Raw genomic sequence first — 221578 nt, forward strand, 5'->3', positions numbered from 1 at the left:
AAAAATACGTTTCGTAAGTACCCAATAAGTCTTATCAGCGACTTTTTAGGCAATTCCAGTCTTTTTAAGCAGTTATTAAGAAAATCTATTTATTTACATTAGGTACTTGTCCATAATGTTATCGCATAAAAAATTAAAAGTACCTAACACACAAAGTGACTGTTGTATACCACAGTATTCATACATTGGTGTATGTATTCTATTATTACAACAAATATTTAATTATACGGGTTATCTAATGTAAATGTTGTGTTCGAAACCGTAAACAATTAAAAAACAAAAACCAATCGTAAACTCATTCACGCGTCCACGCTCCTGCGCAACAATAGATCCAAATTACGAGCGGTATCTACGCCATTCAGAACAGCCCAATAGATAGCCCTTATCAGGATCAGCCGCAAAGATAAGGCGCCAAAACAAAACACCGGTAGAAGAAAAAGTTACCCCCTACGTAACATCTTTGTGACCGTTTCCACAATAACTATACATCTCTCGCTCATACTCAATACAGAGCCCCAAGTGTGAAAGAGATGCAAAGGTGGCAAATGTCAGAGTGTCCCCTAAGCCCAGGTAAAGTTTAATATTCGAACGCGAGCTTTGCGCGGGAAAGCACGTGTTTCGTGTTTTTGAATTGCGAATAAGTTTTAGATTTTATTTTTAAATTTTATTAGACCTAAGTGTTACAATTTGTTTGCCTTACATTTCATTGAATGTGGAAATGTGCTGTGAAATTGGATTTTCGATACTGGACTATTTTGTGCAGTGTATAGGATTCGATTCTTAAGACGGGACATCTGTTTCGGTAAGTCAAAAGCACCCTAAAAGTTACATTGAATTTTTTTTTAGTTTAGTTAAAGGAGTATTCAGGGCACGACTTTAATAAAATCATCATAAAAGATCTTAAAAGATATGATCTGAATTATGAATTACATTTTTATAGAATAATGTTGAGGAATTTATAAATACACATTAAAATATACTTAGATGGGTTGCAAAATAGACCACTAATTTATCTGAGAACGTTGTTGCATTTTACTATAAAGTTATCACAATCAATAACGAACTATACTTTATCTTAATTATGTTAGCAAAAAGGTTCAATTAATATTAATCATTTCGCTAAACTTTTACGAAAAAAGAAACAAAGATAACATTATCAAACCCTTAAAAACTTGTAAACATATTATTCAGAATTTTAAAACCATAGAGCTATTTTGTTGAATGTAAATTTGCGCGGTAAAAATAGTTTGAATGGACGAGTACAGATTTATTTTTTGTTGCCAGATCTAAGGTCTCAAAAACAGGTTCAAATATTTCAAGGTTTTCAGCCTCGAATTAGGAATCCAGCTTTTATAAGTGCTGATCATATATTGCATGAAAGTTGTTTCAATATAAATTGAATGTATTGTCACGAATTTTGTAATATCTGTATTATTTGTTACAATAATTCCAATTCTTTTATGTAAAGCTATATAAATAACATATATATATGATATTGCATAACGATAAATCGTTTTATATTCATTTCGTAGGTATTATTAGTAAAATTTCGAACCATACAAATTATATTACTTAAAATAAACTGAAATGTTTAAAAGATCTCGTTAGTTGTTTTGTCATATAAATTAAGTACCCCGCGCCAGCTCATTGTATGAATTGTCATTCGTACCTAATGAAATGTCATTGACAGAGCTGTTTGAATTGCGAATATATAGGTATTTCTAAGTCAAAAAACTATAGGTTTCGGATAAGTAATCACCAACATATGATTTACTAAAACCTTCTCCGAAACACGTTGCATCTTATGGTATACGAATTAATCCGATCGGTTCAGTAGTTTTCGGAGTATAACCGAACAAATAAAACCGGCTCTACATTAATTAAACCATTGCAAATTTAACCTCAAAAAATTTTCAAATTTCTTTATTGAAAACTTTAAACTAAGCGCTTTTGAATAGTCACTACAAATATTTCTTTTAAATTACTAAATTTATCATATGTTTATAAAAAGTTGAGCTCGTGAGAAGAACATACAAGAAACTCAACGGACACTCTTTTCAATCAAATAGAATGAGAGAATTTTACAATAGCTGTAATTTACATAACAAATTAGTTGGAGGCTCTCGACCGAAACAAGGGACGAGACGAGCTGGACTTTCAGCTGATGGTATTTGATACGCCCTGCCCATTACAATGCAGTGCTCGCTCAGGATTCTTGAAAAACCCAAAAATTCCGAGCGGCACTACAATAGCGCTTGTCTCCTTGAGACATAAGATGTTAAGTCTTGTTTGCCCAATAATTTCACTAGCTACGGCGCCCTTCAGATCCAAACACAGTAATGCTTGCACATTATTGCTTCACGGCTGAAATAGGTGTCGGTGTGGTAGCTATAATCTAACCGGTATCCTGTGCAAAGGAGCCTCCCACTAATACAGTATACATACATACATTTAGCTCTAAGGGTGAGGAGTCAACGATCCTGGCTTTTGCACCTTTTAACGGGTAATACGTATACGATAGATCAGAGAGTATATCAAAAATAGTTTTCCGCATAATGTAAAAAATAATTTAATTATTAAAATATTATCATTAAGTTAGCATCAGCTGGGATTCGAACCCGTGTCCCTCATATATCGAACCGGACGTCACAGTTTCCTGCATTAATTGTAACATTGAGTACAGGGGGATGATTCAGTAACATTCGAATGTTAATATTTATTTAGGGTTATCAAATATTTGTCTACACAAGGGCTTACGATAAAATATCGAGTTATTTTTGTGTACAACTCTTATTCGGATTTATATGTTTTCATATTGTATTGTAGTCGACAAAATGACAAAAATTTAAGAGTATTTTCTTAGTAAACGTATTACTTGCAATGTGTGTGGAGGACTATGTTAGTATTGTTATTAAAATATTAATAAATCATTATTAAATAATATATAAAAACCTACTTCTGATCAGAGTATTCAGGTAAAAGCCGTTAGCTCAGTCGTGTTTGGATGTTGTCACTGTTAATGGCCTAAACACATGATCGAATTTGGTACGTTCGAACCATCGTACGCGGTCTGGTAGCGGACTATATTCAAAGTCAAAGTTTTTGCTAGAAACATTTACAAGTAAATTTATTATAATTTTAAGAGTGGCCACATGTTTCGCCTTGACAGACAAGCAAATATTCCAGAGGTTTCGTTTTATAGTTATTATAATAAACTTACACAAACCAATAATTACTGCTACATTCAATTTGACCTATGTATAGCCATGCCTGAAAGACCCTACAATATACAATTACAATAATTAATAAAGTGTTATGAGATAATGTAGTAAAAATAATCTCAAAAATTATAATATTGGTGCTAGTTACCACTTCATTTAATAATATTCGTTTATTGAGTCAAAACAATATTTTTAATAGTGTTAATAATTTAACTTCAAAATCTATTTAACACTGTCTCCTCTCTAATTTCGTTTGGTAATTTATTAAATATTTTTACACACATAGCATGACAGTTTTTTTGGTACAAAGTGGTTCTAATGTGGGTACTCGAAGTCTAGTACGATCACGCAATGGTAACAAAGAACCGTCGCGTAATCGAGTGAATAAAATTAAATTTTTCGTCTACTAGTTCGATGGTATTTTGCGTTGTCCATCGCATAAAATTATTATTACCGTCCGGACCGTAGCGAGTACGACACTGGACTATTAGGTGCGAGGTGCCCACCGGACCGTCCGATGGTCCGGCCGTACCAAATGCGACCATGTGCTTAGGCTATTACACGTAAGCGTCGCGACTGCAGCGCCACAACAGACGTATGGTACCCATGTCGTATCGTCCCGCAAACACCGCACAAGGAAGCTCATTCCACAGCTTGGTAGTACGTGGAGGAAAGCTCTTCGAAAACCGCACTGTGTAGGACCGCCACTCATCCAGATGGTGGTGATGTATTCCTAATTTGTGGCGTGTCGTGTAAAATTCTAATTCGGTGGCAGGAATCAGGTGATCCAGACGTTCATACAGCACTGGGTCTCCGACATTTCGAGCTGCTCTGCGTTGGACTCGGTCAAATGTATCGAACATAGATGAACTATTATTATTAACGTATTTCTTTCATTGCATTTTTAAAAGCAACAAGTTATATGAGCACAAACATGTTGTCAGGAATTTTGACCTTGAATTTTCCTAATCGTTCTTAAAAGTCCCCACAAAAAGATTAGAAGTCCTTTAAAAAACTTGTTCTCTATTTAAAATTTTCTTCAATTTTTTATTTAATATGGCAATAAGCTGAAAAAAATTAATTTGTAAGTTGTAAATACAAATAATACATGTGAATTTTGCAAATTGAAAAGTCATCTTACAAGGGCACTCATATTTTTTATAAGTGCACTTAAATTCGCGGTACCAGGATATAATAAAACAAAGGATCATACACCACTTTAACACTTAGCACAGGGGTCAGTAAAGTCCTCAACTAAAGAGAGATACAGATATGAATTTCACACGGTGTAGAAAGAGACGCGAGACAATAAAGCACCCTTGTTCATCAGACCGTGTGGATTTTTGCACGGTCTAATTAAATTAGGGCTACGTTGACTTTTGTTTTTAAGTTTTTTAGCCATAATTTGTTTTTTAGGCTTACATGGTAAATGTGAACAGTATATAAAGTGTTGATGCTCCAAAATTATATGAGAAAAGTTATTTTAGGTATCTTTAGGGTTCTTACCACAACGCTAAAAGAAAATGAAACTTTATATGTGCGTCTGTCAAAATGATAGAAATCTAAATATGAAGATAGTAAGACGACTATCACCTATATTATACATACATTGCTGCGTACGCTTGCATAGCTAAGGAAATTGAGGAATTTGTGCAGCAATGGATGCAATGGTGTGCAAAATGACGGCAATACGAATTATTTGAAATCTAATAGTGAAAAATGATCGCCATATAATTGATTTAAAAAAAATGATTCTGATTGGTTGCGGAAGTTAAATACTGAAATACACCATATTTACGACGTTGTTTCACATTCGCCGTTCCGATAAATACTAAATCGCTACTTACTCGTTGTTGGTCATCTGTGACGCGACATGTTTACCGCGGCTTTGTCAATTTTAGTATCTTCTTAAGTATTTATATTTGAATTTGTTTTTATATACATAACATTCAGTATAGAAAAACATAAAATATATATACCTAGTATATATGTTTTAGTAAATACTATTATTTCATAATTTTTATTAGATTATAGTTAATTTTTTTGCAGTCACGGCACGAAAAATGAACAATAATACCTACACAAATAGCAGATATGTATGTATACATTTAATAGTAAATCTGTTGGGAAAAATAAAAAATAACTTCAATTTCTTATAAATTCTTACAAATTCTTCTAAATTTTTTATACAGCTTCCCCGAATTTGGTAAGATTAAAATTAATTTGACAATGCAAAAGTGTTTTTCAAACAATATCAAGGTAATGTGAATTTAAGTGGAAATTTATTTTGGTATTACATTATAAGGCATTAAAGATTAATCGTGGTTCTTTGCAAGTTTTATATAATATAATATGTCTAAAAAAGTAAATTAATTCAAGTTTTTTACCGCAGTTCTAGGAGCCTTCCCACGAATATTGAGATTCATTAGATCACCCTTAAAACAATCTTATCTTTTAGGTTTGATTCACAAAACTAGTTCTTATTACATAAATAACAAGCTGCATAATCATTTAAAAGCTTATTTGCGGAGTATCTTTAGGGCGCATACACATAGAGCTTTTATTTAACGCACCTGAATTATTTATATATATTATTATCAACTATGTACATTTTAAATAATATAATTATAAATATAATTATAATTTACTAATCTCAGGATTCATAAAAAACTCTAAGCTAACTATTTTCTCTCAGATATTTACCGAGCATGATATTTATTGAAATAACACTATTTTATCTTATTTTTTCAGTTTCAAAATGATAAAATATATGCATGTTAATAAAAGGCTACAAAATAAGTGTCACCAATAAAACAAAATGCAATTTTCCATCACTTAAAGGCCAGGCGAAGCTTAATCTAATGCTTCTTTTTTCAAAATTACATTCATGTCACATCATTATAGAGTTTTCAAGTTAAATTTATGTATTTCAAAACCGGTACTGTTAGTAATAATAATAATTAATAATAATAATAATTTATTGCAGACCCTTGATCCATAGTACAGACACAGTATAAAATAATTATGTAATTAAAATAAAGTCAAAAATATAAATTAAAGTCAAAAAATAAAGTCAAAAATATAAATTACAAATAGAAACTAGGTTAAGGTAATGATCATGTTTTTTGGAAGTACAACTCAAACTCGAAACCAAAACTTCTGCTCTCGTCAATGAGATGGTACTGAACAAAACATTCACCATAACTTTAGTGACGCCTACTTCTGACAGGAAGCAGTGATATGCAAGTATTATTATTTCGTTTTGAAGTGCACCGTACCTAGTGAAATTACTGGGCTAATGAGACAACATTTTATGTGTCAAAATGACGAGCGTAATTATGATACAACACAGGCTGAGGCATCTATAAATCTATAAAAGAAAACTTAGCTGAGTGTAAGCTAAGCATAATCTTTGATTTCGTTTTAATGGTTACTTAACAGTTATGCTGAGTTTAAGCTAAGGCAGACGTATGCAAAAGTCAACTTCGCGTTTAATCACACTCAGCTAAGTTCTACGTAAGTAAAATTTGAGCAGAGTCTAAGTACGCTTCTATAAATCTCAACCAGTTTTGAGTTGTATCAAGAATCCGGAGCGAAACTGCACTGCCTTAAATGAGCAGAGCACATAGGTACCAATAGGTGCTGCAAGTCTGGTCTCTTTGTCTCGTCAAAAAAGATATCTACTAAGACACAATGCAGAGTAGATTTTATGCTGTATTCAACATTAGTATTTTATTTGAATTAAAATGTAGGTATCATTTTTCTTTATGAAAATAAGGGACGAGATTAGCGGGACATTCAGCTGATGGTAATTGATACGCCCTACCTATTACAATGCAGCGCCAATCAGGATTATTGAAAAACCCATAAATTCTGAGTGGCACTACGACTGCGTTTGTCACATTGAGACATAAGATGTCAATTCTTTTTATGCAAGCAATTTTCAATATTTAAATTTTAATGAAGCGTGGGCAGCAGTGGTGACTTATTATGGCGTACTGAGTTGGTATTACATATTTTTTTTAATATCAAATTTTAGGAAATTGTAAATTAATTATTTTCAAAAACCACGTAGTGTGCGCGCACCCTAAGACATCAAGTAAATCATAAAACTTATTGTGATTATAATTAATTTATTATTCTAAAAAAGGAACGTGTATCTAATTATCGTGCTAGGGGAGTCCCAGAATTTTAAATAGGCTTCAAGTTTTTAGTGTGAAGATTCGGGACTTCATGGTTACTTTAAAGTTTTTTTTATACCTTCCTACTTAATAGTCCGTTCGTTGTTTAGTTACAAAATCATATCTTACTTAAATATGAGCAATTCTTGTAAATTTATTATACATATTCATCTCGAAAATGTATCTAACGATTTTGGTGATATTTAGTAAACGGGGATTGTTGGGCCAAACGACGGACGAACTAAGAGAAAAATCGGGAAAAACGTGTTTTACTGAGATTTACGCAAGCCTTTTGCAAGTTTTTCATTCTTTTTATGTTTGAGTTCAGATTGGCCCAAAATAGTTACCCCCTTATTCATAATGGTCCGCTAACTTTAAACAGCCGCTTAGGAGTGTTTTTTCTCATTCTTTAGGTCAATAGAAGAGGACAGAGTGAGAATTAGCAATGCTTTAAGTTAGCAGACTATTATGAATAAGGGGGTAAATGTTTTGGGTCAATGCCTTCAGCCCATTAATCTATACACCTAGCAAAGCTGCGGTCATCGAGGTACTAATCTTTATTTGGAAACTTTCTTGTAATCACTCTATAAGTGAGATTTTGTTGGGCGATGTCATATACTTTTACAGCATGATCCCAGGAAATATACAACACAAGAGTAACTATATCATAAATGACTCTCTTAAAGATACCACACATTGGGAATAGCGTGAAAATAAGGGAAGAGTCGAGCAGGACGTTCAGCTGATGGTAATTGATATGCCCTACCCATTACAATGCAGTGCCGTTCGGGATACTTGAAAAACCCAAAAATTCTGAGCAGCACTACAATTGCGCTCGTCACCTTGAGACATAAGATGTTCAGTCTCATTTGCCCAGTAATTTCACTAGCTACGGCGCCCTTCAGACCGAAACACAGTAATGTTTACACATTACTGCTTCACGGCAGAAATAGGTGCTGTTGTGGTACCCATAATCTAGCCGGCTTCCTGTGCAACGGAGCCTCCCACTGGTACTTTGCTCAGACTTTACTTAAGTAAAGCGTAACTGACTGTATGTTTAACTTAATTATTGATTTCGTTTTTATAGTCATTTGAGAGCTGAAATTTTGCTTTGCTTAAGCTAAGACAGCCAATCCAAAAGTCAAGTTCACGTTTTTTCACACTCAGACAAGTTTTAAGTAAGTAAAGTCTGAGCAGAGTCTAAGTACACTCTGTAGATCTTACAGCCTTCGTTTTTGACGTTCAATAGGTGGTTATAGTTTTTTGAATAAAAATATGTTATTTTGAATTTGAACGGTGGTCCCAACGGAATTTATAAAAGCATCCTCTCTCAAAGACATTGTTGGTTTTTATAAGGGGTTGGATTTGGATATATAAAGATACCGTAGTACAATATTATGCATGGGCAAATGACAGAATAGGTTTAAAAGAGGCGCAGAGTCGAAGTGAAAGTTCAATTCTTCTCTAGTCATGGCTGATATATCCTTACGTTCTGGTGTTGGCTTAAATTTATTATAATATTGTATTCACTTTAGTTTTTTTTTATTTAACAACAAGAGAATTAAATTCGAATGCCACCGAATTCCACCTTCGCACGATACCCCACAAGTAAGGATATCGTCCCGACCTGTCTTATGTGTGTCTGTATGTGACTGTCTGTATGTGTGACGGTCCTTCACAGTGCGGTTTTCAAGCTTTCTTCCACGTAGTACAAAGCTGTGGAATGAACTTCTGGGACGATACGACATGGGTACCTTCATAAAAGCGTGTAAACCTTTCTAAAAGGCCGGCAACTCCTCTGATTGAGAAGGCGACTCCTGTGATTCTTCTGGTGTTGCAAAAGAATGTGGGCGGCGGTGATCACTTAACACCAGGTGACTCTTACGCTCGATTATCCTCCTTTTCTACCTATGTTTGGAAAAACATTAACTCGTAAGAAGAACAAACAAGAAACTTAACTCTTTTAAATCAATAAGTATTACATAATAGCTGTAACATACATAAAAATTAGTATGTAAGGTTTTTTTTATTAAAATACGGGACGAGACGAGCAGGACGTTCAGCTGATGGTAATTGATATGCACTATCTATTACAATCCAGTGCCGCTCAGGATTCTTGAAAAGCCCAAAAATTCTGAGCGGTACTACTATTGCGCTCGTCAACTTGAGACACATTAAGATGTTAAGTCTCATTTGCCCAGTAATTTAACTAGCAAAAAAAATAAACTGTATTAATTTAAATTATCGCATATTGGATGCATCAACTATAAGAGCTTGAATTCATTGTTTATGTGAGGATGCTTAGTGAACATGATGAATGTGATGACTGCCATAATTAGTATTTTTTTTTATGAAAATAAGGAACGAGACGGGCAGGACTTCCAGCTGATGGTAATTGATACGCCCTGCCCATTACAATGCAGTGCCGCGCACTACAACTGCGCTCGTCACCTTGAGACATAAGATGTTAAGTCCCATTGCCCAGTAATTTCACTAGCTACGGCGCCCTTCAGACCGAAACACAGTAATGCTTACACATTACTGCTTCACCGTAGAAATAGGTGCCGTTGTGGTACCTACCCATATTCTAGCCGGCATCCTGTGCAAAGGAGGCTCCCACTGGTAATCGCATTTCATTTAATACAAATAGTTTATTTACAATAACAGACCGACCACGCACCACAAATACCACTATTCTATTGCATATATTCTTTACATTAATATACCATTGAACTTATAACGAAGCAGACTCCTATACCTACATATTCGCCATTCAAACAATTCAGTCAATCAAGAGAGGTGAGCGGGCTGGAGTTACTGAATTCTAATTGGTCAGAAAATGATCACAACATATCGCAAACAATCGCTATTGGCTACTATCGTATTCGATCTGTGTCCTAATGACGAATCAGCGAGCATTGGCTCTTTATTAGCCAATAATGGGTTATTAAGTTGATTTATGTATCTATTTCTACTAGGTGTGATTCATTTGTTTACATATCGTTATTTACTTATTTTATCAACTGAAATAGCCTGGTTGGGTAAACTGCACCTCCAAAATTGTCATATTTGCCTTGCTTTTGTAATTCATAAAAGGCATAAAAATAATTTATTTGCTCAAATTTAATTCCTTTAGAATTCTTTTTGATGTCATTTCTAATATACTAGATATTACTACCGCTTCGGGAACAAATGGCGCTTTGAGAGAGAAGAAGCGGCGCAAGAAACTCTCTCAGCATTCTTTTTAATAAAATATACAATATTGTACTGTCATTGTCATTCGACTGCAATTTCAGTGTTTATCTTGATTTCATCATTTTATCGTGTCCTTTATATCTTGCCCTTTTCCCGTGTGTTCTTTTCAACGGTCTGTTTTTAAGTAAAAAAAACTAACAAAAGTGATACATCGTATTATCGTCCTTTATGTTTTTAAGGAAAAAAAATAAAAACATTAGTGATGTAATTATTGTTTGAAGACCCTATACAGATTTTATCGGCGTTCGTTCCCGGGCCCAACCCTTCCGTACACAATTTGTTATAATTCCAGTTTTTTATACTTTGCTTTCCTTCCCGTAATTATTTTGGGGGTCTTAAGTTATGCTGTCATTTGATTGGTTTGTTGACTTATCGCATTTCTGTAAAGGTTTTTGGAAATACAAACTTCAAACAAACATATGGTAGTATTGTTTGCGGACGACACTTCACTGATTTTCAAGGTGAAACGAAACCAAGCTATGTATGACGAAGTGAACGATATTTTATCTGACATCGTGTACTAGTTTAGCGCTAATAACCTATTGTTAAATAGCAAGAAAACTAAATACATTAAATTTACCGTACCAAATGTCAAAAGTGTAAATGCAAATGTTTTGTTAAACGGAGAGGTGATAGAACCGGTGGAATCTGCTATATTTCTTGGCATAACTCTAGATTCCAAATTACAATGGGGCCCCCATATTGAAGGGTTGGCGAACAGACTTAATTCTGCAGCATACGCGGTTAAAAAGATTAGACAATTAACTGGCATAGATACGGCGCGACTAGTATTCTTTAGTTATTTCCATAGTATTATTCCTATGGTATATTGCTATGGGGCAACGCTGCCGATATTAATACAATTTTTGTGCTGCAGAAGAGGGCTATTCGCGCTATTTATAAAATAGGTCCTAAAGAATCATTGAGAGCAAAATTGAAAGAAATTAACATCTTGACTGTTGCTTCTCAATATATTCTTGATAATGTAATGTATGTTCATAGGCACATAAGTGAATTTGCCAGAAACTGTCATAACCATAATGTTAACACCAGGAACAGACATAAACTGATGACGCCTACTACTCGGCTAAGTCGAGTTAGTAAGTCTTTTGTGGGGCGATGTATATGCTTTTACAACATCAATAAGTGATGTCACATCCTATTTTGAATAAAAATATTTGAATTTGAATTTGAATCAATCTTCACCATAGTATGTATTTGATGCAATTACTAATTATGAGAGTAATCACGACCATCATGTTTACGAAGCAATGAATTCAAGCTGTAAAGGTTGATGCATCCAATAAGTATATTTCTTTTTTAATACTTTTAATGAAATATTTGGTATTTAAAACCCTTTTAACTTTAAACATGATCCAAATATTGAATGCAGCACCTTACAAACTAATTTGTTATATATTTTACAGCTTATGTAAAATAGTCCATTTGATTTCAAACTCGGCTGTTGAGTTTCTTGTATGTTCTTCTCACGAGCTCTACTTTTTTCGACCATATGGTAGATTCAGTAATTTTAATTAAATATTGCGATTGTGGGGGCGTTTTAGCTAGAGAATACTATTTGACGATCTAGTTTTTTGAACAGTATTAGCACAATATCTCTAATAGTACAGTAGCGTTACTCAGCGGTCTCCTTGAAATTTTATACCTACATCTGGACGGAGCGCTAGGGTTGGCACGTACAACAAGACGGACGGCGCGGCGCACAAAAGTTTTGGCTTCCCAAGATTGCTTAGGGGCCCTATAAATAGTGCGAATGTGTACGTACGTCGATTCAGACGCTCTAGTATGAAGTTAAGGCCGCTATCCGGAGAATACGCCAAAAAAGCGCATAACTGAAACCATTTCTTAACGGTTTATATAAAGCTTTTATTTTGTACAAAAAAATAATTATATGACTACAAAATATGTGAAGAAAATTCATGTTTTCTTTACATTTCTATCTTTAATAGACATTGGAAAAAAAAACCAAAATACCCTTAACTATTACAGTTGGAGCCATGCTAATCACTAAATCTAGATGAAAAATTATTAACTGTTTACCAATACTATTTAACATGATATAGTTTTGTTATTTTTGTAGAGAAAGTTGTATTATTTTTGTTATTAATTAAAAATGCTTCTAATTCTGAATTAAAACTATGGCGATCTTATGCGAGAGAGGTAACCTAGCTCCGATCGATTCCTCAAGGCCGTTGGCTCAGTCCACAGCCTTAAGGCTTTCAGGTACTGTTCTAATATTGTATTGTGTTATTAACGCGTGTGTTATGTTATATGTGTGTTATGTTATGTGTGTGTTATGGAATAATATGGTGCTTATTCCAGGTGACATGTTAAATAAATAAATTTCTATGGGGCAATGAGTCACCGTTCACAAATCTATAAGACCACTGCGGATGGCATCACTATGAATCTCCCGACAAAACAAAATAAATTAATAGTAATTATGTAATTGGAATGATCACCGACAATCAAGTGTCTTGATAACTAACATAAAAATCTTACTGACTTGGCGTTGCTTAATCGCACCGTCATCTCTTTTACCCCACTTCACGTAAAAGAGATAACAAATACGCAAATCTTTCCATTATGTAAATTATTCAGTGAAAATATGTTATCGTAAAGTCTTAGTAAAAGAACTTTCTTCCACGCACAACAAAACTATGATATGAGCTCCATGTGCGGTTTTTCGAGCCCATCCTCAAAAATCGTGCACACTTTCCTTAAAGGTTAGCAACTCTAATGTGATTTCTCTGCTGTTGCAAGAGATTGGCGGTGATCACTTAAAATCAGGTGATGCTTATGCTAGTTTCTCTCTTTAAAAAAACCGCTATTTATGAAGTCAAACTTCTTTAGAATCGTTGTGATTTGAAACTCGATGAGACGAAAAAGCGAGACGATAACAAACAGATAGATATATATAGTATAGGATTCAGCCGGCGAGCATTACTAAAACTTACAATTATCTTCTTACCGAAATTTTTCATTCATCTCATTATCTTGAAGGCAAAATTTTTCTAGGTTTCACTTCTACCACATGTGAATTGCACACATGGTATATTTCCATTTATTGTACAAACTTATTAAAATTAAACTCAATAATAGAATAATAATAACACACAGGTTTGATAGAATTTTCAATATAATATGAAACATACTTTTTTTTCTATTTCCTTTCAATATTGTAGAGAATCATACAATTCTCGTCAAGCCAGTAAATCGCCTTCTTGAAACGAATACTGTTCAAATATAACATTTTGATTTAGTGTTGCCACCCCAGGTGCCGTGAATCACCCTGTTTGCACTTTGACCTCCTGGTTTCGGGGATTAGGGATTTAGTTCCCAGGACCCTGTGGTGGCCTCACTTAAAACTTGCACAAGGTGCATTTCAAATAAATTAATCGGGATTACAGTTAATAATTGACTTGTATTAGTATATTGGTTTTATTTATAATAACTTCCTAAATATATAGCAAGGGAGACAAAGTTACAATTACATAAATGTGTAAAACTCGCGGTAATCAAAGAAAATTCCTTAAATAATTTAAACATTTAGATAGAGTATCTTTCTGTTAGACAACCGATAAAAACAGGCCAGGAAAATTAGTTTAGTGTGCGTTACAAGTTACGTCTTACACTCGCGATTTGTATGACGCTTTGTGTTAGTTGCGTGAGTTGCTCAAAATAGTGGTTAGTTCTAAACACAATTATTATCGACGTTTTAACAGCTATAGTCTATCTAGACGTTTATATGATCTATTGACATTACTATAAATGACTTTCTTAGTGATACCACTGATTGGGACAGAAGCGACCCCCTCAGGCTATTTAATTAAAAAAAATATTGTAAAGAAATGTGATTAATAAAAAGAAAAGGCTCGCCGACTTTGTTGCACCCGTCCTTCTCAAATCTAGGGCATAAATTTTCAAATGGGTGATAATTTTGACATTCAATCTTATTTTGATTAAAAATATTTGAATATGAGTAAAGAATCGTATATTTTATTACAATGTAAGTTAACGTTACTACTAGACGAGCAGTACGTTCAGCTGATGGTAATTGATACGCATTGCAATGCAGTGCCACTCAAAACCCAAAAATTCTGCACTATAATTGCGATCGTCACCTTGAGACATAAGATGTTAAGTCTCGTTTGCCCAATAATTTCACTAGCTACGCCGCCCTTCAGACTGAAACAAAATACTGTTGACACATTATTGCTTCATGACAGAAATAGGCGCCGTTGTGGTACCCATAATTTAGCCGGCATCCTGTGCAAGGGAGCCTCCCACGTTTTAAAATTGTCCCGCCCTCGTTGCTTCCTCACGTAGGTCACTTAATTTTGGCTGAATATCTGCACGGGCGTGACTTAAGAAGCATATTATATCATGAGAAAAGATAAAAGAAGATACTGCCTCAAATAAAAACTCAAATTTTTTTCGAGCATCAATTTTATCCACTTGCAGATTAGCAAGAGCCCCAGCAATCGAATTTGTGATCACATTCATAACGCAAGCCTAGCAGATCCGTTACACGTAAGTCAGCTGTTACGGTCATTCCGAGCAAGTTCTAATTCTTATACAGTTAAAATATCACAATAGTTTCATTAAAAAAAACTCAACAAAGGCGCGAAGGAACCCCCGATATGTTGAGTCGATCTAGTAATCGTAAATTGTTGCAATAAAATTTAACGGCTTATCTATTAAGTGTAAGGTTATGTAGTCAGATCTCTCGACAACAATCCGCAACGGCTAATGAATTCGAAATTTGAATTCTAGAACAATCGTAAAATCAAAATCACATTATTCATGTAGTTCAAGGAAATGACACTTATGAATGTCAAAAGTTTTCTTTTCTCTTTATATTTACCGCCGTTTCGGAAAGGGTTGAGCTTTGTGAAGAAGTGGCAAGAAAATAATTGCCACTCTTTTAAAATAACATTTACAGCTTCATCTTATTACAAATCATTTAAGTTACAATCTTACGTAAAGTGACGCAACAAAAATACACAAACGTCAAATACTCAACGCATTACACGGGAAAGTCAAAAAGAAGTAAAATTATGTAAATTAATATGTAAAAACAAGAGTTATTGGAGTACAGTAGATGCATCAATGCCACACACACCGTAAATAAAAAAAGGTTTTTGTTGCGAGCTTTTTATTAATACCCGAGTGTTGCCAGAATAAATAATTTGTTTTATTTTAATACGACTGCAATTAATTTGTGTTTAGTAATTCTTGATTTTCATTTATATAAATTAAATGAGAAAACATTAAAAATTGTTATGCTTGTCTTGATCGTGCTCTGGCAAAGACTTTATGTTCCATTGTGTTGGTACAGTTATCTCTTAGCAATGGTTTTCATTATAATTAAATCTTAATATATATAAATCTAGTGTCCTAATGTTTGTTTCCAGTGAACTCCTAAAATAATAAAGGGTTTTTAATGGGGATTACTTCATGGAGTGCAGTTTAGTCCAACTTGAGAGATAGGGCATACTTTTATTTCTAATTGGGACACATAATTATTTTTATTTCCAATATTTGTTTTGTATGGACATATTTTCTATGAAAGAATTTATAAAATTAAAATTTTTGATCAAAACATTAGTATTTTTTTTATAATTTGGCCGATGATATTTGGACAGCCGTAGCACAGGCTTCGGACGAATTGAACTGCCAGTTGCAATCACCAGACTTAACTTTTAGTCTAATACTTTGATCTATAAATTATGATGTAAATTGTATTCTCTTTTTTTTAAAGAAAATTTAAGAGTAACGATTCTATTTGTACATAACAAGATATAATATTAATAAAGCAATAAGTCATAGCTATTAATAATAAGACGTACAACAACGGTCGTGGAATCTAATATAATTCCCGCCCCTCAATATCGCCTCGTAAATTTCCCATAGCAGGCCAAAGCGATTGTTGTCACGAATAAATCATTTCGTTAGTGAAAAGAAAAAGTAGATCGGAACTCCTTAGACAAACTGGCATTATGCATCGACTTTGGCCTGTTGTAAAAAATAAACCCCTGTCAGTGTTGAACTTCGAACTTCATTTTTGCACAGATAAACAATTGTATTTATTGAAAGGAGGTTAACAATAGGTTGGGAAGATGCGGAATCTGCTCTAGATACAATTGGATATATGCTCGAATTTTCTATAGTTACACAATTGTTCGAACACAATAGATTTAATTTAAGACGAACCCTTGCACCTTGGGGTATAGTTAAAACATTTTTTTACCAATGAAGACTTTTGTAGATACTTACCGTTTATTTTCTTGAGTCGTCGAGTTATTGAGTACTAGCAACCATTGATAATAAGGCTTAGGATTTACACGACAGCCTGACAGCCCGATGACGAATTACCAAATTTGATTTATCTACGCGTGCGTTAACTAGTGGTTAGCTAATTTAATTTTAAATATACTGAAGAGCTTATTTCCAATATGGGTTACTGTTTACGACTTATCAAACAAAATCGGTTATAGTAATAATGGATTGTCTATAGGTACGCTAGTATATTGTTAGTTTATGTAATATACCATCACTACATATACCAGTGGAAGGCTCCTTTGCACAGGATTCCGGCTAGATTATGGGTACCACAACGGCGCCTATTTCTGCCGTGAAGCAGTAATGTGTAAACATTACTGTGATTCGGTCTGAAGGGTGTCGTAGCTAATGAAATTACTGGGCCAATGAGACTAAACATCTTATGTCTCAAGGTGACGAGCGCAACTGTAATGCCGCTGCATTGTACTGGGCTTGGCGTATCAAATGTCCCTTATTTTCATTAAAAAAACATGTTTTTTTTAATCCAGAGATCAAGTATCATCGACTGAGAGGTTGAATTTGGTGCCACAAAGGGCTTATAACAGCTGAAAGTAGTGGATTACATAACACCAAAACGTCAAGTAAAAATCTCTAACCATAACAGTCTGGCTGTTATCTGACATTACTGGCCACGTCAGTCAGACAAATGTACTTGGTCGTAGATGTTAATATATTTCCTTAAATTATTTATACTTCTAGATAGACTGTGACAACTGTGAAAATGTCAAGGTGACGAGCGCAATTGTAGTGCCGCTGCATTGTACTGGGCTTGGCATACGCCAAGCAAATATCAAATGTCCCTTATTTTCATTAAAAAACATGTTTTTTTTACGCCAGAGATCAAGTATCATCGACTGAGAGGTTGAATTTGGTGCCACAAAGGGCTTATAACAACTGAGAGTAGTGGATTACATATCACCAAAACGTAGAGTAAAAATCTCTAAACATACCAGACTGTTATATGACATTACCGGCCAGTCAGACAAACATACTTTGATGTAGATGTTATCCAAATAAATCAGTAATATATTTCCTTAGATTATTTATACTTTTAGATAGACTGTGACACCTGTGAAAATGTCGGAAAAAATGAGGTTGACCGCTAACCTGTATTTTGAGCAAAGCACTCACACTCACAAAACAAAAAGTGACACACAAATCACGAATGTAAGACGTAGCTTGTCTCGCACACTAAAGTAATAAGTTTTCATCGGTTCTAGCTCTATCTAGACGTATAAATTATCTAAGTATTTTTCATTATTTTGAGACGGCCTTGAGTCAAAATAAATAAAAAAAAAAACATCAAAACATAAGTCTTAAAACATGAACGTCACATGAAACGTATAAAACACGCAGTGCCTCACCCTAAAAGCAGTAAATCTAAGTTCGGCTACCTCGCTACATATATATGCGCTGTGCCCAAAAGATCATTCTCCTTCCCATAAGCACACAGCCGGTACGAGGTTCGAGTCTCCTTTGGAGACGCACAGCAACTGTTGTTGCGTAGTCTTTGCATCCTCCACGGCCCACGTACTATATCGCTGTAAAAGAGGGTCCGACATATGGGCCCCATTTCGGGGACTTCAATACGTAAATGTATTTTCCTCCTCTCCAAAAAATCTCCAACGGATCATTGTCTTTTCGCATTCTGCATTGTTAGGCAATATAGCCGAAACACATGATCGGATTTCGTACGGGCGAACCATCGTACGCGGTCTGGTAGTGGTCTATATCGGGTGGTATGTCACATTCCGGACCGTTCTGATATATAGATTTTTCAACTTTGGTCCCAAGCCTGAGTCTTGTAAAGTTATTCGAGTATTTTCCAGGTAGAAAAAATTTATATTTGATAAATTCTAACGGCCAATGAACCCTTCTATAGTGCGGTTTATTCTACGTTCAACTAAACTATGGAATGAGTGGTGTTTTGAGGACGATGCAACATAGGGGGAGACATGGATACCTTCAAAATAAACGCGTACACCTTTCTTAAGAGTCGGCAGCGCTCCTGTCGTTTCTCTGGTGTGTCAGGGGAAGGTGGGCGGCGGTGATCACTTTACGTGAGGTTAACCGTAGGTTCGCCCCGTTCTCCTATTCCATAAAAAAACCTTGATGACGGCGTAAGATGCAAAATACACAGCTTAGCCTTGGGGCTACGCTATACTGTTGGCAGTATATAAAAATTTAAATAATTTTATTCCAAATTGGATTTCGAATCCACTTATTAATGTTATTAGCTCAGATCATTTATACGTCTAGATAGACTATGACAGCTGTGAACACATCGAAAAAAAATTACTTTAGAACCAACCTCTATTTTGAGCAATGGATGCGCACCAACACAAAGTGTCATACAAATAGCGAGTGTAAGACGTAGCTTGTCACGCACACTAAACTAATACTCCTGGCCTGTTTTATCGGTTGTCCAACAGCAAGAAACGCTATCTAGACGTATAAATTATCTAAGGTAATTAGTTAATCTCTTATATAAAAACATCGCCATAAAATAAGCAGCAAAATAATATTATAAACCTATAAATATAACCTAAAACTTAAAGAATTTAAAAACAGTAATGTATCCTTCATTATAAATTAGTATAATATTCACAAGCGGCGAAAAATTAACGAAATTAAAATTCATAACCAAATTGTCTATGATATTATGTTCACCATATGGCAACCCATATCATAGATTATAGATTCAAGATAACCTTGTACCATATTGCTAGTACGTTGGCCGAAACTGGGGTTGGTGACCTTATAATATTGTATAATTCTGTTTGTAGTTTTAACCTTATTTTTTTTATTATAAAGTTTAAGTGACGTTAGCGGACAGTTATCGGTACGCAAGCGGTAGCTTTGATTGATGACATTTGACGTGTACATGTTTGGCACTGACGTCACTAACATGGCGGCGTGTCGTAATGTCAACGCACGTATATTATATGGTATGGTGCGCAAATTGAATACTGAAAAATTTGTCACGTGAATTTATGTGTGAATATATTATGTGTTTTTACAAACAAACAAAGCAAATTATTTCGTTGAATATTGTGAATAAATAATAATAAAAAAAATCTTATCACTTGATTTGCAAAGAGGATTTTACGGACTTATACTTACTCACTTTATATTAAAAACATTACATAATTATAAAAAAATATATGTGTTTAATACAATGAAAAATTTGATATTTACTGAAACTACATTTTTCTTCTAAATAATAAATGGTTACAATCCATAATAAAATAATAAAGTTTTAATAATACTTATGTTATGTTTTTTTTATTATTATTATTAAAAGTCTCATTATGATTCATATATTGTAAATAAAATAATTTTTAAAACGATAAAGCTGTAAATGTTGCTTCCAAAGACTGCAAATGAGTTTCTTGCCACTTCTTCTCATTGAAACTCAACCATATTCGAAGTGGTTATAGATGTAAAAAGTCACTTCCTTGACCTAGGTACATTAATAAAGTGATTTTGATTTGATTTGTGATTTAAATCATCTAAAGTGAAGCATATTAAATGGACATGATCGGATGGAACAAACATAGCCAAAGCTTTTCAATCGGAAATATCACTGACAAATATTATAGTTAATGCTCCTGTGAATCATTTATTAGGCTAATTTGAATAATACGACAAAATTCGAACTATAATGGCAGCCATTACCACACTTCTCGCCACAGGACATCAACAATGTCTCGCTCCATTACCAGAATCATTCAAGCCTGCACTAAACATCTTGTTAATATATCTGTCCCCAAACACCATAGTCGAGGGTGTAGATGTGAATTATTCATGACGTGCACTGTCAGCGCCATCTGCCGGTAACTGTCGCTAAACATTTGTTTCCTGCACTAATTTCTAGTCATGAAGGGTTAGGCGTACATACTGACGAGCCCATTTGTCGATTGTTTTTTTTTTGTTACAAATAATGGATGGTGGTGGTAATGGTGATAAAGGCCTGTTGATGTTAAGCTGAACCATATTGAAATTCAAATATTTTATTCAAAATAGGATTTAAAATCACTTATTGAATTTCTAAAACCACCGCCCATTCCAAATAGCCTCAGATCCGAGAAGAACGGGCGCAAGAAACGCAGCAAGCATTTTTTTTAAATAAAAATATGGATAACACTGTTATATTGCATATTAAACATTTATGATTAAAGAGCCTGAGGGTGTGCGTTTCATTTCCAGTCTGTGGTACCAATAAGAACATAATTGATGTTATAATAACCTTTACCACACAAAAGTTTTTTAACAATAATTATTTTAAATTTCGTAACACATTTTGTTTTGTACATTTACTGGGATCATGTTGTAAAAGAGCTCAATAAAAGAATTACTAACTCGGCTTAACCGAGTAGTAGGCATAACAAGTTTATATTTGTTCCTCGTTTTAACATTATAATTGTCGCAGATTCTAGAAAATACCATAATGTGCCAAAAAACATACAAAACATTATTAAGAACATATTGAGATGCAACAGTCAAAATGTTGATTTCTTTAAATTTTTCTCTTAATGTTATAAATATCGCGAGTAGCCCTCTTCTGCAGCACAAATATTGTATTAATATCGGTAGCGCTGCCCCACAGCAATATACCATAGGACATAATACTATGGAAGTAACTTAAGTATACTAGTCGCGCCGTATCTATGTCAGTGAATATATTGAGATGCAACAGTCAAAATGTTGATTTCTTTAAATTTTTCTCTTAATGTTATAAATATCGCGAAGCCCTCTTCTGCAGCACAAATATTGTATTAATATCGGTTGCGCTGCCCCACAGCAATATACCATAGGACATAATACTATGGAAGTAACTTAAGTATACTAGTCGCGCCGTATCTATGTCAGTGAATATATTGAGATGCAACAGTCAAAATGTTGATTTCTTTAAATTTTTCTCTTAATGTTTCTTTAGGAACTTTGTTATAAATATCGCGAGTAGCCCTTTTCTGCAGCACAAATATTGTATTAATATCGGTAGCGCTGCCCCACAGCAATATACCATAGGACATAATACTATGGAAGTAACTATAGTATACTAGTCGCGCCGTATCTATGTCAGTGAATATATTGATATGCAACAGTCAAAATGTTGATTTCTTTAAATTTTTCTCTTAATGATTCTTTAGGACCTTTGTGATAAATAGCACAAATATATATATATTCGTAATAACTATAATTATGATAAAGTACAATGCGATACTGATTCCATGACTCTGTGTCTGTCATCCCGAAACTTAATAAGGATGTTTCATAATTAACTGTTTTATCTGAACTTATTTTAACTTCGCATATGTCCGCGACTGAAATTGTATTTGAAAAGTGTTTCGTATTTAAAATTTGAGTTGATTCTATTGGGGCTAAATAACGTCGAAGCCATCAAGTATAGATTGAATTAGTTTTTGAATAGCAGTTTTTTTTTTATAAAGGGTCGGTTCAAACAATTAGAATAAAATTTCTGTCTTGAGTATTATTCTGCTAATTCTCCTTCGTAATGTGCATGTATTTTCTTGTTGGCTTGCCTGGAAATAAGTAGCCCGGTGACATGTAAATAGAAATAAAAAATTTGAATTTGAGAGTTGAATTTCTAGATACAGCAAAGACTGCTGTTTCTTGAAATTCTAGCAAATTTAAAATATGATTATCTAATTTGCTAATCTGCGTTTATAACCATGGGGTAAGTCTTGTTATCAATAATCAAGATTAATTCAGATGAAAAGGCCTCATCAATAGATTATAACTAGCTGAAGCCCGCGATGTCATTTGCGTAGATATAGATATAAAAATTAAAAGTAAGTTTGGAATTACAGATTATCTCATGTCCTTATTTCTTATATCCAGGTTCGCATTTTCGAATGGGAATTCCCAGCATATTAAATGAATCTTATTTCGAGGAAGATTGCTATGGCAAACTAAACCTGGTATTGGTAGAGTTATAGCTCATCGACGTAAATTTCAGATTTTCAGAATCCCGCGGGAATCATGGATTTTTCCGGGATAAAATGTAGCCTATATCCTTTTCCAAGCTCTAGTCTATTGCTGTAATTTTATCCAAACTTCAAACTAACATTCACATTTATAATATTAGTAGGGCTAACCAATAGGCTTGGTGCTAACAAAATAAATCTCCTTAGAAATTAAACTTTCTCGGTTACTAGGTTTGGATTCAATCTGATTATATCCACTTCTCTTGTAACAATTAAACATTTCTCTTGAATATCTTTCCCAAACTCATCTGCTACTGCAAATTGCAAACTTATTCTATTGAATTTATTTATCACAGCTTGAATTGAGAAGTTCTTCAATCAGAGATAAATATCAGCAAACATGACATTCATTAATGGACATTCTATATAAAATATCCGTTCCGCCACCGGTTTGCCTTTTGATTCTATCACTCCTCTCTTGTTGTTTGCATCAATCTTATCACGAATGCTATTAAGATCAAATTCGCATTGTCCTAAAACATCTTAAATTGTCATTCGGTTGCTTGAATCCAAACGTGTTCCAATTCAAAGAAACGCCGTTGACAAAGCTTTCCGAATTTCCACAATCTAGACCTTATTTCGTTACACTAAGTTGAAACCTATGCTCAAAGTCGTATTGTTTCGGGACCCCAACATTTGGGAGTTGAAACGTGAATTTGATATTAAGAAATGCTCGGTAGAAATCTTAAATTCAATAGTAAGGCGAAGGATAATAAGTCGTACGCCCTGTTTTTGCGGTGTTGTATTTAGCTCGCGAATTCTTCAGGGTCGTTTTGTGTACACACTGGTTTCTGTTCTCAGCATGTGTCTCCCAGACTATGCCAGCTACAAAGCGCGCCAAGTTTCTAATTACACAGTCAATTTGGTACAGCGGGACGTATGAATTATTGCCTCGCCGTAACCAAGATGAAATCAGCCGTTTTAAAATTTCAACAAAGGCATATTATACGGAATTTTGAATACGTCTTTATAGTGATATTAATATGTGATTAGTATTCTTATTAGAGTATAATCGACTGTATAATTTCTAATGGAGAGTTTGCAATTATGGGACGGAATAAGATTGAACTCGTCGTTCTGTTTCCAAATTTAAATTCAAATAATTTGAGCCCAGCTTTTATAAGGTTAATTAGGAGTTTTGAAACTTTTTGCAGGCTTTAAGTTAAAATAGTTCTATTCATTCTTTCATTTTTATTTTCATTTTCAATTGTTATATATTAAAATTCATGACATTTTATAAAGTTCCTTCTGCTCTGACTCCATTGCTCAACTACATACTCCATTTTAGTATTTCTGTAATTATACGAGTTATATTTACCTGAACCTTATTTAGATTTCACCCGAGAAATTAGATGCTCACCTGTATTATATCTTTTTTTTATGAAAATACGGGACGATACCACCAGGACATAATCGTCCAGCTTAAGCTGATGGTAATCGATACGCCCTGCCCTTTACAATGCAGTGCCGATCAGGATTCTTGAAAAGCCATAAAATTCTGAGCGGCACTATTATTGCGCTCGTCACCTTGAGACGTAAGATGTTAAGTCTCACTTGCCCAGTAATTTCAATAGCTACGGCGCCCTTCAGACCGAAACACAGTAATGCTTACACATTACTGCTTCACGGCAGAAATAGCCGGCAACCTGTGCTTTGTACCTCCAACTGATATTTATTATTATTATCTATGATATTATTAACAAAAATTATATTTGTGATATAGTTCAATAGTTTTTGAATATTTTTAAAGGTGCATTTCACTCTACACTAAAAGGGCCTGTTGTCGATGACCGTTTGTCCATTACATTCAAACATTCAACAGAAAAATAAAATCATTTATCCCAATTATTATTGAGAAATGAATCTTACAAAACCGATATAGAATTCAGCGCAGATAATGGTAGATGGACAATTACAAGTGTTCCATGATTGAGAATTTGTTTCGATCATTATCTTGAAGACCATGAAATTATTTCCATTATCATTCCAGACCAATAACGGTTTTGTCTTCGTGACATTATGAGGCCTTACTTCAGACATTCTGACAAGTCATCAGTTTCATGCACATTGTAAAAAACAAAGTTAATGAATTTTATATTTCCAATTGCTTCGTGCGTTTACTCGAATTTACGAGTTGGAGGCATTATGGGTACCATAATGGAGCCTATTTCTAGTAGTGTGTAAGCTGTGTTAGTGTGTTTCGGTCTGAAGGGCGCCGTTGCTAGTGAAATTACTGGGGAAATACGACTTAACATCTTATGTCTCAAGGTGACCAGTGCAATTGTAGTGCCGCTCAGAATTTTTGCATAGCGTATGGATTTTTGGCAGGGCGTATTACCATCAGCTGAACGTCCTACTAGTCTCGTCCCTTACTGTCATAAAAAAATAGCATTCCAACGAAAAAATTTAAGCACTGAATCTTGATATTCGAATTATTGAAACTAGCAACTTACTATATAAACTTAATGCTTTCACCATTATTATCGTAAAAGTTACTAATGGGATAGCATTTCATAAAGTAGGTTATGAGCTCCCGTTAATTCGGTGCTATTACAATTTCCATGTTCGGTTTAATAGCGATTGTGATTTTATTATTGTAACCTGAAAGACTATTAAAAGCAAACCTTTGATCTACATTCTTTCTTTTTATGCGCTTAGTATTGGAGTTAGAGCTCCTATGTTGGTCACGACAATGTCACAGTCATGGTGTCAACAAACTCACAGTGCAACAAATTGTATTATTTTATTTTTACGTTTATGTTGACTTTAAATAAGTACTTAAAGTAATAGGTCAACTCACACAAATGTAAGCGTCGATTTTCAAATAACCGACAACAGATTAATCTTTAGATGCATGACTCGGCCACGGACAAAAATACAGATATTGCAATGTTCTTGATCATAGATTACGCATTGATAGTACCTTCTCGAATATGGATCTCTTTGTTGCTGCAACTAGCAATTGTTGTTGCCTATACTTGCACAAATTTATTATTATTACTACAAGATACTTTATTAACAAATTTATTATTATTATAGTACAAATTCTGTGAGTGAATTCATGATACTGCAAGCTTATATTGAATTTCTATATTTGGGTAGACTGTTTAGGAGTTTTGAATAATCATTGGCGCAATTGCTGTTTTGTATTTTTGCTCGTGTGAGCCTTTCCTATTTCATTCATGACAGAAGCACCTGGAGCTTCTTAGATGCAGGTTGTATGACTAGCTGCTGATCAACTTTATTAAAGAATTAAAAACAAAGAGTCAATTTTTTAAGTCAGCCATTTATTGAAAATATGTGCATCTGATGGGCACGAAGACCTGTTCACGACATAATTACACTAGCCCCATATTGTTTAAATTATTACGACGGATACTTGGCTGCTTGAAAAACTAGCTTCAGTCCACTACTAAAGGTTAAAGCTTAAGTCAAATGTAAATAATACTTTATTCAATTGTTACAGATATAAAATGTTGAAGTGGGCAGTTTATGGTAAGAAAACTCAAGATACATCCGAAAATGAACAGGAAGAATCGAACGTTAGGTCAAACAAACCTTATGATGACCCAATCCGACGATCCTTAGATGCCCAAACAGTCAAAAAAAGTAAAAAACCAAGCCGATACCAGAGAAGGTCTTTAGGAGCTGCTACTAGAAAAAATAACATTAACAAAGTAGATAAGGAAAATATTAACTACATAGGTAATACGCCCAATTACTTTAGGGAAGGTTTTAAGAAACCAGAAAGCAATATATTGAAAGACGTTAGTAATATGACACCTACGTCTATAACACCAAAGTTTGAAAGGAAGAAGTTTTATGCTGAAGAGAACGAAGACATACCTCCAGACTTACCACCGACACCTCCAACGTACAGCAGAAGAGTTCGGGAAGCCAAAAAACGTAAATTGGAAATGACACTTTCAAATGCTGAAGTATTCACAAGAAATAGTATTGCATATAAATCGGAAAGAAGAATAAAAAATTTTGATCACAGTCTTACTCATTCTAAAAGTCACAGTACATCTGAGCCGTCTCTTAATGACCTAACAGATAGATTAAGTTCTGCTGCTGGCAGTAATAATAGCTCACTTTCAATAACCAAACAAATCAACAACAAGAGAACTATATCTACTACAAAAGTTGTCAGTGAAGGATTAGTCGAAATAGAATATGATGAAAATTTAGTCATAAATTGTATAGAAAAACCCTTAGATGAGAAAAATAGATTGGAAAAATCTACTTTGCCCATCTTTGGGCATCGAATATTTACAGACTGCCCTTTATACTTCAATAAAAGTGAAAATGAAATTCGCAATATTAGATCCTTAAAAAGAACACGGAAAAAGTCTAATGACTTTGAGAGTTCTTTCAAATCTCCATCAATAGATAAGAAAGATATTCATACACTAGTGAGAGATGGGTGCTCTCCAGTGTCGGTAACACCATTATCTATAAAATTAGCTGCACTGCGATTCAGTACCATGACTCCTCGCAGAAACATAAGGAAGACAGAAGTTCTCCCGGATTCAGAAGATATTGAATACTTCCCAAAAGTGGAACCTTTTTCAATTTCATTGAAAGATGAAGAGAGTTCAGCTGAAATGGAAACTAAATTTATATTAGGAAAAGATTCATTAAATAGTGTCTCTGAGTCAACAGTTTCTACAACTCAGATGGGTGATATCACTCTTGAAAGAATGATTGAAGATATAATTAAAAGCACGAAAATAGTAAAATCCAAAAGAAGAATTTTGCGAAATTCATCACATAATAATATAGGTGAAGATGCAGTTCCAACCATTGAGTTGGTAAAAGACCTTTTTGTTAAACCACAAACAAAAACTAATTTAATAAAGGAGGCCAAATGCATCAGTATTTCTAGGGAAAACTCACTTTCTCCAAAAACAACGCCAACCAAAAAGATGATCCCTAAGCACAAAATTAGCGACAAGCTTTTAAAGAATGTCCCGATTGGGGGTTTCATTTTAGACGATGGAGACGGTTATAACGAAAGAGAAGTTAAAACACCGGAAAATTACATATCGAAATCAGACCAATCTAAAACAAACCACATTGATATACCAAGTAACTTATCAAGATCTTCTTCTATGATCTCTCGTTCAGAAACTAAAAATCTTGACGAAACATCATCAAAATCTACTCCAAACATATATGCAGCATTACACGAAATTAGAAATAACAGATTAAAAAGACAAAAATGTATTCGTAGAAAAAAGTCCACCGTTAGTAATGAGAGCCTCTGGAAGCAAAAACCAGAGACAAATTCTCTGAGTACAGCTTACGAAGAAGCATTTCCAAGTCCAGCAACTGCAATAGAAAAACTTTCATTAGCTGAACAAAAATCTTCACCACTTTACGAAATTAATGCAACTGAATCAAAAAACACTTCTATTATATCTAATGTATCCCACAGCAGTCTAAAACCTTTTGATGTATTTTCATCACACAATAAACGCTCCAGAGAATTATTCGGCCTTACTCTGGAAAACGGAATACCTAGTCCTATCACCCCTCTACCAAACTTAAAACGAGCAAGTAATGTACTAAGCGAAGAGAGAGCACATAAAACAAGTAAACTTTATGAAGAAATGATGCCAAATGATGTGGTTACCCCCGTCATTGAGCATAGATCTTCTAGGCGTTGTCTAACATACTCGCCAGAAGAAAGCATAAATAGTAGTGAAGAGAAACGAGGAAGTGTTGCGAGTAATAGATTAGAGCGAAGTGCAGATAGGTTTTTAGCGATGAAAGGAACGATCGATCTAGAAATATTTACCAGGAATGACGTTATTGACGTCCACGGTGAGTGGTGACTATCGCAGACTCTTCTTATTAATCATTTATATTATTTATTAAATTTCAAGGACACTTTTTTAATTTTTTATATGTTATGTTTCAGTTATTCGATGTCGGGATTTACAAAGACCTTCGGGAAAGGTAGATGATATCAACGCGTATGCAAAGGTAAGTGCTTCGTATTTTATAAGTATTTTATTTGACTCAAGAAATAAGTTTTCTTAAAATTTTTAGAAGAGATTCATGATATTATATTATTTGTAACTACTTGTACTCGCAATATACGATTTCGTGCTAAAAAGTATTGACCATATAATGAATTAAGTACGTAATATATATGTATGGGATATAAAATTTTAATTAGTGCCAAATATTATGGTAGAAGCGAGTGGGATAGAAGTTGGGAGCGGCACGGAACTGGTGTTCCGTCCCGCTACCATGAGGATCACCTCATGGAGATTTTTGGGGGAGGCCCTAGTCCATGGCAGTTTTTTGCTTAAGTGAATGGAGCTCCAGGGACATTATCTCTTGAGGTGTAAATTCGAATTCCACATCGTCTGAGCTATCACTTCAAAATTAATATTGTTTTGAATGGTATTATCTTAAAGAAATAAAGGTATTCAATTTTGTGCCAGATTGTAAAAAATTGTAAGCACTACAACGGAGTATTGAACTAACAAACCATAAAAGACTGTGAAGTGTGATCCTAAACTTACAGCTTCAATTTGTGTGTAAAGGAAAGCGCAAAGTTAAAATAATTTGGATGCATCGCTCGCTATAAAATTTTATCTGATATAAATAGTTTTTAATCTGGCATTCCAATATTTATCGACAACCATTCCATAATATGTTTACCAACTTCTAGGTTGTCATTGGTGGAATGACGGAACAGCAATTGCCATCTCAACGCTCAATATTCCAGCGAACCTCAGTCCTCTACGGCAAGAGGGAGCCAGAGTTCCAGAGGCACCTCACACTTCCAAGACCTGCAATCATTTATGACAATCAGACTCTACACATATCTGTGTGGCATCGAGATAAAAAGTATCGGTGAGTACTGCAACAAAATAACATATTTTAATTATAAATAGGCTTTTATTAGATCTCCGAAAAATGGATTAGAATTACTGCAAAAAATTGTTTAGAATTGAATTATTATTAGAATTTCTGCGAATGTTATTTTTATTAGAACCACTGCAGACATTGTGGGCTTTTACTATAATTACAACAAACATAGATTAGCTTTTATAAGAAGTACAACAAAAATTGATTGGCTTTTATAAGATATACATCAAACATGGATGGGTTTTATTAGAACTACTGCAAACATTGATTGGCTTAGAATTACAACATAGGCTTTGATTAAAATGAATACAAACATAAGCTGGCTTTTATTAGAATTACTGAAATCTTTGAATGAGTTTCATAAGAATCACTTACACCTAACGATTACAGGCCTTTAAAAGAATCCGGTATTGTAAACGAGTAGTGGCCTATAATGCAATTTTTGGTATCATGACGTTGATGAGTTTTAAGTTTCCTTTAATCAAAGCATGATTGATGTGTGGAATTTATCCACAGTACGGTTCCCAACAAACTTTCTTCCTCGCACAACTTTATTCTAAAACGACATTCCTTTGGCCTTATTTTAGCGTCGGTATGACAGGACATAATATTAAGGAGATACCTTCTCCACTATCTCGTACTAACTACCGATATGGTATTAACTTAGATGAATTGGAGTGCAGTAGTGTGGCCGAACAACGGGCACAAATACTCCAATCACCAGCATCGCTTCCGGATGCCTGCAGAAACTTAAAAAGACTGCTAGACTTCTGGAATGATCTGGGCTGGTTGGAGTAAAAGGACATTTTTAAAAATCGCACAATGACACATTCAAGAGGCTAAGTGTGTAATCAGCCCAGCTAAACAAAAACTAAACTTAGATGAATTAATACGTCACTTGCTGCTAGACAACCGATGAAAACACGCCAGGTTTGTCACTTTAGTGTGCGTGACAAACTTATACTCGGGATTTGTATGTCACCTCAACCTCAATTTTTTTGATGTTTTCACATCTGTCACAGTCTATCTATAAGTATAAATGATCTAAGGGAATTAAATACTTATTTTCAGTCGGGGTCGACCCGAACCTCATTCAATCTCTATGGTATTGTCTTTCACTTTTAGCATTGTGGCCCCATGATATGGGTTGCCAGTTTAACTGTCACTGCAGACTTTGGATTTTTTTTCTACATCTGGGTATGTTGTGCTATTCGAAAATATTATGCTTTGTATTATTAGTCTTGTTATTAAGAAACCCAGTGGCAACGAGCCACCGTTAACAAGCCCAAACAATTTGTTATTTTCTTAAATGATATCCCTCTCTTCTGGGATGAATTATATAAATTAAATTATGGTTACAAATTTAATTTGAATAAAAAAAGCCCATATCGCTGAGAAGGTCAGATTACACAATTTGTCCTTAGGGATAGATTTAACGAAATTACTGTTTCTTGCGCCCAGACAAAGGGAAAGGGCTCCGGGATAACGACGGGACGGAGGTGGTGAATACTCATGCACATCAACGCAGCCTATGTCTATGTTGGTTATGTTTGACTCTCGCAAAAACCTAAGTGCCTACTGCCTACCACCAAATAATACCACCTGAGGTTAGCTTTTGGCAAGTGCCCTTTCAGCCTTCATCGAAGGCGCCCTTCTCTTGGGGAGAGAGAGGTGCAAGCGGCACTTCTTTGGGAGTATACGCTGGGATGAAATTACTGTGGATGATGACTGACATAACAAAGAATAATCTACAATAATGAGAAAGCAATTTATATTGCGTTTATATTTATATACGATGCGATATTCATAAATGCACCTAACGAAAATTCTGGTACGCTTTGTTGAAGGTCCAGTCGTGACTCCATCTTAAGGATCCCAATAATTGTTGATTAGGAAATTGACTTTAGGTGTCGCTCTTTCAATATTATTCTTATAATATTTTTTTACATAATCCCTGAAGTGAGGTAAACTACTATTAACTGATTATTAGTTTTGTGTGAAAGGAGAAAGATCCGATTACTAATTATGACAGTAATCACGACCATCATGTTCACGAAGCATCCTTACAAATAAATTCACGATAATTTATATCGTTTTTGTGAAATATTTGAAATTATTTAAACACGATTCATATATTGGATGCAGCACCTTACAAACTAATGTGGTTATTGTAGCCATTGTAAAATACTCTATTTGATTGAAAAGAGATGCCGTTGAGTTTCTTGTATGTTATTCTCACGAGCTCTACTTATTTCAAACATATGGTAGATTCAATAATTTAAAAGAAAAATATATAGTGACGTTTTAGAAGTCTAATTGGATAATGTTTATTTGACTTTGATAGTCAAATAAGGATTAGGTCAGGCTTAAACTGGTGTTGACTGATAAAAGTCACGCACATGCAGCCCTAGTGGACTATTATCACAGGATACAGTAGCTCATACATAAGATATAGCCGGTATGGCCTCAAGCGGCCAGTCTGCGCAATTTGATCGATCCACCACTTGGCGCATACCCAGTCAGCTCTCTAGAACCAACCCTGCCGCCCGTTTCTCTGTGTTGTGCAGTGCAGTGACTTTTTAAGGATATTTCATTTGATTGGTGAGTTATAATGCCCTTTTGATTAATCAAATAAGATATCCTATTGATTTAAATAATAAAAAATCAATGATTTATCATCATTTACATATATCAGTTTGAGAAACGGTTGCGTAAAAGTGGACAAATAGGTGATAATACGGAGACCACAAATACGTTGCGTTACATAAAGGTTTAATGGCATGGCATCAATTTTACTTGGCATGTTGAATTAAAATACTCTTTATATTATAATATTAGTATTTCTTTATGGATCGATAACATTATTAATTATAAACGGCTGGTTATTTAAGTGATATCTCTCTACTACTGGGATTAATTAATTAATTATACATAATAAATATGAAACCAAAATTTTTGGACGAAGCCGCGCCTCTGTTGTTACGTCCAAGCGATATTTCTTAGATTTTAATTAATTATTAAATTATATGTTAATATTATTCTAAATTCAAAACTATGACAGTCCCTGTCCAAGCTCAACTGAAAAATGATCGAAAGTTCGAGATTAGGAAATGCACGTTAATAAGTTAAATACTTCGATGAAAATTATACTAAATGTATGTTAAACAAAACAAATTGAACACAATAATATTCAAAGATAATTATATTATTATATATTATTTTAAGATCTTTATTTAAGTCAAAATAAAAAAAATTAAAACTGTCTGCAGAGTAATATTACAAGATATAGTTAAGTAAATCAATTTACATTACCAATGCATTAGTTGTAAGCGACACTCTGTGTAAGTTGAAGGAAAAAGGCAAAAATAATAAAATAATAAAAATAACGTAAGTGCCGTAATCCAAATCATAGGTAAAAGTCAAAGTCAAAAAATCTTTATTCAAATAGGCTTAAATTAAGCGCTTCTGAAACATCACTATAAATATTACTTTTAAATTACTGAATTTACCATTTCAACTTCGCACGACACGCCACAAGTTACGATATCATCCCCACCATCTGGATATGGGGTGGTCCTCCACAGTGCGGTTTTCAAGGAGCTTTCTTCCTCGTACTACGAAGCTGTGGAATGAGCTTCCTTGTGCGGTGTTTTCGGGACGATACGACATGGGTACCTTCAAGAAAAGCGCGTACACCTTCCTTAAATGCCGGCAACGCTCTTGTGATTCCTCTGGTGTCGCAATAGAATGTGGGTGGCGGTGATCACTTAACACCAGGTGACCCGTACGCTCGTTTGTCCTTCTATTCCATCAAAAAAAAAACTAAATTTACCATATGTTCGTAAAAAGTTGAACTCGTGTGAAGAACATAATATATAAGAATCTCAACAGCCAACTTTTTCAATCAAATAGAGTATTTTACAATGGCTGTAATATACATAACAAATTAGTTTGTAAGGTGCTGCATCCAATATATGAGTCGTGTTTAAATAATATAAACTATTTCATGAAAAGTAATAAAGAATTAAAGAATGAAATTACGTATAACGAAATATTAGGAAGTAGGTGTGTCAAACGTTGACGCGGCTGCATCCATTATTTATATTTTACTATAGTACACCACATGATATACAATACAATTTTCTACATCTTATGTTACAATTTGATGTTCTTTATGACAACCAGTGGGAGGCTCCTTTCCACAGGATGCCGGCTAGATCTTGGAAACACAACAGCGCCTATTTCTGCCGTTAAGCAGTAATATGTAAGCATAACCGTGTTTCGGTCCGAAGGGCATCGTAGCTAGTGAAATTACTGGGCAAATGAGACTTGACATCTTATGTCTCAAAGTGACGAGCGCAGTTGCAGAATTATTGGGTATTTCAAGAATCCTGAGTGGCACTGCATAATAATGGGTACGGCTAATCAATAACCATTAGCTAAATGTCCAGCTCGTCTCGTCTCTTATTTTCATAAAAACAATTACTTAATTTCAACTTCACAACTTAGGATATCATCCCCACTATACTATAGATGAAGGCATGACATCCGGATGGATACTGGAGAACTTTCCACGTACAATCAATCTATGGAACCAGTTTCCTTCTTCAGAATGAAGAATGGAAGTCCTTTAGAAAATCCTCCTGTCATTCCTCTGGTGCTTCAAGAGATTGTCAGTGGCGGTGATCACTTAACATCAGGTGACCCGTACTTTTGTTTGTTCTCCTCTTCTATAAAATATGAAAGTATATTGGGTATATTTCTTCCTGAAATTACTAAGAATTTCCAAGGGAGCGAATAAGAATTTAATATGCATGAAATCGTGGGCAGCCCAAGTATATTCAGATGATTTTTTTTTATATTATCATCTTTGGCAAAGATTTTTCTTTTGACTTTCACGTTGTTTGCTTGTTATTCGTAATGAATAACAAATTCGTGCATCAATAGTAATATTATTAAAAGGTATGTAATGTTTGTGAGGTTGTAGGGGGTAATATCTGGATCTACTGTGCCGATTTTGAAAATTTTGTTACCAATAGAAAGAAACTTTATCTATAGGTGTATCCTTGTGCAGTGTTTCCGGGATGATACGACATGGGTACGATTCCTCTGGTGCTGCAAAAGAATGTGGGCGGTGGTGATCACTTTACACCAGATGACCCATATGCTCGTTTGTCCTCCTTTTCCAAAAAAAAAAAAACCGAAAATGATAGGACTTTTTCGTTCAGAACTAATATGGGTAAACTGGTAAATGTGAACGAAGTCGCGGTTGACATTTACTACAAATCATATAACGAGATGTCACAGAATAAATATTAGTAAAATGTTCGTTATGTTGAGTAACAAGTGGCGTAGGGCTGACTACGCCCTGTTTGAACTAGTTATATGAAATATTCTTACTTTTAAACTGTCGCAAACTTACCTGGTCATTCATGTTACCCAGTTTTAAAAGAAAATCCACATTTGGCTAAGATCCAAGTCGTAACCCACACTTTGAATAATTGATGTAGTAGCGGTTGTTATGTTAGAACAACTTTACTTGCTCTCAGTAATTTATTGACCTTCAGGCTAAAACTACATGTCTTTTTAATTTTCTTACAGAAAGAGAATGATATTTACTGTAGATAGGTATTCGATAGCTATTTTCCGCAACTACGTCTACCTTTCGCCTATTTTCGTGAATTAATTGCCAATTTTCCGCAATACTGTGCGGCTATCTTGCGTTAGTTCAATGGCCATTTTCAACAAACATAAACTTGTTATGCCTACTTCTCGGCTAAGTCGAGTTAGCAAGTCTTTCATTGGGCGATGTATATGCTTTTACAATATGATCCCAGAAAATGTAGAAAAAAAATGCGTTAGGAAATTTAAAAGAATTTTTAAATAATGTTTGTGTGGGAAAAGTTAAACGAAAGGAAAAGAAATGCATAAACGATTTTCTTAATGATACCATAGACTGGGAATGAAGCGAACACCCTCAGGCTCTTTACTTATTACTGTTCATTGTACGATATTACATTGTAATCCAGATTTTTATATAAAAAAAGCCCGCTGAGTTTCTTGCGGCCGTTCTTCTCAGGTCTGAGGCAGTCTAATTTAAAATGGTCGTAGTTCTTAACGTTAATTGAATTTGAATTTATAACCTATAGCGGAATTTTCCCAGAACATATGTTTTCGCTTTGATAAAATAATCCAGTATCAACACTAAGCATAATGGTACAAATTTACGATGGACATAAACCGTTTTACTGTCACGTCCCGACGCTTTCCTGAGCATCGTAAAGCTACTGTCGGAAACATGTAAACTATACTTATACATTTATGTAATTTGAATGTAATTGATTTATAAATACATTAATGATCCTTATACCGCGATTTCAGTCTTCGTATAACGCGGGGATTACCCACATACATGTTTCTGTACTGTGGAATTTGTAATGATTTGTACAGTTCATAATTTGCTTCACGTACCTTTGGACGTGTGTCAAATGGGTTATTCCAAAATTAAATTATTTTATTAAATTTGTGTATTAAAAACCTTAATAAAATAGTAAAAATAGTAAAATTAGACAAACAATTGTAAATACTTATTATGACGACCTGTATAGCCGAGTGGTAAGCGATCCTACCTATTAAGCTAGAGGTCCCGGGTTCGAATCCCGGTAGGTGCAAGCATTTATTTGATGAATATGGATGTTTGTTTCCGAGTCATGGATGTTTAAATGTATTTATGTATGTTCATATGAATTTATGTATGTTTAAGTAAGTTTATTGTATTAAATATATCCTTGTCTTGTAACCCATACCACAGGCTATATATGCTTAACTTGGGGCAAGATAATTTGTGTAAAAAGTGTGTCAATATTATACTAAAATTATTATAATTATACTTTACTTATTACGAATTGTGATTAATTATTACGAATTACGAGTTCGTCAAAACGCGTTATACAAGAAATATAGATCTATAACGCACGTTTTCCTATAACGCGGAACCACTCTATCGCGTTATCTATTTGCTATTTTTTAAAGTGAAACTTCTCTAATACTTAGTAACCCGCGACATCTCGCGTTCCGTGCAAGCGCTCTTCCATCTCCATCCATGTCTTGTTCAACTCTCAGGTTGTGGCTTCATCTACAGGATCTACTTTACAGTTGATAACCTGCTTAACCTGAACATTTTAGGAAATTGACTTGAGATGTTGCTTTATCAAATCTAAACAATTTGTTTTTAATTAAAGTGGTAAACCTCACTTCTGGGTTTAATTACACAAATAAAATTAAATACATTAAGAATCAAAATAAACGACAAAAATTGAATATAAAACATAACTTATATTTTTATAATACAGTATGTTGAAAATCACCTAATTTCATCCAAATTCTGACAATGTCTACAATTGAATTATGTCAGATTTATTTATTACTAGCTGACCCGACAAACGTTGTTTTGCCATATAAAGTATAATTCACGCGATAGTTTTACAAATAATAAATAGCCTATGTGTTATTCTGGTGTGTAAGCTATATTATTGCAGAGTTTCATCAAAATCCAATCAGTAGTTTTTGCGTCAAAGAAGTTCAAACATACATCCAGACATACAAACTTTCACATTTATAATATTATAATAGGATTTCGTATAATTTTAAGCTCTTGCATTTTGTTTACTGGTTGTTTGCTACGAGGTGTGATTTTAGTGTATATCAAAACATTATCTGTGTTACTTATAAACGCGAAGTAAAGTTATCCCTAGTTTAAAACTTTTTGTCCTTATCCTACCTTTGTTACTACAGAATTACATGACAGAGAGAAGTGATTTTAAGCTTCGAGTAACTTTACACTGAGTTTATTAGTAAGACAATAACCCCCTTATTCATAATGGTCCGCTAACTTTAAACAGCCGCTAATGAGTGTTTTTTCTCATTCTGACTTAGGTCAATAGAAGAAGACAGAGTGAGAATTAGCAATGCTTTAAGTTAGCAGACTATTATGAATAGGTAGGTGTACACAGTGAAACTGTTTTAGGTCATCCTTATGTCCTTATTTCTATATCACTAGATATTTTGAGCTATAGATGTATCAGTTTTGTTTTACAAATAAACAAATAAAAATAAAACCGTCGTCTTTTGCAAGTTTAAATGTAATTATTCATTATAAATCGCAGAGATTTAAGGATAAGATATGCTGAAGGTGCTGTGTAAAATAAATAATAAATTTTCTTTTTGCAGAAACTTTGTACTAGATCTCAGTATGTATTTACAACACAACACTAGCCTGTTACTTCGTTCAAGTAAATTAGGGTGCATTTGTGTGAATGCTTATGTTTGACTAAAACATATTAGTTCCAGACAGACGGACAATAAGAATGCATTTTTAGAGTTAATCTCTATTTTGAGCAATGCACGCACACTATCACAAAGTGTCATACAAATCGCGAGTGTAAGACGTAACTTGTCACGCACACTAAACTAATATTCCTGGCCTGTTTTTATCGGTTGCCTAACAGCAAGAGACTCAATCTAAAAAGACATTTTAAATGGCCCATAGATAACCAAAACTGTCCAAACATATTGCGCGTGCGTCTGTGAACAACACTGAAAAGAGCCCGAATAGTACATTAGTACAAGAAAAGGTCTAATAGAGGTCATGGTTTTCTCTGTCCAGCCTAATGACAGGTGTGTTTTTTTTTCTCCCACAACTCTCCATTTTAGGGAGTAATATAAGGCATACTTTACTTTCACAAAATATCATGTAATAGGCAGGGCGTATCAATTATCATCAGCTGAACGTCCTGCTCGTCTCGTCCCTTATTTTCATAGAAAAACAGTTATACTAAACTTAGGGTATTTTATGTCCATATAATACGACTGATATAGCCGAATGGTTAGTGACCCTGACTACTAAGCTAGTAGAGGTCCCGGGTTCGCATCCCGGTAGGTGCAATCATTTATATGATGAATATGGATGTTTGTTTCCGAGTCATGGATGTTTATATGTATTTATGTACGTTTAAGTAAGTATACTGTATTTAATATATCATTGTCTTGTACCCATAGTACAGGCTATGAGTAGTTTGGGGCAAGATAATTTGTGTAAAAGTGTGTCAATGTTATTATTATTATAATAACGAGCAAAGCCAGGTCGGCCCATTAGCCAATAAAACTTCCATTTATACTTCATCCAATTAAATGCTAACAAAAATCAGCATAACATGAATAAAAATCATGAAGCAACAAAAATAATAACCGTTGACCCATTTTCCCGATGCGATAATTAAAAAAAAAACAACGTTATCATTAACAGAATCTGCATTCATTTAAAAAAAAATAAGCGAAAGCCAACGTAGACCAACAGACCTCTTTCATCCGCTATTTAGCAACGTTTAAGTGTATCTTTTGAGAAGTAGGTCAAGTTGTTACTAGTGGAACGAATGACACAGTGCTAATTGGTGGTAGTTCTAAGTTCAATCAGAGTATGTGTGGAAATACAGAGATAATATTATGATATTTATCTTGCTTCTAAAATTGTGTTTTTATTTAACTTAATTATTCTACTTGTAACTTAAACCTTTTAAACTGTTTTGTCTGTTTCTTACATACTACAACTTTACCAGTTTACCAGTGGGAGTTACCACAACGGCGCCTATTTTTGCCGTGAAGCAGTAATGTGTAAGCATTACTGTGTTTCGGTCTGGTGCCGTAGCTAGTGAAAGTACTGGGCAAATGAGACTTAAGATCTTATGTCTCAAGGAGACGAGCGCAATTGTAGTGCCGCTCAGAACTTTTGGGGTTTTTCAAGAATCCTGAGCGGCACTGCAATGTAATGGGCAGGGCGTATCAATTACCATCAGCTGAACGTCTTGCTCGTCTCATCCTTTGTAAAACATCACCTTATTATTAAGTTATTACCATGTATAGATTTTATATCAGATGAGCAAGCACTTGGTAGTACGTCCTGCCTATTAAAATATAGTGCTGAACAGGATTCTTGATTGAACCTAAAATTCTGAGCATCATCGCGAATGCGCTCGTCACATTCAGACATTGGTTGTCTTATTAATAAACGCAATGTAAAGTTACTTCATGTAAAAAAATACTTCTCGGTTTTTTAAAACTGGTTAAATAGTATTTTTTTAAGTAGTTATGGGTAGGTTTACGAAAGGTGCCGCACGCCTTAAACAATATAGATCCCAAGAAACGGGAACAAAAATATGAAATTGACTCCAAAAAAATGCTGTTCCAAACTCTATTTCACGTTCTTTTAAGACACTGAAATATCGTGAAGAACGTTTGTTTGGTACGAATTATAGGTAGTTTAAGACCACTTATTGGGAGAAGCGTTAATATTAGAAATATATAATGAACCTAAATGAAAACTCCTAAAAAAACCATAGACAAACTACAATTACATCATAAACATAAACAAAAATATTCATAAAATGAAAACTTCTCAGCCAAACTTTGTAAATTTTTTATGGAATCAAATGGCAACTATTCCGCATCGAACTAAGAAATAACTAATAACGTATTTAAATAAATAAAAAACAATTGAATTAAAAACCTCCTCCTTTTTGGAGTCACATGTCACACCCACACGCTAATCAAAGAAAATACAACTCTAAACTCTAAATTCTCTCTCTTCTCTAAACTTAAATTCTAACTTTGCCCTGTACTTTCCCCGGGTCGTAAAAAGAATAGGGGAGTCCCAGGCACATGAGTGTCGTAAGAGGCGACTAAGGGCTTTTTAGAAGTGGGAGAGTCACGTTGCCGTCTTTTGACGTCAGCACAATCGGGTCAGATTCGTCCGGGTTAATTACCACACTCGCACAAAATACCGGCGTGAAGTAGCGGCCTAGCGCCGCTATGTTTCGCATAGGTTAGTGTCGAGGCCGGTGGCCATTCCCCCCTCCCACTCCACCCGAATATGACAGCGGATCTAAAAAAGATTTTACCCCAGGAGGGTACCGGCTCTACCAGAGTCGGAGAATCCCTCCCCGAGCACTCTAGCTCGGGCTGCCCTTCGTATTCTGGGGAGGGCACAGAACCGCGCATGACCAAGGACAAACGAGGCAGTAACACCCCGCTCCATACTCAACGTGGAGTTTTGCAATATCAGGGGAATTCACTCCAATTTAAACGCCGTCCACCACCACCTTGAGACGGCGCAGCCGGCCTTGTGTTTCGTATCGGGTCTGGGTCTCGAAATCTCGAGCGATTGCCAATTTCGTGGTCATCTGGAGGGCAAAGCCAAATTGGCATCAAAGAAACTGGGCGTCATTAATAGAGCACGGCAATACTTCAAGCCGGCCCACATACTAGCGCTCTACAAAGCGCAGGTCCGGCCACACATGGAGTATTGCTGTCATCTCTGGTCTAGCGCACCCCAGTATCAGCTCGATCCATTTGACCGCGTGCAACGCAGAGCAGCTCGAATTGTTGGGGACCCAGTACTCTGTGAACGGCTGGATCACTTGGCGTTGCGTAGAGACGTCGCTTCATTGTGTGTCTTCTACCGCATTTATCACAGGGAGTGTCCCAAAGAGCTGTTTAACCTGATTCCTGCCGCTGAATTGCACCTTCGCACGACACGCCACAAGTTAGGATATCATCCCCACCATCTGGATGTGTGGCGGTCCTCCACAGTGCGGTTTACAAGGAGCTTTCTTCCACGTACTACAAAGCTGTGGAATGAACTTCCTTGTGCGGTGTTTCCGGGACAATACGACATGGGTACCTTCAAAAAAAGCGCGTACACCTTCCTTAAAGGCCGGCAACACTCCTGTGATTCCTCTGGTGTTGCAAGAGATTGTGGGCGGCGGTGCTCACTTAACAACAGGTGACCCGTACGCTCGTTTGTCCTCCTATTCCATAAAAAAGGAAAAAATAAAAAAATGCTATCTTGCCTTGTATGTCTTTAAAATACTCTGAATATACCTAGACAACATTGTAGATTTTAATCCTGAAATTCGTAATTTATTGATCTAATATGAAACTGTATTTGCTATAAAAAATAATACTAAAAATGGACTACACGTAGCCATATTCAAAACACTTACTAAAAAATTAATCTTCGACATTTCATTTGCAAAGGAAACGCCTTGTAAAAGTCAGTTTATATTCTTACTATGTTCGGTTCGCGTGTTTGGAGGTAATTTGTACGTTTCCTAATATGTGGTTTCTTTATAAACGATGGAAATGCTTCAATATGATTACTTTGCTCTTTGCTGATACGGCTCAGTCTTGTATTCATTTATTATTTAAGCATTCACTAGCTTGCTCCTATAAATTGAGTTAACTGAAAAGTGTTGTTCAATCCTCTTTTTAGTCTTTTCATTTTCCGTTTTCGCTCCGTTGCCTGGTGAAGTGCAACGATTATATAGATCTTCAAGTTTTCGGCAAATATGGTCAAAGTATAGCACTATGCGCTGTAAGCAGACCGTGTACAGATCGTGAGCATCCTCTATCTTAAGGCTGGGGACTGAGCCAACGGCCTTGAGAAATTAAGCGGAGCGGTTACCTCTCTCGTACAAGATTGCCATAGTTTAAATTCGGAATTAGAAGCATTTTTAATTTATTACAAACTTAATACAATTTTCTAGACAATATTTCTGTTGAATATTGGTGTACAATTATTAAATTTTGTAAATTTTTTATCTATATTGAATGATTAGCATGGCTCCAACTGTAAAAGTTAGGGGTATTTTGGTGATTTTTCTTCGCACTGTCTATAAAATATAAAAATGTAATGAAGAAATGAATTTTCTTCTCATATTCTGTAGATATATAATATTCTGCAAAAATATAAGCTTTATATAGACCGTCAAGAAATTGTTTCAACTATGCGCTATTTCGGCGATTTCGGGACCGTCGATAGTATTCGGAGCATACAACGCCAGCACTACATTTTTCTTTTATGCACAAGTGTGTAATATGTGTGCTTTTTATGCACGTGTGTGGTATGATTTAGTTTATGGCCCTAAGAACGATGTAATAAGGCTCACTTTACGAACAAGTGTGTTGAAAAATGTATTATTCTATAGCCTTAGATCGGTTGCTCCATTAACAATTTATGGTATCATTACAAAATTCATTTTAGACCACGTCAACCCCTAAAATAAGTTTTCTTTTATGTCGACCCTAGGAAATCGATATCGAGTCCTTATCTATCATCAAGATAAGTATCAGAAATGATAGAAATTGACATTTAATTTAATGTGAAAGCTAATAACCTCATAAAAAAAACTACGTTTGAAAAAACTGATTTCAAAAACTGAAAATGTATTTTTATACATTATTAACTTTATAAAAATTTAATTTCATACACATCTTATGCAAACGTTTACCTTTAATATTCATAAAATACTATTATTAATAATTGTGTGGTTAATATTGATAGGTTTGAAGTCGGTGCTAAGACCTACACAAAATAAAACTTAATATTACAAACAGCTTACTTACTATAATTATTAAGTACGTCGGCCCTCTTCGGTTGTTTTTTTCTGACGAACCTATCCCGTATATACTTAACGTTGCGCGTGGCGAGCGTAGGTACCTATTATTACATAAGCACATACTTTTGTTTTGTAGTCCTTTTTGAAGTCGACTAATAAAATGTATTTACATTTCAAAGGCGTGATTCTCTGTCTTGAAAGGGGAAAGACAAGTGTTGTTTCTATTCTAGTTGAATATTCCGTGTCACTACCACTGGAAGGTCGTTTCAGCACAGGATGTGCAGTCATGTACAAGCCCAATGATTTTCGGTTCGAAAAGCGCCGTAGTTAGAAAAATTACTGAGCTGAGACTTAACATCTGCTGTCACAAGGTGACGAGCGCAAAGGTAATGCCGCTCAACGGTGCTATTTTCTTAATTTTAAAGTGGTTGACGTTAAGTTACAATCTTTTTCACGTTTTGCTCTAGATTCGTTTTCTCCTATCATTTCCCTAGAACGTTAACTGAACCCTTACTGGACGCGTCAACGTCATTTGAGCGATAAACTCCCTCGAAGGTGCCAGTACTGTTCTACCAAATCTAAAGTGTTACTACTACTATTAAAAGAGTTATCTTTGTTCTATTACATGATGTTTTAAGTTTTAAACTCAACTAAATGCCAAAATATTGCAGAATACCCATCTTCCAACAATTGACGGTCGATCTTGTTACAAGAATACGCATAATACGATTTCGCTTAATCGGAACGTAACCGTCAATTTTAGTTAAAAATATACGTCTTTGTTTTTGACATAAGGCCGCTTTGATCCTACTCTCGTTTTGTTACGTATTGTATCAAATACCTACCATCCGGTGGTCAAAACTTGTTCGAAGTAGAATTCTGGAAGTTCAGTCTGGAAGGTAGTTGTAAATTGATGGATATGCTGAATTTTAAAAAATGGGGATATGAATTGAGATGAAAAATTTAAATTACTGTGATACTTAATATTAACACATATGATATGCGAACGGTGTGTAGCGAAATAACTAACACGTATAACCTCAGAAACACAAATATTTTTTTTTTTAAAGATAACAACTTCGATTAATTTATTTAATTTAAACTAGATAAACTAATATTTTTAGATCGCTGTTGGCATACAAGTCTCGGTTTCATTATTTGTATAATATTTTAATGTATTATACCAATTCATATTTTCGGGTTACGAATATATTGTAAAGATTATACTTGTATTTTCACCAAGAACCAGGAAATACTAGCTTAGGCAAAACATAAAAAAATTAATAAGGGTTCAAAGGGTATTTATTTTTGAAATCTTATTTTGATTGATATAATAAAATATACATTAGGAGCCTATATATAAGGTCGCACAAAGATTCTTAAACCTGTAAACAGCTTTCTCATAACAAATTTTCAGTTCGAACCCGCTCAGAGAAAGCGTAGGAGCCATGTCGTTTGTGTCCCAAACAGTGGCTGGGCTTAGCCAAACCAGAAGAGAGGAGGTACTACCTCGGCAACACTGCTCTCACCAACATGCTCATAGGAACATCCTCCCCAGAAAGAATAGCCTTCCCGAGTGGGACCCACCCGAGAGTAGACTTAGAAAGAACAGTCTACCAGCTGATATTGACACAAAAGTGACTAACAGTCCAATCATAGAGGAAGTGTGACATCTGACCCCGTAAGTGTCCCTTGATGTGTCCCCCGTCACTCTAGTTGCAATCCGCACTCCGTGTTTCGTGAAGAGGAAAGGCTTTGTGGCAGCCCTTGCAAATTGCATGCTTAGAAGCTTCTGTGACCTTAGGAGACAATGCACGTAGATGTGTGTGTGACTAAATGTTAAATAAGCGGATATGATATGTATTTATGTGCATTTTATCGAATTCAAAACAATAATTTCCTCATAGATTCGAGCTAAGCGTTCGAATTGGTTTACTTTTTTATCAATGTTGCAAAGTATCAATTGAGAACTGAAAGTAAATTAGATCGTTGCGAGGTTAACTTCGTATGACAGTAATAAGCTTGAGGCAGTAATGAGTCAACTTGTTATGGAAGTAGCCACTGAGATACATGATCAACTATGTCGTAATTGGATTAAATGTGCCACTTGTCTATAAATGGAGAGAAATATAACGAGCTTGATAGACTGGAGATTGCTCTGCATAAATTGAATATGTATCAATTAATACAGCGCTTTTCTTATTATTCTTCTCATAGACCGAATCATACAAATTATAATTATATATTAAAAATAAAGATTAAGTTAAATTTAAAACAGGATTATTGTATCCAAAATAAGCAAAGTTGCATCAATGAAAGAAGGTTGATAATTAAACAATAAACTATAAATAAATAGAATATTACGTAAAGAACTTATAGAAAAATTACGTATTTGTAGCAACAACTAAGTTAATACTCATTAGATTACCCTTAGCAAGGTCAGGGAAACTTTCCCCTCGCTTGACTGTTGAACTACTCAGGCATGCGAGCTTTTTTATCCAACAGACGTGAGAACCAAAGAAATTCCTAGGTTGATGACTTACATTGCTTCGCACAAACTGAGGATTTTCATTTTAAACAACCTTGACTTAGTGTTATTTGAATGTTAATGTGAATTTGTGGAATATTTTTTATTCTGTATTAGGGATCATTATTTTAGACTTTGGAATGGATAACCATTATATTTCTTTACACATTATTGCTAAGACTACAAAACAAAATAATATAACTAATACATTACAATATTTTGTTATAAATAAATAAGATAATTTAATCGATGGTTATTCGATCAAAAAATTACCTACTGATATTGAATTTAACAGTAATAATAATTAAAACAAAGAAGGAAATATTAGCTTTAGGATATGAGATAAAAAAAAAAATATCATTAAAATAAAACTGATAGCTTGAAGACTTTTAATAAATTAATAGAATTTATTCTGTATGAAGGTGCACTTATCAACTTAATCATAATTACGAATATCATGATGTCTATCTTCAATATTCCAACCTTCGAAGAAATTGCAATAGTACTCGACCGACATAATCTAAATGGGACTTAAAATACGCCTGGTCATGATGCATTTATATCAACTAAACCAGTCAGGATGACTTGAACTTTCTGGGTGATAATAATATCTATAAGAAATTTGGAATGAAATTTGTAGTACATATTGTAACGGTGGACAAGATAAGTTTTACATAAAATATCGAATGCAAATGCATTTATATAATTATTACTGATAGTATCTGAAGTGTTTCCAATGAATACTATTACTACGATATTAACTAAATAATTTAATATAAAAATGCAATTTAAAATGGCAATGGATAAAATTATATATATCAACTTAGATCATGTTCTTAAAGACCACGTTAATAAATATTGCATAACATTTTGTACAACATATTTGAAATATAAAGTTTGGTTACTGATAAGCATTTTCTCAATTAACAATGCAAACTTGGGGATTGCGAAGAGAAAAGTGCTTTATGATTACAAATATTTTTTTTTGTAGTCTTATAACTGAAATGTCATTGTTACAGGCGGAGCGAGTTTCTAGGATGTGTCTCGTTCCCGTTAAAAGATGCAATTAAGTCTGATATTTCTGGAACATACTTTTTACAACAGGCCTCTGGCCGCAGCCAAAGTGCGCAGACGCACGACTCATGTAACCGCGTGACTGAAGATCGAAACAAAATGGCGACTGACAATACTGAAACTAGTACTAATGAAGGGACGAAAGAAAGTTCTGAAAAAGGTACAGTATGTTTGAATTCATTTATTTCTTGATGTATCAAAAGATATTATACAGTGTTTTAATACTTCGAGTTATGCAATACTCAAAAAGTTAAAATGTCCCAAAAAATTTGTTTTCCCTTGATATTTTGGCAAGCCTAACAAAAACTAAAATTAAATGAATTGGTATCATAAAAGTCATCCACATATCATTTTTTTAATCTAGTAGCGAGTAACTCGACAAGGTTATGACGTGATTGATGAAAGTTTGCACATACGCCCACAATATTTCTTTAATCATGTTGAGTATCAGTCTATCGTCAGATATCTTGCCAAATAACGGACCGAATAGTACATAATTTCAGTAACATTTTTATAGTTATTTTAATAACAATTTTGAAACAGCTGTCGCCAATGGAACTGCACCCACCCAGGCTCAAGTAGTTGCAGCATTGCAAAGAGAAGCCGACGAGCATTTGTTTCTGCGATACTTGGAGTTGGACCCACCAGAGGACCCTGCTGCTCCACGAAGAGCTCCGCGAAATGGTCGAACCCCGTTCACAACTACTAGAAAGTAAGTAGAGTTTTTTTTATTATATATGTGACTATATGCACCTCAAAATCCAGACTTGTGACCTATCTAATGTTGATAATCCTTAGCATGCAGTAATTATCGTTTCTAATACAGAGCAATTTACAGAGCATTACATGTTAGTTCAATCAATGTTCTGTCAATCTAAATTTATATAAACATAGTAGTGGACTCCACAGACGTTGTCTTGTTCACACGTGTTAAATTTAAAAAATCGGTCCAGATCTTAGGAGATCACTAACATACGCAGGAGGATTATGGACTTTTTTGAGAATCTAAAAAATCATCAAAATCAGTCCAGCCGTTTAGGAAATAGTTCAATTGTGAATCTATACCATCCTCAAATCCACTTGAACACACACAGAAAAAAATATTCAAATCGGCCCAGCCGCTTAGAAGGAGTTCACTGTCAACACACGTACAGAAGAATTATGTATATATAAAGATTAAAACGCTTTCTTACTCCTGCGGCACAGCGACTCAGAGTGGGACTTCGCCTCTGACACGAAAATCCTCTACTTATTTCGGTCCTATGCGATATCACGCCAATTCATTCACCCAGTCTTTCCGCCTGTACCTAGGGCCACCACACTGGACAATGGCCCTCTACTAGTCCTGATAATGCCTTTCTCGCTCCACGATCCTCTCTCATGCGTTCTATGTAGCGGAGACGATGGGCCTCAGCCACGAGTTCATATATCTCGCTATTTTTGTGGACTCTCCTTTCCCCATTTTTAGGTTGAGGCCCAAGATCTTACGTAGGATCTTTCATTCTGCTACGAGTAGTTTGATCTCCTCCTTTAGCGTAAACATCCAGGCTTCCAACCAACTACAATGATTTGTAATTCTCCAGGTTACTACGAGGAGCTGGTGGAGGTTTTGGCTTCACTGTTGTCTGGACAAGACCGCCGAAAATCGAACGGGTGGCTGCCGGAGGCGTAGCTGAGCGAGCTGGACTCAGAGCTGGCGATTACATTGTATTTGTGGGAAACAAAAATGTTGTCACAGCAACTGAAGATGAAGTACGGGCTCTTGTCCAGTGAGTTATCATTTTGTTACTTTTTTTGTGGACGATTCAGAATTCGAAAATGAGCCTTCAAAGATATTGAACAAGCTTAGCAAAACAGTTTTAGAGGGCGCCATATCAATATCGAATCATTTTAATATATTTTCATATTTAAGCATAGTTATGACAGAATTCAGTTAAATCTTTCCTTTTTTAATAATGAGTGTCGTAAATATGTCACAGTATTCATTAAAGCTAGTATATAGTGAGTGTTGTAAATTTTGTAAGCTTCTTCTGCTACTCTTAGCTGAATTATTTTAACCTATCGTAATGTCTTAACGTAATGATTCTTTCGGCATAAATTAATTTATGCAAAAATTCTGCAACTCAATAAAGACTATTGCAATACAGCGAAACAAAAAATATAATGTCGTACTCTTAGATCTCTGTGAAAGTTTAAAGTTTACAAGAATTGAAAAAAGACGATAGTGGTAGTGACTGGTAGTGTAGGACTTTTTCACTAAAATCTTCATTTTAAGCACCAGGTTTCATGATACCGCGTTAGAGTTACTGTGAGACCAGCGCTCGTCCTGGTAGCATTACTACTTTTGCTTTAAGTTGTTAAGACATTCTCTAAGACAACAATTAAAATTATACTTAATTTCAGATCTGCAGGCCAAACGCTCTTGATGGAGACATTTAGACGAGTGCCACAAAACGGAGTAGGCGTTAGGTCTCGGATGCAAGTTACTATTCCATCCATACCAGACTCCACACCACCGCCTGCACCAAGATCTCCTAGAACTGCTGCATTAGCATCACCAGCAACTGCAGCAAGACCACCAACAGCCTGCTCATCCACCAGCCAGTCGATAGACCGCCGCAAGTTACATTTGCCTCAAGTAACATTCTCCAAAGAGGTCGGTAATGGTATTATAGTTTAATTCTATGTTAATAAATCTAAAAGATAAGATAACTCTTTATTTTGAGAGATACAACTCTATGTTACAAAGTATCATAGAGTTAGTAAAAATAAACTTAACATTATAATGAAAACATACTCTTTTGTGCTTGAATTTTTATTCTTACAAAAGTAGAAACATCTATAATTTAAAATACGAACACATTGAAATTATAATCTGTATTAATTCAAACACCACTTGTATCATAATTATTATTATATATGTTTTCTTTTGGGCTGTAGATTATTTACGTTAACAAATCTACATGATTCTATTTCTCTGTGTATTGAGAGTTTAAACGGTTTTTGATATGCTAAATTTATAGGTCAAATTCAATCATATTTTTGTACAAAATTTTATTCTAGCCGTTCTAGTCAAGTGTGTTATTATCAAAAGTCGACTAGAAATTGTTTTTGGATATGGTGCTAGAGTAGCGAATAAAAAATAATATGTTTTTTGTAAAATAATTTTTATAACTTGATTCACGACTTTTTATATTTGACTTTTGTACAACTTGTAAATATTAATATAACAGACATGACATTCCATTAAAATAATTTGATTATATTCTTGTAAGATAGATAAAGATAGATAGATTTCTGGATTCGAACCAAACCAAATCTATAACTTCTTTTGAAATATATATCTTTATTTCAATAGTGACTTGTACAGATAGTTATTTATCGTGAAAGAATAACAAACATTACCTGAAATGCGATCATAACAGGACATTATAATGTCTCGATCTGTAAGATAACTGTAAGAAAAAATCTGGTTTTTTGGTATAACTTAGTGCTGTTTGGAACTATCCTCTATCAATGAAACTTTAAGTACTGAACTAAGTGGAATTAATAGATTACGGCCCATGCCGGATGCCCATTTGGGTAAGGTATAAGTTATAACCGCCTCCCAACTCCTATTGCAACATCAGAGGTTAAACAAGACGACCTTTAAAAGAATAATTTACCCGAGATCCTTATAAAAGTCCGTTAAAGAACTTTGAAACAAATACATCGCCACTCGAATTTATATTCAAACGTCAGTGCTTTTGAAACGCAACGCTTTTTGTCGAGTTATTTAAATAAATAAAAATGCACTATTTTCAGCACTCGCGGGTATTTCTTACTTTGAGTTTCATCACCATGCTTTTCATGTGAATGTGGTCAGGAAAAGAGATTAAAAATAAAGAGGATGTAAATACTACGTAATAAGAGGCGGGGCTGCCTAAGTAAAAATTGAAATTTAGTTTAATATGAAACGTCATTTGACACAAGTTTGAAATAGTAGTAATTACAGTAACACGATTGGCCACTAAGTATAAACCGGCTAAGTTTGAAAGCGATCTCCTTTTTTCACAAGATTATAGCCGTCATCTGTCAATCTTTCAATGACTGCATACAATCGAGTGAATCGGTTTTTTCTTAGAGAGTTTCGCTAGGCTGTTGAAAAACGCTGACATACGATAAAATTCGAGTTCCGATTTAGGAATAATTTCACCGCTTTTTTAACGGACGTTGAAAAAGGTCTAATGCGTAGAAGGCCTTAAGGTACTATTGTCATATTATCAAACATAATATTATATAATTAAATAAGTTTTGTTTATGATCGCGCAAATTAAATATATATTAGAATTATATAGTACTAATAACATAATAGGGGAACTGTACGTTTAAGAGTTTTTGTTTTTTTGTTTTTATATGTTTCGTTATTATTTATTACTTAGGTTATATTGTATGTACAAATTAGGCTATGATTCAGTCTATAAGCTTTTCAGTTTGCCTTGAATTTAGTTATGTAAAGTTTATTTGGGCTTAAGTAGTTGATAGTAATATTTTTTGTAAAAAATGTAGCGATGCACTTAATTCATATTTAGGGGGAACAGTAATAGTGAAATGACAGTTATTACTGATTGGCTAACACGTTCTAATGTACACGTTTAAGCTTATACAAAAAAAGCCTAGTGAATACAGAAAAAAAAGTCTCACTAAATTGGTATTGTTTTTTTTGCACGCAGTACTTCCGCGTGTATGCGTAGAGATAGCAATAGTTCTTCATTGTTGAGCATAAGTGAAAAAGAATGATACTACACAAATTAAATTTGACAAACATAATTTTATGAACGATGCGGGATTCGAACCCACGACCTCCGGCGTTCCGTGCCGGTGCTCTAACCAACTGAGCTAACCGTTCAACTCTCATTTTGTATTAAGTTTTAAGGAATTGTATATCTAAGTGTTTGTTTTATATAGATGTCCTAGAGTGTGACAAAAAGGAAGTGCGTTTAAGCATAATTGAGGGGGCACAATAGACCCACGGATAAGTGACTTAACCACAAATATATTTAAACTAGTAGTTTACGTACAGATATTAAATATGTGCTAAAGTTGAACATACATAAGCCGCGCCAATAGAGAAAATAATCTAATTTGTTGACAATTATCATTCTTCATAGATGAAGCCACAACCTGAGAGTTGAACAAAGCATACATCCAAGTATTAATCCCAGAAGTGAGGGTTATCACTTTAAAAACATAAGAAATTGTAACAGTTTTTGCTTCCAATAAATATGTAGTTTTTCTATTTCTCATCATTTTGACACATCTTTACGCCACTTACTACTATATTCTTTAACAATAACTGCCTTTTAAACTATTACTGTAACCCTGAATTATAAATTATGATGCTTTTAATTTTTATTTTGTATAATTTGTTTGTTCTCTTTCTGTACTATTTCTAGTGACTTCATTTTTATAATGTTTTGTTCCTGTTAATTTTATTTCGTTTTTTTCATTTATGTTTTTTATTGTAAGTGCAAATAAATTATTGCTTTTAAATTTTTTGCTGTTTTTATTCATTTATTTCGTTTCTTTCGCACGCTATTCTGATTTAGTGATATGTTATTGCACGTTCGGAATTTAAAACACTTATCATAGTAGTGATGGGCCTGAAATAGTTTTTTTTTTCATAACATGAAAAAAAAAACCACCAGTTTATATACCGCACACCCTGCTCCTTTGCAACACACCCCGTTGCATTGATAAAATATAACCTGCGCGCGTTGGAAGAGAAATGAATATTGCCATATACTTCAACAGTCGTATATGTTTGACTGTGCTTTTGATTGATGGTTTTTGGAAGACTATCTGGACGTGACGTCACAAAATGTCTCCCTGTCCCCATCTCAACGCGCGGGGAGTATAATTACAAATGCAGTGTTTTGCCGTGGCAGCAACTACCGTACTTCCACCACATATATAAGTCAAAATCTCATAAAAAAGTTACGCTTAAGACTGTCCAAAATTATTAATTTTACGTATTTATAATTAGTATACAAACATCTAGTAATGCAAATTAAGCCGTATCGCATTAAAAAAAGGTTTAATTGACAAAGCGAACTAAAAAACAACGACCTTAGTGTTCATTCTAATGCGTTAAACTTTTTTTGTCTTTCGTCTAATTTCATTAGGAGTAAATACAAAAAAGTATGCATTAGCCTACGCGAGTGAAGTATTACAAATATAAAAAATAAAAATTGTTCAAGAACGAAATTACACTAGGAAATTACCAAGAAATCACCGTTCCCGTAACGCTCTCGTCACACATTCACCAGTTTACTACCGAAGTCAAGAAATCACCGTTCGCCTAACGCTCTCGTCACGCATTCACCAGCTTATTCCCCATGTCAAGAAATCACCGTTCGCCTAACGCTAGCGTTCGTTCGTAACGCTCTCGTCACGCATTCATTAGCATACTCCCCAAGTCAAGAAACCATCGTTCGCGTAATGTTCGCGTTCGTTCGTAACGCTTTCGTCACGCATTCACCAGCTTATTCCCCAAGTCAAAAAAATCACTGTTCGCGTAATGCTAGCGTTTCTTCGAAACCAGTTACCCGACCGGAACACGCAAGTTCTGGTCGTTGTCGAAAGCTGCTCTTGGTAACTTCAGCCAGCCGTCCATGCCGCCGTTGCACATGAGGAATGACACCCTGGCCCATACGGCAAAAGAGAAAGCCGATCTCCTGTGCGCTCTTTTCGTCTCCAACTCGACTCTTGACGACAACGGAGAAACACCGCCGACCATCCCGCGGTGTCAGAGCTCTATGCCTGAAGTACAGTTCAGACAGAAAACTATTAGGCGAGCTCTGTTTTCTTATTCCGGCACTCTTATTCCAAAGGCGTAGTCCCTGACTCATGCAAGTCAGCCCTTGTCCATCCTATCCTAAAAAAAGGAGACAGTTCGGATCCGGCAAACTACAGGCCTATTGCTATTACCTCCCTGCTCTCCAAAATCATGGAGAGCATAATTAGCCGTCAGCTCTTGGTATACCTAGAGGGTCACCAGATGATCAACGACCGAAAAAAAGGGTTTCGCCATGGTCGGTCGGCAGGTGATCTTCTGGTATACCTAACACATAGATGGGCTGCGGCTATTGAAAGCAAGGGGGAAGGCCTGGCAGTTAGTCTGGATATAGCGAAGGCCTTTGATCGTATATGGCATAAGGTGCTCCTCTCTAAACTTCCATCATTTGGGCTTCCCGAGAGCTTGTGCAAGTGGACCTCCAGCTTCCTCACTGGGCGCAGCATACAGGTCGTTGTCGACGGACATTGCTCGAACCCGAAGCCCGTGAATGCTGGAGTGCCCCAAGGCTGTGTGCTATCTCCTACGTTGTATCTTCTGCATATCAATGATATGTTGGACACCTCCAACATTCATTGCTATGCAGATGACAGCACTGGTGATGCCGTATAAACGGGCCATGCACGTCTCTCTCGGGAAATCGTCGACCAGTGCCAGGAGAAACTTGTGTCTTCTATCGAGTCCTCTCTTGAGAAGGTCGCGGAATGGGGTAAATTGAATCTTGTCCAATTTAACCCCCAGAAGACTCAAGTTTGCGCGTTTACCACTAAAAAAACCCCATTTGTCGCATCACCGCTCTTCGACAACACTTCCCTAAAAGCCTTGCCTAGTATTGGAATACTGGGTCTCGAAATCTCGAGCGATTGCCAATTCCGTGGCCATCTGGAGGGCAAAGCCAAATTGGCTTCAAAGAAACTGGGCGTCATTAATAGAGCACGGCAATACTTCAAGCCGGCCCACATTCTAGCGCTGCGCTAGTCCCAACAAAGCGCAAGTCCGGCCACACATGGAGTATTGCTGTCATCTCTGGTCTGGCGCACCCCAGTATCAGCTCGATCCATTTGACCGCGTGCAACGCAGAGCAGCTCGAATTGTCGGGGACCCAGTACTCTGTGAACGGCTGGATCACTTGGCGTTGCGTAGAAACGTCGTTTCATTGTGTGTCTTCTACGGCATTTATCACGGGGAGTGTTCCGAAGAGCTGTTTTACCTAATTCCTGCCGCCGAATTCCACCTTCGCACGACACGCCACAAGTTAGGATATCATCCTCACCATCTGGATGTGTGGCGGTCCTCCACAGTGCGGTTTACAAGGAGCTTTCTTCCACCTACTACAAAGCTGTGGAATGAACTTCCTTGTGCGGTGTTTCGGGGACGATACGACATGGGTACCTTCAAAAAAAGCGCGTACACCTTCCTTAAAGGCCGACAACGCTCCTGTGATTCCTCAGGTGTTGCAAGAGAGTATGGGCGGCGGTGATCATTTAACAACAGGTGACCCGTACGCTCGTTTGTCCTCCTATTCCATAAAAAAAAAAAAAACATACTCTCCAAGTCAAGGAATCACCGTTCGCGTAATGCTAGCGTTCGTTCGTAACGCTCTCGATTCATTAGCATGCTCCCCATGTCAAGAAATCACCGTTCGCGTAATGCTAGAGTTCGTCCGTAACGCTCTCCTCACGCATTCACTAGCATACTCTCCAAGTCTAGGAATCACCGTTCGCGTAATGCTAGCGTTAGTTCGTAACACTCTTGTCACGCATTCACCAGCCTACTCCCCAAGTCAAGAAACCACCGTTCACGTAATGTTCACGTTCGTTCGTAACGCTTTCGTCACGCATTCACCAGCTTATTCCCCAAGTCAAAAAATCACCGTTTGCGTAACGCTAGCGTTAATTCGTAACGCTAACGTCACGCATTCACAAGCATACTCTCCAAGTCAAGAAATCACCGTTTGCGTAGCGCTAGCGTTAGTTCGTAACGCTCTCGTCACGCATTCAGTAGCATATTCCCCATGTCAAGAAATCACCGTTCGCGTAATGCTAGAGTTGGTTCGTAACGCTCTCGTCACGCATTCACCAGTTTACTCCCCAAGTCAAGAAACCACCGTTCGCGTAACGCTAGCGTTAGTTCGTAACACTAACGTCACGCATTCACTAGCATACTCTCCAAGTCAAGAAATCACCGTTCGCCTAAAGTTCTCGTCACGAATGCACTAGCATACTCCCCATGTCAAGAAATCACCGTTCGCGTAATGCTAGTGTTCGTAACGCTCTCGTAACGCATTCACTAGCATACTCGCCGTGTAAAGAAATCACCGTTCGCGTAATGCTAGCGTTCGTTCGTAACGCTCTCGTCAGGCATTCATTAGCATACTCCCCATGTCAAGAAAACACCGTTCGCGTAATGCTAGCGTGCGTTCGTAACGCTCTCGTAACGCATTCACTAGCATACTCGCCGTGTAAAGAAATCACCGTTCGCGTAATGCTAGCGTTCGTTCGTAACGCTCTCGTCACGCATTCATTAGCATACTCCCCATGTCAAGAAAACACCGTTCGCGTAATGCTAGCGTGCGTTCGTAACGCTCTCGTAACGCATTCACTAGCATACTCGCCGTGTAAAGAAATCACCGTTCGCGTAATGCTAGCGTTCGTTCGTAACGCTCTCGTCACGCATTCATTAGCATACTCCCCATTTCAAGAAAACACCGTTCGCGTAATGCTAGCGTTCGTTCGTAACGCTCTCGTAACGCATTCACTAGCATACTCGCCGTGTAAAGAAATCACCGTTCGCGTAATGCTAGCGTTCGTTCGTAACGCTCTCGTCACGCATTCATTAGCATACTCCCCATGTCAAGAAAACACCGTTCGCGTTACGTTAGTAGTGACTAGATGTGTATATTTTGCATTTTCTTGGTTTATTCTCAAGTATAACTTTATACCAAGTTTATTTTGTATTTTGTTTATATGAAAGGCCGTGGCAATGGCAATGGCCACACGCTTATTTTAGCTAATAAGCTTTTCAATACGGTACCCTAACCTCAATCTAGCTTATATTATGTAATCAAAGTCTGTTACAAAATACCGGTGCACTTAAATTGTGTTTGAGGATTGTGGTTGGTTCAAATGTAACATTTAAAAAAATGGGACTGGTATTATAACAAAAGTGGTATAGGATAACCGAATGTTTCTTCTTTTCGTCCGAACCGGGTTAACATACTTAAGGAGGAATGTGGTTGGTTCAAATGTAACATTTAATAAAATGGGACTGGTATTATAACAAAAGTGGTATAGGATAACCGAATGTTTTTTATTTTCGTCCGAACCGGGTTAACATACTTAAGAACCTTATCAACTATGCACACGATTTGATAATCTTCTCGTTTTTTGATGCTGGTTCACTACAGGAGAGGTGCTGCACTTATATTCGTTGGTATCTCTATTTCCTATGAAATGGAGATTTTGGAACAGAATTTAATAGGAAATGAGAATTATCATTTATCATATGTTACGCTTTTTAAAACTACAAAGAAATCACAATTTTGTTATCTTCCATCTCGATTAAAATTAGAACAGATGGTTCATCTTCATGCTCTGTTCATACTAATTCATGATTTGAGAATTATTTGTTCTTAATTTCAATCTTATCAGTTTTTGCCATTTTTAAAAAAATAAGAATTGACTTTTTTATCAATAATATAGCCATAAATTCGTTCCAAAAAAGTTGTGTATTTTCTACATTCGCATTTCTCTCTAGTTCTCTCACTGGTGAAAAGGAAACATAATCTGATATTTCATTAAGTGCATCATCTTTTCGTTGACATGTCTTCATCAAAGCACATCAAAATACTGCGAGCAGTGCTTAAAAATGTAATAGTATAATAGAAGTTTAGTAAGATCAAAAATGCCTTTTTAGGGCATTTGTTGGTTGGACTATAAATAAGGCGTAGAGAATTTAATGATAGAAATTTAGTTGGTAAATAAGACAAAAGTATATTTAATGTTAGGACTCTAGATGGTAAATAAGGCAAGACGGTAATAAGTGGTAAGGCAATAGTTATAATATTAGATATAAGGATACTTAGTGGTACAAATATAGTTGGTAAAGAAGACGTAGATTATTAAATGGTATAACGTAAGGCGTTCAGATAATGACGATGGTTAGGGTAAGGTGGAATAAAGGAAGATTAAGTGGAAGAAATTATTTGTATAGACGCAAATGAAGTGAAAGTAACTGAATTGTTAACTATCAATCCTGAAAATATCTTCGAAATAATTTTCTCCCAACAGATACCAGGGCTATCCACAGATGGAAGGAAAAGAGCTCTATTAGCAGTTGTTTCGAGAGAACAGCATTACACAACTTGCCTGCAATTCGGTATAGTGAGATTTGTGACACCCCTCGCTGAAAGAGCTGATTTGATTGTACCCAGTGATCATCAACTCCTCTTTCAAAATATAGAAGAAGTAAGTTTTATGCAGTAAGATGATTTATATAATATTTTTATATAATTTGATTCGTTTATTAATGAACTAACCGTACGAGACAGACAAACAACAGACAAAGTAGGGCACGGCTGCGATGTTCCTCAGTGATTAATAATATTAAAATTCATCGAAAAATTTGACCGTTTTCGAAGACTTTACCAGGGAAGGCTCCTTTGCACAGGATGCCGGCTAGATTATGGGTACCACAACGGCGCCTATTTCTGCCGTGAAGCAGTAATGTGTAAGCATTATTATGTTTCAGTCTGAAGGGTGGACCTACCTAGTAAAATTACTGAGCAAATGAGACTTAACATCTTATGTCTTAAGGACAAGCGCAATTGTAGTGGCGCGCAGAATTTTTGTGTTTTTTAATAATCCTGAGCGGCACTACGCTTTACAACAATTACCATCAGCTCAACGTTCTTCTCGTTTCGTCTCTTACTCTCACAAAAAGAAGTATTTCGGCGAATTCTCTAAGTTCGCTTAAATTGGTTATCACTAAAGAACATACAATTCGACATTTAGATACTCCTTTCAACATGCCATAGAAGGAAAAATGAGATTTATTTAACAATTTAACCTTCTATTTATCTAGTGGGGGGGTTTCATTTTGCAGAGATTAGGAGGATTTCAGTTTAACTGAGTTCACAAATTACATTTAGTAATTCTCTAAGAAAATATTCTCTCAAAAATAATCCTGAGGTTCATATAAAGTCTAAAACATACAAATTTATTCCGTTTCAAATTTAGAGTAATATTTTTTCTTATGACAAGTTGTTTGAATATTTATTGTATACACATTTCATACAACAAGCATACTTTTGAATAAAGTCTCCGGTCGATGGTACCTTGTCTTAACGTTGTTGTCACACGCAGGAGTCAGTATGCAAACGGGGAATTAAAATTTGTGATTGTTGAAGTATCTGCCTGGACCTAACTTCACTGAGATGGTAGCCTATTGCAATCTCAACGCGTTAGGTCGTATAACAACTAAAAGACCGCCTATTAAAAGGTCCTCAAAAATTTTTGAGTGGCGTTGTAACACATACACAGATAACAATAAAACATTCATTCAAATTAACACCTTAATTGATGGCAGTAATGATCAAAGTCTATTATATATACGCTCATAAGAAGCCCATTGATGGTGGTGCGATGTGTGAAAGAGACGGACGTCTCTGTCATTGATGATGTATTTTGTTCTAACAATTGAAATGTAATTATTTAGCAAAATCATGAAACAGTTACTTATATAATTTTGTCATAAATATGACACTCCATCCTTTTTAAGTTTGGATATGCTGTTACTTGGAATGTGTTTCACCAAGCACTTTGTCGTTGCGTGGCTATATAATCAAAGCGCGGCCAAAACACAACGCGTAGGCAGAGTTTAGTTGTTTATTGTACGTCAATGCTAAAAGAACACTTAAATGGTTGTTGATGTTATACTCGATTTTAACAACTTTAGTTAGACAACATATCAAATTACAGAAATATTTTCAGATAAATCGGCTATCGGAGGACATTTTGGACCAAATAGTTCAAGATGAGGGGGAAATCCAAACGTCAACAGTTATCGCTGTGTATTTACAGAAAACACCAGCTTTTCTTAGTCTTTATAAGAAGTATTGTCTTGGTCTGAAGAGAGCGGACTGTGTTCTTGTGAGTATTTTCTCAATAATATTTCATAACATCAAGAATTATTTCGTAAAATATGCTCCCTTTTTTTTTAATGAAACGGTTTCACAGCAAAAACAAGTCAAAACGTGCGTCAATAAATTCTCTCATAGAAAATACCCATATCCATACAAAACAAATATTGGAAATAGAAATAAAAACTATCCTATCTCTCAAGTTGGACTAAACTACACTGCATGAAGTAATCCCCATTAAGATTCATTAATTAGTTTATGAGTTTACTGGGAACAAACATCAGGACACTGGATTTATATAATATATTAAGATTAGGAATTAAATTTCTGTAATTTATCGTCCAAATATGCACACTGAATGCAGCCGAAGCTCTTAAAATCACCTAACTGTATAAAAAATATACAAAAGTAATATTGATTATTGTTTTTTTTCGTACTACCATAATATTTGATAGAAATTAAATTATTATAATGATGCCCGAGCACAATGCAAATCTTTATATATTTAATTCTTGTGTGCGCGTGTATGTCACTGAACTTCTCCTAGACGGCTGGACCGATTTTGATGAAATTTTTTGTGTGAGTTCAAGGGGATTCGAGGATGGCTTAGATTCACAATTGAACTCCCTCCTAAACGGCTGCACTGATTTTTATGATATTTTTGTGTGTTCCAGTGAATTTGAGATTGGTGTGTCTTCAGGTGGATTCGAGAATGGTTTAGATTCACACTTAAACTACCACCTAAACGGCTGGACCAATTTTGATGACTTTTTTGTTTGTTTCAGTGAATTTGAGATTGGTTTAGATTCTCAATTCCGTCAATATAATATAATTCTCCTGCTCATTTGTATGTTAGTGAACTCCTCCTAACGGCTGGACCGATTTTTCAAATTTAAGACGTGTGTACAGGACAACGTCTGTTGGGTCCAATAGTAAAATGTATTTCTATAAACTTCATATACTGATCATACATTATTAATTGCATCGGCCGTAAATAGTTATTTGGCTAACCTAGCTCCAATATGTAGGCACTTTGATGTCTGGGAAATACTTAGTCTTTGACAATACTTTATTGTAAAAAGCTGAAAAGGATGATAAGGGCGAAAGACTCCTTGAAATGAAACAGAAATTGGTTTTAATTCAGGTTAAGAAATCAAAGGACGCGAGTGGAGCATTCTCACGGTTTTGCACAAGCCCTCCCATACCGAGGAGAAGACCGGACATAACGTCGCTAATCCATAAGCCTCTGGAGCAGTTTCGAGAACTATTGAGGTTGATGAGGGCCGCAGCTTCTGCAAGCGGTTCTGGACCTTACGACCAGCTCGAAAAGAAACAACTACAAGTTATTGTTGAACAATTGCAGGTAAGTCAGAGAGTCATAGATTCTTCTTAATAATAATATGTATTGTCCTTTGATTAAGGCGACACTAAATGCCAGCGACTTTGAGCGATATGGGTTCACGGTTGCCGGCCCGCCATCTATGTAACAAAGCCAATATTATCAAAATTCTTGCGTAGTTTACATGTTTACAATTCTCGTTATTCACTACTAATAAACTAAACGAAATAAATAAACCTACACAATAAAGTGCAAGCTATAAGAATAACTTTTCTGAGAGAAGTACCAAAAAAATCCGTCACGCCATGCCAAAAAACTTGTTTAACTACAAAGAAAAATGGTACTTCAAAAAGGCTCGGCAGTGTTAACTATAACCAACAGCAAGCATTAGCAACCTACAAATAAGACTTAAGGATATGTATAACAGGATTAAGTAGTGTTCATATCTCGAAATGCTATACTTTCACCATAAAACTTGTCTAAAAACACCATGTTTTCTGCTTACTCTTCGCCTTAAGCTTTACATATCTTTCGCATTCTGACAGCAGAACAGCAAAAGTATGCGTAAAGACAATGTAAGCACAATTTTCTCCCTAGTCATGTGTCAACTGTCACAGTCCGAATTAGGTTCTAAATTAAACATACATCACCCCTTAGATTATGGATTGGTCTCCGCAGCGCCCCAACTAGATACCGCACTACCTAAGCAATAACTTTTTTATTGCGACAACTTAATATTGTAGTGAGTATGGTATCTGTGAACGGCTAGATTACTTGGCGTTGCGTAGAGACGTCGCTTCATTGTGTGTCTTCTATCACATTTATCACAGGGAGTGTTCCGAAGAGCTGTTTAACCTGATCCCAGCCGCCGAATTCCACCTTCGCACGACATGCCACAAGTTAGGATATCATCCCCACCATCTGGATGTGTGGCGGTCCTCCAAAGTGCGGTTTTCAAGGAGCTTTCTTCCACGTACTACAAAGCTGTGAAATGAGCTTCCTTGTGCGGTGTTTCCGGGACGATACGACAGGCTGGCAACGCTCTTGTGATTCCTCTGGTGTTGCAAGAGAATGTGGGCGGCGGTGATCACTTAACACCAGGTGACCCGTACGCTCGTTTGTCCTACTATTCCATAAAAAAAAAGAGTATGAGCTATTTTTAAAGATGCTTGTGTACGTGGCATCTTGACACTCAATGGAATCTTTCATATTTTGTAAATACAATACAAAATACTTACTGGTGATATGTGATCAAAGTGTCTTTCTTATTTCTTGTAGGTATTTTACAAAGTTTTACTACGAAACCCGGCATTTTAGTTTAAATTATTAGCAAAGTTTAATAGAACATGTGAACAATGTGTGACGTCAACGTCACACATTGTTCGAGACTGGCTCGGTACACTTGGGCGTAGTTGCCGGACTTTGCGACTACGCTTGCGGTATCTATTTGGAGCGCAGCGTACGCCAATCTTTAATCTAAGGTATTGTCATAAGCATAAGAGTGAATATGCTAGAAACTGTCATAATGTTAACAAACAAATACCTCAGGTTTCGTAAACCAGTCCGTGAATCTCCCCTGAAAACGTGATCTGGAAAGGTCAAGAAACGTCGGGCTTACTAAAATAATTATAAAAATGTAACTTTCACGCAAAACTAATATATTTACACAATTTTACGCGTTTTAGTACTTTTAAAGGGGTTTTAAATTTACCGTATTTTTTCATGTATCAAATCTAAGACAATTTGATCTATCATTTGGTATCGTTTAAATGTATATTTAGAAATCTAGAAAGACTGTGACAGGTGTGAAAACATCGAAAAAAATTGAGGTTGACTGTTAACCTCTATTTTGAGCAATGCCAACATTACCAAAAAGTTTCATAGGTACAAATCGTGAGTGTATTACGTAGTGTGTCACGGTCACTAATGTAATAAACTTGGCCTGTTTTCAACTGTTGTATAGCATTTTTTTTTATGAAAATAAGGGACGAGACGAGCAGGACGTTCAGCTGATGGTAATTGATACGCCCTGCCCATTACAATGAAGTGCTACTCAGGATTATGGAAAAACCCAAAAATTCTGAGTAGCACTACAACTGCGCTCGTCACCTTGAGACATAAGGTGTCAAGTCTCATTTGCCCAGTAATTTCACTAGCTACGGCACCCTTCAGACCGAAACCCAGTAATGCTTACACATTACTGCTTCACGGCAGAAATAGGCGCCGTAATTATCACAATCTAGCCGGCGATGGACCGATCAGATTCGCACTGCCCTTGAAACCACTGTCCACGACGCTTTACACTCTGCTTCCGACAGGGGCAGATGGCGGCAAATAATACGCAACAAAGTACTCTGTCGAAATGAGCACTGAGGAATCCGACGCTAGGAGGAGGAGCCGGCATCCGATGCAAAGGAGCCTTCCACTGGTAAAGCAGCAAGAGGCTCTGCCTAGACGTATAAATTCAATGTGCTTAATCTGTTTCAGAACGGTTATCAAGACGTGACTGCTGGTTCGGGTCTTATGGGTCTAGCTGGTGATGGAAAGCCTCTGCTGTCAGTAGCTGACCTTGAGAGTAGACTTGTGTTCACTAGATGTAAGGTAAGTTATTATCAAACAAATATCATCATCATCATCAGCCGGAAGACGTCCACTGCTGGACAAAGGCGTCCCCAAAGATTTCCACGACGATTGCGCTGCCCTCATACAACTTTGTCCGTCTATCTTGGTCAATTTTCGGTCCATCTTGTCTTGGCCTACCAACACTGCGTCTTCCGGTACGTGGTCGCCATTCGAGGACTTTTCTGCCCCACCGGCCATCTGTTCGTCGAAATATGACCTGTAGTCCCTGCCCACTGCCACTTCAGTTTCGCAACCATCTACCTAACTCTATCGCACTTATCACGGGGAGTGTTCCGAAGACCTGGTTCACCTGATTCCTGCCGCCGAGTTCCACCTTCGCACGACACGCCACATCATCACGTTAGGATATCATCCCCACCATCTGGATGTGTGGCGTGTGCCGTTTTCAATGAGCTTTCTGCCACGTTCCTTGTGCGGTGTTACAAAGGTTTAAAAAGCGCGTACACCTTCCTTAAGGGCCGGAAGCGCTCCTGTAATTCCTCTGGTGTTGCAAGAGAATGTGGGCGGCGGTGATCGCTTAATACCAGGTGATCCGTACGCCCGCTTGTCCGCCTATTCAATAAAAAAAAAATACTAATTTAATAAAACACAAATTTCAATTAATATTGGCCAATGTGCATTTCTATTATAAGCGTCTTTAGAAGTGTTAATAATATAATGGTTATGTTTGCAATTTTTAAATATTTTTATTAAGTATACGATTTAAAATAACGTCAAAGCTACAAATTGAAATGTATCAATAGTATGTATTATGTTGAAGTACCTAATAAATAAATAAGTCAGTCATGCGAAAAAGGACTCAAATTATGTATTTTTTAGGCAGCACGATGTATAGTCGGTAATACATGATGTATTTTCTTGCTCCAGATAAAATTGTCTAAATGAAATCAAATATTTTAGACTAAGTTATTGTGTGTTAAATTAAAATTTATGAGCGTATTTTTAAATAAACTTTCAGCTTAGAAATTAATGTTGCAATAACTTACAGGATATATTTAAATATAAAAATAATAGTAATATATTTTTATTTATATTAAATCAAAAGCAATCATAGGTAGGGACAATAACATAATATATTGCAAAAACACTTGTTAACGTCCTGAAACTACATAAGTTCGTAAAGGGGCATTGACATGGGGAGAAGAACTGATAAGAAATTAACAGCCCATCTTTATAATTACAAAATTTCTTAGTAGTTATATATTAAAATACTATAGAATTGCCGGTGGCCAGCGCAGAACCAGTCAAGACCCTTATTCTTTCTAAAACGAAGCTTAAAATTTTTCCTTAAATTTGTGCTCAGCGAGTCCTAGTTTACTGTCAGAACTGAACTCCTCCTAAACGGCTGGAACGATTTTAATGAAACTTTCTGTGTCTTCAGATGGATACGAGAATGGTTTAGATTCACAATTGAACTACCTCCTAAACGGCTGGACCGATTTTGATAATTGTTTTGTGTGTTCCAGTGAATTTGAGATTGGTTTAGATTCTCAATTCCGTCCATATAATATTATTCTCCTGCTCATGTGTATGTTAGTGAACTCCTCCTAACGGCTGGACCGATTTTTCAAATTTTAGACGTGTGTACAGGACAACGTTTGTCGGGTCCACTAGATTTATTGTAAAATTGAATACCATGACCTATGAAGGGGCCAATAACCCTAGTTAACCTATACCTAAAAACATTAATAAATGTGTTTAAATAGAATTTTTGGACAGTTACAATAAATATTTTCTGGAATTATTTTGTTGCAGCCTTTCGTATTAAGTACAGCTGGAAGACAATGGATTTTTGGAGGAGAATTGTCAAGAGTTGAAGGAAGAACTGTCCGACCTTATTGGGCCTTGTTATTCAGCGACCTTCTATTGTTTGCTACCGTTTCAAGAGACAGGGTATTATTCGTCACAGAGGAACCCGTGGCTTTAACCACGGTCTCCGAAGCTCAATTTAATGTTAGAAAAAAAGGTGAGAGCATTTTGGATGTATTAATCAACCTAAAAATTCTATTTACTTTAATTTAAGTAATTTAAAATATGTTTAAAATCATGAAGTTTAAAAAAGTAAACGCTTAAACTCATATTGGTTTTAAAATTTAAGCACTGTTTGCACAAATAACGGGATCGGTCTCTTCTCTCTTCACATTTTTTACTCGAGAATAATGATAAAACGTACAATACAGTTTTAACAGTGGGAGGCTCATTTATACAAGATGCCGGCGAGATTATGCCGTGAAGCAGTAATTTAAACACATTACTGTGTTTCGGTCTGAAGGGCGCAGTAGCTAGTGAAATTACTGGGCAAATGAGACTGAACATCTTACGTCTCAAGGTGACGAGCACAATTGTTGTGCCGCTCCTAATTTTTGGGTTTCTCAAGAATGCGGAGCGGCATTGCATACGGAGTGCATTGTAATGGGCAGGGCGTATCAATTTCCATCAGCTGAACGTCTTGCTCGTCTTGTCCCTTACTTTCATTAAAAAAAAACAAATATAAAAATAATCACTATAAAGGTTTTAATGCATTGATGTACTATAAACAGTTAGAACCCAATCGCCTATTAATAGGTCATCAAAAATGTCCGAGCGGCGTTGTATATACATTAACTTAAACAGATAACATTAAAACATTCAGTCAAATTCGGTCTGAAGTGCGCCGTCGCTTGTGAAATTACTGGGCAAATGAGACATCTTATGTCTCAAGGTGATGAGTGCAATCGTAATGCCGTTCAGAGTTTTTGGGTTTTTCAAGAATCCCGAGGGGCACTGCTTTGTAATGCGCAGGACGTATCAATTACCATAAGCTGAACTTTCTGCTCGTCTCGTCCCTTACTAAAAAATAACACCGTATTTCGTGGCAAACTTATTCAATGTCTATTGTATATGCTCAAAAGAAAAGAACTAAACAGGAACTGTTAAAGTAACGGCACGCAATTTTGTCAGCTGTCATCTATCTGTCATCATATTATAATCTATATCTTTATTGGTTCTCATATAATCAAACTATATAAAAAAGATGGACTCTATATTTCAAATTAAAGTATTTTTAATCAAAGTAGGTTGGAAAATCACTTATTGGACGCCAAAACTACCACGCATTCGAAAAATGCCTCAGCGACTCAGTACAATGCAGTGCTTTTTTTTTATGGAATAGGAGGACAAACGAGCGTACGGGTCACCTGGTGTTAAGTGATCACCGCCACCCACATTCTCTTGCAACACCAGAGGAATCACAAGAGCGTTGCCGCCCTTTAAGGAAGGTGTACGCGCTTTTTTTGAAGGTACCCATGTCGTATCGTCCCGGAAACACCGCACAAGGAAGCTCATTCCACAGCTTTGTAGTACGAGGGAGAAAGCTTCTTGAAAACCGCACTGTGGAGGACCGCCACACATCCAGATGGTGGGGATGATATCCTAACTTGTGGCGTGACGTGCGAAGGTGAAATTCGGCGGCAGGAATCAGGTTAAACAGCTCTTCGGAACACTCCCCGTGATAAATGCGGTAGAAGACACACAATGAAGCGACGTCTCTACGCAACGCCAAGTGATTCAGCCGTTCACAGAGCACTGAGTCCCCGACAATTCGAGGTGCTCTACGTTGCACGCGGTCAAATGGATCGAGCAGATACTGGGGTGCGCCAGACCAGAGATGACAGCAATACTCCATGTGTGGCCGGACCTGCGCTTTGTAGAGCGCTAGAATGTGGGCCGGCTTGAAGTATTGCCGTGCTCTATTGATGACGCCCAGCTTCTTCGAAGCCAATTTGGCTTTGCCCTCCAGATGGCCACGGAATTGGCAATCGCTCGAGATTTCGAGACCCAGTATTCCGATACTAGGCGAGGCTTTAAGGGAAGTGTTATCGAAGAGCGGTGATACGACAAATGGGGTTTTTTTAGTGGTAAACGCGCAGACTTGAGTCTTCTGGGGGTTAAATTGGACAAGGTTCAATTTACCCCATTCCGCGACCTTCTCCAGAGAGGACTCGATAGAAGACACAAGTTTCTCCCGGCACTGGTCGACGATTTCCCGAGAGAGACCTGCATGGCCCGTGTATACGGCATCACCAGTGCTGTCGTCCGCATAGCAATGTATGTTGGAGGTGTCCAACATATCATTGATATGCAGAAGAAACAGCGTAGGAGATAGCACACAGCCTTGGGGCACTCCAGCATTCATGGGCTTCGGGTTCGAGCAATATCCGTCGACAACGATCTGTATGCTACGCCCAGTGAGAAAGCTGGAGGTCCACTTGCACAAGCTCTCAGGAAGCCCAAATCATGGAAGTTTTGAGAGGAGCGCCTTGTGCCATACACGATCAAAGGCCTTCGCTATATCCAGGCTAACTGCCAGGCCTTCCCCTTGCTTTCAATAGCCGTCGCCCATCTATGTGTTAGGTAAACCAGAAGATCACCTGCCGAGCGTCCATGGCGAAAGCCGTACTGTCGGTCGTTGATCAACTGGTGACCCTCTAGGTATACTAAAAGCTGGCGGCTAATTATGCTCTCCATGATTTTAGAGAGCAGGGAGGTGATAGCAATAGGCCTGTAGTTCGCCGGATCCGAACTGTCTCCTTTTTTTGGATCGGATGGACAAGGGCTGACTTCCATGAGTCAGGGACTACGCCTTTGGAATAAGAGTGAAGGAATAAACGCGTTAGCACTGGCGACAACTCAGGGGCACACGTTATTAGCACGATTGGAGAAATGCCATCGGGCCCGCTCGACTTCCTGACGTCCAACGAAAACAGAGCTCGCCTAACAGTTTTCTGTCTGAACTACAACTTCAGGCATAGAGCTCTGACACCGCGGGATGGTCGGCGGTGTTTTTCAGTTGTCGTCAAGAGTCGAGTTGGAGGCGAAAAGAGCGCACAGGAGCTCGGCTTTCTCTTTTGCCGTATGGGCCAGGGTGTCATTACTCATGTGCAACGGCGGCATGGACGGCTGGTTGAAGTTACCAAGAGCAGCTTTCGACAACGACCAGAACTTGCGTGTTCCGGTCTGGTAACTGGAAAGCTGCTCGCCGATTTTGACGACGTGCTTAGACTTCGCACGGGCGATTTGCCGCTTAAAAAATCTGGAGGCACAGTTATATTTCCTCTTAAGAACTTTGCAGTTCTGATCCTTTGTGCCCAGCGCCGCTACCCAAGTTCGACACCCCTTTTTTTTGCAGTCAGATGCTACTTTAACTGACGCATCGAACCAGGGCTGTCATCTGCCACCGATCGGTAATACAGAGCTTGGTATAAAAATATCCATTTCCTGCAGTATCACATCGGCTACTGCAACGGCGCAGGCACTAGGATCATCCGAAGGGAAACAAACCTTGCCCCAAGGGTAGGATGCAAAAAAGGAACACATCCTATCCCAATCTGCTGACTCGTAGTGCCAAATGGCTGACTTGTAGTGCAAAGCTGGTGGTCTGCGACGTTGGCGTCGGATAGGCACTACACTCATGACCAGGCAATGGTCGGACGTTCCGAGAGGGGCGTTGACAAAGACCTGGTAACCATCGGGATGTGTAGTCAGCAGAAGATCTAATAACGACGGCATGTGGCTATCCACATCCGGGAGCCGCGTTGGCGACTCAACCAATTGGGACAGACCATACGCCAATGCAAAATTATGCACAGATCGCCCTGCGTAGTCCGTGATCCAAGCCATTCGGCATTGTGCCCGTTGAAATCACCCAAGACTACGATTTCAGCGGAGGGGATCTGTGCAAGCACGTCGTCAATTGCCGCTTGAACGCAGCCCATGAGATGATCGGTTTCTGCGTTACCATTATGGTACACTATAGTGCTGCTCAGGATTCTGTAAAAGCCAAAAATTCTGTGCGGCACTACAATTGCGCTCGTCACTTTGAGACGTAAGATGTTAAGTCTCGTTGGCCCAGTAATTTCACTAGCTAAGGCGCCCTTCATACCTAAACACAATAATGCTTACATATTACTTGTCACCGCAGAAAAAGGTGCCGTTGTGGTACCCATTATTTAGCCGGCATCCCGTGCAAAAAGCCTCCCACTGGTAAATGTCCTTAGTCGCCTCTTACAACAACGTTCGGCCTCGGACTTACCTTTTCTTTTTATGCCCCGGGGAACCACAGTGCAAATTCTGGGCACTTGCAGGCATTCGATTTAGGAAAACTAGTCATAGTTTTTAAAAAAGAACAATTTAATCTGTATTTTCAGCAACGGAATTCCGATTGATCCTTGGTCGTGCTGGCGGAGAAAGCCCTCTCGTTTCTTGTTCTCCGCGAACATCAGCTCGTGCCAGGCCAATTGTACTTCGAGCACCATCTATAGACTTGAAAGCTGTTTGGCAAAGCTTGCTTCAGAGGCAAATGTAAGTACCTATTTGTAAAGTTACGAGGACTACACAATTTACAAAACAATGACTTGATTATGGGGACATAGTGGATTATATACTGCTATATTATGACGATATATGCTCTATTTATAGCAAGTCATATTATCTAACTGACGCTACAGCCACCATTTAAAGAAATGCAAAGTTGTATAACTCTATATTTGCAGCATAGTTCGTTATCTTAGGCCAACAAAACCACAACTTATTCATTCAAATTCAAATATTTTTATTATGATAGGATTTAAAATCACTTATTGATTGACATGCTATCTATCGACTATATGCCTCAGACCTGAGAAGCGAAGAAAGAGCTCAAGAAAATCATAGGGTTTCTTTTTCTTTCATAAAAATATGGTTACAATGTAATATCGTACAATAAATGTATTATTTATAAGCATAAGTGAGTTCGCTCCATTCCCGATCTGTGGTATTATTAAGAAAGTCATTTATGTTATAGTAGTTATAGTAACCTTTACCGCACAAACGTTTTTTAACAATTCTTTTGAATTTCGTAATAAATTTGTTTCGAACATTTTATGAATTAGTTTCAGTTTCGTTCAAATTTCATAATTCTTTCAGATACAGAGCTCACACGATGTCCGGCACTCCGTTGGGCTCACCTCTCGATTCACCAGATCCGCAGCTGACTTTCAGCCTTGCCACCCTCGACTCCCAGCAACGACAGGTATCAGCATCTAGCATTCAACGACATTCAAGCCTCGCATTACTTCCCGCAAGCTCATACCGTTCTCATTTAAACATGCTAGTTGAAGAACGACAAGAAAAAGAGGCCCGAGTTAGCTTTGATGTCCGATCTTGTTCAAACTCCCCTCAACCAGTACCTGCTCGAGGTCCACTCAGTGCTCTTTGGAGAACAGCTCCCACGCCAGAAACTCCATCAGCAAATTTATCACCTGCAGACTCCCAAACATTTTCTTCCCATTTCGTGTCGTCTTCTAGCATAGAAAAAAATGGGGAACATACATCACCTAGTGCCCAGTTGACCCCTGATGGAGGAGAAGAATATGTCAGACATTCACCTTGCAGGTGGGAATCTTTTGAAGCTGACTTAGCTTTTGCTGATTTGGATATTGACCCTTCTTATAAACATGCTGTTGAGGAGTGCATATTTTTGCCAGACAATCCCATGTTGCCGCAAGTTTCCTTTCATGAGAGGCCCACACCTCCTACCTATCTTGAGCTTTGATATGCGGAATCGGATCCTGAAACGGAATATTGCTTTTCCCGGATCCGTGGCAAGAAAAAATTTAGGGAATAGAATTCGAGAAGGCCAAATTGTAATTAGCTGTATTAATGTCAAACCGTTGAAATTTGTTAAGATTGTCTTATGAGTATTAGCAAAAGCAACGTTTGTTACATTGTTGATTGCTTCTTAAGAAGGTAAACATAAGGTTGTGGTAACAAGTTTAAAGTTTGGAACAGTATTTTGGAAAAAAGGTATTTTTAAACCAACACTATTTTCGTCACCAAATATTTAAAATCGGTTTATAGAGAGTATTAAATCTTGGCACTAATTATTAAAAGTAAAAGAAATAAATTCATAATTTTTATATTGATAGCAAGCAAAATTATTTCTGCATCTAGTCTTTTGTATTTTATATGTGACAGGGTTATTATAAAAATATTAACAATTTGAATTACAATTTACAAACGAATGTAAAAAAGTTTTATGCCAGTTTTTAATATAGAGACCAGAACATAATATTCATAAATATGAATTAAAATAAATGAATGTTAAAAACTTCAATGTTCTTTAATCATAGTTAAAAAATTAACGAAGGGCTTCAGTGTCAAAAATGTAACTATAGGGTACCAAGTGTTAGTATAAAATATTTGTATATTTCGAGTGTTTACTATAGTGTAATGCCATCATTGCTTCATAAGTCTTCCGTCCTATCCCTTAGTGTGTTTTTTTCATCCTTTTTTACGTCTATAGATGATAATTCTCCACCGTCTGCATTTAGTACTTCCATCCCACGTGAAACTGTTCCCTACATACACTTTTGATACGTATTTTGATGTAAATAGTCGAAATTAAACCGAGCCTTACAAGTTGTACAGGTCATGTGGATATTTGACGATTTAATTTTAGATATCCGTTTATTATAGTCCATTTACAATCTTTATTTATTAACTTATATTGTTATACTATTATTTTTGACATTATTTACCAGTTCTTCAATAATACGTGTTACAATGAGAAATGGTAGTTTATTTATATTTTTCTAATAAATCTAATTGCACTTATAATATAACGGTACATATATAATTTGTTGAATTATAAAATCCGCGTCTCTTTAAGCACTAGTATCGTAAAATGTTCACATAACCTATTTTTGGGAGATTTGTATGTGTGTATGACTTAATTTTCTACATGTAAATTTCGTAATAAATCTCAGTAAGTTATAGTTGTCTTTGGCTGTGTGTTAATTATAATTTCAATATAAAATATTAAGATTCCTAAAGGTTTATTTATTTAGAAAGTATTTTTCTCAGGTTTTGTGAACTAATTGTACTGTTATACGATTTTGATGTTTGTGTTTAGATTCAACGGTATAGTCCTAAAATGTTCAATTAATAAAGCAAATTTCTCAATGGTGAAATATTTGTTTATTTTGGACCCTTTGGTTTTAAGAATATCTACCATTTATCTTTGTAACACAATGAAATTATCGTTATGGTATCAATGATATTGTACATATTTGTATTTTTAAATAAAATAAGTAATGCTGGTAAGTAATGCTCTGCAATTGTGTTTAGTATGTGAATTATGCAATATCCACATCAATTTAATAAAATAAACAAAAATTTTGAAATTGATTTAAGTTCTGGTAGAAATAATAATAAAATCTTCAATATTAAAAATAGACGCGTCGAAGCTCAGCAGAAACTCAAACAGGTGGCGGAGGAGGAAGCGCAAATGAAGCACGCAGCTCTAGAAGCAAAGGATCCACACTACACTTACAGAGATGGATGACACAACTCTCAGAGGCTGAAGAATTAGATGCACCAGAATCTGATATGGAGGTATATAAACATACATCAAATTTAATGTCTTAAAATTAGTCATGAAAATTAATCTTTGTAATGATTAGTATTCAATTATATATTGCTTTATTGATAGATGTGGAGTGTTGAAGAACTTCGAAAACGGTCAAGAGAACTAAATTTATTGGAAGTAGCAGAAATTATTGAAAATAACGATCACAAAAATTCAACTCCGGTTGAAAAGAAAGAAAATGAGCATAGCCCTTCTAAAAGTAGTAACTCCGGAAGTCAAGTAAGTGTACATCAAAATAAACAAACATACTAAATTAATTGACTTATTTTACTTACTTCCATGATTTTATTACAGATAACTGTCCGAACAAGCCCAGTAGTGGTAGACACAATACCGGTATGTAGGCAGTGTCATAAAAAATGTTTATCTAAACCAAATAGTCCTCTAAACTCACAACAAGATCATAACTTAACGGCAGCTTTAAAACCCGTTTCACCACAGAACTCAATCTCAAATAAAAGTTCTAAGAGTACGTGCAGTACTAGTAATGAAAAACGCAAACATACTCATTTCCAATGTCATTTAGAAAGAAAAGGAGCCATACGTATCCGCCCCGAGGATTGCCCTAAAGCTGCTTTAAAGGTTATAGACTCGATTGAACAAAGCCAACGAATGCTTAAATCTAAATCTTATGAATTAAAAACCGATTCACCTGTTTTGACAAGAAGTACATCAGATAGTAATACAAAGAGCCAAATGGAGCTTCGAAAAGAAAATTCGATAACATCACCCGGTTCAACAACAAGCAGCAGAAATAGTCCCTTATCAACTAGTCATACAACATGTAGTTCGATGGTTTTTAATTCAAGTTCTAATGACTTGAGAATGTCAAGTTCAAATATGTTTAATCCTGTGCAATGTGTTATAGCGCAAGAGAAATATATTAACGAAGTTAAATGTGTAGAAAACGTTACATTATCACGAAAAAGCTCAAATCATTCATCATCAGCTTCTGTTGAAAAAGAGGAACTAACGAGACAAAAGGCTGAAACTGTGCTTAATAAAGTTTTAGGGATTAATATAGTAGCTAGACGAGAGAATGTTGGAACACGATTACGTACATCATCAGTATTTTTGGATGACGACTCCATACTTGAGGATGATAATGATTTTAAAATAGAACGAGGCTTACGACGATCGCCGCGCATGGGTATTGCTGCGGTGAGTAAAATGAATGGAGATGTTACAAGGAAGTCTGAAGGAACTGATGATTTAAATGATGTACTGTCAGATGAAGATACAGAGTTAGGACCGCTTATGTTGATGGGATTGTCTGCAATCAATCCTGCGGCCCATTTAATGAGAGTAGAACCATTTAGTCGTACTTCTATCACAAATACAAGTGAAGTTAATCCAAGACCTAATTGTTTCGGTTCGGTTCAAAATGAATCACTAATACCAAATATCGCTGTTGTACCTCCAACACCAGATTATAATACTACAAATAAGACTGTACGTTTTTATATTTTCACTGAAGATGTTACACTTTAAATAAATGCAAGTTTATATCATCATTATCACATTTTCCAGGATGACCTTTTAGATGACTCCCCTGATTCCCCTGATGTTCCAGATGATCTACCTTATATATCATTAAAAAGGTATATCTGTATAAACCATAGCTGGATGTATAAAAATCAAAATCTGAGACATTCATCTGTATTTCAGATATGGCACTATGTCAAGCCTCGAAAGGATGCCATCTGACGAAACTGATGATGGTAATATAAGACTGACTCAAGAACCTGAATGTTCCAAAACTTATGCAACAGGTACTTAAAAATATTATTTACTTTATGATATGTTTGTGATTTTATGTTATTAGGCTATACTTATCTGATTTTGAAATTTAGCTGCCACTTCTACCGGAGGAATAATGGGATGGACAGCTCGAGCTGGATCTTTTGTTGTGGAAAAAATGAATATATTTAGCCACACAGAGAATGTGCCAAACACATCAATTGTGCATAAGCAGCCATCGTTTTTGGAGAGGTGAGAAAAGTGGTTGTTCCACTATAATGTCCTGAATATGTTGAAATGATTGTAAGATAATATATTTTTTTTTACTTATTAGGAGCATACCATCACAAAGGAGAAAGATACGCTGAGTACGTGACCATGATATCATGTTTTCATTGTTAAATCTCAATGTTTCTGTTTTAGCTCATTTTGTTCTTATACTATCTTATAAATTAGTTTCTAGCTATTAGAGTTTCTACGCTAATTGAAAACAAAAGGCAATAGTTTAAATGGATAACATTCCAATTTTTCATAGTTTTAGATTTTGTGAAGTAATAGGAATCTAATAACAAAATTGCTAGAAATGATTTTTGTATTACGTATGTAGATGTTATAAAATACTGCTATTCGACTTAACTGTCGTTACTTAGATGTTTTGTTGTTTTTAAGAATTGTGTTATAAAATATAGTTTATCTCTATAGAGATAGTAATGTGTGAAATATTTAATAGTTAATAGAATAGAATTCTTTTTATTAACATACTTATTAGGGTGTTTTTGCTAGTACAGGATTTATCGTACCTAACAATTATAAATGCTATTTTTTCACTTATAAGTTATAATATAACATTATGATTTGGAATAGATGTCTTGGAGTAAGTGAATGGAAGTCAACACTTGGAACGGATGAAGGGACTGTGGAAACTGGTGAGGGAAGTGGCGCTAGTGGTGAAGATGCTTGGGGGACTCCATCATCGGGGGATCTTTCAGATAATTTACCTGATTCTGACCATGGAACCTTATCGGTAAGCTTTTATAGTATAAATTTTGAAGCTTCAGTCACCACATCATAAATTATCAATATTGTACTGATAACACATTACAAGCACTTTTCTCATAAATTATTGAAGTCAATTTCAAAATTCTACCTGGCCAATATGTATTGAATTAGTCATATAATATTACAATCACGTATCGTACAAAGCTGTGCTTACAAAAACGAATTGTTACAGTCACCTACAAAGTCATCATCATCATATGCTGGTGATGATGATACTGAGCTAATGATGGATGAACTCCTGATGGCACCAACGATTACAGGACCAACAACTTTAAGACCACTACTACCAAGGTAAGTTGAAAAAGAAATAACAACAATCCTTCACATTTATTACTTCCGCTGTATTAAGTATTTTTTTAACTTTAGGGATGTCTTCAGAAGACGCCTAGAACCTTTAATGGAAGAAGAATTTTCAGACAGTGGAAGTGAAGACAATAAGGCTACCCCAACAAATTCTGACGACCAGGTGAATTTTAGTATATTATACAACAAAATCTCAATAAAATTGTTAACTGATAATGTTTTCATAATTTCGTCACAGGTTTATTGCTATTTTCTCATTGATATCCCATTGTGGTATTTTCATGTTAGAGACAGTTAAAATAATCGTTTAAACATTGTTACAATGCTTAATGTTAACGGGAAGCCATCTCCATAGTTTTTTTGGACTACATAGCATGTGAACGTATCCAAGAATGAGAGCTTGCTGCATGATATGAAAGTAATAGTCAATGTTCAAATTTTGTTATAATCCAGAATATTGTTCAGTACTCATGTAAAATAGATGTTCGGTGGGGTTATTGGCAAATATATATAGAAAGTAGATAGGTAATGTCTCACATTGTGACTGGTCCGCTGGTGCGGCGCTTGGCGCAGGACAGCGAGTGTGGGCTGGATGCTGACGATTGTTGCGACGTGTCGCACCCACCGCCCTCTGCTTCAGAACTGGGTAAGAGAACTGTTTGTCTTTTATTTAGATGATATTCTAGTTTTTGCTTTAAGAGGAAATATTACATGTTTCGTTGCTCATACTTTTATGATCAACTTTGTACAGTTATTACTAACATTCATTTTAAATTAGGCTTAAACTCATATCCTGTTAAAGCAAAATAATGACTGCAATGATAGTATTTTATATAAAGACGCATGTACCTATCTATAGAAAAATTTTTGAATTTTCGCCCCGCATGCGAATGTAACCCTAATTTCTTGTTTGAAAAAGTACTATCGTCTTAATAGCATTATTAGCTAGGAATAGATCCAATAACAAAATTTTTAAATTCTTAACTTATACTTACTAAAATATTTATATATAAATTTTGCATATTATATTTCAATAAAATTGTGAAGTAAACTCAGCTTTGAATAAACTTTGAGCCTATTATTTTCAGAATTTGATTTTTCTTATGTTCAATTGCTTACCTTGTTGAGGATTTTTAGAAGCAGGGGACGGTGTGTGCGGCACGGGGCACGCGGTGGCTGGTGTGCAGCGTGGCGCCGCGTGCGAACTGAGTCCAGACCGGACTCCTACCAACGAAGTGCCTTCGATACCCTTACAATCTGGTAAGCAACAGAAGCCCTATTACGAAAGTCGAAATACAAAGTTTCGGTTCGGATCCGAAGATCGAAAGGAAGTTCGTGATTAAACATTTTGTCTTTCGTTTACCTTATTCCCGAATTCACTTATGTCTATGGTTCCGAAACGATATCCGTGCGCACGATTCGGATCCGAAGTACTTTCGTAATAGGATTTAATTTTGAGTTCTTCGTTCTTTCGTTTCGGACCGAAACTTCGGTTGTCGATTTTGGTAATAGACCTCCAGAATCCATTCTCTTGGTTGACAAAAAATTATATCAATGCTTATATATTTATCTGTATACGCTTCTAAGCCCTTGTTCCAATTGCTACAAATGCTAACAGCAAAAATTCGTATTTTACTAAAGAGATTTTTTTATACAGCACTTTTTACTAATTTTATTCCACCAACGACCGTAAAAATATAATTTATTGAATTAGGCGTTACTTTGCGGAAATCCATAATTATACAATTGATTTAAGTTTTCTTTAGTGTTAATTCCGCCAATATTTGTTCTTAAAACAATTCGGCACGTGTTTCGCCTCTACACGAAGCATCCTCAGGACGTGTTGTCTCGCCAAAATCTGGCACGAGACTCTCATGCCAGATTTTCTCGTGCCAGATTTTGGCGAGACAACACGTCCTGAGGATGCCTCCTATAGAGGCGAAACACGTGTCAAATTGTTTAAGTCCCGTGCTAGATTTGGTGAGACAATAAGTCCTGACCTCAGTTTTAATATCAAAGTATTTTTCAAAAGCTCTTCTTGTTATTGTTGTACTATTATTAAGGAAAATATTATCATTGTATATTGTATTGTGTGAATACACCTGAGTAGGACACACATGGCACCTACGAAGTGTTTCGAAGTTTTGTCTTTTTGTTTTTTATCAAAAATGATTTCGATTATGCGATCTAGTTTGTTTATAAATAGTAACTGGTTGGTATTGTTTACCGTCAAAATATTAAATAGCCAAACAAAAACACAAATGAGGATGACGCTAGTAATGGATATGCATAATGATATGAAGCATAAAATGAATTTTATTATGTTTTAATTTCAAATTATGATTATTTAGGTTATGAAATGGTCATTTAAAATTTGCAAACGCCAATTGAGAATTATTATTAGAAAGATTAAATCAATTTTACAGAGACAATTATTGGAGAAATCAATTTACTAACGGCGCCATCCCAGTTAATTTTTGTATGTGTTATGTATGATTACAAAAACATCCATCTCTTCTCAAAAAAATCTGATATGCATAGCTTTAAAACCAGAAATAGAACTAAGATGGCCATTCTAAATCTAAATTACTTAATTAATTACACGAAGTTGGTGATTCGTTTAAGTATTTTCAACCTGCCTAATTAAAACCCCATAAAAAAAATTGCCTTATGAAAAAGAGCAACTACAAAGTCGAGGATTGTTTGAGTGATAATAATATTTGGATAGGCTATAATTGATTATTTACTAATCTACGTTTTATATTTGTAATGTTTAGTTTAAGTATTTTTCTTTTAAAAATAGTATAACATGCAATTAAAATTACTTGCAATAAGGGACTATCCATAAATTATGAACACGTTAAGGGGGAGGGAGTTACCGAAAAGTGACATTTAGTGAGAAGGAGCGGAGAGGAGTCCCAAATTTTTGACATCACATTTTTCACCTTACACTCTGCTTGAATAAATGTGACCAGCTGTGATATGGACGGGTAGGGGTCATAAATCGTGTAATTCGTGCGCCTAAAGGAATTTGGAAGACACAGTGTTGGTAGGCCCCCCACAAGATTGACCGACTATCTAGTCACGATTGACGGAATACGTTGGATGAGGACAGCGTAGGACCGATCGTCGTGGAAATCTTTGGGGGAGCCCTTTGTCCAGCAGTGGACGTCTTCCGGCTGATGATGATGATGATGGGATTTGAATTTTTGAATTTCTACAGTTTCAAAAGACTTTGCGGAGCGAGCGTCTGTTGGCGGCGGCCGTCGGGACTCGGCCAGTTCAGCCAGTACCCCCTCCACACTAGAACGCACAACCATCCACAACCCCATGCCCCTGCATATGCCGTCACCAGGTACAAAACCATACCAAACAATACGCATGATAAAAAAAGTATTCGTGTAATTATGTACGCACGCAAGAAGTTATTATTCTTTGGCTTTAGTTATTATTCTATATAAATGTGTGTACGTCTATGTCCTCGGTTGTTCAATGTTGTCAGTTTTGGGGATTTGTGGGTTTTTATGACTTGTTCGGTAACCTTCGCACGACACGCCACAAGTTACGATATCATCCCCACCATCTGGATATGTGGCGGTTTTCCACAGTGCGGTTTTCAAGGAGCTTTCTCCCTCGTACTACAAAGCTGTGGAATGAACTTCCTTGTGCGGTGTTTCGGGGACGATACGACATGGGTACCTTCAAAAAAAGCGCGTACACCTTCCTTAAAGGCCGACAACGCTCCTGTGATTCCTCTGGTGTTGCAAGAGAGTGTGGGCGGCGGTGATCACTTAACACCAGGTGACCCGTACGCTCGTTAGAAAACAGAATTTTGTAAATTGATTAGTAAAGCTGATATCTATAGAGAGTACTCAGACTTTACTTACGTAAAACTTAGCTGAGATGAAGCTTAGTGCAATATTTGATTTAGTAGTACATTCGGTACATATGCTAAGCTTAGATAGCCCAATAGAAAAGTTAAGCGCGCATTATACAAAGTACATTTTCGATTATAACTTAAATAGCCTTTAACAATAGAAAGTATAGAAAGTATACTAAATTATAACAGTATTCAAACTTATTTGATTATTAAATTCCCTGAAATACTTATGTGGAAATCTACGAATACTTCATGCGAAATGCAGACTTGTTAAATTATTTGGTATGAGAAACGGAACGCATTTTTAGATGTGTGACAGCAGACAGTATATTATGCGGGAATTTTAAAACGTCGAATAACAGCTGTTGTGATGAAGCAAGAAATTGTTGATCTCCTTTTTGTCCGGATTACAATCTAAGTTTTTCCTAAGCCGTCGTTATGGTGGACTTAAGTGCGAGCAAAACTTAAGCTTAGCGCGCACTCAAAGCGATGTTTAGAAATACGGACTTTGACTCAACTCGCTAGATAAGTCTGAGGAAATTCTAAGGCTGAGATCTCCTCCTCCTCGCGTCGATTACCTCAGTGCTGAGGGTCGTGATCAACTCGACAGAGTACTTTTTTGCGTATTATTTGCCGCCATCTGCCCCTGTCGGAAGCAGAGTGTAAAGCATCGTGGACAGTGGTTTCAAGGGCAGTGCGAATCTGATCGGTCCATCGCATGGGGCTCCTTCCTCTTGGTCTTCTTCCCTCCACCTTCCCTGTTACCATCAGTCTCCCCAGGTTGTCTTCATCCCTTCTGGCGATGTGACCGAAGTATTCTAGGACCCTACGCAAGCAGATGGTAGAGAGCCTAGTCACAATGCCCAGCTGTTTCAGGATCGACACATTAGTTCGGTGTGCTGTCCAAGGTATGCCCAACATCCTTCTCCAGCACCACATTTCGAAGGCATCGATTCGTTTTCGGTCGGCTTTCTTTAAAGTCCATGTTTCAGCGCCATATATGAAAATGGAAAACACCAGTGAACGCACAAAATTGGTCTTGGTTTTTATGCTGATGGTTCTGCTCTTCCATATTTTCTCTAATTGTGACATGGCGCCTTTTGCCATGCCGATCCTACGACGAATCTCTCCCTTGCAAGAACCATCGTTGCAGATTTCAGAGCCCAGGTATTTGAATCTGTTGACCATTTCTAATTGTAGTGTTCCGGTAAGCTCCAACCTGCCAGTCCGATCCACAACCATAACCTTTGTTTTAGACTTGTTTATAGGGAGACCCAGCTCAGCGCTGACGCTCTCCATCCTGCTAAGAAGTTCATCCATTTCAGCCTCGTTGGCCGCCAACGGAGTGGTGTCGTCAGCATAGCGTAAGTTTGTGAGTTTATGCCCGCCAATGTTGATTCCACCGCCCCAGCCGTCGCAGGTCTTTCGTACGATGTACTCGCCGTATACGTTGAACAGGATCGGCGAAATTATACAGCCTTGTCGAACTCCCTTTTCAAAACCAAAAGGGCCTGAAGTCACCTGGTCAACCTTCACAATTCCTTGGCTGTTATAATATAATGCCTGGATCAGTGCTGTTAGGTGATTAGGCACGCCAAGCTCACCAAGTACCCTCCACAAACAACTCCATTCCACGCAGTCGAAAGCCTTGCTGTAGTCCACAAAACACATTACCATTGGGGTGTCAAACTCGTAGCATTTCTCCACCAGTTGTCGCACGTTCAGGATTTGCTCTCTGGTACCTTTTCCCTTGACGAAACCAGCCTGCTCCTGTGAGATCTGCCAATCGAGGTGATATCGAATCCGGCCGTTGATCACATGAAGCAATACTTTGCTGGCATGTGATATTAACGCGAGGATGCGGTAGTTTTCACAACTCCTGATGGACCCCTTCTTGTGCAGTGGTAATATTGTTGATTGTGTCCACTCTTCAGGCCAAAAGCCGTCTTGCCAGACCTTGTTGCAAATACTATGCAGTGCGTCAACCCCCGAGTCACCCAAAGCTTTGAGAACTTCAGCTGTTACCTGATCAGGTCCTGGCGCTTTTTTACACTTAAGTTTTTGTAATGCGGCTGTTATTTCAGACCGTAAAATGTTTGGATCCAACTCTAGGGACGCCCAGTCTGTGCGACTGTCAACCACTGGAGATGACTTTTTATATAGCTGCTCACAGTATGAGCGCCATCTCTCTGCTATCCTGTCAAGTTCCATCAGTGGTCTACCATCGGGGTCCTCTATGACCCATGAATTGGGTTTGAACTGCCTGCTTAACAAACGAACTCTTTTAAACAAGTCTGCTGTTTGTAACTTATTTGCATGCGATTCCACTTCACTGCAAATGTTGGTGATAAAGTGGTTTTATTAAGGCGACAGCTTTTCTTTATAGCTCTGGATAGTTCAGAGTATTCCTACTACGGCAGCGTTCTGCAGTCCTTTGATTTTGGTCTCCTTCCTCCTCTGAATTAGATTCCATGTGTGCTCTGAGATCCATGTCATCCTCTTATGATCTTTATTGCCTTTAGGGACAAGTTGCTTAAGGGAATCATTCATAATCGCTTTAAGATGTTTCCATTGTGAATTGACGTCAGTGGTATCAGTCAGTGGGGCCTCGGCCAGTCTTTCTTCGGTTAGGTTCCGGAAGCATAGTTGCTGTGACGGGTTCAGGGATCTAGTCACGGGGCGTGAGGACTTATGGTTCACCTTTAACCGCAGAGAAAACACAGCCACCAACAACACATGGTCAGAGCCACAATCAGCACCAGGGAATGTTTTTACATTTTTGACAGATGACCTCCAGCGGGTATTTATCATAATATAATCGATCTGGTTTCTGTATCGCTCCCCAGGAGATCTCCAGGTATAGAGGCGTCTTGGGTGATGCTGGTAGAGAGTGTTCATGATGGCGAGTTTTCTTCCTAAACAGAACTCCGCAAATCTCTGTCCACGCTCGTTCCTGATGCCCAGGCCATACCTTCCAACAATACCCGAGGAGTGTGTGCCAGGTTCGCTTTTGCCAATCTTAGCATTCCAGTCGCCGATGATGATAGTTATTTGGCGGCCAGGTATATCATCAAGCGTTTTTTCTAGGGTCCCGTAGAATTCGTCAATATCTTCATCGGACGCTGTCGAAGTGGGAGCATAGACCTGTACAATATTGAGTAGACATGGTTTCGTATTCAGCTTCATTGTGATAATTTTGTCAGATATCGGATTATAGCCGAGGACATACTTGTTCATTTTAGGTGGTAACAGGAAGCCGACTCCATTTTTACTGCAACTGTCATTCCCCGAGAAGTATAAAGTGCTCCCCAAAGTGGTCCTAAAATGGCCCTGCCCGCGAAGATGAGTCTCGCTAACACCCAAAATCGAGATATTGAGGCGTTCTCTTTCCTCATCCACGATGCTTAATTTTCCTGGGTGCAGTAAACCCCTGGTATTCCAGGTACCAATACGATGTTCAGAAAGTAATGAGTCTCTAATTCCAGTTATTTTAATTCCACTAGTATTATTTCTTCCTTCTGAGGCCCAGTGGTCCGCGTCATCGGAAGCTTCGGTAGCATATTTCATTCTATTCGGCCCGGGAACCGAGTAGCGCCGGGCGTCAGCCGGGTCGTCGAACAAACAATTCACGTTTCCTCCTATATGCATAACTAGATGATTTTCTTGGGAGATTAGCATGGTGTGTTCCCACGTCCTTCCATGTCAGTCTTTTTGAGGGTATTTAATTCCTCAAGGTCACTGCTGGCCTAAAGATGGGTTATTTGCCGCCGCCCAATACTCGGCGTTGACGTTTTCTAGTTGCATTGTCACTTACAACCAACCCTCCTCTTTTCTCATCCGGGCTTGGGACCGGCAACGGCAGAGTTAAGGCTGAGATCTATAGATCGTACTTAGACTTTGCTCAAATTTACTTACATTAAACTTAGCTGAGTATAAGCACAGCATCATCTTTGATTTTGTTTTTATAGTCATTTGACAGCAGAAATTATGCTGAGCTTAAGCTAAGACAGCCCAATGCAAAAGTATAGTTCTCGTTTTACCAAACTCAGCTGAGATTTACTTAAGTAAAGTCTAAGTACGCTCTTATAGATCTCAACCTAATATTCCAGCTTCAGCCATATAGTCATTCAAAATTGAAAGCAATTATTGTATTTGTAAAAAATTTATGATTTTCTTCAAGTTTCGGAGGCAGTCCCAGTGGAGAGTGTTCGGATAGAAGAGGATTTACAAGAGGAACGTCTTACTCCACAAGCAGAGATGCGTCTGGCCTTGGACAAGGGGAAGGACATGCTAGCAGAACAAGAGAGATCCTCGGTGAGTTACTATTGTCACTTTTATTTTGTTTTTCAATAATATGCTATCGCATAAAATGAAGTGGACAGCTTAGATAATTTATGCGTCGCGATAGAGCCTCTTATTAGATTAGAGTCCAGGGTTATTACTTTAGTGTGCGTGACAAGTTACCTTTTACACCCGCGATTTGTTTATCACTTTGTGTTTTCGACCTCAATTTTCGCGACGGTTCACAGCTGTCACAGTCTATCTAGATTCTAGACTATTTGATCGAAGATCGAACCAGTTCCTCAGACTGTATATTTGGTGATTTATGCTATTTGATGGTGCAGCAGGATGGCGGGTCCGACCCCTGGTCGTTTCGCGCCGCGTGTCAGAAGTCTCTGCTGTGTCGCGTGGCGAGCGCAGACGCGGTGACTCTCTGTCGCACGCCCCAGCGTCGAACCGCCCCGCATACTACTTCGCGCAGTTCTGTATATGCTTGGAAAGGTAAATATATCATCATTGGTTGCGCCAGGGAATTTAGAGTGGACTGTGATATTATAAAAGTGGGGTACTCAGGTGAACAGAACAGGAATCATTAGAGTAAAGGGAATAGCCGGTACTCACCTCTTCCGCAAAATCCTGGGTTCTTCTATATTCGCCTGAGCGTGCTGGCAAACCATAATCTATATTTCTTTGGACACTAAAGGAAGAAATCACTACATACTCACGGCGGCAAATCAACAGGAATACTAGGATACTACTGTTCCTGGATTTATAATTAAATGTTTCGGTGCTCAACCTTCACGTGTGGTTGCATGACGGAGTGTGTGTTCCGCCGTACGACCATAGATGTCGCGGCTCGCGGTTTAATCTTGATTTGTAACGGCTAAGTTACTAGAATAAAGGTGTAAGGGGTTATGGAAAAGGTTGTGTATTATTTGGACAACTGGCGTTACCAATCATCATCATCATCAGCCGGAAGTCTTCCACTACTGGACATGTTAGTTAGTTTAGCTGGACTATTTACACACTTTAGCCTCTTAATTGGGCCATTGTAGGTGTCCTTTCTTCTTACTCCAACCAGCCCAGATCGTCCAAGTCTAGCAGTCCTTTAAAATTGCTGCAGGCATCCGGGAGCGATGATGGAGATCGGATGATTTGTGCCCGTTGTTCATATCATAAGGTTGTTCATCATCATCGTCATTCCATAAGGAACGCAGGATGTGGATACGAGTGTGGAGTGCTTCTTCTGCCTCCATGCAACCTCTGCACAAAGGGCTGTCTGTTACACCTATGACAACACCACTGCTGGACAAAGATCTTACCCAAAGATCTCCTCGACGATCGGTCTTTCGCTGATTGGTGAATTGAATCAATCTGGATGTTTGCGAAACTGAAGTGGCAGTGGGCAGGTCACATTCACAATCCGTGGTTAGACTTAATAGTAATGTTAGATCCTGCAAATCAAACTTGAAAGATATTTATAACCTGCAGTTAAGATTTCTTAAAACAAATAAAAATAAGGAAAATTATGATCAGCTCTTTGAATGTATATGATAAAGCTAAATTTTCTATGTTAACTAAAATTAATAATCCCACCCTGATAATTGAAACAAATTGGCCTACGACAACTAGATAAAAATCACAAATACTACTTACTAAAAATTTGTTATAACTATGGGAAGAGAACTGTCAACTGTTTCATTAACGAACTGCCCAAAGAGCTGCAAGAAATGTACATAGCTGCCAAGAAAATCAAAACACGCTTTAAAAGATACTTACTTCCTGAACAAATGTATTTGAAAAAAAATATTTGAAATTTGAAAATTAAAAATAAAATAGCTCTCTGTACCCAGATAAGCCCGTGAAGTTTTTGTGGTACTTATTTGATAAGAAAAAATGTTATGTATTTGTACTGTATTGGCCAATAAACTAAAAAATACTTGTTTTTGGTGACTGATCTGAACTGATTGATCTTGCAATCGTGAATTCATTAATAAAGCTTTTAATTTTAATCTTCCAGAACCTTCCTGTAGAAGAATCCAACATAATGAATCGGGAGTTAAACTGTAATTTTTTTTATTTAATATTTGCCGTAATATATATTGTTTCAGGATCGTACGTATAAAGCCACGTATTCATAAGTAAACATTTGTTAATAAACTGTTCATAAACAATGTTTCATAATGTTTCATCATCTCTGTAAACAGATTATAAACAGTTTAGAAACATAGGTGATGAAACATTGTTTATGATACGTGTTGCCGTCCGTTGCCCCACTACGAGTGGAGAGCAAGACGAAACATGTAGTTTATAAACAAAAGTCACGTCAAGTCAGGTGTGGACGTGTTTTGCGCGAGTTTATAAACATGGAGGTAGTTTTTTTTTTTTGATTAATGCTCTTGTGAATTATTATGTAAGCAGCAGAGAGCATCACTACCTTCTCGGGCAACATCCTGTGAACAACTGACAAGTGTGGACGGCCAAGTTTCAGAAACATGTGTTTATTGTAAACTTGTTTAACGCTAGTCATAAACAGTTTATCAACAAATGTTTACTAGTGAATTCGTGGCTTAACACATAAGTAACTTTATAATTCTGAAATAGTCAATGTTTGACGATTTGTAAAGTGGCTGTACGTTTCTATCCACTTTAGGTTCTCGTCTCATTTTAGTTTAACTATTGCTAATTAGTGATGGATAAAACCTTGGCTGTCAAGCATATTTTGAACACAACAAAAATTACTATTTTGAAATAATGCCTGTAAATTGGTTATTAAATGATTAAACTGATATATTATAAGAAATCGATTATAGTTCCAGAAAGCGAAACGAAACTCATGGAGATGGAGCAACTGGCACGAGCGGAAGTTCAGACGATGCGTTCGCGGACGCGATCTCAATGCCAGAACGGGAAGATGTAAGTAAACCCACCAGACCAGACGATGTCCCGGAACATCGATCAATGCTAGGAATGTATCTTACTTGACAATTTTACGGCATGGTTCTTCTCGGCCCACTAAAATATCAAGTTGGATTTGATCACTGCACTCTGGTTTTAAAAGGATCATAAGGAAAGTAACAAACTGGTCACTTAATGATAAGAAAATCATGAAAAGATCACCGCTCACCACGTTCTCATCCAACACTAACGGAATCACAGATGCGTTGCGAATCGCAAGGAACTTCTAACCACAAATTGTTTGTCCGTGGAAGTTGTTCAAACACCTTTAACGAATTGGTAAATATTTAAGATATGGAGTGTACTTTTGAGTTTTTTGGTGCAATTCTAAAATTGAACATCAACATTGTATTTTATAGTTTATCTAAAAGACTTTTGTTTTAGAGGTAATTAATTATATGTTGAAATGTTAAATGGCATGATGATAGTTATAAAGATTCAAAGAATAAATGGTCCCTATACGGTTAGGTAAGAATAATGGTGAAAAATATACACAACTATAAAAAGACTTAAGGTAGGACCAGTGTTAATTTAATCAATGATTTTAATAAGATAATCCATGAAACAGAAGAAAAAACACGGCAATCGGCCGTGTTAAGTGAAACACCGATTAGTAATCTAAGATCGAATGATGACACATAATGGTCACTTTATCCTTCGAAGTTTTGTCTGAGGCATGAAGCCACCATCGTAATGCTAAGAAACCTATTTTTTTTAAGAGTTGTAGAGGTGTATTAAAATTGTAGAATCGAATATTTGTCATCATGCCAACAAGAAGAAAACTTTTGAATGAATGGTAATTAAAAAGGGAATTAAATTATAATGTTTCTATTTCATCCAGCCTGGGTTTCCTTCGACGTCGGGCGTCATCCGATAGCCCCCGCCGAGAGCCGTTTGACGTCAGCATTTCGCGACCGTTCTCACCACGCAGGACTACTGTGAGCAACAATGGCTATTACAAAATTTGCTTTGTCAATGGCCATGTCTGAACGCACCTTAAAACAGGAGCTGGATTTAAACGTCTTAACTTTAAGGCCTTTATTCCATAGTCTTCATTTGAATATAACGCAGTAAGCTTCGACAAAAATTTGCAGCGAAAAATTACTCAAGTGAAGATTTCTTGGGCACATTTGGAAAGGCAATTTTTCAAAATTTTTTAAACAGTTTGTAAGCTAAGGATTGGAAAATGTAGTAGCTTTTAATCGTAATCATATAAGTAATAATATTTTACTGTTATCTAAATTTTACATTGTTAGTAACACTTTTGATTAAATCATTGTTATTTAAAATGCCTAAAATTGTTGCTATTTTAAATACTGTTGTGCGATTTGTCATTTTTGGCATTAATTCGGTCAATTGTTCAAATTCTTAGGTTTAAATCCAGCCTGAGGGCCTAATTAAGCCGTCTTTTTTAATCTGTCCATTTATTGGAAGCAATATTCTCGAAATACATTTTTAATCAAAATCAGTGCGCTTTTTATTCACTCCGCTTTTAGCTGCCCTGTCCTTTTCTGCATCCTTTGTAGTAACAACTTTATCTATTGCCTTATTTAAGATGTCATTATATAAATTTTTTCAAGTAGAATCATTTTCTTGAATGTTATTCAGATGAACACGTAACGCTTTTAGCTAAGATGCAAACTTAAGTATAACATAAGCTCGAAGCAACAAATGATTGTCCACAGTCAAATACTCCTAAAATATTAGAATAGAATATGAAGAAATCATGATTGCACCTTGGCTAGGCCTTAGTAGCTATATAATCAACCTCTAGCGAAGCACTCAAGTAAGTAGTCATACATTATGTGTTTCAATAGAAAAAGATAAATAATATTAGTTTGTTGCTAATGAATCTCTTTACAGGAAAAACAAATGGAGAAAAGATTTTGGAAACAAGTCACAAGAAGACGGCAATCTTGTGGTTCCATCAGTCAAATTTAAGTGTGTAGTTATTAAAGTGTTTTAAAAAGACTAATAAATAGTTGAAAGCAGAACTATACTAGCGGTGTATTAAGATACGATCTCAGACTTAACTAGTTCGAAATAGTCGGATCTTAAGGCAATGGAGCTGTTTAGATTAAAAAGATATCTACCAAAGGGTTTATGTAATTGTGTAAAAATTCATGTATAGTACATATATCTCTCGTCTAGGTTTGACATAAGTGTTATATCTATTAGAAAACATCATTAGATATTTAACGGTTGGTTGAGAGCGCTTTATGTAAATAGTTGTGAATCGGCTATGGAGGTTAGAGGCCAGGAGAATCATCTATGTATATGTAAAAGTGTCTGTCAAAATGCATTAAATTAGGATGGTGCCATATATAAACAAATATTAATCACTCTTATTACACGTTTTCTCATAATTTAACGTTATATTTACTTCATTATGTTGAAATTTTCACTATTTAAGTACTTTAGTCGACAATAATATTATTTTTTGTTAACTCAGCATACTTCAATTCATTTACAATTGCCATACCCTGTGCCTACACCAGCGGCATTGTGGAAGCCTTTTATTGTTGATGATTATGAACTGTTATTTACTACATAAGCTTTTCAACTTTTCTCGCATAAGAGATGATACTCCTTACCTCTGCCCACAATAGAATCGGCGTCTTTGAATATGTAGGAAATTAAGCGTTGCTAAGGTCCGGCTATTTATTATATTTTAAGTAGGATATCTCATAAACTTTGTAGTTTAAATCGACGCCAAATTTTGCCAGGAAGTGGATGCCAAATTTGACGAGTGGGACCTGTCGCTTCTTCATATCGATATAGTAATAGTGATGCCTAGGGTAATGCGGACTACATTTTGTTGATGTCACTAATTGTCAATGTCAGTGTCACTTAGCTAGTTTGTATAGACATAATTTGTTACACTACTCTGTTGACTTTTGAGAAATAAATGTTTTTCATAGAGTGCTATTTGTAAATTTATTTTTAATTGTACAAATTTATTATTATCTCTGTTAATAGGCATTATAACCCCTCTTTTATAGTGTATTTGTGAATGTACATATTGCTTGATAGAATTTGAACTTGTTACTTATTTAATGGAGTATCATCATTCAGAATTTAACGAATTTATTAAATTTAGATGTTATTTATCATTCTTGTGTCTAATTGGTAATAAATATCTTGATTTCAGTCTCCTTTCATTGAATACCTAGTTCAATATAACCCTAAATAGATGGATAGTATTCACATAGTCTTGTGATGTAAAATTATCTATAATTATATGTATGTTGTATGCATGGGGTGGTTAGAAAAAGTGATGTCATTAAAGTTTAGTAAATGTTTCTTTTCTCAACATCTAAAATAATACGTATCTAGTATGGTCTTACCTGCTTTACACCCAATGTCCTCTGCTGGACAAAGGACTTCCACAAAGATATCCACAACGATCGGTCTGCCCTCATTCAACCTATTCTGGCAATCTAGACCAGATCATCGGTCTATCTTTTAGGGGCCTGTCAACATTGCATGTTCCAGTACTGGGTCGCCATTCGAGGACTTTACTGGCCCCATGGCTATCTATTCTTCGATCTTATGGCTATCTGCCCTGCCCACTACCACTTCAGTTTTTCAATCGATTGTAATAGTCTGGTCAACGAGTTGAAAAATAGACACAAATGTCTTAAAGATAAGAGCGATAACTCATTGGGTTGATATTCTTAGAAAATTTATCAATATTTTTTCGTGTTTTTCTACTGATTGACTAGCAGTGTCTGCACTTCAAATTAAGATGTAGAAACGGTAAGAAACCTTGCATAGACTAAACAAATTTATTAAAATCTACTATTAAATGTGCAAGAATATATATGTTATTTTGGGAAACAAACAGTATTATAACTAATTAATTACTAAACATTATTATTACGAGTTAACAGTTTTCGCATATTGAATCTAGTATTTGATGCACTTATTGCAAGAAAAAGGAGGTTAATTGTTTTTACCACGGACAAGTAAAAAAATAAGGACTCCGTGGCACCTTACATACAGTGTAGCATCAAAACAAGCCGATTAACGTGTAAATACATAGCCCCACGCACACACTTACACTACTACAGGCCGATAGGCGGCCATTATGAGAATTGTCATCGTCTGTGACGGATCAGTTTGCGTCTTAATAAAATATTTTAAAAATGCCATCGTGCGTTGTGAAAAACTGTTAAAACGATACTATATAAGTATTTGTGGCCATATATGATTACTTAAGGGAGAAAAAATTGTGAAAACTAGTATCCCCCGTAACCGCACACACACTAGCATAACGGTGCTTCACTTGCTAATATCACGGCGCGGAGTCCTTGTTTTTTTTTACTCGTCCGTAGTTTTTACATCAATTGTTTTGCAATTTTGATCAGTAAGGAAGATATGAGTATTAAAACACAATCTGTTAAAGGTACGTAAGTATATTTAATAAGACTTATTTAATACATATTATTTTATTTTGAGTTATATTATATTTAATTCACATCCTTAGCACCGCGCTGCTACACCGGTATCATACCAAATAAAACATTAATTTATTGCCAATTACATTTAACTTTCAGTATCAAAAGATTAAAATGCAATAAAATATGTGTGTGTATATAAAACAAGAGAAATTAATATACTACATTGAATTATAAGCCGATCGAAGGGTAGCCAATTTTAAATTTTTAATTAAATTAAAAAAACAAACTTTTTTAATACTTTCTATCTAATATATATAAAATTCTCATGTCACGGTGTTTGTAGTTAAACTCCTTCGAAATGGCTTGACCTATTCTCATGAAATTTTGAGTTCATATTGGGTAGGTCGGAGAATCGGACAACATCTATTTTTCATCCCCCAAAATGTTAGGGGTGGTCAACGCCAAATTTTCTTTTAATTTTTTTGACTTTTATTTTTAAATTTTCCTTGATTATGGGTCAACATTAAAAAATACATACAACTTTAAATTTTCACCCATCTACGATCAACAGTTACTTTCGTATCGCGATTTTAATATCGGCAATACGTTTACTGGGTCAGCTAGTTGTTTTATTATTTCTTCTTGTTCTATATACAGCCTATCCCCTTCACATAGCAATCAAGGCAATAAGTAATTTGCCGCAACTGCTAGGTATAAACACATCCCCTTAATATTTACAGTAAGTATTACATAATTAGGCATTTATTACAAGCTGAAACGCGTTGGCAGTCAAAATTATATCGAATATTATTATTAAATCTACAGCATTTTATTACATAATATTAGTGCTATTCATAATTGGCTTAAATTTTATGCTAGAATATAATATAAAAATTGTTTGTTTAACATACATACGATTATAAAAGCATTTAATTATTCTACTTATACAAATAAGATAATTGATATAACATAATATGTGGTAACGGTAAAGAAACACATAAGTTGACTTATAACCCGCAATGTTGAAGAATAAAATATGAATTGAAGAAACAAAGTATGGTTTGTCTTGCTCATAGACTTAGTAAATAATAAAACAAAAAAAAATGGTATTTCCTTTCATTTTTAGTAATATATTTATTGACAAAGATTAATCCTTATCAGCAACAAAGTCAGAAACACACACTTTAGCACCTCAAGAGAGTTCCTAGAGGATTAGCGCGCCCCCAGGAGACCATCTCTCCTCGGAACCTTAGGCAGACATGCCTATTGTTTCGCCATAACTAATTTTCATTTTTAATGTCATATGTTTTCCTACGCACGCGCTTATACATAACGTTTTTGACTCTACAGAAAGTAATTATATAATATACTTAATCGACTCTGAATACTATATAATATTATAATATATAATAATAATAGTTTACATAATTTATAAGTCTAGACAGAGCCTCTTGCTGCTAGACAAACGATGAAAGCAGGTCACGTTTATAACTTTATTGCTCAAAATAGAGGTTAGCCGTCAACCTCAATGTTTCTTGACGTTTTCACAGCTCTCACAGTCTATCTAGACATATAAATGAATAATAGAAATATATAACAGTCCTTCCACAATACATTTATAATTCACTTTATGATTTGAATGAAGTTGTTATAACGTTTTGAGCTGCAATTGATCTAGAACATACTATTTATTTAGATCCTTAAGGCGCGGTCATACCTCATTATATCCACAAAAATTGGTTTGTTAGAAAGTCGATTACAACATAACGCAATGAAAATATTCCGACGAAAAAAATACAGTGCACAAAGAAGGACTTAAAGAAAAATTTGAACCGAATAGAATATGAATATATAATTTGTATTATCAAATTACAAATTTGGAAGTTCGTTCCCAAAAATAAACTTTGGAGTCAAAAATCTTCGACTTTTGAGCTATAACAACATTCTTTTTTTTAAAGAATTTAATAGAATAAGTACTTTTCTAAAACTTAAACGGAACAATTTTTCAATTTAATATGTAAATTTTGAATTAACAAAAGATAATCTGTAAAATAAATGCCCATTTTCAGCTTAGCCACATGATCAACACAAATATTGTATGGGTGGTTGTAGCGTTTACAATCCTATTCAGTCTGCGACTTAAAGCCTTAAATAAGCCTTCAGTACAATACCAACCAAAAAACTAAAAAAACCCCTTTCGAAAGATATTTGGATGATCAAACAAAAATGAGTGTCAATGATGCATTCGAAAATATGCTGTCTTTTAATATTTTTATAAAAATCTGTGATAATTATTTTTTCTTTTCTTTTCTGATGGAAGTGGATACGTTGCATATCAATGTACAGTGCATTGTCTTATTATAAATCCTATTCTCGCCATTCTCTTGTCGCTTGGAACGTGCGAACTTCAGATGTTGTAAATGTTGATAACCCTTGGGGACCTGAAAATATTGATTTATAATTAATAAAAGTTGACTAAGGCTGGGTTTCACCAACTAACTTAAGCAGTAACAAACATGTTAAAGTACCGGTTAAGCAAAAGATGCGTTGTTATTTGACAGTTGCCGTCATAGGTTTAACTATTGACCTTCCAATGTTCGCCAGTTAAAGCTATTGTTAATGCTAAATATCTAAATAGCGACCTGTCAAGGTTTTAAATAACGATTCGATATTGACTTGATATTTCAGTTTTTAACTTTAGCTATGCCAAGGAATACGACGGTGCTACACATTCCGCAGTCTATGTTAAAGTTAGGGTTACTATTACCGTTATGTTTGACTTAAACCTTAACTAACAGATAATATGATGCAACCCAGACTTAATCTCTTACTGTTTTTTTAATAAACACGGAGTAAAGTTATTCCAAATTTAAAACTGATTGTCTTCATCTTACCTTTCTCTCTTCAGAATATTATGACAGAGAGAAGTAATTTTAAACTAGTAGTAACCTTACATTGCCTTTATTAATAAGACATTTAAAGTAAACTGCTAAAGAAAGATTTAAAACCATGTGAATGAGTATATACTCAAATGTTTTGTTCTATATACTTAAATATATTCCATATCACGTAAGGTAAACGCAGTTATTTATTTTAGTTTACTATCATCTGCATAAATTAATTAATTGACTTTAAAGAGCCGTAAAATATATAAAAATAAATAAAATTTACTCATAATGTTGTTCCTTACAAAAGTAAGCATTTAGACATAATAAAATATGAAGGTACCTATAATTCGTCTGCCAGGAGTGGGGGTAACATCACCGTCGGGTACTGTCCACTGTTCCGTCACTTCAGTTGCAGACCTCGCCAAAGACGGCTGGCTCACGGAGCGATGTAGCGAGTTACGCCATGAACTGTGAAAACATAATTAAATCAAACAAATGAATATTAAATAAACGTGGAAGGAATTATTTTATTATAATAAAATAAAATGAAGGATTGTCAATCGAAATTGTATTTGTGACGTTACAATCTCACTAAAATCAGCCCGTTAATTGTAAGAAATGAAGCCGATTGACAATCTACCGTTTTATTATAATATCACTAGTTAAATAATTGTAAGTAATATCACGGCTTTTTCAATATATCTGCGACATATACAGAAATGCATTCGAATGATCGCAGCATGTCTTGATATCACTGATAGATTTGTGAATATGAATAACTTATTCGAAATAACAACATATAATTTTTTTGCTAGTAGATTATCATAGTAATTATACCATTTATATATTAATTTAATTATTTATTTTAAAGAGAAAAGTGTATATTTACTATAAATTTCTTTTTTGATTGAATTATCGAAACTTTTGTATCATTTACCCATTTTTTCACAGCCCTAGATATATCCCTTTCGTTGAGTTAAAATGATAGTCCTTGGATAAAAACTTAGATCATTTATACTTCTAGATAGACTGCGACGGCTGTGAAAACGTCGAAAAAAATTGAGGTTGCCTATTAACCTCTATTTTGAGCAATGCACGCACACTACCACAAAGTGACATACAAATTGCGAGTATAAGACGTAGCTTGTCGCGGACACTAAAGTAATAAACCTGGCCTGTTTTCATCGGTTGTCTAGCAGCAACAGGCTCTATCGAGACGTATAAATTATCTAAGGATAAAAATTTAATTCAACACTCACTGAGCTCGACTTGTTAAGATGTTATTTAGTGTTAGTTATTTTCCTGATTTTTTTTATGACAATAAGGGACGAGACGAGCAAGGTTGTTGCATCATTTTACATTTTATATTGTAATTGAAATGAGATCATTTCAATCTATTTTTACAGATGTAAATCTTGATATAAAAGAGTGCCAATGAGTTTCTTGCTTCTTCTTCTCATTAGCTCAACCCTTTACGAAGTAGCGGTAGATTCAATAAGAAAAAAATTTTTTTTTTGACATTCATAGAGTCATTTCCGTGACCTACGTGGATAAACTGATTTTGATTTGATTTGATTTGAAGACTTCAGCTGATAGTAATTGATACACCCTGCCCATTACAATGCACTGCCGCTCGGGATTCTTGAAAAAACCAAAAACTCTGAGCGGCACTACAATTGCGCTCGTCACCTTGAGAGACATAAGATGTTAAGTCTCGTTTTCCCAGTAATTTCACTAGCTAGCCCTTCAGACCGAAACACAGAAATGCTTACACATTACTGCTTCACGGCAGAAATGTGTAGCAGCGCCGTCGTGGTACCCATACTCTAGCCGGCATCCTGTGCAAAGGAACCTCCCACTGGTATTTTATTATTATTCATCTACACTCATGCTTTAAATCCTCTATTAAAGATTCTGAAATAGTTAACTTAATTAATTTTACTACTGGCTTTTTAATGTTAGCAGTAAGCTAACTATTTCAGAATCTTTTATAGAGGATTGATATTACTCGTATGGGTATAGATAAAGTCTTGTATGCAACTGTTGATAATTAGGTATTAAAACACTTATAAACCCACATTCGTGTTTTTATATCACTTATTACACAACAGTTGCATAATTAACTATTTCCTGATTCAGTTTTCATTTTCTTTTTATAAGTAAATATAGGTAATACGTCACGCACGGGTGTTGGTTATAGGGATGCTCCGAGTCACTGTCATCGTCATAATATCTCCCCAGCAGCGTGCCTGCTGATACTTCTGAGTGGGTGTCCGCTTGCTCCCGTGCATAGTCCACCATCATCTCTGACATCGATCTGTGAAAATTTAATGAGGATTTATTTATTTTTGAAGTTATACTTATTTAGGCGCGTTATGAAAAAATTATAAGAGTGAAATTTTAAGATGCGCCCGCATCACTGTAGCACAAACATAACAGGTTGAAGTTTGTTCATTAAATTTTTTAACGTTTGCGTCATTCGTTATTTTGTTTTTGGTTTCTTCCTCTATTATTAGTACAGGCAAAGGGTTAAAGCCCATACAGCCGTATTCATTATTTAATAATTAATTGTCAAAGCCATCTTTGCAAGATTTTTACAAAATTATATATATAGCACGTGGAATAACTTTTTGGTTTTGCTTCGTTAGGCCAAAGAAGTATAACTTCTTGCGTGGATACATAAGTAGACACATACTTTTTTCATTTATTAAGGCTTACCAACTACATAAAAAATTTAACATATACGCTAAACATATATATTAATCAGTGTTAATATTTATATATCTAAATTAAAGGTTTTCACAACGTTACTACACTTAAAAACTAATGCTAAATATAATTTAGATAAATAAAAATTATGAATTTACAACTAATTACTTACTTACTAAACTATATTTAAGCTCTTTTTTCATGACAAGGACCTGTTTTTTTTTTAAATTAAATTTTATAATTTGATCTAAATTATTTTGTTTTTTATGAAAATAAGGGACGTGACGAGCAGGACGTTCAGCCGATGGTAATTGATACGCCCTACCCATTACATTACATGCAGAGCCGCTCAGGATTCTTGAAAAACCCAAAAATTATGAGCGGCACTACAATTGCGTCACCTTGAGACACAAGATGTTAAGTCTCTTTTGCCCAGTAGTTTCACTAGCTATGGCGCCCTTCAGACCGAAAAACACTAATGTTTACATATAACTGCTTCACGGCAGAAATGGGCGCCGTTGTGGTAACCATAATCTAGCCGGCTTCCTGTGCAAAGGAGCCTCCCACTGGGAAATATTTAGCTTACACGTATGGGTTGGATGGGAGGGTTTCATCCGTAGTTATTTCTATACAATTTAATTAGTATTTGCGAATAAGTACCTATTAGACATTTAAATTCTGGTACACAAATGCCAATAATTTGAAGAAAATCTGGACAGTTAAAAACATTTGTGTGGTAAAGATTACTATAACATAAATGACTGTTGCCCGCTGAGTTTCTTGCGCCCATTCTTCTCAGGTCTGAGACATACCTTTTGGAATGGGTGATAGTTTTTGACTTTCAATAAGTGATTCTATATCCTATTTTGAATAAAAATATTTGAATTTGAATTTAATTTGATTTTAAAAAAACAATACCCAAACAGCTCGTTCGCGTAACTTACACACCTACTCCTGAAAATTAATGTAGCTACCTCATATCGACATGGTCGCTCCTGTAGGAAGATCTCCTGGAACGCGGCTCTCTCAACGAAGTAGCGTCGCTGTCGTACTCATACAGAGTCGGCAGGGAGCTTCGTCGAGACCTGGTATCCCATTCCGCCTTCTTACGGTACCGGTTCTGTAGTCAAAGTACATCGTGATTGGAGAAATAGAAAATTTGTTAAAGATTTCGGGACAGCATGAGCTCGAATTACATTACAAAAAAAATACATATATATAATATATAAAATTCTCATGTCGCGGTGTTTATAGTTTAACAGCTTCGAAACGGCTTGACCGATTGGGACAACATCTATTTTTCATCCCCCTTAATGTTAAGGGTGGTCCACGCCAAATTTTGTTTTTTATTTTTTTTTAAATTTGTGTGATTATGAGTCAACATTAAAAAAATACATACAACTTCAAATTTTCATCCATCTACGATCAACAGTTACTTTTGTATCGCGATTTTAATATCGGCAACACAACGTTTGCTGGGTCAGCTAGTATAATATAATAATATACTAATGTAAATATAGTGATTATCGAATCTTAAAAGATTTTTACTCATAGAAAACCTAATAGTTATTATTCTTTCGATTATTTATTATTTCTTATTAGTACTTAAGCGTTTTGTGGGGCGATGTTATGCTTTTACAGCAAGATTCCAGAAAATGTTCAAAACATATGTATTAAGAAAAATAAAAGAATTTTTAAAAAATATTTGTGTGGTAAAGGTTACTATAACATAAATGACTTTCTTAATGATACCACTGATTGGGAAGAGAGCTACCGCCTTCAGGCTTTTAAATAATAAGTTTTATTGTACGATTATAATTGTTACCATATTTTTATGAAAAAAAAAGAAGCCCGCGAGTTTGTTGCGCCCGTTCTTCTCAGATCTGGTGCATACTTTTTCAAATGGGTGGTAGTTTTTGACTTCCAATAAGTGATATCATATCCTATTTTGAATAAAAATATTTGAATTTAGTTATAGATATACAGATGAATTGACCAAACTATAAGGTTTTCCACAAAGTGGTAGTAATATAATTTGTAAAATCTAAAGTTGGCAACATTTTCTCACAATTATCTTGTTCCAACCTAGGCATAGCAAGACAACGATATATATAATACGATATAACATACATAAATACATTTAAACATCCATGGCTCGGAAACAAACATTCATAATCATCATATAAATGTTTGCACCTACCGGGATTGGAACCGGGGACCTCTAGCTTTCTTAATTTATCTTTGTTGTAAACTCTTTTGCAATTTCAATAAATATACGAACAGTTATAAAATAGTTTTAACCTTGGGTTTATCTGGTGGAGGTGCCAGAATTCGAATGATGACCTCCCACTTAGGTGGCGCGTAGAGTGGCGCGAATCTCTGATCGTGCGCGAGTTTGGTGAAGTCCTCTCTCGTAGAGGAACGGGCCAGCTCCCGGCGCAGGGTGCTCTCATGGGTGATCAGCTCGCGCCAACGGAGACGCTCCTCACGAGTAAGTCGGTACGACCGCTCGGCTTCTGAAAGGACCTGTGAAAATATGGAATTTACTATGTAAATTTCTTTCAGCAGCCCGAATTACTTCCGCATACACAACTTAACTGCACCATAACCGCTTGAAGTCGCAGATAGGGTAGCTCATAAGTATCTAAAATACGTTTATTTTCTTTTACCTCATCCTGAGCTTCTGTCTTCAACACTCTGGTAAGCACATTCCAGTTTTGTGGAACGGGTGGTGCAGGAGTCGGTTCTGGTACATCTTCTTCGTCTCGGAACAGCGGATTGCGAGCCGGAGGGAGCTCTGGCAAGAGAGGGAGATCTGGAGACGATGGTTGTTGGTATGTCGTTTGCTTGATCAGTTCAGGAGAGAAGAGGTCTGGTCCGCCTTTACCTTTAGCAAAATAATAAATCATTAATGGCTAATCACTACAAAAATGACATCACTGAAAGATGAAGTTATAGCTGCATATATTTAAATCTTAACAAATATATGAGTTACGAAACACACGCTTAAACGTTACTTTAACAAATATGCCTTTACGTCATCACCGCTCCGTTATTCGTTTATCGTTATATAAGAAATTATCGTATGAAAGCGCTTTTTTTGTAAAATGTAAATTTACAATATAAAATCAAATACTTCATTAGTTGTTTTTATCATAAAAACAAGCCAGGAAAGACGTTCTTACTCCAAAAACTGGTCCTTCGAGCCGGATTATGACTAACGCCCGTAAGCGGCACCGTTGCTAAAACACGGATCCTAGCTGCATTTGCCTAGGTACTGATAAATACTTTAGCAAAACTGTTCTTCCTCGATGAGATTTTGTCTACACTCTACACCTTGGTCCCAGGTCAACCGCCTAAACTCTCATCACTTTATATATATCTGTGCAGCAATACAAACAGATCACCCAATTGGTACATAATCAATATTATTTTGTAAAACCAGAGGAATTACAAGAGCGTTGCCGACTACTGTAACACTGAAAACACATTTGGAAGTGGATTGATTGGGAGTACCTTGATGAGAGTTAACGTTTCTACATGTTACGTCACCAACACTTATTATAGGTCACGGCTAAGTACCTCAAACCCAAGCTCACATCAGCGTGAAGCATCACACTAGCCGAAGGATACAACCTCAGTTGGCCTATCTGGAACTCGCTCAGCCACCTCAGAGTGGGGAAATCTAGGGCAAACTTAGCGAGGTGAGGTAATATCTCTGAACATGATACGGAGTGCATCTGCGGCCATCCGAGACAGACCGTTGCGCACATGACTGGGTGCACTGGGAGCCCTACAACCTGCACGAACGAAGACCTACACGAGGCTACGGACCGAGCTATTGCGGTTGCGGCTTTTTGGGCCTCCCGTATTTGAGGTGACCGTCTACTCGATAAAAAGAAGAAGAAATCCAACACTTATTTGCTCTTCATGACACACTACATCTTATATTAAAAACTATGTGAATAATATGGTAAAAAGTCATCACAAGGCTTAATCGTAGCATAGACGACAACATGTATTTAAAGAGGACTCGGCCAGTAGGAAAGCTTTATATTTTAATGTCGGAAAAAGTCTTGAGAAAACTTTGCTGTGTACACTCGTTCATAATGTTTTTAGGCGTTTTATCTTGTCTTCTAGTGTGATTGTAAATATATTTTTATAGACTAATTATATCCAACTCTTCGAATCATTCCTAAATAAGACAACTAAAACTATTAAAATTGACGAAAACATACCAATAAACTTCTGTGGCGGCAGTGACATAGGCACTCTCTCCATTTTCGGTGTCAACGTCATGCCTGACGCGGAACTGATGTCTGAGAAGTTCTCCCACTGAGCCTCGGGCAGGGTGTGATTCCTGATCGTGACGTCAAACTGCGGCGGAGGCGCTGGCACCTGCTTGTATTCAGTGACTAAACGCTTATGTCGCTCTATGTCTTCTATAGTCTTCTTCTCCGTAATGGTTCGAAGGAACACATCGTCGACTACGTGGGATGTTATTTCTGGTTTCCTAAAAAAATATTATTTTAGTTAAAATAAAAGTGTTTGTTTCAAATTAGCATGATGATCATATAAATCATTATTGAACATTGTACTTTATTTACTTTGTTTACAACATAGGTAACTTTTTCCTGAGAATTATAAAAATAAAGCTTATCGTGCTATATCTGGTCATCTGATCAACATATGACACGATAAACCAAACCAAGTCCAAAATTCATAAGTAAATCAAAATAAATGTGCCAACTAAGTTTGTTTGAGGAAATATAATAAAATAAAGAACGAGAATTACCTCGCAGGCATTATGGGTGTTTCTGGTATCGGTTCAAGACTCTCCATCAGCATTTCCTGTTCCTCCGTTTGCAGCCGTTCCTGCATCACAGGAGGCGGTGGAGGCGGCTTCTATAAGAATTAAAATTATCAAACTACTCTTTGTTTTTTTCATCTATATTGCAGTATGCGAGTCTTGTTTTATTGTAACTGTCAGAACTAATTCATTGTCAATGTTAATTAATCACTATGATAATACTGTGCAGTTATAACATGCAATATTTATGCTATAAAGATTATTTAATGTTACGGACTTACCCAGATATGTTAAGGAATAATAATTTATTCAAACAAAACAAATCGTGTGACTATATTTACAATACTACGACTACATAAAATTAAAACTATCATTACGTGGGAGCGTACCAAGAATACTGGCAGCATTTCCACGTTGGGTGCTACGCTGATCCGTTAACCGGAAGGTTTCCAGTAGCAGATATTGTTTTTTTTTATTGTGACTTTTACTTTGTGAACGGTCTAGAGTACTAGACCGTTCACAAAGTAAAAGTGGAACACCAGTAGAGAAGGATTCCCATGTTGCTATATAAGATCGTATCGTGAACTATCTCGCCCTATCTTACCTTCTTTGTGGAAGAGGAAACAGCGCCTATTTCTGCCATGAAACAGTAATGTGTAAGCATTATTGTGTTTCTGAAATTACTGGGCAAATGAGACTTCACATCTTAAGTCTCGAGGTGACGAGCGAAATTGTAGTGGCGCTCAGATTTTTTGCAAAAATCCTGACCGGCACTGCATTGTTGTTGGCAGGGAGTATCAATTAACATCAGCTGAACGTGCTGCTTGTCTCATCCCTTATTGTCATTAAAAAAAACATGAGCCCCGGTTGGTGAAGTCATTTGATAGCCACCAAAAATTTTGCGATATCAGAATTGCACGAGCGTTGCCTGCCTTTTAAGTATTTTTGGTATTATTCAAGGTTCTACCTAGGTAAGTTTGGTTCTACGTGTAAACAGTTATTTTTGGAAACCGTACTATGGTAAGCCAAACCCCAGATAGTAAGCTCGACTATTTTGTACCATGCAGTGCGACGTTTGAATTCGGTGACAGGAATCAAGTTAAACAGCTTCCCTTTACTTGCATTGCAAATACATTTCAAATAAACTCTTTATTGCAATAAATGTTGTGATAAAACTCTTTTGTAACAGCCGCATTATCTTTTAACTCATACCTGTACCCACGCTGTATTTGACACCTGCCTCTTTGACCACTTCTCTTTCATGTGCCTGATAAGGTCCTTTAAATGTGGATAATATGATCATAAAGACTCGCAAAATATTCATAAGTGGCATATTTTGGTATTTAGATCAGATGATGGTCATCTGCCATTCAAATGTCTTGCAGATGGAATAACTACAGAAACTTACCTTGATGTGGAACATTCTGGCATGCGATCCATCAGTAACTTCAGTGACAGAGTGAGTGTCAGTCATCTCCGTGTTCAGAGACACAATAGAGCGTGGACGTCTTGACCATTCCTAGTTAGTGACAATGAATATTGTAAAGATGAGAACATTCAATGAATAACAGAGTTAGTTACAATTAGTAACAATTTATTAAAACAGTTTTTGGATGTTTTACGTATTTATTCTTATAAGTTTAGTGTGGATATGACAGTGCAATATGACTTAATGAATTTGTGTAGATTTCATGCTGGTCGTTATTAAAAAAATGATAAGAGTTATGCACATCTTCATAGTTACCCATACTTTTTTCTATACTAAATAATTTCGACGAATAATTACGATTAATGCGAATATACATTTAAAAATCCATTGTAAATTTTCATGCCATAAGTCAATACATTAAAATAAGATCTCAATACACACATTATAAGCGCAGATTAATTGTCTTATATAATTGTACCTTTCTTCTTCTTCCTCACGAAGAGTAATCTTTTTCTAAATTATCTACCACTGTCTTGTCATCATTTCCCTTTTTTATTGTCTACAATACATTAAAATAAGATCTCGAGACACTCATTATAAGCGCAGATTTGTCTTATATAATCGTACCTGTCTATCTCTGTTGACTTCGGTGTACAAGACAGGAGGACGCGGCGGTCGCTGCGGTGGCGCGGCGTGCGCAGCTCGTGCGGGTAAAGGCAGCGCTCCAGGTGACACCGTGCGTACAGACTCCTGTCGCTCATGCTCCTCTAGTAGCGTCTGTCTGTTAACACTTTGACGTTAATCATTTATAAAATCATCCGAAACGCATTTACGATGACCAGCACATTGATCGAGTAGTATATAATTGAATGAATTTCAATGCTCTCCGCGTACCTTAATATATCAGAAACTAGGGACTAGATCGTTGAATGGGTCCAATTGAGCATTCTTGTCCAAGAGCGGTGTTGAAAGATGCCTATGAACGCGGTATAGGTGACATGGTTCGGACAACGGTGCGATGAAGCGGGACTACGGTAACCACATCACTCCTTCGTAATTTACTAGGTAGTCTCTCCATCTAGTACCAGGTCTACCTCTTCTTCTTTTGGCGTCTAATGAATACCAGTTTGTTGCTACACTGCTCCATCTTTCGTTACTAGCCCTTGATATATGGCCTGCCCAATTCCATTTTGCAGTTTTTGCGATTCGTATTGTCTTTAAGTTTACCTTTTTTCCGTATTTCATTCTTTATTATTTTGTCTTTTAGTCTAATACATAATAAGTTTCTTTCCATATATCTTTGCGTCACTTTTAGTCTCTTCGCTTGGTGTTTATTGAGCGCCCAGGTTTGGCAGCCATATGTTAGCGAGGGAGCGATACAGCTGTTAAATGTTTTTGATTTTAAGCTGAAAGGAACGTCTTTGTTTTTTAGTATATGTTTCAGTGCCCAAAATTTATTCCATCCTAGTTGTATCCTCTTTTCTATCTCTATGTCTTGCCAACCCTTAAATGTTACTGTTTGACCGAGGATTGTGTATTTATTTACTTCTTGTAATGTATAATCATCTATCTTTAAATTCATATGTTCTTCCACGTTTTTCATTACTTTGGTTTTCTCCATGTTCATTATGAGTCCAACTTTCTTGCTTTCTTCTTTTAGATCTTCTAACATTATCTGTAAGTCTTTATGTGTTTTTGAGAAAATAACTATATCATCAGCTAATCTTAGATTGGTAAGGTTTTGTCCACTTATATTAATTCCTAAGTTTTACCATTTATCTTTGAGTCGAAAAAATATTTGCTGTAGAACTGAGTTGAATAGTTTAGGGGACATTGAATCACCCTGTTTGACACCTCTTTGGATTTTGAATATATCACCTTTAGTTTCCAGCTTAATCAGTGCCGTGCTGTTCTGATAAATATTTTGTATAATCCTTATGTATTTATTTGGCACTCCATCCGTCTTCAACGCATTCCATTATTATATTTAGGGACACGTATATGACACAATAATTGCTCATGAAGTCCGCCTGACCTCTAAGGAGTTGAAACAATTATGATTTCATATTTTTCCACGTCTCTGACCTAAATGCTCATTAAATATATCAGCATTCTCAGTGACGTATCATTACATATGTAATAGAGATTCACAGTATTTCCTTTGATTAACTTGACTATTAGACATTTACATAAAACACTTTTAAAGTATTAAAAGTCGTGTTATTGTACCTGTTTCTACAATAGATTTTAGCTAACCCGACGTTTCAAGACCTTTCCGGATTTCAGGAGCATCAGAGATTGAATGAATGGAAATTATTATGTGTATATATATTATTATATGTGTATTTCTGGATACTACCAACCAAAGCCAAAAATACCCCTTAAGTTTCTCATGCCCGTTCTTCTCAACTAATATCATATCTTTTGAACGAATGATACATAGATTCTGCCTTAAATTAAGTGACATAAAAATCAAAATTGAAGAATAATATTTGAATCAGTTGGAGACTGATCCAAAGAATACGACATTATACACGACAAAATTTTTAGACAAATTTGCAAGTGAAGTTACTTTCATCAGTGCGCTGGGCTATAGTGAAAATATTTTATTTGACAGAATTTGCAATTTCGGCAATAAATGTGTTTATTACTGGCAGATGAAAATCCTTTTTTTTTTCTACCCATTTAATCAGAAGGCTCTACGATGTTTGTGGGGCAATGTATATGCTTTTACAACAAGATGTTTAAAACAAAAGTATTAGTTACGTTGTTCGAAAGAATTGTTAATAAACGTTTGTGTGGTAAAGGTTAATATAAAATAAATTACTTTCTTAATGATACCACAGATTGGGAACGGAGCGACCGCCCTCAGGCTATTATATAATAAGTTCAATTCTACAATATAACTATGTAAAAATATTTTTTCTATGAAAAAAAAAATGAACTGAGTTTTTTGCGCCCATTCTTCTCAGGTCTCAGGTTTTCGTTTTGAATGTTTAGTATTTCACTTTCAATAAGACGTCATGTCACATCCTATTTTGAATACAAATATTTGAATTTGATGCTTTATAACTATTACATAAAAAAGATTGTATGTACCTCATACTTCCGCCATCAACTTCAGTGGTCGTGATAGTAGATTGAGGCGAAGGAGGCGCAGGGGGGCGTTGCACTCGCACGCGGACGTCAAACGCCGGCGGCACGCCTCCTGTGTGAAGACGGCTGTGAGATGCTTCGTGAGATTCCATATAGTTGTAACCTGTTATTTTGGGTTATGTTTTAATATTATTAAAAAGCTGTTTTGCTAGTTATAAGTTGTGTTAAACCTGACAAAGATCGAAAACGAACGGTTACATTAAACATTAATTCGTTTAAATATTAGGAAACTCCATTTTGAAGAATTGAATAAGAGTCCAGAGTCAGTAGTATGATAGTCAAAGCAAGGCAGTAAGTAATTTTAACGTTAACGGCGATGTAAATGTTAACAGTATTAAATTAATTAAACTGTTTGAATGTTATATTAGCCAGACCAGTATAACATGTTTTCTTGGTCTGTTGTTATTCGGTTTGTTTGTTATAATAATAATGAAAGTTTATCACCTGTAGGCTTCTAAAAATTCTGTGATCGTTAGCGCTTTAGAAAACGAATGGGAACTACGTTCACGTGGTAAGGACGACTAAATTATCAAATGTAGTCAACAATAAATAACTCGCAACCAATGATAGATAGAGAATAGAAGTATTGTAAGTTGGCTGCGGGGGCAGATCTTTTCGAAGAAATATAATTTTCAACGAGCATATCAGCTACCTTATGATAGATATCACCATCGCCCATCTTCAAAACTAAAGGAATCACAGGACTGTTGCCAGGCCTAAAAGATGTAGACGCTTTTTTATCCATGTCGTATGGACTTATCTTATGTATGTAAAATCATGTAAGAACCATCCCAGTTTGTTTGTGGGTGGAAGAAATTTTCTAGAAAATCGTTATATGTTCTAAATGGATGCCAGGCCGTGGAGTGTGAAAGGAATTTGGGCTTAGGGCATGTGGAAGGAGGCATCGAACGCTTGAGAGTACTGGACCTTAACCATAGAAACTTAATAGAGGTAACATTCTGGTTTTAAATATTCACAGTGTAACACTGGATGATTATCCAACAAATAATTGAAATGCATAGTGTTTAACGTAGACAATGCAAGCTTGGGGACCAAAAACACTCTATAAAGTGTTAAAGACCTAAACATTACACTGAAAGTGAAGCCGTAACCATGTATGGTATGTGGGCTCCTGTTTTCGCAATTAACACCTAAGTTAGACCACTTTGCTCGCAGTATTAGCCAGTTACTCCAACCAGCAAAGTTCCAAAAGTTCAGAACATTCCTGGCATGTTCGCAGACTTCTCGGAGCAACCTAGTATTTACAAATTTTTTTGACCGTTGGTTGGCCACTCCTGCACTTTTAAGGATTACGTGAGTGACCTTTTCGTCACTAGCCAGACATCCACTGCACTTAAGGTTGTCTGTTATGCCGCTTGTGATAAGGTGCTTATTTAGTGATGTGTGACCCGTTAGGGTACCCACCATTATACTGATATCGCGTCTGCCTAAGCTGATGAGTCTTTTATTTTTGGTAAGTGTTGGCGATAGTGCAACGAACGCTTTTTTCGTGTATCTGCAGCTTTCTGCCTGCAGCCTAGCTAGGCAGGTATAAAACTAATTTTGAAAATTCGTGACTTAGGTAGTAAGCTGTTAATAGACTAATTTATACCAGACGTAGCCAAATTATCCCTGTTGACGTTTCGGAGCACCAGACCAATACAATGAAATTTAAAAAAAATAGCCACAATGACGTCTCCAGCCAGCATTACCTTCGCTCTGATGTTCATCGAACGAGTAGCCCTGGTTGAGATGAGCATGTTCCGCCTCGCTCGGTGTTTCGGATGGATAGTCGGATGGGATCGTGTCGGACGCGACGCTAGCACTCTCAGCTGCCACTGGATACACAGGATGCGCGCGAGGGATTTTCACCTCTACAACAATTGTTTAAATTGCATTGTTAAAGAAATCTAAATGATAACTGTATTCAAAACAATACAATACTTAATATGATTACATGAAGTCAAAACTATCACTACGAGAAAGTGTACCAAAAATACTGGCAGCATTTCCGCGTTTTATAGTTCGGCAGAAACAGCTGTCAGCGCTTGGGTTTTCAGTAGCCCTATTGAGGCATGTATCGTAAGTGTCTCGACACCAAACGGTACAAGATGTAACTGACTGAGACCGATATATTCGCACCATTTGATGAGTTTAGCAGCCCCTGCACTAAAAATAATAACTACTATAATTTTTATTTATTTAATTACAGTTTATTATAACAGCGTGACCAAATAATTAATAAAAAACAAAAAACATTAATTCGTACACAGACAATAGTAAATAAAGATGATAGGTTTTTTAACCTTTATAAACTATAAGCTAATTCATAATCTAACTACAATCCAAGCACTGTTCATCCATCTCTCTCACAAAAACAAAAACGTTTATATCGTCTGCCATCCATCTGCAAATTTATCACAATCGAGGCCGCTGACTTCGAAAAGAGGAATGAGAGCGGAAAGGGCCGCATGCAAGGGTGAGCTGATAGTATTCATTATATTCCTGCTATACTACATACAAAAGAGCGGTATTGCCCATATTACGCTCTCTCTCGCGTAAGCCTCTAACGTAAGCATATTGGTGATAGCGCTTTTTCTTTTAGTCTACTTAACAAATAGGATAATCAAGGTTTGGAGAGTGATTGATGATTGATTATTATATGATTATATCTTATTTTCTTCCTTAAGAATCTAGTTGTCTTGCACAAATAGAATTTTTGAATTTGACCCATAGTTCTAAAATATATTAGAGCGTTAAAAATAATAATAATATATAATTAATATTTATTTTCTCCTCACAAAGATCTTAAAGCTAAAACACATTACAATAGCGTTACATTTTTTAAAAGCTGGTATCTCGACAGGAGCTGGTAGGTATCTAAGGTAGGTTCAAAAAATAAAAATAAAACTTTTACTTTATAATATATTGATATTAACTAAATATACTTGAGGAAGGTCGGTGTACCCAAATTGATTATATATTATAATCTATGTACACCTACACAACGACAAAACTACTTCGATTAAGGCGACCATATTTAGAAGTAGTAATTTTTTTCTTAAATATTTAAATTTTATTAATCCAAATTGTAATATACTTATATTAGTTACCTGAGTCACTAATTATTTTTCCTAATTATATTTTATCATCCTAGGCTTATTAAGTGAATTCTTTCTGTCTTTTTGCATGTTTTCGCCACTAGGAACCCAAGTAAAATAACCACAAACCAATAAACTTAAGTTGTTTAATATTTGTAATATAGCCACGCCCATACCCTGTATGCTCTCTCTGCTGATGATAGAAGCTGATGAATCATCGATGAGTCTTCTTGGAACTGGCAGAGCTCTTCTCCTGAGGCATAGATAGGAGACTCCGAGCCCCAGTAGCAATAAAGTCAGGAAGAGTATGGCACAGATTATCATCAGGATGTGGGTACCGGCCAGTGGGGCCTTTGCAGGCAATGGACCCGTTGCTTCTGGTCTGAAATTGACAAAAAGATATGAATTTGCTGAAAACAGCTAAGTAATCAACGGCGTAAGACTACATGACAATACATGAAATGAATATATAGGCAAAATTATTTCAAAATAGTAAGGAACTAATGTCAAGCGTGGCTGACTTTTTACGACTTGTGGATCAAAATCAGGTACAGTCACAATAACAACAACGGGACAACAGCAAGGATGCCGGCTAGATTATGGGTACCACAACGGCGCCTTTTTCTGCCGTGATGCAGTGAAATTACTGGGCAAATAAGACTGAACATCGTATGTCTCAAGGTGACCGCTCGGAAGTTTTGGGTTTTTCAAGAAACCTGAGCGGCACTGCCTTGTAATGGGCAGATCATGTCAATTGCAATCAGCAAAACGTCCGGCTCGTCTCATCCCTTACTGCCATAAAAAGATAGATAGATTCGCTTTCCTTTTCTATCGTACTGTACCTTCGTAATAGTTATTATCTATCGCACGTTTTGTTTGTCCTTACGCTAGGACATTGTAAGTCTGTCTTTGTCTATATGAACGGGGACAAAGACAAGTAAAGGTTGTGATCGAAGGTGCAAATTATCTGGTTGTCGTCGTGGGAGCAAAACTCACTTGCTACTTACACCTATTATGTTTTTCTTTATATAAATTTCTTAAAATTATGAAGGAAAAATTCTCCCGCAACCGCCCTTAGAGTTAGGAGTGCTGCATTCTACATATAAACCAAGAAAACCCAGATGAATTGACACTAAAGTTATTAATTTATAGCATTCAGCAGTGGGAGGCTCCTTTGCACTGGATGCCGGCTAGTTTATGGATATCACAACGGAGCCTATTTCGGCCGTGAAGCAGTAATGTAAGGATTGCTGTGTTTCGGTCTGAAGGGCGCTGTAGATAGTGAAATTACTGGGCAAATGAGACTCGACAATGTCTCAAGGTGACTAGGGCAAGTGTATTGCCGCTCAGAATTTTTGTGTTTTTCAAGAATCCAGAGCAGCACTACATTGTAATGGGCAGGGCGTATCAATGACCACCAACTGAACGTCCTGCTCGTCTCGTCCCTGATTTTAATAAAAAAATATAATAGTGGCAATTTAAATAATGATAATGATGAGAATGGTCATGGTCGCTCAGAGGGCAATGGAGAGGGCTATGTTCGAATAAGAAATGAGGAGATCCTCAGGAGAAAAAAAGTCACTGACAGCACAAGTGATTGCGAAACTGAAGTGGAACCGATGGCCGGTGGGGCAGAAAGGTCCTCGAATGGCGACCACGTACCGGAAGACTCGGTATTGGTAGGCCCGAGATGGACCGAGAATCGACCACGACCGCCGGAACACGTTGGATGATGATGGGCAGCGTTAAACCGATCGTTATGGACATCTTTGGGGGAGGCCGTTTTCTAGCAGTGGACGTCATCCGGCTGATGATGATCTAATAGTGGATTTTCTGCCAAATAACGCCTAATTCAATGTTGCTATTTTAAGTACAATATTGATTAATTATTTGTGGTTTCTAATACTTACATGGCAATAAGCGGTTTGGGAACAGGCACGACAGGAGGTGGATATCTGCATACAATGGTGATCACTTCATCTCCGTCCATCTCAAGTCCAGGATGGAACCTCACCACTATGTTGTTGGTGAAGACTCGCAGCGGGTCCTGGAATCAGAGAATATCGACTTGTTTGCAAAATAACGGCAATATAAATTTAAAATCTCATGTTGAAAAATTATCGCCATATATTTTATTTAAATAAACATCAGGTTAATTTAATTAGGCACACCGATGAAATGTAATATTTTGATTGGTATAGTTGCAGGCTGTGGAAGATTTTCCGCAGTTATACCGGAAGCTGGGCGTCATAAGTAGAGCACGGCAAGTCTTCATACGCAAGAGAATGTAGGCGGCGGTGATCACTTAACATCGAGTCATCCTTATGCTTGTTTAGCCTCTGTTCCTATAAAATGCACCACATTAACACGTTGTTCACGTTCCAGTTAATACCAAATCTTTCCTGACCAGTCAACTGTGAAGTGTAAGGTGACATGTTTTACACGACATGTCTTGTCACTTTCTCATAAAAACCTATAACCAAGACTTCTTTCCTCACCTGTTTAGTTCCACATCCCTTAAGTGGCAGCTCTAACTTGTACGACGTAGCTCCTTTGCCCACGACCTGGCAAGCCGAGTTCCTGTCGAAATCCGCGTACGCGATCCCATAGAACTTCTCTTTGAACTTAAGCTCCATCTGCACAAACATAAAGTTGCTCATACAAATTTAATTGTTACCAAAATTTATGGACGATGCGGGGCTTGAACCCACGCATCTCGGGTTCAGGTCCGAGCGCTCTTATCAACTGAACCAACCATCCAAGTGACGCATCGACCGTAAATCTTGGTATGTCTTTGTTCAACTCTCAGGTTGTGGCAATAATTGAATATTAGGAAGTTGACTTGTGATGTCGCTCTTTAAAATCTAAACAGTTAATGAGGTCCAATAATTGTAGTATGAATTAAATTTGTATATTTAATCCCAAAAGTGAGGGATATCACTTAAACAAACTAATAAGTTGCTTTAGAACCACCACCAAATATTTTGTACTATTTTGTGGCAATTTGGCCAAATGTCAAGTACCAGCGAATTTGTTTTTGTTATATTATAATTGCGAAATATTTATTGTTTTTAGTAGAAAACCGTCATCAATATAATATCATATGCAATTATATCTTGTCAAGAAAGAGAAAATTATTAGGTCAACATCAAATTTTTCGAAATTGTAAAAGTTGTGTTTTTCATCAACTTTTTGAAGTACTGTCTCTTACGCTTACTGTTGTTTTTAAAATATTATTTGTGCATGCTCATAATATTACGTAACCATCGTTGCCATATTCGGTGTACGGAACCGTGAGTCAAACTCTGAGCCTTATTCTGCTGATAACAAACTTACTTGCATGGATCCGGCAGCACAATTGAGCGACGCCCTCGTTCTATTTAAAAATATCACAGGACTTAAATCGTCTAGCTTCGTAACCTGAAACAAATACATATGAAGGTCGTAAATGAAAGAATTAAAATTCATGTATAACTACTACAATTAGGGTCCAAAGCTAAGTGTTTAACTTGGTCCTATTGTCTAGGAAATCATAATCTGTTAGTTCAAATAGGATATTTGCATTGCAGAATTGCAGAATTATTGTAGATTTACGTAATGATAAAATGCTTCTAAAGACGACTGACTTTTATATTTATTTGCACTTCTAAAATAGCGATGCGAGAATTTTTTTTTCTCTAATTCCTGCCAAATTTTCAATTTCCCAAAAAATATTTATTTCTGTTATAGCGTTTCAGTAACTATCTATATATCTATGATGGAGTTTATTATAGAAATGTATACATATCCCATAACATAACATAATGACTCATTTTGTGGAGACGAGTCGTACGCAACACAAGATTATGTTTTTGTCTGGTGTTTATATAGTATGTGTCGCTCCATTTACAGAAGGTGTGTTAATATTTTTGTGGACATATAACAGGTTTTCGTATATATATTGTTATGTAACAGTTAGTATTTCTATTTCTTTGAATTTATCTCTTATTCTCGGGGTCCAAGTTTATATATAGCTCTTACAGCCCTATTTTGTAAAATAAAGTTCTTTCTAATCTCTGCCGAGTTTTCACAGAGAAGAATTGCATACGACATTACGCTGTGAAAACAGCTTAAATAAGAATTTCTAATCATATACACATCAGTAAGTTATCTAATGCTTCGAACCGAATTTTGCTATTTTTTTCTATTTGCAGTTTTGAGTCCAACCTTATACCTAAGAATTCAGTCATCTCTATAGGATGCAATTAAGCTCCATTGAGTTGTTACATAGGTGGCTACTCTTTTTAACATTTGCACTAGAAACTTAATTAACTTTCGTTTGCTCATCATAAAGAAGTAGTTTGTTGAGATTAAACCAATGAACAAAACTGGAGAATGCATCATAATTAACCTTAATTGTTAATTGATTCTAAATGTCAGAGGAGAATTATCATCGGCAAACAATATTATATTATGATTGTCCTTTATAAAGTAAGGTAAGTCATTGATATATACTATAAACAAAATCGACCCGAGAATTGAACCCTGTGGGATGCCCATTACAATTGGAGATATTTTATTGTTAGCTACTGAATTTTGACCTTCTGAATTTTTGTTGTGTTTGTGTTATTCGATGTTATTGCAAAATTGTCAAATTTATTTGGATCCTGTATTTCTGGGTAGTCCTAAAGCTGATTCAGCATCAATGATCCAATGACCTAACAGTAATTAGTGTCGGCATTAATTCCCACGTGTGATGCACCGCGGTATATTAACAGCGGGTGTAATTGCAAGTAAATTATAACTGATGTTGGTTCCACTCCGGCGCTGTCGCTATAAATCTGTTCGGCTAATTATTTGCCCGCGGTTATCTCTATTGTGAACGCGTTTCCTTTGTCACATGATACGATATTGACTCCAATCAGTATTACTCACCACCAGCGTTTTCAGCGTTATTAAATACTAGCTGACCCGGCAAACGGTGTTTTGCCATATAAATTGTATTGATCTTTTCCTTGCTAGTTGATAAGAGATGGCGTTAGTTGTATTCATTAGTAACAATCACACTTCTTTTATATTTTGTATAATTCACACTATAGTTTTTTTTTATAAATTATAGCCTATTTGTTATTCTGGTGTGTAAGCTATATTATTGTAAAGTTTCATCAAAATCTATTCAGTAGATTTTGCGTTACAGAAGTTCAAACATAAATCCAGACATACAAACTTTCACATTTATAATATTAGTAGGATTTAACCGAATTGGGACAGGAGGTAGTCTTTCCTGATGTATGGGAAATCCGGACCAGAGGTGAGAAGGGCTTTTATCTATATTTTGTTGACATCCTTTAAATAAAGACAATGTGATGTGTTAGGCTCTCTAAGTGTTAAGCTAAGTATTGCGAAAAAAATTAAAAAAAAAATTAGGCCAGTTGACATGACCTTTAAGTAAGCCGTCACATTTTTTATAAAGAGTTTAATAGTTTTTTCGATACCGTTTAATTGATTACGTTGGTTATTATTATATAGTTTATACTATAATATAGACCTTTAACCTATAGGTTAAAGGTCACATGAAGTAAATTTTGTACGTGAATCGTATTATCTACAAATCATAATATAAAGTTCGCATGCAAATGGAAACGCGCACATATAGAGCGCAGTTTATTCGCAATAGTTGCATTGAGCGGTATGTTAGTAGTTTGTAGTGAATGTGGCCCTTCAATAATGTAGACCGTGACTACGGAAGATCATAGACGGAGCTTTAATTTTTTTAGATAGATATGTCATCGTGAAGTAACTAGATGTCAATTAATTGAATTAAATTGGTTCATTTTATATTTTGATATAGAAAATGAGACACAAGTTGAGGTCTTTGAAACATCTAAAACAAATTACGTACTGTTAAATATTATAGTATTTTGTAATTTTGATACCGTCGGTAACCACTTTCTAAATACCTGTCACCATTGAATTATAACTATTATTACGTGTGTAGAAACATAATGGGTAATGAATAAATAGCAGATTTTGGGAATATTGCAGAAATCGTTCCGAAAATATCAGAATGATAACTAAAAAAAAATTTGGTCAAATGATTTTTTATACTAACTAAATCAAATTATATGCGATTTTATACAGAGCGGCATATAATTCTAAAATTTAAAATAAATAATTTAAATTTTCAAACAAAGAAATTATATATTTAGGAAACAAAATTTTAATCACCCTTACGTGGACGTATAAGACGGCACGAAGTAGGTATACGCAGCTACTAGATTTCTTACAGGATGTTTCGAAATAATATTATGGAAAATTTATTTGTGTAGGTAAATTATGTATTTTTGTTTTGAATATTTTTATAAGTAAGTTATTTTTTTAATGTCGCTATTTTAGCGCCACGCTATATAACTTTTAAGATTATCGTCGGTGGGTTAATACGTACAACTGTTGACCCTCACCGCAATCAAAGTCAAATAAACTTTATTAAATTAGGCTTAAATTAAGCGTTTTTGAATCGTCACTATAAATATTTCTTTTAAATTACTGAATCTAGCATATGTTCGGAAAAAGTTGAGCTCGTGAGAAGAACATACAACAAACTCAACGGCCACTCTTTCCAATCAATAGAGTATTTTACAATGGCTGTAATATACAAATCAAATCAGTTTTTAAGTTGCTGCATCCAATGTATGAGTCGTGTTTAAATAATATAAATTATTTCATAAAAAGTAATAAAGAATTAACTGTATAAATGTAAATTATCGTATATTGGATGCATCAACCTTTAGAGCTTGAACTTATTGCTTGTGTAAGGATGCTTCGTGAAAATAATGATCGTTATTACTGTCATAATTAGTCATTGCATCAACACATGCAATGATTGAAGTGGAAACACAGCTCGACTGACAGATGGCCGTTGAGGCAGTCCTCGAATGGCGACCACGTAACAGAAGACGCAGTTTTGGAGCCCAGAAGATGAACCGACGATCTAGTCAAGATCATGTGTCTATATTTATATTTTGTAGCTCTTCCTATATTGTTCAGTTCTTTAAGCCTAATTATTGAATAAAGTTTATTCGACTTTAACTTTGGTGCTATAAGAGAGTATAAGACGCGGCTATCACATTACATACAAATATGTTTGACCTCCTCATCCATAAAAAAATATATTTAAAAGGTATTTGTATTATGTCTACACAAACGTCATCTTTCAAACTAAAACAGACTAGATCAGTGTTTCCCAACCTTTTTAAGGCTATGCCCCACCTTAACTTTTCTAATAATTGTATGCCCCCCTATACATCATTTTTAAACTTTAAAAATTGTTTTTTTTTCCTAAAGAAATTTAAATGATAAGTCTTAGGAAGAAATCACTATAAAATTGTTATAAATCGTAAGTAAATTTCAAAACATATAATGAAAAACTGAAATTCAAAAATATTTTAATATTGATTTTTCTATATTCATTTAGTATGTACGAGACTTACGCTTGATTCTTGCTGCACAGAGATTTTGTATTAGGTTTCAATTTACTTAGGTTTAATCTCAAGACTCCGCGTTGTGTTATATCAAGCCGATTTTTTTTATCAGTGAATCATTTACAGCACTAAATCCACATTCAGCTAAATATGAAGATGAAAACGGTAATCAAAGTTTTCTTGCAACATTCTTGGAATTCACTTTTTTTTTTAATTTGTCACCGATATCTAGCATTGCATTTAAATAACCCAAAGCGAAAGGGTTAAAGTCGTGTGGAGTCCATTTTTAAATTGCCCCACTTAGCTATCAAATTACCCCCCTGTGGGAAACACTGCACTAGATCAAAGCAATGCTCTATCTATTTATCAATATATCTGCATAACAAACCATGTTACAGACAAACTGCTCGTTAAGACAAAGTGAATAATTTCCGTCGCGATCTGATAACAGATATATTGAATGGAATTATATTTCAATGTTTCGAGTTTACTATGCTTGGGCCACGAGTTATTGGTTTATATGGGACCATAACATATTATTATATCTATACTTGGGAATTTTTCCAGTTAATCTTTCTTGATCTTAAAGACCGACTTATTTATAATTTGCGTTTGAACATTTCATTTATGGTAAGGCACAATATATAAACTCACGGGTTTTCATAAGGCAAATGATAACCGCTTATAATCTCACCAGTGCGAGGCTCCTTTGCACAGGATGCCGGCTAGATTATGGGTACCACAACGGCGCCGATTTTTGCCGTGAAGCAGTAATGTGTAAGCATTACTTTGTTTCGGTCTGAAGGGCGCCGTAGCTGTAAAATTACTGGGCAAAGGAGACTTAACATCTTATGTCTCAAGGTGACGAGCGCAATTGTAGTGCCGCTCAGAATTTTAGGGCTTTTCAAGAATTGTGCGTGGCACTGCATTGTAATGGGCAGGGCGTATCAATTACCATCAGCTGAACGTCCTGCTCGTCTTGTCCCGTATTTTCTTAAAAAAAATCTCTTGTGCATTCGAATCTTTGACAGTCACGTCATCTCCGATCTGTTTGATAGTTTGGTGTTGGATGAGAAATGTGAGTTCTCTCTGCATCTTCTACTGCATATGCATTATATGTGATATAAAATAGGCATGACAAACGTGAACTTCGTACACTTTTGTATAAAAATATTTTTTTGAAAAAGTAATAAATGAACTACTTCCTACCAGGAGATCATGACCCATGCTCAATGCACAACTTCATGATCTGTCGTTGGTTGTTGACATAAACCCTCACCTTTCCATCTAGAATAGTTTGTTCAGGCAGTCCGTCGCCCTGGTATTCGATATTATTCGCTTGTGATCCGTAGTTCGACTGCGCATGCGCAACTGACACTGCAATCGCTAGAAGACACCACCTTAACGCCATTTTTATCTGGAAAAAATAATAAAAGCTGTGTTAATATATAAAGACAAGTCTGACTTTTGAACTAGTGCTGTTAGATTTATAACAAAAACAAAGAATTAGGCAGTATACAATAGAACCTCTTTATACCGTACCTAAAAAGTGACACGAAAACATTCAAAGGACAAAAGCGTCGGTGGCGCTCTTGTAGTTCATATGGTATTGCAAGAGTATGTGGGCGGCGATGATTTCTCCTCCTTTTCCATAAAAAAAGTGGTGATTTAAAAGAAAAGGCAATAACTATCTTTGAATCTTCTTCTCATAAAACCTCAACCTCAAAAGTGGTGGTAATTGTAAACTTTTGACAGTATTAATTGTCGTTTTACCTAAATGAGATCAGGCATATTGATTTGATTTTAAAATTTGCAAACAGGAAAATACTATTTAATATTTTTTTTGACAATAGGGCACCAGACGAGCATGACGTTCAGATGATGGTAATTAATACGCCCTGCCCATAACAAATTAGTGTCGCATTATAAATTAATTATTTAGATTATAATATTAAATATAGAGTAAAAAAATCTAGGCATTGTTGCGTTTTAAATATGCTTTATCTTGGTTATATACGATACTCGGAGTAGAATGTAGATAGTGTTGATGATCAAAACAAACATACATCGAGTTCAACGAACTGTGAACATTCAAACGTTTACTCAATCCATACATTTCGGCGATATCCATTGCTTTGGTATTTGACAAGACGTTATAAGTTTCTTGAACTTTGCAGTAAACTTGTTCCGTAATCTCGGGACAGAATTACAAATTCAATTTCTGGGTATTTTGTGTATCAGATTACATAAATATATTTCAGATTAACCTGTCTGCTTCCTTATTTCTTTGGCTGCTAAATATAAATCTTTTCAAAAAAGCGGAAAATATCATAACAGCAAAAAGAGCCATGGCGTATCTAAGGCCCGGTTTCCACCAAAGCGGAGAGAAGAGCAGACGAGAGGAGATTAGCCGCGAAGCTGTCAGGCTATTTCTACCAAAGCGGAGAGATGTGAGCTGTGAAAGCTCGAAAGGAAGACGTCATGTTGTTACAAAAGTTATACATATTTGAATTTGCTTGAGGAAAATTAGAGTTGGATGAAACACAATTAATTCTTCAAATTTAAGCTTTTGACGGAAGATATTATAAAAAAAACAGACATCAATAACAAATAACGCTACAAGTAAAAATAATGACTATAGTATGTTTACAAGAGTTAATGTAATTTTTTAAGAACATTTTTGGAGCCTCTTCTATTTTGAGTTAAATAAAAATACTTCGCTAAACTACTTAATTAAGTCGGTTAAAAACACAGAAGGAACGCCTTTTGCATTCAGGATCAGTCAATCGAATAAATGACGCTTTTGGATATGCGAGACGCGAGGAAAAAGGCCGCCCGACTACAGACATCTCACATCTCCGCTATGCCGCGCCCCTTGCTCGCTCGCGGCACACAATCAAAGAAAATAAAACATCTCCTCTTCTCTGCGCTTGATCCATTTCCAACGAAGCTAAGAAGAGAGGAGATGTGGAAATAAAGAAACCTGATTGGTTACCAGTATCTCCTCTCCTCTCTCTATTAGAAATTGCAATTGCAACAAATGTACTTGCCCTTAAAACCAGACTGACAATGAGACGGTCACATTTATCTTGGCTAACAGAAAGGTGGACTATAAATCAATCAGATAGTGGAAAGTACTCGTAGGAAAAAGGAGGGTTATAAAAAACCGTGCGCACTGACGATACTCGTATTATTAGTAGAGCTGAAGGAGCAAATTGGGAATGGAGCGACCACCCTCAGGCTATTAAATAATACATTTTATTGTACGATTTTACATTGTAACCATAAAAAAAAGTAGAAGTAGTTTAGGTAGTTATTGACATAAGTGATATCACATCATATTTTGAAATATTTGAATTTGAAAGGTGGGAAGCCTTTACCTTATGAGGGCCCATGAAAAATAACAATCACTTATTATCCTTTTACCAAGAATTATGCGAAAAAAAAGGGTATTTGGTTACTTAAAATATTTCAACACACGCCGCCATAAGCAAGATTTAATACGAGTAATGTCTCTTTCGTGGCACCTCAGGTATCGCGGTCCTCATTAGGGAATATTTTTACTATGAAGTGATATAATTATCTTTGAATCTTTTATTTATGCTTTTAACACAGAGTTCTTCTTAGAAATTTGATTGCCGTTGTCTTAATATACTTTTTATTAGCTTTACGTTGCATCTTTGCGTATTTTTCTAAGGTTTTGTATCGTCACTATGAATATTTCTTTTAAAATACTGAATCTACCAGTGGAAATTTACCAGTGGAAGGCTCTTTTGCACAGGATGCCAGCTAGATTATGGATATCACAAAGGCTAATATTTCTGCCGTGAAGCAGTAATGCGTAAGCATTATTGTGTTTCGGTCTGAAAGGCGCCGTAGCTAGTGAAATTACTGGGCAAATGAGACTACATCTTATGTCTAGAGGTTATGAGCGCAATTGTAGTGCCGCTTTAAATTTTTGGGATTTTTCAAGAATCCTGAGCGGCACTGCATTGTTAAGGGCAGGTGATATTAATTACTATGAGCTGAACGTCCACTCTCGTCCCTTATTTTAATTAAAAAAAAATCATATGTTCGTAAAAAGCAGAGCTCCTGAGAAGAACATATAAGAAACTCAACGGCCACTCGTTTCAATCAATCGCGTATTTTACAATGGCAGTAATATACATAACAAATTAGTTCGTAAGGTGCTGCATCTAATATATGAAACGTGTTCAAATAATATCAAATCTATACTAATACACTGGCCTGCAAAAGTAAGTATCACACTTTTCAAATTAATTTTTTTTCTTAATTATAGAAGGTAGAGATTTAAGATTAAAAATGTTTTGTTGCAAATTGTGTAGGCTTTAATTCTTAGAAACTAAAATTATACATTAGTAACATTATTAACTTAAAAAAGATAAAACATTGAAAATAGACATTTTTAGTTTAGTGTAAAAAAATTCAACTAAAATGTATTACATGTTATTTAATTTTTAATAACTGGTATTGCCTCCTCGAGCTCTGATTACAGCTTCGAGCCGGTTTGGCATACTGAACACTAGGTTTCGGAGCCGATGTTGGGGAATATTCTCCCATTCTTCTTACCAGGGCCTGCTTTAGTGCCCTGAGGGTAGTAGGTGGTGGTCTGCGATTTCTGACTAGCCTCCCAAGCTCATCCCAGGCGTGTTCAATCGGGTTGAGATCAGGACTTCTTGATGGCCAAGCCATCACGCTGATACCGACCTCCTGAATATACTCTCGTACGATATGAGCCGTGTGTGGCCGGGCATTATTATGCATCAGCATCGATCCATCACCCATATTTGCTAAATACGGCCCTGCATACTCATTGAGAATCTCTTGAGCATATCTTTGCCCAGTGAGGGTGCCATTTTCTATGGCTACTAGCTCTGTGCGACCTTCTGAAGATATGCCAGCCCATACATGTACACTGCCTCCACCCTATTGGACTCTCAGGCTTGAAGGTATCGCTCACCAGGTCGCCTGTAAACACTTCACCTTCCATCAGAAGTGTAAAGGGAGAATCGAGACTCATCTGCAAACAAAATTCTTGACCATTCTTCTTCATCCCACTGCATGTGTTCACGGGCGTATCGCAGTCTCGCTACTCGATGCTGTCTCTCGAGTTTTGGGCCACTCGCTGGTCTTCGGGGTTTCAAATTTGCTTCAGCAAGTCTTCTTCTCACTGTACTGTCACTAATGTAGCCCCTCCGGGTCTGAAGTAGCTGTTGCTGGACTTCAACTGCATTTTGTTGGCGATTTCTTAACACAGTGGAAATAATATAACGATCTTCTCGGGCACTGGTACACCTGGGTCTGCCATTACAAGGTCTCCTCAGATGGTGTCCAGTCTCTTCGTACCTTCGCTTTACCTTCTGGACCGTTCGTACCGTCACACCCACCATTCTTGCAGTGCGGCGCATACTGATGCCTAGTTCCAGAAAAGCCATGATCCTAGCACATTCTTCAACTGAAAGAGGCATGATAAATAAATGTTATGTGTTTTTTAGCATAAATTTTTAAAACAAGACCCATCGACCTTGAAAAAATTTAAAACAGAAAGAAAAATGTAAATGGTAAAATTGTAATTCGGAAACGTCCACTTTGAAAAAGGAATGGTTTTGTTTTTGAAGTTTTTTTTCAGCCAATTCTTAAAAGAAGGTTACCGACTGTAAAGTTTTTATGTATAAAATTAAATTCTCTTTGGAGTCCTTTTTATTTCGAAAGTATATCTTGTGAACTTAAAACGTTATCCCAATTTTAAAAGTGTGATACTTACTTTTGAAGGCCAGTGTATTATAAAGCTGCAGTGTTTGTTTGTTTGAACGCGCTAATCTCTGGTACTACTGGTCCGATTTGAATGATTCTTTCAGTGTTGGGTAGTCCATTTATCGAGGAAGGCTATAGGCTATGTTTTTTTTTTTTCAAAATTAGGGGTCCGTAATAAAATTGCTATTTTGTAACACGAGGTGTAAAATCGAAAACCTATTTTTGCGTGCGCTGCATAAACTATTGACAATAGAACAAAATGATGTACAGGCTATAATATAGGCAATATTTTATTACTTATAAAACTATCGCGTGAATTATACTTTATATGGCAAAACAACGTTTGCCGGGTCAGCTAGTACATCATAAAAAGTAATAAATAATAAACTCATGCATGATGAGCTTGAATTCATTGTTTGTTTAAGGATGCTTCGTGATCATCTTTTAACTTTTAAAAGTTATAGAAAACACCAAATAATTAGACGGACCACCAGTTGAGGGGTTACCGCTCGGAAAATAACAGGTTTGCACATTTTATTATCGCTATTTTATAAAGCTGAATACATAATATATGTTTAAGGAGCTCATATTGTAAAAGCGAAAGTTGTTACTACCAAAAATGTATCGAGGAGGTCAGTCATTACGTCACTATCGTAACATTGGATAATGAATTCTAAGATATTATAATTAAGACTAATTTTCAAGTGAGTTATGTTTAAAGAAGTCAATGTCAAATAATCTTTATGTAGGATTTATTTTAAGGGCACTCAGAGTGACGAAAATGTGACGAGTTTTTATGTTATAGTGAAAACATCTTAAACCGCGGTTGGCACTTTTTGGTAGGGGATAATCTTACGGGTTCGCGTCACCGACGTGCTCATTACTGACGCACACGATATAAAATTGTTGAAAAAATATATAATCTCGTGAATTCGCATCACCGAAATGCTTATAGCAGTATACCTGTAGCTATACAGCTGACGTATTGTGCAACATTAGTGCTGTGTATATCTTATAAGTGAAATTGAATGGATTTAGTGGATAGTACAATTTGTATGTATATTTATATAGTGTGGAGTCTTGTTTGATTAATATACTTAGCTATTATTGAAAATACGTTATGCGTCCGAGTAAACCAATCATAAGCAATATCTCTATTTGTAAAAATTTCACATGTTCATGGTTTATGCTCAAATATAAGTTTATTCGTAAGGCCGAAAAGGCTAATCAAAATTCCTGGTCAATTTATCGAAGTTGATATAGAAAATAGCAAGCTGAAACTAAAAACAAATGACTTGCTTTATTTTCGTCTCAAACTAATAGGTTTCTATTGCAGTAAAAGTTGCAGAGCTTGCAACAACTTCAATCAAGTAATTAATTGGGTTATAGCCTTTGTTTAAGCACTTCGTGAAACTTGAACTCAAATTATAAGGCGAGAAATCAAATAATGTTATTTTAAATGATGACGTTATTTAGGGATTCCGATACTTATTTTTTAAGAGACTTGGACTGATATTGAAAGCAATCTGCTTATCCACAAGCATATTTGCGATATTGCTTAAGCAAGAAGAAAAACTAAGGCTGAGACCTATAAAGCGTACTTAGACTAGTCTGGCAACTAGTCTCTGGTCTGGCGCACCCCAGTAACAACTTGATCCATTTGACAGTACGGAGCAGCTCGAATTAGTTTTATGTAGGTAAAGTCTGAGCAAAGTCTCTAAGTCCAGTGGGAGGCTCCTTTTCACAGGATGCCGGCTAGATTATGGGTAGACCACAACGGTGCCTATTTCTGCCGTGAAGCAGTAATGTGTAAGCATTATTGTGTTTCGGTCATAAGGGCGCCGAGCTAGTGAAAATTACTAGGCAAATAATCTTAATTAATAAATCTTGTGTCTCAAGGTGACGAGCGCAATTGGCTAGTGTCCCTCAGAACTTTTGGGTTTTTCAAGAATCCTGAGCTACACTGCATTGTAATGGGCAGGGTGTATTAATTACGATCAGCTGAACGTCCTGCTCGTCTTGTCCCTTACTTTTTTTTTATGGAATAGGAGGACAAAGGAGTGTACGAGTCACCTGGTGTTAAGTGATCACCGCCGCCCACATCCTCTTGCAACACCAGAGGAATCACAAGAGCGTTGCCGGCCTTTAAGGAAGGTGTACGCGCTTTTTTTGAAGGTACCCATGTCGTATCGTCCCGGAAACACCGCACAAGGAAGCTCATTCCACAGCGTTGTAGTACGTGGAAGAAAGCTCCTTGAAAACCGCACTGTGGAGGACCGCCACACATCCATACTGTACTGTCATAAAAATAGTCTAAGTACGCTCTAAGTCCTTATGTGGCAAATGTTATATAACATATCCTTTTTAAAACTCGGTCATTCAATCGATTATATTAACTGTAGATTAGATTAAACCCAGTTAAAGTTGCAGAATATCTGACCCAATCTCGGATACCGGTACTGTGTTGTGTAACTCTGGCTATGCTATTCGCAACGCCTGTGTCAGCTAAGTCGTTAGCCGAACTGGTTTAAGACCTGTTTGCCAACATCTAACATATAATCTATTTGAATTTATTCAATGTTAGAGCGCATTGTTAATAAGTTAGATGATTTGTGTTGAAGTAAAACAAACAACTTTAATATGCAATAATAGGACAAAAAAAGCAGTTGTGTGTGTGGTTTAACATACTAGCAATGTCCCGCAGTTTCACTCGCGTACATACACGGGGCACACTAAAAGTTTTGCGCTTCTAGCTAATCGGATTGGAATTTCGAATGTTATATTTTTTGAAACGCTGCAACCTTCTTAGTAAAAAAAAACAATTCGCGGGAAATCATTTGTCAATTGTTTTTTATCACACATCAAAGTTCTACGTGCACAACGAAAATGGAAGTCGAAAAGATTTTAGAGCGATCATTTTTTATAATTTTAAAAGTTCTCTCTCTCCGCAAGACTGTGCCGCTCGTATTCAAAATGCTTTTGGGAGAGAAGCACCTTGCTTTAGCACCGTGAGGCGACGGTTTGCTGAATTTGAGAGAGGTCGGGTTTCTTTACATGACGAAATTCCTGAAGGGCGGCCCTCAACTGCCGTCATCGAAAATAATGTGGCTAATGTTAAGCGGCTAATTGAAGAAAACCCGCGGATTACCTATGAGACAATTCAAGGACTATTGGGGATTGGTATGAGCCAAATTCAGAAAATTTTTCACGAAGAATTGAAAGTTAGGAAACTTTGTTGTCGTTGGATCCCTCATGAACTGACAGCGGAGCAGAAGCGGCCTCGAGTGGAATGGTGCTCACAGATGCTAATGAAGTACGACCACGGACATTCTTATGCTGTTTATGACATTGTCACAGGAGACGAAGTTTGGATTTATTGTTTTGAACCCGAATATAACAGCAACCTTGTGAATGGGTGTTTGAAAATGAAAACAGGCCAACAAAAGTGAGACGGGGGGAAATGTTGGTAGAAAAAGATCGCTTTTTTTCTCTGGAATGGTTCCCTTCTGCACAATTCCACTTGAATATCAAAACAGTGTTAGTGCCGAGTGGTATACTACCATTTGTTTACCCAGGGTGTAAAAAAAAGATCGCGAAAGACGACCAAAAAGCCGCGTTCTCCTACATCACGACGACAACACACATTTTTAGCTTCCGAATAAGTACAACTCGTCACCCATCCTGCACATAGCCCCGACCTAGCACCCTGTGATTACTGTATTTTTCCCAAAATCAAAGATTTGATGATAGGTTTCACTTTATATGAATATTTTCATATGATAGCGTTCAATCAGCACGTAGAAAAACATGTCTTCAGATCTGTGGTCCTCCTGTTTTAAAAATGGTTCGATCGAAAATGTAAAAGGAGAGTATTTTGAAAAGCAATAAACATAATATTTTAGTTATAACTTGTTGTTTTCTTAAGTTACGCAAAACTTTTAGTGTGACCTACGTATTGTAGAACATTTTTTTTTCTAACATCAATAGTTTCCGCAGCGCACGCGATGACAGATTTCTGATGACTATTTTTTTCACACCTTGGGTTATATTATTGCATTTTTATTAGATATCCCTATTTTTTTGAATTTGTAATATAACTTATGTCACACAGTGAAGATGCAGCTTTCTAATGGTGTTCTAATGAAATCGGTCCAGTAGTTTCTGTGTGAAAACATTACAAACATACATAAAAAAACACAAATGTTTCTTTCTCTGTATGATATCAGTTAAGACAGATTAGATAACATTTCAAGGATATCATACGAAAATTTATTGATTGAAACACATTAATGATATTTAATATTTTAAATTTAGGAATAAAGTGATGAGATTTCTTCAATGTCTATCTACCTGAAGTATGTGGAAGCCATTTCTGTTGAGAATAAATACTCTTAGTATTTGTTTATTTATTTATTTATTTATTAAGCCTTACCAACTAGATACATAATTTAACATATAAGTACGAATAATATAAACATTAATAAAGTGTTACTATTTACATATCTAAATTAAAGGTATGCACAACGTTACTAAACTAAAAAATGCTAAAAACAAATTTCAAAAAATAAAAGTAATGAATTTACTACTAATTACTAACGAACTAATCTATATTTAAGCTTTTTAATGACGAGGACACCTGTTTTTTATAATAGTTAAAATTGTTGAATATTAATTGAAATGGGGTGTACTTAGTCTCGAAGGACCATGAAAAGGGGTGCACTTAGGGGTAGATATATATATTGGTTTTATGGTAAAAGTATTTATTTACTTAAGGTACTAAATTAATCTATGACACTTGTTAAATAACTATAATTAATGGTTCTATTTGTGAGTAAGCGGATTTCTACTATTAATTGGTTAAAATGGTTACTCGGACCAGTCCTGTAATGGTTAATGGTAATTAGGACCGGACCGATCAATGGTTACTCGCGTACTGCCTTACTAAAAGCAACGCATGGTTATAAGTAATTAATATTATCTACTGAGCAATATTGTTGTTACTTCGAACATTAACAAAACATGAAGTGGAGGCAACTCACAGGCGTCATGTGTGACACAAAGATACCGCTTAAAGTCAAAGGGCAGTTGTACAAAACAGCTATAAGAGCTGCTATTTTGTATGGATCAGAGTGTTGGGCGACTAACAAGCACCACCTAAATGCTGCACACGACAGAAATGCGCATGCTACGCTGGTCGGGTGTCACACTTCTAGACAAAATCCGAAATGAGTACATCAGAGGAAGTTTTAAAGTTGCCCCAATAGTCGAGAAGGTCAAAGAGAAACGCTTAAGGTGGTTCCGTCACATTCAAAGGCGCCCAGACGATCATATAGTGAAGCTTGCCCTAGACATGCCAATAACGAAGCGTACGCGTGGAAGACCCCCTGCCACCTGGTTGACGACGGTCCAAAAAGACTTGAAAGAAGCTCATTTAATAGCTGACATGGCGCAAAACCGTGCCGAATGAAAAAAAAGGACATGGAAGGCTGAACCCAAGTAAATGGGAAAAAGGTCTAGGAGGAAGAAGAGATTAATAAAACATAAAGAATGAGAAATTATCTATAAGAGTGACAAAGATAACTAACTGTCACTTATGCTATAAGAAAACTTAAATGGCGCTGCCAAAGAGGATGTAAATACTACGTAATAAGAGGCGGGATTGCCTAAGTAAAAATTGCAATTTATTTTAGTATGAAACGTGCAGTGATAGACGTTTGAATAAGTAGTAATTACAGTATCGTGATTGCCCACGAAGTATAATCCGGCTAAGTTTGAAAGCGTTGCTGAAACAGTTGCTTAAAACGTAGTGGATTTCAGCTATCTCCTTTATCACCCGTAATCTGTCAATATATCAATGACTGCACGTTTCATACAATCGAGTGAATTGTTTTTTTTTTTCTTAGAGAGTTTCGCTAGGCTGGGCGCTGGACGGGCCGCACAGACAATACATAAAATGGTCAAGAAAAACTAACGACGATAGCAGGAAATGGTCTAGGATAAGCTACATAAAAGAGTGGTCGAAGTTCCAGAGACATTTATTTATTTATTTTACTTTATTCGATAAACCAACAATATTTATGCACAAATGTAAAAATATCAACAAGGAGACTTAAAACGAAAAGACACATAGCAAAAATATCAATAGCTGGCATGTTTAAAAGATTTAGAGACATACAGATTATTTAAAGTAGTGTAACAAAAATAATAGTAATTTCTACAAATTAGCTCCCTTACGCAGGAATTCAATGACATTATGACGAAAACAGGTTGATGTGGAATTAAATAAATTAAGTTGCTGATTATTTTGAGAAACTGTATTAAATTGGCGACAAATACGATTGATGCAGGAGTGATATGCTAGGTTAGTACGGCTAGGATATCTTTAAATATGTTGTTGCTACAAACTGTACGTTAATTTGTTAATAAACAAACAGATAATCATCATCATTTCAGACGGAAGACGTACACTGCCAGAAAAAGGCCTCCCCAAAGATCTCCACAACCATCGTTCCTGCGCTGCCCTCATCCAACATATACCGGCGATCTTGACCAGACCGTCGGTCCATCGTGTCTACGTGCCTAGCCACACTATGTCTTCCGGTACGTGGTCGCCATTCGAGAACTTTTCTGCCCCAACGGCCTTCTGTCCGTCGAACTATTTGCCCTGCCCACTGCCACTTCAGTTTCGCAACCAACTGGGTTATGTCAGTGACTTTGGTTCTCCTCATTTCAGATTCGATCCCGCAGGCAATCCCGAGCATAGCCATAGACATAGACAAACATAGATAGATATTTAGCTAAATAATTACAGCCATTGTAAATACTCTGTTTGATTGAAAAGAGTGGCCGTTGAGTTCCTAGTATGTTCTTCTCACGAGCTCAACTTTTTACGAACATGTGGTAAATTCAGTAATTTAAAAGAAATATTTGTAGTGACGATTCAAAAGCGCTTAGTTTAAGCCTAATTTAATAAAGTTTATTTGACTTTGACTTTGAATATCTTTAATGTATGTATATAATTATATATGCAAAGTTTTATATCTAAATAAAAGCTTATATTACTATAATGGTCCATAATAAATACCTTATATTGCTATTAAATACAGTATTGTCTTCGTCCAATAAATAGTACTAAGTGTTATCTGGTACATATCTTATTCTTATTGCAAAAAAGGCAAGAGTTTGTAAACTTGCGGGCAAGAACCACATTTGCATTAACACATGTACAAGGTTACTGTAAAACGATACCACTTAACATTTTTCACACATGATTAAATATATTTTTTTATTTAACTGAAGCACCTGTTCTGTGTACATATAATAAGCATATAGTTTAGTTTCTGAAACCATGGAGTAGTGCCACGTTGTATTTGAATAACTTTAAAATTGTTTTAATACGTAGAAAATTATAATCGAGTCAAATTCAAATTCAAATATTTTTATTCAAAATAGGATGTGGCATCACTTATTGAAAGTCAAAAAACTACCACCCATTCGGCGGGCTTTATTTTCATCAAAAAATATGTTTACAAAGTAATATTGTACAATAATTAAACTTATTATATAATAGCCTGAGGGCGGTCGCTCCATTCCCAATCTGTGGTAAAATTAAGAAAGTCATTTATGTTATAGTAACCTTTACCACACAAACGTTTTTACGTAAATTTTCTCTTGAATATCGTAATACTTTTGTTTTGAACATTTTCTGGGATCCTGTTGTAAAAGCATATACATCACCTCACAAAAGAATTGCTAACTCGACTTAGCCGAGTAGTAGGCATTACAAGGTTATGTCTGTTCCTGGTGTTAACATTATGGTTATGACAGTTTCTAGCAAATTCACTTATATATAATACGTTATCACTAAACATTACATTATCAAGAATATATTGAGAAGCAACAGTCAAGATGTTAGTTTCTTTAAATTTTGCTCTCAATGATTCCTTAGGGCCTAGGATATAAATAACGCGAATAGCCCTCTTCTGCAGCACAAATATTGTATTAATATCGGCAGCGCTACCCCACAGAAATATACCATAGGACATAATACTATGGAAATAACTAAAGTATGCTAGTCGCGCCGTATCTATGTCAGTTAATTGTATAATATTTTAACAGTTTAACAGCGTATGCTGCAGAACTAAGTCTGTTCGCCAATCCTTCAATATGGGGGCCCCATTGTAATTTGGAATCCAGAGTAATGCCAAGAAATTTAGCAGATTCCACCGGTTTTATCACCTCTCCGTTTAACAAAACACTTGCATCAACATTTTTCACATTTGGTACTTATAGCTACTAAGAAAATCCTAGTAAGTTTATTTTTTTATATAAGAGGGGGGAAAACGGGCAAGACTCACGGGATGGGGAGAGGTGAGGCAACCGCCAATGGACATCCACAACAACAGGTGGCTGAGAGATGATGAGATGCGTTGGCTGCCTTTATGGTGGGAGTATGCTCTTTTCTTGAAGGTCCCTAAGGTATACCGGTCCGGGTTTGTATTTAATGTACTGTTATAATTTAATGCTACATTAAAAATTTATTTAATAATGTTATAACAGTAAGCATTTTCCTTTCGCAATATATTTCAAATCATATCAGATTTATTCAGTTAGGTCAAAAAATGACAAGAATGCCAAAAGTTATAACATTTTACCATTTACCATCACTTCGGAAAAGGTTGATCTAAAATGAGAAGAAGTAGCAAGAAACTCATTGTCACTTTTTTAAATCAATAATTACAGCTTCATAATTTTACAAATTAATACTCAAACGTCATGACTTATGTGTAAGTAAAAAAAAATTAATTAATAAAAAAAAACACAAGAGTTATTGAGTAAAGCAGATGCATCAATCTATATATAGCCATTTTTTTTCTATTTCCTATGATAATTTTTCATGACACAACAACAGCTAAGACTACTTCTCAATATTGTATCATACTTAGATCATAGTAATATTTTATTGAGTCCTTACGAATGAGCATTATGAAGCTCCACGCAAAAGGTTGAACCGCAGACTGTGTTTTCGAATTCATGTGTTCTTATATATTCGCACGGGGCATAAAAAGGATAGGGTAGTCCCAGGCCTAAGGGTGTAAGAGGCAATTTTTTTGGCATGACTCTAAAATGACATTTTTTGCAGCAGTACCTATATAATTAGTATATAAAATTATATGAGGCGTTATATTATATTGCTAATAAAGTTATTTCTATATCTATTTATGTATCGTTAAATGATAAAATATAAATAAATACAGAAATATTCTCCACGTAATTTGTGTCCGTGTTTCTATTGAAGTGTCACACGTAACGAGTCGATCGCGAACTTCAGATAGCCATTATTATCGATATGGAACAGGCTTTAACTATGCCGCTATTCATAAATTGTTCTCTCATTTTTTTTTCTTTTAATTTTCTTTTAACATATACGCCGTGTGATAATTAAAAATTCTGCATTCGCAGAAGTTGCTCTCTCTCACTCGAAAATATTTTTTTAAATAATTAAAATTTCATAATATATTAAATACTTTCATCCCTTAAACAGATTAGTGAGTGTAATCTTCATCGAGTTGTAATCGAACAGGAAACCAATAGTAGTGAGCATCGTGAAGATAGTCAATTTCGACGCGAAAAAGTCTAAGATCAAGTATTAGCCTGGATTTGCTAAGCCAATAATAATAAACATGAACGAAATCACAACATACAAAATCTGTTAAGAAAAAAAAGGACGAACACAATATTACGTCTCTCCACTAGAGTTTCTGTTTTGTTCGATGGTGGCAAGTGAATGTCGGTTGTGATCCTAATTTATTTGTCTGACGTCAGTGACAGTTAAATAAGTATTATGACTAAGTGTGAGTGTGGCATATAACTCAACTACATAAAAAAATGGTGATATTTTTGGCTGCAAGTGCTGTACTTAACGGAAATCAAAAACATATTTTCAAAAAGCAAAACTCAAATAAAAAATAGGATTTAAAATCACTCAGATGTGATTCATCTCAAGAGCATAAGCCACTTTTCCCTGCTGGGGGACAGCCTAGTACACTCGTTCAATGGACCGCTCACAGCAGACCTAATTTGGTCGGTCCATCGCATGGTAAACCTTCCTCGCCCTCTGGTGTCCTCCACTTTGCCCTGCACGACAAGGTGCTCGGTGGACTCACTTTCGCTCCGGGAGACGTGTCCGAAGAACTTAAGTATGCGGCTCTATACTAACACCGAAAGGCGTTTTTTTATGCCAAATTCTTGGAAAATTTAGACTTTGGGTAAAACCACTTATTAAAGGTCAAAAACTGCCGATTCGAAATAGTATGATATGACTGAATAGTCCTGAGAAGAACGGCACATGAAACTTAGCCTTTAACATAATACATCTTTAATACATATAGTTATGACTTTTAGTTAGAATATTCTTTGCTTTGCAAGAAGTTATCATCACCACATCATTAGAATTCATGATAATGGTTATTTTTATCATCATAAACATATTACCTACTCAACGAAATGAGTGGTTAATTCAAATTATAATTCTCAGAAAAAAGGCCTAGCTTGTTTACCATTTTCTACTGCTTTTTAATTTGGCAGGGGTATAGAATTGCGTATCCCGTTTGGGTGTTTGCATGGCAAATCCAGTTCATACTTGATCCTATACTAAACGAGTGAGAATGAGGGTAGTTCGACAAATCTGGCAATAATAGTAATATATAAAATATAAATAGTACATGCTAATGCGATATCGTCACAATGTAACTGCAAATTAACGATGCGGGTAGGGCGGCGCAGCTAATTTAATTCAGAAAACGTCTGGTCTCGGCGTGGCACACAATAGTTTTGAATTCCCAAGATTGCTCAACGGCTGTGTAAATGATGTATATGTGTGCGTGCGTGGATTCGGACACTCTAGTATGAAGTTAAAGTACTGTTACTATTTAAATAAAACATTTTCAAAGGATTAGAACTCTTGTAATTGTAACTGTGTTTTTACATTAGATTTTTGTGTAAAAGTTACATTTTTATTTTAGTTAACCCGACCTTAGTCTGAAAACGAGATCTAGAAAGGTCTTGAAACGTCGGGTTAGCTAAAATAAAAATATAACTTTTACGCAATAATCTAATGTAAAAACACAGTTGCAATTACACGCATTTTAATCCTTTCAAAGTGTTTTATTTAAATGTGTAATCGTCGATATGCCAGCGACGCAATTCTACTCTCTTATGCTTGAGCACAAACACAACTGCGAGTAAATCTTTAAATGGTGCCGCACGCATCTTAACAACGTGACAATAATAACTTTAACGTCGCTATCTCGGAGGCGACTGGCTTCATAATTATATTCAACATGTCAGCATACCTCAGCAAACGCTCGTAATTAAAAACAATTAACGTGGCCCGTGTTTTATTCTAATACCTTCAATGGGTAGTTGTATTTAGCTAGCTAGAGATATATTTATTCTTCACAGTATAAGCTAACTGAATATGTTTTTTTTTATTTTGGCAATAGCGTTTACTTTTTGCCAATAACGTAAATTAAACTAAGTTAAAAAAAGGATACGGAACACGGGAAAGGATCAGATAAGTAGAAAGAGGATTGAAACGGATAATAAAAATTTCATAAATATACATATATACTTGCTACTTACACAACAAATATTTAAACTTTAATATGGTTCTGAAGAATGAAATATGATAATATTTTATAAAATTTACATGGATACATAATAAGACAGGATATACAGGTAGGAAAATGAACATTAAGAGATATTAGATCATTCAGGAATGAGGAGCGGTCGTATAGAGAACATGAAAAGAAAATGTGATCTAGATCACATTTATCGGATTCACATTCACACATGTCAGTAGAACAATGCCTAATCTATTAAGATGAACAGGAGTGCAAACATGACCCAAACGCATTCTTATGATAGAAGAACAACTAAAAATGTTATTAATAATTATTATGCCTATCTAAAACACTAGCCAGTATTGACTAACTAAAAAAAATTATGAAACGAAATACTTTTTAAAATTTTGCTAAGGAGCATGGCAGAAATGGATCCACACAATTTCAAAATCGAAGCATCGTACAAGTTGATATAAATTATAATTATAAGTGTATTCGGTGTTTATAGAAAAAATATTGAGATAGTAGGTTATGGGAATCAAAAAAAAGAAAATATTAAAATTGGTTACAAAATAAGTTGTTGTAAAAAACGTAACGCTCTGCCATAGAGATATTGTTGTAATGACAATAATTGACAGCCCATGTCAGTTGTCATTTTATTAAATCTTATTTTATTTATTCTTTATGAACCTTTTATATACAACTAAACATCAACTAAAGTTCACTTTAAATTTGTTTTATAAACCCCAGTTAAAATTAATTCAATGCATATTAAATGCATATAAATACAGTCATTTATTTTGTGAAAACGAAAAATAAGTGCATTAGGTAAATACCTGTTACGATTCTTTCAAGTAGGTAATTAACAATTGTAGGTATTTATGTACATTTTACTAAAAACCTGAATAGCTAGGTTTATACAATAATTAATTTATATTCATTACTAGCTGACCCGACAGACCTTGTTGTGTACATAATAAATATAAAAAAAAACTACTTCAGAAGAACCGACCACAAAAAGTAAAATAACTTGCTTAATTGTTTTCTGAACCACGAGGTACACGTCAAATGAAAAACAAAATTGTTGTTTTTATTTAATTCCGAGCATTTTCATATTTATTCACCTTTTAAACCTTCTCTGGACTTCCACAAATAATTTAAGACCAAAATTAGCAAAATCGGACCAGCCGTTCCCGAGTTTTAGCGAGACTAACGAACAGCAATTCATTTTTATATATAAACATGATATAGTAAGCAATTATAATGTATCGATAACCTTTACCCACACGTCTTTGTATAATTAATAATAATAATTACTAAATTAAAGTTTCAATTTATCTTTTTTCTCCCACTTTTTTGCACATAGTTATCATTTGCTTTTTGTTACTTTTATAAAAAAAATATTACTATAATTACATTTATCAATCTGAGGCAGACTCAGCCCCAAGGGTTATTTATATGCAGATATTCAGATATTTTATTGTACCTTTTTGTATACAACTTTTTCTTAAGAACTGATTTTTTTTTCAAAGCTCCTGTGATTCCTCTGGTGTTGCGAGAGTGATCACTTACTTAACATTAGGTGAACTGTAAGCTCGTTTGTCATCCTTTTCCATCAAAAAAAACATTAATATATAATAATAATAATAATATTGACACACTTTTTACACAAATTATCTTGCCCCAAATTAAGCATATTATATATAATCAAGCTATAGCTTGTGTTATGGGTTGCAAGACAACGATATATTTAATACAATACACTTACTTAAACATACATAAATACATATAAACATACATAACTACATTTAAACATCCATGACTCGGAAACAAACATCCATATTCATCATATAAATGCTTGCACCTACCGGGATTCGAACCCGGGACCTCTAGCTTAGTAGGTAGGATCGCTAACCACTCGGCTATACAGGTCGTCTATATATAGAATACTAGTTGACCTGACAGACGTTGCTCTTTTCATAATAAAAAAAAACTATTGCGGGTGGCATTTCGTAAAATCTTAGTTGACCTCAACTCGACGAAATGAATATTCGTACCAAATTTCAAGTCTCTACGCCTTATGGTTCCAGAGATATCGTGATGAGTCAATATATAGGTGGAAATCTCTTATTTCTTCCTTACAAATAGACATTTTGCTTATGATTGGTTTATTCGGACGTATAACATTACCCGCGTTTATTTGCAAGGCTGTTTGACATTCGGAATAATTCATAATTAGCAGTATTGATAGTGTTGTTAGCGATATAGTCAACATTTTGCATACTCTTGGTTTATTCTCAGTTATAACTTTATACCAAGTTTATTTGTAAGGCCGATAGATAAAAGATTTACTTAAGTGTCTTACCCGAATTGAAGTATCGCTTTACGAAACAAGATGGCAGATATCGTGTTGACGAAAAACTTCGTCACATCGTCGTCTCGTTACTGGAACAAAGTAAATATTATCTGTAAGAATTTGTAATTCACAGTTATAACTAAAACATTGTCGCTAAACGACCGTTTAGATATACACTATAGCAGACATGAATGTTTATAAGTATTTATGTATGCTTATGTAAGTATATTGTATTAAATATATTATCGTTGTCTTGTACCCATAGTACAGGTATTCCTAGTTTTATCATCACATCATCACCATCAGCCGGAAGACGTCCCCTGCTGGACAAAGGCCTACCCCAAAGATATCCACGACGATCGGTGCTGCGCTGCCCTCATCCTCGGTCTTGTGGGAGGCCTACCTAAACTGCGTCTTCCGGTACGTGGTCGCCATTCGAGGACTTTACTGCCCCAACGGCCATTTGTCCATCGAGCTATGTGCCCTGCCCACTGCACACACTTCAGTTTCGCAATCATTTGGGCTATGTCAATGACTTTGGTTCTCCTACGGATCTTCTCATTTCTGATTCGATCTCGCACGGAAACTCCGAGCATAGCCCTCTCCATTGCCCTCTGAGCGAACATGAGCTTTCTGACTAAGTCCATAGTTAGCGACTACGTCTGCGTACCGTAAATCACCATAATCTACCATAATATATGAACAACTATGTCAAGTGAATGCGTTTAATAACAGCTATAGCCATGTACCAAAAGTGACTTTCAAATCCTATTGTGCTATTGTGCGAGGTAATTATCTACTAATCTATATCAGTAAAAATTGTTTATGATTGTGAACCTGTTATGAAGGCAAAAAAGTTGTCCGTTATCGTAACAATACCAGCACGTACCCGCGAGCAATGCTGCCGTGTTCCTTTGTATTTAAATCACAGTGACAGGAGCAAAATTACACCTGAACGCCTACTGATAGACAATGTTTTGAATGAGAAATTAAACATGTCATTAAATCATGATACACTAATATAATTTGTGCCAAAATTATGAGGGACTCGAAGCTGTGCACCTTGGGTTTCGTCCGAGCACTTTTACTAATTGAGCTAACCGTCTGAGAGATGCCATGACCTAAATCTTGGTATGACTTATTCAACTCTCAGGTAATTTTTTTTAAGACGTGCAGAACGTTCAGCTGATGGTAATTTTTCCTGCCCATTACAATGCAGTGTGGCACAGGATTCTTGAGAAGCCCATAAATTCTGAGCGGCACTACAATTGCGCTCGTCACCTTGAGACACAAGATGTTAAGTCTGATTTTCCCAGTAATTTCACTAGCTATGGCGCCCTTCAGACCGAAACACAGTAATGTTTACACATTACTGCTTCACGGCAGAAATCGGCGCTGTTGTGGTACCCATAATCTACCCACTATCAGCTCGATCCATTTGACCGCGTGCAAGAGCAAGTGCAGAGCAACTCGAATTGTCGGGGACCCAGTGCTCTGTGAGCGGCTGGATCACTTGGCGTTACGTAGAGACATCGCTTCATTGTGTGTCTTCTAACGCGTTCATCACGGGGAGTGTTCCGAAGAGCTGTTTCCACCTTCGCACGACACGCTTCAAATTAGGAAATCATCCCCCCCATCTGGATGTATGTTCCTCCACAGTGTGGTTTTCAAGGAACTTTATTCCACGTAAAAAAGCTGTGGAATGAGCTTCCTTGTGCGGCGTATCCGGGACGATACGACATTGGTACCTACAAAAAAAGCGCGTACACCTTCCTTGTAGGCTGGCAACACTCCTGTCATTCCACTGGTGTTGCAAGAGAATGTGGGCGGCGGTGATCACTTAACACCAGGTGATCCTTAAGCGTATTTGTCCTCCTTTTCCATAAAAAAAACTGATTATAATCATGATATGTTCTGCGGTGTTATTCACGTCATTTCAAAATTGGTGACGTTAAGTCCGATCATATGCAAGCTCTAGATTGATATTCTCCTATTATTTCCCTAGAACGTTAACTGAATCGAAGCCACGCGTCAATGTTGAACAATCTAGAACGAAGTTACCAATATTGTTCTATCAAATCTAAAATATTTCTACCACTTAAATAAAGGTTATGTATGCCCTATTAAATTATTATGTTGTCATTATCATCTCAACCAAATGTCAAAAGTATGCAGAATACGTTTTTTTTTATGAAAATAAGGGACGAGACGAGCAGGACATTCAGCTAATGGTAATTGATACACCCTGCCCATTACAATGCAGTGCCACTCAGGATTCTTGAAAAACCCATAAATTCTGAGCGGCACTACAACTGCGCTCGTCACCTTGAGACATAAGATGTTAAGTCTCATTTGCCCAGTAATTTCACTACTTCATAGTTGTTTACACATTACTGCTTCATGGCAGAAATAGGCGCCGTTGTGGTACCTATAATCTAGCCGGCTTCCTGTGCTAAGGAGCCTCCCACTGGTTAACGTATCTTATATACTATTATATTTCAACTTATATAAAAAACAGGTGTCCTTGTCATTAAAAAAATTAAAAAGCTTAAACATAGATTAGTAAGTAATAAGTAGTAAATTTATTATTTTTATGATTTGTTTTTACGTGGGTAACACTGAAAATGTTTAGAACTGGCCAGTTAGAAACATTGCTAGTAAAAACTGTTTTTGAATTTCTATTTTAGAACTCTTTGGTAAACTGATGTAGTATATGCATTCATGTGTAATTTGTTTTTGTGAATTGGCGGCAAATCTAAAACTCTTGTTACACACGAAAATGAACCTAACGCGAGAAAATTTTCGGTCAATGATTTATTATGACTTTCGTTTGCGATTAGCATTTCTTAATGAAGCACCATCTCGTGCCACTATTTACAATTGGTTTAACGAGTTTAAGCGTGGACTATCTAGCAAACTCAATGATGTTCCACGTGAGAGTCATCCATTAACAGCGACTACTGAAGATAACATCAGTGCTGTGTGACGCATGATAGAGGGAGATAAGAGAGTGACCTATCAGCAGATACGGGCAAACCTAGGCATTAGTATGAGTCAAGTTCAAAAAATATTACACGAACATGTAGGCGTCAGGAAGCTTTGTACCAGATGGATTCACCATACTTTAACCGACGACCAGAAACACCTTCGCATGGACTGGTGTCGCAAATTTTGGATAAGTTCAAGGGCGGTGACTCAAATGCTGTTTTTGACATTGTCACAGGTGATGAAAGCTGGACATATTGCTACGAACTCGAAACCAAAAGGCAATCAGCTCAATGGATGTTTCCTTTCGAGGATCGGCCAACTAAGGTAAAGAAAGGAAGAAGTCAAGGAAAAAAGATGATTGCCTCATTCTTTGGTCGGAAAGGTCATTTCGCGACAGTTGTGCTAGAAGATGGAAGGACAGCTACTGCAGACTGGTATTTCAATCGCTGTTTGTCTGTTGTCTTGGAAAAAATTCGACAGCAGCGCCCTCGAAGCAGGATCCTCCTTCACCACGACAATATTCAGCGCACTCCGCAAAACGGGCTGTTGAATATTTGACTATGGCCGTTGTCGAGAAAATGAGTCATCCGCCATACAGTCCTGGCCTCGTGCCGAAAATGCCATAGAATAGACCCCTAAGGAAGAATGGGCCCACTGCTGAATGCGACGATATGGAGAGAGGAACGCAGATTACTTCGAAAAACAGTAAAAGTATTGGCAACTTTCTATATTAAGCCGTTTTTCATTTTCTTAACACTTTCAGTGTTACCTAGGTAGCATTATTTTTTTAGTAAGTAAGTATCACACTTTACAATTTTTTTTTTTCTTAACTATAGAAGGTAGAGATTTAAGATTAAAAACGTTTTGTTGCAAATTTTATAGGCTTTAATTCTTAGAAACTAAAATTATACATTAGTAACATTTTTAACTTAAAAAAGATAAAACAATGAAAATAGACATTTTTAGTTTAGTGTAAAAAAATTCAACTAAAATGTATTACATGTTATTTAATTTTTAATAACTGGTATTGCCTCCTCGAGCTCTGATTACAGCTTCGAGCCGGTTTGCCATACTGAACACTAGGTTTCGGAGCCGATGTTGGGGATTATTCTCCCATTCTTCTACCAGGGCCTGCTTTAGTGCCCTTAGGGTAGTAGGTGGTGGTCTGCGATTTCTGACTAGCCTCCCAAGCTCATCCCAGGCGTGTTCAATCGGGTTGAGATCAGGACTTCTTGATAGCCAAGCCATCACGCTGATACCGACCTCCTGAATATACTCTTGTACGATATGAGCCGTGTGTGGCCGGGCATTATCATGCATCAGCATCGACCATCACCCATAATTGCTAAATACGGCCCTGCATACTCATTGAGAATCTCTTGAGCATATCTTTGCTCAGTGAGGGTGCCATTTTCTATGGCTACTAGCTCTGTGCGACCTTCTGAAGATATGTCAGCCCATACATGTACACTGCCTCCACCGTATTGGACTCTTTGGAGATGGAGGCTTGAAGGTATCGCTCACCAGGTCACCTGTAAACACTTCGCCTTCCATCAGAAGTGTAAAGGGAGAATCGAGACTCATCTGCAAACAAAATTCTTGACAATTCTTCTTCATCCCACTGCATGTGTTCACGGGCGTATCGCAGTCTCGCTACTCGATGCTGTCTCTCGAGTTTTGGGCCACTCGCTGGTCTTCGGGGTTTCAAATTTGCTTCAGCAAGTCTTCTTCTCACTGTACTGTCACTAATGTAGTCCCTCCGAGTCTGAAGTAGCTGTTGCTGGACTTCAACTGCATTTTGGTGGCCATTTCTTAACACAGTGGAAATAATATAACGATCTTCTCGGGCACTGGTACACCTGGGTCTGCCATTACTCGGTCTCCTCAGATGTTGTCCAGTCTCTTCGTACTTTCAAAGCTTTACCTTCTGAACCGTTCGTACCGTCACACCCACCATTCTTGCAGTGCGACGCATACTGATGCCTAGTTCCAGAAAAGGCATGATCCTAGCACATTCTTCAACTGAAAGAGGCATGATAAATAAATGTTATGTGCTTTTTAGCATAAATTTTTAACAAAACCCATCGATATTGAAAAAAATTTAAAACAGAAAGAAAAATGTGAATGGTAAAGTTGTAATTCGGAAACGTCCACTTTGAAAAAGGAATAGTTTTGTTTTTGAAGTTTTTTTTCGGCCAATTCTTAAAAGAAGGTTACCGACTATAAAGTTTTTATGTACAAAATTAAATTCTCTTTGGAGTCCTTTTTATTTCGAAAGTATATCTTGTGAACTTAAAACGTTATCCCAATTTTAAAAGTGTGATACTTACTTTGAAGGCCAGTGTAGTTGGTAAGCCTTGACAATTAAATAAATATATATAGGGGTCTCAGAATATGATTTTGTCCCATTTGGTGTTGACACCCTTGTTCCGTGGGGTCCTATCCCTATAAGGCTTTTCAAGGAAATTGCAAAAAGCTTAGTCGACATCACAGGAGACAGAAGAGCTGGCAGCTACCTCGGACAAAGAATTGGTCAAGCTATTCAAAGGAGGAACGCTGCCAGTATCTTCGGAACCTTGCCTAAAGGAACTCCTTTTAATAACATATTTCAGTTATTGTATTATATTTTTTAAGGATTTTAGTTTTAGGTTCATCGTTCTAGTAGATATTTTTTTATTTCTGTATAAATAAATGTATTAATTTATTAGATTGATATTGATTATTAGCAGTCGGTGTTTTAATAATTTACATATATAGTCGTTTATTTTATAAAAATGCTTAAAATTACTCCACCCTTCATCATAACACGAATGTCTCATAAATACGCACGCAGGAAACGCATTACGCAGTGTTCACTTCTGAGTACTGACTCACTAATTATGATTCTAGTTGTGTTCGAGACAATACGCGGGGTAAAATCAGAATACAACAATGATACATCATTGATATTCGATTCTTAGAATCTGAAGTAAAAACATCGGTCACGTTTAAATTTTGTAGAAATTATTAGAATATGTTTTTAAAGTGAAAACTTCTTTAGCGGCGTTGAGCACTTCTCTTGGGATGGGTATAAAATGTAAAACTCGCGTCAGGACACGTGACCTGATAGAAAATTCGTAAGATAGTCGTTGAAATTATGGAAAAAAGTTGATTTTTCTGAGAGATAAGCTTTTTAATGTAAAATAATTGGAATAGTTCGGAAATGTTTATTTGTGTGTATTTTTTTATGTACTATAAAATTTTCATTTTCGTGTATGATAGTACAATAAATTAATACTGTATTTAACCACATAAACTTTTATACTAATAAATAAAGCAATTTTAAAGCAAATAGTATTACCCGCCGCGATGGCAAGTGTCCTGATGGAATGACGATGGTGGTTTGGGCACGGGATAGGGCGCTGGTATGGGACACGACTTGCGTCGACACTCTGGCTCCTTCTCATGTCCAAGTGACGTCAGTTGGTGCTGGGGCTGCTGCTTCAACTGCCGAAGACAGCAAGCTTCGCAAATATGTTGGTCTCAGTGACTCATACATATTTGTGCCGAGCCACGTGCCAAGTGTCTCGACACCAAATCGAAACACTTGGCCCGTGGGGCCCAGAGGCGCGGAGAATGTTCAAAATACTATCTTCACGCCTGAATAAGTCTACTGGAAACCCAAGCGCTGGCAGCTATTTCGGACAACGGATCAGCCTAGCTATCCAACACGGAAATGCTGCAAGTATTCTTAGTACGCTTCCACGTGATGATAGTTTTAATTTTATGTAGTCATAGTATTGTAAATATAGTTATAAGATTTGATTATTTAGAATATATTTCTTCCTGCTTTGGTATCCTAATTTAATATGTTAATATAAACCTGGACCATTTTTAAACCTGATCAGAATACAATAAAGTTAGTATGAGACTATTATAGATTTTATAAGAACTGCTGTTTTATAAAGCAACTCCCTGCGGGGATACTGCAATACTTTTTGCTCTATTTAAATTGTTGTATAAACCTCCTTTGTAATACATTATTTTTTATCTGTGACAGGCAAGGTCGGCGGGAAAGGATGTTCTTAATACAAACGTCTAGTTAGCTTGAAATGTGGTGAGTTCTTTTTTTATTTTATAGTATAAGACTGATCGCATACTGCAAATCTTATGAGACGATATCTATCTGGACATGGAAATTATTTGAGTTCAGGCTAATGTTAAAATAGAACACCAAAATAAAATATGTGGTCTGAAATTCAAAATTATCAGTGGTAAATATTTAAATACGTAGAAAGATATTGGAAATATCGAAATGAAAGATGTATCCCGATGCAAGGCAAGAGTAATTTTTTTTATCTAGAGTGATTGTTGTTATAACATGGTTCTTCATGCTCACTAAATAGTATTACTTGCGGCATGGCAGCGTCATGTGCCGGGTCGTCTCCTTCCCTCAAATATGTGCGAAGGGAACGATGGCTGGTCCATGCCTCAACTCGTGAACGGGTGCTGCTTGTGGTGCCAGGTCGACCTGTTATACTTAATGATTTCTTGGATACATTTACTGATTGTGACAGTAAGCAGTTCCCAAACCTTCTAGACCTTACAATATTTAAGAACGAATCATTTTGACGACCCATATAGCCCAGTGTTGAGTGACCCTACCTACTAATCTAGAGGTCCCAGATTCGAATCCCGATAGGTGCAAACATTTATGTGATGAAAATTTGAGTAACAGTCTTGGATTTTCATTTGTAGTAATGTATATTTAATTAAGTATATTAAGTATATCGTTGTCTTGTTTGGGGAAACCTAAATTTTGATAAAAGCGCGTACACCTTCCTAAAAGGCCGGCAACGCTCCTGTGATTACTCTGGTGTTGCAAGAAAATGTAGGCGACGGTGATCACTTAACACCAGGTGTTCTCTCGTTTGTCCTCCCTTCTCGTAAAAAAATTGTTATTTATGGGATAAAGTAAGTGTAATTTTAAAGATTTCTGTACACTCTCACTTTTACTCTTCCATTCCAGAAATAACACGCCATGTGAGCGCCTGCGCTTAAAGTAATAGTGTTTTATTCTTCATTCGATTACATTTAACTGCTGTTAATAATGGGAACACGCAACAAACGAATTAATTGAAGTGTTTTTATGTACACGGAGAATTGAGTCCTTATAAGGCCTCAGACACCGCGCGGTACCTTTTATCGTAACATTGTTCTTTTTTTTTTAATAGAACAAATTGATGATAAGTGATCACCCCTCTGGCAACACCAGCTAAATTACAGGAGCGTCGCCGGTCTTTCTCGTACCTGACAGACCACATAACAAACAGTAGTATATTACATCTGACAAGTATCCAAATTTATTTAATAAATCAGTAAATGGAAGCCATGGCTATATAAATTCGAAGTCAAACAATCTTAATTCATGTTATTTTTAGAAATACACTGTTGAATCGTCAAATAAATTGTATATCATATCCACTGATTTGCTAACAATATTACATTAATGAAATTATCGTGAAACGAATGCACAAAATAATACAAGGAGAATTTGTTGCGTCATAAGCAAGACTCTCCCTTCCTTTCTTCTCTATTCACTGCCCATTACTATGCATTGGTATTCTTGATTCAAACCTAAAATTAGTGTAGTAATCACAATTGCACCCACTTTGATACATACATACCAGTGGGAGGCTCCTTTGCACAGGATACCGGCTAGATAAAGTGTACCACAACGCGCCTATTTTTGCCGTGAAGCAGTAATGTGTAAGGATTACTGTGTTTCGGTCTGAAGGGCGCCGTAGCTGGGCGACTGAGACTTAATATCTTATGTCACATATATCCGAAGTTTTGGGTCTCTCAAGAATCCTGATGGGCACTGTATTTAATGGGCTAGGCGTTTCAATACCATCAACTGAACGTCCTGCTCGTCTCGTCCCTAATTTACATAAAAAAAAAACATAAATTTTAGTCTATACAAGCTTCTTCCTCTGTGACACGCTCTTATAGACTATGATGATCCTTATGTAAATCGAACTGTCTTAATTTTTATCAGAAGTAGTGACGAGACGAGCATTTTCGCGGGATCATATGGAACGCTCTGCCCATTAAAATGCTACTCTAGATTCTAGATTCCCACCAAAACTCCGAGCGGCATCACAATTGCGTCCGTCACTTTGAGACATAAGATTTAGTCTCATTAGTCTATGTAGGCTCCTTTGTGACACGCTCTACAGACCATGATGATCTCAAAAATAGATTAATAATATCAAAAACAGTAACGAGACGATCAAGACTTTCACATTATTGTAAATGATGTGCCCTTACAATGCGGTACCGCTCATGATGCTTGGAAAAGCCAAAATTCTGAGGTCCGTACGTAGCTAGTGATATTAGTGTTAAGCCAACTAATATCACTAGCTACGTACGGCGCCTTACAAAGCCGAAACAATAATGTTTGTACATACTGCTTCATGGCAGAAATATGTACCGTTCCTACTTAGCCATCATCCTGTGCAAACAAGCCTCCAACTAGTAAATTCAATTACATTGAAGCGTCAGTGGCTCTATAGGTTGAACCGTTGACTCCACGTTACGTCCACGTACCAAAGTGGTACCTTTTTAGGGTCGGCAATGCTCTTGTGATTCCTCTGGTGTTAGATTAGAAAGTATGAGTATGAAAAAATAAATAGTAGTAAAAAAAACTAAAAAACGTTTTATATAGAAAACCGATTTTGTTTATTTATAAAAGCGTGTATTTTTAGTTTTTATAACCTATTATTTGGATTGTTAAATTAAAAAATCTCTTTGGTATTCGAAAATTTTCTAATAACAGATAAATCGGTTATAGATAATGGTTGAAATTTAAAATGAATATCAATTCCTGCCTTATAGACGATAGATAAATATTATATAAATTAACAAAAATCTTATTTTGCAAATTGAGAAATGGAATAATTTTATCAAATTAATGTATTGTTATCGGTCCTCGATAAATCTATGAAGATTCAGCGAAATCAGGCCGTTTAAAGTGGGTCAAAATCGCGCAAATATGATTTGGTTACACACAAACATACATACAGAAGTGAAGCTAATAATAATAATAATTCAAAACCGTGTAAAAAACCCCACCACCAACAACCGAGAGCATACATAGTGACCTATTCCTTTTGAACTAAAGAGTACTTAATACCGAAGAGCTACAAAGCTAATAACAATAACCTTTTACTCGAGAAAAACCGTCAAGTAAAAAAGTACAAAATAAACTATGTTATGTTTGGTTGTCGTACGGTCACTTGACTCACTGACTCAACTTCCTGCTGTTGAGTGTTTTTACATTCTTATAAATGCTGTTCGAGACCTTGAGAAGGTTTACAATATGAATAAATGACACGAGTTCTATAAAAGTCTTACACATGTAATACATTCAAGTTTTTACGAATGTACAGACAACATTCCAACAAAAATAGTAACTTAAGACCTGAATTGACTTGGAATACCGAAAATTCACTCTGAATTTTTTTTCTCTGAATTGATATAATTAGCAGTTCTAAAAAAATATTATAGTGTACGATACTTAGATTAAGAATTGGTCTCCGCTGCTTTTTTACTATGGCAACTATGAGATGCTTGTGTGCGGGGCATCTTGACACTACTGAAAAGACTTGAATTGAACTGAATCGCTGTGATTGCATTACACAAAGTAGGTATGGAGTCAAATGAAATTTTTAAAACTCTCCATACGCTTGGTATTAGTAAAATGTTTGTGTACCGAGCTATTAATAGGTAAAATGAGACCTCCGCTGTTTGTGACAGAAAAATATCTGACCGTCCACGTAGTGTTCGTACGAAAAAGTTGTTAAAAGCAGTAAAGGAATTAATTCGAAGAAGTCCTGTCCGAAAGCAATAGATTTTTTCTCGGGTGATGAAGATAGGCACCTAGAACCATGTCGCGTATTTTAAAAGATGACTTAGAACTGGCAGCCTATAAGAGACGTACTGGCAATTTCTTAACTGGTAATTTAAAAAAGAATAGGGCGGTAAACCGAAATAACTGCTGAAGCGGTACGCACAAAAAAATTTTGTTTACGGATGAGAAAATTTTTACAATTGAGCAACATTTTAACAAACAAAATAACCGTATTTATGCTCAAAGCTTCCTGATTAGTCGACGGAGTGCAATGTGGGCACTATCCGACTTCAGTGATGGTTTGGCGGGGTATTAGCTATGAAGGAGTGACTGAGCCATATTTTTCTTAAAAAGGTATCAAAACATCGGCACAAGCGTATCAAGATACCATTCTTGAAAAGATAGTGAAACTCCTTAACAACACCATGTTCAATAACGAAGAATATTCCTTCCAGCAAGACTCGGCGCCGCCTAAGGCTCGGTCTACGCAGTCTTGGATGGAAACGAACGTTTCGGACTTTTTCAGAGCTGAAGACTGGCCGTCGTCTAGTTCTAGATCTTAATTCGCTGTATTATGATTTATGGTCAGTTTTAGAGAGTACGGCTTGCTCTAAACGCCTTGATAATTTGGTGTCCCTAAAACAATCCGTACGTTTGTCAGTGAGGAATTTTCCCATGGAAAGAGTGCGTGCATGTATTGATCCTCAACGTTTAAAGGACTATATTGCAGCCAATGGAGACCACTTCGAAAAAGCTTTTTATATTTTAAATTGTTTTATATTTATGTATTATACTAATACACTGTAAAAGTAATAAAAGGTATTTGCAATAGAAAATTTATTTTTCTTTCTTTCAGTATTTATGGGAAGACTAGGTATGTTAAGAGATAGATTTAAAAATAAGTTATTTTTATTCTTTTTTGATATAAATAATGTTTAAAGCTAATTTAATCGCTTAGAGATATGATAAATATTTTTTTTATTACTTAAATGAAGAATTTTCAAAGAGTATTTATTCTGTACAATTTATTGTAACAAAGGCAACCTTGTTGCACCACAGTTCCGTCGTTAAAGGAACTACGCTTGGTGCTATAAATAATTTATTGTTTTTAATTGAGGTCAAAATATTGAGGTTCCTCGAAATGCGAGGTAAAGGTGTTCTTGATGTTATCATTATTGTAGTTTTAACATCTTTATGTAAATTATAAGTAATGTTAATATTTTAATTTTCTATCAACTGTAAGGCTTTTACGGTAATTAAAATAACAAGCCCGTAAAACAAAAAGAAAATAAAGGAGATTTTTTATTTTAAATTCAAACAGTTTTTCAAATCATTGATGCTGATGATGGCAAAAATTAAGCAAATACTTACTTTATTTTTTTCATTTTCACGCATTAGAAAAACCTAGGTATGGGCGTATGGGCATTCCTTTAGTAAAATATTACATTTTAGTGTATATTAAAGTAACTTTTTGTAATATTTATTAAATTCATCATCAACATTCAACATCACACACTCATATAATATACTATATGCATACTTATTTATTAATTATGTATCACAAGCACATATTATTCAGGACTTCTTCTTCTTTTATTTAAATAATCAATAATAAATAAATAAAAAATAATAAAGAATATTATTAGTAGCGTTATAATTTCATTATAATTTAAAGTATTAATTTGTAAAATACAAATGCTGTAAAGTTTGCTTAGATAAATAAACAATAAATAATAGTTGATGTTAGTACTTGTAACCCGCTTTTGTCAATGGCAGATAGAGTTGTAGAAATAAAGTTAAGGATAAGGTGTACCTTAAATTTGACCCGACAGACGCCGTTCTGTTCATAATGAAAATAACTCTTGCGGGTGGAATTTTATAAAGTTCTTAGCTGACCCCTACCCGGCTAAATGAATGTTCCTACCAAATTTCAAGTCTCTACGCCTTATGGTTCCAAGGATATCGTGATGAATCAATACATAAGTGGAAAAATATATTTATAAAGATTAATCAGTCAATTAACTAAAAATGCTCACGACCATAGACTTACAATTTACTAGCGTAAAGACGAACAAAGAGCGCAAGAAACAGGATCGTATCTAACGGAGAAACAGCAAGATAGAATAGAAAAGTGAACTATAGCAACTGTAACCAATTTTGATTCACATGTCGTAAACAGTCAGCCACGCTTGACATGAGGAAAACTAGGCTACTAGTTGACGCACACATTGACAAATCAAATTGATCACTCATTGGCAACAGACCGTTTATACGCTAGTAAATATATTCGAAGTCCATTCTTACGACCATTTTCAAGCACTTAGAATTTATATCAAATATGGGAAGATTGGACGGACAAATTCCAGTATATCTAAAAACAGGATATAAAGAAAACGCACCGCTAAGTGATTCCAGGTCTATCTGACAGCTGTATCGTGCCATCCCTGTCTATAAGTGAGATAAGTGCGATATTCTTATCTCGTTTTCTATCGAATGCGGGGATTGGTATCAGTAACGAACACTTTCGTCTTGTAAAAGACATCAACGCGCTATCGGCTCGATATCTTATAATTTATTAGAAGTTTTTGTGCTATAGTAATTTAAGAATGCTTTTTACATTGCAAAATGATATTATATATCTACATGATATATGATATCTCAGCGGTTAGCAGCATTGCACACTGAGGTAGAGTTCCCGAGTTCGAATCCCGGTAGGTGCAAACACGGAACAGAGAAAACTAGTGGAAGTGGCATGTTTGCCTTACCCTGTCGCCACTATTGAGTACAAATGTACCTACTCAAGGCTCAAGTGAGACCAGTCATTTGATGTCAAGTGAAGCACAATTATCTTTTAATAAAATATGCCTTATTATGCCATTTTTGACTGTAGAAATCATAGCCGCAATAAAAATATGTCCAACGGAGGGATTTCCTATCATCGGTTATTATAATTTTTTCGATTTAAATACAATTAATATTTTTTATGTGTTGTGCAAAATATACAATTAAAAATAATCCATAATCGAACATAAACGTTTAATCGATGTTACTTATGTTAGAATAATTAATGTAAACAATAAAAATATCTTGCTACTCAACAAGTGCTCTATGGTTACAGAGTTCCTATTACTTCAAGTTTTTATTTGTTATTTTTGGAAATTTAAGAAAAAGTTTAAAAAAAAAACGTCGAAAACTCAATGCCTTACATGAGTAAGTCAAAAAAATAAATGTAAATGAATACGTAAAAACAAGAGTTATTGGGTACAGTGGATACATCAATTTACACATACCGTAAATAAATAAATAAAGTTATTTTGCGATAATTTTAGTTGCGATTATAACATATATAATAATTTTAAATATACGAAGCAGAGTTTCTAGTAACAGATTCATCCTGCCACCACAAGTAACGGGCATGACACATGGGCCAATATTTTAGGGAAGGGAACGACCCGTCCCACGTCACCGCCACAAGCAGTGACCTTTAAGCGAGCATGACGAAACCTGACACGAAGAGTCAAGGGTTTTAATATGAATTGGCGTATGTTTAAGCATGTATATCGTGTTAAATATATCGTTGCCTTGCAACCCATTTTACAGGCTATTCCTAGTTTGGGGCAAGATAATTTGTGTGAAAAATGTCAATATTACCATTATTTTTATCAAATGTTAATCTTATATACATATGTTTGCTGATGATCTTAAAAATTCTCAAGATGAATAATCCGAATGATGTTAGCGTCTTGCAGACAAATTACTAATATTCTTGTGAAGTATAATATGTCAACTTTTCGTGAACTACAACTCGTCAACGTGTGATGCTTGTGGTGCCTGTTATAAATAAATCAATGTATTTGTTGGATGCATTACTAATTGTCACAGTAATCACGACCATCATGTTCATGAAGCATCCTTGCACAAACAATGAGTTCAGGCTCGATATACGATAGTTTATACTAATACAGTTAATTATTTATTACTTTTTATGAAATAATTTATATTATTTAAACATGACTATACATATATTGGATGCAGCACCTTACAAACTAATTTGTATATATATTACAGCTATTGTAAAATACTCTATTTGATTGAAAAGAGTGGCCGTTGAGTTTCTTATATGTTCTTCTCGCGAGCTCAACTATGTTAAATTAAGTCAGAAGTAGTGATGTCTTGCTTAAATAAAAGCAGTACTTTTAATTTATTCAAAAGGAGATCTCATGAGTTGCTTTTAAATAAATGCTATTATGATAACGTTATAACGTGATAATCTTAACCTATCTTAAATTAAGAACTAACGTACGGTTGAGGATATCTTAAAGTTATTGACAATAATTGGTTTTGGACTATTATTATGTTGACACCTTAATTATTTCTTTCTTTATGCTTTGTTTGTATTAAGTCTATGTATAAATTGACATTTTTATCAGTACTTGTTTCCTTGTTTTGTTTAATTTAAATTAATGTAATATTGAAACAGCAGTTACACATGTAACATGTATATAAGGCTCATCAGACATTATTTCGACCTATTGTATCTGTATTTATTGAATAAATAAATCATTCATTTATTCATTCATAGATGTTAAGCGATATCTTCTACCCGTGGCAATGTTATTGTTGACGAGGGGCACAACATTGAGTATGTTGAGCAGTGTACGGTACATGTAGGTACGTTGCCTACAAGTTACTGCTTATGCGCTGTATTTCTCGTAATTACCGTTAACGTTGCCTAAGCACGTTGTTCAAACAGATTCAAGTTCTAGCGCACTCTTGATAATTAAGTTAGCACATGCGTCAGGGCTTCAAACGCAAAAACTTGTCTCGTGGGTTTTTAAGTTGTTGCATTTGATAGGGTTGTCAAATTTATTACATATGTAAACATTTAATAAACTATTATTATAGAAATAATATTAACAAAGTTAATCAATAATTAATGTAATAAATGACGTTATTAACGAATATACACATATACACACGCACATTAACCCTTATTCATAAGTCCATTTTTTTATTCCTATAGATTATATATATATATTTTTTCAATAAAAATTGAGTGCCTACAAATTACACGTGAAACTACTTTGGCAAAGCAATTTTTAAATCTCGCTTATTTTTATACTTACCAGTGGCTCCTTCGCACAGGATGCCGGCTAGCTAACATCTTATGTCTCCAGCCGCTAAGAATTTTTGGGATTTTCAAGAATCCTGAAGGCTGAGCGTCTTGTAATGGGCAGGGCGTATTTATTACTATCACCTGAACATCCTGCTCGTCTCTTTCCTAATTTTCATAAAAATAATTACAGTTTCTAGCAAATTCAGTTATGTGCCTATGCACATAATATTATTATCAAGAATTTATTGAGAAGCAACAGTTCAGAAAATAGTTATTCACTTAAAAATAAATTAATTAAAAATTAAATAAATGGATGTTATAACAAAAAAGTGACAACCCTTAAATACGAGCAGCGAAATGAAACAAGTTTTCTTGTGAGAAAATGTTTTTGAAATAGTTTCATTTAATTTAATTTATCTAGAGCTCCAGGAGAACGTTTTTCAAAAGCAACTTCTATTTCAGTATAATAGAGTCTTTTTAATTTATAATTGTAATTTTAATGATTAAATTGTTAAATTGAGCCATTTTTTACATATGTCTGCCCATAAATACTGCTACAATTAAAAAACAAAATATTACATTTGAATTTGGAATCAGTCATTTTTATATGATTGTTCATTGAATTTTCTCATTTTGGCGCCAATATGTACAATATTTTGCGATACTAAAATGGAGTAGGATGATAAAGAGAACTGAGTAGGTATGGAGCTAAATGCAATTTTAAAAACTCTCCATACGCTTGGTATTCGTAAAGTGTAAGTGTACTGGGCTATTAATAGATGAGACCTCCTCTATGATGGAAAAAGATCTGGCTGTCAACGTAGTCTTCGTACTAAAAAGGTGATCAAATCCTGTCCGAAAGCAAAAGATTTTATCTCAGGAGATGAAAATAGCACCAAGAACAATGTCGCGTACCTATTTTAAAAGATGACTTAGGACTTGCAACCTAGAAGAGATTTCCTAACTGATAATTTAAAAAAGAATAGTGTGGTAAAATTGGAACAACTACTGAAGCGGTACCTACGCAAGGATCACAAAAAATTTTGTTTACGGTTGAGAAATTTTTACAATCCCGTCCAAAAATTTTTGTATAACAACAAGTGGTAGAATATTTTTTTTAAATAACGATCACTTGGCGTTGCGTAGAGACGTCACTTCATTGTGTGTCTTCTACCGCATTTATCACGGGGAGTGTTCCGAGGAGCTGTTTAACCTGATTCCTGCCGCCGAATTCCACCTTCGCACGACACGCCACAAGTCAGGATATCATCCCCACCGTCTGGATGTGTGGCGGTCCTCCACAGAGCGGTTTTCAAGGAGCTTTCTTCCTCGTACTACAACGCTGCGGAATGAGCTTCCTTGTGCGGTGTTTCCGGGACGATACGACATGGGTACCTTCAAAAAAAGCGCGTACACCTTCCTTAAAGGCCGGTAACGCTCTTGTGATTCCTCTGGTGTTGCAAGAGAATGTGGGCGGCGGTGATCACTTAACACCAGGTGAACCGTACGCTCGTTTGTCCTCCTATTCAATAAAAAAAAACGAATATTCCACGTCTAGAAAATTAAACTCCCTATGCAATGATGTAAATTTTATTACAAAATATTTATCCAAAAGTCGACGTAAGAAAGTATAATAAAGTCAGTCATATTCAGATTTTTTTTCACCATGATTAAATATTTTAAATTAAAGAACTTGCTTCAGTGTTTAGAACCTAAGATCATTTTTACGTCTAGCTATTTTGACAGCTGTGAAAACGTCGAAGAAAATCGAGTTTAGAACTTACCTCTATTTTGATAAATTCACGCAAAGTGTCATACAAATTGCGAGTGTAAGACGTAGCTTGTCACACACACTAAACTAATATACCTGGCCTGTTTTTATCGGTTGTCTAGCAGCAAGAGACTCTATCTACACGTATAAATTATCTAAGTTTATAGCATATTATATAGTTTTGCAAGAAAAAAGTATTTTCTTCATAGTAATAAGTTTTATTTTGGAAATTAAAACTAACAATTTACATGTAGTTATAGAAATCCTCTTAAGTATAAAAGTAAATTTCAAAAAGCCATGCTTTCAATAATTTTAACAATTTACGCCGTCATGTCATTACTGTCAAATCTGACTGATAGCTAACACTCAAGCTGTCAAAATATTGACAGATAATTTTATGCAGAAATGATTGACATAAATTTGTATGTGAAATTAGCATACAAATTACAGCAACATGGGTCGAAGCATTAGTTCGCCAAAGGACGTTTATCTGAGGTTGAATAATGATACGCTATTATTATTATTAAAATCTTTTTAGTACACGAATTTAAATATTAATAATGTATAACTTTTAAAGAACTTCAGTACCGTTTGAATAGCTTTGGCGCGATGCAAACTAAGTCTTCGAAAAGTCTTTCATTAAAAATGATCAGCTATGTGGTTTTATGACAATGATATTAAAGTATTAATTAAAAAGGCAAGAGAGTTAAGGGAGACCACTAACCAGATGGGAAGACGACCTCAGACGGACAGCTGGCCCTAACTGGATAGACGTAGCACAGGATAGAGACGCGTGGGCAACTTTGGAGGAGGCCTTTACCCAATCCGGGGTTCTTGCTATCAAATTTACTTATAATTAGATATTAATCTTATATTATATATAAAAATATCTATCAATTTACTTACAATATTTAAAAAACAAAGCCATTTGGCTTATTTAATGTAATTTAAGTATTACTAAATGAATATGAAACCACAATCACGAAGTGAAACATTTTTTTTTTTTCAAAAATTTAACATCATAGGGGTTAAAGTCTAAACCCTTTGAGATATAATAAAATAATGAATGATGGAATTGTGTATCTTATATAGACTACAGAAAAGTCCGCGATGGCATTTTAATACTTTAAAACATTGGCATTTTTAAAGCCGTAATGTAAGAGCTGTTTACACATATAAGATTTTTAATCGATATCATTTTAAATAAGTAATTTTACTCATTTTACACCATATAATTGTTTGATGCGAAACGACCCTCCGCGGCAACATCTTGCCTATTACAGACAAGGGACGGTAGTTGAAGGGTATGATCAGTCAGAAATACATTTGTGTTTGATTTTAAATAAATTAAATAAGATTACAGATTTCCCATGGCCTTATACTGCATTATTCTCATATACTTACATCATTTTTTTCTATTGATAAAACAGCGTCTGTCCGATTAGCTACTACTACCACTTCGAATACAAATGGCACTTTGAGAGAGAAGAAGCGGCACAAGAAACTCTTTTGCATTCTTTTTTTTTGAGCTCTTTTTAATAAAATATACAATATTGTACTGTCATTGTTATTGCTATAAAAATAATCATAATCTAGTCCAATCACTTACATATTGAATTCATTTATAGATAATGCCTAAATAGTGGCTGGGACTTTATTATAAAAGTGTATACATTTACTCTTAAAGTTATTACGTACTTCCCTTCTTAAGGTTTAACTTACAGAGTCTCTACTAAGTAAACAGTTAACCAATTATTGTAAATAATTTCCCCAAATTATCATAATATGAGGCATAAGCGGAACAACAAAGGTCACATTAAAGTTATAAAAAAATAAGTTATTGTCTGGAGGCTATAACAACAGATTCGCATGCATTTTGTAATTTAAGATAATTGAGTTGGTTACTTGTGAACATGTATGTAGCTACATAATTTACCACCCACATTTTATGAGGAAAAAGCTGAAAATTCGGAAAGTTTTTACATATAATTAATCCCATTGAAGTTGTCCACCAATGAGAAATTTTAATAAAATTGCAGACTAAGAGCTTTTGGTTTTTTCTCATAAAAAAGGGAAAGGATGATGGTGAATAATAATCTTTATTTGCATTTCAATAAGTTCAGTTTTGTAATCGGTCTTATTTTGATTAAACTTAGTTTCTTTAAAAAAAAGTCTTTCATGACTTGTAGGTAGAAACCTACAAGTCATGCAAATATATATCTAGTACATAACATTTTATTTTATACAAAATTGAACATAACCAATAAGTATTATAAACTTCTAAGCCATACAAAGTTTATATAAAATTCTAATAAAACAGTAGGTAATAATCTATATGTCCATATAAAATATGTCCATACAAAACAAATATTGAAAATAAAAATAATTATGGGTCCCAAATCGAAATAACAACTATCCTATCTATCAAGTTGTACTAAACTGCACTCCATGAAGTAATCCCCATTAAAATTCTTTCATTAGTTTAGGAGTTCATCGCGGACAAACAACGAGTCACGTAATTTATATATATTAAGATATACGAGATTTCCGCCTATATATTGACTCATCACGATTTCTCTGGAACCATAAGCCGTAGAGACTTGAAATTTGGTAGGAATATTCCTTTCGCCAAGAACGGATTTTACGAAATTCCACTCGCAGGAGTGTTTTTTATTATTAACAGAACAACGTCTTTCGGGTCAGCTAGTAATTTATAAATCAATTTTCCTTAAATTTAAGTAGTCATAACTTGGCATTATTTAAAATAAAAGATGTGATTTTATCCCATAATTATTTCTCTATTGCATACATACCGTTATCTACGATGAAAATATACCATGCTATATTTTCATCGTAGATTACATTTACATATAATGATATTTAAATAATTACATACGCATTAAAAGTAGAGATATATTAATTGCGCATCAGATGGCGCCTTCTCCGTCATATCAATAATATAAAGCACCATGGTATATATTTAGATGTTATGAAACATTTAGATGGAGCGTATCATGCAATAAAAAGAATTGACAGTTACAACTGTACTCTCTACAGAGACTGCCGATAAAAGTGAAAACTTAGAACTTTTCTATAATGTTTAAAAACAATAAAATTATTAATTTCAATTATATTTCAACAATACATAGTGTATACACATTGAATTTTTCACTAAATCCATTCAATTTCACTTATAAGATATACACAGCACTAATGTTGCACCATACGACAGATGTATGGCTACAGATATACTGCTGTAAGTATTTCGGTGACGCGAACTCACGAGATTCCCCAATCCAAAAAGTGTGTAACTATATATATGTATATTTATTTTTTACTTAGGTATGTATTTATTATCGCGTGCGCCAGCAATAAGCATGTCGATAACGCGAACCCATAAGATTTTCCTCCCCAAAAAGTGCCCAGCACAGCTAAAGAAGTTTACACTTCAATAATTATTAAATGTATAATAGGAATATATTAAGTTAAAATAAAATATAGTTTTGGCAGTGTCCAAATAAATTGTACTTTAAGTTGTTGAATTATGGCAACCAGCTTCCTGTTTTCCACAAACAACCTTTTTGTATTGCCTTTCCCTTTTAGGAGATCCAAGATGCCACGATTTTGGACAGGCGAAAAAGGCAGTTTTTATAAGAGTCGTATAAGATTGTGAATTTTTAAAATTTGGTAATTCTAAGGAGATATTATGGTAGCGTTGTTAAAATAATTTCTTTTAATACTAATTTTATATTTAGCTTCATCTATATCTATCAATACTGTACTCAATAACTTTTGTATTAATTTACATTTACTTTTTTGACTTACTCGTGTAAGACATAGACTATTTGACGTTTGAGTGTGTTTGTTGCATCATTTTACATTTTACATATTATATTGTAAATGTAAATCTTGATATAAAAGAGTGGCAATTAGTTTCTTGCTACTTCTTCTCATTAGCTCAACCTTTTACGAAGTAGCGGTAGATTCAATAAGAAAAAAAAAATTTTTTTTTGACATTCATAAGTGTCATTTCCGTGACCTACGTGAATAAACTGATTTTGATTTGATTTGATTTATATATTTATGTATGTAGCGAAATCTTTGAACATTACGTTGAACTAGAGGCGTTTTATGAAAGAAACCATAATCGGTTCTTGATACGAGTCCTAATTTATGTATACAATATTTTAATGTTAAAGTTCAACTGATGGTAAGTGATACATCCTGCCCATTACAATGCAGTGCCGCTCAGGATTCTTTTATTTTTGCTTTTTTTATTTCAGAAAAGACAACAGTAAAAAAAAACTAAATTTATCATCAGCTATAAATGAATTAATAAATCAGTTTGCCGAAAAAAAGGCAAGGAGAGTGTATATTTAATTTGAATTGTTTGAAAAAAAATGGAAAAGTGACAGATAGGTAATTATGATGAATAAATATTTCTTTTAATTTTATGCAAACATTTTTTTTTGTGATAAATCTTTACCCTTCATAAGGGCCCCCAAGCAAATTTTTATACAGGGCCCCGCCAAGGCACGTTACGCCACTGTTACTATTCACAGAAAATGCGCCGTCTAAAAGCATAAATACCGAATATCCATTTCAAAGAGATAATGACGTAAGCATTAAAATGTCATTTAAAAATGATGAAGCGAATGGACTCCACATATTACATGCTATTACGGTTTTTGCTATCCCTAGTGTCATATCTATAAAACCTGACGCAACTGCAAAAAAACAAACACCTTTGAAGGAACACGCACAGAACTATAATGTATAATAATATACTTATATATGTGTACTTTTTTACTTTCTTCCCATAAATACTGAAACAAAAAAAAATATTATTGCAAAAAACATTAACTACTTTTACAGTGTGTTAGTTTAATACATAAATGTAAAACAATTTAAAACATAATAAGCTTATTCGAAGTGGTCTCCATTGGCTGCAATACAGTCCTTTAAACGTTCAGGCCAGTTATCAATTTCACTCTTTCCATGGGAAAATTCTTCACTGACTATCGTACCTACCTAAGGATTGTTTTAGGGACTCCAAATTACCATGGCGTTTAGAGGAAACCGTACTCTTTAAAACTGACCATTAATCAAAATCCAGCGGATTAAATCCCCCCGAGATAAAATCTTTTGCTTTCGGAAAGGATTTCATCGAATTCTTTCCCTTTTTGCTTTGACCACCTTTTCGTACCAGCACTACGTGGACGGCCAGATCATTTTCTGACACAGAGGAGGACTCACTGAACCTATTAATAGCCCGGTACCCAAACATGTTACTAATACCAAGCGTATGGAGAGATATAAAAATTGCATTTGGCTCCTTACCTACTTTGTGTAATGCAATCACAGCGATTCGGTTCTCTTTCTCAACCAATATCGCAAAATACTTTCAATGAACAATCATATAAAAATGACGGATTCTAAATTCAAATGTAGTATTTTGTTTATTTTTAATTGTAACTGTACAGTATAGTATTATATAACAGTATTTATGGCCAGACTAAGTAAAGTATAATTTCTTATACATATACGTTCCATTCTTTCATTGGATAAAACGCTCCATCTAAGTTTTTAGTCAAATTCAAATATTTTTATTCAAAACTAGCTGACCCAGCAAACGTTGTATTCATCATAGTATCATCATCAACTGTAGTTAATCTATGAACTATAGGTAGCTAAAATTAAGTTTGTATTTTTAACTCTTGAGAAAATTAGACAGATACAAAGATTCTATTTAGTTACTCATTTTAAACTATTCTTTCAATTTAATTTCTGAATGACGGGGGACACATTAAAGGAAAAAACAAAATTGTTATTTTTTTTTTAAATTCCGAATATTTTCATATTTATTCACCTTTTAAACCTTCTCTGGACCCCCACAAATAATTCAAGACCAAAATTAGCCAAATCGGTCCAGCCGTTCTCGAGTTTTAGCGAGACTAACGAACAGCAATTCATTTATATATATATATATATATATATATATATATATATATATATATATATATATATATATATAGATAAGATTTAGAATCACTTACTGAACGTCAAAAACCTACCCATTCAAATAGTATGCCTCAGACCTGACACCGGTGCCAGAAACTCTGCGAGTTATTTTTATAAAAATATTGATTACAATGTAATATGGTACAATAAACATTTATGATTAAATAGCCTGAGGGTGTTCGCTTCAGTCCCAGTCTGTGGTATCATTAAGAAAATTATTTATGTGATAATAATTGCATTGTAATGACAGACATTACAATTTCACTAAAACCTATACATACTACGACATAAAGATAAATCAGAATTAACAAAAACATATGAGATTTCTAGTTTTAAATATTTAGCATTAGATTAAAATTCGCAGTGATAAAATAATGGCTCCTTTAAATAATAAAAGATGAACAAATACTATCAAATCAAAACCACTTTATTCATATAGGTCGCGGAAATGACACTTATGAATGTAATAAAAAAAATCTTATTGAATCTACTGCTACTTCGTAAAGGCTTGAGCTAATGAGAAGAAGTAGCAAGAAAATCATTGCCACTCTTTTAAATCAAGATTTACATTTTCATCGTTTTACAAATCATTACAATATAATATGTAAAGTGATGCAACAAACATCAAATAACAAGTGTCAAATAGTCAATGATTTACACGAGTAAGTCAAAAAAGTAAATGTAAATTAATACAAAAGTTATTGAGTACAGTAGCTGCATCATCCACGCACACCGTAAATTATTAAAGGTATTCTGTGAGCATTTTATAAGCGATTATATATAAAAAAATATCTAATTCAACAAAGTGCCTCCCTGGTTCACTTATACCAAATAAACGCCTCCAACTTCACAGTAGGGCTCTGGGTCCCAAGAACAATTAAGAATGAAGTCGACAAAAACAAAAAACCATAGAGATAAAAATGTTCGTAAGACAGCCTGACTGAAAAACAAAAACGAAGATCACAGATTAAAAATGTTCAGTCTACGACATAAATCCTTTAGCGAGACAAGCTACAACGTCTTATATTATCTATGCCCTATATGCTATATTCCGAGCTACCGATGTTATCTAAGGAGTTCCTACGCTTAATGCAATAAGGGTAATTTTTCTAGAAATCTCAATGGCGACGCAGTTGATATATTCCCAGTGTTGCCAAGTCTCTTTTTGGATCAAAACTATAAGGTATTTATACAACAAAAATTTCTGCTATAGATGTAAAATTTATGGTTTTTTAACTATCTTGATTGAACATTCACATTTGGATATTTCTTCATATTCAAATCAACTCGAGCCCACTTTAGAAGGGAATTATATTTGCCTTCTAAATGATATGTGACCGTTAATTCTCATTCAATATCTAAATATGAAATCTGAATATCTAAATGCTCGGACAGCCTGGGACTAGATTGTGATTATTTTATAGCGATAGAAATGACTGTACAATATTGTATATTTTTATTGAAAAGAGCGGAAAAAAGAATGCTGGGAGAGTTTCTTGCGCCGCTTCTTCTCTCTCAGAGAGCCCTTTGTTTCCGAAACGGTAGTAGTATCTAGTAATTATTAGAAATGACATCAAAAAGAATTCTAAAGGAATCAATTTTGAGAAAATAAATGCCTTTATGCCTTTAATAACCACAAAATAAAAACACAAAATCCTTCTAGAAGTTATAGCTTCAATACAGTGGATTAAGCATTATTGATTGTTGATCAAAATTTTAGCTTAAAAAGTAAATAAAAATATAATATTAGTATTAAAGGAGATAGATAGACAAACTACAAAAATAAATGTATTACAAATAACATTTTTAAGAAAAGTTAACAATTTTAGTTTTTTCACTATGTTAAAAAACTGATTAAAAAATGTATTTTTTTTTTATTTCACTCGTAAGACTGAGCATGTTTTAACCGAATTCAAAGAAGGAAAAGGTTCTCAATTCGACGGTATTTTTGATATATTTGTTACCTCAGAACTTTCGACTGTGTTCACCATCCGATTCCAAAAATAACAATAATTGTAATTAGAACCAATTAGATTAATTAATTAGATTGTATAAAAATACGCAATTATTTTTATTGTACTTTTAATGCGTATTAGTGCATATTGTATCTATTGTTTTGGATAAGTTTTTTTTAAGTCAATTGTTTTTTTTTTCTTAAAATTTTTCTTTAATTTTTTCCTAAAAGATGTCTACTTTAAATTGACATAGAATTTATATAAATATGTTTTCCTAGGGCCAAAGGCTCATACATTTTTTGTCCATCTCCTATCAATATATCAGATATCTTTATATATAAAATTCTTCTGTACGTGTGTTGACAGTAAACTCCTCCTAAACGGCTGTACCGGTTTGAATGAAATTTTATGTGTGTGTTCAAGTGGATTCGAGGATAGTTTAGATTAACAATTGAACTACCTCCTCATGGCTGGACTGATTTTGATGATTTTTTTAATGTTCCAGTGAATTTGAGATTGGTTTAGAATATCAATACAGTCGACATATAATTCTCCTACGTATGTTAGTGGTCTCCTCCTAACGTCTGGACCGATTTTTCAAACTTAACACGTGTGTACAGGAGAACGTCTGTCGGGTCCGCTAGTTGTTATATATATAAGAGATTTTCACCTATGTATTTGACTCATCACTATATCTATGGAACCATTAAGTACTGACTTGAGATTTAGTAAGAACATTCCCATTGCATATACGTGCATAAAATAACGGCTTATTCAATAAACTTTCTGTGATTATTTTATTTGTTTAAAAGTAGTTGTGTGGCAGCCCTGAACTGATACACAGAAGTTTTATTGCAATGCACCTATGGCGAACCGAGGATTATTTTCATGTTTTAATTGATAGTACCGTGGGCGTTAAACGTAACAGTGATCGAGATAAGTTACACAAGGATATAAATAATAGGCGAGACTTAAGTTGGAAGGATGCAATAAATTGAAGCAATACGTGTACAATTTGCAACTTCAGAGCCTTCGATTGCATGCCTGCTACCATAGACTTTCGAACTACTAGTGTATAGACTTGTGTTTCCTAAAGTGGGGCCCGCTGACTTAATATAAACTATTTTACGAGATGGAGTGGCGTTACCAAATTTCCCAAATACATACCACTGTGCCTGAACACGATGGTTTTCAAACCGTGTGTGTTGCCAGTGATGACTTACGGTACACTAACGTGATCAATAACATGGGCCTGATGAGAAAGCTTATGGTTGCTCAGAGGGCATTGCTCGGAGTTTCGTAGGAGAACCACAGTCACTAACATTAGCCCAAATGAATGATAGACGGCCGGTGGAGCAGTAAAGTCATCGAATCGACCCAATATCTGTTCAAGATCGCCGGAATACGTTGGATGAGGGTTGCGTAGGACCGATCGTTGTGGAGATCTTTGGGGGAGGCCTTTGTCCAGCAGTGGACGCTTCCGACTGACGATTATGATTATGATAAATAAAACGATATATTATATCTCTATTATATCTTATACTCAAATTGCACAGGGCGGCAATTTGATAGTTTAGGGGGCAATTTAAAAATGGCCTCGACACGACTTTAACCCTTTCGTTTTCGGTTATTTAATTGCAATGCTAGAAATCGGTGACAAATTTAACAAAAAAGGCAAATTCCAAGAATGTGTAAGTAATCTTTGATTACCGTTTCCATCTTCATATATCTGAATGTCGATTTAGTGCTGTAAATGACTTACTGATTAAAATAATCGACTTGACATATATATAACACAACGTGGCGATTTGAGATTAAAGATAAGTAAATTGGTACGTAATATAAAATCTCTTTGCAGCAAGCATCAAGCGCACTAAATGAATATAAAAAAAATCAATATTAAAATTATTTTGAACTTTAGTTTTTCATTATATCATTTTAAATTTTACTTACGATGTTTTGATAAAAAATTTATAGTGATTTCTTCATAGAACTATCATTTATATTAAGGGAAGTAAACAATTTTTAAAGGTTTAAATATATGTATAGGGACCTTTTAATAATGATAAGGTGGGGGCCTAAAAAAGGTTGGGAATCACTGGTATAGACAAACCTAGAGAGAGAGAAAATCTCTAATGGATTAAAATAGAACACTTTTTAAAGGATTAAAACGCGTGTAATTGTAACTGTTTTTTTACATTATTTTTTGCGTAAAAGTTACATTTTTATCATTTATTTAGCTAACTTATTTTAATGTTATTAAGAGACGAGACGAGCAGGACGTTCAGTCGATGGACGCTTTGCCCAGTTATATCACTAGCTACGGCGCCGTTCAGACTGAAACACAGTAATGCTTATACATTACTGCTTCACGGCAGAACGGGTACCACACCCATAATCTAGCCGGCATCCTGTGCAAAGGAGCCTACCCCTGACGAATGCTGCATTAACTTTTAACACAGTTTTCCTCCACACAGTCCTTTTAAAAGAGTTTTATTTAAATGTGTAAAACTCGCGTTAATCAAAGAAAATGCTGTGTCCAATGGAGATAGAGTATGATGGAAAAGGAAAGCGAGCCTTTTGTGAATGTAACCTATTTAATATATAGAGGAGAAAGTTTGTTTAAAAAAAAATACTAAAATGTTACACCATGCTCTTAGATAATTTATTTGCCTATATAGACTGTGACAGCTGTGATCACGTAGAATTAAGATAGCGTTGAACTGTTGGCCTCTATTTTCAGCAACGCACGCACACTAAAGCAAAGTTACTAACGTATCGCGACTGTAAGAGATAGCTGTATCGCACACTTACGTAATAAACCTGGCCTGTTCTCTTGCGTTGCGTAACAACAAGATGCTCTATCTAGGCTGTATCTAAGTCGATGCTCAATTTTTATTTTGAGGTGGTGTTCCAATAACGTTGAAGTTAATTGTCACGCCGCAGGCGATACTGTTCACTAAGCTTCGGAAGGAGACCTTCTCAGAAAACTTAAGGTGTGGATAAATTACGCGCGAGCCCATGTTCGCTATGCCCACGTTTTTTTGGACATTCAGCTGATGGTCATTGATACGCTCTGCCCATTGCAATGCAGTGCCACTCAGGACAACAACTGCGCTCCTTGCAACCTTGAGACATAAGATGTCAAGTCTCATTCGGCTATACACCCAGGCTTGTAAAAAAAGAGTAATTAATGTAGAGGAAACGCGTGAGGTTTGTAAGGATTGGTAGGGATAGAAGCAAGTGGTATTCTATTGTCTCTGTCTACCCCGACCGCGACGTGAACAAGGCGTGGGTATGTGTGTGTGTGTAATTATGCAGTGAGTTACCTTGTTTGTTCGACAATTCCGTTGCAGAGCAGCATCGGTCGATAGTGGGTACCTGATGGAAGTAAAAAAATATTTTAAATTGAAGTAAATATTGTAACACAATAGGCTTAGATATTACGAAACCACGTTATAAATATACTTCTTCTTCTTCGTCGGATTACTCTTGATAGAGCACTCGTGGTCACGTCGAACGACGAACGATTCTACGCCAGTTATCCCTGGCTGTTGCTTCTCTGGCACATGTGTTGAGGGGAGTATTGGTAAGGGCTTTGATCTGGTCTGTCCAGCGCATAGGGGAGCGTCCTCTTGACCTACTGCCGTTGACCCTTCGGACCCATAAATATACTATGAGGGCATAAAACACCAACCGCGTATTTTGCCCTCAAAATTATTATATATATAATAAAAAAAAACTATTGAGGGTGGAATTTCGTAAAATCCTTTTTTTGCTTACCTCAACAAGGAATATTTTAACAACTTTCAAGTCTCTAAGCCTTATGGTTCCAGAGATATCGTGATGAGTCAATATATAGGCGGAAATCTCATATATCTTAATATATATAAATTACGTGACACGTTGTTTGTCCGCGATGGACTCCTAAACTAATGAACGAGTTTCAATGGTGCAGTTTAGAGGATAGAGATACTTTTTATTTCGATTTGGTACCTATAATTATTTTTATTTCCCATATTTGTTTTGTATGAAGATAATATTTTCTATGAGAGAATTTAGTGACGCACGGTTTGACAGTTCTGCTGTGAAATAATTTTATTATAACAACAAGGAGCATACGTTACGAAATAATCCCTGAGGTTTTGAAATATAGTTGGCAAATTCCTATAAAACAGTATTTTTTTTATTTTGAACAAAGTCTGTCGGGTCAGCTAATATATAAAGAAGATAACAATAATAATAAAATGCAGTCGCTCCTATTAATAAAAATATCAATAAAGAGGTGGGCTTTTAATAACCCCCCTAATTTGCGACTCCTAAACAAAAGTCACTTTTTAATTTAATACTTCAGCATTTTTCAAATCAACCTTTACAGCTTTTCATCTTTTTACAAATAAGTTACAATATATATAAAGTGATGCAACAAAAATACTCGAACGTCAAATACTCAAAGCCTTACACGAGTAAATCAAAAAAGTAAATGTAAATTAATAAAAATGTAAAAAGTAAAAACAAGAGTTTTACCCTCTTATTCTTAATGGTCCGCTAACTTTAAACAGCCGCTAAGGAGTGTTTTTACTCATTCTGACTTAGGTCAATAGAAGAAGACAGAGTGAGAATTAGCAATGCTTTAAGTTAGCAGACTATTATGAATAAGGGGGTTAGACTACAGTAGTGCATCAATCCACAAACACACACCGTAAATAGATAAAGGTGCTTTGCGTACATTTTATTAGCGATTATAAAAAATATTACTATATAACTTCAATTCTAAAAATATGAAGCAGATTTTCTGTTTACACGATCATCGTTATCGTTGGCCATATCATAGTACCCTACCATCCGGTGACCCTCACGGTCGTCACGTTTCTCACTCTACCTCATTACAAAATGATTGATGTAGTGACAAACGGTGCAGTTACGTTGATGAGCTGTCAATATCGCCATACCGATGGCCATTTCGCCAATCAGCTTTTGGTAACAGTACCGACCTCCGTGGAGTTTATACTTAACATGCAATCTGTCAAAGAGAGTGGTCTACTGCAATAATTGGTAATAAAGCATATCGTCTGCGATTATTTCAACTTATTACAAAAACTGAGTCCAAAATAGACTAAAACTTGCAATCTATAATTTGTAATGGTATGGTATAGGTTAGCTTTTCTTGTTTCCGCAATTAAACCATTAAGTTGGGTGCAGCCCAGCTGTTTCAGAAGTTCAGAACACTCATGGGATATTAACAGACTTCTCGGAACAACCTTGTATTTTCTAAGGTTGGTTGGCCATTTCTGCACATTCCAGGATTACGTGAGTGACCATTTCATCCTCTGCCATACATTCTGCAATCCACACTTTACTGGGTCCAGTTTTTTGTAGAAAAGTAATGTGCAGTTAGTTTTTAAAACCTAGATTATTTGTATAATTATTAATTTCCGCAAAGTAACGCCTAATGCAATATTTTCTTAAATGTGCACATAGTTTTTATTTATGAAAATAAGGGACGAGACGAGCAGGACGTTCAGCTGATGATAATTGTTACGCTCTGCCCATTACAATGCAGTGCCGCTTAGGATTATTAGGAAAACCCAAAAATCCCGAGCAGTACTACAACTGCGTTCGTCATCTTGAGACATACGATGTTATGTCTCATTTGCCCAATAATTTGACTAGCTACGGCGCCCTTCAGACCGAAAGACAGTAATGTTACACATGGTTGAATTAGTCCAGCTGATATTAAACAGCATCGTCTACCAATAACAGTACTATGACCTAACGCGTAGCATAATCCGCCAGTCACGCAGAGACTAAAGGTCATAGCTCACTGGGTCAGTCCGGCACAAACCCGCGCCGCCTCGCCCCGTGCGGTTTCTCGCAAGCTGAGGGCCACTCGGTAACCACTTGTATTGCTTTGACAGCGCTTCAGCGATACACCGCACCCACTCTTTCAAACGTATTTTGTTTCTTTGAAATGACAGACCTTATGACTGGAAGACTCGTTAAATCAGGGATCCATATTATGTCTAAAGGCGATAACGCAACGTCAATCCTCCAATCGTTGACTACTTGTTAACAATGAGCGGACTCCGAACAACGCATCGGTGAGGGTTAAATGGTGCGTTGTTCTAATGAGCTACGACCTTTAAGTTGGAATATCACACTGACAACCACATTATTCAACCCGAAAAATAGTGTTGTGGCAATACTGCACCGGTTGAACAATGAATGCATATATATAGTTCTAATTGCAAACTGTGCATAGTTTTGCTACCCCATTAAACCCAGATGGATATAAAAGGTACAATGTAATACAAATACTACCATCAATGTAATACAAATACTACCATCAATGTAATACAAGTACTACCATCTTCGCCCTGTGTGTACATACACTAAATAATAGAAAGTTCCTACCTATTACGTACAGCAGGGGTGCTCAAGCCTTGAACTCTGGCGATCTACCTCAAAATTGAGACTATGATCGATCGACTCTGAGAAGCTTCAAATATGTGTGATGAAGCATTGTCGTCTAGGTAGAGTGTCACGATGACATAGAAATTAGTTTTGCGCACAAAAATATGCTTTTTTTAGTCAAGGTAAGTGTAGGTCTGCTCTAAAATGTCAATGAAAAAAACTCTAAATTATTCAAAATTGCCAGTTTATTGGTTCTTACAAAATATGCGCGTTCTAGTGTCTAAAGTTCTAAACTTAACTAAAGAGTGACTTTGGATGTTGAATCTGCATAACACTGCATGTCCTGAGCATACTTTTCATAAGATGGTATGTTATTACCGATTTTAGTTACCTAAAACAAAAACTGTGAATAGTTCTATATCGGATTTTATTCTCGAGATCGACTCAAAAAGCACTCGCGATCGACCGTTTGAGCGTCCCTGACGTACAGTTTCATCCTCAGCAAGAAAATATACAACTACAGCCTATTGAGAAGTAAAATATAATTTAGTACCTAATTCGTAATTGGTTATCTTAAGACAGGTATTGCTATTCTAATATGTTTTATTTGGGGTTGTATCTGATAAATGGGCATCGCTCAAAAACATTAAAAGTGCGTTGTAAATGACCAACACAGATAACAATAAGCTTCATCAAACTTGTCGATGTTTTTGCTTTCTCAGTAGCCCCAAGGTCTACCAAAGTCACCCGTTCGACATTTGGGAGCCGGTTCAAGTCAACACCAGCGTTACATTTTAGACTTTAATTCCATTGTGATTGGATATAAAATAGTAAAGCAAAAAGTGCAGTTAAAATTGAAAGTACTCAATACTTTTATTTTTATATGACTCTAAATATGGCGCGACGGTTCTTGTGAATTTTTGGACAAGTTGGATCGAAAACTTTCAGTTCTTGATGATTTGTAAATAAAATATAAGTACAACAAAGTAATCTATGTTACATGTAATACTATGTAGACTGGCTATTTTTGAAGTGAAAAGTGAAAACTTCGTTACTATCGTTGTGATTTGAAAATCAATGAAACAAAAAGTTAGACAGAAAGAAGAGGCAGACACATAGGATTCATAAGATTCAACGTGGTAGAAAATGAAATGAGAAGCATAACAATATAGTGTTTTGGTACCAGGCGATCATAGTTGAAGAAGAGATTGTCTTACGTATGACGCGAGTATACCTTAATATATTATCACTTCTTACTACTATGTATTACTACATAGACACCAGGATAACATAAATATGGTAGCGGTGATAGAAATATCTTTCATAGAGGTTGAAATCATGTGTCATCCTAGCAACATGTACCAGGACTTCATATGCAATTAAGAGGTTCATGCCTAATGCAGGTTTCACTTCTGATATGGGTACTTTGTACGCACGTAATACTACTTAATTCCATTAAAAAAAAATCGAATATATTAATTATTAAAATCCAATCCCTATATCAAGAATTAAAGTAATTATACCATTACTAAAGAATCCGTAATCCACTTGTAAAAAATTGATCAGATATGTAGAACAAAACACAACGTAGAGGTGGCCTTACATTTTTCTAATCCGTGATCTGAAGTAAAAGTCTAACTGTATACAGTCACGACAAAGGAACGGTACGCCACGCGGCACAAAACACGCTCAGTAAGTTAGGTTCTGATCAATTTGAACTACACTAACTATTGTAGAAGTTGTGAATAGTCTGGAAATAAATATTGCTACAACTTAAAAACATCAAACATCTTTTATTCAAATTTGGAACGTGTTTTTTTTCTTGTTTTTAGTCTTGGATCACTTTCTGCCATCCCTCCTAATATTATACGGACTTTACTATATTAACTTTTACGGCGGAGCTACTGAACCGATTTTGTTGAAATTTGCTTCGGAAAGGACATGGGCTACATTTATCCCCGAAAAATCCATGGCTCCCGCGGGAATTGTGAAAAACTGAAATTCACGTCGATGAGCTATATCTATACCAATAGTAGGTTTAGTGTGCCATTGCAATCTTCCTCAAAATAATTCATTTAATATGTTGGGAACGGGAGTGAAAACGGGAATCGGAACTGGAATAGGACATAAGATAATCTGATAATTCTGAGCGGCGGTCGTCACCTTGAGACATATGATGATGTTACGTCTCATTTGCCCAGTAATTTCACTAGCTACGGCGCCCTTCAGACCATAACACAGTAATGTTTACACATTACTGCTTCACGGCAGAAATAGGCGCCGTTGTGGTACCCATAATCTAGCTGGCTGACTGTGCAAAGGAGCCTGGTTAAATGCATGCCCTGTATGCACTAAGCATATACGATTAAGGAAACCCCTTACTGTTTTAGAACTTATGATTCTTACTTTCAATAATTACATCAAAATGGAAAGCAGACATCTTAATAAAATACTCCCACCGAACACAATAGGTAAATTAAACTTTCTGCAAATTATAAACGCATTGTTAACGTTTTTATGGAGATGTTACTCACAACTTTCTTGTTACATTTCTGTATGGAAATCGATCATATTGTAATTAATATGCGGTGTCTTATTGCAGATATCTTTAACGAGACGATATTCTGTTTCACTTAGCATTGGAAACTTCTTTCCTGTCGGGTTTCTAGCTTGGTGATATGATAGGTCAAAGTATAGATTATACATAATAATATATTTTATTTTATTAACGTTATTTATTTACGATCTTACGATTGATCTTAAAGCTCAATAAGTAAAACTAAGGTTTATTTAATGATATTCTATAAATTATAATTTATAAGTTTATGGTTTAAGTAAACATAAGGTTAACGATAACGCTGATTTAATATAGACTACGAAATGTGTTGCACTATCGTATTCCTTGGTAAAGTTAAAGTTAAAAAGTGAAATATCAAGTCAATATCGTATAATCATTTGAAACTTTTGAAAGGCCTCTATTTAACATTAACAATAGCTTTAACCGGCGAAGTTATGACGTGTTCTAAAAATTGTCAAATGGTGCAACACATTTCTGCTTAACCGGAACCTTAACATGTTTGTTATTGCTAATGTTAGTTGGTGCAACCCATCTCAGGATGGGTGAATGACTCAGGTCATTTTCATAGATAATGGTGTGGTTGAGTAAAAGGCAACTTGTCCATCTCACCGTTGTTTTGCAAGTTCAAAAGAACTATAAACTTAAGCGATGCGGAAGGGAACGGGTCGAACCCGTTCTAACACGCTCCGAGCTAGATTAGATAATATCTGTAATGCGTACACACTTCACGTACTCTTCACCTTTGACGGCTTAGGAAAAGCTTTCTTCCAGCTATTGATTGAACACGTCGTGCTTTATCTGTTCAAATAGAACGAGTCTCTATGATATTTATCCACTTTTCTAATAAATTTGTTATTTTAAAAGTTTGACGACCCATATAGCCGATAGGTTAGTGGCCCTGACTACTAACGGCCGTTCCCAATATTCAGTATATCTTTTTTTTTATGGAATAGGAGGACAAACGAGCGTGAGGGTCACCTGGTGTTAAGTGATCACCGCCGCCCACATTCTCTTGCAACACCAGAGGAATCACAAGAGCGTTGCCGGCCTTTAAGGAAGGTGTACGCGCTTTTTTTGAAGGTACCCATGTCGTATCGTCCCGGAAACACCGCACAAGGGAGCTCATTCCACAGCTTTGTAGTACGAGGGAGAAAGCTCCTTGAAAGCCGCACTGTGGAGGACCGCCACACATCCAGATGGTGGGCATGATATCCTAACTTGTGGCGTGTCGTACGAAGGTGGAATTCGGCGGCAGGAATCAGGTTAAATCTCTTATTTGAGATAAAAATCATAACTATCCTTGACTTTTCTGTCACAATAAACTTATCGACGGTAACTCACCTTATCCGTACACGCTGTCTGTCAATGGGACGACGTAACTATAACTTACCAGCGACAGAAGTTTGTATGGACATTGCAGTTCACGCGTCCCAATATAAGGCGATAAGAACGACTGATCGGGTACCTATATTGGGACAGCTTCAGATTATTGACAGCTTATTACTGTCAGAAGAAAGTAGTAATTTATCTCTATCTGTTGATAGTATATTGGGAACGGCCGTAAGCCAGAGGTCCCGGGTTCGAATCCCGGTAGGTGCAATCATTTATATGATGAATATGGATGTTTGTTTCTGAGTTATGCATGTTTATATGTATTTATGCATGTTTAAGTAAGTATATTGTATTAAATATATCGTTGTATTGTTCATAGTACTATGCCTAGTCTGGGGCAAAATAATTTGTGTAAAAGTGTGTCAATATTTAAAAAAAAAGATACCCCTCACTTCTGGGATTAAATTAAATTTGGTATAATTAATATTTGTAAAACTGATATCAATTTAAAAATAACAAACATCTCAAGCCAATTTTCTTATATGCAATTACTGGAGAAAAGCAGGTTATCAACTGTAACGTAGACTTAGTTACCAGTGGGAGGCTCCTCTGCATAGGATGCCGGCCAGATTATTGGGTACCACAACGGCGCCTATTTCTGTCGTGAAGTAGTAATGTGTAAACATTATTGTGTTTCGGTCTGAAGGGCGCCGTAGCTAGTGAAATTACTGGGCAAATGAGACTTAACATCCTTTGCCTCAAGGCGACGAGCGAAATTGTAATGCCGCTCAGAATTTTTGGGTTTTTCAAGAGTCCTAAGCACCACTGCACTGTAATATGCAGGGCGTACGAATTACCAAAAGCTGAACGTCCTGCTCGTCTCGTCCCTTATTTTCATTTAAAAAAAAAAAACGAAATACATCTTCACCAAGCGAGTCTTCTAAGTCTCAACTCGAGGCGTTTTTCGCCAGTAGGGTTACATAGCCGAGTCAAATTACTCAGCTAGCTGAGAGTAGTATTTCCTTTAAATATACATTCCAACCTTACATCATTTATACGTCTAGATAGACTGTGAGAGCGGTGAAAACGTCGAAAAAAAATAATGGCTAACAGTTAACCTCTATTTTGAGCAATGCATGCACACTAACACAAAGTGACACACAAATCGCGAGTGTAAGACGTAGCTTGTCACACACACTAAAGTAATAAACCTGGCTTTTTTTCATCGATTGTCTAGCAGCGAAACTCTATCTAGACGTAAAGTTATCAAAGATTCCAACTATCCATCATAATAAATTCCATGAATTATGACTATACGACACTAGGTATCTTCACCACAAACTCTTGCATATCTATGACCGCAGAATTCTTGAATACATAACAACCATACATGAGCTATGACTCATACCATCGATATTCATAGTGTGACGCACCTTGAATTATGTACTTCCTCTCACATGTCGTTACAAACAGCCCTTATGAGTTTATACTCATTTTTTTTTTATAAAAATTGCAGCAATTTTTTATCGGAATCCTGATAGGTGTAAACTTTGTTATGAAGCCGATTTTATTTCATACTAGCTGACCCGACAGACGTTGTTCTGTATATAATAAATAAAATAATGTTTTTATATGAATTTGTCAATAATATATCATAACATCAAAAATTACTTCGTAAAATATGCTATATATAGGCTGTCGTAATGAAATTGTTGCATAGCAGAACTGTCAAACCGTGCGTCAATAAATTCTCTCATGGAAATTATGTATGGAAACATCAACGGAAAAACAAATTTGTTGTTTTTATTTAATTTAGCAGCATTTTCCTATTTATTCACCTTTTAAACCTTCTCTGAACTTCCACAAAAAATTCAAGACCAAAATTAGCCAAATCGGTCCCGCCGTTTTCGAGTTTTAGCGAGACTAATGAACAGCAATTCATTTTATATATTACTTACTACAATAGAAGATCAAGATCACCGTCTTCTTACTACATAAATATCAAATTACACAAATAAAACTGAATACAAAATTTTATGAACGATGCGGGACTCGAACCCGCGATCTCCCGCGTTCCGTGCGAGCGCTCTTACCAACTGAACCGACCGTTCGAGTCCCGCATCGTTCATAAAATTTTGTTTTCACAGTTTTTTTGTGTAATTAATCTTAGAAATGAAGGTTATCGCTTTAAAACATAAGTAATTGTTTATATCAAAAGATATTTAAAATATAAAAACAATCAAACATATAAAATAGTTCTATGGTTATCGATTTTGCTAATTCAAGACTACTCCATTTACGAACGGTGATTCGTTACCTGATCAAAATTTAAATATTGTTATTCCAAGCCCGGAAAGATACAAAGAGTGATATGGCATACGTGCATTGAAATAAAATACAGCTTTATTTGGCAAAAGAGGTTTTATTATATAAAACGCGTTATCTTCAGCAAGCAAGCAAAAATACGAATAAAAAAGTGATTTGCTTTTATTCTCATGACGTTATTTATAAGAGTGGTTTCAGTTGGCGGCAAAACAACATGTCGCGCCCCACAGATAACATATTTTTTATTCCGAGCACAATTTCTCATGGTTTATTAAAAAGTATTTTATGACGACAGCCAGTTTTTATCGAAATTACCTGACAGCGCGCGGTGTTTTTTCGCAAATTTATGGCTGATTTGAATCCGAAGCAGATTGCATAAAAACCTTAATGCGAGCATGGTATTAAATATTATTATTGAATGATCAAATGCTGATTTTAGTAAAAAATAAAAATATCTATTGTGTAAGTATAAAAAAATATTTGAAATAAAAGTATCTATACCTACTGTGGTGTTAAATTATTTAATAACATTAAAGAAAACTACTACCAACATAGCTATTGGCCTATTACAAAATACAATTCCTCAAAATTTCCTTTTGTTGTATAATTTATATGTTCTTGTTATTTATTATGACTGAAAATTAGTTTGGGTTTGAGCTGATGGCCTTATAAACAAAATGATATCTTTTTTTTTTCAGCAGTCTCTGCCTCAAGCAATGGGTTCAATCCTTTCTCGTTATTGAAGCTCAAACCGCATTTTACGGTGAAATTAATATACGAAATATATTGGCCTCCGGTGGTTATTACTAACACCTTGAAAAGGCTGTACAGAATATTACAATTTTTTAATGCTCTTTATGTAAGCTAAAGTCAGTATATTTATAGTCATATAAATAAGAAGTACCTTTATATTTTACAATTTTTAGTAACGAGTGGGTGGAGTATCTCATGACGATTCAAATAAGCCGTAACCATTCCGATAGCTACCTTTAAGCTACTTCGCCAGATCAGTTCAATGGTATTATTTTTATCAAACATTTTCATTGGGACCCTTAAAACTCGGATGATAATATGTTAGTTCTGTGGTGTGGTGAATGTATATTTCTGTAAACAAATGATTGTTGTTGTTGAAAAACAAGAGTCCACTCAATTCCTTATCGATTCAAACCTTTTAAAAGAAAAAAAAAATACCAAGTCAGTCCTAAACGACAGTTTTTGAGCTAATAAACATAAAAGAACACTAACGCCCTAATAACATCAGCTCCTTTCTTAATGTTGGTTATAAGTAAAACGCAAGGTTTTACTTTTCGGCTTCTTGGCCAGATCAGTTTCATGGTATTATTTTCATTAGATCCTTATAAATTCCGTTGACAAAATGTGATTTCTGTGGTGTGGTGGACTTATATTTCTTTATAATTGGTTTGTTGTTGAAAAACAAAAGTTCACTCAATTCCTCATAGATTCAAACCTTACAAATATAAAAAATAAATATCAAGTGGGTCCTAAGCGACAAGTTTTGAGGTAATAAAGTTAACAAAACACAAACGTCTTAATAACCTCCCTTTTGTTAAAGTTGGTTAAAAATAACACCCATCGCCTCCTCTGTGCAGAGTTTTTAGACCTTGTATTTCAAGAATGACATCCACAGAAACCAAACCACAAATAAGTGTAAGTTATTTGCATATATTATGTAGTTACACTCATAGCCACATTTGCATACTCGTTACGTAATGTGGGCTGTGTCATGTCGGGCAGGTGTGTGTGATAAGTGACGGACTGAAGCGGAAAGAGACACGCAATGAATATTATCCTAATTGCAATAGTCCTGCGGGCTCTTATAGAGAAATAGTGAATCATTATAATTTAAAAGTTTCTTAGACCCTTATTTAAGTATTACGAATAGACACTCGTGTTTAGAGGGAGTTTAGCACGATGCGTCAGTGAAAACCACATTCAAATTAGCTTAGGAGGTTACGAGATTAGAATTCACAGACAAAAGGTTGAAAACTATTGTTTTGTTCGAGGTAACATTAGTACCTATAACGTGTAGAAGATGTTTTCTTATATATAGTATGTACTTGTTACATATTTAAATAAAATACCTTTTAAAGGATTAAATAGCGTGTAATTCTATTGTTTAAATACGGTTAAAGTTACATTTTCTTATAATTTATTTATGGAACCCGATCTTTCGTGACCTTTGCAGGAGCACGTTTTCAGGGAGACTAACCCAGTCCCATTTTTAATCCTTTTAACATTATTTTATTTAATTATAGTTTAACAGTACATAACTGTATAGTACTCACACACACACAGACACACTCTCCCTCTCATGCATACACAGACACATTTATATCTATCCTTTTGATTTTTAGAGCTTTTTAGTCACTGTGTAAAAGTGGAATCCTGGTGACCAATAATACAGGTATTTTATTACCTACCACAGGCACCAGCGATCCACGACCAAAACTTTGGTATCCCATATATTTTTAAGTACTGTACTGTAATTTTGGTTGTTGGTGAGAAAATAAAGTTGTTAAAGTTATCAGATCAATCGGTAGTATTAAGCCTGACGTTTCATGTATGCCCTTTTTCAAGTCACTGAAATTATTACTTACATTTACGAGATGGCAAAATTTGTGAAGGACAATCACAGTGTGCTATACTTACAGCAAAAATATATGACCCAAAGTACTAGAATGCTTAGGAAAGCTGATAGGTTAGTCACTAGAGTCGTTCCGCATAGCACTTTATTTCAGAAAAATTGCTTCTGGATGGGCATGAAGTTTCAATAAGATCCCTGATTCATTTAAAAAGTTACCCTTTTCAAGGTTAAAATATTTTTTTATTTAATTTTATTTGGGAAACTTTCAGCCATTTTTACAAAATTATACACAATAAATAGATTAATAAATGCTTATTACAAGCTTCCACATATTATGTTGATCCTTACACAGTTGGCTTCTTCAAAACACAATTTATTCCATAGAAGAATTTTTGATTTTTGTGATCTTGACATTGCATTAATTAGATTATTCTTAACATGCTTTAATCATTTTTTTTTATTATATCAAATTATAATCTTGTGTAAATATGAAATAAATTAATTTATATTGTAATAAAAAAAATTGACCAACACAAAGTTATTGTAAGACCAAATTTGTAGCACCCTATTTAATAGCAAATAAATAAATATAAATAGTGTCAATTCCATTGCAAATAGGTAGGTACTATTTAGGTGCATTGATTCAAATCGCGTTCGCTAGTAAATTAAGTGCTCGCCGTAAACGGTATTGTACAAGTATGTCATGGTCATACTTTAGTGCTTATTGACTGTTGTTACTTACTGTTTGATAAATAAATCGAAAAACTATACGTAGTTCCAGCACGAGTATTTACCGGAGACTGGTTTCAGTGAGACAAGAACAACGTTCACGCCCTGCCCATTACAATGATTGAAATCTTGTTAATATCCAAAACTCTGAGAAAAGGGCATTTATTTTCTCAAAATTGATCCCTTTAGAATTCTTTTTGTTGTCATTTCTAATATACTAGATACTACCTACTACCGCGAGAAGGAGCAGTGCAAGAAACTCTACCAGCGTTTTTTTTGCGCTCTTTTTAATGAAATATACAATATTGTACTGTCATTGCTATTGTTATAAAAGAATCATAATCTAGTCCCAGGCTGTCCGATTACTTAGATATTCAGCTGTGGAGTAGGTAGTAGGATTTACGAGAGAGCTATTTTAATAAGACATTTAAATTTATTTATAGATAATGCCCGAACAGTGGCTGGGGCTTTACTATAAAAGTGTACACATTTACCCTTAAAGCTATCTTATGAAGCCTACGAGAATTAGTTACAAGCAATCTCTTATTTCTAGTGTTATAATAATGATAATCACTATTAAGAGCAAAAAGGAGACGATTTTTATGAACGTATATTAAATTTTCATAAATGTACCTACTGGCAATGACAAGGTGCCCTACAACTGTGATTGTCACTTTGAGACGTCATAGGGTGTTAAGTCTCATAAGCCAACTAATTTCACTAGCTGAAAACATACCAAAGCTACCAACATAGAGGAAGTTTCTAGTCGGTTGTGGATCTCGATCTAAGTCCGACATAATATGGATCTTGCGCATTCGGGCTACTTACGTAAGTGTATTTGCCACCACTCGAATAAAAAAAAACGAACCACTGTAATGCTTGCACATTCAGCTTCACTGTAGACAGCCTAGCGCAACTCTCTAAGAAAAAAGCGATTCACTCGATTGTTTGTAACGAGCAATCATTGATCACGGACCTATACGATATACCAATGGACTGGCGGCTGTTAAAGTGCCTTTGTGCCTTTTGATATTCGCCATTTTGGCGCTATTGGTCATCTAGCGAGAGTCTGTGGTACTAAAACTAGTGATGACAACCTCAGCTAAACAAACATCGGAAAACTAGTTACAAGAAAAATGTGTGCGTTCATTCCTGAATCTTAACACGGAAAACGACCGAAATTAATTCAAACTGCAAAAATATTTCAGAGTATTGCACGCGTCACTCGCAGCCATTTGTATAATACGACAAAATTATTTCTTTAGACGCTCGCAAGTGGCGCTTCAAATAGGCACAAAAAATTTGCTGTCAAACGTATGGAACAGGCTGTCCAGTGGTATTTATACAGGTCAGTGTCATTGATAGATTTACAGATGACGATTATACTACGTTTTAGCAACTGTTCGCTTTCAAACTTAGCCGGATTATACTTCGCCGCCAATCGCGATACTGTAACTACTTACTACTATTTCAAATTTATATCAAATGACTGCACGTTTCATACTAAACTATATTTAAATTTTTACTTATGCAGCACCGCCTCTTATTGCGTAGTACACCAGACGAAAAACAAAACGTTCGGGGCTTTTAAAGGAATGTATACATATAAAAAAAATTATTGAATTAGGCGTTACTTTGCGGAAATCCATAATAATACAAAGATTTAAGTTTTCTTTAGTGTTAATTCCGCCAATATTTGTTTTTTTAGTCTCGTGCCAGATTTTGGCGAGACAACACGTCCTGAGGATGCCTCGTGTAGAGGCGAAACACGTGTCGAATTGTTTTTGAAAAAAAATATTGGCGGAATTAACACTAAAGAAAACTTACATCATTTGTATATGTACTTTATATTTTGCTGAATTTAATTCCAAAGCAAATGATAAATTACCTAAGTAGGTTCTTTATGCATTCACGTCATTGATATTACAAATGGAATTTATCACTTTAATCCTACACGGCATTATCTCTGGAACGTGAAGCCTCCCTCTCATTCCTCTTTCACCCCCTCACGCTCGTCCTGTTGCGTCAGTACATTCTGCAGTTTCAGTACCGTTAGGTACCTACATTTCGTGATATTTTCATGCTACCACTGTGTGGTTTTCATAATTTTGACTTTTGTTGTTAATAGTTCTGCAGTTTCTGTTGTTAAAGTTGTTTGTAGTTAATGAATAAAATCTTTTTTAAAGTGAAACTTTTATTACATCGTCTCAAAGTTTTTCGTCTGTGTGTTGCATGTCGCGTGACGCTCCGGCGGCGCCTATAGTTCGCAGCAGCACGGTCAGCTAGTGTATAGATTATTACTCATTTAGTTGGAGACATAGTCTACTTTTATTATTTCCCATTATCATTCCAATTTTCCAAGTATAAAATTAAGATTGATAAAGCGATTTTTATACAATTAATGGAATATTATTCCAAAAATTTTTAGTTAAATGTCTATAATGTGAAAAAAAGTTTCACTTTTACCGTGGTTTAATGAAACCACACAATCCTTTTTTTTTATTTAACCCAGATTCTTTAATTTTTTATCAATATAATAATAATAATCAGCACCTTTACAACAATCTATAATACTGACAAAATAAATCGTTGTTTATCTATTCGTTATAATCAATGATATTTAAAAGTATAGATAGGTTACCTAGACAACATTCGGTGTTTGTAATTGATACACAAACGCACACATGAATAATTTAACATTGCAATAGCACACTGCATTACGATTACACGTCAAAGAAGGATAGTAAATGCAACTATCGCAAGTGAAAAAGAGATACTTCTAATTTGCCAATTGCTTCGTATTTGCATAGCAAAAACACAGAATCATTCACCAGATATGATTTTTTACCGTACACCGTGATTTATGTCTAAAATACGATTCATTAATGAGTTCATGTAATAAAAGTTATAAAGTAGTAAAACTACATTTAAATTAGGTGTTATTGATCATAAAAAAAAAATATTGATTATAATATATAGCCATATTGATGATATAAATTATTTGTACATAAAATAATAAAAAACATAGAGACATATCAAAATAAAACCGAAATGTATTAACAATAAGGTTTCCATTTTTACAATTTTACTAACGACGGCTCCCAAAAAGTTTTAAGTTTACAAATATTATTTCTTGTATATTATATTATTTATGAATGTATTTTTGTTAAGGGTTTATTACAATAAGATAATGGGAGAAACAGAAAATGATCCATTGATTCTTCTGCAGTTAGCAAGGGATATACCGAAAGGGCAGTGTTACTGAAAATACTCCTAGGCAAGCAGATAGCACTTACTGTCTACGTCCGCTATCTACCCTAAAACTTGTTTTTGTAGTTTGATAGTTCAGCTATACGCACTTGTTTATTAAAAAATATTAAATTTCGTATTACATTCACTGCAAAAACGCCTTTTTTACATCATTTCCTAAATTGTCCTAAAATATAATACCTCTATCATCCCGCAGCAGACAGGGTAGTTGCAGTATATTCGGAGTATTATCTTATCATTCCAAATGTGTCGTTGTCGATTTTGCAAGTAGACCTCCTGGTACGTTACATACATTCCATGATTAAATACTAATAAAATTGATGCTGCCTGCCTGCTATTACTAATCTCATTCTATACCACCTTTATTATAAGAACGCATGTATTCTGCCTACGATTTCACTTCTGGTTGATTAATCTATGACACATACTATTTGTCCTTGTCGCGCTGCAGTTGACATCATAATCTCTATCTTGCTCGAGCCACCACGTTAATAATTCGAGATTTATTTGTAAATAAGAAATAAAATCGTGATAAAATACAAATTTGACGTTCTTTTATATAAGTATATATAAAGTTCGTATGGTATGAAATAACTTCACTCTTATATATCTTACAAACATAGTTTTTACATTTTCTTAACACACAGGTTGGCATTTTAGATTATTATTCTCACGCCACGAAAACGTTCCGCTTAGCTCGCTGCTATTAGCCGACTAAATGAAATTACGACAATTGTCTGAATTTGTCTGCAAAATTTAGCGCGCGCGAGTGCGATATCTACCTCTTTATTGTATATAATATCATTGGTTATAATAATATTCTAGTGATGCTTGTTTTGCACACCATAATACAGAGACGATGTGACGTAATCGACCAGAGATTATGTAAACGGGTAGTAAATATGTTTGTACATTTAAATTAATTATTATAACCTGAAAAAATTACAAAAAAAAAACAACATACTATTCATTCATTTATTTCATAATAGCATGTACGAACAATCTCAACAAAACTCAACACGTCAATAAATATCACTCAAAACTAATATCACAAAAATGGAGGACTTAGTACTTAAAATAGACTTAAAAAGGCAGAAAACTTGAGCAATAAAGACCAAAAAACTGAAAAAGATTTAATAATTGTGTGGCCACATTCAAGAGCATAGTAAAACTGCCAATAATATTAATATACAATACCAAAAAAAAAAATGCCATTTTTTTTTAATTATACCTTTAGTGCAAATCACTATTGTATCTCATATATGCAAATATAGTGCACAATTACTGTGAAATCGATTGCTAAGAGTGTACTTGATGTATCTACAAGTCTAGATTTTTTCATTCAGAAGTATTCCTATACATTGTGTAAAAAAGTACAATAGGTTACCTATCAACACACACAAACAACAATCACAATATTTTAAATCCAAAATCCTATACAAATCTAATTTGTAGCCATATTTATGGAAGATTCTAGATCCGAGAAGATACGAAATAAGAGACGAGACGAGCAGGACGTTCAGCTGATAATGGTATTGATGCGCCCTGCCCATTACAATGCAGTACCGCACAATATTATTGAAAAACTCAAAAATTCTGATCGGCACTACAACTGCGCTCGTCACCTTGAGACATAAGATGTCAAGTCTCATTTGCCCAGTAATTTTACTAGCTACGGCGTCCTTCAGACCGAATAAGATTGCGCTCACGCTTCCAACACTTTAACCGCTCAGCTAAACATCTCATAAAAACATAGGCACCACCACAACTATAGTAATTTTACACAGATGAAATATTTTATATTTAAAACGCTTTTTAACTTTGAACATGATATTGGACATAAATACATTACAGCGGTTATAAAATACTCGTTGTAATTTAAAAGAGTAGCTGTTGAGTGTCCTTGTACGTTCTTCTCTCCAGCTCTACTTTTTCCGAACACATGGTAGATTCAGTAATTTGAAAGTAATATTTACAATGACGATTCAAAAAGCGCTAAGGTTAAGCCATTTTGATGTTTAGCTTAGCACTTAAAATGTTGTGGGCAGAATCTAAGGAAACCCGATGATACAACATCCACACATTTTGGTATAAATTAAATTTGTATCTTAAAACCCAGATGTAAGGGATCATTTAAAAAATTACAAATTCTTTATCAAAATCCTAATTATTAACTGTGTTACTTATAATAATTATATGAATATGTATATAAATGTGACTGTAAATTTTATTAATAATATGAAACACTATCTAACCCAGATGTTTTCAACCGTTGTGCCGGAGTATATTTTCAGGTGTGCCATGATTGATGCATTTAAATCAGGAATCATAAAAACAAAGAAAGTATCATTCGCATTACATTCAAATTAAAATAATGAATTTAATTTTTAACCATATATTTCTTTTTGGATACTTAAAGGTTAAAAAGACCCGACAGACAACAGAAGCATAAGCCTCTGTTGTCTGTTATATTATACATATTATGAGTATTCTGTACAGAACCCTCTACGCACCAGTCTGACTCGCACTTGGCTATTTTTTACATAGTGTGCTGTGAAACTTTGATGAACAAAAAGTTTGCCGTTAATACCAAAACGTTGAAAACGTCTGATCTAAACAATTACATACAATAAAATAAGTATTTTGTTACAATTATAATTACAACCTGATTGATACTTTTTTTAAATGGCCTTTAAAATTACTCCAAAGGCCACATATTTGTGTTTATTTTGACTAGGCTCAATAATATACAAACTTTTCTCCGATGAACACCTAACTACAATAAAATATTGAACATCTTCGTCAAATCATATTCCTTCAGGTTAATTAGTCCAGTGTGCCCATTTATCATACAATAGTACTCTGCTCCAACTATGTAGGTGATTACCGCCATTCCTATAAAACCTCCCAATGGTGCAGACTTTGGAAGTAAGATGCCTGTTGCGATCAACATTCCTATATATGTACAGAACCTAAAATAAACATCTGTGGTTATTAGAAATTATAAAACATAACTTTATACAAAGAAGGGGTTTATAGAAAATTATGATTTTCAATAACATCACTGATTTTTTTTTAATATCTTTAATATGGACAGTACAATATTTTATTAAAAAGAGAGCAAAAAAGAATGCTGGTCGAGTTTCTAGTGGCACTCCTTCTTTCTGAAGTGCTAGTAGTGTTAGAAGTGACATCAAAAAGAATTCCAAAGGAATCAATGTTGAAAAAGTAAATGCCTATGTATGCCTTTTAAGGTTACTTTTATGTACAAAGCATTATTGCTAGTTAGTTAGTTTGAATAATTCTAACCTTAAGTTTCTATAAACCCTGCTTTATAAAACAAAATAACACATCACATATTTATATTTTTTTAAGAACATAATATACAGTCATACTGAAGCAAACATAAAGTAAACTTTATGCACTAAAATACATATGAATTCCTAATAGTTACAGTTAAAAAAATATTATCCATTGCTTAATATAATAATATATGAAGAAGATACTAAGATTTGGTCTGTGCCAAAGACAAAATCGGAGATTTGAGAATTACAGCATTTGACCTATTTCTGATTGATCATCTGAATTCTTGTATGACTTATATTCAAGTATTACCTGATATATAAAATGATGGATGTGTAAAGTGTAATATTGAAATTTGGTTTGCTAAGATACAATACTATCAAATATAATTAAACCAATTACAACAATGCATGAAAGTATGACACAGTATTAGAAATATACCAATAAGCACATTTTTAAATAACCCACCACCATGATAAAATTCAAATACCTACATTTATGGCAAGCCTATAGCTCCTCATTTCTGGAAGAAATTGTTAAAGTATTAGCAAATAATTAAAACAAAAATATAAAATAATAATATGACACATTTAGTGAAAGTTTAGCATTGCCCATGTAAAGATAAATTCAAAAATATATAACAATTTTGTCCAGTGTCTTATTTCTACAGAGAATGTTTATTACAAAAGTGGGTTGCCAATTTACAAAACATCAATTTATTGAAGTAGGCATTACTTTGCGGAAATCCATAATTATACAAATGATTTCAGTTTTCTTTTGTGTTAATTCTGCCAATATTTGTCTTTAAACAATTCGACACATGTTTCGCCTCTACATGAGCCATCCACAGGATCTGTTGTCTCGCCAAAACCTGACACAAGACTCAAAGTCCACACAACTCAAAGACAACACATCCTGAGGATGCCTCGTGTAGAGGCGAAACACATGTTGAATTGTTTAAAGACAAATATTGGCGGAATTAACACTAAAGAAAACTCAAATCATTTGTATAAAACATCAATTTGAAAGAAATAGGTAATATCTAGTTAAATTAATCAAATGGCCACTGTTAAAGTAATAGAAACACATACCATTAACATTTGAAGTATCATCCTAAATCAATAGTGTGCTAAAAGAATTTTAGATTAAGTTAGGGTAAAGGAAAAAATATATAGGTTCATATTAAGTTTGTTTATATATAAGTTTTTCAAGACATGGACAAAGCTAACTGAAAGAGAAATAATAGAAATATGATAATATTTTACCTTGCTTTAGTTAAAGTTTCAAATTGGTTATCTTTCTTCTTTTCATTAACACAAAACTCATCTTCCTTAACATAGCCTTCGGCACATTTTATGCACATATCTGCACCATCACCATGGCAACCGACACATGCTCGGTCACATTTAAAACATGCATAAGATCCAAGTGAGTTTGCACAAAACTCATTTTCTTTACAGATGTTCTCGGTTTGGCATTCATTAACGTCTTTGCACTCTCCATCCTCAAATATATATCCATGTTTGCAAGTAACACAATCTCTAGCTGTTCCACCCCTACAGCCACCCATGCATGATTTATGGCACTGTGAGCACAGCATTTTATTATCATCTTTATAAGACAGATAGTAGCCAGTCGCACATTGATCACAAGTGTCGCCATAATAAGCAGGATCACATAGACAAGTGCCGTTGCCTTTTCTTGTTCCGTCACCCCTACACTTACCATTGCCATTACATATGTTATTGTGATCTCCCGGGCATGGTATGCATTCTTTTCCATAGTGATGAATAGGGCAACATAGTTTTAATTTATCAATGCAAATGTATGCATATAAATCCTCAGACTCATCAGGGTCCTGTGCCCACCATTCTTCAATGAATTCCTCAGCCTTTTCAGCTATATTGTGACAATGCACTGAATGTTTTGTATTTTCCCGGCATATACCTTCCTGGATATCAACTAGTCTAATCTCACTACGCTTGTAAGACTTTTTCAGCTTCTCTTCCTCCCAAGCAGCATCACCACCTTCGAATTTGCCTCTACTTGTCCTTTCGAGGCCTTTTTTAAAAGATTCAACGAATAATTTACACGAGTAACATTCACCTAGAGATTTAGATTGTGTGAGTATACTGGGATTTAATGCTTGAGGTTGGGATGAGCAGTACACATTTGCGAATAGTATCACGTTGAAAAATAAAAACTTTAGAACTAATTTAAATTTTAGCATTGTCTTTAATAGGATAATAACTTTATTTTATAGATATACCTGGGGAAGAACACAATAGAATCGGAAATCAATTATTCACACAAACTAGGTGTCGGTTCGTATCGCTATAAGATTTAGTAATTAATAATCAGTACTGAATTAAAATGATTTATCACGGAATTAAATCCTTTAATGTTTTAATTAATAAATGTTGAAAATAATACTGACGTGTTTTTTTCTTACTAGTCCACGTCCGATGAAGACATTAGACATGACTTATGCTGAAATGAATTGACATTGACGTTAAGATTACGGCGAAATTTTGACACTTGACAGCTTAGACAAGCGTGATTGACATGGCGTTCTAATTTCAACTCTACAAAATTCAATTCACGCGCGGCAAGTCTATAAACAAATGTGATTTTATGTCAACATTATTTATATAATTATTGATATTCACTTAATGATTATTTCTGGAAGTACAATTTTAAATTAAAGATTTTATCTTTTTAACTGTTCTTTATGTTAAATATTATCAATAAGCCATAAACACGTCACCAAGACTGAAATAATATCCCACGTATGTACCTTCCCACAACATAATGTACGGGGCGTGATACGAATGAAAAATGATCGATCGTGCGATATGAACATTGCAAATCGATATCGACTTATATTAATGAATGAATGGAATAGAATGCAGAAATCATCAGTCATATTCTATTCGCAATGGTAGAATACAAAAACACTCTCATTTCAGAGCCATTCACATTTCCGACAAGGATAAAGTATTGCTACAATTTTTTTTTTATTAAAAACATAAACGCACAGATAAGTTACTATTTTTTTCCAAATATAATATCTAGTATCTATTATTTGATAAGTTGCATTTGGAATTTACTGAACGGTACGTTGCTCATGGTTAAAACTATGTGATTAGGTAATAATTATTTCAATTGTTTTTAATTGATTCATAGTCCATACGTTTACTAATTTAAGAGTAAGCAATGTTGAGATACACAAACTAAAGCATCAACTGAAGACGTTGAATTAGGTAGCATCGTTGCTAGTAGCTCGTATTTTACAATACATAAGTGTATTGAGTAGTCGGACAATGTGCTTCCCATAAAAAGAATAGTGTAGTCCCAGACCAAAGGTGTCGTAATAGGCGACTAACAGGGCATTTACCAGTGTGAGACTTCTTTGCACAGGATGCTGGCTAGATTATGGGTACCATAACGGCGCGTTTTTTCTGCCGTGAAACAGTAATTTGCAAGCATTATTTCGGTCTGAAGGGCGCCGTAGCTAGTGAAGTAACTGGGCAAATGAGACTTAACGTCTCAAGGTGACGAGCCAATTATTGCGCAAAAACCCAAGAATTAATGGGTTTTTCAAGAATCCTGATCGGCAATAGGAAGTTTTTGATGCTCAATAAGTGATTTTAAAATCCTATCGAGATTAAAATTATTTGAATTTGAACGTGGCGATGAGCGGTCATTGCAGAAGCGAAGACTTTAAGACCAGCAGGGAAGTAAAACGTGAAGCTTGAGACTTTTCAGGATGGCTATGGATATCAGCGGGACTCAAATTATGTCTTGCAAAGCGGACACATACTTTCAGCCTATAAAGGCTCTTTCTCCTAATAATTACTGTATCTGTCCTCCCAACTGATTTAACATTCATGAGCGTTATATTTTTTATGTTTATAGTTCTTTGTCTTAAATACTTCAGCCGTACACATTTCTAAGACAAAGACGTCTTTCTTAGCAGACAATAATTATGTTAGCCACATAAGTTTACGTAACTTCCTGCTTTCACTGCCACAATGGGCATTTCATTCGCTAAACTAGTACAATATTATGCGACATTAGTGTAATTCAACAATCTTGTTTTGTGATTATTAAGAGCAATTGTATTAATATATCTTGTAATTTACTCTAGAATTGAATATTTTTGTAATTATACACGAATCACAAATGTAACTTTATCATAAATTGTTGTTTTATTAGTAACAAGTTTTGATGTTGATATAATTAAAGAAGGTGAAATATGGATAAGTAAACTTATATGCTACTTACATGGCATTTTTTTTTTGGAGTTTATGGCCTGGTATCTAGACCTTTAGGCCAATACATCGCATTTACTAGATTGCATTGATAGATATTAAAAAAATTCAAAAAGAAATACAGTAGAACCTCTTTCACTCGAACCTCAATATGTCGAAAACATCTAAAAGTGCTTATTTCCTTTTACTTTAAATTTTAACCCCCCAATGGTTGCAATAATCAGTGAGCTCATACAAGCCATGTCAGTAAATATGACGTCATATTTAGACTGTTTTTGGCGTCTCCCTTGAAGTGCGACTGACAGAGTTCCTATTGTAATTATTTATGCTTTTTTGTTTTAAGTTCTAACCAAAACGTAATTAAAACAGTCCGTTTTACATCTAAAACGTAAATAAAAATATAACAAGCTGCACGTAGCAAACTACGACTACTACTATCAACGTTTACATAAAACCACAGATAATCTAAATGCATAAAACATACTATAATTCTATAGACTTACTACCGACCGCTACAATACAAACGTTGAGAAATAAATACTTTTGAAACATTACAGTGGGCGCAACAATCGTGTCATAAGGACCGCTTTGCAATTGTTTTGCAAACTAATAAGCACTTGGTCTTTGTTTTAAGTAAACACGAAGTTAAGTTATTCCAAGTTTTAAGCCGTATGTTTTTGTTTAACTTACATTTATCACTACAGAATTACATGACAGGGAGAAGTAATATTAAACTTAGTAATAATAACTTTACACTGGGTTTATTAATAAGACAGGGTAATTATATTTATATTTTTGAGATATTCAAGAATGTCGGGACTAAAGCTTAAGTCCATTTTTATAAATTTAATACAATATGATAGCAAACTACAGATTACCTAACCATAATATAAGTAAACCTATACCACTAAGCAGATTAAAAAGTATTATCGCTTTTTCTAGAATGAATTGACATCATAATATTAAAGTTTTACTCAGTATTGTGCGCGACCACTGACACAAAAGGTGGGTGGATATATAATTGATTACATAATAGCTCTTTCACACGTCTCCTATCAATTGTAAAATATCTTACGAAAAATTACATACTAACAGAACAAGGATTTATTTCATATTTATTTCTTATACTTTCTTATTTTTATCTATTCAACTTCAATACCTTCAGCTCAAAGTCTAGACAGGCTTTCAATTTTAATATCGGGAACTATTCAGTATTATATAAATATGTCAGATCTACCTAAATGTTGGAAACATAGATAAAAGACCATGCGAGACTCGATACTTATCTATTACCACGGTTGGAGATACGATTACCAATATGCTAAGTCATTATTTCAATTAAAAAATCATTAAGCCAACACCTCGGCTTAATTGATAAAATATTGTTCAAGATGTTTCATTCTATTACGTTTGAAATTACTTCTTTTGTAAATAATCAATGTTGAGATATAAAAAACTAGAAGACAAGATCTAATTTTAGGTATTGGTTAAATTTACTTGACAGACACCTAGGTACCGATAGACGACAGAGGCTTTAATTTTTCTGGACCAAAACAGTTTTATCTCATTTATTGGAAGATGGAAACTTAGCAACTAATGAATCTTGTTACTTCTCTAAGCTTGTTTTAGGTAACAGCATTAATTTTAAATTAAGAATAACCAAAGCGTTTGTTCCGAGTTCAAAATTGGTCCTGCTTAAAATATATTATACATCGAATTTATTGCCTAGTTTTCAACATGCCTAAGTAGTCCTACAAAAAATGTTATAAATGTTATAATGCATGAAGTAAAGCAAGGTCAAGTAATTGAATTTCATGGAGCAGTAATAAGTGGTATAACTATAACGTTAACAGCAGAACTAACTTTGTTAAAGACACCCTTTTTTATTAAAATTGCCGCCATTTTATAATGTGAAATACTATTTGTTGATATTACGGCAATACTAATACATACTCTCAATTTTTTAATTTGTTATCAAAATATATGTAAAATGAACACTTGAATGATACGCTGCCAAAAATATTTAAAAGACTTCTTTAAGTAAGAATTAAAAAAGTTGAACCCGGAATAGGTACTGTAGTATTATAAAATATGTATTCTTGTAAATAAAAGCTGTTTTGTAAGCGGATCAGTGTTCTTGAGTCACCGATGACGTAATGTCGCAAATGCCAACCGCCTTAAGCACCTTCGAAGCCTTCGATACACCTACGTTACTAACAACATTGCCAAAACTTTATTAGAAATCGTTTTCAAATGTATGATTTTCGTCTCGAACAACAAAAAACTTGTCAGTTTTTGGCTATAGTAATTAATATACAATGGAATTGAAATACGAAAAGTGGTTTGAAGAAATTAAATATTTCTTTATGAGAAAAGTGACGATACGAACAATATGTTCACCTGATGAACCCAAAACCATCATTGTGCTCTTCAATTTGAGACGTAAGATTTTTATGTCTTATTAGCCCATTTCACTAGCTACGGTTCCCTTCTGATAGACTAAAAACATGGTCGGATTTGTCCCAGCCGAACCATCAGAGGCGGTCTGGAAGCAGACCATATTCGATGGTATGACGTTTTGTCCACCGCACAAAATCATTATTATTAATTCCATCCATCCATCCGGACCGTAACGGGTACGACGCCGGATAAATTGGTGCGAGGCGCCCACCGGACCGATCGATGTCCCGCCTGAATCAAATCTGACCATGTGTTCTTTTTATGAAAATAAGAGACGAGACAAGACGAGCAAAACGTTCAACTGATGGTAACAGTGAGCGGCACTACAACTGCGCTGATCACCTTGATACATAAGTTTCATTTGCTCAGTAATTTCACTAGCTACAGCGCCCTTCAGACCGAAACAAATTTATACTTACAGATTACTGCTTCACGGCAGAAATAGGCGCTGTTGTGGTACCCATAATCTAGCCGGCATCCTGTGCAAAAGGGCCTCCCACTGGTAATTTTGGTTAACTGGTTTATAGTCCTAATAATAATAAAGCCATTTCGTTCCGAACTTCTACCCAATGTCATAACTAAGGTCTAACAGTATCATATAATACTAGTGACGACCTGGTCATCCCTCGCGTGTCTCCACCAGTGTATGCATGCCTGGTATATGCAATAGTAACTCTATGGGAAATGTTTGACCAGAATAGCTTTTGATCCTGACCACCAGAAACCCAAACGCAACGATTTTAAGCATATATGGGGTTTGCTCTGTATATATTATGGGTGGAAAATACAACGTGGTCTTTGTGCCTTCAATATAATATAGATGCATAGATTAAGGATTGATCTCCGCTGCGCTCCAACTAATACTACGCCCAAGTGTGCGTACTCGAGCCAGGCTCGCACAATGTGTGATGTTGACATGCCACATGTTCTGTTAAACTTTGGTAATAATTGAAACTAAAATGCCGGGTTGCGGAGTGAAACTTTGTAAGAATAATAATACTATAAGAAATAAGAAAGACAATGGGATCAATACTATAATATATTTTATTTATTTCAAGCGTATGTTACGAAATTTGAAAGATGCTTCTGAGTGTCAAGATGCCACACACAAAAGTATCTTATAGTTGCCGTTATCAAAAAATTGTTCTTAGGTAGTGCGGTATCTAGTTGGAGCGCAGCGGAGCCCAGTCCTTAATCTAAGAATAGATATCTCTTTATTCGGTGTGTATTGGACGCACGCGTCCTCCAACATCTTCCACTGTAGCCTATCCACCGCCACTCTTAGCCAAAGAGATCCTAATGTAATTTTAAATTCACCTTCCATCATCTTGCTTTGTGGCCTCTGCTTTTATGGCCATCGCTTGGGGGGTCACAAAAAGCCAACGGGCCTTGGAGAGCCTTGGGGGGACCAACAGTCACCTTTCTGCTTTATTTTTTATGCTAACAACGGAGCAAATGCCTAGTCCACCTCGATTTATTTGGCTGAATGTAATATTTTATCACTCGATTTTTCTTATTCTAGATATTAGTTTAAGGCTGATATCTAGATCGTACTTTGATTTTGCTCAGACTTAACTAAAGTAAAGCTAAGCTAAATCTAATCTTAGCATAATCTTTGATTTCGTTTTTAAATTTTTTAACAGCTGAAATTATTCAGTCAACAAATTCAGTGAGACATAAGTCAACTACGCGTTCTATCACACTCAGCTAAGTTTTACTTAAGTAAAGTTTTAGCAAAGTGTTTGTACACTCTATAGCAAGGGTCGGCAATACGTCGGCGCGATAGGTTCAACCTCGGACCACTAAATATTTAAATGTAGTTATTGTATACCAGGTACAAATTAATACTAAACTATAAAAAACTGGCTCAAGGTCTTCGGTGCAGTATCTCACATTAATTTTAGGCCTTGTGTTTTATAATTCTAAATTTTATTTAAGACCATTCAATAAATAGGTAGCACTTAATTATTTTCAGTTGTTTTTTCTGGACCTCGTTAAAATTTTCCCACAGTGTCCGGACCCCGCCTAAAACTTCTTGCCGACCCCTGCTTTGTAGATTTCAGCCTAAGTTTTTCCTTTAAGTCTAAAATTTTATATTTAAAGTATTTAACCTGAGAAATAGCAGATTCTGACATTCACCGTGACACTTCACATTTTATATAATTAATTCTCAAGGCTTCTTGTCAGACACGTTTCATGCTCGTAGAGGATTGTTTATTTTATTCTTTATTACGAAGAATTCATTGCAGCGCGAAAATAGTATCATTTAAATTAAAATTCCGACTGGTTCTCTGTTGCGAAGACTTGGAAGATTATTGTTTCTTAGTAACAACAATCTTCTTTTGAACTAGGGTAACTCGTTCTTTTGTTTGGTGTCACGGGTTAGATATCAAATACTACTACACTACTAACACACCTAAAAGTCTATCTTTTAATTAATACTTTTAATTTTTTGGTGTTATGAAATACACAGTGCATTTTTGTAAATGATTTTAAGTTTATCTTTGTAAATCTAATGATGCATTCTTTTGAATAAGCTGATAAAACAGGTGCTACTTTTATTATAGATACCATTAAATGAACGAAGGAGGGGCAAGAGAGTAAGATAATATAGTCTCATTTATAGGTATATATATAAATCCACGTACAGTCCAGTCACGTATAAACATCCTGCTTTATACGACTATAAAAATACTGCTAATCGTCGGTCATCGCTCCACGTTAGTACTATGTACATAAAAACTAACTTCTTTAGAAGGAAATTACACCCACAAATTCGTTTATACTTTAAACCTTCAGAACATCTGTCAATAATGAAGTAGCTATCTAAACATGCTCTGTGCTTCCCTGGAGCCCTTTGGCCTGGGACCTACCCAGGCCCAAGGGTGTCGTAAGGGCATTTACCAGTGGGAGGATTTTAGTAGGGAATTACGCTCACACTGTTATTTTTATTTATTTATTTTTAATTATTTATAATATTTGTCACATTATTTAATTTAGTATTTTAAGAATTTAATTATTATTGTAAATTGTTGTGTTCTTGTGTGAGTGTATTTTTATTGCTAATAAAGTGTTTCTATTTCTATTTCTAATATTACTTAATGTCTAAACATTATTAGGTTTTTTTCTTGTGAAATTACTGGGCAAATGAGACTTAACACCTTATGCCTCAAGGTGACGAACGCAATTGTAGTGCGGCTCAGAATTTTTGGGTTTATTACCATCAGCTGAACGACCTGCTCGTCTTGTCCCTTATTGTGATAAAAAAATATACGTTCTAATTACAATTCTTATTATTTTCGGTCAACGGATCAGCCTAGCTATCCAACGTGGAATTGCTGCCAGTATTCTTGGTACGCTTCCCCGTAATGATAGTTTTAATTTTATGTAATCATAGTATTGTAAATATACTTAAAAGATTTGTTTGAATAAATATTATCAATAATTCTTAGTAGAGCAACGAACTATTATAAATTCAAGATATAACAAGAACAAATATTTAAAAAAGAATCCATTTTGAACAAGAAGTATGATCCTAAACAAGATCGTCAGAGATATTCATCTTTGTAGCGGATTCGAGTATTACGGGAAATACAACCTCCATATTAAGACATGTCTATATACACAAGTGTTGCCAGCATAATGAGTTATATTGCCTAATTTAGCACATAACGTTCACAAAACATGTCCCAATTCTATTGTTATAATAAATTTAAATGTAATTTGTTTTTTTAGGAAGTACCGCTTTGCAGTTTTAATTTCATGTCTTAGTTTTTTTTATTCTTTCTCTTCATTTTATTATTATAAATATCCGGACGAGCCTTGCTCGGATTTATAACAATGTACAAAACTTGAACAAAAAAAACTATTAGGACATCGATTCAAACCGCTTCTGCTTTCCGGATCATCCAATGTTCCATCTGAGCTATTATAGTCTTGTATATAGTGGTGAAATTTACCTTTGTATTGTAGCTGTTTCTCATTAAAACACGGATAGAAATACATTTTTTTAAATTGAAACCTAGCTAGATCGATTTATCGCCCCTGAAATCTCCTGTATACTAAATTTTATGAAAATCGAAAAAAAATAGTAGAAAACTGATTTTTCAAATTTAAAAATTTTGTCGGTGCATTTTTATGTGTCCTATCTTGTTAGTTTTATTTGAGGTTTATTTGCAGGCTCCATACGATATTATAGATGATCAATTTTTGACTCGCCAAGATTATATTGCTATGTGTCTGATCAGTTTTTGTTTTTGTTTTAGAAAGCGTTCAAATACCGGAGTGCAAACCTACCAGTGGGAGGCTCCTTTGCACCGGATGCCGGCTAGAATATGGGTACCACAACGGCGCCTTTAACTGCCGTCAGGCAGAAAAAGTTACTAGTTTTACCAGTGGGAGGCTCCTTCGCACAGGATGCCGGCTAGATTATGGGTACCACAACGGCGCCTATTTCTGCCGTGAAGCAGTGATGTGTAAGCATTACTGTGTTTCGGTCTGAATGGCGCCGTAGCTAGTGAAATTACTGGGCAAATGAGACTTGACTTCTTATGTCTCAAGGTGACGAGCGCAGTTGTAGTGCCGCTCAGAATTTTTAGGGTTTTTCAAGAATCCTGAGCGGCACTGCATTGCAATGGGCAGGGCGTATCAATTACCATCAGCTGAACGTCCTGCTATTCTCGTCCCTTATTTTCATAAAAAAAAGTAATGTGTATGCATTACGAGGTTTCGGTCTGAAGGGCGTCGTAGCTAGTGAAATTACTGGGCAAATGAGACTTAACATCTTATGTCTCAAGGTGACGAGCGCAGTTGTAGTACCGCTCAGAATACTTGGGTTTTTCAATAATCCTGAGCGGCACTGCATTGTAATGTGGAGGGCATATAAATTACCATCAGCTGAACGTCCTGCTCGTCTCGTCTCTTTTTTTTTCATAATAAAAAAAAAAACAATTTTGTGATAAATAGTGTAACATTTTTACCGAGTTACTAGTAAGTAACAACTACCAATTAATTTTCTAATTTGGGGTTAGATAAGTTTTGTGAAAGTGCCATAGAACAAAACAATGTTTTAAATGATTAAAACACGAGTAACTGAATTTTAACATTAGGTTTTGCGCAAATAAAAACATTAATTATTTTTCATTTCCTTGCCTCTGCAGGTCAGAAATAAATGTTTTTTATAGTTGTTCAAATTGTTACCCCTATGAGAGTGTATTTGGGTTAAAAGTTTATATTTTCATTTTCTAAATGACATCATAGATTAGGAATGGAGCGACAGCCTCTTGCTATAAAATAATTAATAAATTTTATTGTACGATATAACATTGTAATATTTTATAAAAAAATTAAGCCCGCTGAGTTGAGTTTCTTGCGCCCGTTCTACTCAGGTGAGGCATTTTCGAATGATAATTTTTTGTTTTGTATTTTCGGTTTTGAATAAAAATGTTTGAATTCGATTTTGAATAGGTATATCATAGGTAGTTAACGAATTTTGAAGTTAAAAGCCATAGCAAAGCGTAATCTGGTTTATCTAGCGTGAAAAATAATAGCAAACACACTTCTCTACAGTTTGAAAGCTTTGATGGCAGAATAGGTAGAGCCAATGCCTCCTCACCACAATGTATTCACACTGTAACACTCACAAAATGTATTCGATTTTCGAATTCACATTATGCTCGGCAACGCTCTTGTCATCCTCATATTTTATGTCTGAATTATGAATGCACGTATGTCCTCCACTCAAAAAATAATTCACCTTCGCAGGAAAGGCCACAAATTTGGATATTATCCCCACCATCTGGACGTCTGGCGTTGCACAGAGCGCTTTTCAAGGAATTTTTGTCCACGTACAATAAAGCTGTGGAATGAGCTTTCTTATGCAGTTTTTCCGGGACGATACGACATGGGTGCATCCAAAAAAAGCGCGTACAACTTCCTTATCGCTCCTGTGATTCCTCCGGTGTTGCAAGAGAATGTGGGTAGAGGTGATCATTTAACACCAACCGTAAGTTCGTTTGTCCTCCTTTTCCACAAAAAAAATGTAAGGTTATAATGATGGGAAAATATAACCCAGAGATGATGAATGCTTTCAATATGCAGAAAATTTCCTTGGAAATCGCCCTGTTAGTATTACCAATTTACAAAAACAAAAACTGCACCATTAAGTGGACGCCACAGTCGTCCCTCTAAACAGTAATGCTTGTAATTTAATTTCATCGCTCCTTCGACTTTGCCCCCGGGTGATCCGAAGAAACAATTGGTGTGTCGTGATCTGGTCCCAAGATAAGTTTAGGAGTTAGGAATAGAACGCTGCGGGCAATCAAATACCTGCACGCTTACCGTCACCGACACCGCAGGGAACACTGGGGTGGTCTATACACATATGAATCTACAAATGATTTAAGTTTACTTTAGTGTTAATTCCGCCAATATTTGTTTTTAAACAATTCGACACGTGTTTCGCCTCTACACGAGGCATCCTCAAGACGTGTTGTCTCACCAAAATCTTGCACGAGAATCTGGCTCGTGAAAAACAATTGTTTAAAAACAAATATTGGCGGAATCAACACTAAAGAAAACTTAAATCATTTGTATAATTATGGATTTCCGCCTACGCCCACTTCAATATTTTTTTTACATATGAATCTGTTTGTAACTATAAAATAAACAATTAAATTGTCAATGCGTTCAAAAATAAATTTCGTAACAGGTCAAACGTATAATCTCTTAGCACAGATAAAACATAGAGTAGCTTTTGTGTACGTAAATTCTCTGTACATATAGACTAGATATTTAAATTCAAATATTTATAATATTATCAACAAACTACGAAAAAGTATGCCTCAGATCTGAGAAGAACAAGCTCAATAAACTCAACTTCTTTTTTTATTCATAAAAAATATGGTTACACAGTAATATCTTAGAATTAAACTTATTATTTTAAGCCTACGGTTGCTCCATTACCAATCTGTAGAATCATCAAGAAAGTCATTATTACCAAACAAATGTTTTTTAACAATTCTTTTGAATTTCGTAAATCATTTGTTTTGAACATTTTCTGGATCTTGTTGTAAAAGATATATACAGTAATAGAGTATAGACTTAATGGCAAGACTAGGAAACCCAAAAAAAACTTATCGATTTACGATATAGTAAAATAAATTAAACCTTATCAGCCTTAATGTTTTTTGTCTCAAATAAGTAAGAAAATATTTTGCCGACTGTACAAATTATATCAATTATCATATAAAGGGTAACATTGTGCTGTTATTAGTGATAACCAGTTTTATAAAATTTTATTGTTGTTATAAAAGTATTTAATAAATATGTCACCTGTGGAAGATGTAAAAAGTATACAACCTAACTGTACTTCATCCGGCTTGGCTCTTCCTGTTTTATTGATTTTATAATAATTACTGGCTTCTATTATAACGTACACAACATTAATAAATATTAATCTATTGAGCTCATAATAAATTAATAAGTATGTACCGTAAAGTAAGGTAACTCTTGTATCAAAGTTCTGCGAACTTTTCAACGAGCCAAAAAAGTTTTGAATTCAGAAATAAATTTTATAGAAATCGATATCTTAATATATATAAATTACGTGTCACGTTGTTTGTCCGCGATAGACTCCTAAAGTTATAAACGGATTTAAATGGGGTTTACTTCATGGAGTACAGTTTAGACCAACTTGAGAGATAGGATACTTTTTATTTCGATTCGGGAGCCATAATTATTTTTATTTCCAATATTTGTTTTGTGTCGACATATTTTGTATGAAAGAATTTATTGACGCACGGTTTTAAAACCAATGCATTATAACAACTGGGAGCATATTTTAGTAAATAACAACGTCTGTCGGGTCATCTAGTAGAAATATATTTATTTACAATAGGAAATGACAATAACCCGATTTGATAAACATCGATAAAATGTAGAATTGGATATAATTGATAATATAAGGGATATATTGATGTACATTTTAATTAAACCTGCCTTTTAGTAAGTAAGCTAGATTTAGGGCCTCCTTCATATATCTTGGTATTCAATTTTACAACAAAATACCAGACAGTATACTAGGACCCTCTAAGCACAAATTGAAGAAGTATATTAAAGTTACTTTGACAAAGAAGGCTTACTATAGCATATTATATAAACATAATGATGCATGGTTCTTGTCTAGTTCTACGAAGGCCACCTTAAATTATAAATAATTCTTCTAAAGAATTATGTTGTATTCCAAATCGTGTCTCAAAAAAAACAGCAGGGTGATAGCCCTGACTGATAAGTCAACCATACATTAGTGCAGCTAATAATAACTTATGACGTATGCGTGTTTCCGACCGCAACTGGAATTACGGGACTTGCACACCCTTTCCAAATTATCGTGCGTGCCTTCGACATTAGAAACAAAATAAAAGTACAGAATAATATTTTATTGAGTAAGTGTTTTTTTTTTAATTTTGTTACATCAAAGAAAAATAATTATGTCTAAATCTTGACGTCATGTTATTAATTATAGCAATAGACATAATATATATCTAAAGACGACCTGACAATGTTAATGTGTGCTTTAGCTAGTAATATTCAAAATACCAAGAAGATAACGCCAATCGTGGCTGACTTTTTACGACTTGTGAATCAAAATCAGTTACAGTTACAATAAATTCGCTTACCTTTTCTATATTGTTTAATCTCCGTAAGGCATGTTATTCTCTCTCGCATGCCGGGTTGGTCTTTACGCTAGTAAATAGTAAGTCTTTCGGCACAAATTTCAAATTCAAATATTTTTATTCATAAAAAAAAACTTCGATTAAAAAAACCGACTTCAAAAACTTAAAAGTATAAAATAACTTAACAGAGATTTAATTTAATACACCTCTTATGCAGTATACCAGTATACCAGTGGGAGGCTCCTTTGCACAGGATGCCGGGTAGATTATGGGTACCACAATGGCGCCTATTTCTGCCGTGAAGCAGTTATGTGTAAAAATTACTGTGTTTCGGTTTTAAGGGCGCCGTAGTTAGTGAAATTACTGGGTAAATGAGACTTAACATCTTATGTCTCAAGGTGACGAGCGCAATTATTGTAGTGTTGCTCAGAATTTTTGGATTTTTCGAGAATCCTTAGCGGCACTGCATTGTGATGGGCATGGCGTGTCAATTACCATCAGAACTGAACGTCCTGCTCGTCTTGTCCCTTATTATAATTTAAAAAAATCGCATGGCAGTGGTTAACATTTCTTACGGATCCCTGCCACCAAACAATGAATTCAAGCTCTAAAGGTGCATCCAATAAATAATATTTTATATTTCATCATCATCAGCCGGAAGACGTCCACTGCTGAACAAAGACCTGCCCCAAAGATTTCCATGATGATCTCTCTCTCCAACGTATTACTGCGATCTTGACCAGATCGTTGGTCCATCTTGGGCATCCTACCAACTGCGTCTTCCGGTACGTGGTCGCCATTCGATGACTCCACTGCCCCAACGGCTATCTCTCCGTCGAGCCCTGCCCACTGTCACTTCATTTGGGCTATGATGGTGACTTTGGTTCTTCTACAAAATTTTATATTTACACAGTTATTATTTATATCTTTTCATTTAATATTTGATATTTTAATCACTTTTTAACTTTCACCATGCCTTCACCACCCATTGCATTACCTTAAAACCTAATTTGTTACATGTAAAATATTACAGATATTGTAACAAACTCATTGATTGAAAAGACTGGCTGTTTAATTTCTTGTATGTTCTTCTCACGAGCTCTACTTTTTCAAAGATATGGTAGATTGAGTGATTTAAAGAAATATTTATGATGACGATTCAAAAACTGATATAGAAAATAGCACACGTAATGTAACTGATGCAGGTGAGCCAAGGCAAAAAACGTCCAATCACAGTTTTTATCGTCGAACAACAAAAACTTAATTGCGAGCTATACACGGTTGACACACAAAAACCGTGCGTATATATACCGATCGATGTCTGACGTCTCGTTATTGGTCCTTCGAGCCGTGTTTTTGCTTATCAAGTCTTTTTACATTTGATAAGTGGTAATGAATCATATCAAATCAATTGAAAGCAAAACTAAATATGTATCCAATAATTAAATTTCATCTTTGGTATTTCAAATATATTATATTATTTTTAAAATAAAATTTTCAATACTTAAATTATAATATTTGGTCTCGTAGCTCGGTGCCTTTTGGCATAGGTCTCCTCCAACAATTTACACTGTATTTTATCTGCCGCCACTGTTAGCCAAAGGGGGCCTGAGGTCACTTTTCGACCTCGGCTCCTAAGCACTTGGGTACCAGACAGCTTGCTGTTTGCTCCATTTTTCTTGCTGACAGCGGAGTAAGGCTTAGAGTGCTCCTGCCCAAAGCCAACTTCAGGTGGTGTTTAGTGGGTAGGCACCTAGATCTTTACGTGAGTCTCACATTACCAACGTAGACTTAGGCTGCGTTGGTATGTATGAGCATTCACCACCACCCTCCCTTCGTTATCCTGGAGGGTAGCCATTTCCCTTTGTTTGGGCGCAAAAAAAAAGATTCGAGTGGGTATTACTTATTGTGAACTCTATGGGGCAACGCTGCCCAAATTGTGATTCTTATTGGAAACTGTAAAATACAGATATTTAAATTTTATTCTGTGCCTTTAAATTACCAACCCCTTCTACATTCGTATATATATTTTTCCAAGTTATTCATAGGATTGGACAATTGTTGCAGGTTGAATTTTAAGGTAATTAATTATTCAATTATGAATCGCGAATCGCAATCGAATATTCGATTACAAAATAAGCCTCTATCACAAAAACTATGCGATTGATATCATACAGACTGACACCTCCTGATTGTAACTTCGGTAGCGTTTTTGCTCATTACAAGTAAATCATAATCGATATAAGAAAGACTAATAGCCCAATTTTGACATATTGTTACTAATGATCTTGAAACATTTGATTGCTACGACTTATTATTATCATTACATTATAGACCCGAATTTCGAAGGATAAAATAAAAAACTGTGTGTTATTCTTCTTTGGAATAATAAAACAAAAATTCTTTAAAAAAATCCTCCTGTCTTTTTACGTTTGTAAAAAGAACAATATTATAACAAAGAAGGTATTAAATACAACCAATGAAAATATTATTAAACGGCATAATTTTGTTAAATAACGTTCAATTAAATATCATTTAATTATTTTAAAAAACTTAGAGATAATTTTACTTTTATTTTAAAACTTATTTAAAAATTTAATTATGTATTGAAATTTATTTAATTCTCGTCCATTGGTTGTGGTTCAGTAGTAAAGATGAGTTACAAAAAAAGATAATTATTTTTTATTTAAAAGTTGTACATAAATTGAAATTTATTTAATTCTTGTCCATTGGTCGTGGTTGTCCAGTAGACATATGAGACAAACCTGTTGTAAAAACTACAAAATCCTATAGTCACAGATATTCCCAAACAATGTATCATCGCAGGCTATATTATAATAGTAATTAAGTTTCAACTTAGTCGCAAAAACATCACCGGTATTAAGTTACTACAAATTTACTGTGTATAGCACCCTGCACTTTTCCCGGGGCGTAAAAAGAATAGGGGAGTCCCAGGCCCATGGGTGTCGTAAGAGGCGACTAAGGGCTTTTTAGAAGTGGGAGAGTCACGCTGCCGTCTTTTGACGTCAGCACAATCGGGCCAGACTCGTCCAGGCTAATTACCACACTCGCACAGAATACCGGCGTGAAGTAGCGGCCTAGTGCCGATATGTTTCGCATAGGTTAGTGTCGAGGACCGGTGGCCATTCCCCCCCCCCCCCGCCCCTCCACCCGAATATGACAGCGGTACTCGAAAAAATTTTACCCCAGGAGGGTACCGGCTCTACCAGAGTTGGAGAATCCCTCCCCGGGCACTCTAGCTCGGGCTGCCCTTTGTATTCTGGGGAGGGCACAGAACCGCGCATGACCAAGGACAAACGAGGCAGTATCACCACGGCACCCCGCTCCACACTCAACGTGGACTTTTGCAATGTCAGGGGAATTCACTCCAATTTAAACGCCGTCCACCACCACCTTGAGACGGCGCAGCCGGCCTTGTGTTTCCTTACTGAGACGCAGATATCTCGACCTAGCGATACGTCATATTTAACGTACCCCGGGTACAAAATTGAGCACAATTTTTTGCCTCATGCCGGGGTATGTGTGTACGTTAGGGAGGATATCTGCTGTCGCCGTCTCGGCAATTTTGAGGGTAGGGACCTGTCCACTCTCTGGCTCCGCGTAGATTTAGAGGACCGCGTCCGCATCTATGCGTGTGTCTACAGGTCCCATAGTGGTATCGCAGAAACCGATCATCTCATGGGCTGCGTTCAAGCGGCAATTGACGACGTACTTGCACAGATCCCCTCCGCTGAAATCGTAGTCTTGGGTGATTTCAAAGGGCACAATGCCGAATGGCTTGGATCACGTACCACAGACTACGCAGGGCGATCTGTGCATAATTTTGCATTGGCGTATGGTCTGTCCCAGTTGGTTGAGTCGCCAACGCGGCTCCCGGATGTGGATAGCCACATGCCGTCCTTATTGGATCTTCTGCTGACTACACATCCCGATGGTTACCAGGTCTTTGTCGACGCCCCTCTCGGAACGTCCGACCATTGCCTGGTCAGGAGTGTAGTGCCTATCCGACGCCAACGTCGCAGACCACCAGCGACCCGCCGCGTTTGGCACTACAAGTCAGCAGATTGGGATAGGATGCGTTCCTTTTTTGCATCCTACCCTTGGGGCAGGGTTTGTTTCCCTTCGGATGATCCTAGTGCCTGCGCCGTTGCAGTAGCCGAAGTGATACCCATCGGTGGCAGATCACAGCCCTGGTTCGATGCGTCTGTTAAAGCAGCATCTGACTGCAAAAAACAGGCGTATCGAACTTGGGTTGTGGCGCTGGGCACAAAGGATCCGAACTGCACAGTTCTTAAGAGGAAATACAACCGTGCCTCCAGATTTTTTAAGCGGCAAATCGCCCGTGCAAAGTCAAAACACGTCGTCAAAATCGGCGAGCAGCTTTCCAGTTACCCGACCGGAACACGCAAGTTCTGGTCGTTGTCGAAAGCTGCTCTTGGTAACTTCAGCCAGCCGTCCATGCCGCCGTTGCACATGAGGAATGACACCCTGGCCCATACGGCAATAGAGAAAGCCGATCTCTTGTGCACTCTTTTCACCTCCAACTCGACTCTTGACGACAACGGAAAAACACCGCCGACCATCCCGTGGTGTCAGAGCTCTATGCCTGAAGTACAGTTCAGACAGAAAACTGTTAGGCGAGCTCTGTTTTCGTTGGACGTCAGAAAGTCGAGCGGGCCGGATGGCATTTCTCCAATCGTGCTTAGAACGTGTGCCCCTGAGTTGACGCCGGTGCTAATGCGTTTATTCCGGCACTCTTATTCTAAAGGCGTAGTCCCTGACTCATGGAAGTCAGCCCTTGTCCATCCGATCCAAAAAAACGGAGACAGTTCGGATCCGGCAACCTACAGGCCTATTGCTATTACCTCCCTGCTCTCCAAAATCATAGAGAGCATAATTAGCCGTCAGCTCTTGGTATATCTAGAGGGTCACCAGTTGATCAACGACCGACAATACGGGTTTCGCCATGGTCGGTCGGCAGGTGATCTTCTGGTATACCTAACACATAGATGGGCAGCGGCTATTGAAAGCAAGGGGGAAGGCCTGGCAGTTAGCCTGGATATAGCGAAGGCCTTTGATCGTGTATGGCACAAGGCGCTCCTATCCAAACTTCCATCATTTGGGCTTCCCGAGAGCTTGTGCAAGTGGACCTCCAGCTTCCTCACTGGGCGCAGCATACAGGTCGTTGTCGACGGATATTGCTCGAACCCAAAGCCCGTAAATGCTGGAGTGCCCCAAGGCTGTGTGCTGTCTCCCACGCTGTTTCTTCTGCATATCAATGATATGTTGGACACCTCCAACATTCATTGCTATGCAGACGATAGCACTGGTCATGCCGTATACACTGGCCATGCAGGTCTCTCTCGGGAAATCGTCGACCAGTGCCGGGAGAAACTTGTGTCTTCTATCGAGTCCTCTCTTGAGAAGGTCGCGGAATGGGGTAAATTGAACCTTGTTCAATTTAACCCCCAGAAGACTCAAGTTTGCGCGTTTACCACTAAAAAAACCCCATTTGTCGTATCACCGCTCTTCGAGAACACTTCTCTTAAAGCCGCGCCTAGTATCGGAATACTGGTTCTCGAAATCTCGAGCGATTGCCAATTTCGTGGTCATCTGGAAGGCAAAGCCAAATTGGCTTCAAAGAAACTGGGCGTCATTAATAGAGCACGGCAATACTTCAAGCCGGCCCACATACTAGCGCTCTACAAAGCGCAGGTCCGGCCACACATGGAGTATTGCTGTCATCTCTGGTCTGCGCACCCCAGTATCAGCTCGATCCATTTGACCGCGTGCAACGCAGAGCAGCTCGAATTGTCGGGGACCCAATGCTCTGTGAATGGCTGGATCACTTGGCGTTGCGTAGAGACGTCGCTTCATTGTGTGTCTTCTACCGCATTTATCACGGGGAGTGTTCCGAAGAGCTGTTTAACCTGATTCCTGCCGCCGAATTCCACCTTCGCACGACACGCCACAAGTTAGGATATCATCCTCACCATCTGGATGTGTGGCGGTCCTCCACAGTGCGGTTTTCAAGGAGCTTTCTTCCACGTACTACAAAGCTGTGGAATGAGCTTCCTTGTGCGGTGTTTCAGGGACGATACGACATGGGTACCTTCAAAAAAATCGCGTACACCTTCGTTAAAGGCCGGCAACGCTCCTGTGATTCCTCCGGTGTTGCAAGAGATTGTGGGCGGCGGTGATCACTTAACAACAGGTGACCCGTTTGTCCTCCTATTCCATAAAAAAAAAAATAGCTAAAATATTAGATTGCTTTATTAATTATGTATTGTACTTCAGATTCTACCGGTTACGCGCAGTTCTTACTAGTTAGGTACTTTCGGGAATTAGTATGGGGGAGAGTGTTGATCAGTTTTTGGCCGAAGCACATTTGGTACGGCCGGACCGTCGGTTGGTCAGGCGGGCAGTCCCAACGATAATAATAATAATTTTGCGACTTACCATCGAATAAGGTCCGCTACCAAACCGCGTACGATGGATCGGCCGGACCAAATCCGATCATGTTTTTAGGCTATTAAAATGGTAAGTAAAGTGGTAAATGTAAAAAAAGAAAACTTTTGACATTCATAAGTGTCATTTCCTTGACCTAAATAACTAGATTGAAATTTAATATAGAAATTTATTTAATTCTTGTCCATTGGTCGTGGTTGTCCAGTAGACATATTAGCTTTAAGAAGTTTGGTAGCTGAAGTAGCATACAAATGGTTTAGTTGACCAGCTAATGTCGTTGGTGTTGAATTTGCGTAACGGTGTGCGCGCGCATCGTAAAAATTCACTCTAATTATTTTATTGTCCCTAACGCGCCAAAAGATAGTATAACTTAAAAATTCTCTTATCCACACAGATTTAAGATCTTACAAAACAAAATTCTCGCAATAAATACCTTATAGCAACATAAAGTAATGAAGTAATGATGAGAAACAGTCGAAGCGTAACGAATGTTATTCACAAAAACATTACAATACATGCTTACCTACTATGACATCATCCAAATATACTATCTGTTAGAGGTAACTTATTTTTTATAGGAAATAAGTGATGGAGCGATGGTCATGTTATTTATAGAGATGTCATCTGCTCATAAGGCCAGGTCCACATACGAATTAAGAAAATTATACTTTTAGATCATTTATACGTCTAAATATATACTATATATATACTATGACAGAATATATATAACTGTAAAACCTCTATTTTGAGCAGTTCACGTACAGTAACACAAAGCGTCATACAAATCGCGAGTGTAAGACGTTCAAATCAAATCAAATCAAATTATCTTTATCTTTAGTAATTGGTACAGTACACTAATATTCCTGGCCTGTTTTCGGTCATCGGTTGTCTAACAGCAAGAGCCTATCTAGACGTATAAATTATCTAGTAGTCTGTTAGTAGTAAATTTCCTAATAAACTGTAAATCTCGCGAATTCAGTCGCTTTTGAAAGCACAGACAAATCATCTCCAATGACTAGAAACGTGTCACGCAATCGGTCTTTTCCAAGCCAGAAACGCCGCATGATTACTTACTTACCTACCAATTCTATGGGATAAAACTTGTGTTAGAAAAATAAAAATATACAAACAAAATAAGCGTTCTGTTACTCAAATAAATATTAAAATCTGTCTGTTAAAACAAAATACAACAAAAACCTCTTAATAGAACAAATACTCAATAAACGCACGCATATATTTTCATTAACGAATTCAAATTATACAGAATAGATAACAATAAATTTAAATAACAAATAAAAGTAACTCATAAGTAACTCTTAACTAAAAGTTCAATCGCTAGTCACCTTTGATTAGTAAATGCTGGACCAGCGACTCAATCAGACGAACAAAGCTTCATTTAAACTTGAATAGATGTCAGAAAAGTAAAAAGTACAAAAACTCATTACAGCCCTGGAGTTAACGGCTCACTCAGGAATTAGTTTCGTTAATAACGAAGGAATAGTGATGGTTTTACGCGGCTTACTTTCAAAGGCATAAAATATAAGCGGATGTGTTTAATTTTTTTTTTAATTATTTTGAGACTGGACTGAATTGGCGTAAATATAAAAGTTTTTATACTTAGAGCTATTATTACGAACGTAGTGTAGTGATCGAAGAATATAAATATCGAAATTTTTATAATATACATACTAGTGTTCATATTTTTTAGAATAGGCACCAATAGGTAAATCAGATTTAATGTTTTGCTAATCTTTTTCGTACTTATATATAAATTATAAATGTAAATAATATAAATTAACTTTGATTAGAGTTCATAAATAAGTTAATTAGTACCTAAGTCATGATAGTACTAAATTACTAAAATTTCAATAATAATAACAGAAAAAACAAAATTGAATACTTATATATATACGTTTGTAATATATATAAGCAGATGTATAATATATTCTATGTTTAGAGGTAAAACCTTGTCGAAATTAAAAATACTGCAGTTTATTTTAGGTATTTTATATTTATAGGTAAGTATTTTGTGAAGCTATCTATAAAGGTTCATTATATAAATTCAAATTCAAATATTTTTATTCAAAATAGGATGTGACATCACTTATTGAAAGACAAAAAAACTACCACCCATTCCAAAATGAATGCCTCAGACCTGAGAAGAATGGGCGCAACAAACTCAGCGGGCTTTTTTTTTTCATCGAATAAATATGTTTACAAAGTAATATTGTACAATTAAACTTATTATTTAATAGCCTGAGGGCGGTCACTCCATTCCCAATCTGTGGTATCATTAAGAAAGTCATTTATGTTATAGTAACCTTTACCACAGAAACGTTTTTTAACAATTCTTTTGAATAACGTTATACTTTTGTTTTGAACATTTTCTGGGATATTGTTGTAAAAGCATATACATCGCCCCACAAAAGACTTAATAACGATTGATTCACAAATGTAAGGCAATTTTTTTTAATATTATAAAGTATCGCCGCGATATCTCATCAATTGTAACACACGTACAAAATCCCGCCATTTTACCATAGACGCGGGTCGCGGGCGCATTGAAAGAGCGGAACTTGTAACACGCATTCCATAGACACTCGCCTGAGAACGCTAGGTGTAGTTAGAAATTCTGAATGGCTTAGGAACACATTAACGGGCCCTGTTGGCGGCTTAACGTCCTACGATACTAAGCTGAAATATGGCTCCGATGGAGAACGGTGTTTTCGTTGCTATAGCAACGGACTAGCGATGAAAGTCCTATGACGCAATGAAATCACTACGTGATTAGGGACATAAAATTTTATTAGCGTTCTGGGAACATAACTAAAGGCATTCCTTATAATTATAATCTATGAATAAAATCTAATGTATGGGAGTATTTCATGCTATTGAGGGTTCAGTACTAAATAAGATCTATCGATGGACCGCCTTGACTTAGTACTAATCTAAAAAATAGTACTCTCGTTTCTTATAAGTAAAATTTCTTAATATGAATATGCAATTTAAATATGTTTTGGCAATTAAAATACATATTTTTAAATAAATTTAACCATTGAAATAAGTGTCTGTATATAATAAATAAATAAATAAAATAGGTATGGGGATCTATGTCAACATAACGTAAAGAAAAAAATAATAATTACCACGTAAGACCTTGCCAGGAATATTAATTTAGTGTGCATGACAAGCTGAGTCTTACACTCACGATTTGTATGACACTTTGTGTTAGTGTGCGTGAATTGCTCAAAATAGAGGTTAGTTCTAAAGTCTATTTTTTTCGACATTTTGACAGCTGTCATAGTCCATCTAGACATATGAATGATCTAACGGCCGTTCCCAAAATACCATCTACAGATAGAGATAAATTACTACCTTCTACTGTCAGTAATTAGCTGTCAATAATCTGAAGCTGTGCCAATATACCCGATAAGTCATTCTTATCGCTTTATATATGTGAATTGCAATTTCCATACAAACTTCTATCGCTGGTAAGCTATACGTCCGTCGTCCCATTGACAGAAAGCGTGTACGGTTAAGGTGAGTTACCGTCGATAAGTTTATTGGGACAGAAAAGTCAACGATAGTTACGATTTTTATCTCAAGTAAGAGATAGACTGAATTTTGGGATCGGCCGTAAGAGTCTATCAATAAACTAGTAATTCCATTTTGAGATGGAATTTTATTCAATTACTCTGAAAGTTAGGTACTTACATTCTATTGAGCGTGATATATAAATAATTACAGCATATTTTACGAATACGATCTAACATGCGGGCAGTAATTGCATTATTAATAACCTATAATTAAAATCCACAATATAAACCTGTTGTAAAAACCACAAAATCCTATAGTCACAGATATTCCCAAACAATATCGAAGGCTATTAAAATTGTAATTAAGTTTCAACTCAGTCGCAAAAACATCGCCGGTATTAAATTACTACAAATTTACTGTGTATAGCTTAAATATTAGATTGCTTTATTAAGAAAATTATTGAATTAGGCGTTACTTTGCGGAAATCCATAATTATACAAATGATTTAAGTTTTCTTTAGTGTTAATTCCGCCAATATTTGTTATTAAAAACAATACGACACGTGTTTCGCCTCTACACGAGGCATCTTCAGGACGTGTTGTCTCGCCAAAATCTGGCACGAGACTAACTTTTAGTTAAAAAACTTAAATTATTTGTATAATTGCTTTATTAATTCTGTATTGTGCTTCAGATTCTACCGGTTACACGCAGTTCTTACTAGTTAGGTACTTTCGGGAAGGAGTATGGGGGAGAGTGTTGATCAGTTTTTGGCCGAAGCACATTTGGTACGGCCGGACCGTCGGATGGTCAGGCGGGCACCTTGTACAACGCGACTTACCATCGAATATGATCCGCTACCAAACCGCGTCCGATCTAACTTTACTCATACAAAAGTGCTAATTGGGAACCTGTGAATAATTGTAAATTACGTAAAATTAAATATATGGGTATATAATTTTGTAACGAGTGTATTTTATTCCTGAGAACATTGTAAATTTATAATATTAGAAATTTAGAATTAATTGAAATGATTTGTAAAACGATGAACCTGTAAATGTTGATTTAAAATAGTAACAATGACTTTCTTTCCACTTCTTCTCATTAAAACTCAGCATTTTCCGAAGTGGTGGTAATGTAAAAAAAGTAAACTTTTGACATTCATAAGTGTCATCTGTTTGACCTACATGAATAAAGTGATTTTGATTTGATTTGACATACTGAGTATTGTTTCCATGCAATTAATTTAATATTTATTTTACATTTTTATAGTATAACCTTGGTAAGTCAATGTTGTATTCACTATCATTTTAAGTATATTATCGCCAAGGAATGCGTAAAAAGTATTTTTTATTTATTAAGGAAGTTTCAATACAAAAGATATCAACGAGCGCGAGGTTCAGTTTAAGTAAATGATATACATAATTAATCATAATAAGATCATATTTTATTACTTAAATACAATATTTTGTATATAATATAATCAGTAGGTATATATATATATATATATATATATATAGATTAGCTCAGCGTACGTTAACAATGGGTATAAATCGACATCTAATTTACGCATATATATATAGCTATATTGATATAATATGATATAGATACCTGATGGACAAATATTTAAAACTACCCATTTGAGTTCAAAAAATGAGATAACTCAGATTTTTAGAGACCCTTGTGAAAACACGTGGATATTTTTTTTTGTTTGTTTTTCAAAAATTTCTTAGATGATTACATTTTACCTACCGCCCTTGCCTCAACTGAATGTATTTTTTAATTGATAGTTACGGAATTAGTACGCGTATTTCATTATTTTTTCCCTTAATTGTAAAATGACATGATTTCGGCATAATATTATCTGGTAATACCCTTGGAATTCCAGTGGCATTTCTAGTTATTTCTAACAACCACGATATGTTTGCCCTCTTAAAAATAGGTATATTTAAATTAGGAATATCAGCTCAAACTAAAATACAATAAAAGTGGAATATTAAAATTATTTTGCAATACTTAAACTCGATTACAAGAATAAGCCCCGTTACGTTAGATCTCCATTTTTTTGTCATTCGGTTAACAAAAATAGGTATAGGCTATATAAGAAATGTCACATTATTTCGCTTTGACAAGGGCTGTCATTGTATTTTTTTAAACCAACGTTACTTTGTCAAAAGTCTACTTATCTATGGCCTCAGGGCCCCCGAATGGAGGCGATTAACATAAGCTGATTGTTGTACTGTATGTTGCGTTAGCACATAACGTGTAACGCATTGCCTAATACCTGACCGTCAATTGCGTAATTATATGTCTGCTCTTCGTGAATGTACGGAGAGCGCGCTTGGGAATTTTTTTATAAACTTATTTTGCCTGTCGATTTAATGTTACGGACAGGCGAAATATGTAATTGTATATCTCTTCTAAAGTTGAATTTTGAATTGATTTATGTGTGATATTCTGATCATTAAAATAAAAAGAAAAAAAATGTGTAATAAAATTCTTAACGTTTTGATTGACACATTTAATCGATGCAAATTTATAGCAAGAAGAGAGAAACAAAAATTATAGACTATGCCAAAAACAATATTTACAATGTTGCCAGCTTAGTAATATGGCACCTAGATATTTACGAATTCAATTAAAACAGTTTAAATTCTTTTCACAAATTTTATGTTTAAATATTATTTTAAACAAAGTTTTTAAATTAAGATTACTTAGTATAGTACTCTACTTATGATGAAAGGTCTGGACCACAGTATAAATCTGAACACTCTCTTGCAAACCCAAAGCATACTCCCACCTTAAAGGCCGGCAACTCATCTCTTGACACCTGATGTTGCGGATAACCATGGGAGGTTGCCTCACCACTCCCTATCCTGTGAGCCTCATGCCCCCATCTTATATATAAAAAAAGTGAATATTCAGAGAACCTTTTAATGTTCACACTATTCTGAAGGTATCGCTTTCAACTTTCATTTGAGACGAACATAAATATTATTTCTTTTCAGTACCCCTCCAACATAACATACATTTTAACCAAATCAAATCCAAATCACTTTATTCTTGTAGGTCAAGGAAATTACACTTTTAAATGTCAAAAGTTTTCTATTTCTTTTTACATTTACATTCACTTTCGGAAAAGGTTGAGCTTTACTGAAAAGAAGTGGCCTAAAATTCATTGCCAAACTCTTTTTAATCAACATTTACAGCTTCATCGTCTTACAAATCATTTCAATTATAACTTATATGTAAAGTGACGCAACAAAAATACGCTATGCCTTAGACGAGTAAGTCAAAAAAAGCAAATGTTAATTATTATGTTAGTAAAGAGACAAATTTGTTGAGTATAGTAGATGCATCAATCCATACATACATAGATATTATGCGAGCATTTTACTAACGATTTTAAAAACATAGATATATAACTTTAATTTTAAAAACATGAAGCAGAGTTTCTGGTTACAGTATCATCCAACCGACTTCAAAAAATGGGGAGGTTATAAAGTCTCACATATTTTTTTTATGTTTAATATCTCAGAATTCTGTAGTATATGGAGCGATTAAGCATTTTATTTTTTAGCAACTGAATCTTCGAAATATTGAGGAATAATATTGTTTAGAAGTACGAATATGTACACACGTATATGTTTAAAGTCAATATTTTATTATTATAAATGCACGATTATTACCAACGATATCGTCAACTCTTGTAGTATATTGAGTGTGAAAAGAACTTGTAAATATTAGTAAAACACCAGATTTACATACTGTAGTCAATTGTTTCAACTATTATAAGTAAGATAAGAAGTAATTGCTTGTGCTGCAATTTTTATTATTACCAACATTAGCTCTACGATGGTTGGATTTTTGTTTGCCTTATAAAATTGATATAATTTGTGAGATATATAATATGTAAATCAAGAGTAGGGTGCGGGTAGCGATTTTTTGTGGTACAAAGCTAAAATCTTGGCGGGCAAATATTACAATATTTACTTGGCAGATAAATTCCTAAACTACCGAATACATAATAATGCCAATAAATTATTCAAGCTATCAGACTGATTTGTCCATTTCTGTCAAACTTAATTTAATCTTGACAGAAATTGGCAAAATGTTCGATAGATAAAATATTCTTTATTATGAGCAATACCAAGCACGAAGTTATCACGTCTTGTTCCAAAGCCTTTTGCCACGCCCCTTCTTCCTCCTCTCATATGAACTCTTAAACGCAAACTCTCATTTTCTTGGTAGGTACCTACTGAAGATATAGATTCTCGGATTTCTTTATGACGATATTATGAAATAGTTTAGGGGTTTTCAACACCAGATACATACTCGCTAACATTAAGATCAATTCTATCAATTTTTAACGTTTTTTAGTTTTATTCCAAATGGCTCTATCACAACTAATGCCAATTAATAACATGTGAAAATTCACAATAAGTATTATCATATTTAATGACTGCAAACTCGTAATAAAATATAATTATTTTTACCCATATAATTTTAAATATACTAAAAATTAATAAAACTGCGGGAATTATTTTGTTGGGCCCCGTTAATATAAGCATAAACAACCTGTAATAATTAAAAAATATATAAAATATTTTAGGCCATCTGCTACCTACAGCTGTATTTAATTGTATGCAAATTAACATGTAATAATCAAGTCAATAAATCCCACAGAAATCTAATCGCCCAAGCATATCATATCAAGATATTTGCATAGAGAACCTTCAACAAACCAACGCATTTCCTTGAAGACAAAGTTCACAAACACGCAAGAAAACATCGATGAATTCTAATAACATTGTATTTGTCTATTGCTCTGCGTAGATTAAAAAAAAACTTAGACACAACCAACCTTTTTCCTTTTCGATGCTAGGAGCTGCTGGCTGGCATTAAAAAAAACAATCACAGATGACAGAACTATAAACACTTTTAAGTAACAGCACTTTTGACAGTCGTTTCGCGATCGCGGTTGAGTTCGGAGCGACGACGTGCGCACGCGCAACTAGTTCCCCACTTACTGTCGATTGAGCGAGAAAATGCTGTGAACGTATTGACCTTCCTGCCCACTAAGCCTAGCCAAAACCTCTTTTCCTCGTGTATACGAACAAAGCAAGTTATGACATTTCCAAGTCTCATCAGATACCCAAAATCGGAGTTATATTTTTGTGTAACCATATTAATTTGCCAGTCTTTATCAATTCGTTCAATTCTTCGTTGAAAAATTGAATGAAGAATAATAAATAATTTAATATATTTAGACAATTCTTTATATGGCATAACAAATATGCAATCAGATGAGTGTGCGGCACTGAACAACTGAGCGCAGTTACCTATAGTCTGGTGAATTCTGTATTTTTTATCTGCTCTTAAATTATTAGAGTTCCTTATTTTTTCAATAATGCTGCCTTAGTATCTTTTTAAATTGTTTTATTATAGTATATTTCCAAATTATCATGTATGGAGCTAGCTCGACATAAGAAATTAAAATAGAGTCATATTAAGAATTTTTTTCACTATGAAATATACTGATAATTCTAAAATCCAGTTTCGAGTTTTAGTATATATTGTCTAGTTTGAAAAAACAAATTTTCATATTTCGTATATGTAACTAGAACTATATCATAGAACTATTTTTTTTGCGTAGTTATTATACTATACCCAACCATTTTCATTTAATGTCATATTGAGTTAAAGTTATTGAAGATAAGGGTATTAAAGATACAATCTAGGGTTTGGCTAACTAACCCTAGGATGTGTATTGTCTTATAAAGCATAATTATGTCATCTCAATAGCGGTAAATAATACACCAAGAACAATGTGAACAGGTCGACAGCTTGGCGTTTCGTAGAGACGTAAAATAAATCGGTAGCGAAATAGGTTGCATCGTTGACTATCACCTGGGAGACCCCGGTTCGATCCTCGCCCGCCACGTACCATAGTGTTTTCGGATTTTTTTTATGAAATTAGGAGACGCGACGAGCAGGACGTTCAGCTGATGGTAATTGATATGCTTTGCCCATTATATTGCAGTGCCGCTCAAGATTATTGATAAACCCAAAAATTCTGAACGGCACTACAACTGCATTCGTCACCTTGAGACATATGATGTTAAGTCTCATTTGCCCAGTAATTTCACCAGCTACGGCGCACTTCCGACCGAATTCCTGTCATCGTCTGTGACAGATCAGTTTGCGTCTCAATAAAATATTTTAATAATGCCGTCGTGTGTTGTGTCAAAACGATTATATGTAAGTATTTGTGGTCATGATTATTTAATGGAGAAAAAATTGTGTAACTAGTATCCCCCGTAACCGCACACACACTAGCATAACGGTGCTTCACTTGCTAATATCACGGCGCGGAGTCCTTGTTTTTTTACTCGTCCGAGTTATGAATGTAAAAGATTTTAACATCACTTCGGAATGGCAAAGGCAATGAATAAGAAATGCCAGGAAACTCATAAATTTTAAAAAACTCAAACTCATAAACTTTAATCTATAATTTTATAGTTTCAGCATTTTACATTATATTTTATACAATATTTGTAAAGTAAAGTGATGCAGCAAAAATTACTCAAAAATTTTGACTAACTCATGTAAGTTTAAGCAAAGGAAAACATAAACGTCGTTACTAAAGAGTATAAAAAAAACTTAAACTAGTAACGAGTGCAGTAGATGTATCAACTCGCATACACTGTAAATAAGTAGGTCATGGTATTATGTGAGCAGTTAAATATTTTATCTACACCCATGCTTTAAATCCTCTATTAAAGATTCTGAAACAGTTAGCTTATTGCCAACATTAAAACACCCAATGGTCTAATAACCATTACATCACCCAAAAGAGTGTTGTACTGAATTTCATAACAACACTCCTCTGTTTTTTTATCCCTTCATGCGCAAAGAGTTTCAACATACAGCCACATACTTATTGCTCGATGCGTGGTATCTGTATGAATTTCAAAAAAAGAACATTTTCGTTTACGCGCGCAACCACACTCCCAGAATGTCGCGCGCCGTAAAAAAAAGTAGGTTATTCGAATTCCCGCCATTTTTCTTCGATATTTTTACTGTTTTGTTTACAAAAAATAAGCGATTCATTTTAAACGCTGCAAAAGAACATTATATACGAGTGAATTTTAATTATTTCACTATACAAAATGTAAATTACTACTAAAATAAATAATTGTTTCATTAATACTTATTTTATTTGTATATAATCAGTAATGAATGATATTAGGTTACTACTAGGACTGGTGTTTTAATGTTAGCAGTAAGCTAACTGTTCCAGAATCTTTTAGAGGATTCATATTCTGGGTGTAGATAAAATCTTGTATGCAACTGTTGATAATTAGGTATTAAAACACTCATGTGATACTATTATCACAATCCACATTCGTGTTTTAATACCCCTTATTACACAACAGTTGCATAAATAACTATAAACGAATAACTTAAACGTATATCTCTACATGAGGTGATGTGATGTGCTAGGACCAGAAGGGCCTAACTGCATTTTTGCGCCTTTTGACCTAATTTTAATCTTAATTTATAAAACCAGAGTGGCCTTAAAGTGTTTTCAATTATCGACAATAGATGGCAGCACAAATACATTTCGGCTAATGTTCAAATCGACTAAAATCAAAGTGTCATAGTGGCCTAAAAATTTAAATTTAGTTTAGTATGAAACGTATTACGATTTGGCATAAGTTTGAAATAGTAGTGATTACAGTATGGCGATTGGCGACGAAGTATAATCCGGCAGTTTGAAAGTGAACGGTTTCTTAAAACGTAGTGGATTTAGGCTACCTCTCTACCTTGGATCTCCGTTTTTTACTAGATTATAGCTGCCACCTGTCAATATATCAATGACTGCACGTTTCATATAGTCGTGAATCGCTTTTTCCTTAGAGAGTTTAACTAGGCTGGCCTATAGGTTAGGCACTGACAACATCAGAAAAAGATATCTAGATTTGACAACTTAGGTCACAGGCAATTGCCTGTATCAAACAAAACGTTCAACGTCTTCCGTGTTCTAATACTAGGGTATACAAAGTTATAAATACTGATGCTGTACCAACAAAGGTGTACAATGTTTTTTTCTTAATATTTCAAATAAGTGATGGTCGAGGTCGGTTGACAATCGATTGCCTAAAAATAAATTGTCTGTTTCTACTCCACCACAAGACCAAAGAGGAAGGCATATTTTACCAAATAATAGAACAAGTAATGATATATAATTTTCCAACATAATATGAATCACATTACACTTTATATAAAAGTTCAGATAGGCTTTTTTTTTGCCTAATCCAGCGTTGAACATAACCAAAATGTACTCTATAATCTGTGAACAGAGTGCTACACCTCTATCTTATTACACGTTTAGTAAAATTTTTGATGAAAATTTTAATTAAATATTTAATAAAATATTTTTATCACCTAAAATAAAGCCATCTTGAGACTCAAAGAAAGCTAAAGCAGATCCTCCAAAAAATAATTATAATAAAGTTATAGGAGAGGCTAAAGTAAATGGTAATACGACAGTATTACTATTTGATCTGATGAAAACATTGCCTACGCCTATAATTTCAACAGTTATCTGTTATGGTATGGTATGGTAAAGAGGCTCCTGTTTCCGCAATTAGACCACTCAGTTGGGTCCATTTTGCGTGCAGTATTTACCAGTTATTCAAACCAGCCCAGCTCCTTCCAAAAGTTCAGAACCCTCCTGGGGTGTTCGCAGACTTCTCAGACCGATCTCGTATTCACTAAGATTTTTGCCCTGTTTTGGTTGGCCACCCCTTCACATTCCAGGATTACATAGGTGACCGTTTCATCCTCGGCTAGACAGCTTCTGTACTCAGGACTGTCCGATATGCCGCATGGGAAAAGGCGCTTGTTTAGTGATGTGTGACACGTTAGGGTGCCCACCTTGATTAGACTCTACAGCTTGAGACATTTATCCAACGCGTGTTGTGTAGATTGTTGGTGAGAGAGCGTATCCATGAACGCATTTGGCTAAATAGTGTGGATGTGTGTTTAAATGGAGTGGCAAAGGGAGGTCAGATCATATCTGTTATAACAAGAGACAACTGTGGACTTACTGTCTTGGAATCCATGATGTTGCTACTGATAAGGTTTTATAAATGTGTTTATGGAATTAAATAACAAGTCAAGAGAAAATAATGATTTACTTGATCATCAGTTATACCTTATTTTAATTTTCGAGGAAAAAATAAGCCATCCATAAGCTTTCAACGAAAACGCTGTCTAAGCCCTTTGAGATACAGCAAAATAATGTAGGGTGGAATTGTGTATCTGTTAAGGCTCTATAGAAAAGATGTAAAGCGATAATATAAAATTACAACACACAAATACGATATTAATTTAAACAATTTATTATTTTTAAAGTGATATCCCTAACTTCTGGGATTAATTAAATTAAAGTTGGCTCAGCGGAAGAGCGCTCGGATGGAGCCCGAGACGTCGCGGTTTCGAGTCCCGCATCGTTCATACATTTTGGTTACAAATTCTTTTTTATTTATTTATTAAAAGGTACATCAACAGTACACACATATAACAATTACATATAACACTATCTAGGAAATTACATTACTGATGCGAGTACCAATAATAGATGTACACAACATTCACAGATGCTGCTGTGACTATTATTAATTACTAGCTGACCCGGCAAACGTTGTTTTGCCATATAAAGTATAATTCACGCGATAGTTTTATAAGTAATTATAGCCTGTACATCATTTTGTTCTATTGTCAATAGTTTTTGCAGCGCACGCAAAAATAGGTTTTCGATTTTACACCTTGTGTTACAAAATAGCAATTTTATTACGGATCCCTAATTTTGAAAAAAAAAACATAGCCTATAGCCTTCTTCGATAAATGGACTACCCAACACTGAAAGAATCATTCAAATCGGACCAGTAGTACCAGAGATTAGCGCGTTCAAATGAACAAACAAACACTGCAGCTTTATAATATTAGTATAGATTACATACTTATTATTACTAACTATTAACTAATTACCAATATAATTTAAAATAAAATTAAATAACAATTTAAAGTTGATTATAGACTTTAAGTTACATAAGTTTAATTATTACATATAAAAGGAAAAAAGATATTTATTTATTTCTATAAATACCGAGTGTTTTTTATTTATTGTTAAGTTTCCGAAGATTACGTTTAAATTCTTGTAGACTATTGGAAAATATGTCTATGTTCACTATTTCTTTATTTATTTCATTGTACTGCCTAAGCAGTCGTGGTACTGGTGAAAATGAGCCTTAGTTTGTTCGATAGCATGGTATATCAAAAATACACGAATTACCTTTACGAGGCATGTTGTGAGGGACGTATATTTTAACAGCCTCTAATAATTTAGGACAATAAATAATACCATTTATTAATTTATATAAGAATTTAAGAAAAGAAATTTATATAAGAAAACCAAACCTAAATTCTTACGTCGGTCATAAAGGGTGTTCAACTTAAAAAAATTACTTCTG

General features: G+C 35.5%; 4 protein-coding genes across 10 annotated transcripts; 1 reads left to right on the plus strand and 3 right to left on the minus strand.

The window, feature by feature from the left end:
* Positions 1 to 605: 605 nt before the first annotated feature.
* Positions 606 to 90649, plus strand: LOC126964632 (uncharacterized). Of its 3 annotated transcripts, XM_050807853.1 has the most exons (29): positions 32442 to 32523; positions 46920 to 47134; positions 47518 to 47686; positions 48558 to 48743; positions 49378 to 49630; positions 58099 to 58275; positions 59800 to 59958; positions 61093 to 61311; positions 63775 to 63888; positions 65686 to 65896; positions 70116 to 70269; positions 70873 to 70978; positions 73183 to 73341; positions 73439 to 73594; positions 73670 to 74827; positions 74906 to 74976; positions 75044 to 75147; positions 75229 to 75367; positions 75980 to 76139; positions 76347 to 76465; positions 76541 to 76640; positions 77051 to 77123; positions 77615 to 77737; positions 79701 to 79832; positions 84538 to 84671; positions 84983 to 85139; positions 87452 to 87554; positions 88438 to 88534; positions 89460 to 90649. In XM_050807853.1, exons 2-29 carry the CDS (start codon positions 47074 to 47076, stop codon positions 89535 to 89537), a joined length of 4872 nt encoding a protein of 1623 aa, XP_050663810.1. In that variant the 5' UTR covers positions 32442 to 32523; positions 46920 to 47073; the 3' UTR covers positions 89538 to 90649. The 3 variants fall into 3 exon arrangements, with proteins under 3 accessions (XP_050663811.1, XP_050663810.1, XP_050663812.1); XM_050807854.1 differs by lacking the exons at positions 32442 to 32523; positions 58099 to 58275; positions 59800 to 59958; ... (20 more) ...; positions 88438 to 88534; positions 89460 to 90649 and adding exons at positions 606 to 802; positions 26501 to 28863; positions 28961 to 29025; positions 29723 to 29907 and having other exon boundaries at positions 49378 to 52481; XM_050807855.1 differs by lacking the exons at positions 32442 to 32523; positions 46920 to 47134; positions 47518 to 47686; ... (16 more) ...; positions 76347 to 76465; positions 76541 to 76640 and having other exon boundaries at positions 76650 to 77123.
* LOC126964660 (craniofacial development protein 2-like) lies at positions 82755 to 84115 on the minus strand. Its single transcript, XM_050807911.1, has one exon. It carries the CDS (start codon positions 84033 to 84035, stop codon positions 82755 to 82757), a length of 1281 nt encoding a protein of 426 aa, XP_050663868.1. The 5' UTR covers positions 84036 to 84115.
* Positions 90650 to 91996: 1347 nt separating the features above from the next.
* On the minus strand, positions 91997 to 216082 carry LOC126964639 (titin). Of its 4 annotated transcripts, none has more exons than XM_050807872.1 (20): positions 215902 to 216082; positions 166379 to 166430; positions 137317 to 137396; positions 118832 to 118969; positions 113429 to 113512; positions 112591 to 112728; positions 112003 to 112139; positions 110269 to 110474; positions 108704 to 108865; positions 106935 to 107043; positions 104463 to 104616; positions 103815 to 103925; positions 102392 to 102501; positions 101835 to 102109; positions 100266 to 100483; positions 99898 to 100122; positions 98571 to 98716; positions 97073 to 97204; positions 95228 to 95355; positions 91997 to 94440 (listed from the first exon to the last, which is right to left on the minus strand). In XM_050807872.1, exons 4-20 carry the CDS (start codon positions 118961 to 118963, stop codon positions 94367 to 94369), a joined length of 2541 nt encoding a protein of 846 aa, XP_050663829.1. In that variant the 5' UTR covers positions 118964 to 118969; positions 137317 to 137396; positions 166379 to 166430; positions 215902 to 216082; the 3' UTR covers positions 91997 to 94366. The 4 variants fall into 4 exon arrangements, with proteins under 4 accessions (XP_050663829.1, XP_050663827.1, XP_050663828.1 ...); XM_050807870.1 differs by having other exon boundaries at positions 106935 to 107094; XM_050807871.1 differs by lacking the exon at positions 166379 to 166430 and having other exon boundaries at positions 106935 to 107094.
* LOC126964665 (cysteine-rich with EGF-like domain protein 2) lies at positions 183264 to 188079 on the minus strand. Of its 2 annotated transcripts, XM_050807923.1 has the most exons (3): positions 186871 to 188079; positions 186100 to 186128; positions 185127 to 185274 (listed from the first exon to the last, which is right to left on the minus strand). In XM_050807923.1, exons 1-2 carry the CDS (start codon positions 187833 to 187835, stop codon positions 186113 to 186115), a joined length of 981 nt encoding a protein of 326 aa, XP_050663880.1. In that variant the 5' UTR covers positions 187836 to 188079; the 3' UTR covers positions 185127 to 185274; positions 186100 to 186112. The 2 variants fall into 2 exon arrangements, with proteins under 2 accessions (XP_050663879.1, XP_050663880.1); XM_050807922.1 differs by lacking the exon at positions 186100 to 186128 and having other exon boundaries at positions 183264 to 185274.
* Positions 216083 to 221578: the final 5496 nt, after the last annotated feature.

Source organism: Leptidea sinapis, chromosome 5 (assembly GCF_905404315.1).
Source record: "Leptidea sinapis chromosome 5, ilLepSina1.1, whole genome shotgun sequence".
In the NCBI taxonomy this organism is placed as follows: Eukaryota; Metazoa; Arthropoda; class Insecta; order Lepidoptera; family Pieridae; genus Leptidea; species Leptidea sinapis.

Bases quoted from the DNA above. Each gene is read 5' to 3' on its own strand.
- LOC126964639 (XM_050807871.1), bottom strand. From the start codon at position 118,963: ATGGCGTTAAGGTGGTGTCTTCTAGCGATTGCAGTGTCAGTTGCGCAT. The intron at 104,617-106,934 runs GTACATACAATC...AAGTGTTAACAG, and splicing joins GTTGATGGCGGAAGTATGAG to ACAGACGCTACTAGAGGAGC. The intron at 100,123-100,265 runs GTAAAAGAAAAT...ATATTTTCACAG, and splicing joins AGACAGAAGCTCAGGATGAG to GTCCTTTCAGAAGCCGAGCG.
- LOC126964660 (XM_050807911.1), bottom strand. From the start codon at position 84,035: ATGCTAATCTCCCAAGAAAATCATCTAGTTATGCATATAGGAGGAAAC.
- LOC126964632 (XM_050807853.1), top strand. From the start codon at position 47,074: ATGGCGACTGACAATACTGAAACTAGTACTAATGAAGGGACGAAAGAA. The intron at 76,466-76,540 runs GTAAGTTGAAAA...TTTTAACTTTAG, and splicing joins TTAAGACCACTACTACCAAG to GGATGTCTTCAGAAGACGCC. The intron at 77,738-79,700 runs GTAAGCAACAGA...GAATTTCTACAG, and splicing joins TTCGATACCCTTACAATCTG to TTTCAAAAGACTTTGCGGAG.
- LOC126964665 (XM_050807922.1), bottom strand. From the start codon at position 187,835: ATGCTAAAATTTAAATTAGTTCTAAAGTTTTTATTTTTCAACGTGATA. The intron at 185,275-186,870 runs GTAAAATATTAT...TGTTTATTTTAG, and splicing joins GAAACTTTAACTAAAGCAAG to GTTCTGTACATATATAGGAA.